The sequence below is a fragment of the Mobula hypostoma genome, chromosome 21 (genome assembly GCF_963921235.1).
Source record: "Mobula hypostoma chromosome 21, sMobHyp1.1, whole genome shotgun sequence".
Lineage (NCBI taxonomy): Eukaryota > Metazoa > Chordata > Chondrichthyes > Myliobatiformes > Myliobatidae > Mobula > Mobula hypostoma.
In genome coordinates, this window is record NC_086117.1 from 54,679,725 (window position 1) to 54,968,082 (window position 288,358).

The 288,358-nt window shown below is 43.8% G+C and overlaps 1 protein-coding gene and 1 non-coding gene across 5 annotated transcripts; both read left to right on the top strand.

Annotated features, from left to right (window-relative positions):
* Window positions 1–12,819: 12,819 nt before the first annotated feature.
* trnaf-gaa (transfer RNA phenylalanine (anticodon GAA)) lies at window positions 12,820–12,892 on the top strand. The gene has a single exon. It is a non-coding gene; the product is annotated as a tRNA-Phe (tRNA).
* A 15,996-nt stretch (window positions 12,893–28,888) lies between these two features.
* sfswap (splicing factor SWAP) lies at window positions 28,889–218,676 on the top strand. 4 transcript variants are annotated; one of them, XM_063074056.1, is made up of 18 exons: window positions 28,890–29,347; window positions 33,910–34,076; window positions 34,555–34,686; window positions 40,082–40,161; window positions 43,600–43,825; window positions 55,631–55,740; window positions 57,599–57,734; window positions 66,735–66,969; window positions 68,763–68,894; window positions 81,624–81,717; window positions 96,756–96,924; window positions 102,904–103,116; window positions 143,501–143,697; window positions 166,625–166,896; window positions 171,243–171,374; window positions 184,170–184,358; window positions 212,806–212,878; window positions 217,211–218,676. In XM_063074056.1, exons 1-18 carry the CDS (start codon window positions 29,097–29,099, stop codon window positions 217,259–217,261), a joined length of 2,859 nt encoding a protein of 952 aa, XP_062930126.1. In that variant the 5' UTR covers window positions 28,890–29,096; the 3' UTR covers window positions 217,262–218,676. The 4 variants fall into 4 exon arrangements, with proteins under 4 accessions (XP_062930127.1, XP_062930128.1, XP_062930126.1 ...); XM_063074059.1 differs by having other exon boundaries at window positions 29,209–29,347; window positions 33,910–34,029; XM_063074057.1 differs by lacking the exons at window positions 212,806–212,878; window positions 217,211–218,676 and adding an exon at window positions 208,003–208,902 and having other exon boundaries at window positions 28,889–29,347.
* The last annotated feature ends 69,682 nt before the right edge of the window (window positions 218,677–288,358 follow it).

The window sequence follows — 288,358 nt, forward strand, 5'->3', positions numbered from 1 at the left end:
CATAGTATTTCTTTATTTTCCTGTAAATGCCTGCAACAAAATAAATCTCAGGGTTATATTTGGTAACATATGCATACGCACTTTGACAGTGTTAATTTCTGAACTTTGACTCTGACAGTTCCCGGGAGATGTAGAGTTGGGTGACTACTCAGTGAAGATTGGACTGTTGGTCTCCTTCTCTCGTTGTTGCAGGAGTGACTGCTCTGTCCCTCGATGGAGATGGGGAGCTGGACTGAGATACCAAAGTACTGGGTTATGGATTCTAGATCAAGGTCTCTCTGGGGGTTTTGCTATTGCCTGTATGGTGGGGGAGGTGACGGGGGCGGGGGAAGTTGATGCTACTAGTACTAGTTGGGGGGGGTTGATGCTTTGGCTGCTGCTTGTGCAAAGGGTGGGAGGAGGGTAGATTTCGGGGCTTCGATGTTCTATCATTCATTCTATGGGATGTCTTGTTTAGAGGATGTCTTTGAAGAGTAAGAATTTCAGGTTGTATGCTGTATACATTCTCTTTTACTAAATGAACCTAAATTCAAAGTTCAAAGTACATTTATTATCAAAGTATATATAAATTATACAGACTTAAGATTTGTCTCCTTACAGGCAGCCACAAAACAAGAAACCTGAGAAAAACAACTTTACCAAAGTACAGTATGGGTCCTTTCCGCACCTTGTGGAGCCTTGGGCAGCAACCTTGCTGTTTCTCTAGCATTTGTCTGTTTTTTTAAGAGGTCAAGTTGTTAGCTCAACGTTCAACCCAGTGCAGTTGTCATTGTCTATTCCGACCTGGATCTGGGCCATACCCTCCAAATATATCCAGACTTGCCTCTCGGATATACCTTACTTTCCCTTTTCTATTTTCTATTTATGATTTATAATTTAAATTTTTACTATTTACTATCGATTTGCACTCCAGGGAGCGTGAAGCGCAGAATCAAATATCGCTGTGATGATTCTACGCTCTAGTATCAATTGTTTGGGGACAATAAGGTAAAGTACTAAAAGTGCTCCTCTGTTCAGCCAAGGTGGCATGCAGAGGATGAGAAACATTGTCCAGAATTGCCAGGATTTTCTGTAGGGTCCTCTGCTCTACCTCAGTGTCCAGTGTGTTCAGTATGGCTTCTATAATGGAGCCAGCCTTTCTAATCAGTTTATTGAGCCTGTTCGCATCACCCCTGTTGATGCCATTTGCCCAGCACACTACCGCATAGAAGATTGTACTGGAGTCAACAGACTGGTAGAACATGTGAAGGAGAAGCCTGCATACTCTAAAGGACCTCAGTCTCCTCAGGAAGTGGAGGCCAGTCTGGCCCTTCTTGTACATAGCCACTGTGTTGGTGCTCCACTCAAGTCCTCATCTAGGTGCACCACCAGGTAAATGTTGGTCTTCACCACATCCACATCCTCACCATCAATAGTAACAGGGAGCAATGCAGGTGTAGTCTTCCTAAAGTTCATCATCATCATCTCCCTTTCTTACAGATGCTGAGCTGCAGATGATTCAGCTTGCATCATTTCACAAAGTCCTCCACCAGAGCCCTGAATTCATCCTCCCATCCTCCCTTTAAACACCCAACTATTGCTGAGTCATTTGCCGAGCTTGGCAATTAGCTTGCAGATGTTTCATCACTAATCAAGGTGACACCCTCAGTTCGCAGTTGTTGGTGCTTCTTTGTCAGGTCCTTGTGCATCCAAACATGAGGAAGGCATGAGAATTTCTAGAAGCCTGTTTCTCTTCCAATAACTCCATAAGTAAGTATATGGAAATAGGTGCCATCTACAAACCCCTAAGAGCAAAAGATATGCGAGCCAATAGGATTGAAAGGTCAACTGAATGGGTAGCCAATCAGGACTGAGGCAAGTAAACGGGAGCTGGGGCTACATGAACATGAGCGCACCCAGACAGAAACACCAACAACTGCACACTGCTATAAAGAAGGCAAGACAGTGGCTGTATTTCATTAGGAGAAGATGGCGGCACACCTGCATGTGCACAGCCCTCCGGTGAAAAACAATATCGTATCTGTTAAATAGGGGCCATGGAGAATTCTGATTTGCTGGAGAATGGACATGAAAGCACAGAGGAACATTTGGAGAAATTTCTGAAACGCCTGTTCACTGCTGTCCTTACTGTGTGGTCAGGAATCTTTCAGAGGGTAGGCCTCAAAATCCCGGCCTTGCCTGCTTTTGGCGACCGAGAAGGAGGTCGTATCGTTCGGACAGAGATGGCGCTCAGTACTTGGTGTCGGAGAGCTGATCAGAGCTCGAAGTTTTCGATGACTCAGAGTTGGATTGTGGTCGGCATGGCAGTGAGAGTTTTTCTTCCTTCTCCCGTCTGCGTGAGATATGGGACATTTGAGAAACTTTGAACTTTACTGTGCTCACGGACTTCTTCATCAAGTTATGGTATTGTTACACTGTTTGTTATAATTATGTGGTTTTGTCAGTTTTTTCAGTCTTGGTCTGTCCTGTGTTTTGTGATATCACACTGGGGGAAATAATGTATCATTTCTTAATGCATGCATTACTAAATGACAATAAAAGAGGACTGTGTGTCTTCATAATCTAATTGAAGAGATTTGGTTTGTCAGCTAAAACACTCAAAAACTTCTACAGTACCGTGCTGAGCATTCTGACTGGCTGCATCACCATCTGGTATGGTGGGGTGGGGTGGGGGCTACTGCACAGGATCGAAATAAGCTGCAGAGAGTTGTAAACGTATTCAGCTCCACCGTGGACACTAGCCTCCATAGTATCCAGGACAGATTCAAGAAGTGATGTCTCAAAAAGGTGGCATCCATCATTAAGGAGCCCATCACGCAGGACATGCCTTGTTCTCATTGTTATCATCAGGGAGGAGGTACAGGAGCCTGAAGGCACACACTCAGCAATTCAGGAACGGTTTCTTCCTCTCTGCCATCCGATTTTTGAATGGACATTTAACCCATGAACACTACCTCATTATTTTTAAAAATTTATTTGTGTTTTTGCAGTACTTATTTAACTATTTAACATACACACATATACTTAATGTAATTCAGTTTTTTACTGTATTTATCATTGTACTGCTGCCACAAGGCTAACAAATTTCATGGCATTTATTAAACCTGCTTCTGATTCTGATGTTGAGGATGTCACCTTGATTGGTGATGAAATGTCGGCAAGCTAATTGCCAAGTTCAGTGAAGACCGCAACATCAAATGATTTTGACAATGCTTGTGAATTATATAAATATTCAAGTCAGGCACACTGGTGTAATTATCACAATTAGCTTAGAGCTGGACTGCTGGGTAAATGTTATTAAACCGTGGCATCATTAACTGATGTGGACTTTCAGACAGATTTATCAGTCATTAAGGAGACGTGAAAAATGGTGCCCAATTTAACACTTTGAGAGGATTCAGAAACAGCTTCTTGTCCTCTGTCATCAGATTTCTGAACCGTCCGTGAACCCGTCGGTACGACAGTACTCTGCAGGAGTCTTCAGACACATACTGTATATTTAGACTAAGACTTTTGCACAGGACTGTATTTGTCAACGTGGAGCGGAGAGCGAGGTTGTAAATCTGGCAGGAGCCAAAGATGTTGAGAATGGTGAGGGTGGAACGCTGTGGGAGGGGTGTGGGACAGGAAGTGGAGAAGGAGTGCCGCGGTGGGGGTAGGGTGTGCAGACACACCCAGCCCTGAGGCACCAGGCAAGGTCATTTGATTCCAAAAAATTGGTTTATTGATCATCACAGACTGTCTCTCTGGTGCTTCCCACTCCTTCCCCTCTCCCTTCCCCTTTTCCCAACCATGATTCCCCTCTCTCTGTCCCCTTCCCACTCTCAGTCCACAATAGAGACCCAGATCAGAATCAGGTTTATCATCACTCACATATGTCATGAAAGTTTTGTTTTGCAGAAGTACCTTATACTTTATACTTCATTGTCGCCAAACAATTGATACTAGAATGTACAATCATCACAGCGGTATTTGATTCTGCGCTTCCCGCTCCCTGGATTACAAATAGGAAATATTTAAAATATTAAAAATAGTAAAGATTAGTAAATACAAAAAATTAAATTATAAATCCTAAATAGAAAATAGAAAAATGGGAAGTAAGGTAGTGCAAAAAAACAGAGAGGCAGGTCTGGATATTTGGAGGGTACAGCCCAGATTCGGGTCAGGATCTGTTCAGCAGTCTTATCACAGCCAGAAAGAAGCTGTTCCCAAATCAGTACAGTGCAACACGTAAAGTGACTACATTACTGTGTAAAAGTCAGGCACCCCAGCTATATATATGTGCTTAAGACTTTTTCGCAATACTGTATGTCACTATTTGGCTCTTTTTTCACTGGTCAGGGCACTACTTATTTATTTTTACATATTTCTTACTGTAACTTATAGTTTGTTTTATGTATTTCAATGTACTTCTGCCACAGAACAACAAATTTCACAACATATGTCAGTGATACTAAACACGAGAGATTCTGCAGATGCTGGAAATCCAGAGCAACGCTCACAAAATGCAGCAGGAACTCAGCAGCCGGGCAGCATCTGTGGGGAGGAATAAACAGTCAGCGTTTGGGGCTGAGACCTTCTTCGGGACTGGAAAAGAAGGGGGAAGACACCAGAATAAAAAATGTGCGGGAGGGAGGAGGACAAGCTGGAGGGTGATAGGGGAAGCCAGGAGAGCAAGGGCTGGAGAGGAAGGAATCTGATAGGACAGGAGAGTGGACCATAGGAGAAAGGGCAGGGGGAGGTGACAGGCAGGTGGGAAGATGTAAGATGCCAGGGTGGGGAAAAGAAGAGCGAGTTTGTAAAGGGCAAGAAGGGGGAGGGAATATTCATTTCACTGCAAGGAGAAATCGATATTCATGCCATCAGATTAGAAGCTGCCCAGACATGCATTTATAACATGTTAAAAAGTAAATGGTATGACGCTACTGACGCTTCACACGTGATGAGACCTGGGTGGTGACAGGGAGTTCAGTAGTCTCACGGCCTGGGGGATGAAGCTGTTTCCCATCCTAACATCTCTTGTCCTAATGCTACGGTATCTCCTGCCTGATGGTGGGGGTTTAAAGAGATTGATGGACGGTTGGGAGGGAACATTGACAATGATAAGGGCCCTGCGTACACAGCGCTCCTGATAAATATCTTCAACAGGTGGAAAAAACATATGTCAGTGATATTGCTGCTGCAAAATAACACATTTCATGACACATGTCAATGTTAATAAACAGAAGAGATTGTGCAGATGCTGGGAATCCAGAGCAACACACACAAAAATGCTGGAGGAACTCCGCACGCCAGGCAGTATCTATGGAAATGACTAAACAGTCAGCGTTTCAAGCCGAGACCCTTCATGAGGGCTGGAAAGGAAGAGGGAAGATGCCAGAGTATGCCAGGTGAACTCCCAGTGTGCTGTGTTGGTGCTTCACCCAACAGAGATTTCATTCAGGACTGATGGATCTTCAAGCCTTGGTTGTTCTTGCGGATCTTCCCACAAATACGTTCCGAACTCGTCATTGGTTTTCCATTTCTGTGGTTCATTACCCTCAGGTCAGTCAGGTTGGGCTGCTCATCCTCCCCCACTGCCCCCTCCCCTCGGGACGTGTTTCCATTAGACAATCTGTAGCTTGCTTTGGGTTTCTTCCTCACAGAAGACGCGGCTTGGGTTGCTAGTCCTCCCCATCCCAGTAAACGTCTTTCCGGGCTGTCAACTGTCTCTCCAGTTGTCACCACACTGTTCATTGTTGTCAGCCAGTCTGTTCCTGGTCTTTCAGGTCTTTCAGGTGTGTTTCAGGTCTTTCAATATCAGACACCCTCACCCCGGATTCCAGACCCAGCCGTGGTTGATCCAGCCAGGACGTGTGTTCAGGGAACATGCACTGTAGATTCTCAGAGAAGGTGGGGGGAGGGGAATGAGGAGAAGTCAGAAGGTGATAGGTGAAGCCAGGTGGGTTGGGGTGGGCAATGAAGTCAGTGACGATAAAACCTCTTTTCTGATTCACATTAAGAACGTGTGGAGTTAAATTTATACAGCATTTATTAAAATGAAGGTAGTTATCTCAGAAAGAGGCACAGAGAATAATTCAGGAATTACTGCGAGTGTCTGAGCGTGGGATCACGCTTCAGAAAATTATACTTATCCGAAGGGTAAAATATTCATAGTTGAATCAAATGATTTCCATCTGTTGAATTAACCAGATTATTTCTTTACAAAGATGCTTCTCTAAGCTTGCCGACCTGATTCCGAGTTTACACCTCAGCCGTGAACCGGCGTGTCGGGGAAGGAGGAGCCGGCTGGTGGGTCAGAGGAGCTGGATTGGGTATGGAGGAGATGGCCAGGATGCAGACCGTGTTGCTTCCTGCTGCTGGAAGGCCTCAGAGTTGATGCAGCGTAACCATGAGCGACTGTCTTGTATGTTTCTCTCGCGATGGCAAGACCCTGTTGGACATTGATAACATACGATACCGCAGGCTTGTTTCCCTTGTTTGGTGACAAGACAGGTGGCGTGGGAGCTGCATGGCCTTGGATATAGTGAGGACTAGGCCTCAAGCCGCAGGCTTGCCTGCTGCTGCAGTCCAGGTGAGGAGGCGCTGAAGGCGGTGTAGGTGGCGTCGTGCTCAGTTGGGGGGGGGAGGGACTGCCTCTCCTGTTAGTGCTGCTCTCCAGTGTTCGATTGCTAGACTGACAGGCTGGATTGCTGGAAACTGTACGATCAATTTCCAGGACATGTCACTCAAGGTCTTGGACTATATATGTGTGCTTTTACATGACTATTTTTTTTGCTCACTGTTTATGTTTTGCACCTTGGCCGCAGAGGAATGCTGTTTGATTTGGCGGTATTCATGTATGGTTAAATGATAATTAAACATGATTTGATTTGATTTGAGATGGTTGGACTTGTTGGGTGCCAAGATTGTCAGGTGATAATAACAAGGTGGGGGAAACAGGTTAAAGAAACTTAATTCATTATTGTAGCATGTACTGAGTGCAGTAATAAAATTCATCCCTCCCCACTATTCTCCCTCCCAGCACATACACCTGCAAGCCGTCCAAGTGCTACACCTGTCCATTCACCTCCATTCAGGGGCCCAAACAGTCCTTCCAGGTGAGGCAACACTTCACCCGTGAATCTGCTGAGGTCATCTATTGTGCCTGGTGCTCCTGATGCATCCTCCTCTACAGTGGTGAGACCGTTGTAAATTGGGAGACTACTTTGTTGAGCACCTCCACTGCATCTGCCAATAGCAGAACTTCCTGGTGGCCAAACATCTTAACTCCCATTCCCATTCCCATTCCTACATGACCTCTCGTGCCAAAATGAGTCCACCCTCAGCGTGGAGGAGCAACATCTTATATTCCATCTGGCAGCCTCCAACCTGATAGCATGAATACCAATTTTTCCTTCTGGTAAAAAAATGTCCCTCCCTCTTCCCTTTTCCCCACTCTAGCCTCTTACCTCTCCTCACCTGCCTATTACTTTCCCCTGGGCCCCCTCTCCTTCCCTTTCTCCTATCAGATTCCTTCATCTCCAGCCCTTGACCTTTTCCACCTATCTGATTCACTTATCACCTTCTAGCTTGTTCTCCTTCCCCTCCTCCCACCCTTTTATTCTGGCATCTTCCTGCTTTCCTTTCCAGTCCTGATGAAGGGTCTCAGCCTGAAATGTTGACTGTTGATTCATTTCCATAGATGCTGCCTAACCTGCTGAGTTCCTCCAGCATTTTGTGTGTGTTGTCTTGCACATTTTTCATACAGGTAAATTCGTTACCACAGAGTGATGGCCGCCCAACATGTCCGACAATGATGGTCTTTCTTGTGCAGCTCATTTTTATGCACCCGAAGGTGGCTGTGAAGTCCGAGCCTTGAGTGGAAAACCTGTTCACAGTGAGGGCAGGGGAACTGTTCCAAGTCAGCTGGAGGAATTGCTGTTGCAACTTTCTGTTGCTCTGGGGCAGCCAACAGGTCAGCACGATGCTTCTCCTTAAAAGTTGTTGTGGGCGAATTTTACCAAGGCACACCATCCAGTCTGGTCTTGTGCATACCATTCCAGCTGCTTCGGTCAGAGTAAGTACAGTTTATGCCGGGTTAGCTTTGAACCACTTGTGAGGTGGCCTACCATGGTTCCTCTTGCCCAGAGACAGCTCACCATACAGTAGCTGTTTGGGATTTTGGAGTCCTCCATGTGTATGATATGCCCTGTCAATGGAAGCTGGCTCTTCAGGTGGACATTGGCCACGACACGGATGAGTGTGAGCTCAAGAGTCCATTCAATAGTCATAGTCATAGACAAGTACAGCACAGAATCAGGCCCTTCGGCCATCTAGTCTGTGCTGAGCCATTTAAACTGCCTACCCCATCGACCTGCATCAGGACCGTAGTCCTTCATACCCTACCATCCATGTAATTATCCAAACTTCTCTTAAATGTTGAAATTGAGCTCACATGCACCACTTGCAATGGCAGCTCCTGCCACACTCTCACTACCCTCTGAGTGAAGAAGTTTCCCCTCATGTTCCCCTTAAACATTTCACCTTTCACCCTTAACCCATGACCTCTGGTTGTAGTCCCACCCAACCTCAGTGGGTAAAGCCTGCTTGCATTTACCGTATCTATACCCCTCATAATGTTATATACCTCCATCAAATCTCTTCTCAGTCTTCTATGTTCCAAGTTAACAGTGTTACTGAGAAGAGAGAGCTTCAAATCTAAGTTCATGGCTCCTTGAAAGTGACTACACCGGTCGATCAGGTGCTTAAGAAGGCTTATGGAATGTTTGCTTTTATTAGTCGAGGTACTAAGTTCAAAAGCCAGGAGGTTCTGTTGCAGCTTTATAAAACTGTAAAATTTGGAGTATCGTGTACATTCCTGGACTCCCCACTGCAGGAAGGATTTTGAGGCTTTGGAGAGGGTGCAGAAGAGGTTTATCAGGATGCTGCCCGGTTTAGAGGGCATGTGTAACGAGAGGCTGGATAAACTTGGATTGTTTTCTCTGGAGTGCTGGAGGCTGAGGGGAGAGCTGATAGAGGTTTATAAGATTATGAGAGACAGATAGAGTGGACAGGGTTGAAATGTCCAATTTCGAGGGGGATGTGAGGGGTAAATTTTTTACTCAGAGTGGTGGATTCCTGGAATGTGCTGCCTGGTGTGGTGGTAGAGGCAAATACATTAGAGGCTTTTAAAGGATATTTGGACCGGCATATGGACGTAAGGAAGATGGAGAGATATGGACATGGTGTAGGTAGGAGGGATTAGTGTTTGGGTGTTTTTGATTTGCTTTTTAGCTGGTTTGGCACAATAGCATGGGCTGAATAGCCTGTTCCTGTGTTGTACTCTTCTAAGTCCATGTCTATGAATAATAGTCCTACAACAGCGGGCTAGAAGCTGCCCTGAATCCTGGTAGTACCTAATAAAGCGGTCACTGAGTGTAGTTTTAGAAATTGGCTTGTTAACTTCTGAGTCTTTCAGAGTTATATTACAAAGACACACCAATCATTTTTAAACTTCAGAAGTTTTGTGAGCCTCTTCCGAATAGCTTCATTTCCCAGTGAGAGATAGCAGCTAAAGATATCTCTGTCACATGAGCCATTACTGATCTGATACAGTCATTCTTGCTTGAGATCGCTATGGTGCATGCATAATATATGTAAGCACCCATTAGAATCATGGTCCTGTAGAAACACTTGGATCAAAGGCCACTTAGAACAGAATCAGAATCAGGTTTAATATCACCTGCATATGTCAAAAAATTTGTTGTCCTTGTGGCTGCAGTACATTGCAATACATAATAAAACTGTATTACTCTAAGTATACACATATATTAAATCATTAAATTAAATAAATATTGCAAAAATAGAAATAAAAAGGAGGTGAGGTAGTGTTCACGGGTTCAATGTCCATTCAGAAATCGGATGGCAGAGGGGAATCATTGAGTGTGTGTCTTCAGACTTCATAGAGCAACCAAGCCTCATAGAGGGATCAGAAGTGGAGGTCCGCAATGATGGATGTCACTCTTTTGAGGCATCGCTCCTTGAAGGTGTCCTGGATACTATGAAGGCTAGTGCCTATGATGGAGCTGACTGAGTTTTCAACTCTCAGCAGCTTATTTCAATCTGGTACAGTAGCCTCCCCCACCTCCCCATACCAGATGGTGATGCAGCCAGTCAGAATGCTCTCCACAGTACATCTGCAGAAACTTGAGTGTCTTTGGTGACAAACCAAATCTCCTCAGACTCCTAATGAAATACAGCCACTGTCATGTCTTCGTTATAGCTGCATCAATATGTTGGATCCAGGAAAGATCCTCAGATATTGACAGTCAGGAACTTGAAATTGCTCACTCTCTCCACTCCTGATTCCTCCATGAGGATTGGAGTGAGTTCCCTCGTCTTACCCATTCTCAAGTCCACAATCAGTTTGTGACTGTCCACAAAACTCATTTGGCATAAACTCACATTAAGAATTTGACAGGGGTTACTTCTCTGCCTCAGTCTAGGAATTAATTATGGCTAAATTTGGCTACTCACTTATTGCATCACAATCTGCTTGGACTGTGTTCATGTTTACACCGCTAAACTCCACTCATCAGAATCTACTTGGGTTGTTCTGATAATCAATTAGCTTTCCCTGGACAAATATCAGTCAGACGGGTGCTCTGGTTTCCTCCCACAGTCCCAAGACATACTGGCTAGTCAGTTAACTGGTCATTTTACACTATCCTGTGATTAGGTTAAGTTTAAGTGGGTGAGGTGCTGGGTGCTGTGGCTTGATGGGCTGGAAGGGTATCTCTAAATAAATAAAATGCTGGGACAGTGAGGGACAAGGCAAAGGAGAAATACAGTACTACAGATGCTGGAATGGTGAGAATCAAAACACAGGTACAATACAATACTGCAGATGCTAGAATGGTGAGGTACGAAACACAGACACAATACAATACTGCAGATGCTGGAATGGTGAAGTACAAAACACAGAGACAAGAGGCCTCAAAGCCCTCCGCTTCTTCCTGGATAATAGACCTCACCAGTTCCCCACCACCACTACCCTCCTCCGGTTGGCGGAACTGGTTCTCACACTTAATAACTTCTCTTTTGGCTCTTCCCACTTTCTTCAGACTAAGGGTGTAGCTATGGGAACCCGCATGGGACCCAGCTACACCAGCCTCTCGTTGGTTATGTGGAACAGTCTGTGCTCCAAACCTATTCTGGTACTGCTCCCCAACTTCTCCTTCGGTACATTGATGACTACATTGGTGCTGCTTCCTGCACCCATGTTGAGCTCGTCAATTTCATCGACTTTACTTCAAACTTCCACCCAGCCCTCAAATTCACTTGGTCTAAATCGGACACTTCTCTCCCCTTTCTCGATGTCTCGGTCTCCATCTCTGGAGACAGACTGTCCACTAACGTCTTCTGCAAGCCCACTGACTCTCATAACTACCTTGACTATACCTCTTCCCAACCCGCCACATTCAAAAATGGCATTCCCTATTCCCAGTTCCTCCGTCTCCGCCGCATCTGCTCCCAGGATGAGGCTTTCCGTTCCAAGACATCTCAAATGTCCTCTTTCTTTAAGGATCATGGTTTCCCTTCTACGGTGATCAATGATGCCCTCACCCGCATCTCCTCCATTTCCCGCACTTCGGCCCTCACCCCATCTTCCCACCACCACAACAGGGACAGAATTCCCCTTGTCCTCACCTACCACCCCACCAGCCTCCGGATCCAGCACATTATCCTCCGCAACTTCCGCCACCTTCAACAGGACCCCACCACTAAGCACATCTTTCCCTCTCCACCCCTCTCTGCTTTCCACAGAGATCGATCCCTCCACGACTCCCTGGTCCACACGTCCCTCCCCACGGATCTCCCACCCGGCACTTATCCCTGTAAGCGTAAGTGCTACACCTGTCCCTACACCTCCTCTCTTGCCACCATTCAGGGCCCCAAACAGTCCTTCCAGGTGCGGCAACACTTCACTTGCAAATCTGTTGGGGTCATCTATTGCATCTGGTGCTCCCGGTGCGGCCTCCTCTACATCGGTGAAACCCGACGCAGATTGGGGGACCGCTTTGTCAAGCACCTCCACTCCGTCTGCCAAAACAGACAGGATCTCCTGGTAGCCACCCACTTCAACTCTGCTTCCCATTCCCATTCAGATATGTCCATACATGGCCTCCTCTACTGCCATGATGAGGCTAAACTCAGGTTGGAGGAGCAACACCTCATATACCGGTAGGTAGTCTCCAGCCCCTTGGTATGAACATAGAATTCTCCAACTTCTGGTAATTCCCTCCCCTCCCTTCCTCTATCCCTATTTCACATCACCTCCCTCATAGTTCTGCCTCCTTCTACTACTTCGCATTGTTCTCCTGCCAATCACCTCCCTGCTTCCCCTCCCCCACCCCTTTGTCTTTCAAATTACTGTTTTTTTCAACTACCAGCATTTTTCAAACCCTCCCCAAAGTTCTTCCTTCAGTCCTGACGAAGGGTTTCGGCCCGAAACGTCGACTAATCTTTTCAACTGATGCTGACTGACCTGCTGAGTTCCTCCAGTGCATTGTGAGTGTTACAATACTGCAGATGCTGGAATGGTGAGGTACAAAGCACATGGGAAATACAATACTTCATATGCTGGAATGGTGAGATACAAAATACAGGGACAATACAATACTGCAGATGCTGGAATGGTGAGGTACAAAACACAGGGAAGTACAATACTGCAGATGCTGGAATGGTGAGGTACAAAACACAGGGAAATACAATACTGCAGATGCTGGAATGGTGAGGTACAAGGCAGAGGAGAAATTCGATCCTGCAGATACATCAGCTGAAATAGCTCAGTTGGGAGAGCGTTAGACTGAAGATCTAAAGGTCCCTGGTTCAATCCCGGGTTTCGGCACTGGAACTTATAGATACTATCCCAGCTTGGGATGTCGGAGTAGAGAGTTCAATTCTGGCACCATCTGCAAAGAGTCTGTACAGTCTCCCAGTGACCCCATGGGTTTCTTCCAACTGCTCCATGTTTCCTCCCAAAGATGTACTGGTTAGTAGGTTATTTTAAATTGTCCCGTGATTAACTTAGGGTTAAATTGGTGGCTTGCTGGGCGGCACAGCTTGGTGGGCTGGAAGAGCATGTTCTGCACTGTCTCTCTAAAATACTGCAACAGTGAGGCACAAGACAGAGGAGAACTACAATCCTGCATATATACCAGCCGAAATAGCTCCGTTGGGAGAGCTTTAGGCTGAAGACCTAAAGGTCCTGGGTTCAATCCTGGGTTTCGGTACTGGGACTTATTTATTGGTCACCATAACTCACAGTTAGTGTGACACTGGCGCAGCTCAAAGGGCCAGAAGGGCCTGTTCCGTGTTGTATCTCAATAAATAAGATAGATAGATAGGTATACTTTATTAATCCCGAGGGAAATTGGGTTTCGTTACAGCTGCACCAACCAAGAATAAAGCGTAAATATAGCAATACAAAAACCACAAACAATCAAACAACAAAATGCAAACTATGCCAGATGGAAACTAAGTCCAGGACCAGTCTATTGGCTCAGGGTGTCTGACCCTCCACGGGAGGAGCTGCACGTTCGATGATAATCAATTAGCTTTCCCTGGACAAATATCAGTTAGACGGGTGCTCTGGTTTCCTCCCACAGTCCCAAGACATACTGGCTAGTCAGTTAACTGGTCATTTTACACTATCCTGTGATTAGGTTAAGTTTAAGTGGGTGAGGTGCTGGGTGCTGCGGCTTGATGGGCTGGAAGGGTATCTCTAAATAAATAAAATGCTGGGACAGTGAGGGACAAGGCAAGGGAGAAATACAGTACTACAGATGCTGGAATGGTGAAGTACAAAACATATGAGAAATACAATACTGCAGATGCTGGAATGGTGAGATACAAAACACAGGGACCATACAATACCGCAGATGCTGGAATGGTGAGGTACAAAACACAGGGACAATACAATTAAATACTGAAGGGCCTTGATAGAGTGGAGGCAGGGAGGACGTTTCCTATAGTGGGAGAGTCTAATACCAAGGACACCGCCTCAGAACAGAAGGGTGTCCCATTAGAAGGTGGTGAATCTGTGGAACTCGTTGCTACAAACAGGAGTGGAGGCCAAGTTGTTGGGTATATTTAAAGTGAAGTTGATTGGTTCTTGATTAGTCAGGGTGTCAAAGGTTAAGGGGAGAAGGCAGGAGAATGTGTTTGAGAGGGATAATAAATCAGCCATGGTGGAATAGTGGAGCAGACTTAACGGGCTGAATGGCCTAATTCTTCTCCTATGAGTTATGGTCTTGGTTCAAAATGACACAATAAGATTGAAGTTAGCTGCCCTGCAAAACTAAGTTAATACTGGTAAATACGCAGTGATATTTTTGTTCTTGCCTGGTATGGAAACACCAAGGCCCTTGAAAGGAAAATCCTACAAAAGGTAGTGGATGTGGCCCAATTCACTACGGGTAAAGCCCTCCCCACCATTGAGTACATCTACATGGAGCATTGTTGCAGGAAAGCAGCATCCAACATCAGGTATCCTCAGCACCCAGGGCATACTGTATTCTCGTTGCTGCCTTCAGGAAGAAGGTCTAAAGGCCTCAGGACCCACACCACCAGGTTCAGGAACAGTTATTAACTCTCAACCATCAGGAAGGAGGTACAGGAGCCTCAAGATTCACACCACCAGGTTCAGGAACAGTTATTACCCTTCAACCAGCAGGCTCTTGAACCAGAGGGGATAACCTCACTTAACTTCATTTGCTCCATCGTTGAAATGTTCCCACATGGACTCGCTTTCAAGGACTTTTTATCTCATATTTTGATATTTATTTATTGCTTGCTTATTTATTTATTAATTATTTCTTTTTATATTTGCATAGCTTGTTGTCCTTTGCCTACTGCTGGTGTGTTTCATTGATTCTATTATGGTTATTAGACTTATTGAGTATGCCTGCAAGAAAATGAATCCCAGGGTTGTATATGATGACATATATGTACCTCGATAATAAATTTACTTTGATGTTTAAACTTCAGGGACGCAGGAGACAGCAGATTCTGGAATACAAGTATTTTGTTCAGTTTAGTAAGCTCCATTTTAAAGATAAAAATGGAAATGTTTTATTTGCAGGCATAAAGGTCGCTTTGCAAGACTGCCCACAACCCAGACAGGTTCGAAACAGTCAGAATTTAACAACAGGTTCATTGTCGTTGGGAGGTCCACCATGTGACCCACAATAATGTAATGTCCAATGTGGGTTACATATAGTTGTCATAGTTGGGAATGGTAATGGGGACAAGCTCCCACTACCTATTAAATGCTCCCCATGGTATGTGCCTCAAATAGCCTCTGCCAGCCAAGTCCAGCTCCTGGCCTTTGTGTGTGACTTAGCTACTAAGCCTGGTCGAACCGTTTCTACTGCCAGGGGAGGAGCAAAGGTGGGTTACTAGTGCCTTAAAACCAGTCGCTTGGGCAGATGGAGTTCGTCAGACGTGGTTGGCAGCTCATCTAGAAGGAAAACTTTGATCTCAAACCTCTGCTGTCTCACAGCTTTGCCCACTCATATACGTGTGTGTGTGTGTGTGTGTGTGTGTGTGTGTCTGTGTGTGATTATGTGTGTCTGTGTGTGAGTGTGTGTATGTGTGTGTGTATGAGTGTGTGTGTGTCTATGTGTGTGTCTGTGTGTGTATGAGTGTCTGTGCGTGTGTGTGTGTGTATGAGTGTGTGTGTCTGTGTGTGTGTCTATGTGTGTGTCTGTTACTGTGTGTGTGTGTGTGTGTGTGTGTGTATATGAGTGTCTGTGTGTGTGTGTGTCTATGTGTGTGTCTGTATGTGCGGCTGTGTGTGAGTGTGTGTGTGAGTGTGTGTATGTGTGTGTATGTCTGTATGTGACTCTGTGTGTGTGTGTGTGTGTGTGTGTGTGTGTGTGTGTGTGTGAGCGTGAGCACAACCAGTTCTGGCCCTGAGACAGGACACACTGGGGAGTTATCAGGAGCAGGAGGCTCAGGTGCTGAGCCTGCTGAACATCCTCTGAAATCCTAAACGTACAGGCGACCAGCTTGTAATAAGCCCCAGTTCTCCCCCCGCTGTCTTGTAACATAGAATCAGAATCCGGTTTAACATCACTGGCATGTGTTGTGAAATTTGTTGTTGTTTTGCAGGAAGCAGTACATTGCAATATATAATAACAAAAACTACAAATTACATTAAGTCCTCTGGCTACAGAAATTCTATCTCATCTCTGTTATAAAAGGACATCCCTGTATTCTGAAAAGCTGTGTGCCCTGATCTTAGACTCTCCCACCAGAGGAAACATCCTCTCCACATCCATTCTATCAAGGCCTTTCACCATTCAAAAGGTTTCAATGAGGTCTTCCCTCATTCTTCTGAATTCCAGTGAGCAGAGGCCCAGAGCCATTAAATGGTCCTCATATGACAAGCCTTTCAATCCTGGAATCATTTTTGTGAACCTGCTTTGAACCCTCTACAGCGTCAGAACATTTTTTCTTAAATGAGGGGCCCAAAACTGCTCATTGGTGAGGCTACACAAGTGTTTTATAAAACCTCACCATTACATCCTAGCTTTGATATTCTAGTCCGCTCAAAGTGAATCCTAACATCACATTTGCCTTCCTCACCAATGACTCAACCTACAAATTAACCTTTAGAGAACCCTGCACGAGGACTCTCGAGTCCCTTTGCACCTCAGATTTGTTGAATTTTCTCTCCAAACACATCCACAGGTAACACACACAAACTGCAGGAGGAACTCAGCAGGTCAGGCAGCATCTCTGGAGAGGAATAAAGAAACAACGTTTCGGGCCAAGACCCTTCATCAGGACTGTTTTTTTTGGTCTCCTTAGTACTGTGGGAATCCAGAATTCTCAGCCAGTTTCTGCTCTGTTGTGGAGTCCAATTCCTTCTATTCCGCACAGGACTGTAAGCACTGAAGAAAACCCCCCACAATCTTGTTGTAAATGCCGAGGCACACTCCATTGTTTGCTGCCTACACTTCAAAGTTCAAAATGCAAAGCAAATTTATTATCAAAGTATGTATATGCCATCATTTGCTACACTGCCTTGAGATTTGTTTTCCTGCAGGCATTTCTAGGTAAATAAAGAGATACAACAGAATTTATGAAAATCTGTAAATAACAAAGACTGGCAAACAACTATGCAAAAGACCAATCATGCGAATAATACTAAATAATCCTGAAGGAAGAGGAACATCTTATGTAGCCTCCAACCAGATGCATGAACATCAACTTTTCCTTCCGGTAAAAATATTCCCTGCCCCTTCCCTCTTCTGGCCTCTTACTTCTCCTCACCTGCCTATCTCACCCTCTCCCAGGTCCTCTCTGCCTTTCCTTTCTCCGATGGTCCACTTCCTCTCCTATCAGATTCTTTCCTCTCCAGCCCTTTACCTTTCCTACACCTCTGGCTTCACCTATCATCTTCCAGCTAGCCTCCTTCCCCTCCCCCGACTCCCCCCAACTTTTTATTCTGGTGCCTTCCCCCTTCCTTTCCAGTCCTGAAGAAGGGTCTCGGCCCGAAACATCGACTATTTGTACCTTTCTATAGATGCTGCCTGACCTGCTGAGTTCCTCCAGTATTTTTGTGTGTTACTTTAAATAATACTGAGTTGCAGAGTCCTTGAAAGTGAGTCTGTAGGTTGTGCAACCAGTTCAGAATTGTGGAGAGTGAAGTTATCTACACTGGTTCAGGAGCCCGATGGTTGTAGGGTAATAACTGTTCCTGAACCTGCTAGTGTGGGACCTGAGGCTCCTGTACCACCTGCTCGATGGTAGTAGCGAGGAGAGACCGAGGTTCCTTGAGATGGATGCTGCTTTCTTGTGGCAGTGCTCCATGAAGATGTGCTCAATGGTGGAAAGGGTTTTTCCTGTGATGGACTGTATTGTAACTACCATTTTCTGTAGACTTTTCCATTCCTGGGCATTGGTGTTTCCATACCGGGCCATTTTATACAAATATTTATGCACTTACAAAAATACATGCAATAATCAGGGCTTCTCAAAACTATCAGCGATTTCAAATTAAAATACAGTTATTTATTTATTGAGATACAGGGCAGAATAGGCCCTTTGAATTGCACCGGTCAGTAACCCCTGATTTAACCTAGTTTAATGAACCTACCGACTGGTACATTTTTAGACTGTGGGAGGAAACCAGAGCACCCAGAGGAAACTCACATGGTCACAGAGAGAACATACGAATTCCTCACAGGCAGCGTCTGGAACGGGACCTAGGTCGCTGGTACTGTAAAACGTTGTGCTAACCTCTACAATACTGTGCTGTTATCAACAAAACATTCTAGCTCCTGGGGGGGCCCACTTTTTCTGGAGGTCCCCTGCTGTACCCATAGAGACTGCATGCACCTTCTCCAAGGACACCCAGGCGTAGATGTAATCCCAGAAGAGGGGCAGGCAGTCAGCTTAGGAAGAGCCCTCAACTGCCACTGCCTGGACTCACCCAGGAACAAGGCTACCAGGACGAGATTCATCTGTCTCCTCCATACCAGGAGCGACCCACTCCTCCCCTCCATGCCAGCCCGTATGCAATCAGTCAAGATACTCTCCACCGTGTACCAATAGAAGCTTGCCAAAGTTTTAGATGACCTTATACAGACATTCCACTGGACCACCTCATTCAGCTTCCAATATAGCCTCCTGTCAAACACCCAGAGTCCCCTTGGCCTTGTGCCAGCTCCTCCGACAGCACATGACCGCTTCCTTGAGCACTCCATTCCATCCACTAAAAGCAGAACTTCCCAGTGGCCAAACATTTTAATTCCCATTCCCATTCTCCTTCCGACATGAGGGTCCATGGCCTCCTCACGTGCCAAGATGAGGCCAAGCTCGGGATAGAGGAATAACACCTTAAATTCCGTCTGGGTAGCCTCCAACCTGATGGCATGAATATCAATTTCTCATTCCGGTAAAAAAAAATTCCCTCCCTTTCTTCTTCTATTTCCCTCTCTGGCCTTTTAACTCTCTCACCTGCCTATCACCTCCCCCTGGGTCCCCTCCTCCTTCCCTTTCTCCCACGGTCCACTCTCCTCTCCTATGAAATTCCTTCCTCTCCAACCCTTTACCTTTCCCGCCCACTGGGCTTCACCTATCACCTTCCAGCTGTCCTCCTCCTTTCCCCACCTTTTTATTCTGGTGTCTTTCCCTTTGCTTTCCAGTCCTGATGAAGGGTCTCGGGCTGAAATTAACTTACTTACTGTGCATTATGCCCCCAGCATTTAGGGCAGTGACAAAGGTCCTCCATCTCTTGGCGGTGTTCAGGGCTTCCTTCATCATGTCAGTAGCTTCCTCTTGATTTTCACTACTGTCAGTCATGCAAGGCCTGGGTGGAGACTCAGGAATACCATCACGCTCAGATGTAGGATTCTTCATTGTTGTTACTGTACAGTTTTGTTTTACCAGTCAGGGTTGTTAGCTCCAAGCTGAACCCGAGCCTGGAGAACTGGTGGACCGCTGTTATTCTGACCTCTACCCCTTTGACCTGTTTGGCAGGGGTGACCCTACCAAGAGCCAAAGCATAAAGCCCTGACTCCAGCCGACATAGCTCTCCGGGTCATTGAGGCACACAAGCCTCTAAACCCCATGACAAAGTTGTGGTCCTTTTGGAGGTCGGCCAAAAAACATTATTTCCATACATGTTTTGTGTATACTGCTCTGAATTTCCAGCATCTGCAGAATCTCTGGTGACACAGAATGATTTACTTTCACTCCTCCTTTCATCCAAACAATGTATTACCCTGTGCTGCTGGATACATTGGGCAAGTTCTCTAGGAATGACCCATAATCCACACTTTGGTGTATTTGCAGCTATAACACTTAATTGGGCTATGTCAAAAGGAGTAATGCAGGATAATAAAGTTCAAAGTAAATTTATTATCGAAGTACATGTACCGTGCAAAGTCTTAGGCAAATATAGCTAGGGTGCCTGGGACGTTTGCCAGTACGTAGTGACTTTATGTGTTGCACTGTACTGCTGAGACAAGAAAAAACGAACAGCCCTGGTGTCTCAGGACTAGGTGTGTGTGCTCCGTGCCGCCTCATCGTCCCTGGCACTTCTCCTCAGCCACGTGTCCCACGCCCCTCCTGCGGCACTCCACCCTCAGCATTCCCAATATCCTTCGTTCCTGCCCGATTTACGATCTCACTCTCCGCTCCACATTGACAAATACAGTACTGTGCAGCCAGGCAGAATGACAGGAAAGTGTTGCTAGTTTAATAAATTGCTTCAAGCTTCTAATGCCAGCCAGTCCAAGTACACACGTACAGTGATGTACAGGTATAATGAAATAGCTGCTTACATCGGTATTATACGCATATAGATTCAGACAACACTCAAAACATATTTTACACATCAATTCAAAACATTGTATGATACTAATTAATATTATACACTGTTTCAAATTCATAGGCAACACTTGAAACATATCTTACTTTCTTCCCATTATGTTGTTGGTGTTTAGGGCAGCAATGAAGATTCTCCATCTCTGTCTGTATATAAAGATTCTTCATTGCTGTTTCTCTAATAATTTTGTCTGACCAGCCAGGGTTGTCAGCTCTGAGCTGAACCCCTGAACCCGGTGAACCAGTGAACCACTCTTCGTCTGGTCTCTGTCCTTTGACTTGTTTGGCATGGCTGACCTTAGCAAGAGCCAAAGCGTAAAGCCCTGACTCCAGGCAGCATAGCTCTGCAGGTCACTGTGGCACGCAAACCTCCAAACTCTACAACAAGGTGGTGATCCTTTTGAAGGACTCAAAACATATATTGTACATTAATTCAAAATGCTGTATAATATTAATTAATATTATACATTAATTCAAAGTACATAGATTCAGACAATATACTGCATATCATACATTAATATTACATTGAGTGAATGAGGACTCTGTTGGTCAGCATTGACCATGAACGTTGTGCCCTAGCTGTTCACGTGATATGCAACCCTGGACAGTACAACATGGAGAGCGAGATGTGGCCTCCTCACCACACAGTTGATGAACCCAAAGCAATGGCAGAGACCGATACAGTTTGGCACCATCAATGTTGCAAAAGTTGCCAATCAGCAACTTTTAACATCGTAAAGCAGCGAGTTGCTTGTTATGTCTCCCTGCTCGCTGGGAAAAACAGAAGAGACACCTCTTTCTCCCATATTAGTACCATATTGTGGTATGTTGTATACGGGGTGAAACGTGAAGCTTTGGGGTAACTGCAGGTCTGTGCCTCTGTTGTTGCTTTGCTCACGCTTGAGTGCTCGATGGTGGGTGCTGATGCTTTTTTTGCCGGTGGGGGGAGGGGGGATTGTTGCTTGCTGCCACTTACACGTGGGGGGGACTTTGGGGTTCTAACTTTTAAACTGTCGTCCATTCTTTGGGGACATTCCTCTGTTTTTGTGGATGGTTGTGAAGAAAAAGCATTTCAGGATGTAAATGGTATACATTTCTCTGACCTTAAATTGGACCTTTGAACCTTTGAGTATTGAACGCGAGGTAGGACTGCCTTAATCCAATTCTGGATTTTTCCCTTATCATTTACTCCTGAGGCCTTCCCCATGAGAGGGTATAGCCACAAGGCAGTGGAGATTTGAGATCAGAGTTTTCCTTCTCCTAGCTGAGCTGCCAACCACGGCTGAAGGGTCCCATCAGCCCAGAGTGACTGGTTTTAAGGCGCCAGTAATCTGCCTTTGCCTCTTCTCCTGTCAGTAGAAATGGTTCTGCCAGACTTAGTAGCTAACCCTAACCCTACCCCTAATATCACATTAATTATACATTAATCGGTGGTGTCAGGCAACTTAACCCATGTAAACACTTTGTACACTTTCTTAAAACACTAAGTCCTGGCGGCCTGTATTACCTTGGTAACTAAGTACTTGGATACACGAATGTTGCTGAGACTTCACTCCAAGGAGAATGATTGCATCACAGTCTGGTATGGAAATACCAACGCCTTTGAACAGAAAATCCTACAATGGGTAGTGGACTCGGCCCAGTCCATCATGGGTAAAGCCCTCCCAACCATTGAGCACATCCAAAGCAGCATCAATCATCACGGATACGCACCATCCAGCCCATGCTCTTTTCTCACTGCTACACACAGATAGACGGTACAAGTGACTCAGGATTACACCATAGTTACCACCCCTCAACCATCAGGCTCTTGAACATAAGGGGATAACTACACTCACTTGCCCATCAGTTGAGATGTTCCCTCAACCAATGATCTCACTTTAAGGAATCTTCTTCTTTGTTATCTCATATTCTCATTATTTATTGCCATTCATTTGTATTTGCATTTGCACAATGTGTTGTCTTCTGCACTCTGGTTGATCATTCATTGATCCTGTTATAGTTGCTATTCTATAGATTTGCTGAGTATGCCCACAGGAAAATGAATCTCAGGGTTGTATATGGTGACATATATGTACTTTGATAATAAAATCTACTTTGAAGTTTAAATAATTTGCAGGATCTACTACAGAACAGGTGAGATTGGGAAATAGCAGAAAATAAGGCTGAGTGGCCAAGAGAGAGGCCAGAGCTGATGGGAAAGAGTTTAGTACAAATTGGAATTGATTATTGGCTCATGTACTCAGAATCAGAATTAATATTACCAACAGATGCCATGAAATTTGTCATTTTGCAGCACAGCACAATGCAATACCTCATAAACATCTATGAATTACAATAAGAAACATACACATACAGCACAGTGCAAAATACTTGGGCACAAATATATAGCTAGGGTGTCTAAGACTTTTGCATAGTACTGGAGTATGTGGAGCAGAGAGCGAGTTTGTAAATCTGATAGGAGCAAAGGATGTTGGGATGGTGAGGGTGGAGCGCTGTGGCACAGGTGGCAGAGGAGTGCCAGGGGCAGGGGGGAGGGTACAGTGGGTGCAGAAACACCTTGCCCTGTGACACCAGGTGGTATCATTTGATTCCAAACAATTGGTTTATTGCTCATGACAGAATGTCTCTCTGGTGCTTCTCACTCCCTCCCCTCTCCCTTTCCCTTTTCCCAACCATGATTCCCCTCTCCCTGCCCCCCCACCCTTCCCACTCTCAGTCCACAGTAGAGACCCAGATCAGAATCAGGTTTATCATCACTCACATTTGTCATAAAATTTGTTTTTTTTGCAGCAGTAGTACAGTGCAATAGATAAAATTACTACAGAACAGTGCAAAAAAAAAAATCAGGCACCCCAGCTATATATTTGTGCCTAAGATTGTTGTGGCCACTCCAGCTCCAAATGACGGTATAATTGTTTGTTCTTTATGTTCTTCATATGTTCGCAGGGCACTGCTGGATATTAAGAACACCAGTGTCTTTATCTGGTTTATTGTAAATGCACCTTATTACTTGTTAATTTATCTGTGGTAATATTACTTTATGTGGTGTGTGTGTGTGTGTGTGTGTGTGTTTTATATGTACTATGTTGTGCACCTTGGTCCAAAGGAATGTAGTTTCATTTGGCAGTGTATAGTTGAATGACAATGAACTGAATTTGAACTTGAACTTGAAGTTCATTCTGCTTTTTAGGTAGGTCCCTAGGTACAAGACTCTTCCCTCTACAAATCCAAAATCAAAGTTGAAGTTGTGGTCATATGCATAGTACCTGTCAGCAAGGAAACACTTACCTGCAGCAACATCACAGGCACAAAACATCATATAAGTAGCATTCACAAGAAAAATTAAATGTTTATTATGCATAATTTTCACAAAGAAGTGTCCATTTCAAGTTCCATAGCTGGATGCTCATGAATACAGCCAAACGAAACAGTGTTACTCCAGGCCAAGATGGAAAACAGTACAGGTGTCCCCCTGCTTTTCGAATGTTTGCTTTATGACACCTCGCGGTTACGAAAGACCTACATTAGTTACCTGTTTTTGCAAACAGAAGGTGTTTTCACTGTTACGAAAAAAGGCAGCGCGCGCCCTAAGCAGCTGAGCTCCTTCCCCGGAACTGCATTTTAGCTGGCGTTGCTTAAACACGTGCCTGTGAGCATCTGTGCTTTATGTCAATTTATTTTGAGCAGCTGTTTGCAAGATGAGTTCTAAGGTATCGGAAAAGCCTAAAAGAGCTCGTAAGGGTGTTACACGTAGCGTAAAGATGGACATAAGTAAGCATTTCGATCGTAGTGAATGAAGTAAGGACAAAGTGAATTTGGCTTGTGGAAGTTGATGAAGATGACGTTGAAGAGGTTTTGGCATCCCATGACCAAGAACTGATAGATGAAGAGCTGATGCAATTAGAAGAGAAAAGGATAACAATCGAAACTGAATGCAGTAGCGAACGGACTGAAAGTGAAGTCGTCCAGGAACTGAACGTGAAGCAACTGCGTGAGATTTTCGCTGCAATGATTGCAGAAAAGTACGACTTTAATTTTGTAAGGGTATGTAGGTTTAGGGCATATTTGCAGGATGGTTTGAGTGTTTACAAAGAATTATATGATAGAAAAATGCGCGAGGCTAAACAGTCAAGTATACTGTCGTTTTTCAAGCCTTCCACATCAGCCACAGCAGACGACGAACCTCGACCTTCGACATCGAGCAGGCAGACATAGAAGATGACCTGCGTGCACTGATGGAAACAGACGACAATGAGGTGACACCTCAGTGTCCCACCACCCCAGTGGTCCCAACCTCTGGGCTGCGGACCGATACATTGCCGCGAAGAATGCATCGCCTCTGATCTGGGCCAACATTTACGTGCCAGGCGGCACCTAATTAATTAGCTTGTTTATTTCGGCTTTTTTAAAAAATATGTGCTGGGTGCGTCCCGGCCACTGCTGCACCCCTGCATGCTTCGCGGATCGGTATCGGTCCACGGCCTGGAGGTTGGGGACCACTGCACCACCCCAACCTCTGACGACTCAGCCTAACACACCATCATCAGTGTGCTCGGCGCTGTCTTCCCGATTCCCGTAGGTGATACTACACTGTACATACATTATTTCTACTTCATATAGGCTGTGTATTTTTATGTGTTATTTGGTATGATTTGGCAGCTTCATAGCTTAAAGGTTACTGGAGAGAGAGTTTCTGCCAAGAGCGCTTACACCGTGTTTCTGCCGAGAGCACTTGCATGAGATTTTCGCTACAGAGAACAGTGCGGCAATGATTGTAGAGAAGTAATTCTACTTTATATAGGCTGTGTAATTATCATATCATTCCTGCTTTTACTATATGTTACTGTTATTTTAGGTTTTATGTGTTATTTGGCATGATTTGGTAGGTTATTTTTTGGGTCTGCGAATGCTCACAAATTTTTCCCATACAAATGAATGGTAATTGCTTCTTCACTTTACGACATTCCGGTTTACGAACCGTTTCATAGGAACGTTCTACCTTCGGATGGCGGGGGAAACCTGTACCAACATTCATACACAGCACAAGCCACATATATCAGTAAAATATATACACTCACTCAAGACATATGTCCATGAATGTTGCGGCAGTCTGCAGTCGAACTCAATGCAGCTGGCCCTCTGCTGAGTGAACACTGGAAGGTAGCACCAATGCAGGCACGGACGCTGCGCCACACCGACTCTGGCACCAATTCCGACGCCTCTCTGGCGGGCAGCTGCAAATGAGCGACACCGCGGCTTGAGGCCTAGTCCTTGCTATGACCAAGTCCGTACAACTCCCCTGCCGTCTATCTTGCTGATAAATCAGTGAACTGGATGTGCAGCATTGGTGGCTCATGGTAGAGTTTTTGCCTGCTGTATGGAAGGTCCACAAAAAGCACTGAGTTGTCAGCCTGCCATGGAATCGTCACAATCCAGCCGTAACTGGAATTGGAATTGGCTTATTCAAAATTCAAGACTCAAGGTTCATTTGCAGTACACAACTGTGAAGGAGATCAAAATAATTGTTACTCCAGATCTGATGCAGCACAAAAAAAAACACAAGACAACGAAGAACACAATAATAATATTAAAAAATGATAAGTACAAAGCAACACACACAAAATGCTTGAGGAACTTAACAGGCCAGGCAGCATCTATGGGAAAGAGTAAATAGTCGAAGCTTCAGGCTGAGACCCTTCATGAGGACGGGGAAAAAAAAGAAATTATGGAGAATTACGTGTTGGGTGTGGAGACTCGTGGAGTGGTAGGTAAGATGAGAAATCCTAACCCTGGAGGAGTGCCGGGAGGATAGGATGAAGGCAGACGTGCGTGAAATGGAAGAGATGTGGATGAGGGCAGCGTTGATGGTGGAGGAAGGAAAGCCCCTCTCTTTGAAGAAGGAAGACATCTCATTAGTTCTGGAATGAAAAGCTTCATCCTGAGAGCAGATGCGGTGGAGACAGAGGAACTGAGAGGGGATGGTAGTTTGACAAGTGACAGGGTGGGAAGAGGTATAGTCCAGGTAGCTGTGAGAATTGATGGATTTATAAAAGATATCAGCAGATAGACTGTATCCAGAGATAGAGATAAGGAGATCGAGAAAGGGGAGGGAGGTGTTGGAAATGGGCCAAGGAAACTTGAGGGCAGGGTGGAAGTTGGAGGCAATGTTGATGAAGTCAACAAGTTTAGCATGGGTGCAGGAAGCAGCACCAATGCAGTTGTCGATGTAGAGTGGGATGAGCTGGGGAGCAATACCAGTGTAGTGTTGGAACATGGACTATTCCACGTCGCCGACAAAAAGCCAGGCACAGCTGGGACCCACACGAGTGTCCACCTTTGGTTTGAAGGAAGTGGGAGGAGCCGAAGGAAAAAATATTGAAAGTGAGGACCAGTTCTGCCAGATGGGGAAGATTGGTGGTGGATGGGAATTGGTTGGGTCTATTGTCCAGAAAGAAACAGAGAGCTTTAAGGCCCTCCTGATGGGGGATGGAGATGCATCGGGACTGGACATTTATAGTGAAACTGAGTGATCGGGGGCCAGGGAACTGGAAATCATTGAAAAGATCCAGAGCGTGTGAAGTGTTGCGGATGTAAGTATGAAGGGTCTGAACTGGGGTGGGGCGGGGGTGGTGGATAAAACAGAGCTGAAGTATGCAGATACAAGGTTGGTGGGGCAGGAACAAGCAGAAACAATGGGACTACCTGGACAGGCAAGTTTATGGATCTTGGGTGGGAGGTAGAAACAGGAGGTGCGGGATAAGGAAACTATGGCATTGGATGGGAGATCCCCAGAGTTGATAAGGTGCAGTAGACAATGGTCTGGTGCCCCTTAGTGGGGTCCTGTTCAAGATAAATAAGAGGAGGCATCTGTGAGTTATCGCCTGGTCTCAGCAAGATGGAAGTCAGTCTGCCAGACTACTACACCATCCTTATCTTTTGACGGTAAGGTTAGGATTAGTGTGGAGAGACTGGGGAGCAGCACATTTGGAAGGAGAGAGGTTGGAATTCGAGAGAGGAGTGTTAAAGTTGAGATAGTTAATGTCTTCTCAGTAGTTAGCGGCAAAAAGATCCAGAGCAGGCAGAAGATCAGAGTTGGGTGTCCAGGAAGAGGAGGAGGGTTGAAGACAGAAGAAGGGGTCATCGGTGCAGGTTGGAGAGTCTTTGCCAAAGAAGTAGGCATGGAGACGGAGACGGCGAAAGAAGAGCTCAGCATCCATGGTGGGTATGGAACTCACTGAGGTGCAGGTGCAAAGGGACAAAGGTGAGGCCCTTATTGAGGACAGCACATTCTGCCGCAGAGAGGAAAAGGTGATGCCAGTTCATTCCACACTCTCACAGCCCTGAGTGAAGAAATTTCCCCTCATGTTCCCCTTAAACTTTTCACCTTTCACCCTTAACCCATGACCTCCAGTCGCAGTCCCACCCAACCTCAGCCTGCTTGGATTTACCCTATCTATACCCCTCATAACTTTGTATACCTCCATCAAATCTCTTCTCTATCTTCTACATTCTAAGGAACATAGTCTTAACCTATTCAAAGTTTCCTTATTACGCAGGGCCTCCAGACCCAGCAATATCCTTGTAAGTTTTCTCTCTACTCTTTCAACCTTATTTACATCTTCCCAAAACTACACACATTACTCCAAATTCAGCTTCAACAACATCTAATGCAACTTCAACATAACATCCCACCTCCTGTATGCAATACTTTGATTTATGAAGGTCAATGTGCCAAAAGCTTTCTTTAAAACTCCATCTACATGTGTTGCTACTTTCCACAAATTATGGGCCTGTATTCCCAGATCCCTTTGTTCTGCCACACTCCTCAGTACCCTACTGTTCACTGTGTAATACCTACCCTGGTTGGTCCTACTTAAGCGCAAAACCCTCACATTTATCTGCATTAATTCCAATCTGCCATTGTAGTCCATTTTTCCAGATGGTCCAAATCCCGCTGCAAGCCATGATAGCCTTCCTCACTGTCCACTACACCCCCTAACTTGGTGTCATCCGCAAATTTGCTGATCCAGTTAACCACATTATCATCCAGATCATTGATAATAGATGACAACAATGGACCCAGCACCAATCCCTACAGTATACCTCCAGGAACAGGCTTCCAGTCAGAGAGGCAACTATCTACTACCACTCTCTGGCTTCTCCCTCAAAGCCAATGTCCTGACGAAGGGTCTCGGCCCAAAACGTCGACTGTACCTCTTCCTATAAATGCTGCCTGGCCTGCTGCGTTCACCAGCAATTTTTATGAGTGTTGCTTGAAATTCCAGCATCTGCAGATTTCCTCGTGTTTGTGTCTAATCCAACTGCCTACCTCATCTTGAATGCCGAGCGTTCGTGTAATAAATAAATGAACCTGAACCTAGATCTTATTCTGATCAGGATTGGAATATGATTTGGATCGAATCTGAATCTGGCTTGGGGGCTGAATCTGACACGTGACCAGCGGCAGGACAGCCGCAGATTCGTCATTTCGTTTCTTCCGATAAGGAAGCAAGAGAGAGATGAGGGGGAGAAAAACAAACAAACTAAAATAAAACGTGTAACAGCCACCGTGGTCCGGCGAGGTGGTGTGAGTTGGTTAGTGTTGACAGGACCGTGTGGAAAGTGCGTCGCTGGAGACGGGTGGAGGGGAGCAGCGCCATTTTGCGGCCCGGCGGCGGGAGGAGGAGGAGGAGCGGCAGCGGCGGACGATGGCCCAGGCCCAGGCCCAGGCTCAGGCCCAGGCGCGGGCACACGCCTTCCCGAGCCACCGCAAGCGCAAACAGGAGGAAGGCGCTGCGGGCACGGGCACAGGGGCCGGGACGGGTACGGGGAGCGGGGCCGAGCTGCTGGTCTTCGGCTACGCCTGCAAGCTGTTCCGGGAGGACGACCGGGCCCGCTTTCTGGATCAGGGCCGCCACCTCATCCCGTGGATGGGAGACCCGGGGCTGCTGATCGACAGGTCGGTGATCCCCGCCGCCGAGAGCCCGCAACAACACCCAAACCCCCCCAAAAAAATCTACCTTCACCCACCCTTCCCGAGTACAGCCGTCAGCCGCACTCCAGACAGTCACAGGGTCCAGGCCGGCGCTTCGCTGTTGTATTGAGGGAGCGCCGCACGGCTGGGAGGGGGATGATATTGAGGGAATGCCATATGGCCAGGGGAAGAGTATGAGGGAGCGCCGCACGGCCGGGGAAGGGTTATACGGAGGGAGCGCCACCTGGCCGGGAAGGGGAAGAGCGAGGCACGACCGGGGGGGAGAGAGAGGGAGCGCCACACAGGGAGGGGTTTGGGAGTCTTGGAGGGAGTGCTGTACTGCCAGCAGTTGGGATATTACTGGGGCCAAGGTGGTATTGAGGGAGCACCGCATGGCTGGTAACGAGGTTGGCACAGAGGGTATGCTACATGGCTGGTGGCTTGGGAAGGGCTGATGCTGAAGGAGCATAAGACAGCTGACGAGGGGCAGCAGGGAGGGAGCATTGCAGTATCAGTGTTTTGGATTGGGTGTTAAGGCTGGACTCCTGTCCGATCAGGCAGGCAGGCAGACATATATACAAAAAGGTGCTGGAAAAGGGAAGTAACATCATGATGAATCCTACCCACCCCACTCATGGACCATTTGTCCCACTCCCATCAAGGAGGAGACTACATAGAATCCATGCCAGGACCACCAGACTCAAAAACAGTTACATTCCCCAAGCAGTAAGACTGATCAACACCTCCACCCACTAACCACCACTACTTTATCATTTCCTGTCTGTCACCTTATGTACAGACACACCTGTACCTAGCGTCACTTTATGGACATACAATCAATCTATGAATATAAGCTAGCTGATGTATTTATATTTGGTGTTTATTATTATTATTGTGTTCATTATCTTTATTTTGTGCTGCATTGGATCTGGGGTAACATTATTTCGTTTTCCTTTACACTGGTGTACAGGAAATGACATTAAACAATCTTGAATCTTTGGGAGAGCTACACATACTTAGGGCCCTGGGTACTTGGAAGTCCTGAACTTCTGACTGCTGCTTGCCGCTCTCACACACAGTGACACTGGGCTTCTGGCCCAGTGCTGAACTGCCAGCTAATTGGAGTTTTTCCAGGAGTACCTCAGAAAACCTGGGGACTGAACCTACTCCAGATCAGTCTGGGTGTAGGTTCAGGGACTCCTTTCATTTCAGTAGCAAGGAACAGCTCGAACAATGTGTATAAATTCCAGGTGTTACCTTTCTTTATCTGGATTGAACTATGTTTAAAATGTTTAACTGTTGTATTGAATTCATTAATTAGTTTGATTTAAAAGACAGCATTGCTATGGAACTAACTCATCAGAGGATGTTTCCTTTAGTGGGTGAGTCTAGGACCGGGGGCACAGCCTCAGAATAGAGGAATCGCTTTAGCCAGAGGGTAGTGAATATGGAATTTGTTGCCTCAGACAGCTATGGAGGCCAAGTCATTGAATATATTTAAGGTGGAGGTTGATACATTCTTGATTGGTCAGGGCATCAAAGGCTATGGGGAGAAGGCAGAAGAATGGGGTTGAGAGGGATAAGAAATCAGCCTTGATGGAATGGTGTAGCAATCTTGATGGCTTGAATGGCCTAATTCTGCTGCTATGCTATATAGTCTTTATGGTCTAATATTCAATTTTCTTAGTAATTTTAAAATTTATTTACAATTAATAAATATATATTGGAAGTTCACAGACTTTCATGGCCATTTTGACAGTTATGACATAGGTACATCAGGGCACATGTCTTAACTGACAGTGCCTTGGGAAAATTGGATTGAGGAGGTGTAAGAAAACCAAATACCAGGAGCTGGTAGAGCAGTGCCAGAGATGGGTGGAGGGCACGATATGAACCTATAGAGGTGGGGTGCAGAGGTCTTACTTGTAATGACGGGGGCTGCAAAGAAAAGAGCCCTCAGGATCGATACAGAAGCTGCTGAATGAGTCTCCAGATGGCTGTGGTTCACGAGGTGTGACCTATGGATCAATGCTGCCGGGACACAAGCCAGGGTCTGATCAACTCTTGGCTGGGTCACCTGGGCAAGAGTGTCTGACGTTGTAAGACCCGAAACACTCGACAACCGCAGGTTACTTCACTGACAGTGTGTCCCAGCACATCTTGGGATGTATCTCAGCATCACCTTGCTGTCTAACCATTTATAGGAGCAGTGTTTGATTTTCAGACTTCAGCTGTGTGGGCCAGAGAGTCAGCAGACCAGGGTGCCTTGCTGCTCACCGTCAATGTGGAATTGTCCTGAGAGTTGTGTGTTGTGCACCAAGTGTTAGCAGAGCAGCCTTGATGGGCTGAATGGCTAATTCTGCTCCAGTGTCGTATGGTCATAAACATCCGCTAGCACTGAAGAAGAGCAAGGAAATTTGACCCTGCTTGTCCTATATTTATCTTAAGCAGCATAAGTGAAGCTGGATTCCATTTGTTTATCTTATTTATTTAGATACAGCCCGAACTGGCCCTTCCTGCCCACCAACTGCGCCGCCCAGCAACCCAGCTATTTTTACTCTAGTCTAATCACAGATCAATTTCCAATGACCAATTAACCTACTAACAGGTCTATCTTTGGACTGTGGGAGGAAACTGGAGCACCCGGATGAAACCTACGCCGTCCTGGGGGAATGTACAAACTCCTTAAAGGTGCACAGGGGAAGGAAAGTAGAAACTTGCTTACCGAGGACGCTGGATTTGAACTCAAGACCCAACGGCCCAAGCTAACTGATGCTGTGCCGTGGTGCCCCATGTTTGGAGAAACAGTGCAGGACAGGCCGTTTTGCCCCAGTGAGCTGCATTGCCCAGCTATAAACCAACTTTGGTGTATGTGATGTCCCCACCACTATTCTCAGATATCTTTCACTTCAGAACGGGAAAACATTTTAACAGCACCTTTCATGACTGCATGGTAGCGTAGCAGTTAGCACGATGCTATTATAGGTCTAGGTATTGGAGCTCTGAATTCAGTTCTGGCGTCATCTGTAAAGAGACTGCACATCCTCCTGTGGAATGCGAGTTTTCTCCGGGTGCTCCAGTTTCCTCCCACTGTCCAAAGATGTACTGGTTAGTAGGTTAAATGGTCATTGTAAATTGTCCTGTGATAGGTGGATTTATGGGTGGCATGGCTCACTATTCTACACTGTATCTCCATAAAGAAATAAAATTGAAAGTAAAACTTTGTATGTTCTTCATCCAGCAGAGTATTTTTCAAGTGTAGTTGTAATGTTGGAAATGTGGCAGTAATTAGGCACACAGTAAGTTCCCACATATGTGATGATTACCAAGTGTTTTATTTTATATATTGCGAGGAATAAATAGTAACTAGGTCACCATGGAGAAATCTGGTCTTTGAAAGAGTTCCAAAGGGTTGTTTCAGCTCCCAGAGAGCACAGACAGGACATTAGTTTAACAGGAGTTCAGTAGTGCAGTGTAGCACACTCTCAGTACTTCACAGGAATGTTGGCCTGAATTTTGCGTACAAATCCTGGAGTGTGGCACGGCCTCTCAATCTTCTGAAATTAAAACAGAAGCGACATTTCAGGTCAGCGATCTTTCATCAGAACTGGGCTTACCATCCCTTTCTTTCCATCATAAAACTTGTTACATCTCCCAACTTTTTCCAGTTCTGTTGAAAAATCCCAACTCTGACATGTTAACTCTCCTGTGCCACTACTGCCTGACCAGTGGTTTTCCAGCATCTTCTGTTTTTATTTCAGATGTCTTGCAATGTTTTGCTTTTTTTTTCAAAAAAGCATTTATTAAACTGTTGTGAATTGGGGTAATTTTCCTGTAAGCATGCATGCTCTGTCTTTATTTGCCCTCATCAATGTTTAAAATATATATGTATGTCTCTCTCTGTGACATAATCCAGAGCTTCTTCCCCAGTGAATTTAACAGGTAATAAAATGGCTAGGATAAAAACAGCCCTAGTCCTGATTTTGCCTCCAGAGGACAGACTGCCTCCTGATGAAGAGCTCTCCCTATCCTCCTCCTCCTCCTCCTCATCCTCCAGGAAAGCGCAGAGCATTGTGAAGCCAGCACATTTTCGGCCCATTTGGTTCTTGCTGATAGGTATTTATGTCCTCAGGTTTGTGCGTCTGTTAAAACTGCTTTTTGCAGATGAAATATTGTCCAGCAAGCGTGTCTTTGACAGCTAGCAGAGCGATGTGATTGACTGAAACGTGCACGGTAAGATTCATTTCTTTTTAAGTGTCGGCACTTGGCAAACCGGGCGTCTGTTTACAGTTAACCATGCAGTATTATGGTGAAGAACAGGGTTAACTTTTCTCAAAGTATTTGCTATTGTTTTATATGGACAGAAAGATGTTTAAATTTAAATATCTTAATACATTAAGTTACTGTATTTTTGTAATTTTATCTACAATGTGCATTTTGCTTCCATAAATGTTGCTTTCAGGTTGCCTAGTGTGGTAAGTATGTGCATTTTTTTATTGGTCATTGGTTCATTTCTATTTGCGTTGACCAGTGCGTTCACCTTGCAGGTACGACTGCCGGGGTCACTTACACGACCTCTCAGAATGCGATGCTGAGTACACTTGGAACAGAGATTATCAGTTGTCGGAGGAAGAGGCGAGGATTGACGCCCTTTGCGATGAGGAGAGGTATTTAGCCTTGCATACGGACTTGCTTGAGGAGGAGGCAAGGCAAGGTACTTCTTTGTGAAACAACTTTATCTTTTCACCAAATTCATTGTGAATTTCTGCAAATTTTACAACTGTCCTGTAATTTGACCATGCACTCATTCTTTTTGATATTCCTTATTTGACAGTACCCTGGGGAATTGGAAAAGGAATCCCTCCTTGTCAAAAACAGGATCTCAGCAGTAGTTAAATTAGCCGCAAAAGAAAATTGTACGCAACTAGTAGGGCAGAATGGAAACTAAGAATTATTGTGTTTTTCTCTTCAATAGGAAAGTTGATTTATCTGTGGATATATTTTGAGGCTTTTTTCCTCGATCACATTAAATTTTATTAGAGATGTGTTATAAATCTTTTCAGTAATTTAGTCCATGATCAGGTATTAAGTATTAGAATTTAATGAGTAGCTTTATGTTCATGTCAGATCAGATTTGGTGCCATTTAAGTCTAACGCATTTCTTTCCTCTCCACAACCCTCTGCCTTTGAAGAGGAGGAATACAGGCGTCTGAGTGAGGCCTTAGCAGAGGATGGCATCTATAATGCAGTTGGATTTGCTTATAACAGTGATTACTACGATCCATCACAGCCAACGGAAGAGGAGGAACTTGCTAAAACAGATGGCAAGTATTGAATTGATTATTTTGCTTAATTCTGTTTGGATAGTAAATTTTTGATGGGCATTTTTTAGGGCGTCACGATAGCACAGTGGTTAGCACTAAGCTTGACAGTACCATTGACCTGGCTTCAATTCCCACCGCTCCCTGAAAGGGGTTTATACGTTCTTCTCATGACTCCATGGGTTTCCTCTGGGTGCTCCAGTTTCCTTCCACTGTCCTCAGTTGGTAGGTTAACTGGTTATTGTAAGTTGTCTCCTGATTAGCCTAGGGTTAAATCAGGGGATTGCAGGGTGGTGTGGCTTGAAGGGCCTACTCCGTGCTGTATCTCGGTGAATTCAGTCATCTTCATGATGCTGTACAATTGCAGTTATTGGCCCCAAAATGCATCTAATGCACAAATAATTTCAAAATACTGCAAATAAATATCCAGTGTTAAAATTTTTCTTCTTTTTCTTCTTAAGCTGATCGCCTCTAATGGGTCATAAGCTACCAACAGCAGCCAGTCAGAGGCGTCTGTCCTGGGCTAGTCGTTCAAGTTTTCCCATCTTCTTGGTGTATCTTTTCTCTCCTAGGGATGAGGTCTTTTGGAGCTTCTGTTGCTATTTCTGAGTTTTTTTAACGGGGGGGCGGGTGGGGATGGGGTTGCTCGCCTCGTGCCCAGCCCTCCTGCTTGCCAAGAACTAATCATAGTCATGAGGCCATGATCGCCCATATTATACGACATGGCAGGTGATGATGGTGGCCCTGAGGGAAAGGACTGTGACCATTCATCCTATCTCTCTTTCTCCTTATTTTATACACATGTAAGGTTACTCCCTCAGCCTCCTAAGCTACAAGGGAGAAAGGTCGGCCTATTAGTCTCCTTATAAATCAAGCCCTCCAACTCAGTAAAGTCCTTGTGGATCCTTACTGCACCCCTGCGCCCTTTCTAGTCTAATCATATCTTTCCTATAAATTGGCAACCAGACTGCATGCAGTACTCCAAGTATGATCTCAGCACTGTCTTGTACAGTTGTAACATGATACCTCTTGGTTTGTATTCCTCTACTCCTTGCACGTCCATAGATCTGCCTGAATGTCTCAAAAGTATTGCTGTCACATCTGCTTCTATCACTTCCTTTGGTAACTTGTTCCAGCCACCTACCACTCTGCAGAAAGTAACTTCCCTCTCACCTTAAATCTTTGCCCTTGCCCTGCAGTATTTGAAATTTCCACACTCTGGGAAAGGTCCTTCATCATATGCCTCTGTAACTTTACATATGTACTATGCAAAAGACGTAGGTACATTTATTTATAGCTAGGGTGCCTAAGACTTTTGGACTGTACTGTATTTGTCAATGTGGATTGTAGAACGAGTTTGTAAATCTGTCGGGAGTAAAGGATGTTGGGAATGATGAAGGTGGAATGCCGAAGGAGGGGTGTGGGATAGGTGGCAGAGAAGGAGTGCCAGAGCGGTACAGACACGCCCAGCCCTGAAACACCAGGCAAGGTCATTTGATTCCAAACAGTTGGTTTACTGATGGTTACGGAATGTCTCTCTGGTGCTTCCCACCATCTCTCCTCTCCCTTTTCCCAGCCGTGATTTCCCTCTCCCTGCCCCCTTCCCACTCTCAGTCCACAATAGAGACCCAGATCAGAATCAGAGTTATAATCACTCACATGTGTCATGAAATTTGTTTTTTTTTGTGTACATAAAGTTGCAACAGTACTGTGCAAAGGTCTAAGGCACCCAAACACATATGTGTGGACGACTTTTGCACAGGACTGTACTTCAGCCTCCAGTGCTAGTGAAAACAAAAGTTTGTCCAGCCTCTCCTTACACTGCTCGCAGAGAAAACTGCAAGCAGTTTCAAACTCCTGGGAGTGCATATCTCACACAATGGGTCATGGACCCGGAATGCATTCCACACAGTCAAGGAAGCTCACTAATGCTCTACTTTCTGAGGCAGCTGAAGAGCACTGGACCTTTCACATTCATATTCACATCATTCTACAGGTCTGCATTAAAGGGCCTCCTTATAAGTTGCATCACTGCTTGGTATGGAAACTGCACTGTGGTGGACATGAAGGCTCTGCTATGGGTAGCCAAGACTGCCCAACGCATCACCGGCACCGACCTACCCACCATCAATGACATGCATACAGAAAAGGGCCAGTAACATCATGAAGGATACCACCCACCCTGCTCGTGGACTGTTTGTCACACTCCTATCAGGGAGGAGGCGACATAGCATTCATGCCAGGACCACCAGACTCAAAAACAGTTACTTTCTCCGAGCAGTAAGGCTGATCAACACTTCCACCCACTAACCCAACCCTAACCACACTACTTTATCATTTCCTGTCAGATTTACCTTATGTACAGACACTTCTGTGCCGAGCGTCACTTTATGGACTTAGAATCAATCTATGTATATAAGCTATCTTATGCCTTTATACCTAATGTGTTTTTTTTATTATTATTGTGCTCTTTATCTTTTTTTTGTGCTGCATCGGATCTGGAGTAATAATTATTTTGTTCTCCTTTATTTATACTTGTTTACTGGAAATGACATTAAACAATCTTGAATCTCATACCTAAATCAGTTCAATGTGCATCATTTGGGAAAATGCTTCAAATCAATTTATTGCTCATTTAGTGAACTCTGCAATAACCCAAGAGTAGATGGAATTAGTGTGAATAATCCAAGATAGTGCCATCGTCTGCTATTTCTACTTAGAGCAGAGGAGGTTGAAGTTGAAGTGCACTTTAATTTGTGCTTTCCATGTTAATCTATTGGCCACTTAGCCTTTGCCAGTGATTTGAGAATTCCAGGTCATGACTGCAGTGCTGAAGCCTGGAATTAATTTAGTTCTGTAGCGGTAATAAGTATAAATACTGTTTTAAAACCATAAGACATAGGAGCAGAATTAGGCATTTGGCCCATTGAGTCTGCAGCACTATTTGATCATGCCTGATTTATTTTCCTCCTTAACCTTTGATGCCCCGACTAATTAAGAACCTATCAACCACTGTTTTAAATATACCCAATGACATTGCCTCTACAGCCATCAGTAGCAATGCATTCCACAGATTCATCGCCCTCTGACTAAAAATTTCCTCCTTATCTCTGTTCTAAAGGGTTCATCCTTCTGTTCTGAGGTTGTGCCTTGTAGTCCTAGAGTCTCCCACTATTGGAAACATCCTCTCCTCATCCACTCAATCAGGCTTTTCAATATTTGGTAGATTCAATAAGATATTCCCTTATTTTTCTAATCTCCATTCAGTACAGGCCCAGAGCGATTAAGTGCTCCTCATACATTAACTATTTCATTCTGAGCGGATAATTCTCATAAACCTTTGGACCTCTCCAATGCCAGCACATCCTTTACTAGATAAGGGGTTCAATACTGACAAATGCCTTATAAAACCTCAGCATTGTATCCCAGATTTTATATTCTAGTCTTCTCGAAATGAATGCTAACATTGCATTTCCCTTCCTCACCACCAACTCAACCTGCAAGTTAAAGTTTAGAGAACCCTGCAAGAGGACTTCGAAGTCCCTGTGAACCTCTAATTTCAGAATTCTATGCCTTTATTCCTTCTACAAAAGTGCAATACTGTACACTTCACGACACTGTATTCTGTCTGCCACCCCTTTGCCCATTTTCCCAGTCTGTCTTAAGTCCTTCTGCAGATGCCCTGCTTCCTCATAGCTATTTGTCCCTCCACCTTCCCACTGAGGTTGGGTATGACAACAACGAGAGGTCATGGGTTAAGGGTGAAAGGTAAAATGTTAAGGGGAACCTGAGGGAAAACTTCTTCACTCAGAGGGTTGTGAGAGTGTGGAACGAGCTGCCAGCGCAAGTGGTGCATACAAGTTTGATTTCAATGTTTAAGAGAAGTTTTGATAGGTATGTGGATGGGAAGGGTATGGAGGGCTATGGTCCTGGTGCAGGTTGATGGGAATAAGCAATTTAAATGGTTCAGCATGGGCTAGACGGATTGAACTGTCTGTTTCTGTGTTATAATTTTCTATGACTGTACAGTCTGCGTAACTGGCCACAAAGCCATCAATTCTGTCAGCCTGTTCATTAACGTATAATGTAAAAAGTAGGGAAACCAACACTGACCCCTTTGGAACCCCTCTAGTTGCTAGCAGCTGTCCAGAGCAGGCCCCCTTTATTCCCACTCTACTCCCACTGTTTTGGAAAAGGATAGGTTGAGAGCAGTAGTTGGAGCATTAACTTAGAGAAGCAGGCTAGATGGACTGCAGACTGCATTTCAGGTCCAAAAAGCAATATTTATGCCAGTCCAACAAGTAATATTTATGCCAGTCCCTTTTAACATCCTTGAAATGTGCAAAAGTAATTTTTACTTGAGAGGTTTCTTTAAAAGGTTGCTCTGTCTTTGCCGAAATGACTGTGCGTTCTCATTAATTGTATTATACCTGGTTTGAATGTAGGATTTTAAGGCTAAATTGGTGCTGGAAGAGGGATATTTTCATGTGAATGCATGAATTGAATTGAGTTGGCCCTAACTCCCAGTGGAGCATAGGTCATCGATCTTGCGACTCCATCATCCTCTGAAGTCAATGGTGTGGTTGGAGTTTAGCGCTTCTGCATTCCATTGCATCTACTGTACAGAGGATTGGCCTATACAGCTTCACCAGAACCCTGCTGGCCAGCCTTGCCTTATTCCACCTCTCACAATGGGGATGTAGGGTTTGACTCTGAGAGGCGTATGAATGCATTACCTATTGCCTGTTACACCACTGGTGTTTAGGGCAGCAATGAAGGTCCTCCATCTCTGGTGGTGTCCAGGGTTTCTATCATTGTGTCAGTAGCTTCCTCTCGGTTTTCAGTACTGCTAGTCATGCAAGTCCTGGGTGGAAACTCAGGAATACCTTTGCACTCTGTAGGAAGATTCTTCATTGCTGTTTCCATGACAGTTTTGTTTTACTAGTTAGGGTTGTTAGACCAGAACTGAACCCTCGAACCTGGAGGAGCAGAGGCCCACTCTTAGTTTGGCCTCTACCCTTTGACCTGTTTGGCATGGGTGACCCTATTAAGAACCAAAGCATAAAACCCTGACTCCAGCCAAAAATTGCCCTCTGGGTCATTGAGGCACACAAACCTCCAAAGCACAGCAAGATTGTGGTCCTCTTGTATACTTGAGCTAAATTCAGTTTGAGAATGTATTCATTTAATAGCGAGGTGTACATGGAATCTAGGTTGGGATCTCCTGCGGCCATTCCCTCGGTCTTCAAAGATTTGACATTCCAACCTTTTTTTATGCCATAGACCCCTGGCGTGGCAATTTTTACTCTACAAAAAAAAGCTATGTTTAATGTACATTTACATTTTATGTATATTTGTGTATGTCACTAAAAGCATATTCCTTTGATCTATGTGGCAGCCGAGAATGATCATACAGAAGAGAACGAGGAGCCGTACACAGCTCCTGCTGGGCTGCTTGTCCCTTCTGATGTGGAAGTTGTAAGTATTGTAAACTTCCTTGCAATTATTGCATGCAGTGTATAAATGCATTTCATAGGAAAAGGTGATCTGGAGTTACATCCATCAATTGTAAAAGCAAACACAAAATCCACTCTCACTCAGGATCTCCTTAAATATTTCACCTTTTACTTTGAGTAAGCTAAAACCCGATTTGGCTGTGGCTAATTCCTACCTCATTTTAGACTGAGAACTTGACCCAATGCAAATCCCATGGGGCTTGGGTTGGAGAGTCAGGCTTCTGCACAAATAGTTTTGGTTCCTAATCGAAGACAATAGAGGGTCTAGAGCAGTAGTTCCCAATCTTTTTTTATGCTATGGACCAATCTCATTAAGCAGGGGGTCAGGAATCCCTGGTCTAGAGGAGGTTCACAAGAATGATTCTAGGAATGAAAGGGTTAATGTAGCCAACGTTTGGTGGCTCTGGACCTGTAGTTGTTGGAGTTTAGAAGAATGAGGGGGAATCCCATTAAAACCTATTGACTATTGAAAGGCTTAAATAGAGTGGATGTGGAGAGGATGTCTCCTGTGGTGGGGGAGTGTAGGACCAGAGGACACAGCCTCAGAATGGAGGGGCATCTATTTAGAACAGAGATGAGGAGGAATTTCTTCAGCCAGCGAGTGGTGAATCTGTGGAATTCATTGCCAAAGATGACTGTAGAGGCAGTCATTGGGTATTTTTACAGCAGAGGTTGATGGGTTCTTGATTAGTCAAAATGTCAAAGGTTACAGAAAGAATTCAGGAGAATGGAGTTGAGAGGGATAATAAGTCAGCCAGGACGAAATAGCGGAGCTGACTTAATAGGCTGAATGGCCTAATTTGTTCCTGTGTGTTATGGTCTATGATTATTCATAAAGGTGTTGTAATCTTTAAAGAAAAACCACATCTTCCAAGTTCTACCAATTTGTGGTTGTGAAGCATCATAGAGTCGTAGAAAAATACAGCATAGAAACCATTTTTCCCATTTAGTCCATTTGCCTACTCCCATCGACTTGCACTGGGACCATAGCCATCCATAACCCTACCACCCATGAACCTATCCAAGTTTCTCTTAAACATTGAATTCGAGCTTGTATGCTCCGCTTTTGCTGACAGCTCATTCCACACTCATGGCCCTCTGAATGAGGAAGTTTCTCTTTTTTTAAAAATAATCCTGAAATTGATTAGTCCTTTTTTTCATACCATATTTCTTGCTTTCCTTCAATGAACAAAAGTCACTTTTATGCTTGTGTAGATTATTCAGGTTTAGTTATTTTGGGATGCTACCACAATAAGTTGTGCTTTAAAGACACGAGAGCTTGTACAGATGCTGGAATTCCAGAGCAACACACACAAAATGCTGGAGGAACTCAACAGGTCAGTCAGCATCCATGGAAAAGAACAAACAGTCAACGTTTCGTGCTGTGACTGGAAAGGAAAGGGGGCAGAAGCAAAAATAAGAGAATGGGAGAGGTGAAGAACTCTGCCGTGGATGGTTCCAAATCCGCTTGCAAAACGTGAAGAGCTGAGCATGGGCAACTCCATCCCATAAATACCCAGAGCGGCAGAACCCCCAAAGAACTCATCTCCGGGAGAGGAAGGATCTTCAAAGATGGGGGCAACTTGAAAGACTGGCCCAGGACAGAGGATTCATTTGAGCTGCCGAGGGTGGCCCATGGCCCAGTAGGGGTGAAGAAGGGAGGGAGGAGGAAGAGTACAAGCTGACAGGTGATAGGCGAGACCAGGTGAGGGGGATGGTGCATGGTTGGGTGGGGGTGGGGAGGTTTTAAAGGTATTGCAGAACAAGTTACGTACTGGCCAAGTGTAAAATAATAACAAATGTACTCACAACAGAAAAATACTTCAAAAGGATGTTTCAAAGTTCAAAGTAAATTTGTTATCAAAGTACATGTATGCCACCATATACATCCCTGCGATTTATTCTCTTCTGGGCACACTCAATACACCCATAATAAAATAATAACCATAATAGAATCAATGAAATAGTGCACCAACTTGGGCTGGTGTGGAACAGACAACTGTGCAAGTAGAAAAAGAAAACTAATAATAATATGGAGAACATGAGATGAAGAATCCATAGGTTGTCGGAACAGTTCAAGAGTCTGATGGTTGAGGGGTAATAACCATTCCTGAAGTTGGTGGTGTGAGTCCTGAGACTCCTGTACCTCCTTCCCGATGACAGCAGTGAGAAGAGAGCATGTCCTATGTGATGGGCATCCCTGGTGATGGATGCTGCATTCCTATGACAATGCTTCGTGTAGATATGCTCAATGGTGTAGAGGGCTTTACCCGTGATAGTTTGAGATACAAGCCAATTCATATAATTGATAAATTGTGTTCTTGGCAAATACGCTAGTTATAAATTTACCAGCTGCAGATCGACAGATATTTTGTGTCTTCATCAGCTAATTGGTCAGTATTTTCAGATCCCAGTGTATTGATTGTAATGTGCTGGATTGATGAACCAGATTCGTACAGCAATATACAGTAGCTGATATTCTATCCTCGTGTGGGTGGAGTATTTAATTCAACTCAATGTATTGTAATGATGGTTCCACACTTGTCAGACGTGCCAGTAGCGTTATACTGTTCCCTTTTAACTTGTGTCGTAAATGCACCTTATTATGAGTTAATTTATTTGTGGTAATATTACATTCTGTGTTGATATGTATTTTATAATGTATGTGTTTTGCACCATAGGACATAGGAACAGAATTAGCACACGGAATGCTGGAGAACTCAGCATCTGTGGAAAAGAGCAAATGGTTGATATTTCAGGCCGAGACCTTTCGTCATGAGTCCTGATGAAGGGCCTTGACTCATAAAGATGCTGCCTGGCCTACTGAGTTCCTCCAGCATTTCCTGTATTTTGCTTGAATTTCCAGCATCTGCAGATTTTCTTGTCCTAGAAACAGAATTAGGCCTCTTGATTTAGGCTGCCATTCTATCATGGCTGATTTCTCATCCCTCTCAACCCCATTCTGCCCTCTCCCCAAAACCTTTGATCCCCAGAATAATCAAGGACCTATCAACCTCTGTTTTAAATATACCCAGTGAAGTTCCTCCACGGCTGCCTATGGCAATGAATTCCACAGATTCACCACTCTCTGGCTAAAGAAATTCCTCCTCATCTCCATTCTAAATGGATGCCCCTCTATTCTGAGGCTGTTCCCTCTGGTCTTAGACTCCCCCGCTTCTCCACATCCAATCTATCCAGACCTTTCAATATTCGATAGGTTTAAATGAGGTCCTCCCTCATTTTTCTAATCCAGTGAGTACTGACCTAGAACCATCAAATGCTCCTCATATATTAACCCTTTTATTCTTGAAATCATTTTCATGAACGTCTGTGGACCCCTTATTGTACAGTTGAATGACAATAAACTTGAGCTTGATAATTTTGTTTTCTCTCTCCCCAGCCTGGAACGTCAAAAATGCATGCCATTATTGAACGCACAGCAAAGTTTGTATGTAAGCAGGGAACACCGTTTGAAATCATGCTGAAAGCTAAGCAAGCCCGGAATTCTCAGTTTGACTTTCTACGCTTCGATCACTACCTGAATCCGTACTATAAGTACATCCTCAAGACCATGAAGGAAGGGAAATATGTTGCACAGACCGAAAAAAAAGTGGAGGAAAAACGGAGTAAGCTAAGATATTTCAGATCCTTTTAAGTTTCCTTTCCATATTCTGTCTTGATCGTGTCATTTGACCAGTCTGTGTTTTGTGAAGCTGCAAAATGTTCTTCAGCTATTTCACTCCTAAGGGGGCCTAGGCTGCCGACAGCAGCTCGCCAGAGTCCTGTCTCCTGGGATAGTCTTTCATATTGTCCCCGGATGTAGCCCATCTTGGTGAAGATCCTTCCTTTCTCAGCTATGAGGTCTTTGGAGTTTCTGCAATTCTGGGTTTTTTTACGGAATAGAGTTGCCAGGCCTGTGCCCAACCCTCTTCTCGCAGCCTGTGACTTGGGACCGGAGTTGGTAAAATGCTGCCATTGTTTACCATCAGCAGCAAGGTTGAAGGGGGAAGTGACGTTCCATTTTTTGTTGTAATTTTATCCTATGAAATCATCGTTGAAAATGATGCTTTTTGTTATGTTTGTACTGACCGAAATAAATTTTATTCATTCAATCATTCATTTCTGTTTGTGAATTAGTGAGACAGAAAACTAATTCGCCAAACTGAAGCTATCTGAAATGGCATTCAGAATCAGAATCACTTTGTTGCTAGAATTGATTGTGGTTTGGTGCCAACTATGAAACACAGGACAATGTTTGCTGAGCCTGAAGGTTGGGTCACAGATGTTTCATCGCCAGTTGAGATGACCTCAACTGATGACAAAATGTTTGTGACCTAACCTTCAAGGTCGATGAACAATCCTACAAATAAGCTGCAAACCCGAGCTACCGGCCTTCTATTTCATTACGCACAGAACAATATGGTGACAGACAACACAACAGCAACCAACCATTCACAGGACAATAGTGCAGATAGCCACGAGCGATCACCAATTAGCACAACGTCAATAATCAAAAAAAAAAAATGTGAACATAGGAACAGACGCAATAATTATCAAAAGAACAAAGAGTTTAGACAAGACCATTTCACGGATGTTGTGCAGGGATAGTTAGGGTATTACACCGTGAGTTTTGTTGAGAAGCTGGAGAGCTACAGGAAAGAAGCTTTGGAGGTGGTGATGGACTTGTGGCATTTTGGTAAATAGGTGACTGCTAGGGTGGGTGGCATCAGCAGTAATTTTTCTTCATTCTAGTGATAAACAGATCTTTTTTGCAACAGGGATTGTATCAATAAATGTTGTTATAAATCAACAGCAGCAGAGATGAATTTGAGTGGAGTTTTCATAATATAAACTATGACATTTATTAACCACTGCTCAAAATATCGAAAAGTAAACGAACGACTAACTTAACCGGAAGTTAACAGTTAGGCGACTATATCGAACAAACAGTCAAACTTATAAACCGTTCTTAACGAGTTCTCATCCAAGCACAGACTTAAAGTGGTAAATTCAAAAGTCCACGTGATTTATACAGTCATTAAGGAGAGACTTCCCCGAAACAATGATTCCCTTGAAGTAATGACAAATCTGCCGATCACAGCCGAGAGATGCCTTGTCCGAAGGAATCACAAAGTAATAAAGGAACTGACCTTTTTGACTAGGGGGTGGTCAGTGCACAAACCTTCCCGACCTTGCAGGGGTTTAACTCAAATGTGCAAGCTACAATTCCCGAACGAATTCAAAAAGGTCGATCATTCCCAAGATGCTGACGGACATTAACGTTACCCAATACTTTGCTCGGATAACTCTGGTCATGTCTTCACTCTCCGATACTGGACTGTAAGGGAAAAATAAACATGCAACAAACAAAACCGGTGGTGTCTCCAAACATCTGACCGGCAATAACAACGTTGCACAAAAATAAAAATGAGAACTGCGTCACATTGGCGGGCTTTGTTTAAATACTGTTTGGAACATGTCATCGGGTGACATAACATCACCTCACTGTCATGAGACAATTACATCAAGCTCACAAGATAATTACGTCATGCTCACGGAATATGTAACAATATGAATATTAGGTTTTTCTATTTTACTGAAAATGAAGATTGTAAACAGGTGAATTATACTTTTGCCGATGGGAAGACTGAGAGACAATATCTTTAATTAGAGGATAGTTTTAGTGTATGTCTAGAAAGGTGTGGCATAATTAGGATTTCTGAAGGACTTTGAGGGTGTTATCTGGCCCAAGAAGTAATAAAATGGAATGGCAATGTTTGGCCTTTAAATTATTGTCTCATGAAGTCCTACATAACAGAGAAGCATACTTTATTAAAAATAATGTGAAAGTAATGATTTCTCAATGGATGCTGGCCTCCCCAGCATCTAGGACATCTTGAAACGATTTGGCCTCCACAGCCGCCCGTTGTGTATATTTAAGGCAGAGGTTGGTAGATTCATGATTAGCCAGGTCATGAAGGGTTATGGGGAAAAGGCAAGGAGACTGGGGCTGAGAGGGAGAATGGATCAGCCATGATGAAATTCTGGAGCAGACTTGATGGACCAAGTGGTCTAATTCTGCCCCTGTATCTTCTGGTCTTATGGTCTAAGGTGCGATGCCTCAAAACGGCCGCATCCATCATTAAGGACCCTATCACCTAGGACATCCCCTCTTCTCATTGCTACCATCAAGGAGGAAGTACAGAAACCTAAGGCATTTACTCAACTATTCAAGAGCTGCTTCTTCCCCTCTGCTCTCCGATTTCTGAGTGGACGTTTAACCCATGAACACTATCTCACTACTTGTTTTATCTCTTTTTGCACTACTTATTTAATTTAACTTTTTTAGAATATATATAAACCTTACTGTAATTCACAGTTATATATTGCATTGTACTGCTACCACAAAACAACAAATTTCATGATATATGCCGGTGATATTAAACCTGATTCTGTTGAAAGAGGGAGAGTAGAAAGTAAATTGACTCTTAGACTATCAGGGTGTAACCAGTGTGTGAAGGCCATCTCTGAGTGTCCCTTGTTCTTTTTATCTTTGTAAGTATTTTGGATATTTAGTTTTTGATAATATTTTGTGACAGTGTTGCAAAGGGCAGACAAGTTTAAAAAGTGATGTAAAGACATCAGAGTTAGAGGCAAGAGTAGACCATTTGTCCCCTCATACTGGTTCTGGCATTTAATAACATGGTGGCTGATCTTTCCATACACGTTCGGGTCACTTTCAGCTCTCCCGTCAGTAACCTTCCATCATTAGGCTGGAAGTGCGGATGTTATTGATTGCATTGCGCAGCAAGAACAGTTCAACACCTGGGCATGGACTGATATAGAACATAGAACAGTACGCCACAGGAAAAGGCCCTTCTGCCCACAGTGTTGTGCCGAACCAATCAGATAAGCACTTTGGCATCTTCCCCTTGCCTTTCCAGTCCTGAAGAAGGGTCTCAGTCCAACACGTTGACTATTTATTCATTTCCTTGTTTGCTGTCTGACCTGCTGGGTTCTTCCAGCATTATTTCCAGTATCTGCAGACCTGCTCATGTAAATTAGTAACCTAATGGCTAACTAATCTCTTCTGCATATGCAATATTCATATCCTTGCATTTTTCTCACATTCATGTGCCTATCTAAACACCACTTAAAAGTTACTCATGTATCTGTCTCTACCACAACCCCAGGCAGCACATTTCAGACGCCTACCACTCTACCTTGCCCATCTCCTTTAAACCGACACCCCCTCCCCCACCTTAAATGCGTGCCCTCTGATATTAGGCATTTTTCACCCTGGGGGAAAAAGATACTGTCTGTCTACTCTACCTGTGCTCATCATAATTCTTATAAACCTCTATCAGATCTCCCCTCAGCCTCTGCAGCTCCAGAGAAAACACCAAAGTTTATCCAACCTCTCGTTATAGCACATGCACTCTAATCCAGGCAACATCCTGGTAAATCTCTTCTGCACCCTTTCCAAAGCCTCCGCTTCCTTCCTATATGTCAAGAAACATTTTGGCAACTGGCTGTTTTGAGTAAGAGTTTAAGCACTTATCTTTAATGTACTGTGATGGGACAATTGCCAGGTACCCCACCATTAAAGTCCTGGGCTTGGAGTTGAGCAGAAATTTGATTGGACAGCCACCAGTGGTTACTGGTGCAGGTTGGTCGTTTGGTATTCTACAATGAGTGATACTGATACTGCTGCTTCTGCTATCTGTGTGGTAAAAATAAGGAGTGTGAAGGAATGCACTCGATATGTCCCTGTGATACAAAATTATGAGGGGTATAGATAGGGCAAAACCAAGCAGGCTTTTTTCACTAAGGTTGGGAGGGACTGCAACTAGAGGTTAAGGGTGAAAGGTGAAAAATTTAAGGGTTACCTGAAGGGAGGTGTCTTTGCTCAAAGGGTGGTGGGTGGTGAGAGTGTGGAAAGAGCTGCCAACACAAGTGGTACATGTGAACTCCTTTTCAATGTTGAAGAGAAATTTGGACAGGTACACGGATGGCAGAGGTATGGAGGACTATGGTCCCTGTGCAGATTGGTGGGAGTTGGCAGCTAAAATGGCTTGGCATGGACTAGATGGGCCAAAGGGCCCGCTTCTATGCTGTACTTTTCTGTGTTCTAAAGTGCCTGCAAAGGGGCACACATAGTTCACTGATAAACTAAAAATGGGAAGGTGGTACCCTAGATTATTTATATGGTTTCAGACAGTTTGACAATAGACAATAGGTGCAGGAGTAGGCCATTCAGCCCTTCAAGCCAGCACCGCCATTCACTGTGATCATGGCTGATCATCCACAATCAGTACCCCGTCCCTGCCTTCTCCCCATATACCTTGACTCTGCTATCTTAAGAGTTCTATCTAACTCTTTCTTGAAAGCATCCAGAGAATTGGCCTTCACTCTCTTCTGAGGCAGAGCATTCCACAGATCCACAACTCGCTGGGTGAAAAAGTTTTTCCTCAACTCTGTTCTAAATGGCCTACCCCTTATTCTCAAATTGTGGCCTCTGGTTCTGGACTCCCCCAACATCGGGAACATGTTTCCTGCCTCTAGCGTGTCCAATCCCTTAATAATCTTATATGTTTCAATCAATCCCCTCTCATCCTTCTAAATTCCAGTGTATACAAGCCCAGTCGCTCCAATCTTTGAACATATGACAGTCCTGCCATCCCGGGAATTAACCTTGTGAACCTCTGCTGTACTCCCTCAATAGCAAGAATGTCCTTCCTCAAATTTGGAGACCAAATTGGAGTACACAATATTCCAGGTGTGGTCTCACCAGGGCCCTGTCAACTGTAGAAGGACCTCTTTGCTCCTATACTCAACTCCCCTTGTTATGAAGGCCAACATGCCATTAGCTTTCTTCACTGCCTGCTGTACCTGCATGCTTACTTTCAGTGACTGATGTACAAGGACACCTAGATCTTCTTGTACTTCCCCTTTTCCTTACTTGATACCATTCAAATAGTAATCTGCCTTCCTGTTCTTGCCACCGAAGTGGATAACCTCACACTTATCCACATTAAACTGCATCTGCCATGCATCTGCCCACTCACCCAACCTGTCCAAGTCACCCTGCATTATCTCAACATCCTCTGCACATTTCACAGTGCCACCCAGCTTTGTGTTATCTGGAAATTTGCTAATGTTACTTTTAATCCCTTCATCTAAATCATTAATGTATATTGTAAATAGCTGCGGTCCCAGCACCGAGCCTTGCAGTACCCCACTGGTCACCGCCTGCCATTCTGAAAGGGACCCATTAATCCCTACTCTTTGTTTCCTGTCTGCCATACAGGTAAGCATTAGAAAGGAGTATAAAATGCTAGCCTTCAGTTCAAGACCAATTGAATATAAATGGAACTGAATGTTAGAAAAGCTATATTGGATGTTAGTGAGACTGCGCCGGAAATAAATCGTCCATTATGTGCCAATTCGTATGATGGTGATTATGTTCTTTCCATGACCATAATTGTTCTTGGCAAATTTTTTTTTCTTACAGAAATAGTTCAACTTTGCCTTCTTCTGGGCAGTGTCTTTACAAGTCAGGAGACCCCGGCCATTATCGATACTCTTCGGAAATTGTTTTTCTGTATCAATGGTTGCGTAACCAGGACTTGTGATACGCACCAACTGCTTGTACGATCATCCACCTCCTGCTCCCATGGCTTCATGTTGCCCTGGTCGGTGCTGGGGGGTGGAGGGTGACTAAGCAGGTGCTACACCTTGCCCAAGGGTGACCTGTGGGCCAGCGGAGGGAAGGATTGCCTTGCATCTCTTGGTAGAGACACATCTCCACCCTGCCACCCCAGCCTGAAATAATGCATGCAATTTTAGCTCTTTACTTAACAAGAAACATTCTTGCACTGGAGATAATGCAGAGAAAGTTGCTGGAATGAAAGGATTGAGCCATTTAGACTTGTACTGGAGCTTAGAGGAATAAGAAGTGATCTTTTTGGATGTTAAGATTTGAGGTGACTGCACAGTATAACTGCTGAGAGATAATTTCCCTCCATGGGGGGTTTCAGATAAATTGCCACCTACTTAAGCAGTAAGGACCTACTTCATGCTGTCCTAACTGAATTGGTGATGCAAAAAGAAAACTGCAGATGTCACATTCTGGAGCAGAAAAGCACTGAATTGGAATCAGGTGTATTATTGAAGTGTCGTGAAATTTGTTATTTAGTGGCAGTATAGTACTCTGCAAAAGAATTAGGCACATGTATACAGTTGCAAGTAAAAGTTTGTGAACCCTTTGCAATTACCTGGTTTTCTGTATTAATTACTAATAACAGTATTGAATTTCCTCCATTTGTAGGCAATTTCTCTTATTGAGGACTGATGAACACTCAGGTCTTTAGAAATGCTTTTGTAGCTTTTTCCAGCTTCATGCATCTCTACAATTCTTCTAAGGTCTTCTGAAAGTTGTTTTGATCAAGGAATGGTGCACATAAACAGATCTTTCTTGAGAAGAGTGGGCTTTCTCAGTAACCTGACTTTGTCTTTTTTATAGGGCAGGGCACCTCCATAACCCACACCTTCAATCTCATCTCATTGATTGGAATATCTGACTCCAAATAGCTTTTGATAGAAGGCATTACACCAGAGGGTCACATACTTCTTTGAACCTAGACTGTGATTGTTTAAATTGTGTACTTGGTAATGATGAGAAGTATAATTGTTTGCGAGTTATTAGTTTAGGCAGATTGTTTGTGTTTGTCTATTATTGTGACCTAGCTGAAGATCAGACCACATTTTATGAGTAATTAATGCAGGAAATCAGGTTAATTGCAAAGGGTTCACAAACTCATTCTTGCAACTGTATAGCTAAGGCTTTGACAGAGTACTGTATTTGTCAATGTGGAGCGGAGAGTGAGGGTGTAAATCTGGCAGGAGCAAAGGATTTTGAGAATGGTGAAGGTGGGGTACCATGTTGGGGGGGAGGGGTGTGGGACAGGTGGCAGAGAAGGAGTGCTGGGGCCGGGGAGGGGGGGGTGTGGAAATGGCACAGATACCCACGCATCCAGTCCTGAGACACCAGGCAGGATCATTTGATTCCATGCAATTGGTTTATTGATCATTATAGAATGTCTCTCTGGTGCTTCCCGCTCTCTCCCCTCTCCCTTCCCCATTTTCCAGCCATGATTCCCCCCTCCCTGCCCCCTTCCCACTCTCTGTCCACAATAGAGACCCAGATCAGAATCAGGTTCATCATCACTCACATATGACGTGGAATGTGTTTTTTTTTTGTGCCTGCAGTGCAATAGATAAAATTACTACAATACTGTGCAAAAGTCTTAGGCACCCTAGCTGTGTATATGTGCCTAAGACTTTTGCACAATATTGAATGTAAAGAGTATTGTTATAATAAAATACATAAAAATAAGTATTATAAAAAGAGCAGAATAGTGTGGTAGTGTTCATTGACTGTTTAAAAATCTGATGGCAGAGGACAAGAAGTTGTTTCTAGAATGTTAAGTGTGTGTCTTCAAGCTCTTGTACCTCCTTCCTGATGATAGTAATGGGGGTTCTTTATGATGGATGCTGGCTTTTTGAGGCATCGCTTTTTGAAGATGTTCTCAATGCCTTGGGAGGCTAGTTTCCATGATGGAGCTGGCTGAATTTACCTCCCGCTGCAGCTTTTCCAGATCCTGTGCACCTCTATAGCAGACAGTGACGTAACCAGTCAGAATGCTGTCCATGGGACTCAGTAAGTGCAGCAGCATCTGCTCACCAGAGGGCACCGGGGGGAGATGTTTCAGACTGAGACCATGCATTAGCACGAATCTGCCGAGCTCCATCAACAATATAATTTGATTTTACTCTTAACTCTATCCAAGTCATTCAAGGCTAAAAGGGAAAAAAATGATATTTGGACTGGAAGAAAGTTCACTGTGATGCGAAATACACAAGATAGTTGAGATGCATGCCAAAATCAGATAAACATGATCTTACTTTAATAACGGAGCAGGCTGAAAGCACTATATGGAGTACTTCTGCAATCACACTGTAAGGATTGGTGCTGGAGATTCAGTTAATCAGTACATTTCATCAGAATGTTGATCAGTTTGTTATGAGGTTATGTAGTCTTACTTTTCTTCAACTACGCACCTTAACTTAAGGGATGAAGTAGGGAGTTTTCCCCGGTAAAATAAAGTGCATTGGGCAAGAAAAAAACACAGGAGGCCCTCTGTCTGTTGGGATCCACTATGGACATTGTGTCCTACTTATCTATGTTCAATACACAAGCCAGGGCAGTACGATATAGAGAGCAAGCTGTTGTCCATGTAGCGGGCTCCCACTCTTCACGCAGCTGATGAACCCAAAGGAACGCCAGAGACTGATACAGTTTGGTACCAGTAGTATCACAGGAGTTGTCAGTCAGCATTGAACTCAATGTAGGACTGCTTTAGGGACTCCAACTCCGGGCTTTTTTTTCACAAGCTCATAAGATACAGAGTGGTGCTAGAAAGTTTGTGAATCCTGTAGAATTCTTTCTGTTTCTGCATAAATCTGACCTCCAATGTGATCAGATCTTCACGCAAGTCCTAAAACTAGAGAACCCAATTAAATAAATAACACAAAAGACATTATACTTGTTCATTTATTTTTTTGAGAAAAATGATCTGATATTACATATATTTGTTGGAAAAAGTATGTGAACCTTTCCCTTTAGTAACTGGTGTGACCCCTTTGTATAGCAATAACTTCAAGCAAACATTTCTGGTAACTGATCAGTCCTGCACGTCAGTTTGGAGGAACTTTCCACAGTGAAGACTGCTACAAAATACTTATTTCCCCCGAGGCTTATTCCCAAAGCCTTCCCCATGAGTGGGCATAACCGTAAGTCAGCGGAGGTTTGAGATCTGAGTTTTCCTTCTAGATGAGCTGCCAAGCATGGCTGACAAGTTCCATTTGCCCGAAGCAATAGGTTTTAGAGCCTTTGCTCCTTATCCTGTCAGTAGAAGCTGTTCTCTGGGCTTGGTAGCTCAGGCACTTGCCATTGGGGCATTTAATAATAGTGGGAACTTAATCTCCACTACCTCCCTGGTTATAACAAACTTAAGAAACAAGAAAATATAGATTATTTAGTAAAAAATTAAGATCAGCAACTGTATACAAAGGGTAGTGGAAAGTGGAACTCTTTTCTCCTCAGAGAAATGGGTACTAGCTAACTCAGTTAATAACTTTGGGTTTAGTGTTGTTGAACTAAGGGATATTGTAGCCAAACTGGTTCTTTGGAGCTGAGATGCAGAAGCATCAATGAATAAAAGAAGAGGCTAAAGGGGTTCCCAACCTGGGGCCCACAGACCCCTTGGTTAATGGTAGGGTCCATGGCATAAAAGCAGTTTGGGAATCCCTGGGCTAGAGGGTTGACTAGTTTATTCTTTCAGTCAGTGGCCACTTTATTATGTATAAGAGTGGAACCCGGTGTAGTCGTCTTCTGTTGCACTTCAAGGTTTGGCATTTTGTGCATTCAGACATGTTCTTCTGTACTCCACTGTTGGAACGTGTGACTATTTGAGTTACTGTCACCTTCCTGTCAGCTTGAACCAGCCTGGCCGGTCTCCTCTGACCTCTCATTAACAATAAGACTGTTTCACCCACAGAACTGCTGCTCACTGGATTTTTTTTTTGTTTGTCACACCATTGACTATAAACTCTAGAGATTGTTGTGTGTCAAAATCCCAAGAGATCAGCAGTTTCCAAAATACTCAAACTACCCTGTCTGGCACCAACAATCAATCATTCCATGGTGAATGTAACTTGGATCACATTTTTTCTCCATTTTAATGTTTGGTCTGAACAACAACTGAATCTCTTGACCATGTCTACATCCTTTTATGGTATTGAGTTGCTGTTACGTGATTGGCTGATTAGATATTTGCATTAACAAGCAGGTGTACCTAATAAATTAGCTACTGGCTGTATGTTCCACAACGTGGACTTGTGTATTGCTACGTTTCTTTTAGAAAGGCACGTGGATGATAGAAAAATGGAGGGCTATGTGGGAGGGCAGGGTTAGATTTATCTTGGACTAGGTTAAAAGGCCAGTACAACTGTCGGCCGAAAGGCCTGTTGGATTCAGTTGTTTAATTATCTGCGTGTATTTTAAGTAGCCTTTATATGGATAACAGTTTACTATGCCTCTAGTGGCTCTCCAAAGTATAATTCTGGAAGCTTCTTAGCTTCTTTGTTCTGAAGGAGTATTTTCTCATTGGCTGATTTTATTGCAGTATTTGGGCTTTGGTTTCCTACCACTGTCCAAAGATTTACCGGTTGGTTGGTAGATTGTGTGATTAGGGTAGGGTTAAATCAGTGGGTTGCTGGGAGGCGCGGTTTAAAGGGCCTACTCTGTGCTGTATCCTATAAATAAATAAAATTTCCAAGTATTTTCTAATTGGATTATTCTTGTCTATGGAATTTTGCTTACCTCTATAGTATAAAGGTAACTGCATTGTGCCAGCTGTCGTCATCCTCTTCGCCTTTAGCTTTTCTTCAAAGTAATAAGACCCCTATCACTGTCCTGTTTCTGTTTTCTTTGTTGTATTAATTGTTGATAAAAAAATCTTTAGGTGACAAGTTTCGTGCCTTGTCTTTGACTCTGGGATTCAGAATACTCCAGAATCCTAGGCCTGTCTATCCTGTGCTGTACAGTTCTACGTTTCAAGCAAGTAAATCAGTGGAGTTGACGTATGATGTCATAGTGTTTCGCAGTTTAGAGCAGGCCTTTTGACCCAGTGTTACTAATTACATGAGAAGCTGCAGTGTTTACTGATATGGATCGTAATGACTGATTACTTACTTACTTACCTACTGCCTGTTTACCACTGGCGTAAAAGTCCTCCATCTTTGGGGGTGTCAATAGCTTCCTCTTGGTTTCCTCTACTGTCACCCATGCAAGTCCCGGGTAGGGAATACGGTTACACTCAAATGTCGAAGTATCATTCATTTGCTGTTCCTGTAACAGTTTTGTTTTACCAGTCAGGATTGTTATTCCTGAGTGGAACCCTCAAACCTGGAGGACCACTCTTAGTCTGGCCTCTACCCTTTGACCTGTTTGGCATAGGTGACCCTACCAAGAGTCAAAGCATAAGGGCCTGACTCTAGCCAACACAGCTCTCCGGTCATTGAAGTCTGCAAGCCTCCAAACCCAAAGACAAGGTTGTAGTTATCTTGGAGGACTACTTATACGAGAAGCTGCAATATTTACTGATGTGGATCATTAATCATGCAAAATATATACTGGATGCCTTGCTTGGGTTCCCAACCTGGGGTCCACATACCCCTTGTTTAACATATTATTCCATGGCATAAAGAAGGTTGGAAACCCTGCAGTTTAAAAGTTATCTACATGAGACAGCAGTGAGTGTTTACTGTGCATTACTGTTTACTGAAACATGTTCTAATTGTGACAGAATCTGTAACAGAATCTGGTGAAGAAGATGATGATGACAACGATGGCTCTTACCTCCATCCGAGTCTTTTTGCTTCCAAAAGTAACTCCAGATTGGAAGAGTTAACAAAGGTGAGTTACTGAGATCTTATTTTATGGATCAACACAACTAAAATATAAACAACAGGAATTCTGTAGATGCTGGAAATTCAAGCAACACACATAAAAGTTGCTGGTGAACGCAGCAGGCCAGGCAGCATCTCTAGGAAGAGGTACAGTCGACGTTTCAGGCCGAGACCCTTCGTCAGGACTAACTGAAAGAAGAGTGAGTAAGGGATTTGAAAGTTGGAGGGGGAGGGGGAGATCCAAAATGATAGGAGAAGACAGGAGGGGGAGGGATGGAGCCAAGAGCTGGACAGGTGATTGGCAAAAGGGATACGAGAGGATCATGGGACAGGAAGTCCGGGAAGAAAGACAAGGCGGGGGGGACCCAGAGGATGGGCAAGGGGTATATTCAGAGGGACAGAGGGAGAAAAAGGAGAGTGAGAGAAAGAATGTGTGTATAAAAATAAGTAACAGATGGGGTGCGAGGGGGAGGTGGGGCATTAGCGGAAGTTAGAGAAGTCGATGTTCATGCCATCAGGTTGGAGGCTACCCAGACGGAATATAAGGTGTTGTTCCTCCAACCTTCCCAGACGGAATATAAGGTGTTGTTCCTCCAACACCTTATATTCCGTATGGGTAGCCTCCAACCTGATGGCATGTACATCGACTTCTCTAACTTCCGCTAATGCCCCATCTCCCCCTCGCACCCCATCTGTTACTTACTTATACACACATTCTTTCTCTCACTCTCCTTTTTCTCCCTCTGTCCCTCTGAATATACCCCTTGCCCATCCTCTGGGTCCCCCTCCCCCCCCTTGTCTTTCTTCCCGGACCTCCTGTCCCATGATCCTCTCGTATCCCTTTTGCCAATCACCTGTCCAGCTCTTGGCTCCATCCCTCCCCCTCCTGTCTTCTCCTATCATTTTGGATCTCCCCCTCCCCCTCCAACTTTCAAATCCCTTACTCACTCTTCTTTCAGTTAGTCCTGACGAAGGGTCTCAACCTGAAACGTCGACAACTAAAATATAGTTGATTTTGACTCCGTCTCTGTTTAATTGTTTTTAATAATAATGCTTATGAATATCATACCTAGGGATTGGGCTTGAGTTTGTTTTGCAAAGTAGTCAATATCTCCTTGAAAGTGAGTCGTAGGTTGTGTTCACTGATCAATTCATGGGATAGAAGACAGCAAATGAGAACTGCATTTGTTTTCTAGCAGAGAAACAGAACCAGAGGAAGATTAAGTTGCTCCTGCAGAAAGTAAAACATACAGTACTGTGCAAAAATCTTCGTCACATGTATATAGCTAGATTGCCTAAGACTTTTGCACAGTACTGTATTTGCCAACGTGGAGTGGAGAGCGAGTTTGTAATCTGGCAGGAGTGAAGGATATTGGGAATGGTGAGAGTAGAGCAGTACAATGGGGTGTGTGCCAGGTGGGAGAGAAGGAGTACCAAGAACAGTAGGCGGAGGGTAGTGGGGTGTAGACACACCCAGCCCTGAGAAACCAGTCAAGGTCATTTGATTCCAAACAATTGGTTTATTGATCATTACAGAATGTCCCTCTGGTACTTCCCACTCCTTCCCCTCTCCCTTCTCCTTTTCCCAACCATGATTTCCCCTCTCCCTGGCCCCTTCCCACTCTCAGTCTCCAACAGAGACCCATATCAGAATCAGGTTTATCATCACTCATACATGTCATGAAATGTGTTTTTTTTTGTGGCAGCAGTACAGTGCAATACATAAATTTACTGCAGTACTATATAAAAGTATTGAGCACCCTAGCTGTATATATGTGCTTAAAACTTTTGTACAGTACTGTAGCTTTAGCAGCCAGTGACTGGCCAGAGAACCAGGCCTAATGAAAGATTGAATTCTGTTTTAGCCTCTGAAAGTCATGGATCCGGACCATCCGCTTGCAGCTTTGGTTCGGAAGGTACAAGCAGATGCCAAAAATGAGCAGAAGCAGCAGGAATCTAACAGCTCCGAGACGGTAGCGACTGTAGAAGGCACTTCAGATTGTAAGTATGCAGATAAGCACTTGCACCTCATTACATGCAAACAAAATCTGATGCCAGATCGAAAGCACGTTATGCATTTGCTCAATGTCTGCTGATGTTTTTCATTCTTGGAGGTATGATTGATGCTGGTTGTCCTTTAAGAAACAGGAGATATACATCCTTTCTTTGTGAGGAGCACTCAGTGAAGGTACCTCCATATGACCATAAGGTCATGAGATGAGGGAGCAGAATTAGATCATTTGGTCCATCGAGTCTGCTCCCCCATTTCATCATGCCTCATCCATTTTTTCCTCTCAGCCCAACCTCCTGCCTTCTCCCCATCACCCTTCATGCCCTGACTAATTAAGAATCTATCAACCTCTGCTTTAAATATGCCCAATGACCTGGCCTCTACAGTCATCTGTGGCAATGAATTCCACAGATTCATTACTCTCCTGCTAAAGAAATTTCTCCCCATCTCTGTTCTAAATGGACACTCCTCTTTTCTGAGTTTGTACGCTCTGGTCCTCGACTCTCCCACCATAGGAAATGTCCTCTTCACATCCACTCTATCTAGGCCTTTCAGTATTTAACAGGTTTCAATAAGATCCCTCTTCATTCTTCTGAATTCCAGTAGTATAGGCTCAGAGGCCCCTCACAAAGAAAGGTTGCAGATGCTGGAAATCCAGAGCAACACACACAAAATGCTGGAGGAACTCAGCAGGTCAGACTGCATCTTTGGAAATTAATACACAGTTGATGTTTTGGGCCGAGACACTTCTTCAGGACTGAGGAGGAAGGGGGAAGATGCCAGAATATCATCATCATCTTAAAGGACATCGAACATTTAGTCCGCCAGCAGCAACATACCTATGAGAATGAAAAACATCAGTTGGCATGATACAGGGACTGAGCTAATATATGCCTATTGAACTGTAGGAACAGGAGGCTATTTTTCTTGTTGCTTTGATAAAGGAGATCACAGCTAACCTGTGACCATACATCTGTCTTTTTGTCGGTATCCCTTAATACATTTCAACAAATACGTTTCAGTGACAAAAGTTTAAAGGGATTAGCTTTACTTGTCACATGTACATCAAAACATACAGTGAAATGTGTTGTTTGCGTCAAAGACCAACATCTTATATTCTGTTTGGGTAGCCTCCAAACTGATGGCATGAGCATCAATTTCTCCCCTTCTGGAAACATTGTTTTCCCTTCTTCCTTCCCTCTTCTTCTATTCCCCCCTCTGGCCTCTAACCTCTTTTCAGCTGCCTGTCTCGTCCCACGGGTTCCCTCCTTCCCTTTCTCCAATGGTCGACTCTCTTCTCCTGTCAGATTCCTTTCTCTCCGGTCCTTTACCTTTTCCACCCACCTGCCTTCACCTATCACCTTCCAGCTTGCCCTCCTTCCCCTCCTCCAGCTTTTTATTCTGGCATCTTCTCCCTTCCTTTCCAGTCCTGAAAAACGGTCTCGGCCCAAAATGCCAACTGTTTATTCATTTCCGTAGATGCTGCCTGACCTGCTGAGTATCTCCAGCATTTTGTGTGTATTGTGTTTCACTTTTGTTCTTTGTGCTGTTCTGTGAACATTGGTGATGTCATGTGTGGTGGTACTTGGTGGGCTGTCCCCAGTACATCCTTAGGTTAACTTGGTTAAAACGCAAACAGTGCACATTTCAACGTATGCATGTTGAATAAGCTCGAACCTGAATTTGAGTCTCTTATCTGTTGGGAAACGCAGGATGTCAGTGAAAGATTCTGCAATGCTTTTGATTATATGGATGTGCTTATTGCCTTGTTATGTGATGCTTAAAAGGTTCAGCCCTGTTGGTCATGTCTTGCTCAGTCCATTACACGTTACTGCTTGAGGGAAAAGCTATTGATCAACCGAAGGTAGATACCGAATGCTCGACGTCCACGTATACAATTTATTCTTGATTTCTTTGTGATCTCTCAAGGGAACGACACGTAGGCCTACTCAAGGTGTTACTCGCTCTTTGTACGGAAAGAATTTTTTAGCAGGTGTACATTATGCTAGTTATATATGCTAAACACGAGAGATTCTGCAGATGTTGGAAATCCAAAATAACACACACAAAATGCTGGAGAAACTCAGCAGGTCAGGCAGCATCTACAGAAATGAACAAACAGATGTTGTTTTGGGCCAAGACCCCCCTTCAGGACTGCAAAGGAAGGGGCAAGTCACCAGAATAAAAAGGTGGGTGGAGGGTGAAGGAGGACAAGCTAGAAGGTGATAGGTGAAGCGAGGTGGATGGGAAAGTAAGGGCTGGAGAAAGACGAATCTGGAGGGGAGGAGAGTGGTCCTTGGTAGAAAGGGAAGGAGGAGGGGCACCAGGGGGAGGTGATAGGCAGGTAAGAGGCCAGTGTGGGGAATAGAAGAAAAGCAGAAGGGAGGGAATTTTTCTTTTACCGTAAGGAGAAATCAATATTTCGGGCTGAGACCTTTCATCAGTTCAGCATTTTGTGTGTAGTTGTATATGCTGTTACATTTGTCCTTTCTTGACCGTGTCTTAGATGTAAATTTCTGTTCTACTAATACTGTATATTTCAATAACATTTTTGCAGTGTTACCCTCCACTTAAGTTCTAGCAATCTTTTCTCAAAAACTTTGCCTTGTGGCTTCTAACTGCATTTGGTTCAGGGATGTAAGATCATAAAGTTTGTGAATAGGCCAGTCAGTTCCTCGAGCTATTTTAGCCATTCAACCACCCAGGATTTTGGCAGGCCTGACATTCCGTATGTGGTAGTGGGGTGGAGATGCATTTCTCCCAAAGGAGGTGTGAGACGCTCCTTCCCTATGCCAACCTGCAGGTCAGCCTTAAGCAAGGTGTAGCAACTGCCTAGTCCCCCCACCACAATCAGGGTGATGTGAAGCCAGAGGAGCAGGTGGTAGATGGTTATATGATCAGCTGGTGCATATCACAGGTCCTGTGATATCACAAACAATATTGTACACATCCTACCTTTCCCCTTGATTCTCCTACTTTCCAGATGCTGAGATAACATTGACAGCCTGGACTTCTCCACTTTCCTCACCCATTTCAACCATCGTCCCTCTTTCAACTTACTTCAATGCAGTCCTGACTTTGTCATCAAATTCACAGATGAGGGCAGTGCCATTGAGCTCTGACACACTACCTTCATAGGTCAAATGATAGCTCTGACCTACATCCTTGTATTTCTAGCATACCAAAACCTCATGAACCAATACCAGGGCACTATCTTCCAGACAATCACATTAAGAGGTCTCCCATCCACAAACTCTGACCTGATAGTGCTCACACAGCCCAATCCATGATCCACAAACAGGGCTGCCCTTCGATTCTGCCTGCTCTTAACTCACTGAACATTTCGTCATATCTTGACTCTATCTTGTCTTTAACACAAGAGATCCTGCAGATGCTGGAAATCAACACACAAAATGTTGGAGGAACTCAACAGGTCAGGCAACATCAATGGAAATGAATTTGCCCCATTGTTGAAATGTTCCCACAAGCAATGGACTCTCCTTCAAATGCACCTCATCTCATGTTCTTGATGCTTATTGTTTATTTACTTTTTCTTTCTTTATGTATTTGCAGTTTGTTGTCCTCTGCACTCCGGTTGAATGCCAAAGTGAGGCAGTTTTTCATTGATTCTGTTATGTTCATTATTCTATAGATTTATTGAGTATACCCACAAGAAAATTAATCGTAGGATTGTTTTTATATAGGTAATAAATTTACTTTGAACTTCGAATAAACAGTTGATGTTTTGGGCTGAGACCCTTCATCAGGATTTAAAATGAAGGGGAAAAATGACAGAATAAAATGGTGGGGAAAGGGAGGGGGACAAGCTGGATAGGTGAAGCCAGATGAGTGGGAAAGGTCAAGGTTTGGAGAAGAAGGAACCTGATAGGAGAGGAGAGTGGACCATAGGAGACAGGGAAGAAGGAGGGGAGCCGGGGGGATCTGCTAAGCAGGTGAGGAGAAGAGGTCAGAGGCCAGAGCGGGGAATAGAAGAAGAAGAAAGGGGAAGGGGAAAATATTAGAAAGAAAATCCTGCCTTCCCTTCTGGGCTTGCCCCTCGTCCCGTCCCTTCCGGCCTTCATTTGGAATACCTCTGTAGCCCTCCATGATTTTGACAGGTTCCATCTCCCTGGTCTTAGCTGCCTTATTTGAATCATTGGTGTTTAGTCCTTGTATATTCCATCTATTATCAGGAAGACACTGCCAGTTCCCCTTCCATCTCTTTGGCAAAGCTTGGTCTTGTGCAGAGCAACTTCCATTTTGATTTGTTGTACTTACTACCATCGAAGACAAAATCATGTAACATTCACCTGGGGCTGAGCTACAACTGTCTTTTTGTTGGAAGAGTCTTTGTTCCAAATCTACCCTGGCACCTCATTCCACATCTGACTGATCGAACAGACAAGTGAAAGTGCATCTGGTCAGTTTGTTTGATCTGTGATTTGTAATACAGATGATTATTTATAAAGCACTTGGATCAATATTTAATCTGTAAAATATAATTAACTCTGTTAATGTCATTTGAAGGCAAACTTGAAGGCAGTGGCTGTATGGAGTTTGGAATCTGCATGGCCTCTTCTCATTGTTACCATCAATGAGGAGATACAGGAACCTGCAAACACACACTCAACATTTTAGGACCAACTTCTTCCCCTCCACCTTCAGATTTCTGAATTTTCATTGGGAAAAAGCTGTAGAAAGTTGTGAACACAGCCAGCTCCATCACGGGCATTGAGGATGCCATCAAAAGGTGATGCCTCAAAAAGGTGGCATCCATCATTATGGACCCCCATCACCCAGGACATGCCCTCTTCTCATCGCTACCGTCAGGGAGGAGGTGGAGGACCCTGAAGGCACACACTCAATGTTTTAGGATATATATAATATTTCTTATTTTAACTTGCAATTTTTGATACGTACTGCTGTCGCAAAACAATATATTTCATGATGTATGCTAGTGATAGCTAAACCTGATTCTGATTCCCTGTTGGGTGTGAAGGGAGTCTTAAAAATCAAAGAAAGCTGCTGATCTAAAATAAAAACAGAAAGTGCTAGAAAAACTCAGTTGGGGGCACTTGTGGGAAGAGAGTCAGAACCAATGGTTGAAGTCAAAGATTATTTGTCACACTTATGTGTCTTGTTAGCTTGTGATCGAGAGTGCATGAAAAACACTAGAAATGCGGTGAAAATGAGGCAGCTGCACACTGGGGAGAATAAATTAGTTCCACAATGACTTGTCATGTTTTGAATTTAGGAAAGGTTATCAGGTCCACAAATCACCATTGAAACCTGGCATATGCAGTCTTGTTCAAAAGTCTCAGCTACAAGTATCTGTAGCTGGGTGCTGAAGACTTTTCAACAGTACTGTATTTGTTAACATGGAGCAGAGAGAGTTTGTAAGTCTCGCTGGAGTGAAGGATGTTGGGAATGGTGAGTGTGAAGTGCCATGGGAGGGGCAGGTGGCAGAGAAGTGCCGGGGTGGGGAGGGTTGGCATGACAACGGGCAAGGTCATTTGACTCTGAACAATTGGTTTATTGATCAATACCTGAACCCTCCTCTCTCTCTCTTCCCTTTTCCCAACCATGGTTCCCCTCTCCCTGCTCCCTTCCCAGTCTCAGTCCATAATAGAGACCCACATCACAATCAGGTTTATCATCACTCACATATGTTAACAAATTATTTTTGTCGCAGCAGCATAGTGCAATACATAAAGTTATCACAGTACTGTGTAAAAAGTCTTCACCTTAGCTATATATATGTGCCTAAGACTTTTGCACGTACTGTAGGATAAGGGGGTGGAATGGCTAACCTTGTCTATATTTAAGCATAGTGGCTAAGTGAGCTATTGTCACCAGAATTCACATTGCAGAATTATGTCTTTGTTATTTGAAATTGAGAGAAATTTTCTGTAGGTCAAAAATCAGAATCAGGTTTAATATCACGGGCATATGTTGTGAAATTTTTGTTTTGTGGTGGCAGCAGTACATTCCAATACAAAATAATAAAAACCATAAGTTACAATAAAATATATATAACAATTAAATTAAGAAACTAGTGCAAAAAGAGAGCAAAAAATATTGAGGTCTTGTTGATAGGTTCATGAACCGGTCAGAAACCTTGTTCGCGGAGGAGAAGAGGCTGTCATCCTTAAACGTTGTGTGTGTGTCTTCAGTTTTGTGTACCTGCTCCTTGAGGTTATGTCCTCACTGATGGGGGTCCTTAATGATGGATGCCGCCTTCCTGAAGCATAACCAACTAAATGAGATAATGTCACAAATCCATTATAATTGTCAACTACAGAGCTGCAGAAAATTGTAAACTCAGCAAGCTCCATGATGGGCACAGACCTCTCCAGCATTGAGGATACTTTCAAAAGGCGATACCTCAAGAAGGCGGCATTCATCATTAAAGACCTTCACTGTCCAGCATATGCCCTCTTCCCATTGCTGCCATCACAGAGGAGATACAGAAGCTTGAAGATTTTAGGAGCAGCCTTCCCCTCATCTAAAAGACTTCTGAATGGTCCTTGAACCCATAAACAATACCTCATTTTTTACACTAATTTGTATTCCTATTATAATTTAAAACTAATTTTTTTATAGAATAGTACAGTACAAGCCCTTCGGCACACATTGTTGTGCCAACCCTTAAACCCTGCCTCCCATATAACCCACCCACCTTATATTCCTCCATATACCTGTCTAGTAGTCTCTTAAACTTCACTAGTGTATCTGCCTCCACCACTGACTCAGGCAGTGTGTTCCACGCACCAACCACTCTCTGAGTGAAAAACCTTCCTCTAATATCCCCCTTGAACTTCCCACCCCTTACCTTAAAGCCATGTCCTCTTGTATTGAGCAGTGGTGCCCTGGGGAAGAGGCGCTGGCTATCCACCCTACTCCTCTTAATATCTTGTACACCTCTATCATGTCTCCTCTCATCCTCCTTCTCTCCAAAGAGTAAAGCCCTAGTTCCCTTAATCTCTGATCATAATGCATACTTCTAAACCAGGCAGCATCCTGGTAAATCTCTGTACCCTTTCCAATGCTTCCACATCCTTCCTATACTGAGGCGACCAGAAATGGATACAGTACTCCAAATGTGGCCTAACCAGAGTTTTATAGAGCTGCAACATCACCTTGCGACTCTTAAACTCTATCCCTCGACTTATGAAAGCTAACACCCCATAAGCTTTCTTAATTACCCTATCCACCCGTGAGGCAACTTTCAGGTTTTTATGTATTGCACTGTACTACTGCCACAAAACAACAAATTTCATGACATAGTGTATAATGTTGGTGATAATAAACCTGATTCTGATCCTAAACCTTGGCATTTCAAGTTTTTGAGGCCTGCTTGAGTTTTGTTGATGGTACTTATGGAATGATAAAATTGATATGGCACAGAAGGAGACAATTCAGCCATCCCTGTCTATCAATATTTGCCATTAGATATTCATGCATGACCTTCCATACATCCATCTCTCTCATTCTCAGTTCCCAAGTCCTGCTCTAAGGCTATTGTTAATACTTAAACTGTCAAATTTTATTTAGAATCCTATTGGCATGTTGGATTGGTATTGAACTGTATAATTTCCAACCACTTACTGTATTTGTTTACTTGCCATTTCGACCATAAGATATTGGAGCAGATTTAGGCCATTTGATCCACCAAGTCTGCTCTACCATTCCATCATGGCTGATTTGTTATCCCTCTCAACCCCATTTTCCTGTCTGCTCTGTGTAACTGTTGACACCCATATCAATCAAGAACCTTTTCAACCTCCGTTTTAAATATACCCAACAGCTTGGTCTTCACACCTGCTGTAATGAATTCCACAGATTCATTACCCTCTGGATAAAGAATTCCTCCTCATCTTTGTTCTAAAGCAAGGGTTCCCAACCTGGGGTACCGCTTGGTCAGTGTTATTGGTCCATGACATGGACGTTGGGAACCCCTTATTCTAAAGGGATGCCCTTCTATTTTGAGGCTGTCCCTCTGGTCTTAGACTCCCCCCATTACAGGAAATATCCTCTCCACACAGTTGGCACTTTGGTAGTTCATCAGCATTGATGAAGTCGTGTAATTTAGTATCAATTATTTCAAAGCTGCATTGAATACTGATAAATGCATATGTGGTTTGTCAAGTGTGATTTGCTTAATTAAGTTTTCGGGTATTTTTGATAGAATCCAGTTAAACTCTATTTTGACAGCAATTACTTTTCTATCTGTTCTAATAGGAATCGCAACCGTTTAGCATTGCAGTGTGATAAACATGAACGTGATTTCATACAACACTGGTTACATTTTTGAAGAAGTACTCATCAGCTGTTCTAGTAGAGGGGCTGCTATGAACAGAAGTGAAACTTATTGTTGGTCTGTGGCCTCTTCTGCCATGATGAGGCCACTCTCAGATTGGAGGAGAATATTCCGTCTAGATAGCCTCCAACCTGATGGCTTGAACAATGAGTTTTCCAATTTCCAGTAATTTCTCCTCCCCTTCCCCCTTCTCTCCACTTATTCCCCAGTCTGGCCTCTTACCGCCTCCACTCATCTGCCTGTCACCTCGCCTTATGCCCGTCCTTCTTCCCTTTGTCCCATGGTCCACTCTACTCTCCTTTTTCTCCAGCCCTTTGCCTTTACACCTACCACCTTCCAGCTTCTTCATTTTCCCTCTCCCACCCACCTAACTTCATCTATCACCTTGTCCTCCTTCCCCTCCCTCCTCCTTATTCTGGCATCTTTCCCCTTTCTTTCTAGTTCTGATTTTGAAGGGTTTTGGCCCCAAATGTCGACTGTTTATTAATTTCTGTAGGGTGCTGCTTAACCTGTTGAGTTTCTCCAGCATTTTGTTTCTGTTACTCCAGGTTTCCAGCTTCTGCAGAATCTCTTGTGTTTATAAGTGAAAACTGACAATTTCATAATAGCTTTTTGAAAAGTGGTAAAAGTAATTAGGCACAGTCTTCATTATATGATTTTTCTCTTACAGCGTCAGTGACAACCATGTATTATGGATATTATATGATGCCCGATGGTACATATTGCCTCACACCACCACCGCCCGGAATGGATGCTACTGCTTATTATAGCAGCTTACCTTCAGAGATGGCCACACCAACTACAACAGGGGCGTCAGCAACTTCAGCATCTGGAACCACACCTCCACCACCTCCAGAAGGGGAGAGCAATAATAGTCAGGGCAGCTCTACTACCACCACAATCAGGTGGGATGTTTTAACTTCAACAGTTAGCTTCCCCTGGTTTTAAAACTGTTTGTAGAAAGAGGTGGCACAGTAGCGTAGTGGTTAGCACAAACGTTTTACAGTACCAGTGACCTGGGTTCAATTCCCGCCACTGCCTATAAGGAGTTTGTACGCTCTCCCCGTGACCACGTAGGTTTCCTCCCACAGTTCAGCGACGTACGGTTTAGTAAGTTAATTGATTGTTGTAAACCAACCCTTGATCAGGCCGGGCTTAAATCGAGAATTGCTGGGTGACGTGTCTTGAAGGGCCTGTTCCCTGCTGTATCTCAATAAATAAATAATTTACCAGTGGCTTCTTTTGCCGTTTTGGGCAGATTGGGCACTGTAATTGTGGTGTCATTGCAGCGTAGTGGTTAGTGTAGCTCAGGGCGTTGGAGTTCGGAGTTCAATTCCAGTGTATTCTCTCTGTTCTCCCTGTGAGTGCTCGGGTTTCCTCCCGGTTAATTGGTCATTGTAAATTGTCTTGTGATTAGGCTAGGGGTTAGATAGGCAGGTTGCTGGGTGGCACGGCTTGGCAGGCAGAATAGCTTGTTCCGCAATGTAACTATAAATAAAGTGAAAATTAAATTGAATAAAAATGCAATAAACCCATCTTGGTCTGGCTCTTCTTTTCTTCAGTTCGCCGATATATTATTCAGAAAGTATAGCCATCGCTGGCAGGGCCAGCATCTATTGTCCATCTCTTAATTTGACCAGGTCTGGGTAGGTATAGAGTCAACCATATTAGTGGGTTATGTGAAAGAGAAACCAGGTAAGGGTGACCTTACCTGCAGGACTTTAGGGAACCAGAATTTTAATGGTAATCTAAAGGTGGCTGAGCAAGGATGGAGGAGGCTAAGGTGGGATCTAATAGAAATATACAACATTGTGAAGGATGTCGCTGGCTCAATAGTAAGAATTCTTTTTCCCCGTTATGGAGCTTTCAAGGGGAGAGTAGGTTAAGGATAATCACAAGAGATCCAGATGCTGGAAATCCAGAGCAACATGCACAAAATGCTGGAGGAACTCAGTAGGTCAGGCAACGTCTATGGAGTTGAATAAATATTCGACTTTTTGTGTCGAGACCCTTCAACGAGTATGGAAGGAATGGGGAGGAAGCCAGAATTTAAAAAAAAGTGGTTTCCTTGGCTATGACCTGCCAGTTTGTATCCCTTCCCTTCCCCTCACCTTCTCACCCCAAGAATATTTGAAATCTGGAACAGAGGAGTTGATGGAGGCAGGTGTTCTTGCGACATTTAAGTCATAGCCAAGCAACCACTTAAATCATCAAGAAGTGAAAGCTGGTAAATAGGACTAGTACAGATAAGTACTTGATAGCTAGCCTGGAAAGTCCCAGTGCCTATCTTTTCTCCTTGCCCTCCTATCACCACCCACTGGGTCCCTCCTCTTTCCCTCTCTCCCTTGGTTCACTTTCCTCTCCTATCAGATTGCTCCCTCTCCAACTCATTACCTTTCCCCACCTACCTGGCTTCATCTATCACCTTCTAACTTGTCCTCCTACCCCTCCCTCCACCTTGTTATTCTGTCTTCTTCCCTTTCCTTTCCAGTCCCGATGAAGGGACTCAGCCTAAAGCATTGACTCTTCATTCCTCTCCGTAGATGCTGCCTGAGCTGCTGAGTTTCTCCACATTTGTTGTATGCTGCTCTGGATTCCAAGCATCTGCATAATCTCTTGTGTGTATTACACCACGCTATTATGTTGTCACCGTTTTTATTTGCTTATTTGTACAATTTAACTGTCTTGTATTTTCCAGTGCTGCAGCTGTGGTTCCAGTTATTATCCCTCCTCCCCCTGACATCCAACCAGTTATCGACAAACTGGCAGAGTACGTCGCTAGGAATGGAACAAAGTTCGAATCTAGCGTCAGAGACAAGAATGATACAAGGCAAGTGGAAATAGTTTAGTGATTTTATTATGGAATCCTGTATGTTAACTCATTCCATGATAATTTCAGAAAACTGATCTGCAAAACACGTAGTGTTCCATTGATATATTCGTCTGTGACACATGGACATGACCAATGTGGCAAGACTAGTGTTTATGGACTGTTCCAAGTAGTCCTTGGGATGGAATGAGTCACCACGTGGTAGTGTGGTAGAAAAAATCTACCCACCTACATCAACGGAACTGTAGTGGAGCGTGTATCAAGCTTCAAATTCCTTGGTGTCCACATTTCCGAGGATCTCACCTGGTCCCTGAACTCCTCCATCCTGATCAAAAGGCGCAACAGCGGCTTTATTTCCTGCGGAGCATGAAGAAAGCTCACCTCTGTCCCAGGATACTGACGAACTTTTACCGCTCACCAACTGCATCTCAGTGTGGTATGGCAATTGTTCCCTATCGGACCGCAAAGCACTCCAGCGTGTGGTGAAAACTTCCCAGTGGATTATTGGCACCCAATTGCCCACCATTGAGGACAGCTACTATAAACACTGCCTGGGCAGGGCGAAAAGCATTATCAGGGATGTATCTCACCCTAAGCATGGACTTTTTACTCTCCTCCCATCCAGTAGGCGCTATAGGAGCCTCCGCTCCCACACCAGCAGGTACAGGAAGAGCTGCTTCTCTGAGGCTGTGACACTGCTGAACCTGTCATCACAGCGCTAAGCAGTATTACATCCGTATTGTACTGTCTCAGTACTTTTATATTTGTGTGCTGTAGCACTTTTTTTATTCGCAGTTATTTTGTAAATAACACTATTCTTTGCATTTCTGGTCAGATGCTAAATGCATTTCATTGGCTTTGTATCTGTACTTGGCACAATGACAATAAAGTTGAATCTAATCTAAAGATGAATCTAAAAGGGAGCTGAGAATACAGGTCCATAATTCATTGAAATTGGCATCACAGGTAGGTAGGGTCATAAAGAAAGCTTTTGGCATATTGGCCTTCATAAATCAAAGTACTGAATCGACGAGATGGGATGTTATGTTGAAGTTGTTTAAGATATTGGTAAGGCCTAATTTAGAGTAATGTGTGCAGCTTTGGTCACCACTCTACAGGGAAGGTGCAATTAAAGTTGAAAGTGTGCAGAGACAATTTACAAGGATGTTGCCAGGTCTGGAGGACCTGAGTTATAAGGAAAGATTGAATGGGTTAGGACTTTATTCCTTGGAACATAGAAGATTGAGAGGAGATTTGTAAGAGGTATACAAAATTATGAGAGATATAAATAGGGTAAATGCAAGCAGACTTTTTCCACTGAGTTTGGGTGGGACTACAACCAGAGGTTATGGGTTAAGCGTGAAAAGTTTAAGGTGAATGTGAGGGATGACTTCTTCATACAAAGGGTTGTGAGAGTGTGGAATGAGCTGCCAGTGCAAATGGTGCATGTGAGCTCAATTTCAACATTTAAGTGGAGTTTGGATAGGTATAAGGAAGGTAGGGATATAGATGGTTTATGATCCCGGGGATCAGGTCAATGGGATTAAGCAGTTTTTGGCATGGAATAGATGGGCTGAAGGACTTGTTTCCGTGCTGTTCTTTATTTATGATTCTATGACCATTTTGACCTGCTGCAGATCCTATGATGAACAGGCTAATGGATTACGAGTTATCAACGCCTTGACCCAATGGCACTAGAAGGTTGAGAGTATGATTTCTAAATTGGAATGGTGTGTGATTTTGGAGAAGTGCTGTTGAAGATGCATTTGGAGATGAAATGTGCTTCTGTCACAGAGCTTTGCTCGTGGAGGGTGTGGTAATTGTGGATGGGCAGTCTGTAAGTTGGAGTTCTTTTCATGTGGGCAGCACTACTGGTGAAGCTGCACCATTGGTTAATGATTTGTATCTGGTAAATGCCAGACAGATTCTGAGGGATTAGTAGACAGTGTACTTGCAGAAGAGAACCTGCTCTTGTGACCACTGACTGTTGGTGGCCCAATAAAGCTTCTGGTCAGTGGTGCCCCCTCCGGATGTTGATGGTGGATGGAGGGGAGTTGAATTATGAACTGTGATTTGTGAGCTTATGATTTATTTAACTGGTTAACTATGCTCATTAACTGACTTGTTGACCAGTTAACTCTGACTGGGGATTAACCATGACTTTTTGGAATCGATCATTGTCTGTGTGTCTAATGTTGAATGGGATAGGGGCAAAGTGTTGAAAGTAGGTTTTCAAATTGAAGTGTGAAATGAACCAGTGGATTCAGATCTAGGTATACACAGGAGGACGGAGAATATTTGACTTGGATCTGAAGTTGTTCTAATTCACTGGGCTTTGAGAATGATTATGTAGGAAGAAATGAGATTGGAAGACAAGAGGATAAATCATTAAACTACTTAAGGAGCAAATTTGATCAGGATTCCTTGGTGTGTTTTTTTTTGATTGAGCTTGATTGCTCTTTTGTCAGTTGTTGTAATGTGAACAAAGTCACCGGAGAGAAGTTAGTGAATAGTTTATTCAACAAAAACGAGGTAGCAGACATCACATTTCTTTTGGAGGAAGAGCTCTGTTTGACCCAATATTACGTGACATTTTTATATGCTAAAGATCAAAGAACAATCCTACATTTACAGTATATCTATAATGCTTCCTTTGAATTATGTACAACTTAAACACATCTCCTTCTTCACACCCACACTCCAAACACCCAAAATGAATGTCAATCAGCATTGTTTTGTTTTTCTAATTAATTGCTGTTCACAGCTCTAGAAACCTCTTATGCAGAGCTTTTTTAAAAATATAATCTACACTCCACATTCAGGTCCAAAGATTGGTTGTTGAAGTTAATATCTTACTATGCACCCTAATTCTAGAATATGCCTGCATTGTGCCTCCTTTATCATAGACACTTGTTATCGTAGTTTGAGTGTCGTAAGTCAAATGAGATGTTCCCAAGCAATGGCAGCAATTGAAACACTCAACTTAATGCCCTTGGGATAGAGAAAAGAGAAACGAGTTTGATTATTCCGCCTCCCCCAACCACTTGATTACTGGCTAGCATTTGCTAGCCGTAGTTCGTGACCTAATGTCTATAAAGTTAAGATGGAATGAGAAACAGAACAAAAATAAATTTTTAGAAGGACCACTGAAGTGCTTCAGGTTATATCTGATTTCTGTAAGTAACCACATACTCAGGATGAGCAGGAAGAAGGTGAGGTATAACCTTAAGTGCAATCAATATGCAATGCAGTTATTTGTATGATGGGATTCCACAGTATATTATATATAAGTGAGATCTACTGTGGCATGCAAAAGTTTGGGCATCCCTGGTCAAAATTTCTGTTACTGTGAATAGTTAAGTGAGTAAAAGATGAACTGATTTCCAAAAGGCATAAAGTTAAAGATGACACATTTCTGTGATATTTTAAGCAAGATTACTTTTTAATTTCCATCTTCTACAGTTTCAAAATAACGGAAAAGGTCCTGAAGCAAAATTTGGGTACCCTGCATGGTCAGTACTTAGTAACACCCCCTTTGGCAAGTATCACAGCTTGTAAATGCTTCCTGTAGCCAGCTAAGAGTCTTTCAGTTCTTGTTTGGGGGATTTTTGCCCTTTCTTCCTTGCAAAAGGCTTCTAGTTCTGTGAGGTTCTTGGGCCGTCTTGCATGCAGTGCTCTTTTGAGGTCTATCCATAGATTCTCGATGATGTTTAGGTCGGGGGACTGTGAGGTCCATGGCAAAACCTTCAGCTTGCGCCTCTTGAGGTAGTCCATTGTGGATTTTGAGGTGTATTTAGGATCATTAACCTGTTGTAGAAGCCATCCTCTTTTCATCTTCAGCTTTTTTACAGACGGTGTGATGTTTGCTTCCAGAATTTGCTGGTATTTAATTGAATTCATTCTTCCCTCTACCAGTGAAATGTTCCCCGTGCCACTGGCTGCAACACAAGCCCAAAGCATGATCGATCCACCCCTGTGCTTAATTGTTGGAGAGGTGTTCTTTTCATGAAATTCTGCACCCTTTTTTCTCCAAACATACCTTTGCTCATTGAAGCCAAAAAGTTCTATTTTAACTTATCAGCCCACAGGACTTGTTTCCAAAATGCATCAGGCTTGTTTAGATGTTCCTTTGCAAACTTCTGACGCTGAATTTTGAGGTGAGGACGCAGGAAAGGTTTTCTTCTGATGACTCTTCCATGAAGGTCATATTTGTGCAGGTGTCGTTGCACAGTAGAACAGTGCACCACCACTCCAGAGTCTGCTAAGTCTTCCTGAAGGTCTTTTGCAGTCAAACGGGGGTTTTGATTCGCCTTTCTAGAAATCCTACGAGCAGTTCTCTCGGAAAGTTTTCTTGATCTTCCAGACCTCAACTTGACCTCCACTATTCCTGTTAACTGCCATTTCTTAATTACATTATGAACTGAGGAAACGACAATCTGAAAACGCTTTGCTATCTTCTTATAGCCTTCTCCTGCTTTCTGGGCATCAGTTATCTTAATTTTCAGAGTACTAGGCAGCTGCTTAGAGGAGCCCATGGCTGCTGATTATTGGGACAAGGTTTGAGGAGTCAGGGTATTTATAAAGCTTTGAAATTTGCATCACCTGACCTTTCCTAACGAAGACTGTGTCAAGCCATAGCCCTAACAAGCTATTTAAGGTCTGCGACCTTGGTAAAAGATATCTGAGAGCTCAAATCTCCTGGGGTGCCCAAACTTTTGCATGATGTTCTTTTCCTTTTTTCTCACTCTAAAATTGTGCAAAACAAAAATCGTACACTAATCTTGCTTAAAATGTTGAAAAGAATGTTTCATCTTTAACTTTATGACTTTTGGAGATCAGTTCATCTTCTACTCACTTAACTATTCACAGTAACAGAAATTTTGACCAGGGGTGCCCAAACTTTTGCATGCCACTGTATATGAATTATCTGAGTATTTGTATTCTAAATTTCAGTTATTTGAAATGTGCCAGAGAGAATTTTTTTTTTTTAAGAGCAGCAAAGTTCATCAAGCACATACACACAAACCCACCAGCAAGGTCATGCTCTCTCCTCGCTGCTGCCATCAAGAAGGTGGTACAGGAGCCTCAGGACTCTCACCACCAGGTTCAGGAACAATTACTACCTCTCAACCATCAGGCTCTTGAACCAAAGGGGATAACTTCACTTTTAAGGACTCCATCTCATGTTCTTGATATTTATTTCTTATTTATTATTATTATTTCTTTCTTGTATTTTCACAGTTAACCAAAGCTGCACACAGTACTCCAAGTTAGACCTTGCCAATGTCTTATGCAACATCAACACAACATCCCATCATTTAATACTTTGATTTATGAAGGCCAATGTGCCAAAAGCTTTCCTTCCAATCCTATAAACCTGTGATGCCACTTTCAATGAATTATGGACATATAGTTCCATACTGTGTAAGATTCATCCTGGTTGGTCCTATCAAAGTGCAACATCTCGCACTTGTCTGCATTAAATTCCATCTGCCCATTTTTTCAGCTGGTCTCCATTCCACTGCAAGCTCTGATAATCTTCCTTGCTCTCTACTACACCCCCAATCTTGGTGCCATGTTGTACTTAAGTTCATAATGAAGATTAATCTATTCTTATATTTAACTCTAACAAGGTGGATGATCTTAAAGGGAAACTCACCTTCTGCAGGGAGATGCAGAACTGCTGTGTATATTGGTTCACCGAGACCTGGCTCTCCCCTGCCACCCCCGACTGTGCCATCCGACCGGAGGGATTTTCCATCCATCAGATGGACCGCGTGGCGTCTTTGGCCAAGACGAGAGGAGGTGGTGTCTGCTTACTGATCAACACTGTGCGCTGCTCGGACACAGTGGTACTGACAAGCTCCTGCAGCCTGGACCTGGAACACCTGTCGGTGAAGTGTCATCCCTACTATCTGCCACGGGAATTCACCTCGGTCATACTGACAGAGGTCTACATTCCCCCCCCCCGCCCCCCCACAGGCGGACGTGGAGTGTGCTCTGAACATACTGTATGCCAACATCTCAAGTGAACTTGAGACCAGGTATCCGGAGGCTTTGCTCATTACAGCCGGGGACTTTCACCAGGCCAACCTCAGAAAGGCGCTGCCAAAGTTATACCATCATGTCTCCTGCCCCGCTAGAGGCCTAAATATACTTGACCACTGCTACACAGCAGTCAAGGATGCCTACCGTTCCGTCCCACGACCTTACTTTGGAAAATCAGACCATCAGGCTGTACTCCTCCTCCCGGCTTACAAACAGAAACTGAAGCAGGAGGTCACGGTGTCAAAAGTAGTGTCACGTTGGACGGAGGAAACGGATGCGGTCCTCCGTGATTGCTTTGAATCGGTGGACTGGTTAGTATTCAAGGACTCGACAGCTAACCTTGATGAGTATGCCTCAGCTGTCACGGACTTTATCTGGAAATGCACAGAGGACTGTGTGTCTTACAAGATGATTCGAATATTCCCTAACCAGAAACCTTGGATGAATTATGAGGTCAATTCCATTTTGAAGGCCAGAGCTGCGGCTTTTAGGTCCGGGGATACTAGTCGCTACACGGAATCCAGGCGTGAACTCCGGAAAGCCATTAAGGGCGCCAAGAGGCAATATCAAGCCAAGTTGGAAGCCCAGGCTAACCAAGGGATGCCGGTAGACTATGGCAGGGTCTAAATGAGATCACTGGACGCAAAGAAAAAGCTGGGAATATCAATAACTGTGGCGCTTCTCTTCCTGACGAACTTAATGTATTCTACGCAAGATTCGAACAGAAGAGGATCGTCCCGCTCCCTCCAGATAAACCGGACCTGGTGGCATCGAGATTCATTGTCACCAAGGAGGACGTTAGAAGAGCCTTCCTGAAGATAACTCCAAGGAAGGCGATGGGCCCAGATGGCGTCCCAGGACGGGTTCTCCGGGCCTGTGCAAGCGAGCTAGCTGGAGTGTTTGCTGAGATCTTCAACTGCTCCTTGCTTCAGTCTAAGATCCCATCGTGTTTTAAGAAAGCAACAATAATCCCAGTGCTGAAGAAGAGCAAGGTGGCATGCCTGAATGACTATCGACCTGTGGCTCTGACATCAATTACTCTGAAGTACTTCGAATGATTGGTTATGGCACACATCAACCACAGCCTATCGGTCAACCTCGATGCTTTGCAATTCACCTACTGGAGCAACAGGTCAACGGCAGATGCCATCTCTCTGGCCCTGCATTCCTCCTTAGAACACCTGAAGAATAAAGACGCATACGTAAGGCTCCTTTTCATTGACTACAGTTCTGACTTTAATACCATCATGCCAAATAAACTGATTCCTAAGCTCCGGAACCTTGGCCTTAGCACTCAGATCTGCAGCTGGATCTTCAAATTCCTCTGTTACGTACCCCGTAACTGGGTTGCCAAACCAGCAGAAATGGACCACTCAGTTGGAGTCTGGATTACTGGAACTAAGAAAGTTTTAATAAAGAAATAAGTAACACAGTACTCTAATAGTAAGGATATAAATGCAACAGGTTAGCAATGAATAAACACACATGTACACAGAACTAGGATAATAGGGTCAATCAGCTCTATCGCAGTCTAGGGGTAAGATGTTCAATCACAAGTGACAGAGTTCAGTTTAGTTCAGTTCACAGTAATCGCTGTCGTGCCGTTGGGGAGAGAGAGAGAGAGCGAATGCTGATATTCAAATCGGATTCAACAGACCTTTGATATTCCTCGCAGTTAGCTTTCGGGCGAGCCCTTTGTAATGTCTTCTGAAGTCACCGACTGTGACCCCTCCGTTTCAGATACGATCGTTCCTCTGCGGTGAACCCGGCACCCAGGCAAGAGTGGACACACACACCAGGTTCCTGCCGACCGTATCTTTCCACCCTGTGCATCTATGGCTGGTCCCGCCACCAGTCCTCCAAAAACTCCCACCGACTTGTTGGGGGGCACACCGCTTCCAGGGTCTGGTCACCTCGTGGTGTCGTGTGTGGTGCCTTAGCGAACCTGCCCCTTTTTATCCCCCTGCTGGGGTATCGCCTGTCCATCACACTTCAAACAGTTCAGCGTTCTAAAGGAGCCGGTCTTGACAATACTCAGACCGGTGTCTCCTTCCGTTAAACTCTCTCGTCTCTTCATTAACATTTCCAAATGCTGCTCCATTGTCTTACTTATCTCTCTCTCCTGAAGACAGGTGGCAGATCAACTGTTGATCCCACTGGTGCTAGCACAGGACAGTTAATATCTTAGTCTGTGTGTACTTTTGTAACCCTCTTTCATCACACCTCATAGACAGGACCCAGGCTGTAAGAATAGGGGACAGGCTCTCCTCTACAATCACTCTGAGCACTGGTGCCCCACAAAGCTGTGTACTCAGCCTCCTGCTGTACTCACTGAACACTCATGATTGTGTAGCCAAGTTTCCATCGAACTCAATATATAAGTTTGCTGATGACACAACAATTGAAGGCCGTATCTCGGGTAGATATATATATTGGCCAGATTTGGGAACAGCTTCTTTCCAACTGTGATAAGACTGCTGAACAGATCCTGACCTGGATCTGGGCCATACCCTCCAAATATCCGGACCTGCCTCTCGGTTTTTTTGCACTACCTTACTTTCCATTTTTCTATTTTCTATTTATGATTTATAATTTATATTTTTAATATTTAAAATTGATTTGTAATCCAGGGAGTGGGAAGCGCTGAATCAAATACCACTGTGGTGATTGTACGTTTTAGTATCAATTGTTTGGCGACAATAAAGTATAAAGTAATGATGAGTTTGAATACAGAGAGGAAATTAAGAACCTGGTGGCATGGTGCGAAGACAATAACCTATCCCTCACTGTCAGCAAGACGAAGGAATTGGTTGTTGACTTCAGAAGGAGTAGCGGACCACACGACCCAATTTACATCAGTGGTGCGCAAGTGGAACAGATCAAAAGCTTTAAGTTCCTCGGGGTCAGAATCACAAATGACCTGACTTGGACCAACCAAGCAGATTCCACTGCCAAGAAGGCCCATCAGCGCCTTTACTTCCTGAGAAAACTAAAGAAATTTGGCCTGTCCCCTAAAACCTTCACTAATTTTTATAGATGCACCATAGAAAGCATTCTTCTAGGGTGCATCACAACCTGGTATGGAAGTTGTCCTGTCCAAGACCGGAAGAAGCTGCAAAAGATCGTGAACACGGTGCAGCACATCACACAAGCCAATCTTCCATCCTTGGACTCTGTCGGAGCAGTGCTGCCAGGATAATCAAGGACACGACCCACCCAGCCAACACACTTTTCATCCCTCTTTCCTCCGGGAGAAGGCTCAGGAGCTTGAAGACTCGTACGACCAGATTTGGGAACAGCTTCTTTCCGGCTGTGATAAGACTGCTGAATGCATCCTGACCTGGATCTGGGCCGTACCCTCCAAATATCCGGACCTGCCTCTTGGTTTTTTTGTACTACCTTACTTTCCATTTTCTATTTTCTATTTATGATTTATAATTAAAATTTTTAATATTTACTATCGATTTGTGTTCCAGGGAGCGGGAAGCGCAGAATCAAATATCGCTGTGATGGTTGTACTTTCTAGTATCAATTGTTTGGCGACAATAAAGTATAAAGTAAAGTATAATTCAATAACTTCCACAATCTATTCATTGGGCAGAATTTTGGAAGCAAGATGACTAAATAAGGAACATAACTAAATGGCAACTTAAACCTTGGCTGTTCTCAAGTAGAACTTATCCATTGGCTTAACTTATTCGGCGTTATGTGGGCGGCCTTCCTGACCTTCCACTGTAAGGAGTGAGACATAGGAGCAGATCCAGGCTATTCAGCCTATCTAGTCTGCTTTGTCATTCATGCTGGATGTGAGAAAGGAAAGAGATGATTGTGGGGAAGACTAGAGCCCAAAAAGATCTTCTGCATGGCAGATGATAATGTTGGCTTCTACATCTAACCTGAACCCTAACCCTAATGCGAGGCCCAGAGACATCAAATGCTCCCCATAGGTTAGCCCTTTCATTCCCAGAATCATTCTCTTGAACCTTCTCTGGACCCTGCGATGCGCATAAATAAGGGAACAAAAAACCAATGCCTTTTAAAGCCTCAGTGTTACATCCTTGCTCTTATGTTCTTGTCCTCTTGAAATAAATGCTAGCATTGCATTTGCTGAGTAAAGGTGTTGATATCCAATGATTGGGTGAGATTCTTTAGACTTAAAAGTAATGGCAGAGGAGTAGGAGTTCTGAATTTCTTTTCATACCAGAGTTCTGGACTTCACTATTTGTAATTGTGGTGATGCAGAAAATTTAATCCAATTTTAAGAAATACAATCAGTAGCCACTTCATTAGGTACCTCCTGTTTTTAGTAAAATGACCACTGAGTGTATTTTCACAGTCTTCTGCTGCTGTAGCCCATCCACTTCAAGTTTCGATACGTTCTGCGTTCAGAGATGCTCTTCTGCACACCACTACTGTAACACATGGTTATTTGAGTTACTGTCACTTTCCTGTCAGCTTGAACTAATCTGGCCATCCTCTTCTGACTTCTCTCACAAGGCATTTTTCCCCACAGAACTGCCACTCACTGGATTTTTTTTTTTCACTTTTTGCACCATTCTCTGTAAACTGGAGACTGTTGTGTGTGAAAGTACCAGGAGATCAGCAGTTCCTGAGGTACTCAAACCACCTTATTTGACACCATGGTCAAGGTCATTTAGATCACGTTTCTTCCCCATTCTGATGTTTGGTCTGAACAATGACTGAACCTCTTGATCATGTCTGCATACATTTATGCATTGAGTTGCTGTCACATGATTGGATAATTAGATGTTTGCATTAATGTACAGGTGTTCCAAATAAATTGGCCATTGAGTATAAAATACTGTATGCTGTCTGATGTAGAAAGAAAGTGGTATCTTAGAGAATAGCTCTTCCTTGGCTTGGGAGGGAGACAGTGGACCGTATCATATTTGTCAGTGTTCTGTTATTTGTTATACCGCAAGTATAAAAAAAGCTCCAGCATCGTAGAAATATGACTTGTCAATTGAATCACTTACGTTGGCTATATATTGAATTTTCCCTAATATATTGCCTCTAAAATTTATAATAGACTGCATTAAGAAGGAGAACACTGGAATTAACCAGATTTTTTCTTCCTGACTCTTTCCCCTCTCCATTCCTAGATGGAATTCTTTTTTGTCAGATGAGATTTATCTTTCCCGTTCTGAAGAAAAACAAACGAGTCTGTGGTTCTTATAAAATATTAAAATTAGGTGTGTGGGAAGGGGTTGAAAGGCCTTGTGTTTTCATTTGAGTTTAAAATATGAAATGTATATTAAAATGGATAGCTCTTCCAGAGATAGCAGGAATGTGACTTGTGAACTGCCCGTTACGCCGCTGGCATTCGTGCGGCGGTGAAGGTCCTCCATCTCTGGTGGTGCTTAGGGCTTTCTTCATCATGCCCGATCTTCCTCTCCGTTTCAGTACTGTCAGTCATGCAAGTCTCAGGTGGAGACTCAAGAATACAGTCACACTCAAATGTGGAAAGGTTCTTCAGTGGTTCTGTAACGATTTTGTTTGACCAGTCAGGGTTGTTAGCCCTGAGCTCAATATCTGAACCTAGAGAACTAGTTAGTCTGGCCTCTAGTCCCACCTTTCGTCAGGTGCTCTGGTCCCGCACTGCTCAGTCCAACAGGACTGTACAAAAGATTTCTGAATGGACGTTGAACCTGTGAACACCTCCTCACTATTTTCCACTCTGTTTGCACTACTTATTTAATATAATTTTATACAGATTGCAATTTATAGCTTTTTTATTATTACGTACTGCTGACTAATGTGGGTCTCTATTGCCCACGTTGACAAATGCAGGAGTTTGAGCAGACAGCACAGTACTGTGCAAAAGTCTTAGGCACATGTATATAACTAGGGTTGTTTGTAAATCTGGTGGGAGCAAAGGATATTGGGAATGGCAAGGGTGGAGCACCACGGGAGGGGTGGGGGTGGAGTTGTGTGCAGACACACCCAGCCCTGAGACGCCACTGTGATTCCAAGCAATTGGTTTATAGATCATTACAGAATGTCTCTTAGGTGTTTCCCGCTTCCTCCATTTTCCTTCCCCTTTTCCCAACCATGATTTCCTGCTCCCTGCCCCCTTCCCATTCTCAGTCCACAGAAGAGATCCATATCAGAATCTGGTTTATCATCACTCACATATGTCATGAAATTTGTTTTTTTTTGTGGCAGCTGTACAGTACATAAAATTACTACAGTGCTATGCAATGGTCTTGGGCACCTTACCTATACATATGTGCCTCAGACTTTTACACAGTACTGTCTACCTTGCTAATAACTGATCCTTTTATTACAGATGAGCAATAAGTGTCAGCCTTGCTAGCAGTCCAAAAGTTCATGTTTAGTTTAGTTCGTAGTTTACACTATTCAAATTTTACTTGGTTTTGAGTTTTTCTCATTTTAAATTGACTAAATTAAAATTTTAAGCCATTAAAATTAAATGCTTTGGAGACAACTTTTTGCACTGATGTAATAGTTTGACTGTGGATTGCACTTTGTGGCAGACTGTTGAAATCTTTTTACTTGAATCTTTCGGTCACATTTTCATGAGCAAGTGTATAATCATTAGCAAACTGCAGAGGTATTTATTCTGTGCATAGATGTAGTTTGAAAAGAGTTTTTGTATCCTGCCCTGTGTTCTGAGTTTGAATTTGGTCTGTCTTTCAGGTTTGAGTTTCTGCAGCCCTGGCATCAGTACAATGCTTACTATGAGTTCAAAAAGCAGTACTTCTCTCAGAAAGAAGGCTACAGTATCCAGCAGGTATGGAGAAAGTAGTTAAAGCACTTGCTTGCTCTGTGAAGCTGAAAATAACTTTTATTTGAGTGTTAATAGGAGAGAGGCTTGGGATTCAGACGATGTTCCGATGCAGGTGCCAGAGAAGTATTAGTGACATCTTGAAAGATCCCATGCACCCTGCTCAGCAATTGTTTGTCCCACTCCCATCAGGGAGGAGGATACATAGCATCCACATCAGCACCACCAGACTCAAAAACAGTTTCTTTCCTCGAGAAGTAAGGCTGATCAACACCTCCACCCACTAACCCATCTCTCCACATCCCCAACCACTGCTACTTTATCATTTCTTGTCAGAGTCACCTTATGTGCCTAGTGTCACTTGATGGACATAGAATCAATCAATGGATATAAGGTATCTTATGGATTAATATTTTTTAAATTATTATTGTGTTTGTTTGCTTTGTGATGCATTGAATCCAGAGTAACAATTATTTTGTTCTCCTTACACTATTGTCCAGGAAATGAGATTAAACAATCTGGAGTCTCAGATTTTGGTCCCAGCTTAGCTGAGGAATTTTCAGTCATCTACTTAAATAAATTTGGAATAAAAAGCACGTTTCTGAAAGGGTGACCGTCTAACAACTAAATTACCATGAAAGCCACTTGATTCACTGATGCCTTTCAGGAAAGTAATTGGCAGACCCACACTCAGTAGCCACTTTATTAGGTACATATATACAACTGCTTGTAAATTCAGTATTGTTGCCAATAATATGCCCATTTATTTGAACACTTATTGCTGTGTTTTCTGTAGTAATTCATTTTGTAGTAATTCTGTGCAACAACTTAATACATAAAAGCATGCAGACATGGTCAAGAGGTTCAGTTGTTCAGACCAAATATCAGAGTGGGGAAGAAATGTGATCTAAGTGAGATTTGACTGTGGAATTATTGTTGGTGGCAGGCGGGGTGTTTTTGAGTATCTCAGAAACTTCTGCTCTCCTGAGATTTTCACTTGTAACAGTCTCTAGATTAGGGGTTCCCAGCCTTCTTTAAGCCATGGACCCTTACCATTAACCAAGGAGTCTGGCGCCTTTGTTGGGAACCCCTGCTCTAGAGTTTACAGAAAGGTCAGCACTGTAGCGTAGTGGTTATCACATTTTCCAGTACCAGTGACACGGGTTCAATTGCCGCCACTGCCTGTAAGGAGTTTTTGCGTTCTCCCTGTGACTGCTGGGGTTTCTGCTAGTGCTCCAGTTTCTTCCCCCAGTCCAAACATGTACCAGTTGGTAGGTTAATTGTTCATTGTAAATTGTCCAGCGGCTAGGCCAGGATCAGATCAAGGAATTGCTGAGCGGCACAGCTCAGTGTATCTCAATAAGTCATTTAATTTAATTAAAAAAAACTAAAAACAGAGGGTGGTTCAGTGGGTGAAATCATCTTGTTAATGAGAGAGGTCAGAGGAGAATGCCCAGACTGGTTCAAGCTGACCAGAAGGCAACAGAACTCAAATAACCACGTGTTACAATAGTGGTGTGCAGAAGAGTTTCTCTGAATGCACTTCACGTCGAACCTTGAAGTGGATGAACTACAGCAGCAATAGACCATGAACATACACTCAGTAGCTACTTTATTAGGTACAGAACCTGTCTAACAAAATGTCATTGAGTGTATTTGTTGATCGACCATGGTGTGGTTAACTTTTAACTACCCTCCGGAATAGCTTTGTGATCCACACTGTTCAGCATCAGTTTGGATCATCAGTGAATGTTGACTTGGTGGATAGATAATAATATGTAGCATCTTTCAGTATCGTTTAGTTTCAACTTTGTGAATTTACTCAAGATGGTCAGCTATTTATTGGCCTATCTTGTGAAATAATTTTGGGTTTTAAAATTCTGAAATCATCTGAAAAGGAGCAGTGTTATTTTGGGTAAACTGAATGCAGAATGCAGGTTGTTTGTCAGTGCAGAAGTCCAAAACAAATTTCAGGGTTGAGTTTCAAAGTTCAAAGTAAAATTTATTATCGGAGTGCATACAACTCTGAGATTCTTTTACCTGTGGGCATACTCAGCAAATCTACGGAATAATAACAGTAAACAGGATCAGTGAAAGAGCATGAATATAGAAGACAACGAATTGTTGGAATGTAACGATAAATAATAACAATAAATAATGAGAGCATGAATAACAAGGGAAAGAGTCCTTAAAGTGAGATCATTGGATGTGGGAACGTCTCAATAAATGAGTGCAATTATCCTCTTTTGTTTAAGAGCCTGATGGTTGAGGGTGGTAACTGTTCGTGAACATGGTGGTACAAGTCCTGAGGTTCTTGTACCTTTTGCCTGATGGCAGCAGCAAGAAAAGAGCAGGGCCTGGGTGGTGGGGATTTCTGATGGATTGCTTTCCTACGGCAACATTTCATGTAGATGTGCTCAGTGGTTGGGAGGGCTTCACTGGGCGGAATCCACTACCTTTTGTAGGGTATTCCATTCAAAGGCATTGATGTTCCCATACCTGGCCGTAGTGCAGACAGTCAGTACACTCTCCACTACATATTTGTCAAGGCTTTTGATGTCATGCTGAGTCTTCTTAGCCTTCTAAGGAAGTAGGGCACTGTTGTGCTTTTCTTCTTTGCAATTACATTTATAAGAGGATCCAGGACAGATCCTGTTGAGGTAATGACACCCAGGAACTTAAAGTTACTGACACACACTGTTTCCCCTCTCCAATCCTGCAATGAGGACTGGCTCCTGGACTCCTGTTTTCCCTCTACTGCAGTCAGTTCCATGGTCTTGCTGCCATTGAGGGAGAGGTGGTGGTTATGATGCCACTCAGCCAAATTTTCAACTCCCTCCACTTACTTACTGGCATTTATCGTGAATTGTTATCTTTGTTCAGCAGTACAATGCAATATATAATATAAGAGGAATAAACACAAGAATTACAGTGAGTATATATATTAACTAGTTAAATTAACTAAGTACTGCAAAAGTAGAAATTAAAAAGTGGCAAGGTAGTATTCATGGATTCAATGTCCATTCAGAAATCAGGTGGCAGAGGGGAAGAAGCTGCTTCTGAATCGTGAGTGTGTGCGTTCAGGCTCCTGAACCTCCTCCCTGATGGTAGCAATGAGAAGGGGCTACGTCCTGGGTGATGGGGGTCCTGAATGATGAACACTGCCTTTTTGAGGCATCGCTGCTTGAAGATGTCCTGGATACTACGGAGGCTAGTGTCCATGATGGAACTGACTAAGTTTACAACTCTCTGCAGCTTACTTTGATCCTGTTTGGTAGCCTCCTCACCCGCCCCCCATACCAGACAGTGATGCAGCCATTTAGAATGCTCTCCAGAGTACATCTATAGAAGCTTGTAAGTGTCTTTGGTGACAAACTGAATCTTCTCAGACTCCTAATGAACTATAGCCACTACTGTGCCTTCTTTGTAGCTGCACTGATATGTTGGATCCAGGATTATTGACACCCAGGAACCTGAAGTTGCTCACTTTTTCCACTTCTGATCCCTCGATGAGGACTGGTTTCTTTTCCCTCAGCTTACCCTTTCTGAAGTCCACAATCAGTTCTTCGGTCTCACTGACGCCGAGTGCAGGGTTGTTGCTGCAACAAACAGTGTGTTTATAGATTTTCACCTTCCTGCTTGGGTTTGAGTTGTGCTTGACTGCTCTTTATTGAAACTTATTGCTTTTTATTTATTGGACAGTTTTTGGTGGTGGAGTGGATTGAATCCAGAAATTTCTGTTACGTTGCATTATACATGAATCTAAGTTTGGGTAGTAATTGCTTTATGGATAAAAGGTAATGTAATTGAAAAAGGTTGTGTTATCAGCCAAAGTGAGATTTAGCAATTAAAAAGGGCAGCGAGACCTGTTTGGTTCTAAATAGTGGCTGAATATTTCTGAGGATGGAACAGAACTTGTGCTGGGACGCACTAAGTAGCTTTAGTTGCATGGCTGATTAGACGCACTAGCTCTAATTTGTTTTCATTGTAACATGAGCGTAATAAATATTAGCACCTGGAATCAGATATGCATAAAGAATATAGATATGGCATTGTGCAGGTCTTTCATTTCACCGGAACTTCTTAAATAGTTTGTTACCATAGTGTGAACACTGTTTACCTTCATATCAAGACATGTCATCACAAATAGAATAGTTTTGTATTGAAAGAGTGGATATAATATCATTGCTTGGAAGATCATACCTCTAATTTCATGCTTGTTGGCTGTGAAACCTCGTTGACGCTTCTTATGACTGCTCTCATGTCGCAGATCAGCGTGAATTCTAAGTTTGTAAATTACACCGACAGGAATATTTACAGCCATGAAATAATTTCACGTTCATGACAATGGTAACTGTCAATCCTTTACTAGATGGGTGCAGTGCAGTCAGGGTGGTTGCAATTCATGCAGCGTTTACAGATGCTTCGCATTGTGATACATTTCCCAATCGTTTTTTTACGATGTTTCTTCGAGAAGATACTGTGTCCTCATCTCCATACTGAGAATGTACTGCTGCACCATGGTTAAAAACAGTCATAGTATTTACCTTATGCCACAGTATCTCTTCCCATTGAACAGAGCCACACAACCTTTTTCCATGTTCCGTGTACTACTGAAATGTGATGACAGATTTTGACTCTCCCACTCTTTATGGGAGTGAGTTCCAGAATCCTTTTGCCAATTTGGGAGAAAAATGTTTTGCGTCATCTGCCTTTCTACTAATCATTTTAAATCTGTGCCACTTGGTCTTGCACATCTGCTAAGGAAAATAGTTCCTTCCTGTTTATGCTGTTCAGCTTCCTTTGTAATTTTATGAACCACACTCTTCCACCTCTTCTTTCCAAAGATGACAACATGTCATATCCAATTTTCTGCTGTAGCTGCAGTATTTCAGTTCCAGTTTTTTGCGCCCTTTCTAGCTGTATTCCAATTACTATTGTACGCAGTTCTAGCATAACCTACCTGGGGGAAGCAACAGTGACTGTGCCTCTGGCACAGAGTCTTTCCCTGTGGCTCAGAAGAGTAGGGAAAGGAAGAGGATGGCAGCAGTGATAGGGAATTTTATAGTTGGGGGTCAAACAGGGGATTCTGTGGATGCAGGAAAGAAACACAGATGGCAGTTTTTAGCTTCCCAGGTGCCAGGGTCCGGGATGTTTCTGATCATGTCCACGATATCCTGAAGTGGGAAGGTGAACAGCCTGAGGTCGTGGTACGTATTTGTACCAAAAACCTAGGTAGGAAAAGGGAGGAGGTCCTGAAAACAAACTACAGGGAATTGGAAAGGAAGTTGAGAAGCAGGACCTCAAAGATAGTAATTTCAGGATTGCTGCCTGTGCCACGCGACAGTGAGTATAGGAATAGAGTAAGATGGAGGATAAATGCATGGCTGAGGGATTGGAGCATGGGGCAGGGCTTCAGATTTCTGGATCATTGGGACCTCTTTTGGGGCAGGTGTGACCTGTACAAAAAGGACTGGTTGTACTTGAGTCTGAGGGGGACCAATATCCTGGCAAGAAGGTTTGCTAAGGCTATTGGGGAGAGTTTAAACTAGAATTGCTGGTGGTGAGAACCGTACTGAAGAGACGGAGGAAGGGGCAGTTGGCTCACAAATAGAGAAAGCTTGTAGGCCGTGTGAGAGGGAGGATAGGCAGGTGATGGGATGCGCTCATACTGATGGTTTGAGATGTGTCTATTTTAATGCGAAGAGTATTATGAACAAAGCAGATGAGCTTAGAGCGTGGATCATTACTTGGAGCTATGATGTTGTGGCCATTACAGAGACTTGGATGACTCAAGGGTAGGAATAGTTACATGGAGTGCCAGGCTTCAGATGTTTCAGAAAGGACAGGAAGGGAGGCAAAAGAGGTGGGGATGTGGCACTGCTGATCAGAGATGTGTCACGGCTGCAGAAAAAGAGGAAGACATGGAGGGATTGTCTACGGAGTCTCTGTGGGTGGAAGTTAGGAACAGGAAGGGGTCAAAAACTCTACTTGGGTGTTTTTTATAGACCACCCAATTGTAACAGGGACATCAAGGAGCAGGTAGGGAGATAGATTCTGAAAAGGTGTAATGATAATAGGATTGTTGTGGTGGGAGATTTTAATTTCCCCAATATTGATTTGGCATCTTGCTAGAGCAAGGGGTTTAGATGAGGTGAAGTTTGTTAGGTGTGTTCAGGAAGGTTTCATGACACAATATGTAGATAAGCCTACAAGGGGAGAGGCTATACTTGATCTGGTACTAGAAAATCTGGTCAGGTGTCAGTGGGAGAACATTTTGGAGATAGTGATCATAATTCTATCTCCTTTACCATAGCATTAGAGAGGGATAGGAACAGCAAGTTAGGAAAGCGTTTAATTGAAGTAAGGGGAAATATGAAGCTATCAGGCAGGAACTTGGAAGCATAAATTGGGAACAGATGTTCTCAGGGAAATGTAGAGCGGAAATGTGGCAAATGTTCAGAGGATATTTGTGTGTGACGTTCTGCATAGATACGTTCCAATGAGACAGGGAAAGGATGGAAGAGTACAGGAACCATGGTGTACAAAGGCTGTTGAAAATCTAGTCAAAAAGAAAAAAAGCTTACAAGAGGTTCAAAAACTGTGTAACAATAGAGATCTAGAAGATTATAAGGCTAGCAAGAAGGAACTTAAAAATGAAATTTGGAGAGCCAAAGGGGCCATGAGAAGGCCTTGGCGAGCAGGATTAAGGAAAAGCCCAAGGCATTCTACAAATATGTGAAGAGCAAGTGGATAAGATATGAGAGAATAGGACCAATCAAGTGTGACAGTGGAAAAGTGCGTATGGAATCGGAGGAGATAATGGAGATACTTAATGAATACTTTGCTTCAGTATTCACTACAGAAAAGGACCATGGTGATTGTAGGGATGACTTACAGCAGACTGAAAAGCTTGAGCATGTAGATATTAAGAAAGAGGATGTGCTGGAGCTTTTAGAAAGCATGAAGTTGGATAAGTCACCAGGACCAGACGAGATATACCCCAGGCTACTGCGGGAGGTGAGGGAGGAGATTGCTAATCCTCTGACAATGATCTTTGCATCATCAATGGGGACGAGAGTGATTCCCGAGGATTGGAGGGTTGCAGATGTTGTTCCCTTATTCAAGAAAGGGAGTAGAGATAGCTCAGGAAATTATAGACCAGTGAGTCTCACTTCAGTGGTTGGTAAGTTGATGGAGAAGATCCTGAGAGGCAGGATTTATGAACATTTGGAGAGGCATAATATGACTAGGAATAGTCAGCATGGCTTTGCTTACGAGCCTAATTACATTTTTTGAGGGTGTGACTAAAAACATTGATGAAGGTAGAGCGTGTGGATAGTCAGAGGCTTTTTCCCAGGGCTGAAATGGCTAACACGAGAGGGCACAGTTTTAAGGTGCTTGGAAGTACGTACAGAGGAGATATCAGAGGTAAGTTTTTTACACAGAATGATGAGTGTGTGGAATGGGCTGCCGGCGATGGTGGTGGAGGCGGATACAATCTGGATAGGTACCTGGAGCTTAGAAAAATAGAGGGCTGTGGGTAACCTTAGGTAATTTCCAAAGTAAGTACATGTTCAGCACAGCATTGTGGGGTGAAGGGCTTGTACTGTGCTGTAAGTTTTCTGTTTTCTATGTTTCAACCTGTGCTTCAGTTAATAAAGAAAAACATCCCTTATGCCTTTTTCCTTTTTAACCACTTTACCGATCTCTCTGCTGATTTTAAGCATCTGTGGATATACATTTCATATTTCTACTGCACCACACTACTCGGTATCCTCCCATCATTTTACATGCCTTTTTGCACTCTGGATTACTACTTCTTCGTCTGTGGATTAAAGCCCATTTGCAATCTTTTTGCTCAGTGAACTGGAGCATCCTTGTCTTCCCACCATCTGGAGATTTCCGATTTGTTTTTGATGAAGCGGGCAGTTATTTGGTTGAAGATCAAGATTCAAAGATTTAAAGTACCTTTATTATCAAAGTATGTATGCAGTATACAACCCTGATATTTGTCCTTCCACAGACAGCTGTGATACAAAGAAAATCATGAAACCCATTCAAAGAAAAACAGCAAACCCCCAGCAAGCAAAAAAAAACAAATCACACCAACAGCAAAAAAAGAGCGAAAACCACCAGAATATAAAAGATCAAAGCACCACGTCATCAAAACAGTCCAGGAATGCTCAGTTTTAGCTGAGTTCACTGTGACTGCAGGCCACAGAGCCATATCAAAATCTCACAGAATAGCAACAAAAAAGCTTTATTTGTCATATGTACGTCAAAAAGCTTGTGATGTGCTGGGGGAAGTCTGGAAGTGCCTTTATGCGTTCATTGCCAAAATGGCATGCCTGCAATTACTAAACTTAACCGTACATCTTTGGACTGTGGGAGGAGCCTGGAGGAAAGCCACATGGTCACAGGGAGAAGGTGCAAACTCCTTATAGACAGCGGTGCGAGTTGACCCCCCCCCCCCACCCCGGGATCAGTGATCACTAGCACTGTCGAGCTTTAGGCTAACCAATACGCCACTGTGCCACCAACATTCCACCTGAAACACAAACTGTTTCTCCTCTTCCCATGAGTACAGCTTAATCTGCTGATTATTCCCAGTATTTTCTGCTTTTATTTTTGATTCCCAGCATCTCCAATCTTCAAACATTTTTTCCACAAAATTTTTCCTGACTATACTCATTTAATTGCAAATCAATATGATTCAGTGGTTCCATTTAATATCAGAGAATGTATGTACTATACAATCTGAAATTATTTTTCACAGACATCCACAAAACAGAAAAACCCTAAGAATGAAAGCTGGGAAAATGTTAGAACCCCAAAGCCCCTCTTCCCCCACTTGTTCCAGCAGAAAGTATCACAGTCCCACCACCACCCACCATGCAAGCAATAGTAAATCCGCTGGGGAGATCATGATCTAGAGTCCATCAAAAGCCACTGTTCATTGCAACACTTTGACATCCCACAGGCTCTCTGTCACTAACGACAAAGAGGTATCACTCCTGCCACAGCGAGAGGGGAGGCCAACAGCTCACTGTTCTGAAGTTACAGACTGTAGCATCGTGGTAGATCAGTATATTTTATGTGGGACCCATAGTAATGTGGAGCATATTAATGGACACTGGATACCCCCCCTAATTTTCTTATATTATGTTCATATTATTTTTATTGCTTTGGGTTGTTATTTTGTTCATTCACAATTTGATTAATGTTTAGTTGCACTAGCAACAGTAATATTTTAGGAGGTTAATTGATGGTTACAAGGGGCTAGGCTTGTACAGGCACTTGGGGCAGCTGAGGGGTCCTGGGGGGGCACGGGAGTGCGCACGTGGTGCAGACTGAGACGGCCCGGCAGCATGCATGGTAAGCCGATGCGCTGTGTTCCGGTATTTCCAGAAAGGAAAATAAAGACATTATTTTAAACTTCTGCACACCTGGAAGTCCCTTTTGTGTCCAATTATGCAACATTTAGAAACAGCATGGAACGCATTAAGAGCTGCATGTAGCCTCACTGGTCACTACATGTTAGTCACAAAGCACCTGTCAACTGCTCTGCCAATTTTATGTCTAATTTTCCACCATCCCTTAGATTTGAAAGGTCTTTTTAGTTTTTCACCAACTTATCATGAGCCTGATGTGGGCGATCATGCTCTTCCTTTGTCTATCCATGACCATGATTATTCTTGGCAAATTTTTTTCTACAGAAGTGGTTTGCCATTGCCGCCTTCTGGGCAGTGTCTTCACAAGAAGGGGTGACCCCAGCCATTATCAATACCTTTCAGAGATTGTCTGCTGTCAGTGGTCGCATAACCAGGACTTGTGATGTGCACCAGCTGCTCACATGGCCATCCACAGCTTCACATGATCCTGATTGGGGGGCTACACTTTACCCAAAGTTGACCTGCAGGCTTGTAGAGGAGCGCTTTACATTTCCTTCGGTCAAGACGTACTTCCACCCCACCACCTAATACAGCAGATAATGATGAAGATGATCACGAGCTTAATGACATCGTGATTTATTAGTCCTGAAGAAGGGTCTCAGCCCAAAATGTTGACTGTTTACTCTTTTTCATAGATGCTGCCTGAGATCCTCCAGCATTTTGTGTGTGTTGCTCTGGATATATTAGTATTAACTTATTTGTATTATCCAAATCTGAACAAGCAGTTTCAATCTCTGATCCATTTCTTTGGCTCAATCTGGTCACCCAAGCTGTCTGAGAATGTGAAATATTGCCTTGCCGAATGTTAAACTCGAGGATAAGCTTGATAATGTGAAGCTTGCAAGTGCAGTGTATGAATTTCAATCAGGAAGAGGGGCAATAGCATTTGGAGGAATATTTCTATTGAAATTGCCATAAATTGTACAGTTTAATTTGCTGGATTGGAGAAATGCGTCCAACAACATCATTATCAGAAATGGTCGCCTGTGTACTGATGAAATTAGTAATTGGCGATGTCTGGTGCTTGGATTTTGAGCAGCAGCATTTGTATTTGCCCCGTCCTGCATTCCTGCCACCACCACTACCTCTCTCAGCAACAGTCTGCCCTTTAGCTACATCCTAGAGAGACACAACAAGAGATTCTACAGATGCTGGATATCTTGAGCAGCACACGCAAAATGCTGGAGGAACTCAGCATCTATGGAAATGAATAAACAGTTGATATTGTGGCTGAAACCGTACTTCAGGACCTGGTTTCACCGCTAACCTTGCTGACAGCTTTGGCTGTTGAGCGGAGGTGGGGCCTCACCAGTTGTCAAGAAATTCCTGGAGATCCCGTTCCTGATTACACAGGGAAGGCGTGCACCGTGTCTGCTGCACTGAATCTCACTGATTAGTCAGGGACACTTTCCAGCAGAACACAGCACACTGGGGCTCAGTCCAAGTATGCCTGGTCTCAGAGAGCAAGACGCCAGTGAGCTTGGGCATGCCTATCATCATAATGGGACAACACAGTAGTGTACTGGTTAGTGCAACACTATTATAGCCTTGGGCATTGGAGTTTAAAGTTTAATCCCAGCGTCCTCTGTGTAAAGTTTATAGGTTCTTCCTGTAGAAAGCATGGGTTTCTTCTGCGTGCACCAGTTTCCTTGCGTAGCCCAAAGACGTACTGGTTAGTAGGTTAATTGGTCATTGTAAATTGTCCCGGGATTAGGGTGGAGTTAAACTTGTGGGTTGCCTGCGGCACAGCTCAAAGGGCTGGAAGGGTCTGTTCTACACTGTATCTCTAAATAAATAAAATTGTCTAGCCCAAGGTGTTTTGCTTTTTACATGATAAAGAACAGACTGTTTTAAAAGATTCACTTGGTTTTACTAAGTTCAAAGTAACTTTATTATCAAAGTAGATGTATGTCACCATATACAATTTATATTTTCTTATAGACATCCACAGTAAATACAAAGAAACACAATAGAATTAATGAAAAACTGCACACAAGACAGACAACCAATGAATAAAAGGCAATAAATTGTGCAAATACAAAAGAAAAAAAGATAATACTAAATATCAAGGTATGAGACGAAGAGTCCTTGTAAGTGAGTCCATTGGTTGTAGAAACATTTCAGTGATGGGGTGAGTGAAGTTATTCCCTTTGGTTCAAGAGCGTGATGTTTGAGGGGTAATGACTGTTCCTGAACCGTGTATTTCCATCAGCCAGTCTCTACAACGATATTATTTTTATTTCTGCAAAGTTTGGAGAGATTTACATGTTTTCACAATGCATTATTCTGGTGAAGCTCTCCCTACCATTGAGCACATCTACACAGTGCGCTATCGCAGAAAAGCAGCATCTGTCATCAGGGACCCCCCTCCACCCCGGACATGCTCTCTGCTCGTTGCTGCCATCAGGTAGAAGGTATAGGGACTTCAGGACTCTCACCAGGTTCAGGAACAGTTATTACTCCTCAATCATCAGGCAGGAGGCACAGGAGCCTCAGGACCCAAACTACCAGATTCAGGAACAATTACCACCCCTCAACCATCAGGCTCTTGAACCAGAGGTGATAATATCACTCAGCTTCACTTGCCCCACCTTTGAAATGGACTGAGTTTCAAGGACCCTCCGCTCATGTTCTTGATATTTATTGTTTACATATTTATCTGCCTGTCTATCTATCACTCATTCTTATTTTTTCCTTACTCTTGTGTTTGCACAGTTTGTTGTCTTTTGCAGACTGGTTGTTTGTCCGTCCTGTTGGGTGTGTTTTTTCAATGGTTCAGTACTGTTTCTTTGTATGTACTGTGGATGCTCGCAAAAAAAAATGAATCTCAGGGTTGTATATGGTGACATAGATGTACTTTGATCTGCTTTCTATTTTGTGCCAAGATACCTTTTAAGATGAACCATACTGTAAGTCAGGGGTTCCCAACCTGCAGTGCACGAACCCCTTGCTAATGGTAGAGGTCTGTGGAATAAAAGAGGTTTGGAACCCCTGCTGTAAGTATTCAGCAGGTAGGAAATGAGTAATGCTGGAGTAGGCCTTCAACTGAAGTCACTTTGGTTCTCTCTCTTCAGATGCTGCTTATTTCCACCATTCCTGGTTTTATTTGAGATTACAAGCATCTGCAGCTTTTTTTCATTTAGGTTTCCAATTTTATAAATTGCAGATTTTCATAGTAGGCAGAGTGCTATAAGAGCACAAGATATAGGAGCAGAATTAGGCCATTTGGCCCATCGAGTCTACTCCGCCATTCCATCATGGCTGATTTATTATCCCTCTCAACCCCATTCTCCTACTTTCTCTCTGTAATCTTTGATCCCCTGACTAACCAAGAAACTATTCTGCTCTGCTTTAAGTATGCCCAATGACCTGGCCTCCACAGCTTCCTGTGGTAATGAATTCCACAGATTCACCACCTTTTGGCTACAGAAGTTTCTCCACATCTCCCTTCTAAATAGATGTACCTCTATTTTGAGGTTGTGTCCTTTGGTTTAATGAGATACCCCTCTCATTCTTCTAAATTCCAGCAAGTACTGGCCCAGAGCCGTCAAATGTTCCTCATACATTAACCTTTTCATTCCTGGGATCATTCTCATGAACTTCCTCTGGACCCTCCTGATGCCAGTGGATCCTTTCTTAGATTGGGAGCTGTAGTTTGCCTTATTGCAAAAATAATGTAAATATCTATGGGCCTTATCTTTGAAAAAGACTGTAACCTGCATGAATCTTGGAATTTGTTGAATAAAATAACACAGAAACAGGTCATTCAAACCATCTTGCTTGTTCCAGCTCTTTGAATGAGCTCTCCAATTCCCAGGCACCGACAAGGGTTCCTTAAGGTTGTCCTCACTAGTGAGGAGCTCCTACTATCTAATAAATACTCTCAATGGCCTGTATCTCAAATAGCCTCTGACAACCATGTCAAGCTCCTGGCCTTCACATGTGTCTTGGCTACGAACTCTGGTAGAACCATTTCTTCTGACAGCAGAAGGGGCAAAGGTGGGTCACTGGCACTTTGAAACTAGTCGCTTCGGGCAGATGGAGCTGGTCAGACATGTTTGGCAGCCCTTCTAGAAGAAGGAAAACTCTGATCTCAAACCTCCACTGCTTTGAGGCTATACTCACTCATGGGGAAGGCTTCGGGAGTAAACCCCGAGGAAAAAATCCAAAGCTCGGGTCCCTAGGGCAGCCCTGTGTTGAGTTCAGTGCTGACTGATAACTCCTACGATGCTGCTGGTGCCAAACTGTATTGGTCTCTGCCGTTCCTTTAGATTCATCAGCTGCATGGGTAACAGCTTGCTGACAATATCATACTGCTGACTGGCTTGCTAGGACGCAACATCCACGGTCAAACCCAAGCAATGAAGGCTTCGAGTGAACGAGACCCTTTTTGAAAGATCTATCTAGTCAGTTTCTAGTACCTGCATAGATTCTAGTTTATAACAAACTATGCCAGATAAATTAATTCTTATCCTTGAGCTTCTGTCTCCAACCCTTCTCTTTATTTTGCAAAATCATTCATAATTTGGCACTACGGTGGTGCGCAGCAGTTAGCTCGGGGCATTGGTGTTGAGAGTTCAATTCCCGCTGCTGTCTGTAAGGAGGTTGTACTTGCTTCCTGTGAGCACAGGTACTCAGCTTTCCTCTTGGTGCTCTGGTTTCCTCCCACAGTCTGAAATAATTGGTCATTGTAAATCAGTGTTTAGGATCACTCACTAATTTACAGTGTATTCGGCTAGGGTCAATTAGGTGGGTTGCTTGTTGGTGCAGCTTGTTGGGCTGGAAGGGTGTGGTCTGTGTTATATCTCTAAATAAAATAAAATTAATTTTCAGCAGCTCTCAATTTTCTTCCCTAAGCTTCGGTTGCCTCAGGCTAATACCTTGAACTTCTCAGTTTCTCCATAGAATTGAAATCCACTCTCTGGAGCATGTGCAGTCAATTTGTTCACCCTTTTTCCTATTGTGTGGTGCTCATAATAGAACCTCATGCTTCACATGAGTTTAGCCATTTACTTTTAGGTACAGTTTTAACATTTGTACATAAATATGCTTTGTGTTGTATAGAGGAAACAGTAGAAAAGACACATCTAGACAGAATGTAGTTATTGAATCATGGAGTCATAGAACAGCCCTTCAGCCCATCTATTGCCAAACTGTTAACCTGCCTTGTCCCAGCAACTTTCACCTAGAGCATAGCCCTCCATATGCTTCCTATCCTTGTACCTATCTAAACTTCTCTTAAATGCTGAAGTCAAATTCCCATCCACCAATTCCGCTGGCAGTTCCTCACTTTGCCACCCTCTGAGTGAAGAAGTTCCCTCTCATGTTCCCCTTAAACTTTAACCTTTCACCCTTAACCCATGACCTCTAGTTGTAGTGTTGTTCCACTTCAGTGGAAAAAGACTGCTTGCTTTTACCCTGTCTATACCCTCATAATGTTGTGTACCTCTGTCAAATCTCCCCTTAATCCCCCATAAACCCATGATCTCCAGATCAAGTGGAATTCTGCATTGACTATTCCTTATTTTTGAAGATATTGACATCAGCCTGATGTACCTTTTAAAGTAAGCTTATCTTTGTTTTAAACAGGAGGCTCCAGCACAAAGTACAGTTGCCTTGTGCTCTGAAAACAGTACTTCAGAGGCCATGCAATTTGAGGTTCAGCAGGAAGGAACGAGTGTCTCCACTGCAATGATCACACAATCAGACTGTGCCAGTTCTGCAGATAAATCTGTTAATGATGGAAAACTAATAAAAGGTAAGCATGGAGCCGTGCTCACATTTTTTGCAGGACAATATTTTATGCCATGTTAGTGTGACGCTATTACAGCTCATGGCAGTGGAGTACAGAGTTCAATTCCAGTGTTCTCTGTAAGCAAGTTTAAATTTTCATCCTGTGGGCACATGAGTCTCTACCAGGTGCTCTGGTTCCTTCTCACTGTCCAAAGACTTACCAGTTAGTAGACTAACTTATCCTTTTAAGTTATCCTGTGATTAGTCTAGGGTTATATTGGTGGGTTTCTGTGCGGAATGGCTGAAAGGCTGGGAAGGGCCTGTTCATTGCTGTATCTCACAAATTTCTACAGATGTACCGTGGAGAACATTCTAACTGGCTACATCACCCTCTGGTATGGGGGAGGTGGGGGTTACTGCACAGAATCGAAGTACGCTCCATCATGGGTACTACCCTCTGCATATCCAGGACACCTTCAAAAAGCAATGCCTCATCAATTCCCCCCCACCCATCACCCGTCACGCCCTCTTCTCACTGTTGCCATCAGGGAGGAGGTACAGCAGCCTGAAGACACACACTCAATGATTCAGGAACAGCTTCTTCCCCTCTGCCATCTGATTTTTGAATGGACATGGAACCCATGAGCACCATCTCATTTTGGTTTTTTCCTTTTTTTTACACTAATTTAACGTACTACTTTATATGTATTTTAATTCACAGTTTTTTCTTCTATGTATTGCATTGTACTGCAAATTTCAGATCATGTGCCGGTGATATTAAATCTGATTCTGATTCTAAATAAATAGACAGAATCTTAGAAGCAGGCGATAGAAGGTTTGAACTCTGACCAAGATGATGTATACACACTACATATCTGTCAAGACGTGTGAAGAGAAAGTTCAGGTTAAATGCTGAAGTATCTCCAAGCAAGACATTAACTTGTCTGTGTTTGAGCATTGATGTATGAGCTGCACGCAGCCAGCATTGTCTGTTATACTCTACCAATTGAATTTTAATGTGCTGAATGATAATTATTGAGTGCTTTGCCAGTTGGACCCACCTGCATTGTCCTGAGGCAATTTCACATTACAACTATTTGGGACCTACCTACAGGAAAGATGTCAATAAAGTTGAAAGAGTACTGAGAAAATTTACAAGGATGTTGCCTGGTCCAGAAGTCTGATTTTTTTTAAGGAAGGATTAAATAGGTTAGGACCTTATTCTTTGGAGATGAAGATTGAGAGGAGATTTATTGGAGGGATACAATATTGAGGGGTATGGATAGGGTTAATGCAAGCAGGCTTTTTCCACTGAGGTTGGGTGGGACTACAATCAGGAGTCCTGGGTAAGGGTGAAAGGTGAAAAGTTTAAGGGGAACATGAGGGGAAACTTCACTCTGTGGTAAGAGTCTGGAATGAGTTGCCAGAGCAAGTAGTGGATACGGATTTAATTTCAAAGTGTAGGAGAAGTTTGGATAGGTACATGGATGGGAGGGATATGGAGGGCTATGGTCACCATGCAGGTCATTGGGAGTAGGCAGATTAGAAGGTTTCAGGGACTAGATGGGCTGATGGGCCTGTTTCTGTGCTGTACTTCTCTACGATTTCTATAGCACACATTAGATTCTTCAGCAATGCTTTCTCAGACTATTTGCAAACATGGTGAAATCTCTGTAGGACCTTCTAGGTGAGATTTGCTTCAGTCCATATGATATTTGCCTGGTTTCAGATATGGCTCTCATGTTGCCAAGTAAGTACACAGTGGCTACCCCTGGCATTTACCCATATAAATTGTCTGATAAACTTGCAAGCTACAAACTGTGTTTATAACACTGGGGAGAAAATCAAAATGTAAATGCTTTTGCAAATTTTCAGACTCAGGATCAATGCCTTACTCTGAAAACTGCCAGGTTTGGGGTTTCTTCGTTAATATGGTGAGCTAGCAAAGGCTTTTGTCTGCGGGGCAAAGGAGCATGAGAGGTAACTTGACAGAGGTGTACAAGATGATAAGAAGCATCAATCCAGTGGAAATGGCTAATAACGAGGGGCCATGATTTTAAGGTAATTGGAGGAAATTATAGGGGGGTGTGAGAGGTGAGATTTTTAAGCAGAGTGGTGAGTGCGTGGAATGTGCTGACGGGTGACGGTAGAGGGAGATACGCACATGGATCAATAGTTTGATGGTTCAATTTAATATCAGGGAATGTATACGGTCTGAAATTCTTACCCTTCACGGACGTCCACAAAACAGGGGGAAAAACCCAAAGAATGAAAGACAGAAGACGTTAGAACCCCAAAGCTCCCCTCCCACATATAAACTGCAGCAAAAGCATCAACTCTCCCCCATCCCCCCTCCCTCTCAGCGAGTTCTGAGAGCAAGAACCCACCACTTGCGGAGAACCATAGATTGAGCTGCAGCAGTAGATCACTGCCTCTGACAAGACCCCAGCCACCTTAAAAAGAAAAAAGACACGAGAAAAGACGAATTAAACTGTTTTGTGGACAGACTTGGAAAAATGGAGGATTATGTAGGAGGGAAGGTTTATATTGATCTTGGAGTAGGTTAAAAGGTTGGAACAATATTGCGGGCTGAAGGGCCTGTACTGTGCTGTGATATTCGATGTTCTGTTGTTCAGCTATCACTTCCTACTTGAAGCCTTTTAGTATAATGCACAGGTAACCCCAGGGTGATGAGCCTCTGCTTCATTGAAGCATAGGCTCAGTCTTTGTAAATGATTATGGAGGGAGGGGGAGTAGTGGTAAGGGGAATCCAAAGGCTTGGTGGCAGGTTGATGGGGATGAGGTGCAGAGGTGCCTGGAAATAGCAGGGAAGGAATGGGACTCGAGCGATTGCTCCCTTGTGAGCAGCAAGAAGGTGGATTGGGCTCTTTCTGTTAAATGTGTACAATATAAACATTCAAAGTTCAAAGTAATTTCTTTATCAAAGTAATTTTTTTTATTATCAAAGTACATATGTCACCATGTACAGACCTCACATTTATTCTCCTGCAGTTATTCACAGTAAATATAAAGAAGCCCAATAGAATCGATGAAAATCCATACACAACATGACAGACAAACAACCAATATGCAATGACAACAAGCTGTAAATACAGAAAGGAAAAAAAATCAATAATAAATACACAAGCAATAAATATTGCGAACATGAGATAAAGTATCCTTGAAAGTAAGTCGTTGGTTGTGGGAATGTTTCACTGATGAGTTTAGTTAAGTTATCCCCTCTAGTTCAAGAGTCTGATGGTTGAGGGGTAATATCTGTTCCTAAACCTGGTGGTGTGTGTCCAGAGGTTCCTGTACCTCCTTCCTAATGGCAGCAAAGAGAAGAGAATGCAAGATTGCGGTTGTGGTTTTAAAATCAGTCACCCCTAGAATGGATGGTTTTTTCCTGTCTGTCAGAAGGTTGAGAGACATGGAGCTGTGTACACCACTAAGGGTGATGGAAGCAGAGTCTCTTACTGTTTTTAAGGTAGAGATAAATGAATTCTTGATAAGACAGAGGGCCAGATTACCCTTGGGGTTAGGTAGGAATGAGGTGTTGCAATTGCAGACAGATCAGCCACGATCTTGTTCAGTTGCTGAGCAGGCTTGAGAGCATTTTGACCTGCTACTGTTCCAAATATATCCAGAACATACCCTCTTCTCATTACCATCATCTAGGTGTAGGTACAGGAGCCTGAAAACCCACATACTAAGGGGAAGTAGCTGTACCATGTATTCATGTCTGAAAGGTCAATGAACCCTTGAACACCATGTTATTCTATTTTTTTGTGCTATTGTTCTGTGATTTATAGTAATTTTTATGTTTTTGGACTGAATTTGCATACTTAAGCCCTGTCATCCCAACTGGGACATAGGCCACTGACAGCAGCTTGCCAAGGGTCCTGTGTGCTGGGCCAGTCTTTCAAGTTTTCTCAGGTGCAGCCCATCTTCTTTCCATCCAGAGTTGAGGACTTTGGAGCTTTTGTTGGGGTTTCTGTAGTGCTGGGTTTTTATAGGGTGGGGTTCCTAGCCCCCAGCAACCCTCTTCCGCTGGCAGCCAGGGTTGGGACCTTTTACGGCAGAGTCATTGTTCTGTGATTTATAGTAATTCTTATGTTCTTACACTATACTACACGGAAAATAAACAGATTTCATGTCATAGGAATCAGAGATGATAAACCTGATTCGGTGGTTTATTCAGTGCCCATTCAGTGCACATTGCTCTGAATATTCTGGATACCAAAAAAAGTCACATTTCTTAGGGGTTGTATAGAACAGCAGATAATGTGTACAGTGGATTCTGGTTAATTGGAACAAATCTGGAACAGCACATTTTGGCCCAATTAAGCAGTTGTCCCAATTAGCTAAAGTTTCATGGAAATAGTTTAAGAGGTATAAAAAAGAAATAACTTGTGGTATTCTGGAGTTCAGAGTTCAATTCCAACACCACCTTAAGGAGTCTGTGCATCCTCCACGTGACCACGTGGGTTTCCTCCTGTGCTCCAGTTTCCTCCCACAGTCTAAAGATGTACTGGGTTGGTTAACTGGTCATTGTAAATTATCCCATGATTAGCATAGGGTTAATCAGGTTTGTTGGGATGGGGCAACGTGGCTCAAAGGGCTGACTCCATGCTGTATCACCATATTAAATAGCGGTCCCCAACCAGTGGGCCGCAGAGCATGTGCTACCGGGCCATGAGGAAACGATATGAGTCAGCTGCATCTTTCCTCATTCCCTGTCACGCACTGTTGAACTTGAACATAGGGTTGCCAACTGTCCCATATTTGCCAGGACATCCTGTATATTGGGCTGAATTGGTTTGTCCCATACGGGACTGCCCTTGTTCCATATTTCCCTCGCTACCAAATAACACATAAAACCGAAAATAAATAACACTAACATATAGTAAAAACAGGAATGATATGATAAATACACAGCCTATATAAAGTAGAAATAATGTATGTACAATATAGTCGGGAAGATGAAGGCAAAACCGATTTGTGGGAAAAAAAGTCGGCACATACGTGCATGCGCACACAGGTGCCCACGCAAGGCTTCATGGTCATGGTAGTCTTTCCTGGGGTAAAGTGTCCCGGGATTTGACTGCTACTTTTGTCCCTTATTTGGGAGTGAGAAAGTTGGCAACCCTAGCTGTAAAAGACATGCTGAGGTGAGTTTAACCCTACTTGAACACCCCCCTCCCCCCCCCCCGGGTCGGCTGGTCCGCAAGAATATTGTCAATATTAAACCGGTTTGCGGTGCAAAAAAGGTGGGGGACCCCTAATATAAAATAAAAATAAACTCTTTATTAGTTATTGATGGAGGAATTCATCCAGTGTACATGCATTACCGTGTTCTTTTCATTGACTGTAAGTGAAAAAATTGGTGCAGACACCTGATGTAGATAGGTGTCGTGGACTCTTGGGAAAGGCCTAAAGTTTTTTTTTTAGACAATTAAAAAAGCAAAATTATCAGATGCAAACACGAGGAAATCTGCAGATGCTGGAAATTCAAGCAACACACACAAAAAATGCTGGTGAACGCAGCAGGCCAGGCAGCATCTCTAGGAAGAGGTACAGTCGACGTTTCGGGCCGACACCCTTCGTCAGGAATGATCAGATATTGCTTTTTGATTTGGCGTCCTTTGGCTCAAATGGATAACAAGCACACACAACTGATGCTGTTTAAAAACTGTTCGCTCTAAGCATGGTTTAGTGTCTAACGGGCACACAAGTGCATGTAACTGATACTAGTTAGAAACTGTTCGGCAACAGTCTCCTGTCCCAATTATATGGCATAGTGTCCTTAATAATGGGGGAATTGCAGCTATTTTTCAATTAATTTTTGTTCTTTAAAAGTTGCCTTAAGTAAGCGGCTGCCCTGATTAACTAATGGCCCAATGAACTGGAATCCACTGTATTTTGTTTTGATCAGAGAAGGAAGTTTATTTTTAAAAGTCTTGATTGTGGGGAACTTTCATTACATTGGGCATCTCCTTCACAGCATCTTTCGCGCCGATAAGTTTTGCGATTAAGGCAAAAGAAAATGATATGCTCCCGCTGGAGAAAAAGCGAGTTAAACTGGATGATGATAGTGATGAAGACCAAGACATACAGGAAGCTGTCAACAATGAAGCCAGCAAAGATATCCCTCCCTCCCTCCCTCCTGAGGAAAAGAAACCTCAACTTACAGCAGAGGAAATAGAGGCAAAACAAGGTAAGCTGACAGGCGTGACATTTAGAGGAGATGTTTTAAACACAGACTGTGTTCTCTTGTAATTCTGTGCTAAATTTAGAACCTGATTTTTGTGGAGAAATTATCCTTTTGCTTCAAATAGATTGTATTTGTTGTGCCGAGCAGTAATTACTTTCCATTTTTTCATTTTCCATATTTTATTGAACCTGTTGGTCACAGAAAATGTGGAGAGAGTCGTGTTTTCTTAGTTTGCATATGCTTTAATACATCTTGGCACCCTATGTTAAAAATAATACCGACAATGAGGCATTGGTCCAAAATTTAGTGAGTTTTGCCACAGAATAACAAATATGATCAATTTGCCTCTTTTTTTTTGGCATTGAAATTCCAGGACTTGAGTTGCACGTTGCTGAGTCTGTTGTTCTTATTTGAAAACACATTAGTTCAAGGTAAAACTGAAATATTTCTTCATTCCATAAGACCATAAGGTAGAGGAGCAGAAATAGGCCATTTGGCCTTCTGATTCTGCTCCACCATCCATCATGGTTGATTTATTATGCCCCTCAACCCCATTCTCGTGTTCAAAGTATATATATGTCACTATATGCAGCCCTGAGAGTCATTCTTCCCTTCACCCTGTAATCTTTGACCCTCTGACTAATCAAGAACCTGTCAACCTCCGCTTTAAGTACACCCAATGGCTTGGCCTCCACAGCCATCTGTGGCAATGAATTCCACAGATTTACCACCCTCTGGCTAAAGAAATCCCTCCTAATCTCTCTTCAAAATGGACATCCCTCTACGCTGAAGCTTTACCCTCTTGTCCCAGACTCACCCACTGTAGGAAACATCCTCACCACACCCACTCTATCTAGGCCTTTCAATATTCAATAGGTTTCAATGCGATCCCACGTCATTCTTCTGAACTGGCGAGTATAGGCCCAGAGTCTTCATATGTTAATTGTGTAAGTATCCCAAGTAGTCTGTTCACTCAAATTATCTTTATTCGGTAGGAAAGGAAAGTGGACTCTTGTAATAAAACATGCTCTACTTAAACTAGCCACTTAGGGGTTCATTTATTATCAAAGCATACAACTTGAAATTTTTCACCGGGTAGCTATTAAACCAAGAAAGAAAAGAAAGGCAACACGATCATTAACCCCCCAAATCCTTCCTCCCTGCACAAAAAAAAAGAAACAAATTAGAACAGGCACATTGACTCCAAATCCCTCCTCCTGCACAAAAAAAAAGAGCAAAAAGGGAACAGTCACATCGACCCCCAAATCCCTTCTCCCACACTAAAAGAAACAAGAAAGATCAGGTGAAAAACAGAAAATGTAAAAAATTTAAGACTGAGAAAGAAAAGTCAATAGTCCATGTCTACATCCAAATTGCAGAAAACCTGGGGGGCATTTGCTGGGCCCAGTGGCAGACCTTTCCCCTTCCGGATCAGAGCAATCAAAAGATAGGCAGCCAGTGCTTGCTCTCTGTACTTGCCTTGATTCTTCAATCTCCCTTGTTTTAATTGGCAAACAATAAAAGCTCTAATTGGCGAAATGGAGTCAAACAACGGCTTGCGCCCCGTCCTGCAACCTTCTCGACACAAAGTTGGCGCACGCTTCCACTGTCTGCTGGAGACCTCTGAGAGACTGCAGAGTGCTGAAGCACCCAAATGATCTCCAAGCTTCTGCATTCACCTTGATGTTTCAGTCTCCCTCGTCACTTCAGAACAATAGAAGCTTTAATCAAAATGGAGTCAAACATTGGCATGTAGCCTGACCACAATGAGGTTCGCTCATACCACCACTGCCTTCAGGAATCCTTTCGGAAACTGCAGAGTGCTGGAACACCCAAACAATCTCCAAACAGCAAAACACAGGCTCCAACAGTTCCAGAATCACATCCAAGACGAAAAACAAATGTAAAAGACATAAAACATGTGAAATATGTACAGGAAATATGGGATATCATATCTTACGAGGCAGAAATCACTTCTGCAACACGTACAAAATGCTGGAGGAACATAGCAGGTCAGGCAGCATCTATGGAGGAGAATGCACAGTCAGTGTTTTGGTCTGAGACCTTTCAGCAGAATAGTCTCAGCCCGAAATGTCAACTGTATATTCTCCTTCATAGATGCTGCCTGAGTTGCTCCAGCTTTTCGTGTGTGTTGTTCAAGATGTCCAACATCTACAGAATCTCCTGAGTTTAGGAATCACTTCAAGTAGTGTTTACTTAAGTAAAGATTGTATTTTCCTTTATTTAGGGCAGCATGATAGTGTATGGTTAGCACAACGCTTTACAGCACAGGTGACCTGGCTTCAATTCCTGCCGCTGCCTGTAAGCAGTTTGTATGTTCTCATGACCACGTGGCTTTCCTTTGAACTGTGGGAATTATATAGTCATAGTCATACTTTATTGATCCCGGGGGAAATTGGTTTTTGTTACAGTTGCACCATAAATAAAAATAGTAATAGAACCATAAATAGTTAAATAGTAATATATCTAAATTACGCCAGTAAATTATGAAATAAGTCCAGGACCAGCCTATTGGCTCAGGGTGTCTGACCCTCCAAGGGAGGAGTTGTAAAGTTTGATGGCCACAGGCAGGAATGACTTCCTATGACGCTCTGTGTTGCATCTGGGTGGAATGAGTCTCTGGCTGAATGTACTCCTGTGCCTACCCAGTACATTATGTAGTGGATGGGAGACATTGACCAAGATGCCATGCAACTTAGACAGCATCCTCTTTTCAGACACCACTGTGAGAGAGTCCAGTTCCATCCCCACAACATCACTGGCCTTACGAATGAGTTTGTTGATTCTGTTGGTGTCTGCTACCCTCAGCCTGCTGCCCCAGCACACAGCAGCAAACATGATAGCACTGGCCACCACAGACTCGTAGAACATCCTCAGCATCGTCCGGCAGATGTTAAAGGACCTCAGTCTCCTCAGGAAATAGAGACGGCTCTGACCCTTCTTGTAGACAGCCTCAGTGTTCTTTGACTAGTCCAGTTTATTGTCAATTCGTATCCCCAGGTATTTGTAATCCTCCACCATGTCCACACTGGATGGAAGCAGGGGTCACCGGTACCTTAGCTCTCCTCAGGTCTACCACCAGCTCCTTAGTCTTTTTCACATTAAGCTGCAGATAATCCTGCTCACACCATGTGACAAAGATTCCTACAGTAGCCCTGTACTCAGCCTCATCTCCCTTGCTGATGCATCCAACTATGGCAGAGTCATCCGAAAACTTCTGAAGATGACAAGACTCTGTGTAGTAGTTGAAGTCCGAGGTGTAAATGGTGAAGAGAAAGGGAGACAAGACAGTCCCCTGTGGAGCCCCAGTGCTGCTGATCACTCTGTCGGACACACAGTGTTGCAAGCACACGTACTGTGGTCTGCCAGTCAGGTAATCAAGAATCCATGACACCAGGAAAGCATCCACCTGCATCGCTGTCAGCTTCTCCCCCAGCAGAGCAGGGCGGATGGTGTTGAATGCACTGGAGAAGTCAAAAAACATGACCCTCACAGTGCTCGCTGGCTTGTCCAGGTGGGCGTAGACACGGTTCAGCAGGTAGACGATGGCATCCTCAACTAGTCGGGGCTGGTAGGCGAACTGGAGGGGATCTAAGTGTGGCCTGACCATAGGCCGGAGCAGCTCCAGAACAAGTCTCTCCAGGGTCTTCATGATGTGGGAGGTCAATGCCACTGGTCTGTAGTCATTGAGGTAGGTAGATTAATTGGTCATTGTAAATTGTCCTGTGATAAGGTTAGGATTAAATTGGGGGATTGCTGAGCAATGTGGCTTGAATACTTAGAAGGTCCTATTCTGCGCTGTATCTCAAAAACATAAGATAAAAAATAAAAATACTATTTTTCTAAAAGAAGTCATTTCTTTAATCTGTTAGATTCCTATGATCATCGTGCCTACAACAGTAAATGCTCTTGCAAAATAATGATGTTTTTTCTGAATGCCACGAATTTTACCGTGTGATCAGTTGATTTAATTTTCTGAATTGTCTCTGGTATTTAAGATTATGATCAAAATGCAATTTGTTATAATTTTTAAAATTCTAGTTCCTTTTTGGCAGTCAGAATAAAATTAAATTGCATTAAATTTCAGGCACAACTTTGATGTGCTATTTTGGGTACTTGGATGAAGATTTGATTTACAATTACAAAAATAGAATAGAAATCACAGCATAGATAAAAAGCGCTCAGCCTAAATAATTCGTGCCATTATCTATCTTTTATTGAGGGGAATAACTTAAAGGTTCATTTAATATCAGAGATTGTATACAGTATACAACCTAAAATTCATCCTCTTCACAAACATCTACGAAACAAGAAACACCATAGAGTGAATAATTGAAACAACAAAGCTCCCACCCTTTACACAAGAAGAATTATTACCAATTTTACCTTCAGGCTCAGATTCAGTATTTATCACACGTACATCAAAATATACAGTGATATCTGTTGTTCACATTAACAGGCAACCTAACCTGAGTATGTACTGGGACAGCTCACAAGGGTCATTCTGGCACCAACGTAACATGTCTACAATGTTCAGTGGAACAACGCAAGAGGCAACTCACAACAGTATATTTAAAGTGGAGGTTGATAGCTTCTTCGTTAGTAAGGGCATCAAAAGTTATGGAGAGAAGACAGGAGAAAGGGGTTGAGAGGGATGGAATGGCGAAGCAGACTTGATGGGCCAGATGGCCTAATTCTGCTCCTATGTCTTTATGATCTTGTGGAAGTAGGCATTTGGTCTAACTGCTCAATGCCAACCAAGCTATCTATCTCAGTTAATCCTTCAAAAGTCTGAGAACAGTGAGCTAGAAGCTCTCCTAAAGCCTGGTGGTACGTGCTTTCTAGCTTTTGTATCCTGCTTTATCGAATATTGAAAGGCCCAGATAGAATGGAGCTAGTGAGGACGTTTCCTATAGTGGGAGAGTCTAGGACCAGAGGGTACAGACTCAGAATAGAAGGGCGTCCTTTTAGAACAGAATTGAGGAGGAATTTCTTTTACCAGAGGGTGGTGAATCTGGGATTCATTGCCACAGACAGCTATGGAGGGAGAGGCATTGGATATATTTAAAGCGGAGGTTGATAGATTCTTGATTAGTCAGGGTGTCAGTAATTTGGGGAGAAAGCAGGAGAATGGGGTTGACAGGTATAATAAATCAGTCATGATGGTATGGTGGTTCAGACTCAAAGAGCCAAATGTCCTCATTCTGCTCCTATGTCTTATGGTCTACTAACAGAACATCAGCAGTAAAAAATTGCTGGTGAACGCAGCAGGCCAGGCAGCATCTATAGGAAGAGCTACAGTTGACGTTTCGGGCTGGGACCCTTCATCAGGACTAACTGAAAGAAGAGCTAGTAAGAGATTTGAAAGTGGGAGAGGGAGGGGGTGATCCAGAATGATAGGAGAAGACAGGATGGGAGGGGTGGAGCCAAGAGCTGGACAGTTGATTGGCAAAAGGGATATGAGAGGATCGTGGGACGGGAAGCCTGGGGGGGCGGGGGGAGGGGAGCCCAGAGGGTGGAGAGCAGGCAAGGAGTTATAGTGAGGGGGACAGAGGGAGGAAAAAAGGGGGGACAAAATTTAAAATATATAAAAGATTTTAATTCCACGTCCCATTCCCATTCTGATATGTCTATCCACGGCCTCCTCTACTGTCAAGATGAAGCCACACTTAGGTTGGAGGAACAACACCTTATATTCCGTCCGGGTAGCCTCCAACTTGATGAAATGAATATTGACTTAACTTTTAACTTCCATTAATGCCCCTCCTCCCCTTCACACCCCATCCCTTATCTATTTTTTTAAAATATATTCCTCCCCCTTTTTTTTTTTCTCTTTTTTTCTCCCTTTGTCCCTCTCACTATAACTCCTTGCCCGCTCTCCACCCTCTAGGCTCGCCTCCCCCTTTCTGTTTCTCCCCAGGCTTCCCGTCCCATGATCCTCTCCCTTCTCCAGCTTGGTATCCCTTTTGCCAATCAACTTTCCAGCTCTTATATCCACCCCTCCCCTCCTGTCCTCTCCTATCATTTCGGATCTCCCCCTCCATCTCCCACTTTGAAATCTCTTACTATCTCTTCTTTCAGTTAGTTCTGACGAAGGGTTCTGGCCAGAAACGTCGACTGTACCTCTTCCTAGAGATGCTGTCTGGCCTGCTGCGTTCACCAGCAATTTTTGTGTGTGTTGCTTGAATTTCCAGCATCTGTAGGTTTCCTCGTATCAACAGTAAAAGTTGCTTTTCTCTCTCCCACCCAGCCCCCATACTGACACTCGCTCTTGCATACACACAGACTGACGCACACACACATGCACAGACTATCACACACAGGCACGGACACTCAAACAGGCACGAACACAGACGGGCACGGGCAGAGACAGGCACAGGTATGGGCATGGACAGAGACAGCTACAGGCTCAGACTCGGACAGAGACAGAAACAGGCTCAGACTCGGACAGAGACAGCTACAGGCTCAGACTCGGACAGAGACAGCTACAGGCTCAGACTCGGACAGAGACAGGCACAGGCTCAGACTCGGACACGGACAGAGACAGGCTTGGACTCGGACACGGACAGAGACAGGCACAGGCTCGGACACAGACATGGACAGAGACAGGCACAGGCTTGGACACGGACAGAGACAGGCATAGGCTCGGGCTCGGACACGGACAGAGACAGGCACAGGCTCGGACTCGGACACGGACAGGCTCAGACTTGGACATGGACAGAGACAGGCACAGGCTCAGACTCGGACACGGACAGAGACAGGCACAGGCTCGGACATGGACAGAGACAGGCACAGGCTCAGACTCGGACACGGACAGAGACAGGCACAGGTTCGGACACGGACAGAGACAGGCTTGGACTCGGACACGGACAGAGACAGGCACAAGGTCGGACACGGACATGGACAGAGACAGGCACAGGCTTGGACTCGGACTCGGACACGGACAGGCTCGGACTCGGACACGGACAGAGACAGGCTCAGGCTCAGACTCGGACATGGACAGAGACAGGCACAGGCCCAGACTCGGACACGGACAGAGACAGGCTCAGAGTCAGACTCGGACACGCACAGACTCAGACACGGACAGGCTCAGAGTCGGACTCGGACACTATCAGGCCCAGGCACAGACTCAGACACGAACAGGCTCGGACTCGGACACGGGCAGGCACAGGCTCTGACTCGGATTAGGACAGGCTCGGACTCGGACACGGACAGAGACAGGCACAGGCTCGGACTCGGACACGGACAGATACAGGCACAGACTCGGACACGGACAGAGACAGGCACAGGCTCAGACTCGGACAGGGACAGGCACAGGCTCAGAGTTGGACTCGGACACGGACAGAGACAGGCACAGGCTCGGACTCAGACACAGACAGGCTCAGACTCGGACACGGACAGAGACAGGCACAGGCTCGGACACGGACAGAGACAGGCACAGGCTCGGACTCGGACATGGACAGAGACAGACTCAGACACGGATAGAGACAGGCACAGGCTCGGACTCGGACACGGACAGAGACAGGCTCAGACTCAGACACGGATAGAGACAGGCACAGGCTCGGACTCAGACATGGACAGAGACAGGCACAGGCTCGGACTCAGACATGGACAGAGACAGGCACAGGCTCGGACTCGGACACGGACAGAGACAGGCACAGGCTCGGACTCTGACAGAGACAGGCACAGGCTTGGACTCAGACACGGACAGAGACAGGCACAGGCTCGGACTCAGACACGGACAGAGACAGGCACAGGCTCGGACACGGACAGAGACAGGCACAGGCTCGGACTCGGACACGGACAGAGACAGGCTCAGACTCGGACACGGATAGAGACAGGCACAGGCTCGGACTCGGACAGAGACAGGCACAGGCTCGGACTCAGACACGGACAGAGACAGGCACAGGCTCGGACTCGGACACGGACAGAGACAGGCACAGGCTCGGACTCGGACAGAGACAGGCACAGGCTCGGACTCAGACACGGACAGAGACAGGCACAGGCTCGGACTCAGACACGGACAGAGACAGGCACAGGCTCGGACTCAGACACGGACAGGCTCAGACTCGGACACGGACAGAGACAGGCACAGGCTCAGAGTTGGACTTGGACACGGACAGAGACAGGCACAGGCTCGGACTCGGACACGGACAGAGACAGGCACAGGCTCGGACTCGGACACGGACAGAGACAGACTCAGACTCAGACTCAGACACGGATAGAGACAGGCACAGGCTCGGACTCGGACAGAGACAGGCACAGGCTCGGACTCAGACATGGACAGAGACAGGCACAGGCTCGGACTCAGACACGGACAGAGACAGGCACAGGCTCGGACTCAGACACGGACAGGCTCAGACTCGGACACGGACAGAGACAGGCACAGGCTCAGAGTTGGACTCGGACACGGACAGAGACAGGCACAGGCTCGGACTCGGACACGGACAGAGACAGGCACAGGCTCGGACTCGGACACGGACAGAGACAGGCTCAGACTCAGACACGGATAGAGACAGGCACAGGCTCGGACTCGGACAGAGACAGGCACAGGCTCGGACTCAGACATGGACAGAGACAGGCACAGGCTCGGACTCAGACACGGACAGAGACAGGCACAGGCTCGGACTCGGACAGAGACAGGCACAGGCTTGGACTCAGACACGGACAGAGACAGGCACAGGCTCGGACTCAGACACGGACAGAGACAGGCACAGGCTCAGACTCAGACACGGACAGAGACAGGCACAGGCTCGGACTCAGACACGGACAGAGACAGGCACAGGCTCGGACTCAGACACGGACAGAGACAGGCACAGGCTCGGACTCGGACAGAGACAGGCACAGGCTCGGACTCAGACATGGACAGAGACAGGCACAGGCTCGGACTCAGACACGGACAGAGACAGGCACAGGCTCGGACTCGGACAGAGACAGGCACAGGCTCGGACTCAGACACGGACAGAGACAGGCACAGGCTTGGATTCAGACACGGACAGAGACAGGCACAGGCTTGGACTCAGACACGGACAGAGACAGGCACAGGCTCGGACTCAGACACGGACAGAGACAGACACAGGCTCGGACTCAGACACGGACAGAGACAGGCACAGGCTCAGACTCGGACAGAGACAGGCACAGGCTCGGACTCGGACACGGACAGAGACAGGCACACGCACCCACTCTCTGAATCTGTTCCTTTATTATTTTTCCTGTTTCTCGTCTGGTTTAATTTTGAAGGTTGATTAAGTTTCTGTCTTTGTTACTAATCCTGGCCACAGATTGTGCTCTCATCACGGTAGGAGAGGTTTCTCCTGCCCTCTGACATTTAATCTTGACCCAGGTTTTTTACGATTGTTAAGATGGGAAAACTGTCATCATTGGCATCTTCACACTATGAGACCAACAACAACTTCCAGAACTGGAGCATACACTCTTAAACAGGGAAGGCCACTAGTTCAGTGCTCCAAGCGGGCAATGTTATAACTTTCTTAATCACAGTCTCGAGGATTTCTGGCAAATGTTACAACTACTTTGAGAGGTAAATTTTAACAACCTACCAAGCTGCAATTAAAGATTCAAGGATGCAAAGTACATTTATCATCAAAAAATATGTATGCAGTATACAACCTTGATTAGTCATTATATTTAATAATATTTTTGTGTGTGGATTTTAACTTAATCAGATGAACTCATTGGATTCTGAAATTATTCATTTTGACATTATTGTTCTGTGACTTGTTGAAAATATTGGTTAAAATGCTTTTTACGTTGCAACACGCACAAAATGCCGGAGGAACTCAGAAGGTTAGGCAGCTTCTATGGAAAGTCAAAGTAAATTTATTATCAAAGCACATATATGTCACTATATACAACCCTGAGATTCACTTTCTTGTGGGCATTTGCAGTAAGCTCAAAGAAACAAAGAAAAAGCAGTAAATATGAAAATCATGAGATGAAAAGTTGTTGAAAGTTTGTCGGTTGGTTGTGGAAACGGTTCAGTGTTGAGGTAGGTGAAGTTTTCCCCTCTGGTTCAGGAGCCTGATGGTTCAGGGTAATAACTGTTCTTGAATTTGGTGGTGGTAGTCCTGAGGCAACCACCACCCGTCATCAGGACTCGTGATAAAGGGTCTCGGCCCGAAACCTCAACTGTTTATTCCCCTCAGTAAATGCTGCCTGACCTGCTGAGTTCCTCACGCATTTTGTGTATGTGGTACTCTGGATTTCCAGCATCTGCAGAACCTCTTGTATTTAACTTTTTAATATTGAGAATAGATGTCTAAGAATTCTTTGCTGTCAGCTTGGATGGGTCTCCTGAATCTAAGCTGAGCTGATCTTTAATAGCAACCAATATTTTAAAAAAGGAAGGTCCATCTGATAGAGTTTGCTGGTCTTAGAAGGCAGCTTTTTACACCATAGGATATAGGAGCAGAATTGGGCCTTTTGACCTTTCAACATATAATAGGTTTCACTGAGATCCCCTCTCGTTTTCTTCTGAGTTCCAGTGAATACAGGCCCAGAGGCATCAAACGCTTCTCATATGTTAGATTTTCATTCCCAGAATCATTCTTGTGAACCTCTTCTCCAATGTCAGCAGATCCTTTTTCTGATAAGGGGCCCAAAACTGCTTAAAATACTCAAAGTGAGGCCTCACAAGTGCTTTAGAATGCCTCAACATTACCTCTTTGCATTTATATTCTAGACCTCTCAAAATCAAAGCTAGCATTGCATTTGCCTTGCTCACCACTGACTCAACCTGCAAATTAACTCCGAGAGTTATTGTTGAGCGCTGATTTCTCACCACTGACTGTAAAATCTCAGCCCCTGTCACTTGTCATCAGGAGTTTCATCACTTTCCTATTGAGTGAAGGCTAAAGGTTTATTGGAAATGAATGATTTCAGACATGGGTATGGCCTCAGAATGGAAGGTGAGCGTAAGTGGAAGAGAAGGCCATTTTGCCTCTTGAACCTCTTCTACATTCAATTAGCTCATCACTGATACGCATCACATCCTGGGTAGCACAGTAGCATAGCAGTATTACAGAGCCAGCGATCCAGGTTCAATTCCTTCCGATGTCTGTAAGGAGTTTGTGCGCTCTCCCTGTGACTGCGTGAAATTCGTCCCACAGTCCAGGGGCATATCGGTTAGTAAGTTAATGGGTCATTGTAAATTGTCCCATGATTAGACTAGAATTAAATAGGTGGGTTGCTGGGTAGAAGGGGCCTGTTCTGTACTGTATCGCTAAATAATATAAAACAAAAATAAATAAACTTTGATTATTCGCCTTTGCTCCATGTCCCCTGAAACTATTTTTGCAAAATAGTGCCGGGATCTTGATTTAAACCAGGTGTTCCCAACCTGGGGTCCACTTACCCCTCAGTCAGTCATAAGGGTCCATGGCAAAAAAAATGTTTGGGAACTCCTGGTTGAAACATTTCACTTTTCTCCCATCACTTTGAAGACGTTTCACGTTGCAATCGATTAGCATTAGAGTTTAGTAGTTATAATCGGGCCATGGTTAGGGGCCAGCAACCTTTTCCATCCTGTTGTATGTTTTATTAGGAGTAAGACCGCGCCTTTTCCACACTTTGTGTTAGGGTGTTATCTACAGAGTTTCATCTTCATTTTAGTTATGATAAGTCCACAGCTAAGAAGCAATGCGTACGTCTGATCTCCACTATCAAGTGGATCTGCATCACATGTAAAAATAATTTTAATGTCAGGCTTGCTGCACAGGAAACCAAGCTTTTGCAGTGTTTCTCATTTGGAATAAATGAAAGTACAGAGAGAGCAGTGTGTTATTTTCTGACTGATTTATTATGTTTGATGTATATTGATTTTTTTCTTAAATTGAGATCTTATAGATTTCTATAAACTGTATTAAAGTTGTAGCAAATGTTAAATGGTGAAAATAACACACACAAGATACTGGGGGAACTCAGCAGGGCAGGCAGCTTCGATGGAAATTAATAAACAGTTGATCTTTCAGACCGAGACTCTTCATCAGAACTGGAAAAGATGAGGGTAGACAGGGTGATGAAGGAGGTGCATTGCACACTGCCTTTCACCAGCCAGGACATGAGTATAGGAGAAGTTAGGAACACAAGAAATTCTGCAGATGCTGAAAATCCAGAGCAACACACTCAAAGTGATGGATGAGCTCAGTAGGTTAGGCAGCATCTATGTAAATGAATAAACAGTAGCTGAGACCCTTCAGTGTAGCAGTTCCCTTAAAACAAACCAAAACCACTCATAGACTTAGGCGGTGGTTGGGGGGGGGGCGTGGTTTGACACCTAATGATGGGCTCCAATAACAAAGTTCTAAGCTGAAGAAAGTATGTTCAATCCTTTATTAAGAAACCAGCAACAACGAACAGTCTTGTAAGGATAAAGGAGTTAATGAAACTAAAACTAGTGATATAATGAAATAAGCTGTCTTCAAGCAAACTTAGGCGGTCTTAATCGTACTTAAAAAGTAAAAACTAAGCTTTCTTAAATGCTCAACAAAAAGTTATACCCCTGACCTACTCTCTAACCAGACTAAAAACTAACTAAACATAAATATATTAACATCACACTATATTCATCACATTTACCACGCCCCAATCTACATGGCATTACCCATAATAAACACACAACACAAAATACGATACAGACAGGCAGAAAATAAGATACATAATTCCTATATTCAAGACTTCATCAGGTCTTGATGAAGGGTCTTGGCCCGAATCGTTGACTGTTTATTTCCCTCCATTGCTGCTGCCTGGTCTGCTGAGTTCCTCCAGCATTCTGTGTTGTTGCTCTGGATTTCCAGCATCTGCAGAATCTCTTGTGTTTAGAACGTTGAAAGCATTTTTATTGGATTGACCATTTTTTCATACCGTTCAGTCCCCGCTTTAAAATCAGTTGCTCTGTTTCCATTATAAATGATTATGGTCACATTGTAACTCAAAACCTCCAGTTAACTTCTTGCCATGATTGCATCTTTCATTCTGATAAATACACAGCTCCACATCTACAGACATATGGATGTGAGCACTGTGTGACAAGTTCATAACATCAATCTCTATTATGAACGTTGAATAGAATCTATAATACAAAGTTGAGAGCAGATGTCTACAGGTGTATGACTTTGAATATTCTAGTTACCAGTATTTTGAAAATTTAAGCCAGAGTTTCCCAACCTTTTTATGGTGTGGAGCAATACCATTAAGCAAGAGGGAAATGTGGACCTACAGATCGGGTACCCCTGATTTAAGCATAGGCAGTTGTGGTATGCTTACACAGCAAAAGAGCAGGTCCTTTGGCCCCATCATGCTTGCACTGACTAAGATCAAGTTTAGTTATCATTGAACCAGACATGAATATAGCCAAACAAAATGATGTTCCTCTGGGACCAAGGCGTGAAACACATTACCTATGGCACACTGCACATAGCACAATATCATCACAGGTGCTAATCTAACTCCTATCATTTGCGTAGACTCACTTTTGTTCTGGATGCTGTTATTTGCTTTTATTGTTTGATTTAAGTTTCTTTTCCCTCTGCGTGATATGTTTTGGTCTTTTTTAAAAGTAGGTTAGTTTGGGTTTCTTGCTTTGTGCTGCTTGTAAGCAGATGAATCTCAAGGTTGTATAATTTATATGTAACCATAGAAACCATGGAAACTACAGCAGAGAAGCAGGCCTTTTGGCCTTTCTTGGCTGTGCTGAACCATTTTCTGCCTAGTCCCACTGACCTGCACATGGACCATATCCCTTCATACACCTCCCATCCATGTATCTGTCCAATTTATTCTTAAATGTTAAAAAAGAACCTGCATTTACCACCTCGTCTGGCAGCTCATTCCAGACTCTCACCACTCTGTGTGAAGAAACCCCCCCTAATGTTCCTTTTAAACTTTTCCCCCCTCACCCTTAACCCATGTCCTCTGGTTTTTTTCTCCCCTTGCCTCAGTGGAAAAAGCCTGCTTGCATTCACTCTATCAATACCCATCATAATTTTATATACCTCTATCAAATCTGCCCTCATTCTTCTACGCTCCAGGGAATAAAGTCCTAACCTATTCAACCTTTCTCTATAACTGAGTTTCTGAAGTCCCGGCAACATCCTTGTAAACCTTCTCTGCACTCTTTCGACCTTATTTATATCCTTCCTGTAATTTGGTGACCAAAACTGAACACAGTACTCCAGATTTGGCCTCACCAATGCCTTATACAACCTCATCATAACATTCTAGCTCTTATACTCAATACTTTGATTAATAAAGGCCAATGTACCAAAAGCTCTCTTTACAACCCTATCTACCTGTGATGCCACTTTTAGGGAATTTTGTATCTGTACTTTGATAATAAATGTTCTTTGAACTTTGTTACATGATCTGTCTCCCTCTATTCCCTGCTTGTTCATTTATCTCTCTAATTGTCTCTTAGGCATTGCTGACATATCTCCTTTTACTGTTTTACCTGGCAACCCATTCCAGATACCAACCACTCTGTGTATCGTTTGTTCATTATGTGCAGTGTTTTATGATGTGGGCGATCATGGTCTTTTCATTACCATGATTGTTCTTGACAAATTTTTCTACAGAAGTGGTTTGCCATTGCCGCCTTCTGGGCAGCGTGTTTGCAAACAGGTGACTCCAGCCATTATCAATATTCTTCAGATATTGTCTGCCTGGTGTCATGGGTCATATAACCAGACTTGTGATATGTACCAGCTGCTCATATGGCCATCCACTACCTGCTCCTGTGGCTTCACATGACCCCTGATCAGAGGGGGTGGGCTAAGCAGGTGCAACACCTTGCCAAGAGTGACCTGTAAGGCAAGTGGAGGGAAGATAGAGATAACAACACACATCAAAGTTGCTGGTGAATGCAGCAGGCCAGGCCTGAAACGTCGACTGCACCTCTTCCTACAGATGCTGCCTGGCCTGCTGCGTTCACCAGCAACTTTGATGTGTGTTGCTTGAATTTCCAGCATCTGCAGAATTCCTGTTGTTTGCGGGAAGATAGAGATGTTTCTCAATCTTGCTGAATCTGAAGTTAGTGACAATCTGAAGTCCTTAATTGCTGTTGGTGCTCCTTGGCCAAAGGGAAGGAAGTCTAATTTATATATGAGCCTTGGTATAGTGGTAACAATCCTGTTTAATACTTGTATATTCAACTCCCAATGTAGACAGTAGATAATACTGTAATGCCATTAACAACAAGTGCACCAATATTCATGTCTGTGACATCCCTTCCCTGTTATCCACAATTCCACTAATTTTCATGTTCCTGACAGTCCTTCACCGTTATCTACAACTCCACCAATTTTCATGTTCCTGATGTTCCTTTCCCATTATCCACAGCTCCACCAATTTTCATGTTCCTGATGTGCCTTCCCCATTATCCACAGCTCCACTAATTTTCATATTCCTGACATTCCTTCCCTGTTATCCATAGCTCCACCAATTTTAATGCCTGTTGACCATTTTTCAATATTTCTGTCCCTGTCCCTGTACCTGTAAACAGCAGATTGGAAGTTACAGCATGATTGTACTGCATGCCAGCGTTTGTCTATACTGATGGTTATTATACCATATGCTGTAATCTTAAATGTGATTTGATACAATGGAGCTGCGTTTTGTTTTTTTCCGGTGCACTATTCATCATGAATGTAATTGAACAGTAGGGCTGCCTCTTCACTAAAACCACTGATTTATGACTCTCACAGACAATGAATAGAATTATTCAATGCGATTCCCCAAGCCCTGCAATTCTATGCAATAAAAATTGAATTTGACTCTTTCACTATAAAACCAGAGGGCCTAATTCTACTCCGTTGGAATTGGAGGATGTAATCCCTAAAAGTGCCAGTAAAAATTTTGATAATCTTGTGGAATTAAAGTGTGGTAGATTTCTTAATAAGATGTCAAGCTGGTAGTACATTAATTAAATCAACTCAGGGCAGTTAAAGCTTCACATGATGGAACTGCTGTCATGTGAAATGGTTGAGCATTTGCTTATGACAAGAATGACTGACATTTTAAGTAATGCCCTAGAACCACTGTCTCTTAAATTTCTGTAATGACAGAAGTTCAGAGCTGCTATGCTAACCCACAGGATGTGCCATTTAAATGTCTTGAGTGCCATTTTTAACTCATTGGACTTGAAAGGGTAATCATGTATTTTCAACCCCCGAAAATGCTTGAACAAAAGAAGTTTCTAATTTTAAAATTGTACAGAATGATGTAGCTGATTGATTGGGCAAGTCATAAAAGATGACTGTTGGCCAAATTTATTTTTCTTTCCCTCTGTCGCCTTGATCTGTAACCTCCTCAGCCACCGCAACTCTCTTGAGATTGCTAGAGACCTGAGATTCTGCATCTCTCATTGTTTTCATCCCACATTTGGCAGCTGTGCTCTGTGATTGGGCTTTTCTTCTTGTCTTTAACCTTTTCACTCTGTTCTCATTTTAACTGGTGTTTAAAATCATTCTCTTTGATAGGCCTGCTGTCTTCCAGCACAGCCCCTTAATGAGCAATGAGAAAAGACTCTCCCACAGATGGGGCAACAGCTGGGCTGGTGGGGCAGAGACAGTGAGGTGGTGTGCAGGGCTGATGTCTGCTTGGAATGGTAACAATACTCGGAGAGCAATTGACTAGGTGTTTTATACATGTGCTGGCTAGTCACTGACTCACGTTGGTGATGTCACGGGGTCATAGAGCACTACAGCACAGAGGGAGGCTATTTGGTCTGTCTAGTCTTTGCTGAACTATTTTTTATAGGCATCCATTAGTCTCGTGAGACCATGGATTTGCGCCTTGGAAGGTTTCCAGGGCGCAGGCCTGGGCAAGGTTGTATGGAAGACCAGCAGTTGCCCATGCTGCAAGTCTCCCCTCTCCATGCCACCGATGTTGTCCAAGGGAAGGGCAGTAGGGCTGATACAGCTTGGCACTGGTGTCTCCGCAGAGCAATGTGCGGTTAAGTGCTTTGCTCAAGGATACAGCACGCTGCATCAGCTGAGGCTTGAACTAGCGGCCTTCAGATCACTAGATCAATGCCTTAACCACTTGGCCATGCGCCAACATGTTGAACTATTATTTTACCTATTTCCATTGAGCTGCATCTAGACCACAGCCCTTCATACCCTCCCATCCATATACCTATCCAAACTTCTCTTACATGTTGAAATGGAACCTGCAACCATCACCTGCACAGGCAGCTTGTTCCATACTCTGACTACCCTCTGAGTGAGAAGTTCTCCCTCAGGTTCTCCTTAAATCTTTCACCTTTCATCCTTAACCCATGATAATGGCTGGGGTTACCATCCTGTCAGCTTGAACCTGTCTGGCCATTCTTTTCAAACCTCTCTCATTAATCAAAACATTTTTACCCATAGAATTGCCGTTCACTGGATTTTTTTTTAATTTAGTGCACCATTCTCTGTAAACTCTAAAGACTGTTCTGTGTAAAAATCCCAGAAGATCAGCAATTCTGAGAAACTCCAACCACCCCATCTGACACCAACTGTCATTCCACAATCAATGTCACTCAGATCACATTTCTTCCCCATTCTGATGTCTGGTCTGAACAACAACTGGACCTCTTGACTTTCTGCGTGCTTTTATGTGTTGAGGTGCTGCCTCATGAATGGCTGATTAAATATTTGCATTACAAGCAGGTGTACCTAATAAAGTGACCACTGAGTATAAGCACGTAAGTAGATATCAGATTAGGACAGGATTGGATTGAAAATGTTCACTCCTAAATGCTAACCAGTGGAGAGAGCCCGGAGTCTATAGACTTAAGTAAGTTTAATGGCTCCATCAGAGAAGAGTAAAGAAAACGGAACTGGCTTTGCAGTTCATTTACATTCATTAAGGTACTACTTTGTCCCTGAATTACACTGATGTAGCTAATCCAGACAGCTTGCAGGTGATTGCATTAATATATTGACATTTCAAAACTGTTCTGAATCTCTCAGTACTGAATGTAGCGTGCTTCATTTCGGAGAGCTGATTACAGGAAAGGACTTGCATTTAAAATCCTGCCTTTTGTGACTTCACAGCTGTCCAAAGTGCCTCACCAGCAGTGAACTGAGTCGCTCTTGTAATGCGGCGGCCAGTTTGTGCACAGGAAGATCACACAGTGAGGTGGAAAACCAATGAGATGCTAATTTCTGAATATATATCGGCCAGGCTAGGAATATTGATCCAATACTACTCATCCTTCCCAGTACTTCAGAGTCATATATCAAGCCCTTTGTCAGAAACAAGAACACCTCCACCCACTAACCTACCCTTCCACACCCCCAACCACCACTACTTTACAATTTTTCTTGTCAGCCACTTTATTTACAGACACTCCTGTGCTTAGCACCATTTGATGGACATACAATTGGAATATAGAAGATTGAGAGGAGATTTGATAGAGATATACAAAATTATGAGGGGTATAGATAGGGTAAATGCAAACAGGCTTTTCCCTTTGAGTTTGGGTGGAACTACAACTAGAGGTCATGGGTTAAGGGTGAAAGGTGAAAAGGGGAAACTTCTTCACTCAGAGGGTGGTGAGTGTGGAACGAGCTGCCAGCACAAGAGGTGCACGTGAGCTCGATTTCAACATTTAAGGGAAGTTTGGATAGGTTGGGGTATGGAAGTAGGCAACTTAAAGGCATGGCACAGACTAGTTGGACTGAAGGGCCTGTCTCTGTGCTGTCCTTTCTATTATGACTCTATATTATAAGCTATCTTATGTATATTTTTAAAAAAATTATTGTGTTCTTTTGGATGGCATGGTAGAGACGTGTCTCTACCACGGGAGGTGTAAGGTACTCCATCCCTCCCCTGGCCTGCAGGTCACCCTTGGGCAAGGTGTAGCACCTGCTTAGCCCCCCCCCCCCGATCAGAGTCATGTGAAGCCATGGGAACGGGTGGTGGATGGTCGTATGAGCAGCTGGTATATATCACAAGTCCTGGTTATGCAACCACTGACATTCTCTGTGCAGACAATCTCTGAAGAGTATTGATAATGGCTGGGGTCACCTGGCTTGTAAAGACACTGCCCAGAAGAAGGCAAAGGCAAACCATTTCTGTTGAAAAATTTGCCAAGAACGATCAATACAACCATAATTGCCCATGTCATACAACACAGCACATAATGAATGAATGAATGTGTTCTTTGTCTTATTGTTCTTTTTGTGCTGCATCTGGAGTAACAATTATTTTGTTCTCCTTTATACTTGTGTACTGGAAATGACATTAAACAATCTTGAATCTAGTCTATAACAATTTTGTTTTACCAGTCAGGGCTGTTGGCCCTGAGCTGAACCCCAAAACCTGGAGGACAGGTGGAAGGTAGTCTGTCCTCTACCTTTTGACCTGTTTGACACGGGTGACCCTACCAAGAGCATAAAACCCTGACCCCGGCTGGTATAGCTCTTCAGGTGCTTGAGACATGCAAGCCTCCCATCCCAATGACAAAGTTGTGGTCCTCTTGGAGGATTTGGTCCATATCCAGTCCTGAAGATGGCTAATACTAAAGGGCATCATTTTAAAGTGATTGAAGTAAATTGGGGCGGGGGGGGGCGGTGGAATGTCAGAGGTAGGATTTTTACACAGAGAATGGTGGGTGTGTGGATTGTGCTACCAGAAATGATGGTAGAGAATGATGAGTGAAAAGGAATTTCAGCTATGTAGGAGGGAAGGGTTAGATTGATCCTAAAATAGGTTAAAATGTCGGCACAGCATTATGGGCTGAAGGACCTGTACTGAACTGTACTGTTTGATGTTCTTTCCTATGCGTGTACTTCAAATGTCATTAAAATGTTGTTATTTGTGTTTTAAAAGTCAAATATCAATATTTAAGTGTTTTATGCAATACTGTGCCAAAGTCCTGGGCACCTGTAAAAATAAATTATGTAAAGCCAAGATGTTTTCAAAAATAATGAAATGAAACGCTTCTAAATATCAAAACATTACTGCAAAGTGCATTAAAAAAACTAAAATCAATATTTGGTGTGAGCACCCTTTGCCTTTAAAACTGCATCAAGTCTCTTAGGAAAACTGTTGTGCAGTTTTATAAGAAAATTCGCTTGTTCCAAGCATCATGGAGGACTTGACACAGTTCTTCTGCCGACTTTGGCTGTCTCACTTGCTTCTGTCTCTCCATGTAGTCCCAGACAGCCTCTGATCAGGGCTCTGTGGGGGTCAAACTGTCTGAAACCATGTAAATAATCTAGGGTACCAAGTACTGTGCAAAAGTCTGTGTACTACTTGTACTCGTGATGGTAACCCCTGTCTTTAATTCTCTGTACTTTGCCCACGCTTTTTTTTTGTTCTCTTTATCTCTTCCTTGTTAACCCTTGACATCCAAGGTTACCCATTCTTGTCAGAGTTTTGGGTTGAGATCCTTTGTCAGAACTGGAAAGGATGGGGAAGATGCCAGAATAAAATGGTGGGGTGAGGGGAAAGAGGAGAGCTTGTAGGTGATAATTGAAGGTGGGTGGAAAAGGTAAAGGACTGCAGAAGAAGGAATTTGAAAGGAACATAGGGGAAGGTGGAAGGGACCCAGGAGGAGATGATAAGTAGGTAAGAAGAGATGAGAGGTCAGAGTGGGGAATAGAGCGGGAGAGGAAGGAAAATTTTTACCAGAAGGCGAAATCTATATCAGGCCATCAGGTTGGAGGCTACCCAGACAGAATGTAAGGTATTGCTACTGCACCCTGACGATGACCTCATGTTGGCACAAGAGGATGCCATGGACCCTTGTTGTTTTATCTATACACTGTGTTGAAAAATCTCCTGGATTCATCTCAAAAAATTGCCCCCCCCCCCCCCTTTACATGGTAGAAAAATCCACTTGTTCAATCCAGTGGACAAGTGCACAATATTCTCCTAGTGAATGGTCCCAGGCTTTGCCTATTCCACATTGCTCATCTACTCTTTGCAACGTGTCAGCCTTACTCCAAACAGGCATCCCTTCCTATGCTGTAGTGTGAGAGCAAGGGCTCACCTTAATTCCAAAAAAATTTTGAATTTCATAGATTGTCAAACAGTTCCTATAGATTGGAATATAGCAAATATAACCCGTTATTTTAAAAGAAAGTAGGATATGAGAAGTTGCAAACTAGAAACCATTTAGCCTGGCATCAGTAGAAAGATATCACTATCATTGGAGTAAATTATATTGGTAATTGGGTAAATGTACAGTGAAAAACCTGCCTTGTATACTGTTCCTACTGATCAAATCAGAGTCAGGTTTATTATCACTGCTTTATATAATGTGAAATGTAATCTTTTACAGCAGCAGCACAAAGCAAGGACAAAGTTACTATAAATTACAACATAGTGTTCATGGGAACTCCCCCTTGGCCCAGCTGCAAAAGGAGGTGGATTGGATATGGGGCTCACAGCCCCTATCCCGTTTAAAAACTCAGAGCTACAGAAACCTCAAATGAAGCAAAATCAAAATCAGGTGTAATATCGCTGGCATACGTCGTGAAATTTGTTAACTTTGTGGCAGCAGTATAATGTAATATACGATAATAGAGGGAAAAATGTGAATTAACAGTATATATGTGATACTTAAATAACATGCCAAAGAGAGAGATTATGGATGCGATGGGAAGTGAGGACCTCAATAGCTATCACTAAAGAGCTAGTGCTGAGCAAACTTGTGGGTCTGAAGATAGATATGTCCCCTGTCCTGATGGAATGCATCCCATGGTACTGAAAGAAATGGCAGAAATTATAGTAGAGGCTTTGGTGATGATTTACCAAATCCTCTGGACTCTGGGCTGGTCCTGCCGTATTGGAAGATGGCGAATGTCACACCACTGTTCAAAAAAGGATGTAGGCAAAAGGCAGGTAACTATAATCCAGTTAGTTTAACATCTGTAGTTGGGTTACTGCTTGAAGCTATCATTAAAGAAGAAATAATGAAGCATCTGGAAAGGAAGAGATCCATAAGGCAGACGTACCATGGATTCAGCAAAGGCAGGTCCTGTTTGACAAACTTACTGGAGATCTTTGAGGATATAACGAGCACAGTGGATAGAGGGGAACAGATGGACGTCATTTACTTGGATTTCCAGAAGGCATTCGATAACGTGCCACAGAAAAGACCTATCCATAAGATAAGGATGCATAGAGTTGGGCGTGATGTATTAGCATGGATAGAGGATGGGTTAACTAACAGAAAGCAGAGTTGGGGTACATGGGTGTTACTCTGGTTGGCAATTAGTAGTGAGTGGTGTGCTGCAGTGGTCGGTGCTGGGCCCACAACTGTTCATGATATTAATTAACAATCTGGAAGAGGGGACCGAGTGTAGTGTTTCTAAGTTTGCTGATGCTACTAAATTGAGTGGAAAAGCAAATTGTGCTAGAGAGATACAGAGAGTTGTAGATAGGTTAAGTGAGTGGGCAAGGGTCTGGCAGATGGAGTGCAATGTTGGTAAATGCAAGGTCATCTACTTTGGAAGGAAAAGTGAAAGATTATTATTTAAATGGTAGAAAAAAATTGCAGCATGCTGCTTTACAGAGGAACTTGAGAGCTTGTGCATGAATCACAAAAGGTTGGTTTGCAGGTGCAGCAGGCTATCAAGAAGGCAAATGGAATGTTGGCCTTCATTGCTAGAGGGATTGAATTTAAGAACAGGGAGTTATGCTGCCACTGTACAGGGTACTGGTGAGGCCACACCTGGAGTACTACATGCAGTTCTGGTCTCCTTACTTGAGGAAGGATATACTGGCTTTGGAGGCGGTGCAGAGGAGGTTCACCAGGTTGATTGAGTCGCCTGGGACTGTACTCTCTGGAATTCAGAAGGATGAGAGGAGATCTTATAGAAACATATAAAATTATGAAAAGGATAGATAAGATAGAAGCAGGAAAGTTTTCTTCACTGGTAGGTGAGACTAGAACTAGGGGACATAGCCTGAAGATACGGGGGAGTAGATTTCAGACGGAGATGAGGAAGAACTGCTTTTCCCAAAGAGTGGTGAATCTGGGATTCTCTGCCCAATGAAGCAGTGGAGGCTACCTCAGTAAATATATTTAAGACAAGGTTAGATAGATTTTTGCTTATTGGGGGAATTGAGGGTTATGGGGAAAAGGTGGAGATGAGTACATGGCCGGATTAACCATGATCTTATTGAATGGCCTACTCCTGCTCCTATCTCTTATGTTCTTAAGTCATATAAAAAATAGGAAATAGAGAAGTAGTGAGGTGGTGTTCATGGGTTCAATCTCCATTCAGAAATCTGATGGCAGAGCAGAAGAAGCTGTTCCTGAATCATTGAGTGTGTGCCTTCAGGCTCCTGAACCTCCTTCCTGATTGTAGCAATGAGAAGAAAGTATGTCCTGGGTGGTGGGGGACCTCTACCCTGGGAGAGGAAAGATCTTCATATGAAGTTGCATGGGGAAAGTGAATGCCATTGGGCAACCAGCCTTCGGCCAAGATGGAAGACTCTGGCGAGCTACTGTCGGCAGCCTATGCTCCAGTAGTGACGGTGGGCTTAAGATGAAGGAGAAGAAACTTTTCCTGAATTGTTGAGTGTGGCTCTTCAGGTTCCTTTGCCTCCTCCCTGATGGTGTCAATGAGAAGTGACATGGTAAAACAGTACAGTATGGACAAAAGGCAGTGCAGTTAGACATTAAGGTAGATCATAAAGCACAGGGTAGATTGTGAAGTCAAGAGTCCCATCTTATTGTACTGTGATTTCAAAGTTTAAAGTATGACATAGTACATCTATGTCACCATATGCAACCCTGACATTCATTTTCCTATGGGTATACTCAATAATAAACATAAATAAAACAATGAAAGACCACTCAATTCGCATGTTCAACCAAAGTGCAGAAGACAACAAACTGCAAACACAAAAATAAAGAAATAATAATAATAAATAAATTAGCATAAATATTGAGAACATGAGTTGAGGAGTCTTTGAAAGTGAGTCCTTTGGTTGTGAGAATATTTCAGTAACTGAGTAAGTGAAGTTGAGTGAAGTTATCCCCTTTGATTCAAGAGCCTGATGGTTGAGGGGTAATAACTGTTCCTGAACTTGGTGTTATGATTTAGTAGACTCACAATAGTGGGGTAGAAGCTGTCCTTGAGCCTGGTGGTGCATGCTTTTAGAATTGTGTACCTTCTACCAGATGGGAGGGTGGAGAAGAGAGAATGTCCAAGGTGACTAGGGGGGGTCTTTGATTCTGTTAGTCACTTAACAGAGGCAGGGAGGAATGTGGAAAGTGTACATCGAAGGGAGGCTGGTTTCTGTGATGTGCTGAGCTGCATCCACAACTGTCTGCAGTTTGAAATGGTAATGTGATGTTTAGGTATGTATAATAGGATTATGCACCGTAATTGTAGATTTATGAAAGGGAATTCACAAATCTCTTAGCTTTTTGAAATTTGAACCAGCAGAATCAAAGTAGGTGTGATGTTTTTAGATCTTGGTAAAGCTTTTGATAAGATTTCTTTCTTATAAACCCCACGCAGACATTGCCAGAGGTTAGAATTGAGCCTGGGTAAAGCAGCAGTAATAACAGATATATCATTCTGTCAACTGCAAGAGGCTATCCAACAAAATTTAGAGAATCTGGGATTGAAAGATATATACTGCCATGAATTCAGGATTGGTTAATGGACAGTAAACTGTAGAATAAGTAAATTATTTTCAAGAGGTTAGGCTGTTCCAGGAGGAGAGATCTAGCCAGCTGAACCCCTGTCTCTTGATTTTAGATAACTGAGGGATGGCCTTGATGAAACAAGGCTGATCGGGCAGATGCAAGGCTGGTGTTCTTTTGGTTCTCTTGCTCTCTTTTGAGCGTCCCGAGCCAAAGGTCACTCAAAGTAAGGGGTTGATCGTTCAATAAAACTAAGACTGTTGGAGCAACCTGGTGGGTTGGGTGGCTTCTCTGGTGGCAGAGGGATAGTCAGGGTGTTGGGTCAGAATCAAAATCAAGTCGAGGCCTTGCATCAGGACCCCTACCTTTATCAGGCCCAAATAAGCAAAAACATCCTTGAATATTTAAATTTCTCTACCCAACAGTCCCTGTGGCAAATTATATTTGGAGACAGAATTATGGATTTCATAAGAATCTATAGAGATGAGACTAGAAGAAGAAAGCAGTGCTGACGTAAAAGATTGGATTGTTATGTTACTGAATGGTGGATTAGATGTGAGGAGCTGAACGGTCTTCTGCTTCTCCTTATGCACACGACAGATTCTGCAGATGCTCGGACATCCAGAGTAACAAGCGTAAAATGCAGGAGGAACTCAGCGGGTCAGGCAGCATTTTGTATTTGCTACTCTGAATCAGAATCAGTTTTAACACCAGTGGCATATGTTGTGAAATTTGCTGTTTTTTTGGCAGCAATACAAAATTTAAAAAAACTATAAGTTACAATAAGAAATGTATTATAAAATAAGTAAGTAGTGCAAAAAGAGAGCAAAGAAAAGTGAGGTAGTGTTTATGGGTTCTTTGTCCATTTAGAAATCTGAAAGGGAAGAAACTGTTCCAGCATCACTGAGTGTGTATCTTTAGGCTGTATCTCTTCCTTGATGGAAAGATAGCATGTCCTGGATGATGGGAATCCTTAATGATGGATGCCTCCTGTTTGAGGCATTGCCTTTTGAAGGTGTCCTTGATGTTGGGGAGGTTGGTGTCCATGATGGGAAAAAATATGTAATCTGGGATAGGTTAGAGGTTTTTCATGTTGGTCCAAGAACCTGATGACAGTGAAGAAGAAGTTGTACCTTGAGACGTGTGACTTCAGGTGCCTGTAATTCATCCTTGATGGTCGCACTGAGAAGAGTGCATGTACTGTGATGTGTGTCTTTAATGATGGATGCTGCCTGGTTCAAGCAGCACCTTCTGAAGATGTCTTGGATGGTGGGCAGGCTAATGCCCATGATGGAGTAGGCAGAGTTGATGATGATTGTTAATAATGGATGCCACCTTTTGGAGGAATCACTTCTGCTTCTCCTTATGCTCTTTCATCATTAGTAGTTGTAGCAGAAGAAGCCAGTCGGTCCCACAAGCCATCCCAACCATTCAATATGATCAAGACTGATTATGCTTGCCTCAAGTTACTCATAGCCCTCAATCCCTTACTTTTTCAAATATCTACTTATCTCCACCTTCAACGTATCTAATGATTCAGAGAATTCCTAAATTCCTTACCATAGTGTTAATCTGGATTTCTGTGTTTGGTCTCCAGGATAGGACATTGTGAATGCTACGGTAATGTGCCTCCCAATGAGCAATGTTTAACCTTAGGCCTGCCACAGCAGCAGTTATCCATTTTAGTAATGTGGCTTAAATGATGTTCTGTAAAACGTATTCAAAGTTCAAAGTACATACGTGTCACCACATCCAACCTCAAGCTTCCTTTTCTTGCGGGCATTCATAGTAAATACAAGAAACACAATGGAATCAATGAAAAACTGCAGCCAACAGGGTGGACAAACAAGCAATGTGCAAAAGATGACAAATTGTGCGAACATGATAGATAGATAGATAAATAAATAAGCAATAAGTCTCGAGAGCAGGAGATGAAGAGTTCTTTAAAGTGACTCCATAGGTTGTGGGACCAATTCAGTGATGAGTTGAGTGAATTTACCTCTGGTTGAAGAGCTTGTTGGTTCAGGGGTAATAACTGTTCCTAATCCTGGTGGTGTGGCACCTGAGGCTCCTGTACCTCCATTCTGATGGTTGAGGAGTAATAACTGTTCCTGAACCTGGTGATGTGGGTCCTGAGGCTTCTGTACCTCCTTCCTGATGGCATCAGTGAGAAGAGAGTATGACCTAAATGACGATGGTCCCTGATGATGGATGCTGCTTTCCTGCAACAATGCTCCATGTAAATGCCTCAGTTGTGGGGAGGGCTTTACCAGTGATGTTACAGTAGGTGGCCTAAATGGCGATGGTCCTTGATGATGGATGCTGCTTTCCTGAGACAGCACTCTGTGTAAATAAGCTCACTGGTGGGGAGGGCTTTACCCGTGATGTTACAGTAGTTCTGCTTGTCAGCTCTGATATGCATGGTGACTTTTCCAAACCAGTAATTTTTCTCCATGAACATTTGCACAGTTGGGGAACACTGAGATGAAAAGCACTGAATCTCTAGCATGGGGTGAGTGTGTATACCTTTATCTTGTCAAGGAGATGATGCTGTTGTGCTTTTGATTTCTAGATATGCTCTCCAGTAATGTGACTGAATCTGGTAAATAGTGTAATTTAGTCAGTGGGAAGTTTAGGTCTAAGTTTAAGGCTTGATATTGGGATTGTAGCTCTTTGTTAAAATAATTGTTGGAACTGGAGTTATATTCAATGATTTTACCCAATTTGAAATTGTAATTGGCAGTAAACTCTCCAAATTGCCGAAGCTTTTTTTTCCTGGAGTTCAGAAGCCTGCTATTTATAAGATTAATTGCAGTGTTGTCCCAGTATGAATTTTACAATTCTGAACACTGAGAAGCGTTGATTGGCTGCAGGATTGTAGATTTGGCATTCCGTCTCTTTTCTCCAGGGCTGTCTGTTTCTCATTGCTCAGAATCTAAAGGTTCTGAATTGTAACAATCAAGGACAATTGTTACATCCAGCAGGCAATAACCTCTGTATCCTATTTCAAATCGTATTCCCACAAACCACGTAAAGAATGGTGATATTTTTGTTTTTTTTTCTGTGTGCTTAGTGAACTTTCTCTATTTGATAGTCTAACCATGCTTGATCATCTAACCTTATTGTGCAGATGCAGTGAGGAATGCAAGTGATTTTTCTTTCTCCCCCAGGATAATGTCAAGAACTGAATGGAGACCTTCAAAGTGACATTATTTGAAAAGTCAGTCAGTTTTTTTACGTGTTAGTTTTTGTAGCAACTCCCTTCAATGTACAGCAGCGCTTTGAGAATAACAAATTGAATATTAAGGAATGAGATGTCTATCTATTAACTAACATATTTTAACAAAAAGATTTTCAGAACCTCATTCTGTGCCTTAAATAGGGACAAATATAGTAACCATTCTCTGTCAATCAGATCATTTTGCGTGAATGCTTAAACATTTACAGGACATGTAAGTACATTAAATTTTTCAATTAATTTATCTCCGTATGAAATGCCTTTCTTGTTCATTCTTCCCAGTGGTTGCTTTCAGAAGCCGGTCACATCCCTCATGATTCAACAGTTTGATCTTTAGTTCCCTGACTCATAGTGACAATGAAACTCGGGTTTCTCAAGAAATTTTGATTGATATGAGTGTTGCATTAGATAAAATTGCTAGGGAGTTCTACAGCATATCATGGGAAATCCTTAAACTGCACATTCAATTCTTTACTGTTCTTAATCCCAACAAGCAAAAGGGGTTCAACAGAAGATCAATTTTTCTAGATCTTTAACTGTTTTGAAGATAGGTCAGCTATCCAATTTTGTCATAGGATTAGTAGTCTTGACACATAACAATAGTACAAATTTTAAAGATTTTCTCTCAGCAGACTGCAATATTCCTAAGTGCTCTGCCAATGGAATGCTAATCAAGTGAACCTAAAATTTTAATTGGATTTACCCACCCCTGGGGTCTGCTGCAAGCATTTTTGACCCATGCTAACAAACCCGCATCTAATTCTCAATAATTCAAATACAAGAATACAAAATACCATAAATTGTGTGAGGCTGTCTGTCCATTGGTCAGGGTCAACTGTGGAAGTTGTATCCCGGCTGTCTACGTGATACGCAAGCCAGGGCAGCACGATATGGAGAGCAAGCTGTTGTCCATGCTGCAGGCTCCCCCTCTCCATGCAGCTGATGATCCAAAGGAACCATTTGACACCAGCGGTGTTGCAGGAATTGCCAACCAGCCTTAGGGACTCCGGCTCTGGATTTTACCTCTATGTTTATTCCCGAAACCTTCCCCATGAGTGGGTATAGTTGCATGGTATCGGAGCTTTGAGATCAGAGTTTTCCTTCCAGATAAGCTGCTAACCACAAGCTCTATCTGTCTGAAACAATTGGTTTTAAGGCACTAGTAATCCGCCTTTGCCCCTTCTCCTGTCAGTAGGACCATTTCCGCCGGGTTTAGTAGCTAAGCCACACGTGAAGGCCAGGAACTGGACTTGGTTGATAGAGGCTGTGTGAGATGCACTACATGGGAGGCTTATCCCCACTACCACTTCTGTGTATCAAAATCTTAAGGAACCCTAAGTTGGTAAAATTTGGAAAACCTGATGTAAATGTGAATGAAAAAGTAGAAAATCCTGCAGGGTGTTAGTCTTGTATTCTGTTTTTAATTAAACAAATTAACAGCTGTTACTGTTGCAGGTGGGGTGAGTGAGTACTGTAAGTGCTTCTGCTGGCACAAGTTGGGGAGGGGTTAGTTGATGCTTTTGCTGCTGCTTGTGTGAAGGATGGGGGGAGAAGGGCTTCGGGGTTTGGTGTTGTACCGTGGATGTACGTGAAGAGTATGAATTTGAGATTGTATACCGCATACATTCTTTCATATTAAATGGACCTTAAACTTTAAAGAAAATATCAAGAGTGAATATTTTCCTTATTTACTGTAAGGAATTTCTTCCCAGATGCATCAGAGGCATGTTTGCCATCTTTTCCGAGACATCCGATTTCATACGGCAATAGGTGACGTGTAATAGCTCTCTTGGCTTTACACTTTCCATTTTGCTGGATTTATGGATTTCCCATGGGGGTTCTTTTAAAGTTTTTTGTATATTAGAGAGAAGCTTTATGCCAGTGACACACAATATATCCCTTGACATCCCTCTGAACTGGGCATTTCACTGTTAAACCACTGAGTCTGAAAAACAGGCCCCTCCAGACTTGTTTGCTGTTCGCGAATTTGTGGAAATATTTATCCCTGGGAATTTGGCAAAATGGTTCATTCTTTTCTGCTTTATGCCCCAAGATGATTTCAATGTCTGTCAGATTATACAGTGCCTTGAAAAACTGTTCTGCTGCCACAACTATTTTCACATCTTACTGTCTCATTTTCTAAATTTAAAATATTTTGAAGTAGTTTTTTTTTGGAGCTAATCTGTGAAACATTGTGCATCAAAATAAAATTCAAAAACCTGTCAACAGTTTAGAACCAAAGAAGTCCAACAGATTAAAAAACAAAATTGTGAGGCTGAGAAAGTATTCATCCCCTTTGTAATTTCTATGTTAACTTTCCTCGGGTGCAATATATTACCTTACCAACTTACCATATTTGTTGATGTAGGAAATTGGAGGATCACCAGTTTTCAATGAATTTATAAGAATACCCCCTCTCTCTGTAAGGTACAACAATATGGTAGATTTTCAACAGACCAAACCAAAATGAAAAGAAGAGCGTTCAAGACAAGTCAAGGAAATGATAATAGAGAAGCACAAATCTGGGGAAGGGTACAAGACCATTTCAAAGGCACTGAACGTACTTGCAGTACTGAACAGTGCAGTCTATCGTAAAAATGTGGAAAAAACATGAAACCACAGACAGACACACTGCCTAGGTCAAGTTACCCCTCTAAGATTAATCACTGGAGAAGAATGGCACTTGTAAGAGAGGCTACTGTGATGCCAACAGTCACTCTTGAGTGAGCTGCAGAAATCAGTGGCTGAAATTCATGGCTCCACAATCTCTAAGGCCTTGCTCAAAAAGGGTATTTATGGAGGAGTGGCAAGGAAGAAGCCCTGGCTAAAAAAAGCACATCCTTGACAGTAAAGACTTTGAAAAGTGTTATTTAGAAGGTACTGTAAAGATGTGGTCAGGAATAAAGTGGAACTTTTTGGCCTAAACCCGAAGTGTTCTGTGTGGTGTAAATCTAATTCTCACATCAGGCAGGTAACACCAGTTCTATTGAAAAATATGGTGGCAGTAGCATCACGCTATGAGGATGCTTCTCAGCACGGGGGTTAGAAATCTGGTCAGGATTGATAAGAATATGAATGCTGCTAATTACAGAGAGACCCTGGATAAAAGCCTGCTAGCCTCTTCCAGAGCAACCATGAAGTGGCTCCAAATAAAGAAAATGGATGTCTTTGAGTGACCCAGTCAAAGTCCTGACCTTAACCTGATCAAACATCTCTAGCAAGACCTCAAAATTGCTGTCCACTACCGCTCCCCAACTAACCTAGCACAGGTTGAACCATTTTGCAAGGGGGAATGGACAAATCTTGCTCCATCATATTGTGCAAAGTTAATAGACTTATCCAAAAAGACCTCTGGCTATATTAGCTGCAAGAGGTAGTTCGACCAAGTACTGAGCAAAGAGGGATGAATACTTTAGAACTGTTGACATTTCAGGTTTTGAATTTTTAGTTTTTTCATACTTTATTTTCCTTACTTTTTGGGGGATTTTACTGTGAAAAAAGGAGCATGTGATTGACAAATAAAAAAAAAATCACTTAAATTGATCAAAAACGCTGGTTGTAATACTCATTTATGTGAACAAACAGTTGGGGGCTGAATACTTTTACAAAGTTCAAAGTTAATTCATTATCCAAATATATATGTAGTATGCAACCCTGCGATTTGTCTGCCCCACAGACAACCACGAAACAAAGGGAAACATCAACCTTCCCCCACGCAAAAAATAAACGAATTTCGCAAATGGCAACAGGAGCATCAACCCCCCCACACACATGCATGCACGCACACACAAACAGCAACAAGAAAGTATGAGCAAAAGCACAGAATATAAAAACACAATTGAAAGAGTCCAGTCAATCTACAGCATATGGGGTTGGTGCTTAGATTGCAAGTTCAAGTTGAAAAGTGAAATAACACAGATGCTGAAAAGAGTAAACAATAGAAATGTGGCCCAGATCAAGCAGCATCATTCCACCTCGTAGGTGATGAACCTCTCAGCAGCTCAATCGCCAGAGTTTGGTGGAGATGGAGCCATTCAGACTTTTAGATTTGAGTGGATTAGTTTTGTAAGTGTCTACAGATACACTTGGATTTGATTACAGTAATTTTGGTTATTGTGTTTACACATACATGGTTGGAAAGCTTGCCTGTAAAGGATTGGAAATTTTTTTTTTATTAAGATGCAGCATAGCTATTGTAAAGGATAAAAACAGACAAAATGGGGAAGGGCTAACTATGGAGCGATGAGGCAGGATCTATCGAGAGTAAATTGGAAACAGATGTTAAAGGATGAAAGCACAGAAGTAATGTGGAGGGAGATTTAGGGACCACTTGTGCTGGGTTTAGGATAGGTTTGTCCCACTGAGACAAGGAAAAAATGGTAGGAAAAGGGAACTGTGGCTGATGAAACATGTGAAGCAACTCGTCAAGAGGAAGAAGGAAGCATATGTGAGATATAAGAAGCAGGAAGCAGGAGGGGCTCATGAGAAATATAGGGTAGCCAGGAAGGAGTTTAAGAAAGGACTTAGGAGAGCTCAAAGGGGGCATAAGAAGGCCTTGGCATGTAGGATTAAGGAGAACCCCAAGGCTTTCCATGCGTATGTGAAGAACAGGAGGATGACAAGAATGGAGGTGGGGCCGCAAAAGGATAAAGAAGGCAACATGTGCCTGGAGGCGGAGGAAGTTGGGGAGGTCCTAAATGAATACTTTGCTTCAGTATTAACAAGTGAAAAGGACCTTGATCAGGGTGAGGTCGAAATAGAACAGACCTGTGTGCTGGACAATGTAGAGATTAAGGAAGAAGTAGTGTTGGATCTTCTTAAAAATATCAAGATTGGTAAGTCCCCAGGGCCGGACGTGATATACCCCAGTTTGTTGTGGGAAGTGAGAGAAGAGATCACTGGAGCAGTAGCTATGATCTTTGAATCCTCTTTGGCTGCAGGGGAGGTGCCGGAGGATTGGAGAATGGCAAATGTAGTTCCCTTGTTTAAAAAAGGTAATAGGGAGTATCTTGGGAATTGTAGACCGGTGAGTCTTACGTTGGTGGTCTGCAAACTATTGGAAAGGATTCTTAAGGATAGGATCTACGAGCATTTGGAGAAGTACAGTCTACTCAAGGATAGTCAACCTGGTTTTGTGAAGGGAAGGTCGTGCCTCATGAGTCTAATTGAGTTTTTTGAAGAGGTAACAGAAGAAATTGATGGGGGTAGGGCAGTGGATGTGGTCTATGTGGATTTTAACAAGGCACTTGACAAGGTCCCCAGGAGAGACTCATCCAGAAAGTTATGAGGCATGGGATCAGTGGAACGTTGGCTGTTTGGATAAAAAATTGGCTTACAGGAAGAAAGCAGAGGGTAGTAGTGGAAGGAAAGTATTCTGCCTGGAGGTCGGTGACTAGTGGAGTGCCGCAAGGATCTGTCCTGGGACCCCTGCTCTTTGTGATTTTTATAAATGACCTGAATGAAGAGGCGGAAGGATGGGTGAGTAAGTTTGCGGATGACACGAAGATTGGAGGAGTTGTGGATGGAGCTATAGGTTGTCAAAGGTTACAAGAAGATATAGACAGAATGCAGAGTTGGGCAGAAAAGTGGCAGATAGACTTCAATCTGGATAAGTGTGAGGTGATGCATTTTGGAAGGACAAGACAGAAGGCTTGTACAGGGTTAATGGTCGGTTACTTAAGAGTGTGGATGAACAGAAGGACCTTGGGGTTCAAATCCATACATCCCTCAAGGTCTCTGCACAGGTTGATAGGATAGTTAAGGCCTATGGGACGCTAGGCTTCATTAATAGGGGGATTGAGTTCAAGAGTAGAGAGGTCGTGTTGCAACTCTACAAATCTTTGGTGAGACCACACTTAGAGTATTGTGTTCAGTTCTGGTCACCTCATTACAGGAAGGATGTGGAAGCTATGGAGAGGGTGCAGAGGAGATTTACCAGGATGTTGCCTGGATTGGAAAACAAGTGTTATGAGGCAAGGTTAGCAGAGCTGGGACTTTTCTCTTTGGAGCTTAGAAGGATGAGAGGGGACTTGATAGAGGTCTACAAGATTATGAGAGGCATAGATAGGGTGGATAGCCAGTACCTGTTTCCCAGGGCATGAATAGCAAACACCAGAGGACATATGTACAAAGTTAAGGGAGGGAGGTTTACGGGAGACATCAGGGGTAAGTTTTTTACACAGAGGGTTGTGGCTGCCTGGAATGACTTGCCAGGGATGGTGGTGGAGGCTAAAACATTAGGGGTATTTAAGAGCCTCTTGGACAGGCACATGGATGAAAGAAAAATAGAGGGTGACGGGATAGTGTGGGTTTAGTGCTTTTTTTTAGGAATATATGGGTCAGCACAACATCGAGGGCCAAAGGGCCTGTACTGTGCTGTAGTGTTCTAGTGTCTAGTTGCTTGTTTGTCCTGTTGGGTGCGGTCTTCCACTGATTCTCTTGTGTTTCTTTGTATTTACTGTGAATGACCCCAGGAAGGTTGTATATTGTGACATATACGTACATGAATGATATGTCCAAGATATACATACAAGATAATAAATTTACTTTGAATCTTGAACTTTCTTTTTCAAGTTACTGAGTAACACAGCACAGAATCAGGCCCTTGGTCCATCAAGATAGTGCTGACCATCTACAATTAAACTAATTCCATGATATTCCTCCCACCTTCCCTGCCCCCCCCCCATTCTACCATTCACCTACACTGGAGGGGCTAATTAACCCACTGACCCACCCGTCTTCAGGAGGTGAGAAGAATTCAGACCACCCAGGGGTTGGGGTGGGGGGGGGTCATGCATTCACAGGACAAAAATGCATACTTAATACAGACAGCGACGCGGACAGGATCCTGGGTTTAAGTGACCTCCATTCAAAGTTCAGAGTAAATTTATTATCAAAGTTACCTTCTTGGACCCTGAGCTCCCAGTGCAGCATTGGCCATCGATGACCTCCTGACTCCATTGTCCAAGGTTGATGTTAAGTCAATGTTTCTGTAATCCATTGTATCCACTGTACAGGGGATTGACCTATACAGCTTCACCAGAGTCTGTTGGCTGGCTTTACCCGTTTTCACCTCTCATGACAAGGGGGCGTAGGGTTGGGCTTTGAGAGGCATCAAACTATGTATATATCACCATATACTAGCCTGAGAATGTTTATTTATTGATTGATTGATTGAGATACATCACAGAATAGGTCCTTCTGGCTCTTCAAGCCATGCTGCCCAGCAATCCACAGGTTTAATCCTAGCCTAACACAAGACAATTTACAATGACCAATCAGTCTACCAACTGGTATATCTTTGGAGTGTGTTTTACGAGATTGATGCCAAGTAGTGCAGTTGCATATCAGATGTGGCATCTCTATTTGGACAGCTGTGACTGCGGGGGTAGGGTACAATATTCCCGACTGTTTATGAAGTCAGGCTTTTCTTTTCATTCACTTATGCTGTCCAAGTAATGAAGCACCAATTGCAGTCTTTACCGACTCTGCGTGAACGTTCTCAAGCTATTGTATTGTCGGTTCAGTAACCATTTAAAAGTTGAATTAATAGTGGAGCTGCATGAGTTCTCCTTACTAAATTAGATTTTTATGCACTTAAATGATTATACTGATTGATCTGTGATGTTTACAAATTGAAATATGAAATTTTCAGGACTAATTGTTTGGAAACATCAGCATCCATTTAAGTTATTGAGCGGCAACCGATTTCCCAGATGAACGCTATTTGCATTGTGAGTTAGTGCAGTGCCGAATGTACAGATGGAAATGGCAATAATTATTGATTTACTTGGTTGTAAAAAATCCCATCTTCTCTTCCAGAGTGGCTGCAGAAAATATTAACCCCAGTGGTTCCAATTAAGAGTGTTCTTTGGCTAAAAGGTTAGATTGGAAAGGCTGAGGTTATTTTGAGTACAGGAGATGGGAGATCCAAGCTGGCTAGATCTTTCACAGTAAATGGTAGGGCACTGAGGAATACAGTAGAACAAAGGGATCTGGGAATACAGGTCCATAACCTGTTAAATGCCGTAACAGGTAGATTGGATCGTAAGAAAACTTTTGGCACGTTGGCCTTCATAAATCAAAAGTATTGAGTACAGGAGATAGAATGTTATGATGAAGTTGTGCAAGTCATTTGTGATGCCTAATTTGGAGTATTGTGTTCAGTTTTGGTCACCTACCAACAGGAAAGATGTAAATAAGGTGGAAAGAGTACAGAGAAAATTTACAAGGTCTGGAGGACCTGAGTCATAAGGAAAGATTGAATAGGTTGGGACTTTATTCCTTGGAATATAGATGTACCACCCTCTAGCTTTTTCTTTCTTTTTAAATCTTTTTATTGAATAAGTATACAAAAAGGTAAGCCATATAGACACTAATACACTGTTAGAATATAATAAAATTACAGAAGATATTAATGCAAAAAAAATACTACAAACAATGTAATTTAAACATAACATACCAAGGTAACGTAATAGTATACTAATTTTATATATATATCAATAGAGAAAAGGAAAAAAAACCCCAAAAAAAACCCACCGTGCAACTAACTAAAAGCAAAGCAAAGCAATGGGCTAACTTGAAACCAAACAGAGTTAAACTTAAAATCACGTCCTCAATCCCGACCTCCATTAAAAACAGTAAAAAAAAACAAGAAGGGTATATATTACATTAAATGAAAATATTGAATAAAAGATCTCCAAGTCTGTTCAAATTTAAATAAGGAGTCATAAAGATTGCTTCTAATTTTCTCCAGATTCAAGCATAATATCATCTGAGAAAACCGAAAAAAGGTAGTTGGAGCATTAAGCTCTTTCCAATGTTGTAAGATACATCTTTTCGCCATTAAAGTAAGAAATGCAATCATTCTACGGGCTGAAGGGGACACCCTCTAGCTAAAGAAATTCCTCCTCATCTCTGTTCTAAGTGGACTTCCCTCTATTCTGAAGCTGTGCTGTCTGGTCCCAGACTCACACATTGTAGGAAACATCCTCTCCAAATCCAATCTATGTAGGCCTGTCAATATTTGATAGATTTTCAATGAGATCCTTCCTCATTCTTCTAAACTTCATTGAGTACAGCCCCAGAGCCATCAAACGCTCCTTGTATGTTAACTTTTTTTGTATAATACACATAGTAAGTTCAAATTACTTCATCTTCCACATGCTTGTGTTACAACCCCTGGGATTTAATATTGACTTAAACATTTCATGTAAGTACTCCACCTCAAAGTTGCTGGTGAACGCAGCAGGCCAGGCAGCATCTGTAGGAAGAGGTGCAGTCGACGTTTCAGGCCGAGACCCTTCGTCAGGACTAACTGAAGGAAGAGTGAGTAAGGGATTTGAAAGTTGGAGGGGGAGGGGGAGAAGTCTTCTCTAACTTCTGCTAAGGCCCCACCTCCCCCTCGTACCCCATTTGTTACTTATTTTTATGCACACATTCTTTCTCTCACTCCCTTTTTTCTCCCTCTGTCCCTCTGAATATACCTCTTGCCCATCCTCTGGGTCCCCCCCACCCTCCTTGTCTTTCTTCCCAGACCTCCTGTCCCATGATCCTCTCGTATTCCCTTTTGCCTATCACCTGTCCAGCTCTTGGCTCTATCCCTCCCCCTCCTGTCTTCTCCTATCATTTTGGATCTCCCCCTCACCCTCCAACTTTCAAATCCCTTACTCACTCTTCCTTCAGTTAGTCCTGACGAAGGGTCTCGGCCTGAAACGTCGACTGCACCTCTTCCTACAGATGCTGCCTGGCCTGCTGCGTTCACCAGCAACTTTGATGTGTGTTGCTTGAATTTCCAGCATCTGCAGAATTCCTGTTTGCGTTTAAAAAGTACTCCACCTACTGTTTTTCCCAACAAATGTGGTGTCCCTGTTTCACCTTGTCCTTATGCCACTTTGTTACCTGATAACCTTGGGCTGCACCCTGTGTTCTGGGCACAGCCTCAGAATAGAGGGACGTCCATTTAGAAGAGAGATGAGGAGAATATCGTCAGCCAGAGGGTGGTGAATCTGTGGAATTCATTGCCATGGAAGGCTGTGGAGGCCAAGCCATTGGGTATATTGAAAGTGGAGGTTGGTGGGTTATTGATTCATCAGGGTGTCAAAGGTTATGGGGAGAAGACAGGAGAATGGGGTTGAAAGGGATAATAAATCAGCCAGAATGGAACGGTGGAGCAGACTTGAGGGCCGAATAGCCTGATTCTGCTCCTATGTCTTATGGTTTCATTTTCCATCTCTCTTCACCTTGTGTTTCCAGTCCTGATGAATGATGGAACCTGATTGCTGTTTGGCTTTCTGAACTGTTTCCGCCATTCTTCAATGACAGATCATGTCCTTGGTTTGAATATATTTTCTCCTGAATTTCCAAGAAGCAGTTTATCAGACAGAGCTCGTACTTAAGTGGCCAATTAACTTAGTGATTTGAGGGCTGCAGACACACTTGGGAGAAGGCTAAAGGCTGAATATAGAAAATGGGATTAGTATAGACAGGTAACCGATGACAAGGACAGACACATGGGCCAAAGGGCCTCTTTCTGTGCTGTGCGAATCTAAGACTCCGTGATACTAGAAGGTTGATGTCATTGCCCTTAACTAGAGGGTTTATTGCTTCACTTCTTCTTAGTCCGTTACCCCTCCTGGAGCAAAAGCCGCCGACAGCAGCTCGCCAGAGTCCCCTGTCCTGGGCCAGTCTTTCAAATTGACCCTAGCTTGTAGCCCATGTTTGAAGACCCTGCCTCTCCCAAGGATGAGGTCTTTTGAGCTTCTGTTGATGTTTCTGTAGTACTGGTTTTTCCGGGATGGGGTTGCTAGTGTTATGTTTTGTAACTTTAAAACCTTAAACTAATTCAAAGGAAGAATCAGGAGTCGAGGAATACAGATTTAACTCTGTGTTTACTTTGAGCAAGATGTGCATGTATCACGTGGTTGTGTGATGACGTGCAATTTGTGTATTTTTACATGTAACCCATAATTTGAAGAATACACCTCTCCATGCTCAGAACACATCATCAGTGATATAGCTGGGGCCATCGGGTGCTTTGGATCTTTCAACATCAGGCACCCTCACCCAGGAGACCCAGCCATAGTTGATCAAGCCACGACTTGTGTTCAGGTAGCAGGTCATGGCTTGATCAACCATGGCTGGGTCACCTAGGTGAGGGTGTCTGATGATAATGAATTGTTAGAATGCTTAATCTATCTATCTATCTATATATATATAGACACACACACACACACACACACACACACACAAACACAGTTACTCCAATATTACTGAAACATTAAACACACAACAGCTAGCCTCCATACCCCTCTCTCCTCCTTTTGCAGCCAAGTTTGGGACTATCCATGGTGGAGGTCTCTGTACTGACCAAGATAAAAGAGTTTTCCATTCCAACAGTGAAGCTTGGTTTAAACTAGGTTCTCTGTGGCAGAGGGATATCTCTCACACCTTTGTCCGCTGGTTGAACTAATAAACACCCAGTATTGGTATCCATTCTGAAGTTTTGTTCAGTCCTTTGGAGACTCCACTACTCAGAGGATCAACGGGTTCTCTGATCTTGTTAGTGGTTGAGTTTTCACCAAATCAAAGATATTATGTCTAATTTCTTATCTTCATCTTCTCAGTAATTCATTAGCTTGCTAGAATTTGTACTTGCTGATTGCAATTTGTATGCAAAAATGTAGAAATCTGCTCTCTGGCATCGAGCCGTTTTTTAATCAAATGATTGCTAAATTATCCACAATCTATAATGAAATGCAAATGTACACAACTAATTAAAGATTCGTATGTTTAGCTTGTAAAATCCTGGCAATTGAGCTGATAATATATCTAAATATTTGTGTTTTAAATTTTAATTGCTGTCCTATTATGTGACTAAGAATTTACACTAATGTTTTGTACATCAGTTCTATCTTAGTGTCACCAGTTCTTCTATTAAAGGTGGAGCTCTATGCAAACTATAAAACAACATATGTATTTTTTTTAAAAAGGAAACAGTTGTGTATTTTTTTGGCTTCATGCTAAAAGTTCTAGTTGCCCACTTTTCCTGTTCTAAGGTGTTACTCCTCCACCATCCTATATTCCATCTGGGTAGCCTCCAACTCAGTTTCTCCTTCCAGTGAACAAATTCCACCCCCCACCCCCCTCCTGTATTCTCCACTGACTTTTTACTACTCTCACCTGCCTATTACTTTCCCCTGGATCCCCTTCGCCTTCCCTTTCTGCTATTGTCCACTCTCCTCTTCTATCAGATTCCTTTCTTTTCAGCTCTTCACCTTTCCAGCCTCTAAGCTTCACCTATCACCTCAAACTATCTGCCTTCCCCTCCCTCCTTTACGCTCTCAGTACTGATGAAGGGTCTTGGTCTGATACGTCAACTGTTTACTCTTTTCTATTAATGCTGTTAAACTTGCTGAGTTCCTCTGTTATTTTGTGTGTGTTGCTCTGGATTTCCAGCATCTGCAGAATCTCTCATGTATAAGATAATTAGTGCTTTCTGTTGCTCCTTGCAGCTAAACAGAAACTGGAGGACAGACTGGCAGCAGCTGCAAGGGAGAAGCTCGCACAGGCTTCAAAAGAATGCAAGGAGAGGCAGCTGCAGGCGGAACGCAAAAAGAAAGCTGCACTTTTCTTGCAAACCTTGAAAACACCCATGCCTTCTGGAGAAATGGAAACTGCAGCCACTGAAGAAACCTCCCAGAGCATACAGGTCAGCGGAGATCAGTAAACACTGCATGTACACTATATAAAGTAAATATATAGATATTTCTTTTCAAGCCTCCTGGTCAATCTCAAGCTTTGAGTCTGACTTGGCATTTCTTTCTTTATTAATAACCAGCATAATGCATTTTTTTTCTCTTGTTAAATGCCATAAAACCTGCCCTTAAATTGAAGCTTATGAATAATATTTTTATTTCAGAATTAGTTGTTGACTGTTCTATATTTTTTTATTTATTCATTTACGGAATGTGGGCATCGCCAGCAAAGCCAACACTTACTGCCCATCCCTAGTTGCCCTTGAGAAGGTGGTGATCAGTTGCCTTCTTGAACTGCTGCAGTCCCTGAGGTGTAGGTACACCGACAGTGCTGTTTGGGAGGGAATTCCATGATTTTGACCCAGTGACAATGAAGGAACAGTGATATGTTTCCAAGTCAGGATGGTGAGTGACTTGAAGGGGGATTTCCAAGTGGTGGTGTTCCCAGCTATCTGCTGTTCTCGTCCTTCTAGATGGTAGTGGTCGTGGGTTTGGAAGGTGCTGCCTTAGGAACTTTAGTGTGTTGTTGCAGTGCGTCTTGTAGATAGTACACACTGCTGCAGTTGTTCGTCGATGGTGGAGGAATTGGATGCTTGTGGAAGGGGTACCAATCAAGTGGGCTGCCTTGTACTGGATGGGGTCGAGCTGCTGAAGCGTTGATGGAGCTGCATTCATCTAGGCAAGCGTTCCATTACACTCCTGACCTGAGCCTTGTAAGTGGTGGACAGGCTCTGGGGGTGAATTGCACGCCGCAGGATTCCTAGCCTTTGACCTGCTGTGGTAGCCACGGTGTTTATATGGCTAGACGTTAACTATATGTTAAAGTTCAAAGTAAATTTTATTATCAGGATACATATATGTCATCATACATAACCCTGAGATTCATTTTCCTCTGGGCATACTCAGCAAATCTATAGAATAGTAACTATAACAGGATCAATGAATGATCAGCCAGAGTGCAGAAGACAACAAGTTGTGCAAATACGAATATAAATAAGTAGCAATAACTAATGAGAAAATGAGATAATGAGATAAAGTCATTAAAAGTGAGATCATTGTTTTTTTGGGAACATCATAAAACAATTAATAAAACAATATAACATAATTTTATGTGTTCATAAGTACATACTGAGAAAAGATCATTTGGCCCAAGCATCTTAATCTTTCCAGAGTTCCACTTATCTTTTATTGGTGCTTAATTTATGCAGAACTACACTGGTCCCAAAAGTAATTGAACAGCACTCTAGGGTGTTCTTGTTCAATCTCTGTGTCCCACTGCTGACTGCGCGTTTGCCTTTTGTTTTCTTTCTCTTTCCCCAGTGGTGTCTCGTTTAGTAGAGGATCTGTTGTATAGTACAGAATTTCCATCTCTCCATACCTACTGAGAATCAGAATCAGGTTTAATATCACTGGCAGCTTTCGTGGAATCTGTTGGTTTTGCAGCACTAGTACATTGCACTATATAATAATAGAGAAAGAACTATAAATTACAGTAGGAAGTATTCAAAGGATTCAAAGTACATTTATTATCAAAGTATGCATGCAGTACACAACCCTGAGATTCATCTTCCCCACAGATGGAGTCTGTTATCTACATTCTGGTGGTGTGTTTCTGGGCTGATTGGGTGATCTGGCGCTTTGCTGTCTCTGGGAGGTTTCCACGAGGCAGCAAGCAAAGTGTGTGGCATGAAGTCCCGGAAGCCTGGAGATGGGATGCGAGCCCGTGATTGACTCCATCTCTCACAGATCAAAGCGCTGAGGAAGATTGAAATCATCAAAGGGAAAGGGAACAAAGAAGAACCGTGGAACCCATTCAAATAAAAATATCATTCTCCACCACCTCACATGCAAGAAAAAAAAACAAATCACACAAACAGCAACAAAATAAATGAGCAAAAACAGAATGTAAAACACAAAATCAAAAGGCATATCTCAGTGTTCATTATCTGCAGGCCACCCCAATTCAACAATCACGCAAAAATAGCAACAGAAAAAAGGAGTGACCGGAAAATAGAACACATCATAAACTTGAATGAGAGTCCACAGTGCACAAAGTGCGTTGATTAAACCTTGCTCTGGAACCATGCTCCGACAGGATCGAGGGAGGGAGAGAGAGAAATCGCTCAACGCAAGGACCTTCCTTCAGCAGCATTGAACGAGAGTGAGAGAGAGAGGCTGGTAGATGGCGCTGAACACCTTTCGATGATTTCAGTCTTCCTCATTGCTTTGATCTGCAAGAGATGGAGTCAATCATGGGCTCGCTTCCCATCTCCAGGCTTCCTGGCCTCCCTGCCACCCACTTTGCTTGCTGCCTCGTGGAATCCTCTCGGAGACAGCAAAGTGCCAGATCACCCAATCAGTTCGAAAACACACCTCCAGAATGTAGATAATGGGCTGTAACAGCAGCAGAACCATATCTGAAGTAAAAAGATGCAAAAGAAGTGAAAGAAGCTGCTCTGTGAACTGTCTTGAGGATGTTGTCTTTGGTAGTGTTGTTCGCTGGCGCCACCTTCCTTTCGGATATTTTCTGATATATAACAAATTAAATTAAAAAAGGAATGCAAAAAGAGAGAGAAAAAGTATTGAGGTAGTGTACATGGGTTCATTGTCTACTCAGAATTCTGATGACAGAGGGAAGGAAGCTGTTCCTGAAACATTGAGTGTGTGTTTTCAGATATATAACTCTAAATACCTAACTCGAAACTCCTTACAACACACACAAAATGCTGAAGGAACTCAGCAGGCCAGGCAGCATCTATGGAAAAAAGTGCAGTCAATGTTTTGGGTGGAGACTCTTCGCCATCCCTTCCAAAGGGTCTCGGCTCGAAACATCGACTGTGCTTTTTTCCATAGATGATACCTGGCCTGCTGAGCTCCTTCAGCATTTTGTGCGTGTTACCCAGATTCCCAGCATCTGCAGATTTTCTCTTGTTTGTGATTTGTTACTCCTTAAGTGCTTTTTGCATGTGTATGTACATTACACAAAGCATGTATTGTTACCCAGTTACAGCCTAAGAAATGCAATAAAAGATATGTAGATATTTGACAGCTCAAATACAAATGGACTATAATGTATTCTCTCAAAAGAGTAATGACGGGTATTGTTTTTGTTTGCTGAGCTTTCATTGAAACTGGAAATATATACGGTGGATTCTGATGAATTGGGCCATGAGTTAATCAGGGCAGCAGCCTATTTAGGACAACTCTTAAAGAACTAAAACAAACCAAGAATTCCCTCTGTTTATTTGGGACATTATGCCGTTTAATTGGGGCAGGAGACTGTTGCCGAACAGTTTCTAACTAGCGTCAGACACGTGCACCTGTGTGGCTGTTAGACACTACACTGTGCTTTGAGCAAAGAGTTTTTAAATGGCGTCAGTTGCTTGTGTTTGTGTTCAAAAAGCAGTAATAAACAGTAAGTCAATTCAGAACTGTTTTGCACACTGGTTTCAAACATTCAGCTTGGGGATGCCAGAAACAGCTGGGAGTGAAAGTGAAACAATTTCGCTACCTAACAAGTTAGGAACTATGAAGAATGTGAAAATATCAACAATCATCTCGAATGTTACAATGAAAATGAAGATTTGGAGGATGCAATTGTCGACACCATTGTATGAACTCAGTCCATTATCTGCTCTAGGTGTCTGTGCTGATTTTGATCAGTTAGACAATCAAAAGAAAACGTACAGTTATACTGGATCAGTCCCTCCGTCAATAACAATTAAGAACTAATACATAATTTAATAATACTGTACACAAACAAGAGAAAATCTGCAGATGCTGGAAATCCAAGCGATACATGCAAAATGCTGGAGGAACTCAGCAGACTAGACAGCATCTATAGAAAAGAGTACATTCGGACCCTATGGCAGGACATCAGTGAGAACTCTTGTGAACAGGGACATCACATCGAAACTAACCATTATATCTCTGGGTTCAGCTGGATGTTGGTTATCATTATAACAAAGTAAGTCAAATTCATGATGTGATGCTCACAACCCGCAACAGAGGGAGACAGCATGGTTGTTAAATGCTTCGGGAGCTCGTAAAGTCTTGGTGGTACCAGCATCTGAGGTAGAATTGTCTTGAATATATCTGCTGGCAGTCCCGATTTCTTCAGTAAAGCAGAGGTCATCCCGCTTCTGCCTCTCTCCCTTCACCTTTTCCCAACTATGATTCCCTTCTCCCTACCCTCTTTGTACTCTCAATAGAGACCTGTATCAGAATCAGGTTTATCATCACGTACATATATCATGAAATGTGTTTATTTTAGTGACAGCAGTACAGTGTAATACATAAATTTACCACAGTACTGTGCAAAGGTCTTAGGCACCCTAGCTAAATATATATGTGCCTAAGAATTTTGTACAGTAATGTATGTAAGTCAACTCTACCTAACTGCAGAATATTAGCAGTTTCGCACAACACACACAAAATGCTGGAGGACCTCTGCATGTCAGGCAGCATCTATGGAGGGAAATAAACAATGGCCATTTTGGCCCGAGAACATACTCTTCGTAGATACTGCCTGATATTGTGTGTCTGTTGCTCTGGATTTGGAGAACCTAGAGGGGCTCTTGGATTTATTATCAGCTGTTTAGTATCTGTTCCTTTTAAAGACTAGACTGAACCTGATTCAATGAACATACAACTTCATCTGCCATCTTCCGTTTCTTTCCCATGCACCTTACAGTTATTTCACAAACTTTGCATTGGTTTTTCATGGGATTCCTCACCTGTGTGCTTGGATTAGATTGAGTTCTTAATGATAGTCATCCATTGTGTCTGATGAGTTTATCAAGTGGAAAACCGTTGCACTGGGGCAGTTGCGCTTCCTCAACCTTGGAAATCTGGGTCCAGTGGTACAAGTACTCATGACCACAACTGAGGTCATCCTTGGTTGCACTGGATGATCGTGATTTTGTGCCTCGTCATGCCCTTTGCTCTCAATGGAGCGTTGCAGTACAGCGTTCCTGGCCGTTGGATCTCATGTAGATCTCATCCACTCAGTCCACCTGAGCTGACTTCACATAATAGGACAGGCATGTCCCTTTCTCAGTGGGATAACCCTCACCTGGTTTAGCCCACCTGTCAAAGAGGTGTATCAGGGTGTGGCCACTGTTGCATGAGAGCAGCAACTTGGAGCCACGGGTGAGAGTTGAGTGTCTGGTGGGATCCAAAGGTGAGTGAGCTGGCCCAGAATGAACACGACAAGCCCCTTCATCAAAAGTGCTACCCCTCTCTGGACACCCCATACAACCCGGGTTCTTAATAACTTGATGTAAAACTGTTGATTTTAGCCTCTGTGGGTGTCAAATTCCACTCCAAGTCAAATGGAATTTCAAGACTTTATTGAACTGTGAAAAAATGCCTACTACTGCAGTCACCATGAAACCATGTGGTATCAAACTGGTTGAATGTGGAAAAGGGTCCAGTCACATTCCTGGGAGATTACTGGCTGCTGCTTTGACTTTCTTCAGTCCTTTGTGTAGTAAGTGGAAATGGAACAACGGCTTGCACTTGTGTATCAGTTTTCCTACATCATAGGTGCATGGCCACACAGTAATTGAAGTCTCCTGTACGTATAGCCTAGTTGCCATGCAGTTGGAATAAAGACAGATGAAAAAAGTTTATGAAATGTGAAAGTTTTTTTTTTGTTCTGCTGTATTCCATTATACATTCCAATTAATAAAATCAAAAGTATGTGATTTTTACAATTTTCATTCTACATATATTACAAAAAAAAAACATTTAGTATGCTGTGCAGTTTTCAGGCCTTGTAAATATTTCCTGCTCAAAGCAATGGTTGGTCCACGCAGCTGAGCAAAAATGAGAAGAAATGCTAGTCCAGAGCCATGAAAAATTGTGAGATTTTTTGATTACCATGAATGTGGTTTGAGGAGAATCTTCCTGTAGTACACAACATTTCCAGTTTTTAAATAATTTAGCAATCTGAAAAAGCTATCAACTGCTTCATTGGCACAGTAATAATTTTTTAAGATGCTAAATTTTTTTAAACTTCAAATCTATTATTGCCGCTGATCTAATATTTTTCCAGTACTTGAAACTTGTTGATTAGCCTAGTGAGCAGTTCTGTTTCTGTTTTTAGTATTCCATCCTTTCATGAGCAGCTAGCACATTTGCATTTTTCAGCAGACTTCTATAATAGATTTTGCTCGTGGACTGTGGAAGACAGGTCTTCATTATTTTAGAAAAACTATCGTGGATTGAATAGACCCTTTATATTGCCTCAGACTATACTACATTATTCAGCAGTTTTCTTCTCTTTACAACTGCATAGAAATCTGTTCAACCATTAAACCACCTCTTGTTTGACAGTCACCAAATGTACTATCTTCTATTTTCTATTTTATTTCTCCTCCCCCAGTTTTTTTGCTCATTTCCCCCATTAATCCTTTTTTCTCTATTATGCAAATCTGTTGTCTACAGTCCCACCATTCTGCACTTTATCTGATACCCGTACCCTTTGACAGATTTTTTCCTAAAATGTATCGTAGCAGTTAGCATGACACTATACAGCTCAGGTGCGGAATTTGGAGTTCAATCCCAATGTCGTCTGTAAGGAGTCTGTATGTCTTCCCCTTGGGATACATGGGTTTTCTCCGGGTCCTTCTATTTCTTCCCACAGTACAAAGATTACTGGTTAGTAGGTTCATTGATTATTGCAAATACATTAGAGGCTTTTAAGAGAGGTGAATGTAAGGAAGATAGAGGGATATGGACATTGTGCAGGTAGGAGGGATTAGATTTTGCTCCTACTCAGCTGGTTCAGCACAATGTTGTGGGCCGAAGGGCCTGTCCATCTACTGTACTCTTCTATGTTTATGTTCTGTGTCCTGTGATTAGACCAGGGTTAAATAGGGGGTTTCTGGGTGCTGCGGCTTAAAGGGCCTGAAGGGGCAATTCTGTGCTGTTTCTCTAAATAAATAAATAAAATCTATTGTATTTTTGCGTAAGTTTACATCTGAAAATAACTGTTAGCAGGTCTCCCTGTTAAGTAAAACTCGCCTTAAGAGTACAGTAATCATGTTTTGCTTGATAAATATTCAGTTAGTAGAAAGCTCCGTTCATGATACACTTGATAGCAGGTGCTATCTTGTTGACTCTACACACAACTCTGGAACATCTGGATAGCAAAGATGCATACATCAAGATGTTCTTTATCAATTACAGCTCAGCATTTAACACCATGATCTCTCAAAACTAATCAGTAATTCCAAGATCTGGGCCTCGATACCTCCTTGTGCAGTTAGATCCCAGGTTTCCTCACTTAGAAACAGAGCAAACCTACAGCACAATACAGGCCTTTAGGCTCACAAAGCTGTGCTGAACATGTCCTTACCTTAGAAATTACCTGGGGTTACCCATAGCCCTCTATTTTTCTGAGCTCCATGTACCTGTCCAGGAGTCTCTTAAAAGACTCTATCGTATCCGCCTCCACCACTGTCGCTGGCAGCTCATTCCATGCACTCACCACTCACTGCGTTAAAAAAAAAAGCTTACCCTGACGTCTCCTCTGTACCTGCTTCCAAGCACCTTAAAACTGTGCCCTCTCGTGCTAGCCATTCCAGCCCTGGAAAAAAGCCTATGACTATCCACATGATCAATGCCTCTCAAGGAAAAAAGGCCAAGTTCACTCAACCTATTCTCAAAAGGCATGCTCCCCAATCCAGGCAACATCCTTGTAAATCTCCTGTGCACCCTTTCTATGGTTTCCACATCCTTCCTGTAGTGAGGTGACCAGAACTGAGCACAATACTCGAAGTAGGGTCTGACCAGGGTCCTATATAGCTGCAACATTACCTCTCGGTTCCTAAACTTAATCCCACGATTGATGATGCCCAATGCACCATATGCCTGCGTAACCACAGAGTCATCCTGCGCAGCAGCTTTGAGTGTCCTATTGGCAAATTTCCTAACCCATCCCTCCACCTCTTCATCCAGGTCATTTATAAAAATCATAAAGAGCAGGAGTCCCAGAACCGATCCCCGAGGCACACCACTAGTAACCGACCTCCATGCAAGATATGACCCATCTACAACCACTCTTTGCCTTCTGTGGGCAAGCCAGCTCTGGATCCAGAAAGCAATGTCCCCTTGGATCCTATGCCTCCTTACTTTCTCAATAAGCCTTGCACAGGGTACCTTGTCGAATGCCTTGCTGAAATCCATGTACACTACTTTTACTGCTCCACCTTCATCAATGTGTTTAGGCACATCCTCAAAAAATTCAGTCAGGCTCGTAAGGCAAGACCTGCCTTTCACAAAGCCATGCTAACTATTTGTAATCATATTATGCTTCTTCAAATGTTCATAAATCCTGCCTCTCAGGATCTTCTCCATCAACTTACCAACCACTAAAGTAAGACTCACTGGTCTGTAATTTCCTGGGCTATCTCTATTCCCTTTCTTGAATAATGGAACAACATCCGCAACCCTCCAATCCTCTGGAACCTCTCCCGTCTCCATTGATGATGCAAAGATCAATGCCAGAGGCTCAGCAATCTCCTCCCTCGCCTCCCACAGTAGCCTGGGGTATGTCTCGTCCGGTCCCGGTGACTTATCCAACTTGATGCTTTCCAAAAGCTCCAGCACATCCTCTTCCTTAATAACTACATGCTCAAGCTTTTCAGTCTGCTGTAAGTCATCCCTACAATCGCCAAGATCCTTTTCTGTAGTGAATACTGAAGCAAAGTACTCATTAAGTACCTCTGCTACCTTATCCGGTTGCATACACACTTTGTCACTATCACACTTGATTGGTCCTATTCTCTCATATCTTATCCTCTTGCTCTTCACATACTTGTAGAATGCCTTGGGGTTTTCCTTCATCCCGTCCGCCAAGGCCTTCTCATGGCCCCTTCTGGCTCTCCGAATTTCTTTCTTAAGCTCCTTCCTGCTAGCCTTATAATCTTCTAGATCTCTATCATTACCTAGTTTTTTGAACGTTTCGTAAGTTCTTCTTTTCTTCTTGACTAGATTTACAACAGCCTTTGTATACCACGGTTCCTGTACCCTACCATCCTTTCCCTGTCTCATTGGAACATACCTATGCAGAACTGCATGGAAATATCCCCTGAACATTTGCCACATTTCTTCCGTACATTTCCCTGAGAACATTTATTCCCAATTTATGCTTCTAAGTTCCTGCCTGATAGCCTCATATTTTCCCTTACTCCAGTTGATCGCTTTCCTAACTTGTCTGTCCCTATTCCTCTCCAATGCTATGGTAAAGGAGATAGAATTGTGATCACTATCTCCAAAATGCTGTCCCACTGAGGGATCTGACACCTCACCAGGTTCATTTCCCAATACCAGATCAAGTACAGCCTCTCTTCTTGTAGGCTTATCCACATATTGTGTCAAGAAACCTTCTTGAACACACCTAACAAACTCCACCCCATCTAAACCCCTCACTCTAAGGAGATGCCAGTCAATATTTGGTTAATTAAAAGTCTCCCACCACGACAACCCTGTTATTATTACACCTTTCCAGAATCTGTTTCCCTGCCTGCTCCTCGATGTCCCTGTTGCTATTGGGTGGTCTACAGAAAACACCCAGTAGAGTTATTGACTCCTTCATGTTCCTAACTTCTACCCACAGAGACTCCATAGACAATCCCTCCATGTCTTCCTCTTTTTCTGCAGCCATGTCACTATCTCTGATCAACAGTGCCACGCCCCCACCTCTTTTGCCTCCCTCCCTGTCCTTTCTGAAACATCTGAAGCCTGGCACTCCATGTAACCATTCCTGCCCCTGAGCCATCCAAGTCTCTGTAATGGCTACAGCATCTTGTAGACCCCAGCCAGTTTGGATTGGCAAAATCATCTCCATAATCTCTTTCAGCACAGGGGCATTGCAGGGATGCGTGCTTAGCCCCCTGCTCTACTCAGTTTACTCCTCTGACTGTGTGGCTAAGTACAGGTCCAACACCATGTACAAGCTTGCTGACGACACCACTGTTATGGGCTGTATCAAAGCTGATGATGAATCGGTATACAGGAGGGAGATTGACAACTTAGCTGAGTGGTGTAATAACAACAACCTCTCACTCAGTGCCATTAAGACCAAGGAACTGATTGTAGACTTCAGGAGAGGGAAACCAGAGCCAGTAATCATCGAAGGATCAGAGGCAGGGAGGGTCAGTAACTAAGTTCCTCAATGTCACTATCTCAGAAGACCTGTCCGGGACCCATCATATAAATATTATTGCAAAGAATGTACGACAGTGCCTCTACTTCCTCAGGAGTCTGCAGAGGTTCAGCATCTCATCAAAAACCTTGGCAAACACGTGTAGATGTGTGGTGGAGAGTGTGCTGACTGGCTGATTTACGGCCTGGTATGGGAACATCAATGCCTTTGAGTGGAAAATCCTACAAAAGGTGGTGGACTTGGCCCAGTACATCATGGTAAAATCCTCCCAACCATTGAGCATATCTACATGAATGTTGCCGTAGAAAAGCAGCATCCATGATCAGATTCCCACCACACAGTCCATGCTCTCTTCTCGCTGTTGTCATCAGGTAGAAGGTACGTTAGGCTCAGGACTCACACCACCAGGTTCAAGAACAGTTACTACCCCTCAACCATCAGGCTCTTGAACAAAAGGGGATAGCTACACTCATTTAAGGACTCAGTTATGTTGCTATTTCATGCTTGTTTTTATTGCTATTTATTTATATCTGCATTTGCAGTTTGTTTACAGTTTACAGTTCTTGATGTTTACAGTTACTGCTTTGTAGATAGATTTGCTAACTACAGTTGCAAGAAAAAGTTTATGAACCCTTTGCAGTTACCTGGTTTTCTGCACTAATAACTCATAAAATGCCGTCTGAGCTTCTTCTAAGTCAGCGGTCCCCAACCACCGGGCCGCAACGCATGTGCTACCGGGCCATGAGGAAACGATATGAGTCAGCAGCACCTTTCCTCATTCCCTGCCCCGAAATGGCATAAGGCGAAGAAGCAATTACCATTAATTTATATGGGAAAAATTTTTGAGTGTTCCCAGACCCAAAAAATAACTTACCAAATCATACCAAATAATACATAAAACCTAAAATAACACTAACATATAGTAAAAGCAGGAATGATATGATAAATACACAACCTATATAAAGTAAAAATAATGTATGTACAGTATAGTCAGGAAGATTAAGCCAAAACCGATTTGTGCGAAAAAAAAATCGGCACATAGGTGCCCGCGCAAGGCTTCATTGTTACAGGTTTCCTGGGATTTGACTGCTACTTTTGTCCCTTATTTGGGAGTGAGAAAGTTGGCAACCCTAACTGTGAAAGACATCTTGAGGTGAGTTTAACCCTACTTGAACACCCTCCCCCCACCCCCCGGTCGGCCGGTCTGCAAGAATATTGTCAATATTAAACCGGTCCACGGTGCAAAAAAGGTTGGGGACCCCTGTTCTAAGTCACTAAGTCACAATAATAAACAAACACAATCTGCCTAAATTAGCAACGCACAAATAATTATACTACTTCTTGTCAATACTGAGTACACAATTTAAACAATCAATCTCAGTTCAAAAAGTGTCTGAATCTCTGGGTTAATGCCTTCTACAAAAGCTATTTGGAATCAGGTGTTCCATTCAATAAGATGAGATTGGAGGTGTGGGTTGTACAGGTGCCCTGCACTACAAGAAAGACCCATAAAGTGAGGTTACTGACAGAGCCTGTTTATGAGCACCATACCTTAATCAAAACAACTTTCAGAGGACCTTAGAAGAAGAATTGTAGAGATGCATGAAGCTGGAAAAGGCTAAAACGCATTTCTAAAGACCTGAGTATTCATCAGTCCACAGTAAGAGAAATAGTCTACAAGAAATAGTCTACAGGAAATCCAGTACTGTTGCTGCTCTCCCAAGGAGTGGGCATCCTGCAAAGATCATACCCACAGCACAATGTGCAATTCTGAAGCAAGTGAAAAAGAACCCAAAGGACCTGCAAAAATCTCTAGAACTTGCTAAAGTCTCTGTTCATGTGTCCACAATAAGAAAAACACAGAACAAGTATTGTGTCCATGGAAGGACACCACTAAGGAAACCACTGCTCTCCAAAAAAAATTGCTGTAAGTCTCAAGTTTGCAAAAGCCCACCTGAATGTTCCACAGTGCTTCTGGGACAATGTTCTGTTGACAGATGAGACAAAAGTTGAACTTTTTGGCAAAAGCACACACTGCTGTGTTTGGAGGAAAAGGAGCACAGCACACTAACACCAAAACTTTATCCCAACTATGAAGCATGGTGGAAGGAGCATCATAGTTTGGGGCTGCTTTGCTGCCTCAGGGCTTGGAGAGCTTGCAATTGTTGAAAAAACAATGAATTCAAAATTTTGCAGGAGAATATCAGGGTAGCAGTCCATCACCTGAAGCTTTACAGAAGTTGGACGATGCAACAAGGCAATGATCCGAAACACAAGAGTAAATCAACAACAGAACGGTTTAAGAAAAGGAAAATTGGTGTTGTGGAATGGCCAAGTCAGGGTCCAAACCTTAACCTAATTGAGAAGCTGTGGCATGACCTGAACAAGGCTGTTCATGCAAGATATCCCAGAAATATTGCTGAACTGAAACAGTTTTGTATGGAGGAATGGTCTAAAATTCCTGCCCGCCATTGTGCAAGTCTGATCAGCAGCTGCTGGAAATGTTTGGTGGAGCTTGTGCTGCTAAAGGAGGTTCTACCAGTTATTAAATAGAAGAGTTCACATATGTATTCCAATAATAAATTTTACTTTGAGCTTTTAATATTATAGCCTTCCTATTTCTTCATAAAACAAATCATTTTTGCATGAAAGCCCAGAACTTTATCTGTAATTGTTGACATGAAGGTATTATGGTAAATTGTATAGTAAAAGACATGGCACAGAGATGTACTGACGTTCAGCAACCTTGCTGTTCTGTAGAAAACTCCTGTTGAGCATTTCAAAACTGTGATAATCTTTGCCCTTGTGCATTAATTACTTGCATTGGTTCTGATCCTTCTCTGTGCCTTACATAAGACCATAAGACATGGGAGCAAAATAAGGACATTTCTCCGCTATTTCATCATGGCTGAATCATTTTCCTTCTCAGTTCCGATCTCCTGCCTTATTCCTGAGTCTTTCATGCCCTGACTAATCAAAAATCTATTAACCTCTGCCTTAAATAAACCTAAACACTTGCCCCCCAGAGCCACCTGTGGCAACAAATTCCACAGATTCACCACTCTCTGATGAAAGAATTTCCTCCTCATCTCTGTTCTATATGGACGTCCCTCAATTCTGAAGGTGCATCCTCTGGTCTTAGACACCTCCATGGTAGCAAACCTGTTAACGTGCCAGGCACACAAAATTAAATAGAAAGCACATAAAATTATTTAACTCTTCTTGTAGCAAGTTCCAGATATTGTTCATTAAGTGTGGAAAACCAAAATACTTTACTTCCTTTAAAGCTCTTTCGTCTCACCTTAAAACAGATGTCATGAGATTCTATATACCTCATATACCCACCTTCTAAAGGCAATGCCTTAAAAAGGTGGCATCTATCACTAAGGGCCCCCATCAGCCAGGAGTTCACAGTTCAAAGTAAATTTATTATCAAAGTACATAGATTTCACCGTATTCAACCTAAGATTCATTTTCCTGCAGTCATACTCATGCCCTCTTCTCATTGCTACCATCAAGGAGAAGTGCAGGAACCTGAACACACTGAATTTTTCAGGACCAGCTTCTTCCCCTCCACCATCAGATTTTTGAATGGACAATGAACCCATAAGCACTACCTCACTATTTTTTTCTCTTTTTGCACTATGTATTTATTTTTATGTGCTTCTTATAAGAATAATTATTATTATTATGTACTGCTCCCACAAAGCAACAAATTTCATGACATATGCCAGTGACATTAAACTTGATTCTGATTCTGCATGCCTTTTATAATTTGTATACTTCTATCAGGTCACTACTCAGCCTCCTTCAAGGGAAACAAACCCAAAATATCCAGTCTGTGTCCATAACTGAAGTCCTTCATTCCAACCAATGCCCTTGTGAATCTCCTCTGCACTCTCTCCAGCACAACCACATCCTTTTAAAGAGTGCAGCACCCAGAGCTACACGCTGTACTCCAAGCACAGTTTAACCACTGTTTTCAAAGCTGCAGACTGATGCATAACTAGTTGTTAGGGAACAATGAACTCTAAGGCCCCTCTGTTCATCGATATTCCTTAGCACCCTAACCCCGGTTGACTCTCCAAACGGCATTACTTCTTGTCAGAATCAAATTCCACCTCTTGCCTTAGACAGCTTTCCTCGTAATCTGCACTGCCATCAGCTGTCATGTCATCTGCAAATTGTCCTCCTACATTCACATCTATGCAGGTAATAATCACCCTTTGGATAAGCTGCTGACTTCTAAATTGCCGCCTTGGATTTCTGTCAGATTGTAAAGTAATTCTCATTTGCCTTTTGATAGTCTAGCAGTTTCACACGTGCACGTAAGATAAGTAATACAAAAAAAAAGTAGTGAGGTAGTGTTCATGGGTTCAATGTTCATTCAGAAATCAATGACAGAGGGGAAGAAGCTGATCCTGAATCATTGAATGTGTACCTTTAGGCTTCTGTACCTCCTCCCTGATGGTAGCAATGAGAAGAGGGCATGTCCTGGGTGATGGAAGTCTTTAATGATGGATGCTACCTTTTTGAGGCATCACTCCTTAAAGATGTCCTGGATACTACGGAAGCCAGTGCCCATGATGAAGCTGACAAAGTTTACAACTCTCTGTAGCTTCTTCTGATCCTGTGATCCCAACCACCCCCCGCCCCCAATACCAGACAGTGATGCAGCCAGTTAGAATGCTTTCCAAGGTAAGTCTAGAAATCTGCGAGTGTCTTTGATGACAAACCAAATCTTCTCAAACTCCTGCTGAAATATAGCCACTGTCTTACCTTTGTAGCTGCATTGATATGTTGGGTCCAGGTTAAGTCCTCAGAGATATTGACACCCAGGTGATGTCATATTGGTAGATTTTCAGAAAGTTTGGATGTTAGTTAATACCTAGCCACTTGATTTCACATTATACTCAGTAATATTATGCAGTTTTCCAGTGAACTAGGTAAGCTTAGAGGAAACATGAAGCGTATAAGCACATCAGACTCTGGCTGCAGCTGCAAACCGACCCTGGCCATGGCTCACGTTCCAGACTGATGAACAGGTTGTTGCATTTTGGTAGCAGCAATCAAGGCAGGTCTTGCACAGTGAGTGGTAGGACTCTGAGGAGTGTGACAGAACAAAGGGATCTGAGAATACAGGTCCGTAATTCAATGAAAGTGGTATCACAGGTAGTAGAGTCATGAAAAAAGCTTTTGGGACATTGGCCTTCATAAATCAATGTATTGAGCACAGGAGATGGGATGTTTTATTGAAGTTGTATAAGACATTGGTGAGGTCTAATTTGGAGTATTGTGTGCAGTTTTGGTCATCTACCTACAGGAAAGATGTAAATAAGGTACACATCATATTTATAAGGATGTTACCAGGATTGGAGATCTGAGTTGCAAGGAAAGATTGAATATGTGAGGACTTTATACCCTGGAATATAGAAGATTGAGGGGAGACTTGCTGGAGGTATACAAAATTATGGGGGTATAGATATGGTAAATACAAGCTGGGGTTCCCTTTGAGGTAAGATGGCATTACAACTAGAGGTCATGGGTTAAGGGTGTAAGGTGAAAAGTTTAAGGGAAACTTCTTCACTCAGGGTGGTGACAATGAGGAACGAGCTGCTAGCGTAAGTGGTATATATAAGATAAATTCCAATGTTAAAGAGAAGTTTGGATAGGTACATGGATGGTCCAGGTATGGAGGGTTATGGTCCTGGTGCATCTCAATGGGAGTAGTCAGCATGAACTGGATAGGCTGAAGGGCCTGTTTCTGAGCTGTACTTTTCTATGACTGAAGCAGATGTGAAACTGTTGGCACTTGTGGACAATCAGGTGTCGAATAATTGAAGTTTTACTGTAGTGAAATTTGATGCATCTTAAAATTCAGTGCACTTCTTTACATTCAATTCAGTAAGTAATAACTGTTGCCTAAAGGATCTGTGGAAGTTTAGTTAAGTGATTTTTCATTGAGGTGTTAGGGGGCAGATGCTGCAAGTGACTGAATATATTGAGGTCAGAGTTTTCTTTAAACAAAATGAAAATAAAAATTCAACAATGATTGTGCCTTTTGCTGAATTCAAATTATGCATAAAATAGACTCGACACCATGTTTTGTATCTTATATTGTCAAAGTTTGGCTGCATGCCATTTCTTCCCCCAAATGTCACTGAAGGCTCTTTCATTTAGTAAAATATTTATTGAACATATTCCAAAGTCAACTGTTGTCTTCTGGCGTGAAACTGGGTGTTGTCTGCAACTGTGGCACGTTCAAATTCAAATGTAAGGATGGAAATCGTGAATACGGGTCCGTAAGATGTGAGACAGATTAAGGTAGTTTGATGCTCGTTTAGCTGTCTGCTTACAGCATCATAGGAGCAAATTGTAGCTCACTAAAGGGCCCGCCATTTTTTTTTATACTTTGTAATACCTTAAGAAGACGTGTATCAGAACCCATGGCAGTGTAGTGGTTACTGCAACGCTATTGCAGCTCAGGGTGTGAGAGTTCAGTTCTGACTCTATTTGCAAGGAATCTATATGTCCTCCCCGTGGAATAAAGTCATAGAAAAGTACAGAGAGAAACTGGACTTCTGCCCATCTAGTCCGTGTTGAACCATTTAATCTGTCTACTCCCATCGACCTGCACTGGGAACATAGCCCTCCATACCCCTATCATCCATGCACCTATCCACAAACTTCTCTTAAACGTTGAAACTGAAATCGTATGCACCACTTGCGCTGGCAGCTCATTCCACACTCTCACCACCCTCTCAGTGAAGACATTTCCCCTCATGTTCCCCTTAAGCTCTTTACCTTTCACCCTTAACGCATTACCTGTTGTAGTCCCACCCAATCTCAGTGGGAAAAGCCTGCTTGCATTTACCATATCTATACCCTTCATACTTTTGTATACTTCTATCAAATCTCTCAATCTTCTGCGTTGGAAGGGATAAAGTCCTAACCTATTCAATCTCTCCTTGTAACTCAGTTCCTCCAGTCGCATCAACCTTCTTGTAAATTTTCTCTGTACTCTTTCTACCTTATTTACATCTTTCCTGTAGATAGGTAACCAAAACTGTGCACAATACTGCAAATTAGGGCTCACCAATGTCTTAATACAACTTCAGCGTAGCATCCCATCTCTTGTACTCAGTACTTTGATTTATAAAAGTCAGTGTGCCAATAGCATTCTTTATGACCCTATCTTCCTGTGATGTCATCTGTAAGGAGTCTGAATGTTTTCCCTGTGGAATGTGTGGGTTTTCTCCAGGTGCTCTGGTTTCTTCCCACAGTATAAAACACACACCATTTGGTAGATTAATTACTCTTGTAAATTATCCTGTGATTAGGCAGGAGTTGAAGGGGAGGTTGCTGGGTTGGCATGGTTTGCTATCTCTAAATAAAATAAATTATGGAATATTGTGTTCTAAGAATAGAAGATGTCCACTTAGAACAGAGATAATGGGGAATTTCTTCCAATACCACAGACAGATGTGGAGATCAGTTCACTGACCCTAAGACCATAAGATATGGGGACAGAAGTAGGCTATTTGCCTTATCAAGTCTGTTCCACCATTTCATCATGGCTGATCCATTTTCCCTCTCAGCCCCAATCTCCTGCCTTTTCCCTGTATCCCTTCATGCCCTGACCAATCAAGAATCTATCAATCTCTGCCTTGAATATACCCAATGACTTGGCTTCCATGGCCACCTATGGCAACAAATTCTACAGATTCACCACTCCCTGGCTAAAGAAATTCCTCCTCATCTTCGTTCTAGAGAAACACCCCTCTATTCTGAGGTTGTGTCCTCTGGTCTTAGCTCACCCACCATGGGAAACATCCTCTCCATATTTACTCTGTCAAGAACTTTCAACATTTGAGAGGCTTTGTGTCTTTGCTAATGGGCCTCTCCTTGCATCTACTTTACTGTTATTCTGCCTCTTGAGTCCATCAGGGATTCTTGTCCTGGGAATTTTTGACTGGTTCATCTATAAAACAAGCAGACGCTTTGTATTAGTTAAGCAAAGCGCATAAAGACTTTGGTTCGCTTGTGCTAATGAAAATGAGATGACGCCATGGTTAATGGGTTGTGCATTTAGCAGAACCAAAGTCATCAACTTTCCATTTGGGGCCTATTATCGTGAAAGTAAATGGTTCAAAGCTATACTTCCATTGCTTAACAATGTCTACTGTTGATTCATACTGTAGATACCAATAAAGGCACCCAGTGAGATAATTGACTTTGAAATAATATGAGTGAATTATATTAGTAGGCATCTCTTATCGGCTGGCGCATTGCAATCGAGTCTGGATGTCCCTGAAGTAACTGCCTGTAGTTTAAACTGCTGAGGCTTGAGGCTGAACAGGGACAGCCGTTGGAAGGTATTTACTGGAGATTAGTGTAGGAAGGTGTGAACAGTCAGGGTTGGATTGGATTGCACCCTGGCAGACAAGCTACAGTTCATCTGAAGCACTCTACCTCTGGCTTATCGTTGGGAAATGTCTTTCCACAAGCACAGAGTCTCGGAGCACCTGAGATCTAGTCGTCGTCGTAAAGGAAGCCAGTGCAGAGGTGGTCGAGAAGTTTAGTTGTTGAAAATCAGAATGGGGAAGAAATGTGATCAAAGTGACTGGACTGTGGAATGATCATTGATGCCAGATGGGGTGGTTTGAGTGTCTCAGAAACTGCTGGAATTTAACACACAACGGTCTCAAGAGTTTACAGAGAATGATGTGAAAAACAAAAAAGAAATCCAGTGAGTGGCCTCTCTGTGGGCAAGTACACCTTGTTAATGAGAAAGGTCAGAGGAGAATGACTAGACTGGTTCAAGCTGACAGGAAAGAAACAGTAACTCAAATAGCCGTGCATTACAGCAGTGGTGTGCAGAAGAGCATCTCTCAACCATCAAACCTTGAAGTGAATGGGCTGCAGCAGAAGACCATGAACATACACTCAGTGGCCACTTTATTGGGTATAGAATCAGAATCAGATTTAATATTACTGGCATATGTGTGAAATTTGTTTTGTGGCAGCACTACATGTCAATGCATAATAAAAATTTGTAAATTACATCAGTACATGAGTTATATATATATATAGCTAGGGTGTGTAAGACATTTACACATAACTGTATTTGTCAACATGGACTGGGCAGTGAGTTTGTAAACTTGGCGGGAGCAAAGGATGTTGTGAATGGTGAGGGTGGAGTACTGTGGAAGGGATGGGATGGATGGCAGAGAAATGAGTACCAGGGAGAGGGGTGGTGCGGGTAAAGACACAGCCAGCCCTGAGACACCAGGCAAGGTAATTTGATTCCAAACAAATTGGTTTATTGATCGTTACAGAATGTCTCTGGTGCTTCCCGCTCCCTCCCTCTCCCTTTCCCTCTCCCTTCCCCTTTTCCCAAACGTGATTCCCCTCTTCCACGCCCTTCCCACTCTCAGTCCACAATAGGGACCCAGATCAGAATCAGCTTTATCATCACTCATATATCTCATGATTTTTTTTGTGACAGCAGTACAGTGCAATATATAAAATTACTACAGTACTGTGCAAAAGTCTTGGAGCACCCTAAGCTATATATATGTGCCTAAGACTTTAGCACAGTACTGTATTTATAAAAGAAAGAAAATTTAATTAAGTAGTGCAAAAAGAGAGGTATCAAATAAAGTGACCACAGAATGCTTATTGATGTATTTGTTTGCTTGTTGTGATACCGCATGAAATAGGCCCTTCAAGCCATGCCACCCAGCAACACCCAGATTTAATTCCATCTTAATCAAGGGACAATTTACAATGAATAGTTAACTTGACAACTGCTACGTCTTTGGGTTATGGGAGGAAACCAGAGCACCAGAAGAAAACCCATGCGGTCAAGGGGAGAACATACAAACTCGTGCAATGGCGGGATTGTGCCGACCTTTTAACCTATTCCGAGATCAGTCTAACCCTACTGTCCCACATGGCTCTCTATTTTTCTATCATCCATGTGCCTACCTAAAAGTTTCTTAAATGTTACTAATGTATCATTCTCTACCACCACTCCCAGCAGTACATTCCATGTCCCCAGACAGTTCAGGGCCCCAGACAGTCCTTCCAGGTGAGGCAACACTTCACCTGTGAGTCGGCTGGGGTGATATACTGCGTCCGGTGCTCCCGATGTGGCCTTCTATATATTGGCTAGACCTGATGCAGACTGGGAGACCACTTTGCTGAACACCTACGCTCTGTCCGCCAGAGAAAGCAGGATCTCCCAGTGGCCACACATTTTAATTCCACATCCCATTCCCATTCTGACATGTCTATCCAAGGCCTCCTCTACTGTAAAGATGAAGCCACACTCAGGTTGGAGGAACAACACCTTATATTCCATCTGGGTAGCCTCCAACCTGATGGCATGAACATAGACTTACCTAATTTCCGCTAATGCCCCACCTCCCCCTCATACCCCATCCGTTATTTATTTTTATACACACATTCTTTCTCTCACTCTCCTTTTTCTCCCTCTGTCCCTCTTACTATACCCCTTGTCTTTCTCCCCGACCCTCCTGTCCCATGATCCTCTCATATCCCCCTTTGCCAATCACCTGTCCAGCTCTTGGCTCCATCCCTCCCCCTCCTGTCTTCTCCTATCATTTTGGATCCCCCCCCCCCACTTTCAAATCTCTTAATAACTCTTCCTTCAGTTAGTCCTGACGAAGGGTCTCGGCCTGAACCGTCGACTGTACCTCTTCCTAGAGATGCTGCCTGGCCTGCTGCGTTCACCAGCAACTTTGATGTGTGTTACATTCCATGTACTTCCCACTCTGTCAAACAAAATAACTATTTCTAGTAGTCCACCCTCCCCCCCCCCCATGTCATGCTTTCAACTAGTCACCTTGAAATTCTGCCTTCTTGTGTTAGCCTTTTCCACCCTGGGAAAAAGTCTCTGGCTACCCATTCTATCTATACCTCTTATCACCTATCATGCTTCTTCCCTCCAAAGAGAAATGCCCTAACTCGTTTAACGCTTCCTCATAGGACATGCTCTCTGAGTCAGAGAGCATCCTGGTAAATCTCCTCTGCACCCTCTCTAAAGCTTCCACATCCATCCTGTGATGAGCTGACCAGAACTGAGCACAATACTCCAAGCGTGGTCTAAACAGAGTTTTATAAATGTACATCATTACCTAATGATTCTTTTTAGTCATTCTTAGTGGTTCAATATCAGAGAATCTATACAGTATACAACCTGAAAATCCTTACTCTTTGCAGATATCCACAAGACAGAAGAAAAAAAAGCCCAAAGAATGAGTGACAGAAAACATTAGAACTCCAAAGCCCCATTCCCCCTCCCCGCTCCCGCTCCAGCACTAGCCACCATGCAGCAATAGCAAAGCCCACCAGAGACCATGAACTAGAGTCCATCTAAAACTACTGTCCATCCCAACACTTTGACATCTCAGACAGGCTCTCTCTCACTCACTAATGAAGGAGAGAGAGAGGTATTGCTTCTGCAGCAGATGAGAGGGAAACCAACAGCTCACTGTTTCGATCTGTAGTGTCACTTCAGTTGGTTACATCTGTGAGGAATTGGGTCGTCCACAAGGCCAAGCCCTGAAGGCATGCATTTTCTAGACTGTTGGGCAAGCTCTGAAAGTGAGAAACCACCGCCGTGAAGAACCTCAGCTGTAGATCACAAACTCTGATAGGACCCCACCACCTTGTAAAGGGTAAAAGAGACATTAAAAGAGTAAAGAAATCAAACAGTTTCACAGACGAATGAGAAGAAGTCACCCAGGTTATCTAAAAACCGCTGGCACTGTCTTTAGATTGTATTTTGTAATTTTTTAATTTACATTTACTCATGTATATTCCAGTGTTAGTTTGCACTAAGAATGTTTACAAGGTTTGGCAAAATATTTCTGCCTGTTTTGTTCTCTGTGGGAATTCTTCAAAGTGGCCACTCAACCACCTCTTAATGAAATCATGGCTGTTGGCCACTAGGGATCGTTTAGACCTAATTCTATAAACTGATCCCAAGATCCATGTCACAGACTAGGCAGATCTTTTAGTGCTGTATTCATTGAGGTCAGTGGTAAATGCCATTACTTTATGGCTGAGAGTAAAACCCAGGCCATTAATAATTAGCTCCCAATTGTATTTGAATCGCAAAATCTGCTTGTATGTAAATATCAGTGTTTAGCCTGTGAAGAAGCACCCTGCTGTGGTTTTCTTAAATAGACATGAAATACTGTCGCAGGAAATCAGCATCCATCATCAGAGATCCCACCACCCAGACCACGCTCTTTACTTGCTGCTGCCATTAGGTAGAAGGTACAAGAGCCTCAGGACTCATACCAGCAGATTCAAGAACAGTTACTACCCCTCAAACATCAGGCTCTGAAACAAAAGGGGAAGCTATAATCACCTTCCCATCCATTGAAAAGTGCCCACAACCAATGATCTCACTTTAAGGACTCTTTATTTCATTAATCTCAGTTGCACAGTTTGTTGTCTTCTACATTCTGGTTGATCTTTCATTGATCCTGTTATAGTTACTATTCTATAGATTTGCTGAGTATGCCCACAGAAAAATGAATCTCAGGGTTGTGTATGATGACATATATGTACTTTGATGATAAAATTTGCTTTGAACTTTGAACTAGAAAGAGAAGAAAACGTTTCCTTGGCTTTGAAAGATTTTATAAAATTCATCTCTTTCTCCTCTGTAGGTCACTAGTGAAATTTCTTACAACATTGCTCCAGCTACTGAAGTGAAAATGTCTCGTCACATCTCAGTGAAAAGCGAAAGGATTTCAAAGGAGAAAGAAAAAGAGAAGAAGAAAGAGAAGAAGCACAGAAAGAGGTCCCGGTCAAGATCTCGGTCACGTCCCAGATATCGCCTGAAATCAAGATCCAGATCAAGATCTAGATCAAGGTCAAGGTCGCGGTCAAAAGCAAAGCATTCGCTGCCCAGTGCCTACAGAAGTGTTCGACATTCGAGGTGCGTTCTCAAAGTTACTACATATTCTACCTCAGCAGAACGTAAGAAATAAAATCAAGAATGGCCCATTTAGCCCTTTGTATCCCTCTCTTTCAGTGAGACCACAACTGATCTTTACCTCAGTACCATGTTCTTCTACTTGCGTACTTACTGTCTATTATGCCACTGGCGTTTAGGGCAGCAGTGAAGATGCTCCATCTTTGGCAGTGTTCAGGCCTTCCTTCGTCATGTCTGTAGCTTCCTCTCGGTCATGCAAGTCCTGGAGGAGACTCAGATGTAGAAGGACTCTTCATTGCTGTTTCCAAAACAGTTTTGTTTTACCAGTCAGTGTTGTTAGCCCTGAGTTGAACCCCGGAACCTGGAGGACCAGTGGACCACTCAGTCTGGCCTCTACCCTTTGACCTGTTTGGCATGGGTGACCCTACTAAGAGCCAAAGCATAAAGCCCTGACTCCAGCAACATAGCTCTCCGGATCATTGAGGCACACAAGCCTTCAAACCCTATGTCAAAGTTGTGGTCCTCTTGGAAGATGTTCTTGTTCTGGCCCTTCATGAACTCTTGTACTAGTCCTGACAAAGGGTCTTGGCCTGAAATGTCAGCTGTTTATTCCTCTCCATAAATGTTGCCTGAGTTCCTCAAATGCTTTATGTTTGTTTCCAATATATTCTAAACTGTAGCTTAGTGGTTAGTGCAGTGCTCAGGGTGTCGGAGGTCGGAGTTCAGATCCGGCACTGTCTGTAAGGAGTTTATACATTCTCCCTGTGACCCCATGGGTGTCCCCTGGGTGCTCCCACAGCCCAGAAACATATTGGTTAGTAGATTAATTGGTCATTGTAAATTGTCCTATTAGGCTAGGGTTACATAAGTGGGTTGCTGGGCCAAGCGGCTCATTAGGGCAGGAGGGCCGGTTCCGTGCTGTATCGTTCAATAAATAAATCCAATTAGTATGGATATTTATCTAGGACACAGCCAGAGCTAATTCAATTTAAAATCAACTTTCTCGCAGAGATGTGAGTTTGTTCTGGACTTCTGTAGTTCCCCATGTGCTTGACACAAAGTTGCCTACAGCTTCAGTGTTAGTCAAGTAGAAACAAGCCCTCCTGCCCAACATGTTTATACTCATAAACAGTACTGTTACTTTTATATGTACATATATATGTAGCTAGAGTGTCAAGACTTTTACACAGTACTGTAGACATTTTATGTACAGGTTTCCCCCGCTATCCGAAAATAGAGTGTTCCTATGAAACTTTTTGTAAGCTGAAATGGCGTAAAGCGAAGAAGCAATTATCTTTACTTTATATGGGAAAAAAATTTTGAGCGTTCCCAGACCCAAAAAATAACCTACCAAATCATACCAAATAATACATAAAACCTAAAATAATGCTAACATATAGTAAAAGCAGGAATGATATGATAAATACACAGCCTATATAAAGTAGAAATAATGTATGTACAGTGTAGTTTCACTTATCAGAATCAGGAAGATTTAGCCAAAACCGATTTGTAGGAAAAAATCGGCACGAACACGCATGCGCACATACCTGCCCGCACAAGGCTTCACTGTCATTGTAGTCTTTCTCGGGGTAAACACAAGTTTAAAGCGGGCGCCTTTTTTCGTAAAAGCGAAAATCCTCTTCTGATTTCTTTTGGTTGGTGAAAACAGGTAGTAATGTGGGTCTTTCGTAAAAGCGAAGTGGCATAAAGCGGGGGACACCTGTATTGCACTGTATTGCTGCTGCTACAAGGAAACAAATTTCATGACGTATGTGAGTGATGATAAACCTGATTCTGATATGGGTCTCTATTGTGGACTGAGAGTGGGAAGGGGGCAGGGAGAGGGGAATCAACTGTGTGAAGAAAAATTCCTCTTATAGACTCGAGGTTGGAGATGCCCAAATCTGTGCCTGTATCCACAGCATAAATTCACTTTGTTTCTGCACACACTGACTAAACTGTGGGGAGTTGCACGCTTATTCATATTCCCATTATTTTTTTATTTATTGAGATACAGTGCAGTGTCACCCCTTCTGGCCCTTCGAGCTGTTCTGCCCACCAACCTCCAACTTCAGTCTAGTCTAATCACAGGACAATTTATAAAAACCAATTAACCTACCAACTGGTAAGTCTTTGGGTTGTGGGAGGAAACAGAAGCCCCCTGTTGGTGCCAGAGGTAGCTGAGGGATGGGCTGGTGTTCAGCTCCCTGCTCAGCAAGCTTTACTGGTCTCTGCGCTGCACTGAGGCTGTAGCCTGCAACTAATGGCCACCTGCACTGGCTGCGATTGCCTTTGTGAACTCACTTCCATGAACTTAGTTTTGAACATTACTTGGTTACGTTCTATTGTTTGTACAACTTGTTCTTTTTTTCAGTACATTGGCTGTTAGACATTAGGTCTTTTTTAATGGGTTCTATTGGGTTTCTCTATTTTGTGGCTGCCTGTAAGACAAATCTCGAGGTTGTATATAGTATACATATTTTGATAATAAATGCACTTTGAACTTGGAAGAATATTGGGCATGATGCACTAATTAATTTTATTTTTATATTAATATATATATTGCTTTGTATAATTTATAATTTTTTATTAGGTATTGCAATGTACTGCCGCAAAACCACATATTTCACGACATGCCAGTGGTATTAAACCTGATTCTAATAGCAAGTTATTAAGAGAAATAGTCTGTCTAATGTTCTGCAGGCTTTTATTTTATTTAGTCCTTCTGCAATATTTTAAATCTGTCACCCTTAGCCACATATAGGAAGGCCATTCTGCCCCTCAAGTCTTTTCTGCCACTCAATTAAAACACTATTGATCTGTCTTTTCATTTCTTGCTCTTGACTCTGTAATTTTTAATGTTCTTTCATATCAAGCTCTATTGATCTCAATTTTGAGGTTTTCTTTATGACCGCTAGCTTCCAACAGTTTACCAATCTTTCCAGGCTTCCTCTGCTCCCTGATATCAAATCCCATCCTCACTTTGTTGCCTGATGTTAAAATGGACTGCCAAATTTGCTTTTTAAACTGGGTGAGGGGTAGGATACTGGAGTGCTGTGGAACAAAGAAATCTGGGAATACAGGTCCGTAATTCATTAAAAGTGATGTTACAGGTTGATAGGGTCATAAAGAAAGCTTTTGGCATATTGGCCTTCATAAATCAAAATATTGAGTACAGTAGATGGGATGTTATGTTGAAGTTTTATAAGATATTGATGAGACCTAATCTGGAGTATTGTGTTTAGTTTTGGTCACCTAACTACAAGAAAGATGTAAATAAGTTGAAAGAGTACAGAGAAAATTTACAAGGATGTTGCCGGGTCTTGAGGATCCGAGTTATAGGGAAAGGTTGAATAGGTTAGCACTTTTATTCCTTGGAATGTAAAGATTGAGGGGAAATTTGATACAGGTATACATAATTAAGAGGGGTATAGATGGGATAAATGTAAACATACTGAGGTTGGGTGGGACTACAACTAAAAGTCATATAATAAGGTTGAAAGGTGAAAAGTTTAAGGGGAAGCTTCTTAACAGAGGTTGGTGAGAGTGGAATGAGCTGCCAGCAGAAATGGTGCATGGGAACTTAATTTCAATGTTTAAGAGAAGTTTAGATAGGTACATGGATAGTAGGGGTATGGAGGGCTATGGTCCTGGTGCAGATTGGTGGGAGTAGGCAGTTTAAATAGCTTGACATGGACTAGATGGACTGAAGGGCCTTGTTCTGTGCTGTAGTGTTCTATGACTTTATGAGTATATTTCTTGGAATGGCTAAGATGGTGAATTTGGCCCTCCCTGCAAAGGGAATATTGTACGCCGCTGCATTGTGGTCTTCCTCCCAGAGCAAACCACAGCACTCATAGCGTCAGTGATACAGCACCAAAACAGGCAGTCATCTGGATCAAGTACACATCTATACTGATCCCATTTGCCAGTGTTTGATCCATATCTTTGTATGCTTTGACCATTTCAGGTACATTTTAGATGTTCTGAGAATACTTGAGGCAACGGTGCCATGGTAGCATAGCCCTTAGTGCATCGTAATTACAGCTCAGGGACTTGGAATTCAATCCAGCAGTCCTCCGTAAGGAGCTCATCTGTCCTCCCCGTGGAATGCGTGGGTTTTCCTGTGTGCTCTGGTTTCCTCCTCCTGTTCAAAGCCCTACCAGTTATTAGGTTAATTGGTCATTGTAAATTGTCCCATGATTAAGCTAGGGTAATAGGAAGGGCAGATTCGGCAAGTCTCATCCCTGATTCACACAGTGCCTTCCTCGAACAAAAAAAACAAGGCAAAGATTGTAATCAATTATGCAGCTTTCTTAATAATACATTATTATCTTCCCTGGTTGTAGATCAAGGTCGCCTCATGGGAGAAGAGTTCAGTCATCAGAAAGACGGCGCGAAGAGAGAGAGAGAGACCGGAATGTTCCCACAGCCTATCGTGTTGGTAATAGCTCCGAAATAGGTGGCAGAAAACGATCACGGTAGGCTTCCTACGTAGCAGATCCTTCTAAATGACATAGTAATGAAAATTTGTAAGCAGTGGAAGCATAAAATAAAAATAAAATATATTCACAGCGCATTTATGTATAGAGAGACAAAGTTAAACTTCCAGTTTGATGAAGGGTTTTGTTTCTGCGATCTGTAAATCTGTGGCCATGCCAGTATTTTACCACCCCTCTCTATTACCCTTGAGAGGCAATGGGGAATTGCTGTCTTGGACTACTGGAGACCACTTTATAATGTTATATGCAGATATATTCCTTGGTTGTCATAGCCGGGGTGGGAGTGGTGTGGATAGTGGGGATAAGCACCCACTACCTATTAAATGCTCCCTATGACGTTTGTCTCAAATAGCTTTGAAAAACCAAATCCAGCTTTTGGCTTTCACCTGAGGCTTAACAACTAAACCCAGTGGAACTGTACTTACTGACAGGAGAAGGGGCAAAGGCGGGTTACAGGTGCCTTAAAACCAGTCAGTTCGGGCAGATAGGGCTCATTAGCTGGGGTTGGCAGCTCATCTAGGAGAAGGAAAACTCTGATTTCAAATCTCAGTTGACTTCCAGCCTTACCCACTCATGGGGAACACTTTGGGAGCAAACCCCGATGGAAAATCCTGAGCTGAAGTCCTCCATTGAGTTCAACGCTGACTGGCAATTCCTGGTGCCAAACTGTATCGATCTCTGCTGTTTCTCTGAGTACCTCAGCTGCGTTAAGATGGGGCACCTGCTGCAAGGGCACAGTTTGCTCTCCATATCATACTGTCCTAGTTTGTATACATTGTAGATAGCTAGGATGCAACATCTATGGTCAGACTTGGGAATCAGATGCCTCAGGTATGTTCAGTAATGGCTTTGGTTGTATTGCCACCATAGCAATGCACTTCATTAAGCTACTTGTAAATGCTTGTAATCTCATGTCTGTTCAGATGAGCAAGATGGCCTTTAGTGTTTCTCGTGGCCTTTTTTTATATGTAGCTTTGGAAGTGGGGCATGATGTCGTACTGTTGAAATTGCTGAATAGGAAGTTGAGCAACATGGTGATCAGCAACATACTAGTTTCAGCCTGACCAGAGGAGTTGAGATTTAATTTAAGAGCAATAATGGTGACAACAAACCTACAGACATCCATCATTAAGGACCCCCATGCCCTCTTCTCATGTTACCATCAAGGAGGAGGTATAGGAGCCTGAAGATATACACTCAACAATTCAGGAAAACCTCCTTCTCCTCCACCATCAGATTTCTGAAAGGACAATAAATCCATGTACACTACCTCAGTTTTTTCTTTCTTTTTTTTTGCAGCAATAAATCAATCAATTAATCAATGCCTCCCCATCTACAGTAACATGGTTGGCAATTGACTGCCCTCTGAAATGGCTCAGCAAGCCACAATGAATGGCCGATTGAGATTGGCAATGCCTAGTGATACCCACACTTAGAACATAGAACAGTGGAGCACAGGAACAGGCTCTTCGGTACACAATATTGTGCCAAACCAGTTGGAAAGTAATCAAAAAAAACTCAAAAGCTAATCCCTGCTATGTACACAATACCCATATCCCTCCATCCATGCCTCTTAAAAGCTTCTAATGTATTTGCCTCTACTGTCATACCTGGCAGCGTATTCCAGCATCCACCACTCTCTGAGTTAAAAACTTGCCCCTCACGTTCTCCTTTAACATACTCTGACTCACCTTCAATGCACGTCCTGTGGTATTAGACATTTCTACCCTGGGTAAAAGATACTCCTTGCCTATCCGATCTGTGCCTCTCATATTCTTATAAACCTCTATCAGATCTCCTTTCAGCCTCCGCCACTCCTGAGAAAACAATGGAACTTTGTCCAGCCTCTCATGATAGCACATGCCCTCTAAACCAGACAGCATTGTGATAAACCCCTCTGCACCCTCTCCAAAACCTCAACATCCTTCCTATGGTGGGGCAACCAGAACTGTGTGCAATACTCCTGAGGTGTCCTAACCTGAGTTTTATAAAGTTGCAAGATAATTTCTTGACTTTTGAACACTGTGCTTCGACGAATACAAATAAGCATTCCATAAGCCTTCTTAATCACCTTATCGACCTGAGTAGCCACTTTCAAGGAGCAGTGAATTTGGACCCCAAGATCTCTCTGCTCAGCAACACCGTTAAGGATCTTGCCCTTTACTGTCTCCTTGCATTTGCCCTACCGAGGTACAGTGCTTAACATTTTGGGTTAAACTCCATCTGCCATTTCTCTGCCCAATCTGCAACTGATCTATATCATACTGTATTCTTTGCCAGTCTTCTACACTATCCACAACCCCAATCTTGGTATCGAAGCCCCCTCACCGGACTCAAAAAGAAACTTGGCTCGTTGCTGGCCCTGCTAATAGCCACGGGACTCAGCAGTGAGGGGGCCACCCTTCATAAACAATATACGTCTAGGGTCGGAATTATTTGGGGTTCAACCAAACAAGAACATAGAGATGTTCCAATTAAAGATACCTCGACTGGAACGAATGCTGTGTAAGTACCGTCTTTGCACAATTGTTGGTTGGCAAGGATTATCAAATTGTACGCTGCATAAAATTATAAAGGGAGTATATCTCCAAATTTCAGCTTTATTGAATAGTTAGTAGGAAAAAGAAAAGGAAAAATAAAATAAAATGGCCCATTACGGTTGACCCAGTCCAAATGCGCACATAAAGTTGGATCTCATACTGGAGTCATCTTTAACTTGCGCGCTGGACCCACAGTCTGTGTGAAAGGACACACCGCATCCCGAACTTCATTTGAAATCCATCTCGAACAAATGGGTATTGTGTTAGGAGTAGTTACCCTTCCTCCTTGGAGCCAGCCATTTGCATAAAGCACCTTGTGTAACAGGGATAGCATCCTCAACCATCTTCCCTTCTGTTCTCTCTCGCCAAACAGATTCCCAAACCAGACTACTGTCCCACAGAAAGTAGGATAGTATCAGGATTTTCCCCACAATCCTGATTGGATGACTCACTTTCCTAAGTTGGACAACTTGTGTCCTTTTCTTAGCCGAAGCCACAACATGCTTTCCAGCATGGCACACTGCTTTTACAGAAAACCACTAATAATAAATACCTACAGCATAGCAGTAAAAATCTTAACCAGGTAACCCACCCATCTACATTTTCATCAAGGTTATTTACATACATCACAAACAGCAGATGCCCCAGCACAGATCCCTGCAGAACACCACTAATTACTTGCAGATGTGACCTTTGGCTTACACTTGCCTTTTAACAATGCAGAATTTTCACATTTAAAGATAGCAAGGCTTTGTTTAAAAAGCTGAACTTGGTAAAATTTAGAAAGAATAGGCAAGATCATTATTAGAACATGGTAGAGCATGTGTTTGTGCAAGATGGTTTGTTGAATTACCATCAGTTACAGCTTGGATTCAGGATTTGAATGCAGTGTACCCATAATTTAGCAATGATGCCAAGAACACCTTGCAGATGAGTCTGGATTAGATCAAATTTGTGGTGATTTTAATTCCTGGATGGTGTGGTGTTGCAACAGGAATCCATGCTGAGGCACCATAGTCGTTAGCTTGACGCTGTTCCAGTTCGGTGTGTTGGAGATCAGATTCAGGTTTAATATCACAGCCGTATATCATGAAATTTGTTGACTTTGCGATGGTAGTAGAGAGAAAAAAGAAAACTGAATTAGTCATAGTCATACTTTATTGATCTCGGGGGAAATTGGTTTTCGTTACAGTTGCACCATAGATAATAAATAGTAATAGAACCATAAATAGTTAAATAGTAATACGTAAATTATGCCAGTAAATTATGAAATAAGTCCAGGACCAGCCTATTGGCTCAGGGTGTCTGACCCTCCAAGGGAGGAGTTGTAAAGTTTGATGGCCACAGGCAGGAATGACTTCCTATGACGCTCTGTGTTGCATCTCGGTGGAATGAGTCTCTGGCTGAATGTGCTCCTGTGCCCAACCAGTACATTATGTAGTGGATGGGAGACATTGTCCAAGATGGCATGCAATTTAGGCAGCATCCTCTTTTCAGACACCACCGTGAGAGAGTCCAGTTCCATCCCCATGACATCACTGGCCTTCCGAATAGTAAATATATATCTATATATATATATAAAATAGTTAAATAAGTAGTGCAAAAATAGGAAATAAAAAAGTAATGAGGTAGTGTTCTGGGGTTCATTCAGAAATGAGATAGTGTTCTGGGGTCCATTCAGAAATCAGGTGGCAGAGGAAAGAAGCTGTTACTGGATCATTGTGTGTGTGTGTCTTACTCTGTATCTCCTTTTTGATGGTAACAATGAGAAGAGAGCACATCCTGGGTGATGGGGGTCCTTAATGACAGACCTTAATGAGTTCAGAGTTCAACTCCTCTTTAAGCAATGTTTGTACGTCCCTTCCTGGGTGCTCTGGTTTCCGCCTCACAGTCCAAAGACATACCAGGTAGTAGGTTAATTGGTGATTGTAAATTGTTCTGTGATTAGGTTAAGGTTAAATCAGTCGATTATTGCCAGGGTGGTTCGAAGGACCGGAAGGGCCTATTCCATGCTGTATTTCTGAATAAAATAAAAAACTTGAGAGATTGAATACAAGTCCTACTCAGCAGCTTCTTTAATTGGGTTAAATAGTACAGGTTGACATTCACTAATCCGACTACCTGTAATCCGGTTCCTTCGATAATCTGCACTGATTTCAAATTTTCCACACAACTGTAATTTCAAATTTTCCGGGCCACCGTACCAATCTGCTGCGCATTGTTTTGGTTGCGCTAGATCTGTTCACGTGTTGGCATGCTCTTGTAAGCACAGACAGGCGATTCCTGCTTGTTTTCCCGCATTTATTAATATCATTTGCGTGAGGCGCGGCTGCCCGGCACCCGCCAGCGGTGGGGGAGCTGGCGCGTGCTGGATCGGTCTGCCCTCTCGCCTGCCTGCCGGCAGTTGTGCATTGCCCTCCGGCGTTGCCCGGCCGGCGCTCCGTTCTCTTCTGCCTACAACCTCAGATCAGATATGGTGACCCGCTAAGTTTAAGCATATTACTAAGCGAAGGAAGAGAAACTAACGAGGATTCCCTCAGTAACTGCGAGTGCAATGTAGCCTTTGGGGTAACTGCAAGTCTGTGTCTTTGCTATTGCTTAGCTCACGCTTGGGTGCTGGTAGTGAGTGCGCTTTATTTTTTACTGGTGGGGAGGGGGCATTGTTGCTCGCTGCCGCTTACGCGCCGGAGGGAGGGGGGGGGGAATCTTAGGAGTTCTAACATTTAACTGTCATTCATTCTTTGGGGCACTCCTCTGTTTTCGTAGATGATTGCGAAGAAAAAGCATTTCAGGATGTATATTGTATACATTTCTCTGAACCTTTGATATTTTAAAGGTATGATGAGGCGGTTAGCTGTTGCTTAATGTGATCCTTCTGTAATTCGGCATTTTCACTAATCCAGCACTCCTCAGGTCCCAATGCTGCCGGATTATAGAAGGTCGACCTGTACCAGAAAAGTTATTAACAACAAAATCCACTGGAGCGTGCTAAAAAAGCAGTGAGAATGTTGATGTAGGGGTAAGGAATGGCAAGGATTGTAAATCTGACCCTCCTTGCAAAAACTACCATGCACCACGGCATGATGTGGAAAGGATATTTCCCATGGTGGGAGAGTCTAGGACAAGAGGGCACAGCCTCAGGATAGAGGGGCACCCTTTCAAAACAGAGGTGCGGAGAAATTGAGGCCAGGTCGTTGGGTATATTTAAGACAGAGATTGATAGGTTCTTGATTAGACATGGCATCAACGGTTATGGGGAGAAGGCCAGGAACTAGGGTTGAGGAAGGGATAAAAAAAAAGGGTTCAGCCATGATTAAATGGTGGAGCAGACTCAATGGGCCAGATGGCCTAATTCTGCTCCTATGTCTTATGGTCTTAATAAGGCCAAGTCAAAGTCCCTGTCCAAAGCACACCAGTAGTGTCGTAATGATACAGCACAGAACCACGCATCACCAGCACCAGCCTACCCGTCATCGAGGACGTATACACAGAAAGGTGCTGGAAAAAGGCCAGTAACATCATGAAGGAACCCACCCATCCTGCTCATGGACTGTTTGCCCATTCCCATCAGGGATGAGGCTACGTAGGATCCACCTCAGGATTGCCAGACTCAAAAACAGTCAATTTCCCCAAGCGGTAAGGCTGATCAACACTAACCCACCCCACCCCCGTAACACCACTACTTTATCATTTCCTGTCGATGCCCTTACATACAGACACTCCTGTGCCTAGCGTCGCTTTATAAGTATACAATCAATCGATGTATATAGGCTATCTTGGTCACCAACAACCACAGGGGTGTCATTGGCATACCTGTAGATGGCGTTTGAACTGTGCTTAGCTATATAGTCATGAATGTAGAGAGAGGAGTAGTGAGCGAAGCACACATCCTGTGATCAAGGCATGGAATTCGTTAAGATGTTGTCCTAGTGAGAATGCTCAAATAATTTAGGAAGCATTTGAGACCAGTAAGTTACCTAGGACCAATTACCATTGCTCGTTTACGTTTGTGTTGACCACATATTACGAGCACATTCTCTCCAAAGGATGGCTTTACATAGCAATGATGTAGCAGATCTTCAAGTCCATACTCTTGACTGCAATAAGTATATTAATACTATAAATTTTACCAATATTGGTAAGGGAAGGAATGTTCAAAGTACATTTTATTGTCAGAGTATCTCTATGTCACCATATACAACCCTGAGATTCATTTTCCTGGGGGCATACTCAGCAAATCTATAGAATAGTAACCATAGTAGGATCAATGAAAGAACAACCAGAGTGCAGAGGACAACAAAATGTGCTACTGTAAATAAATAGCAATAAGTAATGAGAACATGAGATAGAGAGTCCTTAATGTGTGATCATTGGTTGTGGGAACATTTCAAATGGATGGGCATGTGAGTGTAGTCATCTCCTTTTGTTCAAGAGCCTGATTGTTGGTAACTGTTCTTGAACCTGGTGGTGCAAGTCCTGAGGCTCCTGTACCTTCTACTTGAAGGCAGCAGTGAGAACAGAGCATAGCCTGGATGGTGAGGATCTCTGATGATGGATGCTGCTTTCCTACGACAGCATTTCATGTAGTTGTGCTCAATGGTTGGAATGTCTTTTCCCGTGATGTTCTGGACCAAATCCACATTGATCTCAAACTTCTCCTGCCTTGCGGCTGCACCCATTCATCAGGAAGGCTTCGGGAGTAAACTCCAAGGAAAAATCAGGAGCTGGAGTCCCTAAGGCAGTCCTACGTTGTGTTCAATACTGACTGGCAACTCCTGCAATGCTGCTGGTGCCAAATTGTACTGTCGCTGCCCTTGCTTTGGATTCATTAGCTTGGGTGGGGGTGGGGGGGAGCCTGCTACATCTGCAACAGCTTACACTCCATATCATACTGAGCTGGCTAGCGTATCATGTAGACAGCCAGGATGCAATATTCATGTTCAAACCCAATGAGCAGAGGCCTCACGTTGTTGTATTCCCAAAGAAGGCACATTGGCCATCATAAATCAAAGTAATGAGTACAGGAGATGGGATGATATGTTGAAGTTGTACCACACATTGGTGAGGCCTATTTTGGAGTATTGTATGCTGTTTTGATCACCTCCCTTGAGGAAAGATGTAAATAAGGTTGAAAGAGTACAGAGAAAATTTACAAGGGTGTTGCCGGAACTAGGGTGGGGGTGAGTGGGCTGAGTTGTTATGAAAGATTGAATAGGTTTGAACTTTATTCCTTGGACTGTAGAGGATTGATGGGAGATGTGACAGAGGTAAATGCAAGCAGGCTTTTTCCACTGAAGTAGGGTGGGACTATAACTAGAGGTCATTGGTTATGGGTGAAAGGTGAAAAGTTTAAGGGGAACATGAGGGGATGCTTCTTCACTCAGAAGGTGGTGAGAGTGTGGAATGAACTGCCAGTGCAAGTGGTGCATGCAGGCTCGATTTCAATGTTTAGGAGAAGTTTGGATAGGTACATGGATGGTAGGGGTATGGAGGGCTATGATCCCGGTGCAGGTCAATGGGAGTAAGCAGTTTAAATGGTTTGGCATGGACTAGACAGGTCAAAGGGCCTGTTTCTGTGCTGTACTTTTCTATGACTCTTGACTGTAAAAGCATTTCCTGCAAAGTTTAACAGTAGGAATGTTTCAACCACAGCAAGATCAAGATTAATTGAGGAGATGGTACAGGTGATTTGATAATGAAGGCCAAATAGTGGGTGTTCCATCAGATAATTTCATTTACCAGTCCTCTTGAAAGTTAATATATTTTTCCTACTTAACAGCTAACCTGCTTTGTATATGAAAAGCCATTTCACTCATCATATTTGTGTAAGAAAAATATTCAGCTGTCAATATTAAAATAATGATGTAACCACAAATAGTGTTGGTTCATATCATGATTTTTCCAACAGGACTGTGAAGCCTGGGGATGGATATCTCTTATGCTTTTATCAGTTTAAATAAACATTCTCACCAATCGGCCTCAGATTTGTTTCAGAAAGAAGCTGATATCTAAAGGTCTAAATTGCTTTAGGTTTCTGTCACAGAAAAATCCTTGAATAAAAAGAAGAGCATAATCATTGGTGCTTTCATCTGCAAAACCAAGAGAGAAAACTGTCATTCTGGTTTGCATTTATTTGTTATTTTTTAAAAATCTGACGACATATACTCATACAAAACAGTTTTTAAAAAAAGACTGCAGTGTTGCAACGTAGCTGCGAATTCTAACAAATCTGAGTCCACTGCTGGTGACACCCCGCAGATTGTTTCTCTTGTATGGCGCGCCCTCCGGTCACTCCCGTAATGATATTTCAAAAGTCTAAGAACTGCAATTGATCTTTTATCAGCAACTAGCAAAAGCAAACAATCTTGAGGCAATGCAACTTAAGCATAACTAAGTGGTCAAAAGATACGACATCCATTGGTCTCCAGCTCCAAACTGACCAGCACAAAGTACAATTATGTAACTTACTCCCTTGGCTTTTACCAGGTCCCCACTCGTAACTAGTTACCATGATCAATTAATATATTTATTTATTCAGATACAGCATGGAATAGGCCCAACCAGCCCTTTGACCCACGCCGCCCAGCAATACCCCGATTTCATCCTAGCCTAATCACGGGACAATTTATAATGACCAGTTAGCCTACCAACCGATACGTCTTTGGACTGTGGAAAGAAATCGGAGCACCCAGAGGAAATCCACGCAGCCACAGGGAGAACGTACAAACTCCTCACAGGCAACTGTGGGAATTGAACCCGCGTCGCTGTACTGTAGAGCATTGTGCTGACCACTACGCTACCAGGCCATCTGCAACACAGAATACAATGCAGACACAAAACTATATGCATGGCTTTTACAATAATAATAAGCTAGTGTTATATTCTGTAACTAATGTGACACAGAACCTCGCTCAGATTAATAACTAAGCTGTGATCTGTATTTAATTTTGCCAGTTGTAAAACATTTAACAGCTAACATTAGTTCCTACGATTGAAATGTTCTCGAATCATTCAACAGTTTTGATCTTTTTAGTTTCAATTGTTCTTCATGAACTCTGTGTTCGGTTATTCCGCAAGGTGCATCGTTGAGAATTCCAGCACAAATGTTCAAGCATTATCTGTGGAGGAAGAAAAGATCTTAAGGTTTCAGACCTTTCAAGAACTGAGGAAGCAATTAAAGATTTATTGGCAAATACTGAGTCAAAGGTTGACAGAAGGATTAACAAAGGGAGGGTGTGTTTTAGGGAGTGTGGCCACTTTACCATTTCTTTTTGCACCCATCACTGTATTTACACATCAAACATTATAGCACAGTACAGGTCCTTCAGCCCACAGTGTTGTGTTGTGCTGCTATCAACGCAGCTACAAAGGAAGTGCAACTGTGGCTATATTTCACGAGGAGTTTGAGGAATTTTAGCATGTCATGAAGGACACGTGCAGTTTTCTACAGATGTTCCATGGAGAGGATTCTAACTGGCTGTATCATCGTCTGGTTTGGGGAGGGGGTTGCTACTGCACATGATCGAAATAAGCTGCAGGGAGTTGTAAAATTAAACAGCTCCATCATGGGCACTAGCCTCTAGTATCCAGAACATCTTCAAGGTGTGATGCCTCAAAAAGCTGATATCCATCATTAAGGATTCCCATCATCCAGGACATGCTCATTGCTACCATCAGGAAGGAGACACAAAAGCCTGAAAGCACTCAGTGCTTCAGGAACAGCTTCTTCCCCTCTGCCATCCAATTTCTGAATGGACATTGAACTCATGAACACTATCTCACTACCATTTTTTAAATTTCTGTTTTTGCATTACTTAATTTAACTATTTTATTTGTATATTATACACACACATACTTACTGTAACTCAAGATTTTTCCTCTATTATTATGTTTTGCCACAAAGACAACAAATTTCATGACATATGCCAGTGATATTAAACGAGCAGATAATTCCATTACACCCTGGTGTATATGACAATCTAATTTGAATCTCAAACAAATAGAAGGTGCAAGATTTTCTACTGTAAATATTGCTTCCAACTTGGAGGGCACTGGAGGACTTCACACTTCAGCAGAGGATTACGTCATTACTAAACAGAATTACAGTATTAATTATCTACTGTCTACATTGGGAGTTGAATATACAATAATTAAAACAGAATTGCTACCACTGAACCATGGCTCATAACTAAATTAGACTTCCTTCCCTTCAGCCAAGGAGCGCTATCAGTAATTTAGGACTCACGTTCAAAGTGAATTTTATTATTGGAGTACATATATGTTAATATACAACCCTGAGATTCATTTCCCTCTGGGCATACTGGATAAATCTATAGAATAGTAACTATAACAGAATCAATGAATGATCAGCCAGAGTGCAGAAGACAACAAACTCTGCAAATACAATTATAAATAAATAGTAATAAATAACAATAACATCAGATAATGAGATTGAGTCCTTGAAGTTAGATCATTGATTGTGGGAAAATCTCAATGGATGGGCAAGTGTGTGTAGTTAATCACCTTTTATTCAAATGGTTGAGGGGTACTAACTGTTCTTCAACGTGGTGGTGTGAGTCCTGAGGCTCTTGTACCTTCTATCTGATGGCAGGAGCGAGAAGAGAACATGGCCTGGATGCTGAGGATCTCTGAATGGATGCTGCTTTCCTACAACAGTGTTTCGTATAGATGTGCTCAGTGGTCGGAAGGGCTTTACCTGTGATGTACTGGGCCGAATCCAAAACCTCGTGTAGGATTTTCCGTTCAAAGATATTGGTGTTTCCGTACCAGGCTATGATGCAGCCAGTCACAAACTTAAGATTCAGATTTATTTATCACATGTCCTTCTGGTGACAATATATCTCTACCAGTGGAGATGTAAGGCTCTCCTTCCCTTGCTAATTTGCAGGTCATCCTTGGGCAAGGTGTAGCACCTGCTTAGCTGCCGATCAGGGTCACGTAAAGCCATGGGAGCAGGTGGTGGAAGGTCATATGAGCAGCTGGTACATATTACATCCTGGTTATGCAAAATCTTGACGCCAGGCAGATAATCTCTGAAGAGAATTGATAATAACTGGAGTGAGGTCATCCATCTTGTAAAGACACTGCCCAGAAGAAGGCAATGGCAAACCACTTCTGTAGAAAAACTTGCCAAGAACGATTATGGTCAAAAGGCCATACTTGCCCATGTCATACGATATGGCACATAATGACGATGATGACGTTCATCGAAACATACAGCAAAATGAGTCGTTTGTGTTAACACCCAACAAAGTCGAAGGATATGCTGGGGGATGCCCGCAAGTGTCACCACATATTCTGGTGCCAATGTAATATGAGCATAATATTCAGCAAAACACAGCATGCAACGAAATAACAGCAGCAACTCGAGCCCCTTTCCATTCTCACACCCACCCATGCACACGACTTCCGATGTTATGATTTCCTACCACAAGTATGGATGTGTGGAATATTAAGCCTCTTAACAGTTATCTTATGATACGTATTCATTTAATAAATCTGAAGAGTTGTCAAAAGTAAGGTGAAGAACACTTTAAGAATTCAAACCACCTGCTGAGCGTACTTAATGGTAGTAAGGAAAGTTGGATGTTCTGCTCTTCAGAGTAAAATTATTATCAAAGTACATATATGTCCAGTAACTGTAATAGGATCATTGAATGTCCGGCCCAATAGGGCCGACAACCAGTGTGCAAAAGACAACAAACTGCACATAGTTCAAATCAAAAGATTCAATTTAATATCATAGAACATATACAGTATATAACCTGAAATTCGTACTCTTTACAGACATCCACAAAACAAAAAACCCCCATAGAATCAATGTTAGAAACATAAAAACCCGACACCTCCTCCCCTTCCTGTCACACAAACATCAACAGAAGCACCACCCCCACATCCCACCGCCCCCACCATCCAAGCAATAGCAAAAGCCCTGCAGGAGACCTTGATCTAGAGTCCCATCAAAAACTACAGTCCATGATCCAACACTTCAGTCTCTCAGACAGGAGGGAGAGAGGTAGCCTCTGCAACCAAGAGGGCAAAGATTCTGATGTTACAATACAAAAACAAAGAAACAAAGGAATAATAGTAATAAATAAATAACTGCTATACTTAGTGATGTTATTGGGTAACTTGTTTATGCATTGTCCAGTAGGCTTTTCATTTCAACGATACTTTATTCACACATTTCTTTTTAAAAATCTGCATCTCCCAGGTCTCCATATGAAAAGAAGAAGAAAAAAAGTTCAAAATCTCACCCCAAGTTAAAAGAAAAACCTTTACGTTCACGCTCACGGTCTTTATCACCAAAAAAGTCGAGTATGAAGTCTTCAGCGAGAAGTTCAGCGCACTCTACTAGCTTGTCACCAGCAGAAAGCAGAGATTCCAGTCAGGATCATTCAAGGTAATGTCTTTGAGATTCTTATTATGTTTAAATCTACGTTTTAGATTAGTTTATTCTCTGGAAGTATTACAGCTGATGAATCACTAAGTAAACACAGAAAGTGTACGTTCCTAATTTTCTCGTTAGAGCTGCTGAATTGGAGCAGTGAGCCGTCAGTACTCTGCAGATGAGGTAACTACACATTCCCTCGTTGTGTGGGTCTGGATACATAGTTTTTCACCAGTCTGTGCTCTGCACGGCAAGCTGGCTCTGCTCTGCCAGCTGCTGATTTCCTAAATTAACCAAGCAAACCACTTTAATCATTTCTGTGCGATGGCCTTAAAAGCTATTTTGTAAATTCATTGGTGCTAAGTGTAAAATAGGTTGTGTCCCGTTAGAAGGAGAAGAAAACAGTGGAATGCGAGTCCTTAAGGAGTCTGGTACCATACAGGAGTCCTATTGATGATGTGCATGTTTTTCTTGTACCTGAGGCCTTGCTGTGAAATTCTGTTTTATCAGGCTGGGAATTGTTTCTTCCAGAGCTGCTGCTTTTTATGATAAGCTCACATTTAATCTTCAGTGTTTATTTAAATCGGTTTTATTATTCTATTCCTGCAGGATTACAAAGTTAATAAAGCTGTGGTAAAGTGGACAGAATTTTGTGATCAAATGTCTAAATTTGATTACTGTTGTGTTTCTGTCTATTGGCAGCGTTATCACGTTTCTTCCTGGTCTGCTGTACAACTCCATGACTTCACAAGAAGCCACACATTCAACTTTTCAGCAAAAGCTCCTTCCCCTCTGCCATTAGATTTCTTAACAAACAATGAACCATTGAATCAGAATCAGGTTTAATATCATCAGCACAGTGCAGACAACCTAGGTTCAATTCCTGTCGCTGCCTGTAAGGAGTCAGTATGTTTTCCTTGTAACCGTGTGGGTTTCCTCCAGTGTTCCCTAGATGTACGTGTGCACACATTCTGCTACCAGTGCCCAAGGTATTTAAACTACGCACAAAAGGTTGTCACCCTCTACCTCGCTGGCAAGTTAAGTATATTTCACGATTGTACACAATCACATTTCCTTTGCCGGTTTCTGATGCGGACAGGTGTTGACAATGTGGGGTTTGCAGTGATTTGTCTGCAGATTTTAGAATGGGCTTATTTATACTTTTTTTCTGAAGAAATTAATGATTCACGATGTGGAAATCCAAAGAAGCAAAAGGCGTGAAGCGCAAAAGATCTGCTAGTTCACTTAGAGCGGAATGGCTTAATGAAACAGTAGAAACACTATACTGAGATCTCATGATGTCAGGAAGATGCAGCTATGAGAAATATTTATATACAACTCCGAAACTGGTGTTACCTACATGTATTGTCACGATGGAAAAGTTGCTGGAGAATTTGCAAGTGGGGAGAAGTGGAGTGATATTTGAAAACTTGACTTTTTAAAGCAGTACTTAGCAAGCAAATCACATATGGATGGTATGCAAAAGCTCCAGTGAGAAAATCCTGCATTACCCACTGCAGGCCTGCTACGTAAATTTTGTGAGAGTGCAGATGAATGAGAGCAAAAATGATCAAACCCAGAGGAGATCAAAGTTCTTATTGACAGTTATTTATTTTAAACAATGAACAACAAACGGGACTTGATAGTTTATTATCCTTAGAATAACTTTGTTTACTTCCACTTAAAAATTCAGTGCGTACATGTCACTAGGCAAAAATATTGCACAGCACTATATGTTGGCGGACACTGATCATTACAAATTAGAGGAAACATTGATTACCTACCACAGTGCAAACATGCACCGGTTGATAGGTTAATTGGTTATTGTAATTAAGCTAGGATTAAATTGGGGTTGCTGGGCAGCATGACTCAACGGGCCAGTAGTGCCTATTCCGCACAGTATCACAATTAAAAATACAATAAGTGTGTCAGGAAATTTATGTCTTTGCAGCAGCAGTACAGTGCAACACTGAATAATTAAAAAAAGCCTGAATTACAGTGAGAAAGTTAAGTTAAATAAGTAGTATAAAAATAAAAATTTGAAAGTAGTGAAGTAGTGCCCATGGGTTTAATGTCCATTCAGATGGCAGAGGGGAAGAAGCTGTTCCTGAATTCATGAACACTACCTCTTAATTTTTTTGCTCTCTTATTACACTACCTAATTAATTAAATTTTTTAATTTGTACTTTATTGGTTTTAATGTATTTCTCTTTTTGCACTTGTTTACTTTTTAATTATAGTTAGTGTAATTTATGTTTTTTTAATTATGTATTGGTTGGCAGTGCCAGTGTCACCACCTAGTTTTGAATGATCTTGTTTCCGCATGTCCACTGTGATCAAGCAGCAACAGCAAAACAAGCTGCTTTACTCCCAGCTATCCTCTTACAAGCACATGAAGTGTCACCTCTGCCCTCCAGTCTCCATTGATCTCACAGACTCACAGATGTGGCTGTTGACTTCCAGATCCATTGACTTTGGTCCTCGCCCTCCAGGCTCTGATCTTCGATAGAAACTCCAGGACTCACCAATCACAGGATCCCGAAATCCAGGCCTTATATGCTAGACTTGCACAGACCTCTGACCTCAGGAGGTTACAGGCACTTGTGCTTCCTGCCTACCCAAATATCCATAAGACCATAAGATATTACAACAGAATTAAGCCATTTGGCCCATCATATCTGCTGTACCATTTCATCATGGCTGATCCATTTTCCCTCTCAGCCCCAACCTCCTGCCTTCTACCTGTATCCCTTCATGCCCTGACTAATCAAGAATCTACTGTGTATCAACCTCTACCTTAAATATACCCAAAGACTTGGCCTCCACAGCTGCCTGTGGCAGCAAATTCCACAGAATCGCCAATCGCAAATGAAATCCCTCCTCTTCTCTGTTCTAAAAGGACACCCCTCTATTCTGAGGCCATGTCCTCTGGTCCTGGATTACCCCACCACAGGAAACATCCTCTTCACATCCATTCTATCGACACCTTTCAACATTCAATAGATTCAATGAGGTTATCTGATTCCTGATTCTCGGTCTCAGTGATCAGGGGGGGGGGGGAGGCTGGGTGTGGTAGGGTCATCAGGTATCCTTCAAATGATGAATTCTTCATAATATTAAATGTCCAGAAGAGTTTCTGGGCACAAGTTTAAAATAAATGTTATTATCAAAAGAAGATATGTCACCATATACAACCCTGAGATTCATTTTCCTGTGGACTTACTCAGCAGATCTGAAGAATAGTAACTACAACAGGATCACTGAAAATTCAACCAGAGTTCAGAAGACAACAAACTGTGCAAATGCAGAATATAAATAAGTAGCAATAAATAACGAGAACACAAGATATAATGGTCTCACAATGATATATAATATTATAAAACAACAGAAAACCTTTGAAATTTGTTTCTCGCCACTTGACCCACTTTGTCTGATCAGTAAAATTGTTGTGGTGGCACAGTAGGGTAGCATTACAGCACCAGCAATCAGGGTTCGATTCCCTCACTGTCTATAAGGTGTTTCTACATTTTCTCCATCACCAAATGGGGTTTCTCTGGATGCTCCGCTACGGGATTCCAAAGATGTACGGGGTTAGTAGGTTAATTGGCAGTCCCGCTTCAAAATTCAAAGTAAATTTATTATCACACTACACATATATTGCTATATCTAAACCTGAGGATTTTTTTTGCCAGCATACTCCGTAAAGTCCAATAACCGTAATAGAATCAATGAAAAACCGCACCAACTCGGGCATTCAACCAACGTGCAGAAGACAACAAACTGTGCAAAAACAAAAAGGAAGAGATAATAAATAAATAAATAAATGATAAATATCAAGATCATGAGATGAAGAGTCCTTGAAACTGAGGCCATAGGTTGTGGAAACAGTTCAATAATAAGGCCAGTAAAGTTACCCTCTGATTCAAGAACCTGATGGTTGAGGAATAGTAATTGTTCCTGAAACTGGTAATGTGAGTGCTAAGGTTCCTGTATCTCCTTCCCAATGGCAGCAGCGAGAAGAGAGCATGACTTGGGTGGTGGGGGTACCTGATGATGGATGCTGCTTTCCTGCAACAACACTCCATGTAGGTGTGTTCAGTGGTGGGGAAGGCTTTACCTCTGATGGATTAACTTCAGAATCCGATTTAATATCACTGGCATATGTCGTGAAAAATGTTGTTTTACGGCAGTAGTACATTGCAATACATAATTTATAAACCAATAAATTACAATAAATATATAGTAAAAAAATAAAATAAATGGTGCAAAAAATAGTACGGTAGTATTGGTAGGTTCATTGTCCAGTCAAAAATGTCATGGCGGAGGGGAAGAATCTGTTCCTGTTCCTGAAACGTTGGGTGTGTGGCTTCTTGTAAAATCACAGGGTTATACTGCACAGAAACGGGCCGTTCAGCCCAACTTGCCCATGCCAACCAAGGTACCTTCATGAGCTAATCCCATTTTTCTGTATTTGGCTCAAATTCCTCTAAACCAGGGATTTTCAACCTGAGATCCACGGACCCCTTGCTGGATGGTATTGGTCCATGGCATAAAAAGGTTGGAAACCTGCTCTGAACATTTCCAATTCCTGTACTTCTCCACACATATTTTAAACAGTGTAATCTAGCCTTCCACTGGCAGCTCATTCCTTTCAATCAATTTCAAACTGTCGTTCCAGCTAAAACTAAATTCAAGGTTGTTTAATGTGATTTCCAGTGCACAAGTGTAAAGAAGAACTCTTACTCCGGATCTGAGGCTGCTTAAATTAAAATAAGATTAAGAACACAATAATAATAATAAAAAACAAAAATATATTGCATATATATGTCATTATTCGAAGTAGCGAGTGAGAGAACTACATCCTGCAGGGTGGGATTCAATCGAAAACTGCTAATCTCCTCAGGAGTGAGTCATTGTTTGGAGTAACAAATGAGAGAGTAACATCTTGAAGGGCTGTAGTCAATTGAAGCCTGCAAGTCTTGTTGGGAGTGAGTCTTATTTGGGCCAATAAAAAGAAAGTTGTAATGGAGCAGCCATTGTGTAAGTGGGCCAGTGTTAGAGTGGTTCGGCCTTGGCTCAACAGGCATAGATGCAAGCTCTAAGTAAGTTTCTCTGTTATACATAGCCAGTGTGCTGAGAATGGGCCCAGATTTAAAGGTATGTTCTTCGAGTGAAATGTGGGAGCTTTGGGAGACCTCTAGTCTACCTGATGACTACATCTGCACAGGGTTCACTGAGCTGCAGTTCCTTAGAGACTGTATCAAGGAACTGAAGCTGCAGCTCGATGACCTTCGGCTCATACGGGAGAATGAGGAGGTGGTAGATAGGAGCTACAGGGAGGTAGTTACCCCTAAGTTGCAGGAGGCAGGCATGCGAGTGACTCAGGCAAGGGGAAAGGAAAAGGCAACCAGTGCAGAGTGCCCTGTGGCTGTTCCCCTCAGCAATAAGTATACCGCTTTGAATCCTGTTGGTTTGGTTGATGGGGGGGGTGGGGGTGGGACCTACCACAGGGAAGCTGCAGCGACCCAAGCTCTGGCACTGAGTCTGGCTCTGTGGCTCAGAAGGGAAGAGGAGAGTGGAGGAGTGCAGTAGTGATAGGGGATTCCATAGTTAGTGGTGTAGACAGGAAATTCTGTCTCATTGAGTCCACAGCACTCTGAAGGCGGTGAGCAGCCAGAAGTTGTGGTACCAATAACACAGGTAGGAAATGGGAGGAGGTCCTGAAGAGAGAATATAGGTAGTTGGTGAAAAGCTAAAAAGCAGGACCTCCAGGGTAATAATCTCTGAATTGCTGACCTGAACCAAAATAAGATCTGGTTGGCTGATCCATTTTTCCTCTCCACTCCTATCATCTGTCTTCTCCCTTTATCCCTTCATGCCCTGACCAATCAAGAATCTATCAAACTCTGTCTTAAATATACCGAATGATTTGGCCTCCAAAGCTGCCTGTGGCAACAAAATCCACAGATTCTGTGTCCTCTGTTCTTAGACTCTCCCATCATAGCAAACGTCCTCTCCACATCCACTCTGTCAAAGCCTTTCACCATTCGATAAGTTTCAATTAGGTAAAGGGGTTTCTAAGGTAAGGGGACCAAAACTGCTCACGGTACTCCAAGTGAGGCCTCACCAGTGCTTTAGAAAGTCTCAACATTATGTCCTTGTTTTTATATTCTAATCCTCTTGAAATAAATGCTAACATTGCATTTGCCTTCCTCACCACTGACTCAACCTGCAAGGTAACCTTCAGGGAATCCTGCACAAGGACTCCCAAGTTCCTTTGCATGTGTTTTCTTTCATTGAAATTAAATGTTTTCTTTGGTCAAATTTAGGATATTCATTAAATCATTGACTTAACGTAAAAAGAAGTGGTCCCAACACAGACCCCTGTGGAACACCACTGGTCACCTACAGCCAGCCAGAAAAGGCTCCCTTTATTCTCATTCTTTGCCTTCTGCTAATCAGCCTCTGCTTTATCCATGGGTTTTCCTGTAATACAATAGGCTCATAACTTGTTAAGCAGCATCATGTGTGGCACCTTGTCAAAGGCTTTCTGAAAATCCAAGTACACAACGTTAACCAATTCTCCTTTGTCTATCCAGCCTGTTATTTCTTCAAAGAGTTCCAACAGATTTGTCAAGCAAGATTTTCCCTTGAGGGAACCATGCTGATTTCAGCCTATTTTATCATGTCCCTCCTTGCGGACGGGTTTGCTAGAGTTATTGGAGAAGGTTTAAACTAATTTAACAGGGGAATGGAAACTGGGATGATAGGGCTGAGGATGGGGCAGTGTATACAAGTAGATGCAGTGTGCCATGAGACCATGATAGAGCAAAACTGCAGTCAGTGTGATGAGTTAAAATGTAACATGGGGACAAAGTCAAAAAGGGTGATGAAGATGTTATATTTGAATGAACACAGACAGAATAAAGTAGATGATCTTGCAGCAGTTAGAAATTAGGAGGTACAATGTTGTGAGCATCACTGATTCGTGGCTGAAAGAAGATCATAGTTACATTACAGTAAAAGGGCTGGCAGGTAGGCAGAGGGGCTGGTATGGCTCTGTTCATAAAAAATGAAATCACATCTTTAGAAAGAAGTGACATAGGCTTGGAGGATGTAGAATTGTTGTGGGTAGAGACAAACTGCAAGGGTAAAAAGACAGTGATGGGAGTTATATACAGTCCTCCAAATAATAGCCAGGATATGGGATACAAATTACAACAGGAGATAAAAAAGGGATATAAAAAGGGCAATGTTGTGTTACTCATGGAGGAATTTCAATATGCAGATAGATTGGGAAAATCAGGTTGGTGCTGGGTCCCAAGAGGGAATTTGTAGAATGCCTACAAGATAGCTTCTTAGAGTAACTTCTGGTTGAACGCACTAAGGGAAAGAAAATTCTGGATTGGTGTTGTGGAATGAACCAAATATGATTAGGGAGCCTACGGTAAAGGAACCCTTTGGAAGCAATGATCATGATATAATAGAATTCACCCTGCTGTTTGAGAGGGAGTAGGTAAAGTTAGATGTATCAGTATGGCAGTGGGACAAAGGGAATTGCAGAGACATGAGAGAGAAGTTGGCCAGAGTTGATTGGAAGGAGACACTAGTAGGGATGACGGCAGAGCAACAATGCCTGGAGCTTCTGTGGCAATACAAAAGATGCAGGGTAGATATATCCCAAGGATGAAGAAATATTCTAAAGGGAGGATGAAACAACCGTGGTTGACAAGGGAAGTCAAAGACAGAAGTGAGTGTAGTCGTTATTACTAAGGAGAAGGTGCTTGGGAAACTGAAAGATCTGAAGGTAGATAAGTCACCTGGACCAAATAGACATCACCCCAGGGTTCTGAAGGAGGTGTCTGAAGAGTGTGGGAGCATTAGTAATAATCTTTCAAGAATCATTAGATTCTGGAATGGTTCCAGAAGACTTGGAAATTGCAAATGTTATTCCATTCTTTAAGAGAGGGAGGCAGAAGAAAGCAAGTTATAGACCAGTTAGTCTAACGTCAGTGGTTGGTAAGATGTTGGAGGCGATTATTAGGGATGAGGTCTCAGGGTACTTGGAGGCACATGATAAAATAGGCTATAGTCAGCATGGTTTCCTCAAGGGAAAGTCTTGCCTGACAGTTCTGTTGGAATTCTTTGAGGAAATAACAAGTAGGATAGACAAAGGAGAATCTGTAGATGTTGCATATTTGTGAGGCTGCCTTACAAGAGGAGAGATGGTATTGCACTCAGGCCCCACTTAGCACTGAAGATGTGTTCCTTGGAGGTGGAGCGCTATGTAAGTCAGTGTTTTGCAAGGTCATTATAACATTACGTAAAGACATGTTTGCTTGATAAAATATATAAAAGCGGAGATACATGATATACTATTTTATGTATATGCAGTAATTCATGGAGTAACAAACACGCGAATAGGCCTAACCTGTACATCAGTGGAGCAGCGACACATGGCAGCAGCTACAGAGGGGAGGGAAGCGGGTGGTGGTCACATCTCAGAGGAGGGCCTGGGCAGTGGGTCCTCCTCTATCTTTGGCTTCTTCTTCAAGTGGGCATCGAGAGTTGAGGAGGCTTCGCTCCCAGACACGGGGATTATCGACGAACTGGTCCATCATTTGTGTGATCACGGTGATGCTAGTGTTGAGGAATTTTGTGGTAAGATTTCTTAATAATGTTTCATCTTCATCTTCTCCATCCGTGTCCTCAGATTCACCCAGGATGTGTTGCTCTGCCATTTCTCAAAGCTCTTCATTATTAAGGCTGTCACCATGAGAAGACATTATGGGTAAAAAGAATGGAATAAATTGGCAAGGGAGCAAGAACATTTAACCACGTGAGGGAGGCAGAGAGTGAACTAATACGTGATTGGTTGTGGTGGCTCAGAGCATATGTAAAACATTCTCCTTGGCTGATTGAATGTTTACTGTAATGGCTGCCACTCTTAAGAAGAGGTCATAAGTATTGTTTAGAATGAATTTTTGTCATTTAAAAAATATATAATAAAGAATTAAATAACCGCGTTGCAATGAATCAGCGGTATGCAGGGTCTGAGTATACAAGAAAGATTCTAGCATCGATAGAAGATTGGCTTACTGGTAGAAGACAAAGAATTCTGGTTGGCTACGGGTGACTGGTGGTGTTCTGCAGGGGTCAGGGTTGAGGCCATTTCTTTTCGCGTTATATTTGAGTGATTTGGATGATAAGTTTATGGCTTTGTGGCCAGGTTTACGGATAATATAAAGGTAAATGGAGGGACAAATATTGTTGGCAGCAGGGAGTCTGCTGAAGAAATGACAGATGGAATATAGAGTAGGGAAGTGTATTGTCTAATTGAGGGTCATCTAATTGAAAAGTATAAAATATTTAAAGGTCTAGATAGAGTGGATGTGGAGAGGATGTTTCCTATAGTGGGGGAGTCTAGGACCAGAGGGAACCACCTCAGAATAGAGGGGTATCCAGTTGGAACAGAGTTGAGGAGGAATTCCTTTTGCCAGAGGATGGTGAATCTGTGGAACTTATTGCCCTGGATGGCTGTGGAGGCCAAGTCATTGGTTACATTTAAAGCAGATGTTGATAGGTTCTTGATTAGCCAGGGTGTCACAGGTTATGGGGAGAAGGCAGGAGAATGGGGTTGAGAGAGATAATAAGTCAGCCATGATGGACTCAGTGGGCCAAATGGCCTAATTCTGCTCCCATGTATGGTAAGATAGCTTATATAAAATTTATAGTTGATATAAATTTGAAATTAATTGGGGAAAAAACTGAGGAATTTAAGAGCTATAACGAAAGTCTGTGCGAACTTTCACAACTCTGAACAACTAAATATATTTAAATCAACTATCAATAAGCTCCTAGACCTTGGCTCAATGACTCCTTATGCAATTTGGATCCTTGATTTCCTCACAGACCTCGGTCAGTTTGGATTGGCAAAAACGTCTCTTCCACAATCTCCATCAGCACAGGTGCACCACAAGGCTATGTGCTTAGCCCCTGTTGTACTCACATTATACATCTTGAGATCTGTTTGCTTACAGGCAGCCACAAAACAAGAAACCCGAAGAACCCAAGTCAGAAAAAGAAAGGCCATAGCCACTGCGCAGGATAGAAGGGTAAAAAGCACATATCCTGCAAACAGTAGATGCAAATGACAGTATTCCGAGCCAGACTGAGTCCTTGGATCTGCTCCCCAGAGCAGTCAAAGTAGTAGGCCCAAGCCTGTATCTCAGTTCATCATATTAATAGGACAAAAACGCCATGAAACTAGCAAAGACGACATCCACTGGAGAGGAGATGAACCGTAGGAGAATGAGCTAAATCAGCCTGACTCTCACCTCTGTTCCCAACACTTGGGGTAATCTATCTGGACAGGCATATAAGTTGTCCAAGCACCAAGTAGTGCCTCGCTCCATACCCAGCCCGAAGCCATTCTCGATCTCACAAATCGGCTCAGCAATTGGTGTGATCCAGCCTCGCACCCGGGTTAGGTGGACAGGCATCATAACTCTTCCGCATGGATTCCTCTACAAGTCGTTCACTCCAACAGCAATAACAACTCCATCTGCAACTACGACTTGAACACGTTGTGCTCTGCCTTTGCGATACACCAGTATGGCTCATCTTTCGAATTAGCTTCACCCTCACTTGCTTCTTCATGTTTCCAGTGATAGTTGATCACAATTTACTTTAGAAAAAGCATTATTAGTATGTTTTTCATTGTATTTCTTGCCATCTGACTACCAGTAGGCTGTCACACAATTTCAGTCGCGCCATCTTAACCAGTAATAGTTATTACCCCTTAACCACCAGGCTCTTGAACCAGAGGGGACACTCAACTTCACTTGCCCCATCACTGAAATGTTCCTACAGCCGATTCACTTTCATCTCATGTTCTCGATATTCATTAATTTATTATGATTTCTTTTGTATAATTTATTTTTGTATTTGCATAGTTTGTTATCTTTTGCACACTGGCTGCCCGCCCTGTTGTTACGATCTTTCATTGATTCTGTTATGATTATTATTCGAAAGGTTTAGTGAGTATGCACACAAGAAAATGAATCTCAGGGTTGTATATGGTGACATATATGTACTTTGATAATAAGATTTACTTTGAAGCTAAACAAAAAAGGAAGCTTCTTCTATCAAATTTTCTGTGCCCACTGTTTCTTCCATTTGATTACCCTCGGCCCTTGGGAATTACTGTTAGAGCTGGAAAATCCAATGAACTCTTGTCCTTTCCTATTAACACACTCCAATGCAGGCTCCAGTGACAGGCAGTTCACTAAGAGGGAGACTGGACTTCAACCTCTCCGAGATTTTCAACCGGCTAATTGGGTTCAAGCTGGCACTACTAAGCAGCTCTGCTGGTTGTTATGCATCAGGTCAGGTCCATAAAAGTCTAATCTGTTTTGAATTGTCAGACTTGTTACTGCCTGCCTCTCACCTATCAGCTTCTGTATAGTTTCATTAAATATATTCCATAATCTTGTGACACCTTGAAATTCAGCTGTGGTGGCTACTTTGCCCACAGAAATGTTTTATTATAGTTTTGAGTTCATGTCTGCTTCATCAAAATTATCCAGCTTGGTGTGACCTCAGTCACGAATTTGATCAAAATCAGGTTTATTATCACTGACACAAGGGAGATTGCAGATCCTGGAAATCCAGAGCAACACACAAAATGCTGGAGGAACTCAGCAGGTCAAGCAGCATCGATGGAAGTGAATAAAGAGTTGACGTTTCAGGCTGAGACTCTTCATCAGGACTGGAAAGGAAGGGGGAAGATTCCATGAGAGGGGAACGAGGACAAGCTGGAAAATGAAAGATGAAGTCAGCTGAGTGGGGGAGTGGGGCATGAAAGAAGAAGCTGGGAGGTGATAGGTGGAAAAGGCAAAGGGCTGGAGAAAAAGGAACCTAATAGGAGAGGAAGGTGGACCATAGGAGAAGGGGCACCAGTGGGAGGTGATAGGCAGGTAAGGAGAAGAGGTAAGTGGCCATAGCGGGGAATATTATCACATATGATGTGAAATTTGTTTTGCGGCAACAGTACAGTGCAAAGGCCTAAAAACTGCACTAAATTACAAAATAAAATAATAGTGCAAAAAGGAGAATAATGCAGTAGTGTTCATGGACTATTCAGAAATCTGATGGTGAAGGGGAAGAAGATATTTCGGTGCCATTGAGTGTGGGTTTTCAGGCTCCTGCTCCATCTCCCTGATCAGTGTATATCGCATGTCAGAATTACAAGAGATTCTGCAGATCCTGGAAATCCAGAGCCACACACACACAAAATGCTGGAGGAACTCAGCAGGTCAGGCAGCATCTATGGAAATATCAACTGTTTATTCATTCTGTACCATGACCCTTCCTCAGGCCCTGGATTCACCACTAATCTTCCAAGAGCTGTGTCTGTGGACTGCAGGTGGGTCCTCGCCAGTTGTCGAGACATTTCTGGAAGTGCAGCTCTTGATCACACAATGGAGGGGTGGACACTGTCTCCTTTGCTGAATCTCACTGATCAGCAGAATACTGCACCCAGAGGCTCAGCCCAAGTATGCCTGGTCTCAGAGAGCAAGGCACCAATGAGTTTGGGCAGGCCGATCATTTTTATGGGATGCCACGGTAGCATAGCAGTTAGCACAATGCAATTACAGCTTCAAGCATTGGAGTTTGGAGTTCAAATCCTGCGTCCTCTGTAAGGGGTTTGCAGGTTCTCTCCATAGAAAGTGTCAGTTTCCTTCCACAGCCTGAAGACGTACTGGTTAGTAGGTTAATTGGCAATTGTAAATTGTCCCGGGATTAGGATAAGGTTAAATAATGGGTTGCTGGCAGTGCAGCTCAAAGGGCTAGAAGGGTCTGGTCCAAGCTGAATCTCTAACTAAATAAATATATACCTAACACACACAAATGCTGAAGGAACTCAACAGGTCAGGCAGCATTTATGGAGGGGAATAAACAGTCGATGTTTTGGGCTAAGACCCTTCATCAGGACTTAATTGGAATTTAAATTGTCAATGTAGATCACCAGATAGACAGAACACCAGTACAGATTTTCAAGAATCTTTGTGAAGGAGATCTCTCTTTCTGAATTGCACTGCCTAACAGAATATGGAAAGTGTGAAAAAAGCTCAGCAGATCAGCCAAATTTTTGAGAGAGAAATTGAACTAATGTTCTTGAAAACATGTTTACTCTCTCCATCTGTACATAACATATGCCTTTGTCTTGCAAACCTATGATTCAGAGCTTTTTGCAGTGGTATTTCTTTAGCCAGAGAGTGGTGAATCTGGAATTTATGGCCACAGATGACTGTGGAGGCCAAGTCATTGCGTATATTTAACGTAGAGGCTGATAGGTTCTTGATTAGTCAGGGTGTCAAAGGTTATGTGGAGAAGATAGGAGAATGGGGTTGAGAGGGATAATAAATTAACCATGATGGAATGGCAGAGCAGATGCGATAGGCCGAGTGGCCTTATTCTGCACCCATGTCTTATTGTCTAAAACGTGGAAATCAAGAAAATTAATTAGATATTATTTCCTACTGTAACTATTGGCTGTCATTTTTTGGGAGATTTTACATTTCTTTATGGCTTTGCTCTTGTTAACAGTTCATTGGACTTTAAGTTATCAAAGATATTACAGTAAGCAATGAATATATTTGGTTCCTGATCTCACCCAGAACTTGTAGGCAGTCCCCCTTCTACTAATTGCTGTGAAAGTGATTGAGTTTAATCATAGAACTTGCTGTAGGTATCCTCCAACTCTCTATCCCATGTACTGTACATCTTTAAGGATTCTCAGTTGTCTTTCTTACATTGTGACCATCAGGGAGGAGGTACAGGAGCCTGATGACACACTCAACAATTCAGGAACTGCTTCTTTCCTTCTGCCATCTGCTTTCTTAATGGACAATAAAGCCATGAACATTACCTCACCACTTTCTTTGCTTTCCTTTTGCTGTTTTATATAGATCTCCTATAAAAAGTATTTACCTCCTTTGGAAGTTTTCATGTTTTATTGTTTAACAACATTGAATCACAGTGGATTTAATTTGACTTTTTTTGACACTGATCTACAGAAAAGACTCTTTTGTGTCAAAGTGAAAACAGAGTTCTACAAATTGGTCTAAATTTATTACAATTATTAAACACCAATTAATTGATTGCATAATTGCTCACCCCCTTCAAGTCAGTATTTAGTAAATGCACCTTTGGCAGCAAGTACAGCCTTAACTCTGTGTGGATAGGTCTCTATCAGCTTTGCACATCTGGACACTGCAATTTTTTCCCATTCTTCTTTACAAAACTGCTCAGGTTGCATGGGGATCGTGAGTGAACAGCCCTTTTCAAGTCCAGCCAAAACTCTCAATTGGCCACACTAGGACATTGCATTAACCTTGTTGTTTTTAAGCCATTCCTGTGTAGCTTTGGCTTTTTGTTTGGGGTCATTGTCTTGCTGGAAAACAATTCTCCCAAGTTGCAGTTCTCTTGCAGACTACATCAGGTTTTCCTCCAGAATTTACCTATATTTTGCTGCATTAATTTTACCCTCTACCTTTATAAGCCTTCCAGGACCTGCTGCAGTGAAGCATTCCCAAAGCATGATGCAGCCACCACCATGCTTCACGATAGGGGTGGTGTGTTTTTGATGATGTGCAGTTTGGCTTATGCCAAATATAGCATTTAGTCTGATGGCCAAACAACTTAAGTTTTGTTTCGTTAGACCACAGAACCTTCTTCCAGCTGACTTCAGAGTCTCCCACATGCCTTTTGGCAAACTCTAGCCGAGACTTCATGTGAGTTTTTTGTCAACAGTGGCTTTGTCTTTGCCATCGTCCCTTTAAGCTGTGACTGATGAAGCATGCAGACAACAGTTGTTGTATGCACGGTCTCTCCCATCTCAACCACTGAAGCTTGTAACTGCTCCAGAGTTGTCACAGGTCTCTTGGTGACCTCCCTCACTAGTCCCCTTCTTGCATGGTCACTCAGTTTTTGCTGCTGTAGGCTGATTTACTGCTGTGCTGTATTCTTTCCATTTCCTGATAATTTACTTAACTGTACTACAAGGGATATTCAGTAACTTGGAAATTTTTTTGTATCCAACTCCTGACTTGTGCTTTTCAATAATCTTGGAATTGTTTGGAGTGTTCTTTTGGCTTAATGGTGTAGCTTTTGCCAGGATACTGACTCACCAGCAGCTGGACCTTCCAGATACAGGTGTATTTTTACTACAATCAATTGAAACACCTTGATGGCACACGGTGACCTCTATTTAACTAATTATGTGACTTCTAACACCAAATGGCTCCTCCAGTGATGATTTGATGTGTCATATTAAAGAGGGTGAATACTTAAGCAATCAATTATTTTGTGTTTTACGAGGGGTGATTGATAAGTTCGTAGCCTAAGGTAGAAGGAGTCAATTTTAGAAAACCTAGCACATTTATTTTTCAACATAGTCCCCTCCTACATGTACACACTTAGTCCAGTGGTCATGGAGCATACAGATCCCTTCTTTATAGAAGTGGTCGACAGCAGGGGTGATTGATGATAGAAGGAGATGAGTTATTAACTTGAAACTTTATGCATTATCACTCAAAGAGTTGAACTGCACATCCATGTACCGAGAGCATCTTAGACCTCCAGGTGGTCCACAGCAGGGGTGATTGATAAGTTCGTAGCCTTGGGTAGAAGAAAATGAGTTATACAGCTCTTGTTACATGCACGTGCAGTTCAACTCTTTGAGTGATTATGCAGAAAGTTTGAAGTTAATAACTCATCTCCTTCCACTGTAGGCCACAAACTTATCAATCACCCCCTCTGTGGACCACTTCTGGAGGTTCAAGACGCCGACTTCTACAAAGAAGGGATCCGTATGCTCCACGACTGCTGGACTAAGTGTGTAAATGTAGGAAAAATAAATATGCCAAGTTTTCTAAAATTGACTCTTTCTTTAGGCCACGAACTTATCAATCACCCCTTGTATATTTGTAATTAGATCACTTGTAGAAATCTGTTTTCACTTAGACACAGAAGAGTCTTTTCTGTTGATCAGTGTCAAAAAAGCCAAATAAAATCCACTGTGATTCAATATTGTAAAATAATAAAACATGAAAACTTCTAAGGGATGAGTACTTTTATAGGCAGTGTATATAACTATACACACTCACACACCCATACAAACACAAACACACACAGTACTGGTTAAAATAGGAAAAGGGTTGGGAAATGGAAATAAGAGTACTTGGATTTGTATTAGCTCAGTAGTGTTAATTGCTGTTTGGTAACTGGAGAGACTTAATATACAGTATTGTGCAAAAGTCTTGTATAAGTTCCTAGCACTTTTGTATGGTATTTTATATAATTACTTCTAAATTTAGAGTAGGAGGGGGCAGGGAGAGGGGAATCATGTTTGGGAAAGGGGGAAGGGAGAGGGGAGGGAACAGGAAGTGCCAGAGAGACATTCTGTAATGATCAGTAAACCAGTTGTTTGGAATCAAATGACCTTGCCTGGTGTCTCAGGTTGGGTTTGTCTGCACCCACACCCTCCCCACCCCCTGACCCCTGCTGCTGGCACTCCTTCTCTGCCACCTGTCCCACACCTCTCCCCTGGTACTCCACCCTCACCGTTACCAGCATCCTTTGTTACTGCCAGATTTACAAATTCACTCTCTGCTCCACATTGACAAGTCTGATGAGGCACCCTAGCTATGTATATATATATACACACACACACCTAAGACTTTTACACAGTACTGTGTATAAACAATATATATCTTATTGTAACTTGTAATTTTTTAAATTATGTATTGCAATATACTGCTGCTGCAAAGCAACATATTTTATGAAATATGCCAGTGATATTAAATCTGATTCTATACATTTGTACATTTTATTTTTCAAGTTAATTTCAAGATTTTTAAAAACATGTTTAAGGCATTCGATTGGTCTTGGAATTGATTTTTGTAGTACTGGATTAACCAAGATCAAGAGAAATGTAATTATGCTATGTTTAATTATGCTCATGAGAACCTTTATTTCTCTGTGCAGTCTGCCTAGTTTGCTGTCACCAAGGCAAGACTGGTGCTTTGCTCTCATCATAACATGGTGAGTTAGAGCAGCATTTTTAGCCTTAGTATGTTGTTTACTTAAAAGCAACAGTCTGAGGCTGGTAATGGCCTGGAGATGGCAGTTAATACTATTAGGTTCTTCTTGTTTCACCCATTGCACTGCTGGTGTTCAGGGCAATAATGAAGGTCCTCCATCAATGGCGGTGTTCATGGCTTCCTTCATCATGTCAGTAGCTTCCTCTGGATTTTCACTGTCATCGGTCATGCAAGTCCTGGGTGGAGACTCAAGAATACCATCACACTCAAATATAGAGGGATTTTTCATTGCTGTTTCCGGGGTTCGGATCTGAGGACACATTTTGGTTTGGAATGTTGTTGTTCACTTCAATTATTTGCATGATTTGTGTTTCTTTTCCTTTCTCTTGCGCATAGGGTGCTGGTCTTTTAATTTTTTTTTAATTGGGTTCTTTCGGGTGTCTTGCTTTGTGGTTACCTGTAAGTAAACAAATCTCAAGATGGTATAATTTATACATGCTTTGATAATAAATGCACTTTGAATCTATAGTGTCATTTAACTAGTACATATTTCCTTAAGGTATTTATTTGATGGATTGTAAATCTTTAATTCAATTCATAGACAAAATCCAAACTAGATCATTAGGGAATTTCATAAAATAATTACTTAAGTTTCTAGTCGAAAAGCAAAGCACTGCTGGTATGGAAATCTAAATAAAAAGAGGAAATGCTAGAAATAACCTGCTGGTCGGTCAACATCTGATGAGATGGGGAAATGGAATTGTTGGCTTTTCGCCAGAACTGAGGAATATCAGATTTTAAGATGCAGGGAGGGAAGGAGAGAGCAAGTCTGGGTAAGGTGGAAGCCGGAAGGGTTGAAATTATGAAAGGAGTTAAAGTGTACTTTAAGGGGGGTTCGTGAATTTGAGGTACACTAGAGAGTCACAACTGGGAGAACCAGAAAGAAAAGACCTCTGCCGTAATGTGAAATGTAGCAGAAAGCTGGAATTGATGGCTTTGTGGCCATGTTTGTGGATTATATGAAGGTAGGTGGAGGGGCAGGTACTGTTGAGGAAACAGAGAAGCTACAGAAGGACTGTGGCAGTTTTAGAAAGTGTATGGTCATGAAACCTATCGTACGTTCAAAGACATTAATAGAGTAGATGTGGAGAGGATGCTTCCTATAGTGGGAGAACCTTAGACCAGAGGGGACAGCTTCCAAATAGAGGGACGTCCATTTAGAACAGAGATGAGGGGAATTTCTTTAGCCGGGGTTGGTGAATCTGCTGTTTGTTGCCACAGGAGGCTGTGAAGGCCAAGTCATTGGGCATATTTAAGGCAGAGATTGATAGAGTCTTGTGATTAATTAGAGCATGAAGGAATATAGGGAAAAGGCGGGAGATCAGGGTTGAAAGGGAAATGGATCAGCCATGATGAAATGGTGGAGCAAGCTCAATAGGCTGAATGACCTAATTCTGCTCCTCTATCTTATGGTCTGAAGTTATTGAAGTCACTGAGGAGCCAATTGGCTGTAGTTCCAGAGCAACACACACACACACAGCTCTATTATGGAACTCAGCAGGTCAGGCAGCATGTATGGAAATGAATCAACAGTCACCGTTTCAGGCCCAAGACCCCTCATCAGAACAGAAAAGGAAGGGGGAAGATGCTAAAGTAAGAAAATGGGAAGAGGCGAAGAAGGACAAGCTAGAAAGTAATAGGTGAAGCCAGGTGGATGAAGAGGGGTGATAGGTGGAAAAGTCAAAGGGCTGGAGAAGAAGGAATCTGATACGAAATGAGATTCTCCTCTCCTATCAGACCATGAGGACTATGGGAAAAAAGAGAGGAGGATAGGCACCAGGGGGAGATGACAGGCAAGTGAGCTAAGAGGCCAGACTGGGGAAATGTAGAAGAGGGAAAGGGCAGAGGAATAAAATTACTGGAAGTTGGAGAAATCAGTGCTCATGCCATTAAGTTGGAGGCTACCTCGACAGAACATGAGGTATTGCTTCTCCAACCCTTGAAGTGATCTTATTGTGGAAGAAGAGAAGGCCATGGACCGATCAGAATGAGAATTGGAATTGGAATTAAATTGTCTGGCCACTGAGAAATTACAGCTTTTGCAGATGAAGCGGTCCCCCAATTTACGATGGGTCTCACCGATGTAAAGGAGGCTGCATCAGGAGCACTGGATACCATAGGCAACCCCAACAGATTTGCAGGTGAAGTTATGCCTCACTTGGAAGGACTGTTGGGGCCCTGAATGGAGATGAGGAAGGTGGTGAATGGGCAGGTGTAGCATTTCTGCTGGTTGCAGGGATAAGTGCCAGGAGGGAGATTAGTGGCTGTACTTCCAGTCATTCTAGGATATAAGGTACGGTCCTTCAAGCTTGAACTGAGTTGCAGTAGAAGAGTGTGGATGGTTCAGGATGGATGTCACAGTGAGAATGGAATGGTATAGAATGGGAATACTAATGGGCTTCTCAACTAACTGGCTGTGGACTCACTTTGGTAAAATACTATTTGTGCACATTGTTCATATCATTTGATTTCTCTCTCTCTCTCTCTCTCTCTCTGCAGATCGGGTGTTTAACAGTCTTTTTTAGTGGGTTCTATTGGTTTTCTTTGTTTTGTGGCTGCCTTTAAGGAGAGGAGTTGGAGAGATGTTTCTATAGATGTTTCTAGATGGTTATAGTAGACGTGTTGGTGATGAGTGGGGTGCCGCAGGGGTCGGTGCTGGGCCCGCAGGTATTTACCATTTACATTGATGATTTGGAAGAGGGGACTGAGTGTAGCGTAGCAAAATTTGCTGATGACATTAAACTGAGTGGACAAGCAAATTGTACAGAGGATGTGGAGAGTCTGCAGAGGGATATAGATAGGTTAAGTGAGTGGGCCAAGGTCTGGAGATGGAATACATCATTGGTAAATGCGAGATCATCCACTTTGGAAGAAATAATAGAAGAGCAGATTATTATTTAAATGGTGAAAGATTGCAGCATGCTGTTGTGCAGAGGGACCTGGGAGTACTTGTGCATGAATGGCAAAAAGTTGGCTTGCAGGTACAACAGGTTATTAAGAAGGCAAACGGAATGTTGGCCTTTATCGCTCAAGGGAATTCAAGAGCAGGGAGGTCATGCTGCAACTATACAAGGTACTGGTGAGGCCGCATCTGGAGTCCTGTGTGCGTTCTGGCCTCCATACTTGAGGAAGGATATACTGGCTTTGGAGGCAGTGCAGAGGAGGTTCACCAGGTTGATTCCAGAGATGAAGGGGTTAACCTATGAGGAGAGATTGAGTCGCCTGGGACTATGCTCTCTGGAATTCAGAAGAATGAGAGGGGATCTGATAGAATCATACAAAATTTTGAAAGGGATAGATAAGATAGAAGTAGGAAAATTGTTTCCATTGGTAGGTGAGACTAGAACTAGGGGACATTGCCTCAAGATTCAGGGGGGAAGATTTAGGACGGAGATGAGGAGAAACTGTTTTTCCCAGAGAATGGCAAATCGGTGAAATTCTCTGCCCAGGGAAGCAGTTGAGGCTTCTTCACTACTTAAGATACAGTTAGATAGATTATTACATAGTAGGGGAATTAAGGGTAATGGGGAAAAGGCAGGTAGATGGAGCTGAGTTTACAGACAGATCAACCATGATCGTATTGAATGGCAGGGCAGGCTTGATGGGCTGGATGGCCTACTCCTGCTCCTATTTCTTATGTTTTTATGTTTCTTGTGGTGGGGGAGTCTCAGACCAGAGAATGATGAATATGTGGAATTCATTGCCACAGGCGACAGTGGAGACCAAGTCACTGGTGTATTTAAGGCAGAGGGTGATAGATCCTTGATTAGTCAGGGGCATGAAGGGATACGGGGAGATTGGGGCTGAGAGGGAACTGGATCAGCCATGATGAAATGGTGGAGCAAACTGGATGGGCCAAGTGGCCTAATTCATCTCCAATGTCTTATGGTCTTAAGGAATCTAAAGGTTCTACAAAGTATACATATTTTGAAAATAAATGTACTTTGAATATTGAACTTTTTAGAAATATGGTGAGAGACATTGGTGGTTAGGGGTTTCCTTGTGTACTGAATGGAGGTGTTTCATAAAGCTGGAACCCAGTTTCTTCCAGTTATAAATCTAATCCTGTTTGTTGTCGCCTGGTGTCACACATTTCAGTTAGTTTATCTGTATTCATTACTTCTATTGTTTGTTCGGTTTGTGTGTTGAGAGTATAACAATACCATATCACCAAATGGCTCCTGTATGGTACATTGTCAATAGGACAGCATTCTGCTGCATTATGCTTCCCTTATTCCTCCCAGCGGCAGGCAACTACCTGTTACTTTCTGAAGCTGCCTTGCTTCATGTGTTGCAGGAAAATATCAGCTAATCCAGCATCAATCCCGGTAGAAGCATTTATTTTTTACAGTGCCTAGCTTGCCACCAACCAATATTAAACATCAGACTCTTTTGCTTTCCACATGTTTAAATATTATCCCAGCGGTAAACAGCTTTACGGTGAATCCTTACAAGATCACTGACAAGCTGTCACAACTCAAACTGAACTGAAGTACGAACATTTAATGGCCTCTAATTTAATGCTGAAAGTGTTTACCAACTTTCTTAACACTGGAGAGTGATTAAAATAACTTGTACTGGTAAATGTACAAGAATTTTGTAGAATTTTCATTGAAAAGGATAAACTGATAAGCATAGAGTCATAGAACACTACAGCACAGAAAAAAGCCCTTCGTCCCTTCTCATGTATGATCTGCCTAGTCCCATTGACCTGCACCGGGATGATAGCCCTCTATATCTCCCCATCCATGTACCTATCAAAATTTCTCTTAAATGTTGAAAATGAATTTGCACTGGCATCTACACTCTCACCACCCTCTCAGTGAAGAAGTCCCTGCTCAGGATCCTCTAAGCATTTCACCTTTCACCCTTAACCCATGACCTCTGGCTGTACTCTCAGCAAACCTCAGGGCAGCTGCTCAATAAGTAAGTTTCTGTTTGCCCCTTATGTATTCATACCGCTGTTGCAGTCGTACCCATGACTGTACATTTACCCAGTGTAGTTATGTTGGGAATGGGTGCAACCTGTTGCCTCAGTTCACTTTGAGATGCCCACTCTTTGATATACAGTGGATTCTGGTTAATTGGGCCACTTCAGGACAAGTACATTTTGGCCCATTTAACTGAGGTTTCATGGAAGTAGTTAAAAAGGTATAAAAAAGCCAAACTGAGTAACAAATTATGTATTTAAACAAAATACAGAACAAATTAAGACTGCATGTTAGTTCCTAATACTTAACGATGGAGAAATTCATCTGCATTGTGTTCTTTTGGCTGTAAATGAATAAAATCAGCACAGACACCTAGTATGGAAAATTGGACTGCGTTCATACAAAGATTTTGACAATTGCATCCTCCAAATCTTCATTTTCATTGTAACATTTAAGGTGATTGTTGATATCTTCACATTCTTCATAGTTTCTAACTTGTTGAAGTAGTGAAATGCTTTCATTTTCACTCACAGCCATTCCTGGCGTCTCCAAGCTTGAATACTTGAAACTCATGAGCAAAACAGTTCTGGATTGTCTTACTGCCTATTTCTCACCAACTATCAGTGACAAAAATTGCTGCTTTTTGAACAAAAACATGTGATTAAAAACTATTCATTCTAAGCCATGCAAGTGCATATGACTGACACTAGTTAGAAACTGTTTGGCAGCAGTTTCCTGCTGCATTTAAGAGGCACTGTGTTCCAAATAAACGAATGGGATCCTCGTTATTTTCTCGATTTGTTTTTGGTCTTTAAGAGTTGTCCCAAATAAGCGGCTTCCCTGACTAACCAATGGCCCAATTAACCGGAATCCACTGTATTTTCACTTGCTAGCTCTCCTGCATGTATGCTTGGAGATAAGTATTCTATATGGTAAAATAGTTATGACTTTCAGTCTAGATGTACGAAAGGGCCAGCTTATTCACCCCTTCTTACCAGGAAAATGCTGTCAGCAGATACAAGTTGTCAGTATCTGAGTACAGAGAACATAAGGTAACCCTATTCTAAAAACAGGGGAAAAGGTGTCATCCAATCTACAAGGATAACCATTCAATCTGGTGGTATCATGACATATTACCAAGTTTGCACAGAGACTGAGTGGTTTTATTGTGTATTTTTATTTTAAATGTACTGTTTTGAAGATGGCAATCGTATATCTATGTGGTGGGGACTATATGCGGCAGGGGTGCAGAAGATGTCTGTGATGTTCCGGTGACACAACTATCCCTTATTCTCTATATACGGGAGTGCCATTGTTTCAGTAGTTGACCATGTGTTCCTCATTGTCCTGGAATATTAGATCTGTAGAATACACCAGTATTGGGATTTTTCCTCTGCACCCTGTTCTGTTGCAGGAGACTTAGACGAGCCTTTGGGAATTTAAAATGTGCTGCAAGTGTCACTGGACCTTCCTGATTTCTGACCACTGTGACTGCTGTCCCTTCCTCTTTCTCTTGGGACTCAATTTATTATCCTCTACCCACTGCCCACTTTTCAGGGAGAACCTAGAAAGAAAGAATGAGAACTTGGAAGCAAACTGTAGAAGATTGGATGTCAGGCCTCGACACAGAGATATTCAGGAGTGCCAACCTGTACAGCACCAGACATGCCATGAGTGAGCCCAGGGAGCCCTCATCATTGTGGGAAAAACATACTTAAAAGCTCAAGAAGCACTCCCAGAGGGTTGACCATGATGGGTCTAGGGAACAAAGCAGGTCTAGGGCTTTGTTTGAGAAGTCCTCTGTGCCATTTCTGTCAGCTAACATTGGTACAGTGGACTCCCAAAGCGATTCTTAAACCTCAACAATTAGGGTTCATCTTTCCCATGCTGGCTGGATGTGTCAGCGCATTCTCAAAACATCGTCAGGCACTGGTTTCTTTTTGACAATTTTAATCAACAGAGTCAAGGAAGGTAACTAAGGTTAAATAAAGCATTGATGGTTTTGCATCAAGATCAGTTCGAGAACCCTGCTGTTTGACTCAGTGAGTGAACCTCTTACCTAAGCTGTTGTGTGTAATTCCAAAACTGCTTTTGGTTATGAATGCCTTGTTAAGAAAAAGAGAAGCCTTAGCTGCTGAATTCCTCCTCGATGCATTAAAGGCCTAGGCGGAATCTGGCAGGAGGGTTTCCCCCCCATGTAAATTCCATTCCCGACAGAACCAGGATCTAAGATCACGAATGGACATTCCATTTGAATGGCCAACTTTTGAAGTGCTCAGCTCACTTGGCATGTCTCAATGAGACCTACCTTGTGAATTTCTCTTCCAGATGTTACATACTGGATAGTCCTCTGGAAAGGGATTTGTGGTCTGTTCCTTCCTTTTGGCACGTTGAGATATTCGTAGGAGCGTTGCTTTGAACTTCATGTTCTTGGGCAACCACGGAGTTTTGGAGGTGATCCTCAGCGCCACCTTTGGAGAATTGCAGTGTTAGGATGAAAACTATTAGTCTGATGAACTACAGTAGTTATCAGTTTATACTGACTTTTTAAACTGTGACTGAAATCCTTTGTAGAATTTCTAATACCAGTAAAGTTGTGGAAGGCAACTGTGCAGGACAAGAGCCACGTTGCAAGGCCAGGGTTTGACTAGATGGAAGAATGTAGTGTCCTTTGTCCCCACAAGGCCCTTTGGATGAGAATAATCTGATATCATGCATCTGCTGATTGTGTTCAAGTGCCAAACGTTACTGGATCAGAATGAACCCCATGAAGTATTCAGTTTATAAAACTGTGTGCTGTTAAGTATTTGAGGCAACAAGAACAGGTCTCAGCTTGAAGGTGGCAATGAATTGTTATAATACTGGTCCAGCTTGGTTAAGTCTCCAGATGTTTCAGTGTATCATGGTGCTAGTGACTGGCAGTAACAACGGCGCTGTTTGACCTGCGGTCCTGAAGTTAAGTTTTCTCTCAAACTTGTCCTCATGCTGGAACAATGATTCCATCCTAAACTTGAACCTCACATTGTAAATTTGTGGATCATTTCTCAGTGCAGGTGGTGCACAAACGTGGGCACTGTTAGCTGAATAATTGGTGCTTGTTGTTTCTGACTGATGCTGGGTACCACTGGTGGGCTTCTGGGTACCAGAACCATCAGATTGAGCTAGCCGTCTCTGTTTAGTTTAAGAGCACCGTGTTTGTCTGCCAGAATAAGTTATATCTACAGAAGTGCTTCCAGAGATAAACTCCGTTTTCCCAAGTGGAAGTGGATCTTTTGATAATTAATACTGACTTTTGCACATCTCCTGCTTAACAGCCACAATCCTTTGAAAGCCTTCCCTTCACTTTAAAGGAGAAAGCTTCAAGAGTTTATTTTGATCCAGCACTATTCTTGCTCCCCTCACCTCTTCATCTTGTAGGAAGAGAAGCTGGGATGTAAGATTCTAACTCCAGTTCAAACAACCCCTCCCCAAACTACATGTTATTTTCCCAATGACGGAGATCAGTACTGTAAATAGAGATGAGTTCTGCTTCCTTTGGTTGATGATACACGTATTAGAAAAGAGCAACACACAAAGCACATCTCTTGATGTGGGGGAAGTTATAATGGCCCTCAGCTGAGAATGGTGACCCCTGCCGACAATATTCCCATTATTAAGGGCTGTTTAACTCTGCAGAATCAAAGCTGCTTCCATACCAGCATAAACAGCTGCAGTGGAAAATTTCTTTTCATCTTTCACCCATTCATTGAGAGACTACACATTTAATTTACATTTTATGAAAAGAGAATTAGAAAACAGGCCACCCCACAGATCTATGTTTGTGGCTAGAACCCTGGTCTGAGGCTGGAAAAATTGCTGTACTCGTGCTTTGAATGATGGAATTCCTTATGCATGAGGAATGGAAATGCAGAACTCTGAAACCAGTTTTCCTTTGATATTATTCTGAAGTACTCTACAGGTTTCCATGTTGTCCTGCAGCTTTTTTCTCCTCCATTCTCTCTTCCCAAGTTAAGGGTAGTTTTCTCTGGTTGATACATTTCTGGTTAACAATTTCTCTGAAGTGAGACCCCCTAACAGATCTATAACTGATAAGACAGAGATAGAACTGCAGCATTGCTGATGCTGAAACTGGTCTCACTTTAAAAGGAGTATTTTAGGTCGAAGTTTGTTTGTTTCCAGAGGATAATGAATTGAATAAATAGGACAGCCTACCTCTTAATTCTCTTTTTGTTAATTATTTATCCTGTAGTTATTTCTTGCCCCTTTCCTCCTTTGTCCCCGCCAATCTGGGAGTATGGGCTTGTTGTGCTTTTTTTTAAAAAAAATTAATCACCTAGCTAATTTCAGCTGCATTGCTACCAGCTCCTTGGTTTTGAAAGCAACTAAGGAATGGTCCAGGGCAGAAATTGTATGTAAAGACTGGGATGGTCGATTGACCATGGTATCCAATTGTAAGGGGGTCTTGTCCCTGTGCTTTGATTTAAACTCTACCCCCCCCCCCATTCAACTGGGCTTGTTCACTGGTATGTGAAGGATAACTTCATTTGAAGAATGGAGAAGACCCTGCTAGAGGTACGTCACTAACTTTCCTGATAACAGATGTGATTAGTAATAGTGAACTAGAAGTTAGTTGGGGGCATAGAAAAAGGCTGTGAAGGTGTCGGTGTTGTTCTGCAGCCAACTTTTGTACCCTCCAACAGTCTTGAATAAAAGGTTAAAATCAAATAAAGCATATGTTTTAAATTAAACGAGCTTGACCTTTTTAAACCTACATGTCGCCCTGAATCCACATTACAGGAAACAGAATAGATTTTGTAATAGTTGACTCACAGTGAGATTTTAAAATCAGTAAGGACTGTATTTTAACATATTTTCACCATACTTGTAGCATATTTGCTGTGTTGGGCCAAATTCTATAAGCTATTTTCCATTTCTCTCTTAAAACAGCTAATTTTTAAGGGTCATCATCATAGTCTGCTTTATCAGTTTAGAAATTTAGTTTAATTAATACTTTAATTGTAAAGGTTTTAGTTTAGTGGTTTTAAAATTTGTTGCTGATTTTTAAAGCAGTAGACTTTTTCATAGCTATTAAATGTACGAACTAGTTGTGCAAAACAGGCAAATTATAGCTGTCCAATTCGATTTATTTTATTTTGTTCTGTAGAAATACAGCGCAGTAACAGCTATTCACGCCAACTAGCTGAGCCAAGAAGTCTGAGTTGCAAATATACAACCAAGCCAAACAACTCTTATTTGCTGGCCGGTTAAAGTTGATGTAAAGTTCACTTTGCTGACACTATCACAGTTTTCCATTGTGAGAGTGTGAATACCAAATGGCCAGCAAAGACTCCATTGTAACTGTCTGAGAACAAAGCTCAGCCTGTCAATTGGACCGAGGTTGACCTGTGCCCTTAACTTACTTACTTAAGTCCCATCAGCCCACTGGGACATAGGCTGCCGACAGCAGGTCACCAGAGTTCTCCATCCTGGGTCAGTCTTTCAAGGTGCTTACTTACTGTCCATTACACCACTGGCATTCAGGGCAACAGTGAAAGTCCTCCATCTCTGGTGATGATCAGGGCTTCCTTCATCATGTCAGTAGCTCTGTTTTTACTACTGTCAGTCATGCAAGTCCCGGGTGGAGACTCAGGAATACCATCACACTCAGATGAAGAAGGATTCTTCATTGCTGTTTCCCTAACAGTTTTGTTTGACCAGTCAAGGTCGTTGGCCCTGAGCTGAACCCCCGAACCTGGCGGACCACTCTTTTACCTGTTTGGCTTGGGTGATCCTACCAAGAGCCAAAGCATAAAGCCCTGACTCCAGCCAACAACGCTCTCTGGGTTATTGAGGCACACAAGCCTCTTATCCACAACAAGGTTGTGGTCCTTTTGGAGGTTGAAGGTGCAGCCCATTGAAAATCTTTCCTCTCACAGGGATGAAGTCTTTGAAGCTTCTGTTGGAGTTTTTGTAGTTCTGGGTTTTTACAGGATGGGGTTGCTAGCCCCATGGCCAATCCTCCTTTCGCAGCCGGGCTTGAGACTGTCCATGGTGGAATTTGTGCCCTGAAGTTGTACATTCTACCCACTATGCAACTCTGTGCTTGTAAAGTTTGAATTTTTATTTCCTTAATATTACTCGATGAATGTTGCAGAGACGACAGTTTATAATCTAGAGCTAGAAGAGAAGTAACAAGGTGGAATTAAAAGGATGCCAATCTATATGTAAATGATCAGCAAGGCAGGATATTTTTGGTAGGCTCATGCTATGCATATATTGTGCATACCTCACATGAGTGATGCTGATGTAGTTGCAGAATACCAGTATATCAATTTTTTTCTTTTCTTGTGTCATCTTTAGGGGTGGCTCACAGGAAAAAGATGAAACAGCATCTCCAGAACTTCTGTCAACAGTGCAGAGCAAAATAACTCAGGTATGGATAACACAGCAGCAGTGTTAGCTTTTATTTGAAGCCATGGCGTTGCTAACAAGGCTCCCTGGTGCTGCCCTGCACTTCTAATACCACTCTATACTTGTATGCACATCTATACTCACACCATTCTACGGGTGTGCAGTAGAGCCCATCATAACAAGTGGTATCCGTGCTTGGTATGGAAACTGCACTGTGGTGGACAGAAAGGCTGTATAATGGGTAGTCAGAACTACCCAATGCATCAGCAGCACCTGCATCTAGGACATGTACACAGAGAGGTGCTGGACAAGTGGGGTGTTTGTCCCATTTCCATCAGGAAGTGGCTACATAGCACCCACACCAGGGCTATCATCATCATTGTGTGACATGGGCAATCATGGTCTATATCCATGATTATTCTTGGAAAATTCTACAGAAGTGGTTTGCCATTGCCTTCTCCTGGGCAGTGTCTTTACACCAGGACCACGTAAGGCTGATCAACACCTCCACCCACTAACACACCCCTCCACACCCACAGCTACACTACTTTATCATTTCCTGTCTGTCACCTTATGTACAGATAATCCTGTGCCTAGCATCACTTTATGGACAAACATACAATCAATCTATGTATATAAGCTATCTTAAGTATTTATAATTATTGTGTATTTTTTAAAATTATTATTGTGTCCTTTATCTTACTGATTTTCTTTTGTGCTGCATTGGATTCAGAGTAATAATTATTTTTTTCTTCTTTATATCAGCAAGGTTAAAGTCTGAAGGTTATAGGTGATAAGTAGATTGTAGGGAAAGTACTTCAGAAAGTTTTATGATGCTTTTGAATTAAATTGACTATTAGTTACATTTTTCATATACATGAGTAAAAAACTTTACGTTACGTCTCCATCTAAATGTGCAATTATAGTGATTTATAATAAATATTATGTACAACAGGATAGTCAACATGACATAGAAATACAGTTGCATCAGCATGAATTAAGCAGCCTGATAGCCTGGTGGAAGAAACTGTTCTGGGGTCTGTTGGTCCTGGCTTTTATGCTATAGTACCGTTTCCTAGATGGTAGCAGCTGGAACAATTTGTAGCTGGGGTGACTCGGGTCTCCAATGATCCTTCGGGCCCTTTTTACACACCTATCTTTGTTAGTGTCCTGAATAATAGGAAGTTCACATCTACAGATGCGCTGGGCTGTCCACACCACTCTCTGCAGAGTCCTGCGATTGAAGGAAGTACAGTTCCCATATCAGGCAGTGATGCAGCCAGTCAGGCTGCTCTCGATTGTGCCCCTATAGAAAGTTCTTAGAATTTGGGGGCCCAGATCAGACCTCCTTAACCATCTGAGGTGAAAGGGGCGTTGTTGTGCCTTTTTCACCACACAGTCGGTATGTACTGACCATGTCAAATCCTCAGTGATGTTTATGCCAAGGAACTTAAAGCTGTTCACCCTCTCAGCCCCAGATCCATTGATGTCAATAGGGATTAGCCTGTCTCCGTTCCTCCAGTAGTCCACAACCAGCTCCTTTTTTTCGCGAATGAGGGAGAGGTTGTTTTCTTGACACCACTGTGACAGGGTGATGACTTCTTCTCTGTAGACTGCCTCATTATTACTGGAGATTAGGCCAATCAGTGTAGTGACATCAGCAAATTTAATTAGCAGATTGAGGCTGTGGGTGGCAACACAGTCATGGGTATACAGAGAATAAAGGCGGGGGCTTAGTACACAGCCCTGAGGGGCACCTGAGTAGAGGGGCAGAGGTGAGGGAGCCCACTTTTACCACCTGCCAGTGATCTGATAGAAAGTCCAGGATCCAGCTACGCAAGACACTAAAAGGAAGAGAAATATACAGAAGGAACTTTGAAGCATATTATTTATGGGCTTCAACCAACAGGTTCAGTTTTAACAACTCTGCAACTCATGTTCTCAGTATTAACATAGAACATAGACCAGTACAGCACAGGAACACAATGTTGTGCCAAACCAATTAAATTAGAAATGAAATGGCTAACTAAAGTAATTTCTTCTGCCTTTACGATGTTCATATCCTTCCATTTTCCTCACATTCATGTGTCTATCTAAACATCTCTTACAAGTCTCTAATGTTTCTGCCTCTACCATCTCCCCAGGCAGTGCACTCCAGGCACCCACCTCTCTGAGTAAAGAAAAACTTGCCCCTCATGAGTTGGGGTATAGAAAGAGTAAATGCAAGCAGGCTTTTTTCACTGCGGTTGGGAGGAACTGCAGCTAGAGGTCATGAGTTAAGGTAAAAGGTAAAAAGTTTAAGGGGAACATGAGGGGAAACTTCTTCACTCAGAGGGTGGTGAAAGTGTGGAATGCCAGCACAAGTGGTGCATGGGAGCTCAATTTTAATGTTTCCATGAGGTTTGGATAGATATGTTGATGGGAGGGGCATGAAGGGCTAAGGTCCTTGTGCCGGTCAGTGGGAGTAGGCTGTGTAAGTGGTTTGGCACAGACTATATGGGCCGAAGGGCCTGTTTCTGTGCTGTATGACTCGCATCTTCGATTGATTTATTTATTTTTTAAATTTGCACAATTTCTCGTCTTTTGAACATTTATCTATGTTCTATGTTATTATCTATGTTTTTTGAACATTTATCTATGCCTTTATCTATGTATATAGTTTTTCAGAAATTCTATTGTATTTTTTTACTTCCCCATGAATACCTGCAAGAAAATTAATCTTAAGGTAGTATATGGTAACATACACAACGGATTCCAGTTAATTGGGACACAGTGGGATCAGTACAGTTTGGCCCATTTAAGCGGCTGCCTCAATTGGTCAAATTTTCATGGAAATAGTTAAAAGGTATATAAAAAAAGAAAAACTACTTTTTAAGTGAGTGACAAATTATGTATTTAAATGAAATACAGAACAAATTAGAACACTATCAATACCTCCACAGTACTATAAAACTGTGTATTAGTTCCTAATAGTTATCAACGCAGAAATTTATCTGCCTGCTATCTTTGGACTACCTAAAATTTCTAGTAATCTTTCCCCTTCAGCCCGTAGAATGATTGCATTTCTTACTTTAATGGCGAAAAGATGTATTTTACAACATTGGAAAGAGCTTAATGCTCCAACTACCTTTTTTTGGTTTTCTCAGACGATTTTATGTTTGAATCTGGAGAAAATTAGAAGTAACCTTTATGATTCTTCATTTAAATTTGAACAGATTTGGGGACCTTTTATTCGATATTTTCATTTAATGTAATATTTACCCTTCTTGTTTTCTCTTCACTGTTTTAATGGAGGTCGGGATTGAGGACGTGATTTTAAGTTTAACTCTGTTTGGTTTCAAGTTAGCCCATTGCTTTGCTTTGCTTTTAGTTAGTTGCACGGTGGGTTTTTTTTTGGGGTTTTTTTTTTCTTTTTTTCCATTGATATATATAAAATCTAGTATACTATTATGTTATCTTGGTTTCTTATGCTTAAATTACATTGTTTGTAGTATTTTCTTTTTGGTATTGTTATCTTTTGGAATTTTATTATACTTTAACATTGTATTAATGTTTATATGGCTTACCTTTTTTGTATACTTACTCAATAAAAAGATTTAAAAAGAAAGAAATTTATCTGCCACGTTCTTTTGATTGCCTGTAAATGAGCAAAATCAGTGCAGATACCTAGTGCAGATAATGGACTGCCTTCATACAATGTTTTAGATGATTGCATCCTCCAAATCTTCATTTTCCTTGTAACGTTCAAGATGATTGCCCATATCTTTGTAATTCCTAACTTGTTGAAGTCGTGAAATTGTTTCATTTTCACTCCAGGCCATTTCTGGCATCTCCAGGCCTGAATGCTTGAAACTTTGGTGAGCAAAACAATTCCAAATTTTCTTACTGCTTATTTGTCACCAATTATCGGGACAAAAATCTCGCTTTTTGAACCCAAACACACACAACTGATGCTGTTTAAAAACTGTTAGGTCTAAGCATGGTATAGTGTCTAAAGGAGAGTGGCGATAGCTAGAAACTCTTCAGCAATAGACTCCTGCCCCAATTAAGTGGCGTGGTGTCCTAAATAAATGAAGGGGATCCCAGCTATTTTTCTTAAGTTGGTTTGGTTCTTTAAAATTTGACGCCAATAAGCAGCTGCCCTGACTAATGGCCCAACTAACCCGAATCCACTGTACATACTTTAATAATAAATTGACTTTGATTACATTGTTGATACATCAACCATGACAGAATCGCATTCCTACATGCCCACGGTACCTCAGAGGTGTTTATTTCTGTGTGAAGAGTGTGGGACATGTTGTACGGCTATACACTCTACTACATTTCTTACATTGTGTTTTCTTTCGTGTAGGATCTAATGGCCAAGGTGAGAGCAATGCTGGCTGCTTCAAAGGATGTATAAACCGATCTTTCCTGGAGGAACAGCTATCAGTGCGCCCTGCAGCACCACAAAGATCCGAAGTAGCTTCCCGCAAAGTTTCAACTGCCTCGTTGCAAAAGAACTAATTGATTTAGACAATTTGGGCAGTATTTCCACTTTGGCACAAACTTTTGTACGGCTCCTTTTGATAAGTACAGTTTGAACCAAGATCTTATTCTGTTCTGTTGCCGTTTCACAGTTTCCCCTCTCCTGTTCTTGAACACAACGATAATGTGCTTTAAGGCGTCGGAAGCCCACTGTGTCTCTGAAAGCACGGGGCTGCCCTTTGAGCATTAAGATCTAGCTGCCTCTGGTCACTTGTGAGAACCAGACAGGAGCTCAGTGTGTCCTTCTGTGAAGGAGTTCTACTATTTGATTTCTCAATGAGGTTACATCCCACTTTGCACATTTAAGGGAGGTCAGAAGGCATAAATCTTGGATGACAGATGTCTGGGGTTTTAAACTTGGAGCAATTTGTACAGGCAAGTCTACGAAGACCAGTGGAAGTACAGCAGAACGTAGTATCCGCATTACTTATGACGTATTGTGTATCAACTATCTTGAGAAAACTTTGCATTTATTTAAACACCATCTATAAATTTACTTTGATCTCCTGCCCTGAAAATTGAGGGGAATTGGCTCTGGTAACGTTTTCAACTACAGACGCAAAAAACATGATTGAAATATTAAAGATAATTTATTTGTTTAAAATGGTGGTTAAAGACTGATGTGTGGGGCAAAGTGGAGTGAAAATACGCGAATGTTTCATCATTTGGAAAGGTCGTTCTAAAGTTCTTGTTGAACTGATATGCCATGTTTAGGATTAGCTGTTCTAACACAGCTGATCATAGTGGAGTTCACAAATTTTGCACACAGTTCAATGGCTCCATTTAATGTCAGGGAATGTATACAGTACACAACCTGAAATTGTGACTCTCTGCAGACATCCACAAAACAAAAGAAAACCCTAATGACTGAACACCAGGAAAACGTTGGAACCCCAGACACACACAAGCAGCAGCAGCAAAAGAATTAACCCTTCCCCTCCTCACTCGTTCCAGCAGGAAGCATCAGCTCCCACACCCTGCCCCCCGCCCAACTCACCCACCATGCAAGCAATAGCAAAACCCTGAAGAGACCATGATCTAGAATCCCATCAAAAGCTACAGTCCATGATCCAGCACTATGACATGCCACAGGCTCGCTCCCTCTCCCTCTCCTCCTCCTCCCTCCTCTCCCTCTCCCCCTTCCCCCTCCCCCCTCCCTCTCTCCCTGTCTGTCTCCCACTAATAAGATTAAGGGAGGTATCACCCTTCCACAGTGAGAGGGGAGACCAACAGATCGCTGTTTTGATGTTACTTTCTGCAGTATTGCTTATTCGAGCTCACCCAACTCAAGAATAAGCAGAGAGAGAGAGAGAATGATCGCCCAAGTGCAGAGATCTCCAACAGCTCCACCCGCTCTCTCAATGTTCCAATCTCTCACAACGCTTCAGTTGGCAACACCGGCGAGGAATCGAGTCCATGGGGCCGCACCCCTGGAGATATCAAAAACGGCCACTCGGCAAGCTCCAAAAGTGAGAGCCCACTGCTGTGAGTAAGCACAGTTTGAGTGCAGCTTTAGGCCACGGGCTCCAACAGAACACCAGCCACCTTAAAAAGGAAAGAAGAGACATTAAAGAGAGAAATTTAAGCTGCTTCGCAGATGAACGCGAAGAAATCGCCCTCTGGCACCATCTTAGCTCGACATGCAGTTGCAATGATGTCAGCTGACACAATAAGATTGCAGGAAAATTACTATTTCTGACTAAACGAGGATAAAAAAGATTGCATAGCTAATCAAGCCAAAATGTCAATTAATAGCTTACTCATTCTTGTAAAAATAAAATTATTACCACAGCATTAAACAATGTTAATTATTATCCATTGTACTCGAGTTCACTATCTGGGTGGCTGAAAACATGTATCCATACCAGGCTTGGGGGCAGCACAGTGGTCAGCTCGCCTTACAGCACAGGGTTCAGTCCCCGCCGCTGCCCCGAGAGGAGTCTGTGACCGTGTGGGTTTCCTCCAGGTGCTCCAGTTTCCTCCCACAATCCGAAGATTTACCAGTTAGTAGGCTAATTGGTCATTGCAAATTGTCCCATGATTAGACTAGTATTCAACTGGGGAGAGGGGAGGGTTAGCTGGGTGACATGACTCAAAGTGCTGGAAGGGCCTATTCTGTGCTGTTTCTCAGTAAATAAATAAATCTGGTCATCTCGAAATTTAGCTAGGACAACCATGCAACCTTTTTATTTTAAAGAAAGGCGTCAATTCAGTGTACTCAATCAGTCCTGATGAAGGGTCTGGGCCCGAAATGTCTCTTTTCCATAGATGCTTTCTGCCCTGCTGAGTTCCTCCAGTATTTTGTATGTGTTGCTTGGAATTTCCAGCACCTGCAGACTTTCTAGAATTTGGAGTACTGTAACCCACACTATTTAGACAGGAAATGGTTAATGCCCGTCTCTAAGAACGATGAACTACCTTCTATAAGAACATCTTAATTTTCTTCATCTTAACCCCATAACCCCCACTGGAGCAAAAACCACTGACAGCAACTCACCAGGGTCCTCCAACCTGGGCCGAATGTTAATCGGCACTGTGGCTTTTGCTTTCACAACTTTATACATCTTAGACCATAAGACATAGGAGCAGAATTAGGCCATCTGGCCCATCGAGTCTGCTCTGCCATTCAATCATGGCTGATCCTTCTTTTCTCTCCTTCAGTTCCCAGCCTCCTCCCCATTACCTTTGATGCCATGTGCAATCAAGAACCTATCAATCTCTGTCTTAAAACCAACAACCTGGCCTCCACAGCTGCATGTGGCAACAAATTCCACAAATTCACCACCCTCTGGCTCAAGAAATTTCTCCACATCTCTATTTTGAAAGGGCACCCCTCTATCCTGAGGCTGTGCCTTCCTGTCCTAGGCTCTCCCACCATGGGGAAACATATTTTCCACATCTACTCTGTCTAGGCCTTTCAACATTCGAAAGGTTTCAATGAGATCCTTCTGAATTTCGGCGAGTACAGACCCAGAGCCATCAGACATTCCTCATATGATAACACTTTCATATCTGGAATCATCCTTGTGAACCTCCTCTGGACCCTCTCCAATGACAGAACATCTTTTCTAAGATGAGGGACCCAAAACTGTTCACACTACTCAAGGTGAGGCCTCACCAGTGCCTTATAAAGCCTCAGCATCACATCCTTGCACTTGTATTCTAGACCTCTGGAAATGAATTTGCCTTCCTCACCACAGATTCTACCTGCAAGTTAACCTTCTGGGTGTTCTGCACAAGGACTCCCGAGTCTCTTTGCATCTCAGATTTTTGGATTTTCTCCCTGTTTAAAAAAAGTCCACACATTTATTTCTACTACCAAAGTGCATGACCGTGTATGTTCCAACATTGTATTTCATTTGCCACTTTCTTGTCCATTCTCCTAATCTGTCTAAGTCCTTCTGCATCCTACCCATTTCCTCAACACTACCATCTGCAAACTTGGCAACAAAGTCATCTATTCCATCGTCTATACAGCATAAAAAGAAGTGATCCCAACACCGGCCCCTGCGGAACACCACTAGTCACTGGCAGCCAACCGGAAAAGGATCCTTTTATTCCCACTCGCTGCCTTCTACCAGTCAGCCAATGCTCCAACCGTGTCAGTAACTTTCCTGTAATACAATGGGCTCTTAACTTGGTAAGCAGCCTCATGTGTGGCACCTTGTCAAAGGCCTTCTGAAAGTCCAAATATACAACATCCACTGCATCACCTTTATCTATCCTACTTGTAATCTCAAAGAATTCCAACAGGTTTGTCAGGCAAGATTTCCCCTGAAGGAAACCACGCTGACTTTGTATTATCTTGTCCTGTGTCACCAAGTACTCCATCACCTCCTCCTTAACAACTGACTCTAACATCTTCCCGACCACTGAGGTTAGGCTAACTGGTTTATAAGATCCTTTCTCTCCCAGGAATGAGGTCTTTGGAGCTTCTGTCGACATTTCTGTAGCTCCATGTTTTTACAGGATGGGTTTACTAGCCCCGTGCCTGACCCTTCTCCTTTCACAGCCGGGCTCAAGACCATCTATAGTGGAGTCACCCTAGTTTTAGTCACCTCTTTTTCTTTTCCCTGTCATCTTCTGTCGTCAAGTGCTGTGTAGATCAGGGAGGTAAGAATCTATATTGGGTTTTGCAAAACTTAATCAACAGCAATTGATTTCATTCTTATTGTAGTCAGGTTTATTACTGAAAATCTACACAGCTGTCAAAAATGCCTGTCACATGATTAGTCACTTGCTTTAAGTAGCCAGATGATTACCCCGTTGGTGCTGTATTGTTGACAAGCTCTCTGAGGAAGATTAAACGATAAGTTCCCAGTTACAGCGGGTGATCAGGGAACGTTGAAACCCAGAGGTAAGAGAATCTAAAGCTCTGCCTTTTTTATACTTGTAAGAAGAAAATCTAAAAGAATGGATCCACAGTATATTCCTCCTATACTCCCAGGATAACCTTAATATATGTCGGTAGGAGCATTACAGTAATGTAGCAGTTAGTGCGATGCCATTACAGCTCGGGTCATTGGAGTTTGCAGTTCAATCCTGGCCTCTGGAAGGAGTTTGTACCTTCCCCCTGAGGAATGTGTGAGTTTTCTCCCTCAGTCCAAAGACGTAGGAGGAAACTGGAGCACCCAGAGGTTAATTGGTCATTGTAATTTGTCCCATAATTAGGTGAGGATTAATATCTCAGTTTGGAGAGTGTTAGACTGAAGATCTAAAAATCTTCAGTCCCAGGTTTCGACACTGGCACTTATTTATTGTGTGCCACAGTAGTGTAGTGATTAGCACAAAACTGTTGTAGCTTGGGCATCAAGAGTTCAATTCTGGTGTCCTCTTTAAGAATCATTGTACATCCTTCCCATGACCACGTGGGTTTCCTCCCACATTCTAAACACATATCAGTTAGTAGGTTAATTGGTCATTGTAAATTGTGATTAGGCTGGGGTTAAATCGATGGGTTGCTGGGCATTGCAGCTCATTGGGCCAGAAAGGCTGTATTTCTAAATAAGTAAATAAAGCCATTTCCTGACAGAGATTTCTACATGTTGTCCTCCATGGGCGGACTGCTCCATACACTTGTTACTAGTCTAATAGAGTTTTCTTCCATTGTGATTTTTAGGTTTAGGGAAAGTTACTGTTGGGTCACCTTAGTACAGGTGTCATGACCCTGACAGTTACTGGGCCATCTGTCCAGAGTGGGGCATGCACTTCAAGCAGACATCCTTGATTGAATTGAGATTGTTATAATTAGCGCCCATAGTCTACGTGATCCATTTGTCAACGTGGTTGAGAAAGGTGAATAGTGAAGTCAGGTTTATTGTCATTTAACTATATACATGCACACTGTCAAACAAGACGTTTCTCTGAACCAGGGTTTAAAGCACAGTAGTACACATAACACACGTACAACGCACAGTATCTTGGGTAAGTAAGAATCTATAAATTAATTACATTAACTAAAAGTAAAATGCATAAACTAAATATTGTAAGGTACAGAACAGATTAACAGGTGATCTTTGAATGCGATGTGGCAGGGAGTTCAGAAGCCTAATGGCCTGAGGGAAGAAACTGTTTCCCATCCTGACCATTCCTGTCTTTATGCATCAGAATCTCCTATCTGATGGTAGAAAGTCAAAGAGGAGGCTAGATGGATGGGTGGGATCCTTAATAGTACTAAGGGCCCTGTGTAGACAGGGCTCCTAATAAATATCCCCGATGGATGGTAGGGAGACCCCTATGATCCTCTCAGCCATTCTCACAGTCCTTTGTAGGGACTTCCAGTACGATGCTTGGCTGCTCCCATACCAGATGGAGATGCAACTTGTCAAGATGCTCTTAATGGTGTTCCTGTAAAATTCAGTTAAGATGAGGGGAGGGAGCCTCGCTTGCTTCAATTTCCTCAGGAAGTAGAGTCATTGCTGTGCCTTCCTGTTCAGGGAAGTGATATTGGGGGACCAGGTGAGGTCATCCATGACGTGAACTCCCAGGAACTTAGTGCACTTTAACTTTCTCTACAGAGGAGCCATGTATGGGAGGGGGGGAGGGTGTTCACCTAAAGTCCACAATAATTTCCTTAGTCTTCTCTATATTCAGACTCGACTGTTGTTCTCACACTGGGAGTGATTTATCAGTTATTTAATGGATGGCTTATTGATACTAGATTCCAAAATGCTCCTGAAGCTTGAACTGTGGCAACAGAATCTTTTTGGAAGCTACGTTTCATAGGCTTATCTCTGAATGTGAGTAACTGGTAATGGTATTTCAGTTAAATCAGAGAGAATAAAAGAAATTAGACATGATCACCTGGCGACACATCTTTCTTCTAGTGTTGCCAACAACACAGCAGTTACTGCTGCTACCTTACATCTACCTGGATCTGGGTTTGATCCTGACCTTGGGAGTTCGTACACTCTAGGTGTGACCACATGAGTTTTCACTGGGTTCTTCAGTTTCCAAAGGTGTGCTTGAAAGATGAACTGCAGAAAGGTCTCAGCAGGCCAAGCACGTCTCGGGTGCCAAAGAGAGGGTTCACATCTTATGTCAAGACCCTGCGAGCCACTCTGCTCCCCACATGACCTGCTGAGTCCCTTATATTTTGCTCTAGATTCCAGCATCTGCAGTATCAGTGTCTCTCAAAACATTCATTGAGTTCTCTTAAGTTAGTAAAGTGTAGATTAAAGGTAAAGAGGGAAGTACATAGGCATATATGAGAGACTTGAGCTTCAGAGGTACAGGAAAATAAGTACAAGAGAACAGGACTTCCTGGAGATGGGTTGGGTCCAATGGGCTGAGTGTCCTCCTTATGTCATCATAATACAGAGGATAAATGTAAGGTAGAGAATGAGGTTCCAACACAAGATCACTGATGGGAGCGAAGACTGCACATAATTGGTGCTTAACTCGGGGTTAAAGTGATTTTATTTATTTAGAGATACACCGCAGAATAGGTCCTTCCGGCCCTTTCAGCCGTGCCGTCCAACTTAACATGACCGATTAACCAGTGTATCTCTGGACTGTGGGAGGAAACCCACGCATTCCACAGGGAGAAGTGGACAAACTCCTTACAGAGGATGACGCCAAGATTCAACTCTGAACTCCCATACCCCAAGCTGTAGTATCGTCATGCTAAATTGTGGCACCCTGAGATACCGTGCCTTTTGCTCTGTTTACCAAGCCGCTTCAAAAGAGGCAGAATTGTAGATGGGGAATAGGTTCCCAACCTTAGGCATCTGTGAAAATTTTGAGAGTCAATTCAATTTATAGCTGCAAATTGGCTTCCAAATTACTTCGTTTCAATAAAGCTAGAATTATTTTGAAAAGGATTTAATTTTAAAATTTGAAACCTAAGATTTGTACGTTCGTCTCTGTGATTTTCTTATAGTAAAATTAGATTTATGGTTATTAATTGCTGAAATATGTCTATCCTATTCATACATGTGTTATCTTTGCTAGTATAGGTGTTTAAATTCCTCTAACACGAAGTTTGAGGAGTCAGTGAAGTATTTATCTGTGTCTCCCTCCATGCAGTTCTGTGTCTTTAAAGACTAATGCCAGTCTTGGGATGCATTTTCTTTCAGCCGCCTTAAGCTTTGCGTATATTTCTTCTTTAACGTTGTGCAAGAAGAAATATCCTGCTTTCCTATTAAAGCAAAAGCATTAATAGAAAGATTTGTGAGGGAATAAAGGTAATTCATTGCAACTGGTGCTGTTGTACACTTATCTGATCCCAAGTTTTAATCAAACCCAAACCAGAATCATTTTAAGAGTCCTTGCAATGCTTTACAATAATGACTCATTTTCTAAAAGTTTATGTATTTGGGCTTTTAATCTGTTATGACTTTTTCTGACCATCTCTGGAACATGTTCTTCAGGAGTATTGCAAAATCATTAAAACTTTTGATTATAAATTTCCCAGAAGTGGTCACACATCCAATAAGTGATTTGGTGATGGAATTCCTGACAGGGAGGAGTCCCAAACCTGTGGGATTCGTACAGCTGTAATTTACAACTAGACTCAATTATTAATCTACATAATATCTGGCACCTGCAATGCATTGTGAAATAACTAGTTACCAGTATTATGGAGAGCTCCCAGATACCATGAATACCAGTGCAAACCATAAACTTTTCAAGGAGACAGGAAGAGATTATGGAAGCAGTAATGGCTGTCCATTACTCTACTGGTGTTTAGGGCAGCAATGAAGATCCTCCATCTCTCTCTGTCCTTGGCCATCTTCTCTGTTGTGGCCCTATTGTGGTTCAAGGTAACACACACAAAATGCTGGAGGAACTCAGCAGGGCAGGCAGCATCGGTGGAAAAGAGTACAGTCGATGTTTCAGGCCAAGACCCTTCAGCAGGACTGGAAAGGAAGGGGTGAAGTCAGGGTAAGAGAGTGGGAAGAGGGGAGGAAGAAGTACAAGGTGGCGGGTGATGAGTGAGACTGGGAGAAGGGGAGTGGGTGAAGTGAAGAGCTGGGAAGTTGATTGGTGAAAATGATAAAGGGCTGGAGAAGGGGCAATCTGTTAGGAGAGGACACAAGTCCATGGAAGAAAGGGAAGGGGGAGGAGCACCAGAAGGAAATGGTGAGGAGGTAAGGAGGTAAGATGCGAGGGGAGCAATTAGCCTAAGTTCGATAAATCGATGTTCATCCAATCAGTATGGGGAATACCCAGACGGAATATAAGGTGTTGCTCCTCCAACCTGACTGAGTATGGCCTCATTATGGTATTAGAGGGGGCCGTGGTCTGACATGCCGTAATGGGGAGTAGTATTGAAATGGGTGGCCACTGGGAGAATCCTGCCTTTTGTGTTCAGGGTCCTCAGATACAGAAGGATTCTTCATTGCTGTTTCTGTAACAATATTTGTTTAACTTGTCAGGTTTGTTAGCCCGACCGCTGGACCACTCTTAGTCTGGCCTCTAACCTTTGACCTGTTTGGTACGGGTGACTCTCCTATGAGCCAAAGCACAAAGCCCTGACTCCAGCCAGCATAGCTCTCCAGGTCAATGAGGCACACAAGCCCCCAAACCCTACGACAAGGTTGTGGTCCTCCTGGAGGGAGAAAGTACTAACTTACTTAAGCCCATCACCCATACTGGGGCATCGGTTGCCAATAGTAGATTACCAGAGCCCTCTGTCCTGGGCCAGTCTTTCAAGTTGTCCCCTGGTATAACACATCTTCTTGGTGTCTCCCTCCTCTCCCAGGGATGAGGTGTTTGGCGCTTCTGCTGCCGCTTCTGTAGCACTGTTTTTACGGGATGGGTTACCCACCCCACTGCCCCCATGCCCAACCCTCCTTGCACGGCCGGGCTTGGGATTGTCCGTGGCAAAGTTAGGCAGTACTGAAATCTGTGAAAGGGGGAAATGAAGTTACAATCAACTGCACCTGATCACTTCTCAATGTGTTTCGAGAAGCAAAACAAAACTGCAGATGCTGGCAATCTGAAATAAAAACAGGAAATACTGAAGGTACTTAGCATTGACGTTATGTCTTTTTCTCTCCATAGATGCTGCCCAGCCTACTGAGTATCTGCAGCATTTTCGGTTTTTATTTTGTCACACTTCATCTGTTGTGTATTCAAATTGACCAAACAGTTGACAGGATTGGCAAGCGGGTTGCATCTTTACCTCTTGTACAGTGTTCTGCAACTGCCCTTGAAATACCTGTAACCAAGTCACGTTCCCTACTGTTCTGTTTGCTTTCATTTCCTTCCTCCATTGCAGGCGAATTGTGGTAGCATGGTGCAATGTGAAGTCAGGAGCCCTGTAAAAGATGGGTGTATTTAAAAGATGTAAATAAACTACTTTTATTAATTTCCCTGAGGTGCAATTGAATCAATTTAACCTCAAACTGTTTTAACTGCCAGCTAATATCCCCATGGAAGTGGCTTTTCCACTTTAAAAACTCTCCCACATGGGTTTCCTGTCTTTGTCGGATACGACAGACAACCTGCTGGTAGTTTTCTGAATCTGAGTGAAACACAAGGAAGTTCAGCAGATGTTGGAAATCCAGAGCAGCACGCACAAAATGCTGGAGGAACTCAGCAGGGCAGGCAGCATCTGTGCAAATGAATAAACAGTCGACATTTCATCAGGACAGGAAAGGAAGGAGAAAGATGCTGGAATAAAAAGGTGTCAGGGAGGGAAAGGAAAATAGGTAAAAGGTGATAGATGAAGCCAAGTGGTAGGAAAGATAGAGGGCTGGAGAGGAAGGAATCTGATCGGCAAGGAGAATAGACCATAGGAGGAAGGGAAGGAGGAGCTGATAGGGAGATGAGAAGAGGTAAGATGCCAGACTGGTGAATAGAAGAGGGAAAGGGCAAAGTGAATTTTTTTTTACTGGAAGGAGAACTCTATATTAATGCTATCAGGCTGGAGGCTACCCAGACAAAAAATAAGGTGTTACACCTCCACCCAGAGGGTGGCCTCATCTTGGCAGAAGAAGAGGACCAACATCTCTTCTTGCCCATTACGCCATTGATTTTTAGGGCAGCAATGAAGGTCCTCCATCGCTGGTGGTGTTCCAGGTGTCCTTCATCATGTCAGTAGTTTCCTCATGGTTTTCACTACTGTCAGTTATGCAAGTCCCTGGTGCAATTGAAGTGAAGTACCATCACACTCAGATGTAAAAGGACTCTTCGTTGCTGTTTCTGTAAGTTTTGTTTGACCAGTCAGGGTTGTTAGCCCTGAGCTGAACCCCAGAACCTGGAGGACCAGTGGACCACTCTTAGTGTAGACTCTATCCTTCGACCTGTTTGGCAGGGGTGACCCTACCAATAGCCAAAGCATGAAGCCCTGACTCCAGCCAACATAACTCTCCAGGTCATGCAGGCATGCAAGCCTCCAAACCCTACGACAATGTTGTGGTCCTCTTGGAGGGACCAACATACCAACATGTTGGAACTCCTTTATTTTCCAGAAGAGTCTAGGTGAACATTAAATTGGTAAGTGGTGGGAATGTTCCCAGTAGTTTTTAGTTTCTGATTTTATGCCCCTCTGCTCTAAAATTGTTGGTTGCTTTAGCACAGATACTATTTCAAAGTTCAAATTTTATCATCAGAGTATACATATGTCACCACATACAACCCTGAGATTCATTTTCCTGTGGGCATACTCAGCAAATCTATAGAATAAGAACTATAACAAGATCAATGAAAGATCAAGTAGAATGCAGAAGACAACCAACGGTGCAAATGCAAATAATAAATAAATAGCAATAAATAGCGGGAACGTGCGCTAACGAGATAAAGGTCATTAGCGCAACACTCTACAGTACCAGTGACCCAGGTTTAATTCCTGCCTCTGCCTGTAAGGAGTTTGTATGCTCCCCCCATGACTGTGTGGATTTTTTTCAGGTGTTCCAATTTCTTCCCACAATCCAAAGGCGTACCGGTTGGTAGGTTAATTGGTCACTGTAAATTTTCCCGTGATTAGGCTAGGATTAAAATATCAGGAGGTTGCTGGATGGGTCAACTCGAAGGGCCTGTTCTGCGCCGTACGTCAATAAAATGAAAAAATAATAAAGTGAGATCATTGGTTATGGGAACATCTGAATGGATGGGCAATTGAGTGTAGTTATCTCTTTTCATAGAGCCTGATGGTTGAGGGGTAGTAACTGTTCTTAAACCTGGTGGTGCAAGTCCTGAGGCTCCTGTACCTTCTACCTGATGGCAGCAGAGAAAGGAGAGCACGGCCTGGGTGGTAGGGATCTCTGATGACAGTAGTGTTTCATGTAGATCTGCTCAATGGTTAATCTTTTGCAGAAGAGTCGTGTTTATTTAATGCTTTTGTGCCCTTGTCAGAACTTCCCAAAGAGTTTTGTAACTACTGCAGTAATTTTGAAGTCATTATCGCAACGCGGGAGACATTGTGCACAGCAAGCTGCCGCCCAGTTCAATACAGAGTGGCATGCTGGACTAGTAATGCAGGGGTTTGGAGTAATGATCTGAAGAGACGAGTTCAAACACCAGCATTGCAGCTAATGACTTTTAATTTCCATTAATTAATTATGGTACAAAAAACTCTCAGTGATGATGTTTCTACACATGAACAGAACAGAGCAAGCAAATGCTGCTCCCTTGGAAGCTTGGGCTTGAGAACTAATGAAGAATAAGCCATTAAACAAGCACTTTATATCTGTCTTCACAGCAGAAGGTATGAGAAGCATACCAGAAGTAGGAAATAAGGGGCATATGGAAGCGAGAAGCTAGGGCTTTTCAGCGTGAGATCAGGGTTCAATTCCGCCACTGTCTGCACTTTCACCCTGTCACTGTGTGGGTTTCCTCCACGTTCCATCGACACGCGGTTAGCTGTGGGCCTGCTGGGTTGCCGCCAGAAGCATGGCAACACTTGCGGTCTGAACCCAGCACATCCTTGACGCAAATGGCGCGTTTCACTGCATCTTTCGACGTACATAAGGCCTTACGATATAGGAGCAGAATTAGGCCAGTTGCCCCATCGGATCTGCTCTGCCATTTCATCATGGCTGATTCATTTTCCCATTCAGACCCCAATTTCCTGCCTTCTCCAGTACTCCTCCATGCCCTGACTAACCAAGAATCTATCGACCTCTGCCTTAAATATACCCAATGACTTGGACTCCACAGCCATCTGTGGCAATGAATTCCACAGAACCAAGAAATTCCTCATCTCTGTTCTAAAAGGATGCCCCTCAATTCTGAGGCTTTGTCCTCTGGTCCTATAGTGTCCCACCACAGGAAACATCGGCTCCATCGACATGTGACTCACAAGACCTGGCTGGATAGATGGCACATTGATTGTCTCTTTCCTCTGTCGTGGCGCAGACCAGGCTCTCATGCCTCGAGGGCACCCGTTGCGGCTGCCATAAAAGGAGAGGCTGAACCCAGCTGTGTGCCACCAGATTCCTTACTGGGTTGGGAGCTGGCCCTGCCTGTCTGTGCTGCCCTCCAGTGTCTGCTCCTAGGAAGACAAGCTGGATTGCATTTCTCTTGCTTGAGATGAGAAACTGCTGCGTGCTTGTTCTTGCAGAAACATGGCTCCAGGACAACATCCATGCACAATCAACCTATGGGGCCATGATACTCGGGGACCTGGGCTATTTTTTTTTTGCTATGTTTTTCTAGTATCACAATTATATGCGCTGTCCGTGAGTGTTGATACTGTGTTTGGCAGCTTGGCCCCCAGAGGAACGCTGTTTTGTTTGGCTGTATTTGTGTGTATGGTTGACAACTGAACACGACTTTGAACTTACAAAACCTCGAAAATAATCTAGCAGATTACAAAACAACTCGTAACTCTGCTTCAAGGACTAAAAGAGCGAGAAATAAAATGGGTAATTATGATTCTTTTAGCCTCAGTTATTGGAAAAATTCTACAATCCATTATGAATGAAAAGATGAAGAGTTCCTGGAAAAGCAAAAGACAGAAAGGAAGGGTTGGCATTGGTTTATGAAGTGAAATAGTGGAGTTCTTTGAGGACTCAAACTATAGGATAGGTACTGGATGTGTGTTTGAGAAGCTTATTGTTCATAACAAAGGCTGCTGGTGTCAAGGCTAATATTGTAGTCAGAGGATTGATTAATAGAAAACAAAATATAATGATGAACACGTTTTCAAAGTAAATTTATTAAAGTACGTACAGTGCCTTGAAAAAGTATTCAGCCCCACACTATTTTCACAGTTTACTGTACTCTCAATTTTTAAATTTAAAATATATTTGAACACAGGACAGTACAGCGCAGGAACAGCCCCTTCAGCTCATAATGTTGTACCTAACCAGCTAAAAAGTAAGTCAAACCCCCCCAAAAACTAATTCCTCCCACCTACACAATGTACATATCCCTCCATCTTCCTCACATCCATGTGCCTGTCCAAACGTCTCTTAAAAGCCTCGAACGTATTTGCCTGTACCACCACCCCAGGCAGCACCACTCTGAGTAAAAGTCTTAGCCCTCAGATCCACTTTAAACCTACTCCCTCTCAGCTTTAATGCATGCCCTCTGGTATTAGACATTTCAATCCTGGGAAACAGATACTCTTCGTCCACTCTATCTGTGCCTCTCATAATCTTGTGAACCTCAGTCAGATCTCCCCTCAGTCTCTGCTGCTCCAGAGAAAACAACCCAAGTTTGTCCAGACTTTCGTGATGGCACATGCCCCCTAAACCAGGCAGGGGCTAACCCACAAAACATCGTGCATCATGTCAAATCAAAAGAAAAATTCCAACAATTCATATTAATAAACAAATCTGTGAGGCTGAAATAGTATTGAACCCATTTGTAATTGTTACAAACTAACTTCCCTCAGGTGAAATAAACAGCATTACCTTACCAATTCGCCCAATTTGTTGATGTAGAAAATTGGCGGATCACCCACATTTAATGAATTCATAAAAATAAATTCCCTCTCTCTGTAAGGTCCAACAGCATGGTAGATTTTCAACAGACCAAACCAAAATGAAGACAAAAGAGCATTCATGACAAGTCAGGGATATGATAATAGAGAAGCACAAATCTGGGGAAGGGCTTTGTGAAACCACAGCCACACTGCGACGGCCCTCTAAACTTGGGCGCCAGAGAAGAATGTAGGAGAGGCAACCGTGACATTAACAGTCACTCTGAGCTACAGAAGTCAGTGGCTGTAATTGGAGATAAAGTTCACGGCTCCACAAAACAAGGGTTTTAAGGAAGAGTGGCAAGGAAGCTCCCCTGGCTGAAAAAAAAGGCATATCCTTGCCCTTGAACACTTTGCAAAGAGTCAATTCGGAGATGCTGTAAAAATGGGGAAGAAGGTCTTGTGGCCAGATGACACTAAAGTGAAACTTCTTGGCATCAACACTAAGTGATACATATAAATCTAATACCAACACCATCCCTACTGTAAAGTGTGGTGGAGGTAGCATCGTGCTATGGGGATGCTTTTCAGCAGGAGGGACTGGAAATCTGGTCAGGATTGATGGGAAGATGAATGCTGCTAAATACAGAGAGATCCTGGATAAAAACCTGCTAGCCTCTGCCAAACAGCTTAATATGGAGAGGAAGTTAATCTTTCACTAGGGCAACAACCCAAAGCACACCGCCAGAGTAAGTATGGAGTGGCTTCAAACGAAGAAAATTGATGTCCTTAAGTGGTCCAGTCAGAGACCTGATCTTAACCTGATCGAACATTTCTGGCAAGACCTCAAGATTGATGTCCACTGCTGCTTCCCAACTAACCTGGCACAGCTTGACTAATTTTGCAAGGAGGAATGGGCATATCTTGCTCCATCATGTTGTGCAAAGCTAATAGAGACTAATCTAGAAAGACTACTGGCTGTAATTGCTGCAAGAAGTGGTTCAACTAAGTACTGAGCAAAGGGGGATGAATACTTCTGAACTGTTGGCATTACAACTTCTGAATTTTTTGTTTTTCGTGCTTTGTAATTTTTCCTGTTGTTTTGGGATCTACTGTTAAAAAAGGAGCATGTGATTCACAAATAAAAAAATATCAGTTAAATTGATCCAAATCCCTGGTTGTAATACTCATTTATGTGAACAAAGGATTGGGGGATGAATACTTATTCAAGGCACTGTATATGTCACCATATACTGCATTGACATTCATTTTCTTGCAGGCATTTGCAGAAGACATAGAATCAAACAACAAACTGACAAACAACCAATGTGCAAAAGAAAACAAACTCCAAATACAAAAGTAAACAAATAATACTGAGAACATGAGCTGTAGAGTCCTTGAAAGTGAGTCCATAGGTTGTGGAATCAGTTCAGAGTTGAGGTGACTGAAGTTATCCACACTGGTTCGGAAACCTGATGGTTGAGGGGCAATAACTGTTCCTGAACCTGGTGGTGTGGGACCCTAGGCTCAGTTCAGAGTTGTGGTGAGTGAAGTTATCCACACCATTCAGGAGCCTGATGGTTGTAGGGTGATAACTGTTCCTCAACCTAGTGGTGTGGGACCCTAGGCTCCTGTACTAGCTGCCTGATGGCCTGAGTGGTGGGGACTCCTTGATGACTGATGCAGCGGTCCTGGTAGGTGTGCTCAGAAGTGAGGAGGGCTTTGCCTGTGATGTATCCAACACTTTTTGTAGCCTTCCTGTTCTTGGACATTGATGTTTCAAGCTCTAAACAGTCGGATCACTTTTGGGGCGCAGTTAACTGAATACTTATGAGGAGGAATTTCTTCACTGAGGTTGTGGATCTCTCATAAATGAAGGAATGATAGTGATGGTGATGTATAGGTAGATGAGGATGTTGGGAGGGATACAGTCTGCAAAAAGGTGTAATCTGGTTAAATACATACACAAAAGAGTAGCAAATAGAATATTTGGAGAGGAAATAGTTATCCACTTCCATAGTAAAATAGAAAAGTATAATATTTAAATCGTGTAAGATGATTAAATTGTGTTTAGGAGATCAAAGTGATTTAATAGAGGAAAATGCAATGTAGTCCTCTCCCTTTCTCCCGTGGTCCACTCTCCTCTCCTGTCATATTCCTTCTTCTTCAACCCTTTACGTTTACTGCCTTTCACCTCCCAGCTTCTCACTGCATACCCCTTCCCCACCCTTTCCAGTCCTGAAGAAGAGTCTCTGCCCGAAACATTGACTATTTAATCCTCTCCCTAGATGCTGCCCGACCCGCTGAGTTTGTGTGTGTTGCTCTGAAACACAATGCAACCAAGATAGTTAGAAGTACAGTAAAGTAGCAGGCCCTTCCAGCCCAAGGAGCCCACGACACCCAGTTACACCCATGTAACCAATTAACCTACTAACCCAAATGTCTTTGGAGTGTGGGAGGAAACCAGAGCACCTGGAGGAAATTCACCCAGTCACGTGAGTAAAGGCCCAGAGGCATCAAACACTCCTCAAATGATAAGGCTTTCAATCCCAGAATCATTTTTGTGAACCTCCTCTGAACCCTCTCCAATGTCAGCACATCCTTTCTTAGATAAGGGACCCAAAGCTGCTCACAATATTCCAAGTGAGTCCTCACCAGTGCTTTATTAAACCCTCAACATTAAATCCTTGCTTTTATATTCAAAGGAGGAGAAGATGGCGGCACAACGCAACGCAGCGCGCGGCCTCTCCGGTGAATGACATCTGTAATCTGTCAAGTAGGGGACCGTGCACAATTCTGATTTGATGGAGACGGACATGAGAGTATGGAGGAACATCTGGAAAACTTCTGAAATGCCAGCTTCGCTGCCGCTGCTACTGTGTGGTAACCGGAATCTCCGGAGCAGAAGGCCCCAAATCCCCAGCTTTGCTTGTTTCGGTGGCCAGGGCGAGGTCGAAGGTGCTCGGCAGAGGATGGCGCTCAGGAGGCTGTATCGGAGGGGCTGGTCGGAGGCTCGAAGTTTTTGGACGGATGGACTCAGTGTCGGCTGTGGTCGGGTGCTTCCAAGGCATTGGCAAGTTGACGGTGCCTGGAGGTTTATGGCAGGGAGTTTCTCCCTTTTGCCGCCTGCTATCGGGGACTCGGGAGTCGATCAATTCGGGGCCTTTGAGACTATTTACCGTGCCCATGGCTTGTTCTTCATCAAATTATGGTATTGCTTTGCACTGCTGTAACTATATGTTATAATTATGTGGTTCTGTCAGTGTTAGTCTTTGGTTTGTCCTGTTTTCTGTGATATCACTCCAGAGAAACATTGTATCATTTCTTAATGCATGTATGCATTTCTAAATGACAATAAAAGAGGACTGAGTGTTCTCATAATTTAATCCTCTTGAAATGAACGCTAACATCGCATTTGCTTTCCTCATCACAGACTCAAACTGCAAATTAACCTTCAGGGAATCCTGCACGAGAAAAGACGAGGCAGAATTGGACAATGCTGTCTGGGCTTTAGGAAAACTAGATGTTCCAAAATAACGAGGCAGAGTCTTAAGATAAAACGTTCAGCCATGAGTTGAGGAACATCATATCTGAGCCTTGTGAATCTTTAGGGATCTTCAGAATATCTTAATTATATTTGAAGATCAAAGTTCAAAGTAACTGTTATTATTAAAGTACATAAATATCAATATCCAACCCTGAGATTCACCTTCTTGTGGGCATACTCAGCAAATCTATAGAATAATAATTAATACAGAATCAGTGGAAGACCATCCAACCGGGGCGTTCAACCAGAATGTAGAAGGCAATAAACTGGGCAAATATGAAAAGAAGAAACAATAATAAATAAATAATATCGAGAACATGAGATGAAGAGTACTTGAAAGTTCCCCTTCAATGATGGGGCTAGTGAAGATGAGTGATGTTATCCCTTTTAGTTCAAGAGCCTGATGGTTGAGGGATAATAACTGTTCCTGAACCTAGCGGTGTGAGTCCTGAGGTTCTCATACCTTCTTCCTGATGGTAGCAGCAAGAAAACAGCATGTCCTGGATGGGGGGGAGGAGACTGGGAGTATGGGGGGTGTCCCCTGATGATAGATGCTGCTTTCCTGCGACGCTGTTTCATGTGGATGTGGTGCGGAGGGCTTTACCGGTGATGTACTGGGCCAAATCCACTACTTTTTGTAGGATTTTCCATTCAAGGGCATTGGTTTTTCCATACCAGGCTGTGATGCAGTCAGTCAATATACTCTCCACTACACATCTATAAGTTGTATAGAAGTTTGTCAGAGTTTCAGATGTCATGCCAAATCTCCTCAGAATATGGAGGTGCTGCTGTGGTTTCTTTGTAATTGCATCTATGTGCTGAGCACAGGAGATAACTCCGAGGAACTTAAAGTTGCTCACCCTCTCCATCTCTCATCCTCTGATGAGTACCGGCTGATGGCTGTCTGGTTTCCTTCTCCTGAGGTCTATAATCAGCTTCTTGATCTTGCTGACACCAAGTGAGAGGTTGTTGTTAAGACACCACTCAGACAGGTTTTCAATCTCCCTCCTGTTTGCTGATTCATCATCACTTTTGTTTTGGCCTAAGGCAGAGGTGTCACCAGCAAACTTGAATATGGCGTGGGATCAGCTGTTAGAAAAGAATCAAGATCTGAACATCCGTGAGCTTATCCATTGAGGATTCAGCATTGCTCTTCAGGGGTGAAGTGTACTACCTTTTCTTCTTTAGCCCGTCAGCCCTACAGGGGCATTGTCCACCGACTGCAGCTCACCGGCATCCTCTAACCAGGGCCAGTCTTTCAAGTTCTCCCTAGAAGTAGGCCATCCATGAAGATCCTTCCTCTCCCAGGATTGAGCTCGTTGGAGCATGTGTCTTTTACCCGGTAAATAAGACTAAACAGTGCAGCTTCAGGAAGTCCAAAACGCTGGAGGAACTCGGCCGGTCAGGCAGCATTTGTCAAAGAGAAGTGGGTTAACATAAGAGATTCTGCAGATGCTGGAAATCCAGAACAACGCACACAAACTGCTGGAAGAACTCAGCAAGCCAGGCAGCATCTATGGAGAGGAATAAACAGGCAATGTTTCGGGCCGGGACGCGACGCTTTGTCAATATTGGAAAGGGAAGGTGGAAGATGACCGAATAAGAAGATGGGAGGGGAGGGGAAAGAAGGTGATAGAAGAAGCCAGGTGGGTGGCGGGGGGGGGGGGGATGAAGTAAGAAACTGGGAGGTGATAGATGGGGAAGGTAAAGGGCTGGAAAAAAGGAGGAATCTGATGGGACAGGAGATTGAACTGTGGGAGAAAGGGAAGGCGGAGGGGCACCAAAGGGAGGTGATAGGCAGGTGGGGGAGGAGATAAGAGGCCAGAGTGAAGAATGGTAAGGGGGAAAGACAGAGTTAACATTTCAGGTCAAACACCCTTCTGACAAAGTTCTAACTCCAGTTTTGATGAGGGGTCTTTGAATTGAAATGCTAGTTCTTTCTCTTCCCACAGATGCTGCCTGACCAGCTGAGCATTTCCCTGAGTATTCGTCAGCAATGAGGCTGACTTGTATCAGCCACTGAAATGGCTTCAGAGAAGATGAGGGTGAGAAAGAAATCAGTTCAGAATTAAAGTTCAAAGTAAATTTATGATCAAATTTGTATATATCACCATATACAAAGTTCAAAATAAATTTATTATCAAAGTACATGTATGTCATCATATACAACCCTGAGATTCATTTTATTGTGGGCATACACAACAAACCTAAAGAATAGTAACTATAACAGGATCAATGAAAGATCAACCAGAGTGAGAAAGACAATAAACTCTGCAAATGCAAATATAATAAATAGCAATAAATAATGCGATGAAGAGTCCTTGAAAGGAAGATCATTGGTTGTGGGAACATTTCAATGATGAGGCAAATGAAGTTGTCTCCTTTGGTTCAAAGTCCTGATGTTTGAGGGATAATAACTGTTCCTGAACCTGGTGATGTGAGTACTAAGGCCCCTGTACCTTCTTCCTGATGTTTGTGGCTTGAGAGGAACTGAATGCATATTTTGCATCAGTCTTCACAGTGGAAAGGGGAGGGAGGGAACATCGATTCAGACCATGAGAGGCCTGTGTCAGGCATTTTCATGCCTTACAAGGCGCAGATTGGAAGTCTGTGTGGGCCGCCACTTCTCACACAGACACTAGAGCAATGTGTGATTAAGTGCCTTGTGCAAGGACACAAACACGCTGCCACAGCTGAGGCTCGAACTAGCAACCTTCAGATCACTAGACGAACACCTTAACCACTTGGTCATGTGCCCCACAGTGGAAGACACCTGCAGTAAACCGGACATGCAAGAGTGTCAGGGAAGTGAGGTTCATGCAGTGAAAGTTACGACTGAGAAGGTGCTCAGGAGGTTAATGGTCTGAGGGTGGATAAATCTCCTGTACCTGATGGAATGCACTCTTGGATTCTGAAGGAAGTAGCTGGGGAGATTGCGGAGGCATTAACGATGATCTTTCAAGAATTGATAGATTCTGGCATTGTACTGGATGACTGGAAAATTGCAAATGTTACTCCGCTATTTAAGAAGGGTGGGAGGCAGCAGAAAGGAAACTATAGACCTGTTAGCCTGACATCAGTGGTTGGGAAGTTGTTGGAATCGATTGTTAGGGATGAGATTACGGAGAACCTGGAGGCACATGACAAGGTAGGCCAAAGCTAGCATGGTTTCCTGAAAGGAAAATCCCGCCTGACTAACCTACTGCAATTCTTTGAGAAAATTACAAGCAGGGTAGACAAAAAAGATGCAGTAGATGTGGTGTACTTGGATTTTCAGAAGGCCTTTGACAAGGTGCCGTACATGAGGCTGCTTAACAAGATAAGAGCCCATGGAGTTACAAGGAAGTTACTAGCATGGGCGGAGCATTGGCTGGTCGGCAGAAAACAGAGAGTGGGATTAAAGGGATCCTATTCTAGCTGGCTGCCGGTTGCCAGTGGAGTTCCACAGGGGTTGGTGTTGGGACCACTGCTTTTTATGATGTATGTCAATGATTTGGACTATGGTGTTAATGGATTTGTGGCTAAATTTGCTGATGATACAAAGATAGATAGAGGAGCGGGTAGTGTTGAGGTAACAGAGAGCCTGCAGAGAGACTTAGATAGTTTAGGAGAATAGGCAAAGAAGTGATAAATGAAATACAATGTTGGAAAGTGCATGGTCATACACTCTGGTGGAAGAAATAAACGATCAGACTATTATTTAAATGGGGATAGAATTCAAAATGCAGAGATGCAAAGGGACTTGGGAGTCCTTGTGCAAGATACCTTCAAGGTTAACTTCCAGGTTGAGTCAGTTGTGAAGAAGGCAAATGCAATATTGGCATTCATTTCTAGAGGTGTAGAATATAAGGGCAGGGATGTGATGTTGAGGCTCTATAAGGCACCTGTGAGACCACACTTGGAATATTTTGTACAGTTTTGGGCTCCTTATTTTAGAAAGAATATACTGACTTTGGAAAGGGTTCAGAGAAGATTCACGAGAATGATTCCAGGAATGAAAGGGTTACCGTATGAGGAACGTCTGGCAGCTCTTGGGCTGTATTCCCTGGAGTTCAGGAGAATGAGGGGGGATCTCATAGAAACATTCTGAATGTTAAAAGGCCTGAACAGATTAGATATGGCAAAGTTATTTCCCATGGTAGGGGATTCTAGGACAAGAAGGCACGACTTCAGGATTGAAAGACATCCATTTAGAACAGAGATGCAGAGAAATTACTTTAGTTAGAGGGTGGTAAATCTGTGGAATTTGTTTTCATGAGTGGCTGTGGAGGCCAAGTCATTGGGTGCATTTAAGGCAGAGATAGATAGGTTTGTGATTAGCCAGGGTATCAAAGGGTATGGGGAGAAGGCAGGGGAGTGGGGATGACTGGAAGAATTGGATCAGCCCATGATTGAATGGTGGAGCAGACTCAATGGGCTGAATGGCCTACTTCTGCTCTTATATCTTATGGTCTTATAATAACTGTTCCTGAACCTGGTGGTGTGAGTCCTGAGGTTCCTGTACCTCCTTCCTGATGGCAACAGTGAGAAGAGAGCATGGCTTGGGTGGTGAGAGTCCCTGATGATGGATGCTGCTTTCCTACGACAATGCCCCGTGCGATAGAGAGTGTGCGATATTTGATCTGCTATTAGGAAGTGAGACAGGGCAGGTGGCAGAAGTTTGAGTAGGAGAACACTTCGCATCGAGTGATCATAATGCTACTAGTTTCAAGGTAACTATGGGAAAAAGATAAGTCTGGTTCTCAGATTGATTCTAAATTGGAGAAAGGCCAATTTTGATGGTGTCAGAAAGGAGCTGGCAGGTGTGGATTGGGACAGGCTGTTTTCTGGCAAAGGTGTACTTGGCAAATGGGAGGCATTCTGAAATTTTGAGAGTACAAACCTTGTATGTGCCTGTCAGAATAAAAGGCAAGGATAACAGATTCAGGAAACCTTGATTTTTGAGATTTGGTACTACGGAAGATCACAGTGGTGATCTATGTGTGGAGCTATAAGAGATGGATTTTTTGCATCTGTATTTATTTGGGAGATGGACACAGAGTCTATAGAAAGCAGCAGTGAGGTTATGAATGTTATACAGATTGCAGTGGAGGAGATGTTTGCTGTCTTGAGGCAAATTATGGTGATAAATCCCCAGGACCTGACAGGATGTTCCCTCAGACCCTGTGGAAGGCTAGTGAGAAATTGCAGAGGCCCTGGCACAGATATTTAAATATCTTTAGTCACGGGTGAGGTGCCAGAGGATTGGAGGATAGCTAATGTTGTTCTGTTGTTTAAGAAGTGCTCTAAGAATAAGCCAGGGAATTATAGGCTGGTGGCATCAGTAGTGGGAAAGTTATTGGAAGGTATTCTAAGGGACCAGATATTTGGATAGACAGGAAATTATACAGGCATAGTCACCAAGTCATGTCTAACCAATCTTATAGCATTTTATGAAGAAGTTGTCAGGAAAGTTGGTGAAGACAAGGCAGTGGATGGCGTCTATATGGACTTCATCAGGGCATTTTTTTAACAAGGTCCTGCATGGGAGGTTGGTCAAGAAAATTCATTCAAGATGAGGATTAGATTGGATTAGACATTTGCTTTGCGGAAGAAACTAGAGAGTGGTAGTGGAAGGTTGCCTTGCAGAATGGAGACTGTGACTAATGGTGACATCAGTGTTGGGCCCGTCGTTCCTTGTCATCTATATCAACAATCAGAATGTGGTAAACTGAATCAGCACATCTGCAGATGACATCAAGATTGGGGGTGTAGTGGACAGAGAGGAGGTCTGTCAGAGCTTGCAGCAGGATCTGGACCAGCTGGAAAAATGGGCTAAAAAATAGCAAATGGAACTTAATGCAGACAAGCACGAGGTGTTAAATTTGGGAGGACCAACCAGGATATGGCACTGAGGAGTGTGGTAGAACAAAGGGATCTGGGAATATGGGTCCATAATTTACTGAAAGTAGTGTCACAGATAGAAAGGGAAATCTTTTGGCACGTTGGCCTTCATAAATCAAAGTATTGAGTACAGGAGATGGGGTGTTACGTTAAAATTGTGTAAGACTTTGGCTAGGCCTAATTTGGAGAATTGTGTGCAATTTTGGTCGCCTCTCTACGGGAAAGATATAAGTAAGATTGAAAGAGTGCAGAGCAAATGTACAAGGATGTTGCTGGAACTAGAGGACCTGAGTTATAGGGAATAGGTTAGGAGTTTATTCCCTGGAATGTAGAAGATTGAGGGGAGATGTGATAGAGATATACAAAACTGTGAGGGGTATAGATAGGGTAAATGCAAGCAGGTTTTTTCCACTGAGATTGGGTGGGACTACAACCAGACGTCATAGATTAAGGGTAAAAGGTGAAATGTTTAAGGGGGAGCTTCTTCACTCGGAGGGTGGTGAGAGTGTGTAAGGGCTGCCAGCACAAGTGCTGGATGTAGGTTTGATTTCAGCATTTAAGAGAAATTTGAATAGGTACATGGATGGGAGGGATATGGTCCCAGATGCAGGTGGATGGGACTAGGCAAGTTAATGGATCGGCATGAACTAGAAGGGCTGAAGGGCCTGTTCCTGCACTGTAGTACTCTGTGCTCCATGACATTATGAAAAGCTACAGCCATAATAGTGTGGCATCCTCGAAATGGCACTGGAGTGCGAGTTGAGGATTTTGTGCTCTGCTTTCTAAAGTAGGGCTGAAACCCAGAACATCCTTCTCAAGGGGTGAGCTGGCTACCCGCTGAACCCTGTGTGTGTGAGCACAAGCAGCTCTGGCCCTCGGACAGGACTCAGTGGAGAGTGAGTCTTCAGGAGCAGGAAAGTCAGCTGCTGAACATCCTCTGAAATCCTAAACCCAACCTTTCCTGTGCCACGGGCCGATGGCATTAAGCAAAGGGTTTGGTCAGGCTCCTGTACCTCCTCCCTGATGGTAGCAATGAGAGGAGGGCATGTCCTGGGTAGTGGGGGTCCTTAGCAATGGATATCGCCTTTTGAAGGTGTCCTGAATGCTTGGAAGAGGCTGGTGCCCACGATGGAACTGATTAAGTTCACAACTTTCTGCAGCTTATTTCGATCCTGTGCAGTGGCCCCTGCGCACCCATACCAGACGGTGATGCAACCAGTTCGAATGCTCTCCATGGTACATCTGCAGAAGTTTTTGAGTGTCTTTGGTGACATGCCAAATCTCCTCAAACTCCTAATGAGATTTAGCCATTCTCCTGCCTTCTTTGTAATTCAAAGATTCAAAGTACATTTATTATCAAACAATGTATAAATTATACAACCTTGAGATTTACAGGTAGCCACAAAGCAAGAAGGAATCCAGTTAAAAAATAAAAGACCAGCACCCAATGTGAAGAGAGAGGGGAGAAAAACACAAATCATGCAAACAATGGAAGCCAGCAAAAACATTGCGAACCAGATTGAGTCCTCAGATGTAAAACTCAAAGCAGCTCGAAGTAGGCCCAGAGCCTCAGTATCAGTTCATCGTATTAGCGGGCACGGAGCACACTAGCCGGGGCAGTCTTCGTCATTGCATCAATACGATGGGCCCAGGATAAACCTTCAGAGTCGTTGATACCCAGGAACCCGAAACTGCTCACCCCTTCCACTGATGATCCCTCTTCGAGGATTGGTCTGTGTTCCCTCGACTTTCCCTTCTTGAAGTCCTCACTCAATCAACTCCTTGGCATCTGACATCTGCCAGATACCAGTACCCTGGCTCAATGGAGAATAATTATTTAAAAACATTTGACCCCTCCCACACCACCACTTCCTTTCCACTCCTGATGACGGGCCTCAGTCCAAAATGTCAACACCATACATGAGTCATAAGACACAGGAGCAAATAAGGCCATTTGGCCCATTTAGTCTGCTCTACTATTCCATCATGGCTGACTTAACCAACTCAACTCCATTCTCCTGCCTTCTCCCCAAGACCTTTGACACCCTGACCAATCAAGAACCTACCAACCTCTGTTTTAAATATACTCAAAAACTTACCCTCCATAGATGCTGCCTGACCTGTGGAGTTCCTCCAGCATTTTGTGTGTTGCTCTGGATTTCCGGCATTCCTAACCCCTGTACCGATGTCCTGACTGATAAAGGCCAGCGTGCCATGCACCCCCTTCACAATTCTGTCTACCCGTGACACCTCTTTCAGTGAATGAGCACGAACAGTCCTCGTGCCCTCTGTTCCATAATACTCCCCAGGACCCTGCCATCCTGCACTGGATGGACTGAAGGGCCTGTCACTGGGCTGTAGTTTGTTTCAATTCACAGTACAAGTCCTACCCTAGTAGTAATGAGTCCAGTATCATATTCTCCAAGGAGGAGAATGCTCCTCGAATGTTCTTGATATTTATTGCTTGCTTATTTATTTATTTATTCATTCATTCATTCATTTATTTATTATTTCTTCCTTTTTATGTTGTCTTCTGCACTATGGTTGAACACCCTAGTTAACGTGGTGTTTCTTTGATTCTGTTATAGTTATTATTCTATAAAGTTATTATTGAGTATGCCCACAAGAAAATGAATTTTGGGGTTGTATATGGTAACATATCTATACCTTGATAATAAAATTTACTTTGACCTTTATTTCTTCTCCTCGCCTATCTATCACCTACCTCTTGTGCCCCTTTCTCTCACGGGCCACTCTCCTCTCCTATCAGATTCCTCCTTCTGTAGTCCCCCTTGCCTTTTCCACCGATCACCTTCCAGCTATCCTCCTTCCCCTTCCCCCCGACCTTTTCACTCCGGTATCTTCCCCCTTCCTTTCCCGTTGAAGAGCCTCAGACCGAAACATCGACTATCCACTCATTTCCGTGGATGCTGCCTGACCTGCTGAGTCCCTCCAGCATTCTGTGTGTGCTGCCTTGATTGTCGGCATCTGCAGACTCTCTGGTGTTGTTAATTTAAGCACACGCTGAGTTAAATTCAGTTTAACTCTCTAAACGTAGCTTTACAGCCGCTAATCCGTGGTTAATATATCAGTTTAAATGAGCTGTGCTCAGAGCTGCTTGGAGATGTTCTGAACCATGTGAGATGCAGGACGGGGGAGGAACAAACAGCTTAAAAATGAAACTTCATAAGTTATTTAATCTCGTTGAACTGTGAAAGTTATTGCGGTCAGTGAATAAGCTATTTTATTATACTTTGAAACATTTTTATTAATGGCTGACAGTGAATTGGTGAACATTGGTCACGTAGGTGAAGACTTTAGCTCTTATTCCACAGCTTCGTCAGACTAACGCCTGTAACGTGTGTAGGCTCCGGACATTGATCAGCAGGTCCCAGAGCTTCCCGATCCTCCAACTAAGCTGCTGGAACCGTGGAAATTATCTTTAATTAAAGCAATGCTCCTGTCTGCCCGGCTCGCCACTCTAAAAGCTTGTAAGCAATTTTCTCTTCTGTGTTTCGATGTTAACGGGGACCTGGAGTCCTCCCAAGACTCTGGTGCGTGCACCCACAGTTCATCTTCAATGTTGACTCTTTCCGATCCCTTTTTCATTATATGTTGCCGTGTTCTGATCCCCAGTTCCAAAAGCTGGTATTTCTATTAACCTCAGAAGCACAGATGTCGATTTTGAAACGGAAGGTACATAAATCATCAGGACTGGGTGCCACAGTAGCGGAGCGGTTCTCTGCTGTCTGTTATCACAAGTTCACAAGATCGCAAGCCAAAGGAGCAGGAGTAGGCCATTCAGCCCATCAAGTCTGCTCCGCCACTCCGCCATTCCGCCAAGAGCTAAACTACTCTCCCATCTAGTTCCAATTTCCGGCTTTTTCCCCATATCCCTTGATACCCTGACTAATTAGATACCTATCAATCTCCTCCTTAAACACCCTCAGTGATCGGGCCTCCACAGCTGTATGGGGCAACGAATTCCTAAATCCACGACCCTCTGGCTAAAAAAATTTCTCCTCATCTCTGTTTTAAATGGGTACCCTCTAATTCTAAGACTGTGGCCTCTTGTCCTGGACTCACCCACCAAGGGAAACAGCCTTTCCACATCTGCTCTGTCCAACCCTTTCAACATTCGAAATGTCTCTATGAGATCCCCTCTCATTCTTCTATACTCTAATGAATACAGTCCAAGAGCCGACAAACGCCCCTCATATGTTAGCCCCTGCATTCCAGGAATCATCCTCGTAAATCTTCTCTGAACTCTCTCCAACATCAGTACATTCCTTCTAAGATAGGGGGTCCAAAACTACACACAGTATTCCAAATGAGGTCTCACCAGTGCCCCATACAGCCTCATCAACACCTCCTTACTCTTACACACTATTCCTCTTGAAATGAATGCCAACATAGCATTCGCTTTCCTTGCTGCAAATTTTTGAATTTTCTCCCCATCTAAATAATAATCTGCCCCATTGTTTCTTCTTCCAAAATGTACAACTGTACATTTCTCAACATTATATCTCATCTGCCATTTCTTTGCCCACTCTGCTAAACTGACCAAGTCTCTCTGCAACCTTTCCATTTCTTCAACACTTCCTGCTCCTCCACCTATTTTGGTGTCATCTGCAAACTTAGCCACAAAACCATTTAATCCATAATCTAAATCATCAATATACATTGTAAAAAGAAGCAGCCCCAACACCGACCCCTGCGGAACACCACTAGTTACCGGCAACCAATCAGAATAGGATCCCTTTATTCCCACCCTTTGCTTTCTGCCTATCAGCCAATGCTCCACCCATTCCAATATCTTTCCTGTAATTCCATGGGCTCTCATCTTATTAAGCAGCCTCATATGCGGCACCTTATCGAAGGCCTTTTGAAAATCCAAATGCACAACATCCACAGCCTCTCCCTTGTCAATCTTATTCGAGATTACCTCAAAAAATTCCAATAGGTTGGTGAGGTAGGATCTTCCCTTCATGAAACCATACTGGCTTGGGCCTATCTTGTCATGCACCTTGAGGTATTTCATAACCTCGTCCTTGAGGATCGACTCCAATAACTTTCCAACTACCGATGTCAGACCAATAGGTCTGTAATTTTCTTTTCGCTGCCTCCCTCCTTTCTTAAATAACGGAACTACATTTGCGACCTTCCAGTCCTCCAGAAACATGCCAAAGCCTACTGATTCCTGGAAGATCACTTCCAATGCCTCCACAATCTCCAAAGCCACCTCCTTCAGAACTCGTGGTGCACCTCATCCGGTCCGGGAGACTTATCTATTCTTAGTCCACTTAGCTTCCCAAGCACTTTCTCTCTAGTAATCTTGACTGTACCTAATTCTATTCCCTGAGACCTCTGGCTATCAGGTAAGTTGCTAATGTCTTCCATGGTGAAGACTGATGCAAAATACTCATTTAGTTCCTCTGCCCTCTCTTTGTTACCCATTATAATTTCTCCAGCATCATTTTCAATCGGTCCTATATCTACCCGTGTCACTCCTTTACTCATCATATATTTTTTAAAAAACTCTTAGTATCCTTTTTTATGTTAATTGGCAACTTCCTTTCATAATTCATCTTTTCTTTCCTAATTATTTTCTTAGTTTCCTTCTGTAAGTTTTTAAAATTCGTCCAGTCCTCAGTTTTCCCACTAATTTTTGCTTCCTTGTACACCGTTTCTTTTGCTTTTATTTTAGCCTTAACCTCGCTCGTTAGCCACATTTGTGCCATTTTTCCATTCATGATTTTCTTTTTTCTTGGAATATATTTTTCGTGCACTTTCCCTATTTCTTGTAGGAATTTCATCCAATTCTGCTCTACCGTCCCTCCATCTAGCTTACTTTTCCAATCGACTTGGGCCAGTTCCTCTCTCATACCACTGTAATTTCCTTTGTTCCATTGAAATATCGATACACCTGATACCAGCTTCTCCTTTTCAAATTTGAAACTGAACTCAATCATATTATGATCTCTACTTCCAAGGGGTTCCATTACGTCCAGCTCTCTAATCGCCTCAGGTTCTTTACACAGCACCCAATCCAAAACAGCCGATCCCCTGGTGGGCTTCTGGACAAGCTGCTCCAAAAAGCCATCCCGTAGGCATTCTACAAACTCCCTCTCCTGAGATCCAGTACCTTCCTAACTTTTCCAATCCACTTTCATATTAAAATCCTCCATAATTATCTTGACATTTTCCTTCTGACCCGCTTTTTCTATTTCCAGCTGTAACTTGTAGTCCACATCCCGGCTGCTGTTTGGATGCCTGTATATAACTGCTATTAGTGTCTTTTTAACTTTGCCATTTCTTAACTCGACCCACAAGGATTCTACCTCTTCTGATCCTATGTCCCTTCTTTCTAGTGATTGATATCGTTGCTTACCATCAGGGCCACGCCACCCCCTTTACCTACCTTCCTATCCTTCCTATACACTGTATCCTTGGACATTCAGCTCCCAATCACATCCATCATTTAGCCATGACTCGGTGATGGACACAATGTCATATCTTTTAACCTGTAGCTGTACAACAAGGTCATCCACTCTATTTCTAATGCTGCGTACATTTAAGTACAGTACATTTAGATCAGTATCTGTTACACGTTTTTGCTATATTTCTATCGCACAGCAAATTATCCTGTCTATTCACCTGCCTGTGCTTCTTATCATCTTTGCTGCACAGTATCTTTGACTTATTTCTATTTTCCTCTTCCTCGACCCTAACACCCTGGTTTCCTTTCCCCTGCCAACTTAGTTTAAACTCTCCCTAACAGCTATATTAAACAGTCCCACCAGGATATTAGTACCCTTTGAGTTCAGGTGTAACCCATCGTTTTTGTATAAGTCATACCTCCCCCAAAATAGATCCCAATGATCCAAGAATTTGAAGCCCTGCCCCCTGCACCAGTTACTTAGCCACACATTCATCTGCTTAATTCTGCTATTCTTACCTTCATTAGTGCGTGGCTCAGGCAGTAATCCAGAGATTATTACTCTGGAGGTCCGGTTTTTCAATTTTCTTCCTAACTCCCAGTAATCTTCCTTCAGGACCTCCTCTCTTTTTCTGTCTATGACATTGGTACCAATATGTACCAAGACTTCTGGCTGCTTGCCCTCTCTCCTCAGAATACTCTGGACCCGATCTGAGACATCCCGTATCCTGGCAGCAAGGAGGCAACACACCATCCGGGTATCCTTGTCCGGCTCGCAGAATCTCTTGTCTGTTCCCCTCACTATGGAAGCCCCTATAACTATTGCATTTCTCCTCGCTCTCTTGATCACGGCACTGTTATGGCGCTGGTGTTTAGGGCAGAAGTGAAGGCCTCCATCTCTGGCGGTTTCAGGCCCTCCTTCATCGTGTCAGTCGCTTCACCACTGTCAGTCACGCAAGTCCTGGGTGGAGACTCAGGAATACCGTCATGCTCAGATGTAGAAGGATTCTTCATTGCTGAAAAAGGATCTAGTGCCTTCCCGGTGTATGTGACGAATAAAATCTTCTCAGGCTTCCAGCTGGGTACAGGTATTGATTTTACCCGACGTTTCGATGACAAACTCTGCCATCTTCACCAGGGGTGATGCCTGGGTCCGTCCCTCCTAATTAATCCTCATTCAGTCAGGTTTCCGTTGTCCCGTGGAGGAGCTCAAATCAGTTTACGTGGGTCAAGGCTAACCTGGGACTCTGGACGGCTGGCGTTTATGGTTTCCCAATGAATGTGGAGCAGCATGTATTGGCCAGGTGAGACGCACAGAGTGGAAACTCGCACCAAGGACCGTAGGAGGTGTATCTGTTTTGGCTACCCGGAGAAATTGGCCGTAGCGGAGCATTCCATTCACAATGGCCGTAGGATTGACATAAACTACTGTGTCATGGCGGTGGCTTTTGGGACCGTCCGACCGCCTGGTGGAGGAATCTACTGAAACAAAACCAGAGGAAAAGGAAGGTTGGATGAGGACTAACCAATCAGGAGGGACGGACTACCGGGGTATAAATGCCACCGGACTGGACCTGCCCAGGCATCATTCCTGATGAAAATGGCAGAGTTTGTCATCGATACCTATCCCCGGCTGGAAGCCCAAGAAGAGTTTATTCATTCTTCATTGGTGTGTCCAGACCAGCTTTGTTTGACCAGTCGGTGTCGTTATTCCTGAGCTGAACTCCCGCACCTGGAGGACCAGTGGACCACTCAGTCTGGCCTCTACCCTTTGTTTGAACTGTTTGGCATGGGTGACTCTACCAAGAGCCAAAACACAAAGCCCCAACTTCAGCCAACTTAACTCTCCTGGTCATTGAGGCAAAGCGAGCCTCCAAACCCGGAGACCTCAGTGAATAAAAGCCTGCTTGGATTTAGCCTATCTATCGTTTGTTTGTTGTGTACCATGTTATATGACGTGGCTGATCACGGCCTTTGATCGGAGGGGGTGGGGGGGCTAAGCAGGTGCTACACCTTGCCCAAGGGTGACCTGCAGGCCAGCAGAAGGAAGAAGTGCTTTACGCTGCTAAAATGAGGCAAGCCTCCAACCTGATAGCATGACTATTGATTTCTCCTTCCAGTAAAAAAATTGTTCCCCTCTCCCTCCCCTCTTCTTCTATTCCTCACTCTAGCCTCTTACCTCTTCTCACCTGCGTTGGGTCCCCTCCTCATTCCCTTTCTCCCATGGCCCACTCTCCTCTTCTTCTCCAGCTATACTTCTTCCCTCCCCCCACCTTTTTATTCTGGCATCTTCTCCCTTCCTTCTCAGCCCTCGAGACTGGTCTCAGTCCAAAATGTCCATAGATGCTGCCTGGCCTGCTGAGTTCCTGCAGCAATTTCTGTGTGCTGTTGTGGTCTTGAACTCAGTGGTGTAGCGACTTCAGGTGCCTGTACCTTCTGCTTGAAGGCAACTGTGAAAAGATGGCGCGGGCTGGACGGTGAGGACCTTTAACCATGTACTGTGTGCTGCGTTTCTAAAGCAGCACTTTGTGTAAATGCCTCCAGCGGCAGGGACTGACGTGCTCATGGTGTATTGTCACTGCTAAGTGGAGAGGGCGTGAAGTGGCCTCTGGGCTAAGGATTCCCGTTCCACGCAGAGAGACGGCTCCTCTGCCCGAATACTCCAACATATATTACAGGTGGGTGGACTAATGTGCTACTTTCATCCTTTAAGTTTGTCGTAAATTTCTTCCCCTCCTTGGTGAGTAATTGACCTTGGATCACTAAGAGTCAGAGAATCGTATAATCATTGTGCCTTATACAGCAATTTCCTCGCTTAAAAATTGATATTGGGCTGTGATCACCTTCTCTGGGTCGAACTCAGCAGCTGGACGGGAGCAACTGTCACGAACCCTGAAGGCCCCTGCCCAGTCGCAGAGCACTAGCCTTCCAGATTTCTCGAGCACCCGCATCTTCCAATTGTTGTTTTAACGAGAGTCGTTAACCCTGGTGCTCTCTGTTTAATCTGGTCAGGTTAATTGAGACTGGCATGGGTTCTCCATATTCTGTGACTGTTTAATTCGGACTGAGTTAGTGCTGGAGCGGACTCCTTGTGTGGAGAATGATCTGTCTGCGGTGTCACTAGGTCGTGCCACCAATGCTCTGTTGGTTTCCGTCTCTACAATGGAGTCTGTTCTTCCTCTGTGCACCTGGGTTGAGTGGTTGTCAACGCTCACCGACGATGTCCTCCCTTTCCGCACCTCGAGGCACGTTGGGCAGCAGACTTCCAGCTTCTTTGGCATTCTATTTTCACCAGGCCGAGTTGCTAACTTGATGCTCAAACCGGCGTGGATGGAAAGCGTGAAAGGAGCTGGCTGGATTCGAACCCGGGACCACTTAGCTCGACGTCCAGTGTAGGTGCCATTACACCACCGGCTGGTTACCTCTCACCGTGACAGCACCATAGAGTTTGACAGTTCATTAACGCAAAATAATCTGCAGATGCTGGGGTCAAACCAACACTCACAACACGCTGGAGGAACTCAGCAGGCCGGGCAGCATCCGTGGAAACGATCAGTCAACGTTTTGGGTCGGAACCCTTCGTCAGGACTGTAGAGGGAAGGGGCAGAGGCCCTATAAGGAAGGTGGGGGGAGGGTAGGAAGGAGAAGGCTGGTTGGTTCCAGGTGAAAAACCAGTAAGGGGAAAGATAAAGGGGTGGGGGAGGGGAGGCAGGGAAGTGATAGGCAGGAAAGCTGAAGAAGGAATAGGGGAAAACACAATGGGTAGTAGAAGGAGGCGGAACCATGAGGGAGGTGATAGGCAGCTGGGGGAGGGGGCAGAGTGAAACTGGGATGGAGAAGGGAGGGGGAAGGAATTACCGGAAGTTGGGGTATTCAATGTTCAAGCCAAGGGGCTGGAGACTACTCAGACAATATATGAGGTGTTGCTCCTCCAACCTGAGTTTTAGCACAAGTTACCACAAGTTCTTGCCTAACCTATCCACAGTCCTACACCCACTAAATACACTATTACAGACAGGAATACAATGGAAATGGACTGAGAGCTGTGAGAAAGCGTTTCAAGAAACTAAAAGACTCATAACTTCAGAAGGGATACTCGCGCACTTTGACCCCTCCTTACCAATCCGACTGGCTTGTGATGCCTCGCCCCATGGGACAGGAGCTGTGTTATCGCGCAAGTTTCCAGATGCCTCGGAAAGACCAATAGCCTTTGCCTCAAGAACACTAACATCAGCTGAACACAACCACGCACAGATTGACAGAGAGGGCCCCGAGCCTCGTGTGGGGAGTCAAGAAATTCAGTCACTACCTGTATGGCCAGAAGTTTACCCTGTTGACTGACCATCAGCCCCTCGTGTCAATCTTCAACCCAAGAAAAGGTGTTCCAGTGATGACAGCACAAAGGCTGCAGCGATGGTCTCTCTTCTTAGGTCACAGGTATGACATTGAACACAAGGGGACCAAGCAACACGGCAACGCAGATGGGTTGTCACGTTTACCACTGCCCACTTCAGAGATAACTATACAAATGGATTCAGCAGAATCTTTCACACAACAATAGTTGAACAGCCAGTGACAAACAGCCTCATTGAAAGGGAAACACACAATGGCCATACGTTGTCAAAAGTGTATGACATCACGGTAAAGGGATGGCCAGCACGGGGTAACACATTGTTTCCAGCCTCCTCAGTGAGGAAGGAGCAGTTGTCAGTGTGTTGGGGAACACTAATATGAGGCTCGCGAGTTGTGATTCCTCCCAAGCTACACACCAGAGTGCTGGAGGAACTGCACGAGGGGCACCTGGGTACTGTGAAGATGAAAAGTCTTGCCCGTGCCTATGTGTGGTGGCCGGGAATCGATAAACAGATTGAGGACGTGACCAAGAACTGCTCTGGATGTCAAAAGATCCAGAACACACCAGTACAAGCCCCTCTCCATCCATGGGAGTGGCCCTCATCACCATGGCAACGAGTGCACATCGACTTTGCTGGACCATTCATGGACTCTGTCTCTTTAACCACCGTCGATGCACATTCCAAATGGCCAGACGTCATCAAAATGAAGACAACCACATCGGAAAAGACCATTACAGTTCTGAGGACCATGTTCGCCAGGAATGGCATACCAGAACAAATCTGCACAGACAATGGACGACAATTTTTCTCTGAAGAATTCTGAAGTTTTGTGAAGAACAATGGAATCAAGCACTTTACGTCTGCCCCTTACCGGCCATCCACAAATGGCATGGCAGAAAGATTTGTACAAACATTCAAGAAAGCCCTCAATGTAAGGGACAGTGAAAATCGACCACTACAACACAAGATAGACAGCTTCCTCCTTGCCTACATGCAACCCTTCTCCGTGGATTGTCACCTTGTCGTGGTGGAGAGGCTTGTGTGGTCCTGTGATCCCGAGAGCGATGCTGCCTGGAGCCGTGCTCCTGGTAGGGTCACCCATGGTGGTAAGGTCGAGGGTGAGGTCCCTGACAAAGAACAATCCAACCAAGACCTCAACGGTGGAACAGGCAGACGAAGTTACTTCAAACTCATCGACTGTGAAGGCGGATGAAGGCTGCAACAAATCCACCAGCTCCAATCGTCGTGGTTTCCATGCCAATGAAATCAGTTGGTTGATTTGTGAAGTATCGTGTGCTTCTTGGAGTGCAACATCAAGTACACGTTAAACAAATACACGCACAGGCGTCTTCACTCTGTGAGCCACTTCTTCAGAACGAAGACCATCATCCTCAACCTCGAGGGATAGCCACAACGGCGATGACATGCAACCACTAACCAGACTCCAGTGATGATGTTTCTGAATTCTGCCCCCTCCCCCAGCTGCCTGTCACCTCCCTCATGGTTCCGCCTCCTTCTACTACCCATTGTGTTTTCCCCTATTCCTTCTTCACCTTTCCTGCCTATCCCCTCCCTGCCTCCCCTCCCCCACCCCTTTATCTTTCCCCTTACTGGTTTTTCACCTGGACCCTACCAGCCTTCTCCTTCACCCTCCCCCCACCTTCTTTATAGGGCCTCTACCCCCTCCCTCTACAGTCCTGACGAAGGGTTCCGGCCCAAAACGTTGACTGATCGTTTCCACAGGTGCTGCCCGACCTGCTGAGTTCCTCCAGCGTGGTGTGAGCGTTGCTTCAACAGTTCGCTCACAGGCCTGGAGTAAGTATCATAAACAAGGCCCTAAACATTGTCGATGATCCCTCCCATCCATCCAACAATCCCTTTGACCCCCTACCATCAGGCAGGAGGTACTATTGCATTAGGACAAGGACTGTTAGAATGGGGAACAGCTTCTTCCCCCAGGCCATGAGACTACCAAACTCCCTGCCACCACCCAGATCTCCTCACGTGTGAGACACCTATAACGTATACCATTTACTTTTTAACTTCTGTTATTATTTCTTACTTTATTTGTGGTAATGTTACCTCATGAGTTGTGTGTGTGAGTTGTATGTACTGTGCTGTGCACCTTGGGTCATAATGCAACCCTCGCTTTGCCTAGTGACACGATCTCAGGGTGATAACCCCCTGCCCGGCCAAATCTTAGAATTCTCGTTTGGGTGAGTGCTGTGCGATGTGTCCCCTGTTTCAAATCAGTACCCCGTAATGACAAGATGTGGTTAAATAATTAAGATTTTATAATTCTTACTTGAACTATGGGGTTAGTAGAGAACCGAATATGAAATAAAATAAAGACGCTAAGTCAGTAAATTTATCAGTTCTGTGCACAAATAAGCCGTTGGAGCTCACGCAATATCCACTTTCCACCATTCAATCTCCTCTGAACTCTGTCGGGTCCCGAGCCCCCGCTCAGGATCCACTCTGCTCACCGGGTCACAGCATCTCTTCAGGTGCATCTTCTCTCTTCTTCCCCATGGCGCGTTCTGCCTAAATCCCGTGCAAACAACAGCCTCCAGATACTCAAGAAAGAATAACATCTGTCCCAACTGGTTAGCAAATGAATTCAAGTCCCGTTATCACTAATTATAACCCAAACATGCTGCTACGGAGAACCCCTTACATCAGCAGTTAACATTACAGAGAAGCCATTTTCTTAGCCCTTGCAAGTGATATGAAAGAAGAGTCCCTTACAACAGTTTAAATGGTTCAGCACAGACTAGATGGGCTGAAGAGCCTGTTTCTGTACTGTATTTTTCGATGAGTCAATGGTTCAGATGAATGTTGTCTCGTTTGGTGGGATACATATGTATGGTTGGATGACAATAAGCTGAACGTCAACTTGAACTTGAGGTAAGGATGAGTCAATAGAAGTAGATTTGGACAGTTACATGTAAACACCACCAAACATGTGAGGTTTAAAGGTAAAGATTTAAAGTAACACACACATGAAATTCTGGAGCCACTCAGCAGGTTAGGCAGCATCTGGGGGGGGGGGTGGAATAATTGGAGGAAATTTGGTTTGTCACCCAAAGCACTTGAAAACTTCTACAGATGTACTGTGGAGAGCATTCTAACTGGCTGCATCGCTGTCTGGTATGGGGGTGGGGTGGGGAATGGCGGGGGGCGGGGGGGCTACTGCACAGGATCGAAGTAAGTTGCAGAAAGTTGTAAACTTAGTCAGCTCCATCATGGGTACTAACCTCCATAGTATCCAGGACATCTTCAATCAGCAATGAGTCAGGCGTCCATCATTAAGGACCCCGCCCCCCCGCCACCGCGCATCACCCAGGACATGCCCTCTCCTCACTGCTACCATCAGGTGGGAGGTACAGGAGCCTGAAGGCACACACTCAATGAATCAAGAACAGCATCTTCCCTTCTGCCATCCGATTCCTGAATAGATATTGAACCCGTGAACACTACCTCACAACTTTTAAAAAAATTATTGCTGTTTTTGCACAATTTACTTTATTTAGCTATTTAATATGCATATATTTCGGTGGCATCCGTTATTCTTGCGAGACCATGGTCTGCGCCTGGAAAGTCTTGCATCTCCTCTCCAGGGTGCAGGCCTGGGCAAGGTAGTATGGAAGACCGGCAGTTGCCCATGCTGCAAGTCTCCCCTCTCCACGACACCGATATGACCAAGGAAGGACAAGGGCCAATACAGCTTGGCACCAGTCTCATCGCAGGAGTTGCCAGAACAAGGTTGAAGACAACGTCGAACTGCCTTAGGAACTCCAGCTCCGGATTTCTCCTCAGGGTTTACTCCCGAAGACTTTCCCATGGGTGGGTATGGCCGCAAGGCAGCGGAGGTTTGGAATCAGAGATTTCCCTCTCTGAGATGGGCTGCCTTCCCAGGCTGACAAGCTCCATCTACCCGAAGCACTGGTTTTAAGGTGCCAGGACCCCCATCGCCCCTTCTCCTGTCAGTAGAAACAGTTGCGCCGGGCTTAGAGGCTAGGCCCCAGGAGAAGGCCAGGAGTTGGACGTGGTTATCAGAGGCTATTTGAGGCGCATGCTGTGAGGAGCACTTTTAGGGGGTGGAAGCCTGTCCACCACAAACACCCCTCCACACCGAGCAACCTGTCTCACTGAGTCACTCCACACCGAGCAACCTGTCTCACTGAGTCACTCCACACCGAGCAACCTGTCACTCAGTCACTCCACACCGAGCAACCTGTCTCACTGAGTCACTCCACACCGAGCAAACTTTCTCACTGAGACACTCCACACCGAGCAACCTGTCACACTGAGTCACTCCACTCCGAGCAACCTGTCTCACTGTGTCACTCCACACCGAGCAGCCTGTCTCACTGAGTCACTCCACACTGAGCAGCCTGTCTCACTGAGTCACTCCACAACGAGCAACCTGTCTCACTGAGTCACTCCACACTGAGCAACCAGTCTCACTGAGTCACTCCACACAGTGCAAACTTTCTCACTGAGACACTCCACACGGAGCAACCTGTCTCACTGAGACACTCCACACCGAGCAACCTGTCTCACTGAGTCACTCCACACCGAGCAAACTTTCTCACTGAGACACTCCACACCGAGCAACCTGTCACACTGAGTCACTCCACTCCGAGCAACCTGTCTCACTGTGTCACTCCACACCGAGCAGCATGTCTCACTGAGTCACTCCACACTGAGCAGCCTGTCTCACTGAGTCACTCCACACCGAGCAACCTAACTCACTGAGTCACTCCACAACGAGCAACCTGTCTCACTGAGTCACTCCACACCGAGCAACCTGTCTCACTGAGTCACTCCACACAGTGCAAACTTTCTCACTGAGACACTCCACACGGAGTAACCTGTCTCACTGAGACACTCCACACGGAGCAACCTGTCTCACTGAGTCACTCCACACCGAGCAAACTTTCTCACTGAGACACTCCACACCGAGCAACCTGTCTCACTGAGTCACTCCACACGGAGCAACCTGTCTCACTGAGTCACTCCACACCGAGCAACCTGTCTCACTGAGTCCCTCCACTCCGAGCAACCTGTCTCACTGAGTCACTCCACACCGAGCAGCCTGTCTCACTGAGTCACTCCACACTGAGCAGCCTGTCTCACTGAGTCACTCCACACCGAGCAACCTGTCTCACTGAGTCACTCCACACTGAGCAGCCTGTCTCACTGAGTCATTCCACACTGAGCAGCCTGTCTCACTGTGTTAGTCCACACCGAGCAGGAAGTCCCACCCAGTAACTCCACACAGAGCAGCCTGTCTCACTGTGTCACTCCACACCGAGCAGCCTGTCTCACTCAGTCAGTCCACACCGAGCAGCCTGTCTCACTGAGTCACTCCACACCGAGCAGCCTGTCTCACTGAGTCACTCCACACCGAGCAGCCTGTCCCCCTGAGTCACTCCACACTGAGTAGCCTGTCTCACTGAGACACTCCACACTGAGCAGCCTGTCTCACTGTGTCACTCCACACCGAGCAGCCTGACCCTCCGAGTCATTGCACACTGAGCAGTCTGTCTCACTGAGTCACTACACAATGGGCAGACTGTCTCACTGTGTCACTCCACACGGAACAGCCTGTCCCTCCGAGTCATTGCACACTGAGCAGTCTGTCTCACTGAGTCACTACACAATGAGCAGCCTGTCTCACTGAGTCACTACACACTGAGCAGCCTGTCTCACTGTGTCACTCCACACCGAGCAGCCTGTCCCTCCGAGTCATTGCACACTGAGCAGTCTGTCCCACTGAGTCACTACACACTGAGCAGCCTGTCTAACTCAGTCACTCCACACTGAGCAGCCTGTCTCACTGAGTCACTCCACACTGAGCAGCCTGTCTCACTGAGTCACTACACACAGAGCAGCCTGTACCCCGAGTCACTCCACACCAAGCAGTCTGTCTCATTTAATCTGTCCACTCTGAGCAGCCTGTCTCACTGAGTCACTCCACAGCGAACTGCCTGTCTCACTGAGACACTCCACACCGAGCAACCTGTCCCCCCGAGTCATTCCACACTGAGCAGTTTGTCTCACTGAGTCACTCCACACTGAGCAGCCTGTCTCAGAAAGTCATTCCACACCGAGCAGCCTGTCTCAGAGAGTCATTCCACACCGAGCAGCCTGTCTCACTGAGTCACTCCACACTGAGCAGCTTGTCTCACTGAGTCACTCCACACTGAGCAGTCTGTCTCACTCAGTCACTCCACACAGCGCAGCCTGTCCACTGAGTCACTCCACACTGAGCAGCCTGTCTCACTGAGTCACTCCACACTGAGCAGCCGGTCCCAGAGAGTCATTCAGCACTGAGCAGTCAGTCTCAGTCAGTCACTCCACACCGAGCAGCCTGTCTCACTGAGTCACTACACACTGAGCAGCCTGTCTCACTGTGTCACTCCACACCGAGCAGCCTGTCCCTCCGAGTCATTGCACACTGAGCAGCCTGTCTCACTGAATCACTACACACTGAGCAGCCTGTCTCACTGAGTCACTACACACTGAGCAGCCTGTCTCACTGTGTCACTCCACACCGAGCAGCCTGTCCCTCCGAGTCATTGCACACTGAGCAGCCTGTCTCACTGAGTCACTACACACTGAGCAGCCTGTCTCACTGAGTCACTACACACTGAGCAGCCTGTCTCACTGTGTCACTCCACACCGAGCAGCCTGTCTCACTGAGTCACTACACACTGAGCAGCCTGTCTCACTGAGTCACTCCACACTGAGCAGCCTGTCTCACTGAGTCACTACACACAGAGCAGCCTGTCCCCCCGAGTCACTCCGCACCAAGCAGCCTGTCTCATTCAATCTGTCCACTCTGAGCAGCCTGTCTCACTGAGTCACTCCACAGCGAACTGCCTGTCTCACTGAGACACTCCACACTGAGCAGTCTGTCTCACTGAGTCACTCCGCACTGAGCAGCCTGTCTCACTGAGTCACTCCACACTGAGCAGCCTGTCTCACTGAGTCACTCCACACTGAGCAGCCTGTCTCACTGAGTCACTCCACACAGAGCAGCCTGTCCTCCCGAGTCACTCCACACCAAGCTGTCTGTCTCATTCAATCTGTCCACTCTGAGCAGCCTGTCCCCCCGAGTCATTCCACACTGAGCAGTCTGTCTCACTGAGTCACTCCACACTGAGCAGCCTGTCTCACTGAGTCACTACACACTGAGCAGCCTGTCTCACTGAGTCACTCCACACTGATCAGCCTGTCTCACTGAGTCACTCCACACTGAGCAGCCTGTCCCCCCCGCCGAGTCTCTCCATACAGAGCAGTCTGTCTCACTGAGTCACTACACACTGAGCAGTCAGTATCACTGAGTCACTCCACACTGAGAAGCCTGTCTCACTCAGTCACTACACACAGAGCAGCCTGTCCCCCCGAGTCATTCCACACCGAGCAGCCTGTCTCACTCAATCAGTCCACACTCAGCAGTCTGTCTGACGGTGTCACTCCACACATGTCTCACAGAGTCACTCCACACTCAGCAGCCTGTCTCACTCAGTCACTCCACACTGAGCAGTCAGTATCACTGAGTCACTCCACACTGAGCAACCTGTCTCACTGAGTCACTCCACACCGAGCAGCCACTCTCACTGAGTCACTCCACACTGAGCAGCTTGTCTCACTGAGTCACTCCACACTGAGCAGTCTGTCTCACTGAGTCACTCCACACTGAGCAGCCTGTCTCACTGAGTCACTCCACACTGAGCAGTCTGTCTCACCGAGTCATTCCACACTGAGCAGCCTGTCTCACTCAGTCACTCCACACAGCGCAGCCTGTCCACGGAGTCACTCCACACCGAGCAGCCTGTCTCACTGAGTCACTCCACACTGAGCAGCCTGTCTCACTGAGTCACTCCACACCGAGCAGCCTGTCTCACTGAGTCACTCCACACTGAGCAGCCTGTCTCACTGAGTCACTCCACATCGAGCAGCCTGTCTCACTGAGTCACTCCACACCGAGCAGCCTGTCTCACTGAGTCACTCCACACCGAGGAGCCTGTCCCCCTGAGTCACTCCACACTGAGCAGCCTGTCTCACTGAGACACTCCACACTGAGCAGCCTGTCTCACTGTGTCACTCCACACCGAGCAGCCTGTCCCTCCGAGTCATTGCACACTGAGCAGTCTGTCTCACTGAGTCACTACACACTGAGCAGCCTGTCTCACTGTGTCACTACACATTGAGCAGCCTGTCTCACTGAGTCACTACACACTGAGCAGCCTGTCTCACTGTGTCACTCCACACCGAGCAGCCTGTCTCACTGAGTCACTACACACTGAGCAGCCTGTCTCACTGAGTCACTCCACACCGAGCAGCCTGTCTCACTGAGTCACTACACACTGAGCAGCCTGTCTCACTGAGTCACTACACACTGAGCAGCCTGTCTAACTCAGTCACTCCACACTGAGCAGCCTGTCTCACTGAGTCACTACACACTGAGCAGTCAGTATCACTGAGTCACTCCACACTGAGCAGCCTGTCTCACTGAGTCACTACACACAGAGCAGCCTGTCCTCCCGAGTCACTCCACACCAAGCTGTCTGTCTCATTCAATCTGTCCACTCTGAGCAGCCTGTCCCCCCGAGTCATTCCACACTGAGCAGTCTGTCTCACTGAGTCACTACACACTGAGCAACCTGTCTCACTCAGTCACTCCACACCGAGCAGCCAGTCTCACTGAGTCACTCCACACTGAGCAGCTTGTCTCACTGAGTCACTCCACACTGAGCAGTCTGTCTCACTGAGTCACTCCACACTGAGCAGCCTGTCTCACTGAGTCACTACACACTGAGCAGTCAGTATCACTGAGTCACTCCACACTGAGAAGCCTGTCTCACTCAGTCACTACACACAGAGCAGCCTGTCCCCCCGAGTCATTCCACACCGAGCAGCCTGTCTCACTCAATCAGTCCACACTCAGCAGTCTGTCTGACGGTGTCACTCCACACATATCTCACTGAGTCACTCCACACTCAGCAGCCTGTCTCACTCAGTAACTCCACACCGAGCAGCCTGTCTCACTGAGTCACTCCACACCGAGCAGCCTGTCTCACTGAGTCACTCCACACCGAGCAGCCTGTCCCCCTGAGTCACTCCACACTGAGCAGCCTGTCTCACTGAGACACTCCACACTGAGCAGCCTGTCTCACTGTGTCACTCCACACCGAGCAGCCTGTCCCTCCGAGTCATTGTATACTGAGCAGCTTGTCTCACTGTGTCACTCCACACAGAGCAGCCTGTCCCTCCGAGTCATTGCACACTGAGCAGTCTGTCTCACTGAGTCACTACACACTGAGCAGCCTGTCTAACTCAGTCACTCCACACTGAGCAGCCTGTCTCACTGAGTCACTACACACAGAGCAGCCTGTCCTCCCGAGTCACTCCACACCAAGCTGTCTGTCTCATTCAATCTGTCCACTCTGAGCAGCCTGTCTCACTGAGTCACTCCACAGCGAACTGCCTGTCTCACTGAGACACTCCACACCGAGCAGCCTGTCCCCCCGAGTCATTCCACACTGAGCAGTCTGTCTCACTGAGTCATTCCACACTGAGCAGCCTGTCTCAGAGAGTCATTCCACACCGAGCAGCCTGTCTCAGAGAGTCATTCCACACCGAGCAGCCTGTCTCACTGAGTCACTCCACACTGAGCAGCTTGTCTCACTGAGTCACTCCACACTGAGCAGTCTGTCTCCCTGAGTCACTCCACACTGAGCAGCCTGTCTCACTGAGTCACTCCACACTGAGCAGTCTGTCTCACCGAGTCATTCCACACTGAGCAGCCTGTCTCACTCAGTCACTCCACACTGAGCAGCCTGTCTCACTGAGTCACTCCACACTGAGCAGTCTGTCTCACCGAGTCATTCCACACTGAGCAGCCTGTCTCACTCAGTCACTCCACACAGCGCAGCCTGTCCACTGAGTCACTCCACACCGAGCAGCCTGTCTCACTCAGTTAGTCCACACTGAGCAGCCTGTCTCACTGAGTCACTCCACACCGAGCAGCCGGTCCCAGAGAGTCATTCAGCACTGAGCAGTCAGTCTCAGTCAGTCACTCCACACCAAGCAGCCTGTCTCACTGAGTCACTACACACTGAGCAGCCTGTCTCACTGAGTCACTACACACTGAGCAGCCTGTCTAACTCAGTCACTCCACACCGAGCAGCCTGTCCCTCCGAGTCATTGCACACTGAGCAGCCTGTCTCACTGAGTCACTCCACAGCGAACTGCCTGTCTCACTTAGACACTCCACACTGAGCAGTCTGTCTCACTGAGTCACTCCAGACCGAGCAGACTGTCTCACTTGGTCACTCCACACTGAGCAGCCTGTCTCACTGAGTCACTCCACACAGAGCAGCCTGTCCTCCCGAGTCACTCCAAACCAAGCTGTCTGTCTCATTCAATCTGTCCACTCTGAGCAGCCTGTCCCCCCGAGTCATTCCACACTGAGCAGTCTGTCTCACTGAGTCACTCCACAGCGAACTGCCTATCTCACTGAGACACTCCACACTGAGCAGTCTGTCTCACTGAGTCACTCCAGACCGAGCAGACTGTCTCACTTGGTCACTCCACACTGAGCAGCCTGTCTCACTGAGTCACTCCACACAGAGCAGCCTGTCCTCCCGAGTCACTCCAAACCAAGCTGTCTGTCTCATTCAATCTGTCCACTCTGAGCAGCCTGTCCCCCCGAGTCATTCCACACTGAGCAGTCTGTCTCACTGAGTCACTACACACTGAGCAACCTGTCTCACTCAGTCACTCCACACCGAGCAGCCAGTCTCACTGAGTCACTCCACACTGAGCAGCTTGTCTCACTGAGTCACTCCACACTGAGCAGTCTGTCTCACTGAGTCACTCCACACTGAGCAGCCTGTCTCACTGAGTCACTACACACTGATCAGCCTGTCTCACTGAGTCACTACACACAGAGCAGCCTGTCATCCCGAGTCACTCCGCACCAAGCAGCCTGTCTCATTCAATCTGTCCACTCTGAGCAGCCTGTCTCACTGAGTCACTCCACAGCGAACTGCCTGTCTCACTGAGACACTCCACACTGAGCAGTCTGTCTCACTGACTCACACCGCACTGAGCAGCCTGTCTCACTGAGTCAATCCAGACCGAGCAGACTGTCTCACTTGGTCACTCCACACTGAGCAGCCTGTCTCACTGTGTCACTCCACACAGAGCAGCCTGTCCTCCCGAGTCACTCCAAACCAAGCTGTCTGTCTCATTCAATCTGTCCACTCTGAGCAGCCTGTCCCCCCGAGTCATTCCACACTGAGCAGTCTGTCTCACTGAGTCACTACACACTGAGCAACCTGTCTCACTCAGTCACTCCACACCGAGCAGCCAGTCTCACTGAGTCACTCCACACTGAGCAGCTTGTCTCACTGAGTCACTCCACACTGAGCAGTCTGTCTCACTGAGTCACTCCACACTGAGCAGCCTGTCTCACTGAGTCACTACACACTGAGCAGCCTGTCTCACTCAGTACTCAGTCACTCCACACTGATCAGCCTGTCTCACTGAGTCACTCCACACCGAGCAGCCTGTCCTCCCGAGTCACTCCAAACCAAGCTGTCTGTCTCATTCAATCTGTCCAGTCTGAGCAGCCTGTCCCCCCGAGTCATTCCTCACTGAGCAGTCTGTCTGACTGAGTCACTACACACTGAGCAACCTGTCTCACTCAGTCACTCCACACCGAGCAGCCAGTCTCACTGAGTCACTCCACACTGAGCAGCTTGTCTCACTGAGTCACTCCACACTGAGCAGCCTGTCTCACTGAGTCACTCCACACTGAGCAGCCTGTCTCACTGAGTCACTACACACTGAGCAGCCTGTCTCACTCAGTCACTCCACACTGATCAGCCTGTCTCACTGAGTCACTCCACACCGAGCAGTCTGTCTCACTGAGTCACTCCACACTGAGCAGCCTGTCTCACTTAGTCACTCCGCACTGAGCAGCCTGTCTCACTGAGTCACTCCACACGGATTAGCCTGTCTCACTGAGTCACTCCACACTGAGCAGTCTGTCTCACTGAGTCACACCGCACTGAGCAGTCTGTCTCACTGAGTCATTCCACACTGAGCAGCCTGTCTCACTGAGTCACTCCGCACTGAGCAGTCTGTCTCACTGAGTCACTCCACACTGAGCAGCCTGTCTCACTGAGTCACTCCGCACTGAGCAGCCTGTCTCACTGAGTCACTCCACACTGAGCAGCCTGTCTCACTGAGTCACTCCGCACTGAGCAGTCTGTCTCACTGAGTCATTCCACACTGAGCAGCCTGTCTCACTGAGTCACTCCACACTGAGCAGCCTTTCTCACTGAGTCACTCCACACCGAGCAGCCTGTCTCACTGAGTCACTCCACACTGAGCAGCCAGTCTCACTGAGTCACTCCACACTGAGCAGCCTGTCTCACTGAGTCACTCCACACTGAGCAGCCTGTCTCACTGAGTCATTCCACACTGAGCAGCCTGTCTCACTGAGTCACTCCACACTGAGCAGCCTGTCTCACTGAGTCACTCCACACCGAGCAGCCTGTCTCACTGAGTCACTCCACACTGAGCAGCCTGTCTCACTGAGTCACTCCACACTGAGCAGTCAGTATCACTGAGTCACTCCACACTGAGCAGCCTGTCTCACTGAGTCACTCCACACTGAGCAGCCTGTCTCACTGAGTCACTACACACTGAGCAGCCTGTCTCACTCAGTCACTCCACACTGATCAGCCTGTCTCACTGAGTCACTCCACACCGAGCAGCCTGTCTCACTGAGTCACTCCACACTGAGCAGTCTGTCTCACGGAGTCACTCCACACTGAGCAGTCAGTATCACTGAGTCACTCCACACTGAGAAGCCTGTCTCACTCAGTCACTACACACCGAGCAGCCTGTCTCACTCAGTCACTACACACAGAGCAGCCTGTCTCACTGAGTCACTCCACACTGATCAGCCTGTCCCCCCGAGTCATTCCACACTGAGCAGCCTGTCTCACTCAATCAGTCCACACACAGCAGTCTGTCTGACGGTGTCACTCCACACATGTCTCACAGAGTCACTCCACACTCAGCAGCCTGTCCCACCCTGTAACTCCACACTGAGCAGCCTGTCTCACTCAGTCACTCCACACTGAGCAGCCTGTCTCACTGAGTCACTCCACACTGAGCAGCCTGTCTCACTGAGTCACTACACACTGAGCAGCCTGTCTCACTCAGTCACTCCACACTGAGCAGCCTGTCTCACTGAGTCACTCCACACTGAGCAGCCTGTCTCACTGAGTCACTCCACACTGAGCAGCCTGTCTCACTGAGTCACTCCACACTGAGCAGCCTGTCTCACTGAGTCACTCCACACAGAGCAGCCTGTCTCACTGAGTCACTCCACACTGAGCAGCCTGTCTCACTCAGTCACTCCACACTGAGCAGCCTGTCTCACTGAGTCACTCCACACCGAGCAGCCTGTCTCACTGAGTCACTCCACACTGAGCAGTCTGTCTCACTGAGTCACTCCACACTGAGCAGCCTGTCTCACTGAGTCACTCCGCACTGAGCAGCCTGTCTCACTGAGTCATTCCACACTGAGCAGCCTGTCTCACTGAGTCACTCCGCACTGAGCAGTCTGTCTCACTGAGTCATTCCACACTGAGCAGCCTGTCTCACTGAGTCACTCCACACTGAGCAGCCTTTCTCACTGAGTCACTCCACACCGAGCAGCCTGTCTCACTGAGTCACTCCACACTGAGCAGCCAGTCTCACTGAGTCACTCCACACTGAGCAGCCTGTCTCACTGAGTCACTCCACACTGAGCAGCCTGTCTCACTGAGTCACTACACACTGAGCAGCCTGTCTCACTCAGTCACTCCACACTGATCAGCCTGTCTCACTGAGTCACTCCACACCGAGCAGCCTGTCTCACTGAGTCACTCCACACTGAGCAGTCTGTCTCACGGAGTCACTCCACACTGAGCAGTCAGTATCACTGAGTCACTCCACACTGAGAAGCCTGTCTCACTCAGTCACTACACACAGAGCAGCCTGTCCCCCCGAGTCATTCCACACCGAGCAGCCTGTCTCACTCAATCAGTCCACACTCAGCAGTCTGTCTGATGGTGTCACTCCACACATGTCTCACAGAGTCACTCCACACTCAGCAGCCTGTCTCACTCAGTCACTCCACACTGAGCAGTCAGTATCAGAGTCACTCCACACTGAGCAGCCTGTCTCACTCAGTCACTACACACCGAGCAGCCTGTCTCACTCAGTCACTACACACAGAGCAGCCTGTCTCACTGAGTCACTCCACACTGATCAGCCTGTCCCCCCGAGTCATTCCACACTGAGCAGCCTGTCTCTCTCAATCAGTCCACACACAGCAGTTTGTCTGACGGTGTCACTCCACACATGTCTCACAGAGTCACTCCACACTCAGCAGCCTGTCCCACCCTGTAACTCCACACTGAGCAGCCCGTCTCACTCAGTCACTCCACACCGAGCAGACTGTCCCCCCGAGTCATTCCACACTGAGCAGTCTGTCTCACTGAGTCACTACACACTGAGCAACCTGTCTCACTCAGTCACTCCACACCGAGCAGCCAGTCTCACTGAGTCACTCCACACTGAGCAGCTTGTCTCACTGAGTCACTCCACACTGAGCAGTCTGTCTCACGGAGTCACTCCACAATGAGCAGCCTGTCTCACTGAGTCACTACACACTGAGCAGCCTGTCTCACTGAGTCACTCCACACTGAGCAGTCTGTCTCACTGAGTCACACCGCACTGAGCAGTCTGTCTCACTGAGTCACTACACACTGAGCAGCCTGTCTCACTCAGTCACTCCACACTGATCAGCCTGTCTCACTGAGTCACTCCACACCGAGCAGCCTGTCTCACTGAGTCACTCCACACTGAGCAGTCTGTCTCACGGAGTCACTCCACACTGAGCAGCCTGTCCCCCCCCCGAGTCACTCCATACAGAGCAGTCTGTCTCACTGAGTCACTCCACACCGAGCAGCCTGTTTCACTTAGTCACTCCGCACTGAGCAGCCTGTCTCACTGAGTCACTCCACACGGATTAGCCTGTCTCACTGAGTCACTCCACACTGAGCAGTCTGTCTCACTGAGTCACACCGCACTGAGCAGTCTGTCTCACTGAGTCATTCCACACTGAGCAGCCTGTCTCACTGAGTCACTCCGCACTGAGCAGTCTGTCTCACTGAGTCACTCCACACTGAGCAGCCTGTCTCACTGAGTCACTCCGCACTGAGCAGCCTGTCTCACTGAGTCACTCCGCACTGAGCAGTCTGTCTCACTGAGTCACTCCACACTGCGAAGCCTGTCTCACTCAGTCACTACACACAGAGCAGCCTTTCCCCCCGAGTCATTCCACACCGAGCAGCCTGTCTCACTCAATCAGTCCACACTCAGCAGTCTGTCTGATGGTGTCACTCCACACATGTCTCACAGAGTCACTCCACACTCAGCAGCCTGTCTCACTCAGTCACTCCACACTGAGCAGTCAGTATCAGAGTCACTCCACACTGAGCAGCCTGTCTCACTCAGTCACTACACACCGAGCAGCCTGTCTCACTCAGTCACTACACACAGAGCAGCCTGTCTCACTGAGTCACTCCACACTGATCAGCCTGTCCCCCCGAGTCATTCCACACTGAGCAGCCTGTCTCACTCAATCAGTCCACACACAGCAGTCTGTCTGACGGTGTCACTCCACACATGTCTCACAGAGTCACTCCACACTCAGCAGCCTGTCCCACCCTGTAACTCCACACTGAGCAGCCCGTCTCACTCAGTCACTCCACACCGAGCAGACTGTCCCCCCGAGTCATTCCACACTGAGCAGTCTGTCTCACTGAGTCACTACACACTGAGCAACCTGTCTCACTCAGTCACTCCACACCGAGCAGCCAGTCTCACTGAGTCACTCCACACTGAGCAGCTTGTCTCACTGAGTCACTCCACACTGAGCAGCCTGTCTCACTGAGTCACTACACACTGAGCAGCCTGTCTCACTGAGTCACTCCACACTGAGCAGTCTGTCTCACTGAGTCACACCGCACTGAGCAGTCTGTCTCACTGAGTCACTCCACACTGAGCAGCCTGTCTCACTCAGTCACTCCACACTGATCAGCCTGTCTCACTGAGTCACTCCACACCGAGCAGCCTGTCTCACTGAGTCACTCCACACTGAGCAGTCTGTCTCACGGAGTCACTCCACACTGAGCAGCCTGTCCCCCCCCCGAGTCACTCCATACAGAGCAGTCTGTCTCACTGAGTCACTCCACACCGAGCAGCCTGTTTCACTTAGTCACTCCGCACTGAGCAGCCTGTCTCACTGAGTCACTCCACACTGAGCAGCCTGTCTCACTGAGTCACTCCACACTGAGCAGCCTGTCTCACTGAGTCACACCGCACTGAGCAGCCTGTCTCACTGAGTCCCTCCACACTGAGCAGCCTGTCTCACTGAGTCACTCCACACTGAGCAGCCTGTCTCACTGAGTCACACCGCACTGAGCAGCCTGTCTCACTGAGTCCCTCCACACTGAGCAGCCTGTCTCACTGAGTCACTCCACACCGAGTAGCCTGTCTCACTCAATTCCTGCAGCGGCCTGTTTTGCTCAGTTTCTGAAGGTAGCCTTTACGAAACTTGGAAACAAAGTTTGTGTAGCCCGATAGCATGTGTGTCATATCAGTACCTCTTCTGTTGAGATCATGTTGCTAAATCCAAAATAATCACATAAGTGCCACTAATTGTAAAAGTGTTACAAAGCAATTTGAAGTTCCTGGTGTCAATATCACTGTGCATCATTCCTGGACCCAACATAGCAATGTGGCTACAAAGAGGGCAAGACAGCAGGTACATTTCATCAGGAGTTTGAGGAGATTTGGTATGTCACCAAAAACACTTACAAATTTCTACCGATGTACTGTGAAGAGCGTTCTGACTGGCTGCATCACCGTCTGGTATTGTGGGGCTGGTGGCTACAGCACTGGATCAGAATAAATTGCAGAGAGTTGTAAACTCAGTCAGCTCCATCATGGCAGCTAGTCTCCGTAGTAGCCAGGACAACTTCAAGGAGCAATTCCTGACAAAGGTGTCATCCATCATTAACAGACATCCCACCCTGCAAAAACTCATTTCAGGGAGGTAGCACCCCCCCCCCTCGCAACACCATATCCCGCCCCCATCCCATGTCGACCTCCAAGGGTGTATGTAATACTTTGTTTTGTTTAGTTATTTTGTCTAATCTGTAAACCAAGTTGGGTATATGCAGCAAATGTGACATTAAAATATGTGCTTATATGATATTATATTATCATGTTTATTCTGTTACAACTTTAAGCAAGTCTACAGGGAGTTTGGCTTCATCACGTAGGACATCAATAGCGTAGTTCCTTAGCAGCTAGCCAGCTAGTTTAAATAACGTTAGCTATGCTGTAATGACACCTGTTAAACTCACCTCAACATATCTCTCACATTTTAAGCCACCATGGGCAATAGAAAAGTCGCTGTTGCAAACAGTGCCGTGAGCAACACTGTCATTATTTTTGAAGTCGACTGTAAATACCGCCCACAGAGAAAACGCTAACAACAGGAATTCTGCAGATGCTGGAAATTCAGGCAACACACATCAAAGTTGCTGGTGAACGCAGCAGGCCAGGCAGCATCTCTCGGAAGAGGTACAGTCGACGTTTCAGGCCAAGACCCTTCGTCAGGAATTGATAGGTCTACTTAGCAGGGTCCCCAACATTGTTTGCACCGCAGACCGGTTTAATATTGACAATATTCTTGCAGACCGGCCGACCGGCGGGGGACGGGGGGGGGCGTTAATCACAACGGAATATAGGTGATAAGTCAATAGCATCATAACATTTTAAGTAACGTTTGGATATTAAACACACAGCACATATTTTCCTCGTATGAACAGATAAAATCATTGCAACACAGCAATATCGCTGAATCAGTGCGAGCCCTGGGCTTGTTTTCCTGCAACAAGACGGTCCCATCAAGGGGTGATGGGAGACAGCGATACTCGAAGGGGGTTCCTGATGTCCAGTCTATTCCGCAATTTAGTTTTCGTTGCATTCATTGCAGAAAACTCCGCTTCGCAGAGATATGATGTTGGAAATGGAAGCAACGTTTTCAGTGCTTTCGTGGCTATCTCAGAATATTTAGCCTTGACTTTGATCCAGAATGCCGGCAGAGATGTTATGTCAAACAAACTCTTCAGCCCATCGTCATTTACAAGCTCGAGGAGTTGATCTCCTTCCCGCCCTGACACGGATGACGCACGGGTAATGACCTCGCGTGCGTTTAAGTTCAACAGTGCGTGACAGGGAATGAGAAAAGGTGTAAATGACTCATGTTGTTTCATATCGCCAAATCATATTGTTTCCTCACAGCCCGGTGGTTGGGGACCACTCTTAGCACGAAGGGAGACCAATCAGGATGCTTGCTCTCCCTCTCGAAAAAAAATCTATTTCCGGGATATTGTTGTGACAAGAATACACAAAGATTACGATGTAGCTGTCCTGTGCTGGCACCAGTGGAATCAGCAGTTGGTCTGCCACCTGTCTTCAGGAGAGAGAGAGATAAGGAAAACAATGGAGCAGCATTTGGAGATGTTAATGAAGGAAGGAGAGCTGTCAAGAGTGGCTCCCCCTTTGAACCCTGAACTGTTTGAAGTGACGGACAGGCGATACCCCAGCAGGGGGATAAAAAGGGACAGGTTCGCTAAGGCAGGACACACACGACACCCGAGGTAACAAGACCCTGGAAGCGGTGCGCCTCTCACAAGTCGGTGGGAAGTATCGGGCCATAGACGCACAGGGTGGAAAGGTACGATCGGCGGGAACCTGGTATGTGTCCACCCTTGCCTGGGTGCCAGGTTCACTGCAGGGAAACGATTGTATCTGGAAACGGAGGGGTCACGGTCGGTGACCTCAGATGACATCACAAAGGGCTCGCCTGAAAGCTGACTGCGAAGGTCTGTGTGGAAGTCGTTTTGAATATTCATTCGTTTTGCTCTCTCTCTCCTTCCCCGCACTGTCCATCGCCACGGCAGCGATTACTGCGAACTGAACTGAACTTTGCGTCATTTTGAAACTGGTCATTTACTCCTAGACAACGATAGAGCTTGATTGATCCTGTTATCTTAATTCTGTGTACATATATGTTTATCATTGCTGAACTGTTGCATTCATTATCCTTTTGATTAGAGTACTGTGTTGCTTGTTTCTTTAATAAAACTTTCTTAGTTCTAGTAATCCAGACTCCAACTGAGTGATCCATTTCTGCTGGTTTGGCAACCCAGTTACGGGGTACGTAACATTGTATATAATTTCTGGGCGTCAAGGAGCCACTATCGATATGCGGGAGACTCCCGGATCTTCCGGGAGAGGTGGGATGTCTACATTAAGGACCTCATCGCCCATGTCATGCCTTGCTCTGATTGTTACCATCAGGGAGGAGGTACAGGAGCCTGAAGACACACACTCAGCAATTCAGGAACAGATTCTTCTCCTCTGCCCTCCAATTTCTGAATGGACATTGAACCCACGAACACCACCTCACTACTTTTTAAATATCTATTTTTGTATTGCTTATTCAATTTAACTATTTTATATATAATATGTACACACACTTACACACTTACTGGAATTCACAATTTTTCTCTATTATTATGTATTGCTATGTATTGCTGCCACAAAACAACAAATTTCATGACATATGCCGGTGGTATTAAACCTGATTCTGACTCAGACTGCTGAAAAAGACTGTGGTTTAATAAGCCCAGGCAAAGCGTCGTCATTAGAGGGAATCACTCTGTGCCTTACAGCGTTCATTGTAACAATGTGGATTTTAGTGCCTTAATTGTGTGTGCACATCGGTAATTGATCCACTGGACAAAAATAGATTTAGCCACATGAAATTTATAGGTTTTGTACAAAGTACCCTCCTGTGCATAAAACGTTGTGGTTCTTTGAAAAATAAATGGGAGGAAAATGTTAAATTTTCTGGTGCGAGGGAACTGAAGAAAAGATCCTTCATAATTGGAGTTAACGTTTGCAAAGAATTTCTGATCTGTTACAATATAAACCAGAGATGTAGTTTGCCATTCTACCGATGATAGATGCTTATAGATTTCAGTGAAAATCAAGCAAGGCTGGGATGCTGGAGAATTGCTACAGAAAGTTTAGCCACAGTTGACAAGGCTAGAAAAGTGTTGCGAAAATCTGGGCCAGGGTTACAGATCAATTGACAGTCCAGTTTAAGATGGTTGGACGACAACTTACTGGTGGTTCACAAGGCAAGAAATGTGACTAAACACTTTTGCTGTGGTAAACGATGAAGGGGTTAGCAAAGGCAAGGCTGACTTGAGCATTGAGCCTTGCAGGTTCAATGCAAGGCCTGTGTGGCACATTCAAGGAGAAGTGTTCAGAGTGAGGTGCAGACATGTTTGAGTCAGAGTCGGTGTGGAGAAGTTTCAGAGCCCAGTGAGAGAGAGATTTGATCAATCTAAGCACCGATTTGATTTGGGAAGGTCAAGAACGACCACGGGCTGGGCAATGGACCACAGGCCCACAGTGTATCGCTGTGGCGGGGCCCAGGTCCTTAGTGTGGGGCGTGACCAGCCTGGTATTTGGCCGGCCCGGATAGACTGAAAAGGCAGGATGTCAGGCCAATTCCGCTCACTCTTCCATGATGTTTCCTCGACTCTCTGCAGCATTGAGGCTGTGAGACTGCTCTGGTTGTGAAGCATTTCGTGTCTGCGAGGTTTGTGGCGATATGCCCCACTCTGTGATGAACTGACACCCAGGCTGTGGGCCTACTCTGGCTGCTCCGAGCTCCAGGTCAAAGAAACTCAATTTTGTTCGGAATGCTGTTGCTTGCTTTTATTGTTTGCATGATTTGTGTTTTTTTTTCTTCCTCTGAGCATCGGGTGTTGGTCTTTTTTACATTGGGTTCTTTTGGGTTTCTTGTTTTGTAGCTGCCTGTAAGCAGACGAATCTCAAGGTTGTATTTAGTATACATACTTTGAAACTTTGTTTATCATTAGAGCATGTGTGGAAAGCCCTGATGGAATTTTGGCACGACCCTGAGAAACACACATACACAGCCACATGTTCAAGCACTCTGACAATTAGAGGGTTGTCGAATGTCAGGAATCTGCAAGGGAAGTATGATCAGGAACAGTAGGTTTTAAGAGCTAAATCTGTGCTCTATCCTGGACCCAACATATCGATGACATTACAAACAGGGCAAGCCAATGCCTATATTTCATCAGGAGTTTCAGGAGATGGTACGTCACTCAAGGCTCAAGCAAACTTCTACAGATGTATTGCGGAGAGCAACCTGACTGTCTGCATCACTGTCTGGTATGGAGGGGCCACTGCACAGGATCGGAAAATGCTGCAGAGAGCTGCAAACTCAGCCAGCTCCCTCATGGGCACCAGCCTCCCCAGCATCGAGGACACCTCCAAAAGGCAATGCCCCAAAAAAACCGTCATCCATCGTTAAGGACCCCATCACCCGGGTCATGCATTGTTCTCATTGCTACCATCAGGGAGGAGGTACAGGAGTCTGAAGACACACACTCAGCGATTCAGGAACAGCTTCCTCCCCTCTGCCATCCGATTTCTGAATGGACATTGAACCCATGAACACTACCTCACTTTCTCTTGTTGCACTATTTATTTATTTTTATATTGCTTATTGTGATTGATGTATTTTGTATGTATTGCTCCGTACTGCTGCCTCACGACCACGACACAACATACATCAGTGGTGATGAACCCGATTCTGATGTTCAACCTCATCCAAAGAGGGACTAATAAATTGTAAGCACAGCAAGTTCTTGGATTGGACACCAAGGTGGAAAACAGCACACCATCGACTCCAAAAGATCTTTGACAGCGTGGACAGGTGTAGGTGGAAGGAAGGGTACTTGGTGGTAGATGCAGATACATTAGGGACATTTAAGGGACTATCGAACAGGCACATGGTTGATAGGAAAATGGAGATGTTATGGCACACACCCGACCGAGCCAGCCTCCAGAATTTAGCTGCTCCAATTCTCCAATGTGTGGATAGCTGGCGACGTCCCCTTAAAGATTCTGGCCCACTCCGCTCATTGGTGGCCATGTTTTGGCGCCAAGACTTGGATATTTAAAGAGCACCCGAACTCAAGTTTGGGGCTCAATTTTGGTTCAGTCTGTGATTGGGTTCAGAATTTCGCTCTCGTTTCGATTCTCGTCTGCTCTCATCAGGTTCTCGTCTACCATCTGGTCAAGACCCCTGTTCTCGTCTCAGTGTCGAAGTTATGTCATAATTCTAGTTTCAGATACTCCAGCGATGTCCAGTGATGGACATCAGGTGCACACATAGAATACAGTGCAGTACAGTATATCGAAGACTCCCTTAAACACACAGCGTAGCAGTTAGTGTGACACTATCATAGCTCAGGGCATCAGAGCTTAGAGCTCATTCCGACGTCATTCCCTAAAGGTTAATTTGCAGGTTAAGTCGGTAATTTGAACAGGTACATTTAATACCAGAGAAATGTATACAATATACATCCTGAAATTCTTTTTCTTCACAAACATCCACAAAAATGGAGAAGTGCCCCAAAGCATGAATGACAGTTAAAATTTAGAACCCCAAAGCCCCCTCCCCACACACAAGCAGCAGCAAGGCAACCTCCCCCACCAGCAAAAAAGCATCAGCACCTCCATCGAGCCCACAAGTGTGCAGCAAAGCATCAGTAAAGACACAGACTTGCAGTACCCCAAAGACTGCTCATTCACCCAATAATCCAACATACCACAGGCTCTCTCTCTCTCTATTAAGGGAGAAAGAGGTGTCCCCGTTTCAAAGCGATAGGGGAGGCATAACAAAAAATTCGCTGATTTACAACGTTAAGGGTCTGTTGTGTCACTTTTTCTGAGCTCTGCGCTCAGAGAGTCAGCACCAGAAAGGCGCAGATCTCTGGACACAACCCCCAGCAGCTAACCCACTTCTCCCAATGTTCCATGTTCTCCCGCGACACTTCAATCAGGGCACCAGCCTAGAATCAGGACTTCCCCAGAGCCACAAAAACCCAGAATCCTGAAGGCGTGCTCATCTTCCAGGCCACATCCTTGGGATGTCATTTTCATTTTCATTTTTTAAAATCTTTTTATTGATGTACAGTCTTCTACAGGTATAAAATACAAAAGTTCAACAAATTAGTATATATATAAAATTAATAAAGCTGAAGAAAAAGAACTTGTATATATGCTAATGAAAAAAAATTATATAAGAAAAAGGAGGAAAAAAAGAGAACCCCAACTAACTAAAAAAAACCCAAAAAAACCCCACTAACTACAACACCTGGAGCAATACATCTTACAATCATCTATATATATATATATGTAAGATTAAATAAAACAACTGCCAAATCACATTTCTATAACATAAAATTGGAAGGAAACCATATAAATTAATTCAAATTAAATGATAATTTTTGGCAAAAGAGCCCCACCTTCTCTCAAAGTCGAATCGGGGATCAAAAGTTCTACTTCTAATTTTTTCCAAACTAAGACATAACATTACTTGGGAAAACCATTGAAGTAGTGTAGGAGCAGAGGTATCTTTCCACTTCAATAAAATAGCTCTTCTTGCCAACAATGTAACGAATGTAATTACATGTTGGTTTGAAAATGAAATACCCTGAATATGATGCGGCACTATTCCAAATAGAACAGTCAATGTATTAGGTTGTAAATTAATTTTCAAGGCTTTAGAGATTGTAGAAAATAAAGATTTCAATGAGGGACGTGACCAGAGCATATGTGACAGAGTAGCTACTTCATTTTTACACCTATCACAATAATTGTCTATATTAGGAAATATTTTGGATAACCTCTCCTTTGTTAAATAATAACAGTGAACGATTTTAAATTGAATTAAACAATGATTGGCACATATCGAAGAATTAACCATTTTCAGAACTCGCAACCAATCTTCGTTAACAAAAGTCATATTAAGTTCTCTCTCCCAATCTTGTCTAATCTTTAATGAGAGGTTATCTTTTTGTAGTAAAAATAAATTATAAATTCTACCAATGGAACCTCTCACTAAAGAATTCATATTCAAAATAGTATCCAACAAATCAGATTCTTGCATATATGGAAACATAGAAACATTTTTGTAAAAAATGCCTAACCTGAAAATATTGCAAGAATTGTGTATGAGAGAGAGAGAGTACTTGCTAATTAACTCTTCAAAAGTCATCAATCGACCATCACTAAATAAATCTGCAAAAGAACAGATCCCCTTGTTTCTCCATAAAAGAAAAATGGGATCAGTAATTGAAGGTTTAAATAGCAAATTTCGAAATACAGGGCTAGACAATTTAAATTGTTTATAATTAAAAGAGTTGCAAAACTGAGATCAAATCCGTGAGGACTGTTTAATAACAGGGCAGGGATTTAAATTGGGAATCTTATCAAGTTATAAAGGTAATGGAGCTCCTAATAATGAAGTTAAATGAAATTATTTAATAGCTTTTAATTCCAAATCAATCCAAAGTTGGTTTTTGGTTCTTATTGAGCCAATATACCCAAAAAACAGTTGTCGAATATTAACAGCCCAATAATACATTCTTAAATATCTTAAATATTTATTTAAGATAAATCTTAAATATTATTTTGGGATATCAAAAAGCGGCCGATCATGAGGCCCTGAGAGCGGGTCCCATTCCCACAAAGAACCGAAGTCAAAGTGTAATTCCAGGTCAGGGTCTTCAAAAGAACCCCCACACCCTGAAAAAGGAAAAAGAGATATCAAAGTGGGGAAGGTAAATACCATGTTAGCCTTCATCTCCAAGTACAAAGTTCAAAGTAAAATTTATTATCAGAGTACATACATGTCACTAGATACAACCCCGGGATTCATTTTCTGTGGGCATACTTAGCAAATCTATAGAATGGTAACTACAAACTGTAAAATTCAGGAACTGTTAACTGTAAACAAACTGCACAAATGCAGATATAAATGAATAGCAATGAATAGCAAAGATAAAAATATAAAGTAGAGGTAGCAGGCAGTCAGATTGTCAGGGAGGGCAGGCAGGTGACAGGACATAATTGTAGCCAGCAGGGAGAGTATCAGTGCATTAGGGATGCAGAATCAAAAAGGGTAGCAAATACAGAACTCAAAGTGTTATATCTCAATGCGCAGAGTATAAGAAATAAGGTGGATGATCTTGTTGCACTATTACAGATTATCAGGTATGATGTTGTGGCCATCACTGAATTGTGGCTGAAGGATGGTTGTAGTTGGGAGCTGAATGTCCAAGGTTACACATTGTATCGGAGGGATAGGAAGGTAGGCAGAGGGGGAGGCGTGGCTCTGCTGGTAAAGAATGGCATCAAATCAATACACAGACCTCCCAACAGTAGCTGGGAGGTGGACCACAGATTACAACAGGAAATAGAAAAGGGGTGTCAAAAGGGCAATGTTATGGTAGTATGGGAAATTTCAACATGAAGGTCGATTGGGACAATCAGGTTGGAAATGGAGCTCAAGAGAGAGAGTTTGTTGAATGCCTACGAGATGGTTTTTTTTACAAGATGTTGAATGCCCATGAGATAGTTTTTTAGAGCAGTTTGTCATTGAGCCCACTAGGGGATTAGCTATACTGGATTGGGTGTTATGTAATTAATTGGAGGTGATTAGGGAGCTTAAGGTAAAGTAACTCTTAGGAGGCAATGATCAAAATATGATTTAGTTCAACTTGAAATTTGATATGGAGAAAGTAAAGTCTGACGTGGCAGTATTTCAGTGGAGTAAATGAAATTACAGTGGTATGAGACAGGAGTTGGCCAAAGTAGATTGGAAGGAGATGCTGTCAAGAGTGATAGCAGAGCAGCCATGGTGTGTGTTTCTGGGGAAAATGAGGAAAGTGCAGGATAGGTGTATTCCAAAAACAAGGAAATGCTCAAATGGCATATTAGCACAACTGTAACTGACAAGGGATATCAAAGTTAATGTAAAAGCAAACAAGGGCATATAACAAAGCAAAAATTAGTGGGAAGACAGAGAATTGGGAAACTTTTAAAAGCTCACAGAAAGTAACTAAAAGAATCATTGGGAGGGAAGAGATGAAATATAAAAGCAAGCTAGCAAACCATATCAAAGTGGAGAATAAAAACTTTTTTGAGTCTGTAAAAAATAAAAGAGAGATGGGTGTGCATATAGGACTCTAGAAAATGAGGCTCAAGAAATAATAATGGGGTCAAGGAGATGGCAGATGAACTAAATGAGTATTTTGCATCCGTCTTCTCTGTGGAAGACATTAACAGTGCCAGAAGAAAAGATGTGCTGGCATTGGAGAGGGGCCAGAGGAGGTTCACAAGGATGCTTCTGGGAATGAAAGGATTATCATACATGGAACATTTGATACCTCTGGGTTTGTACTCGCCTGAATTTAGAAGGATAAGGGGGAATCTCATTAAAACCTTTTGAATGTTGAAAGGCCTAGACAGAATAGGTGTGGAGAGGATGTTTCCCATGGTGGGGGAGTTTAGGATAAGATGGCACAGCCTCAGGATAGAGAGGCGTCCATTTAAAACAGAGATGCAGAAACATTTCTTTAGCTAGAGGGTGGTGTATTTGTGGAATTTAGTACCACAGGCCAGGTCATTGGGTGTATTTAAGGCAGAGCTCAAAGGTTCTCTATTGGGCATGGCATCAGAGGTTACAGGGAGAAGGCTGGGGAGGGGATAATAGGATTGTTGCAAAGAGGCAGCTGGAGCGACTGCAGGCAGACCCAAGTGCAGGACACAGGCACAGAGACAGACTTGGACTTGACTAGGAACTCGGAACCAGGACTTGGACTTGGCTTGGAACTCGGAACCAGGACTTGGACTTGACTTGGAACTCGGAACCAGGACTTGGACTTGACTTGGAACTCAGAACCTGGACTAGGATTTGGACTCGGACAAGGAGCCAGGACTCCGACTTGGACTTGGACAAGCAGCAACAAAGCAACGACAGTCCATTCGAGTAGCGGCAAACGACCTGCCTACTCAGGTGGATACGAGACCATGAAATCCAAACCACGACAGTCCATTCGAATCTCGGCTCGGAGTAGCGGCAACAGCCAGCAAATCTCAGCTGGCCATGGAAACAGCAGAATTTGTACCTTTGGCTCAGAGTGTCGGCAACTCAGCTGGACATGAAAACGACTGAATCCACAAAGCACCCCGGGCACCAAAGACACTTAGAGTCCACAATGAACGGGGACCCAAATCGGGCACAACTGCACTCGCTCAGGTAACAGTCCAGCACCAAGTAGCTTTTATGCTGCCAGCTCAAACGGGAAACAGGTGCCTTAATCAGGGCACCCGATGGACCGGGGGGAAAAGGAAATAACTGGAATGAGGAGTCAATGGACTAGACCATGACAAGCATCAGTGATGATTGAATGGCAGAGCAGACTCAATGGGCCAAATGAGCTTATTCTGCTCCTTGGTTTTATGATCTTATAGTCTAATAACGAGCATGAAATAACAATATAACAGGGTCCTTAAATGATCTGCTATTTAAATGAGTGTAGCTATCCCCTTTTGTTTAAGAGCCTGATGGTTGAGGGGTAGTAACTGTTTATGAACCTGGTGGTGCGAGTCCTGAGGCTCTCGTACCTTCTACCTGATGGCAGCAGTGAGAAGAGAGCACAGTCTGGGTGGTGAGGATCTCTGATGATGGATGCTGCTTTTCTAGGGAAGCGTTTCATGGAGATGTTCTCAATGGTTGGGAGGGCTTTACCATGATGTACTGGGCCAAATTCACCACCTTTTGTAGGATTTTCCACTTAAAGGCATTGATGTTCCCATACCAGGCCATAACACAGCCAGTCAGCACACTTTCCACCACACATCTACAGGTGTTTGCCAAGGTTTCTGATGAGATGCTGAACCTCCGCAGACTCCTGAGGAAGTAGAGGTGCTATCATGCTTTCTTGGCAATGATATTTGTATGATGGGTGCAGGACAGGTCCTCTGAGATAGTGACACCCAGGAATCTAAAGTTACTGACCCTCTCCACCTCTGATCCTCAATGAGTACTGGCTCATGGACCTCTGGTTTCCCTCTCCTGAAGTCTACAATCAGTTCCTTGGTCCTAATGGCACTGAGTGAGAGGTTGTTGTTATTACACCACTCAGCTAAGTTGTCAATCTCCCTCCTGTATACCAATTCATCATCAGCTTTGATACAGCCCACAACAGTGGTGTCGTCAGCAAGCTTGTATATGGTGTTGGACCTGTACTTAGCCACACAGTCAGAGGAGTAAAGTGAGTAGAGCAGGGGCTAAGTACACATCCCTGTGGTGCTCCCAACCTGACGGAGATTGTGGAGATGTTTTTGCTAATCTGAACTGACTGCCTTCTACAAGCGAGGAAATCCAGGATCCTATTGTACAAGGGGGTATTGAGGGCCAGGTCTTGGAGTTTACTTATTAGTTTTGAAAATGTTCACAAGAATGATTCCAGGATGGAAAGGCTTATCATATGAGGACTGTTTGGTGGCTCTTGGCCTCTACTCACGGGAATTGGAAGAATGAGGAATGGCCTCATTGAAACCTATCGAATGCTGAAAGGCCTTGAGTGGATGTGGAGAGGATGTTTGCTACGGTGAGGGAGTCTAAGACCAGAGGACACAGCCTCAGAATAGAGGAGCGTCTTTTTAGAACGGAAATGAGGAGGAATGTCTTTAGCCTCAGGGTAGTGAATCTGTGGAATTCGTTGCCACAGGCAGCTGTGGAAGCCAAGTTATTGGTTATATTTAAGGCAGAGGTTGATAGATTCTTGATTGGTCAGGGCACGAAGGGATCAGGGGTGAGGAAGCAGGAGATTGGGGCTGAGAGGGAAATAGATCAGCCGTGATGAAATGGCGGCGCCTAATCCTGCTCTGACACTTTATGGGCTTTTATGTCCTGTCTGTGGAACGTGTTGGCTTTCTCCGGGTGCTCCGGTCTCCTCTGCAGTTCAAATGCGTACGGGTTAGTAGGTTTATTGATCACTGTAAATTGTCCTGTGACTAGGCTAGGGTTAAATCGGCGGGCTCCCTCAGAGAGGCTGCTAGATTTTTCTCCCATCACCGTAAACACATCCTCTGGTATTGGCATGTACAGATCTAAATACAGACACATTTAGCGGGCTCCTCGGGCGGAGATGAGTACGTTTCCACAGCCCTTGATGTGGTCCAAGTGGAGTGGTTACCAAACCAGCTACCGGTTCAAAGCAAGTCAGCCTGCGGCTGGCAATTAATGAAGCAAAGATATAGTTAGACCGGCAGGCGAAGTCACGTTTAGCTGGAGACAACAGACATTCGCATTCCTCTCATGGTTTTAATGTGGTCCAACTTCCCAGGGACAAGCGGAAGATGAAAAATTACAAAACGTATTTCACGGAGGCTGCAATTATCGGAGAATGTCAAAGGGTGGTGGACAGAAATTCATTAACTTTTGTCAGTGGAGTCACTTACAGGACTGTTGGAAAGAGTAATAAAGTGGACTAAATGAGGGGTGCTTAGAAGAAACACTGGGCAAATGACACCCTGTGCGGTGGCCGTAATGAATACAGTAGGGTTGAAGAGAAGTTACAGATCTCCTTGAAATGTAAAAGGTTGAGAGGAGATTTAATAGAGGTATACAAAATTATGCAGGGCATAGATAGGTTAAATGCAAGCAGGCTTTTTCCACTGAGGTTGGGTGGGACTACAGGTCATAGGTTAAGGGTGAAAGGTGAAAAGTTCAAGGGGAACTTGAGGGGAAACTTCTTCATTCAGAGGGTGGTGAGAGTGTGAAACGAGCTGCCAGTGAGCTCGATTTCAAAGTTGGAGAGAAGTTTAGATAGGTACATGGATGGTAGGGGTATGGAGGGCTATGGTCCCGGTGCAGGTCGTGGGAGTAGGCAGTTTAAATGGCTCAGTAAAGACTAGATGGGCCGAAGGCCTATTTCTGTGCTGTACTTTTCTATGACTTAATATCTCTATGAAATCAGCAGGTCGGGCAGCATCCATGGAGAGTTATAAACAGTCGATGTTTCAGGCCGAGACTTTTCATCAAGACTGGAAGGGAAGTGGACGAGAATCCACTCCTGCGTGAACTGTGAGTGAAACACGTCAAATCAACACTTCATCCACGATAAAGAAAACAGTCCATCACTGCAGGCACGCTTGCTTGGAGTCGGTAACTTCCAACGGAGTCTACGAGCAGACCTCTATTCCGACCGAGCGGGAAGGCAATCCGGCAGAGATGGGGGAAGCAGCAGCAACTGAAATGGAGAAGCCGCCAGCTGCATCTTTGATGAATGATATTAGGCAAGCGTTTAATCATAATGCTCACTTGCACTTCTCCCTGGGCCCAGTTTTATTTATGTATGTAGATATGATCCTGTCCTGATGATAAACCTTCAGATATTTATTGCAGCCATTACTCGCAGAGCATCGACGAGCTGTCGCCCTGTCGTCCGGCACCAATAGGTGCTGCCTCTCGCTCGCCAGTCACGGCATCGCTCGGTTGCAATCCGGCTGGTCATGTAAATTGCAACGTTTGATGTATATTCCTTGTAACCATGGCAGCCGCGATGCTACGGCAACACTATAGTCATTGTAATCAGAATGCCCTGTCTTCAGCAGCTTAGTTTTCGGCAAAGTTTTTATTTTGAGGTGTAGATTGAAACTGTTGCTCGCCCGACACTATTCTGGTAAGCCTCTGCAATCCCTGCCAATGTTTTGACAGCCTTCCCAATGTGCGATGCCCAAAATTAGTCACAGCACGCCGGTGTTGGCTGACGGCGACGGAACCAGTTGGAATGCTCCCCACTGTACATCTGCAGACATTTACGAGTGGCTTTGGTGACATTCCAAACCTCCTCAAACCCCTGATGAATTATGGCTGCTGTCGCGCCTACTTGGTAACTGCATCGATGTCTTGGGGCCGGGATAGACCCTGAGATACCCAGGAAATTGAAAGTGCTAACCTTCTTCACTGCTGATCCCTCCGTGAGGACTGGTGTGCGGGTTCCCCCGACTTCCCCATCCTGAAAGTCCCCGATCAATTCCTTGGTCTTACTGACACGGAGTGAGAGGTTTTTGTTGTGACAGTCAGGTTTATAATCGCCATCTCGCTGCCGGTGGTGGGGTGTTAGAGGCAGATACATTAGGGACGTTTAAGAGATTCTTTGAAAGGCACACACATGAAAGAAAATGGAGAGTTTTGTAGGAGGGAAGGGTTTAATTGATCTTGGAGTAGGTTCAAAGGTCTTGGCGTTTCAAGGGCTGCCCCTCAATTAGGCACAGAGAGAATCTGTATTTACTGAGGAGTGCAAAGTTTCAGGAGACCTTGTCTGTCACCAGAGGCTCTCACAGCTTTCTACAGATGCACCGTGGAGATTATCCTGACTGACTGCTTCACTGGCTGGTGGGGAGGCTACTGCACAGGATCGAAACAAGCTGCAGAAAGTTGTGAACTCAGCTCCGTCACGGGCACGAGCCTCTAGTATCCAGGACACCTTCAAGGAGCGGCGCCCCAAAGAGGCGGCGTCAGTCACCCAGGACCCCCAGCACCCAGGTCATGCCCTCTTCTCATTGCTACCTACAGGAAGGAGGTACAGGACCCTGACGACACACACTCAATGATTCAGGAACAGCTTCTGCCCCTCTGCCATACGATTTCTGATTGGACATTGAACCAATAAACACTACCTCATTACTTTTTTTCCCACAACTTATTTAATGTACATATGTATATATTTATTAGATTAGATTTTTTTATCAGATTACGAGGACACACAGTCCTCTTTTATTGTCATTTAGTAATGCATGCATTAAGAAATGATGCAATGTTTTTCCAGAATGATATCACAGAAACACATGACAAACCAAGACTGAAAAACTGACAAAAACCACATAATTATAACATATAGTTACAATACTGCAAAGCAATATCATAATTTGATAAGAACAGACCATGGGCATGGTAAAAGTCTCAAAGTCTCTCGAAAGTCCCATCATCTCCAGCGCTGCAAACTTGCCGATGCAGCGTCCTGGAAGCATCTGAACACAGTCCGACTCCGAGTCCGTCTGAAAACTCCGAGCCTCCGACCAGCTCCCTGACACTGAGCACCATCTCTGCCGAGCGCTTCGAACCCAGCCCCAGCAACAGGCAACAGGCAAGGCCGAGGATTTGGGGCCTTCCCCTCCAGAGATTCTTGATCGCACAGTAGCAGCAGCAGTGAAGCAGGCATTTCAGAAGTTTCTCCAGATGATTTACTGTAATTTACAGTATTTGTTATAATGTATTGCATTGTACTGCTAATGCTACCACATAATGACAAATTTCATGACCTATGCCAGTGATATTAAACCTGATTCTGATTCTGAAAGCAGCACCCATCATTGAGGACCCCCACCATTCAAACCATGCCCTCTTCACAGCGCTACCATCGAGCAGGAGGTACAGGAGCCTGAGGTCCCACACCACCAGGTTCAGGAACAGTTATCACCCTACAACCATCAGGCTCCTAAACCAGTGTGGATAACTTCACTCAACTCAACTCTGAACTGGGCCTAGGGTCCCACACCACCAGGTTCAGGAACAGTTATCACCCTACAACCATCAGGCTCCTGAACCAGTGTGGATAACTTCACTCACCACAACTCTGAACTGGGCCTAGGGTCCCACACCACCAGGTTCAGGAACAGTTATCACCCTACAACCATCAGGCTCCTGAACCAGTGTGGATAACTTCACTCAACTCAACTCTGAACTGATTCCACAACCTATGGATTCACGTACAAAGACTCTACAACTCCTGTTGTCAGTTTTATTTGTTTTTTTTATTTGCTCAATTTGTCTTTTTTTACACATTGGCTGTTCGTCAGTCTTTTTTATATATAGCGTTATGTAAATTCTACTCTATTTCTTTATTTTTCTGTAAATGGCAGCAAGAAAATGGGTCTCAAGATAGTATACGGAAACATATACATTCTTTGATAATAAATTTTGCTTTGAACTTAAGGAGGTTTGAGACACCGCGGTGATGTCTGTCCCATTGGCTCCTCCAGCACTGTTTTCTGCCGGGTCCCCTGCCTAATGTCAGCAAAACACATTGCACTTTGCGGGAGTGACAGAGAGTGAAATGGTTTCTGTCTCAGTCACAGCTCGGCATTTAATTGGAGCATCCCCACGTCATGAGATGTATTTGTAACTGTGAGTCTACGGTAGAGAGTCCACAGAAGATGTGAAGTGCTGGACAGGACCCAAGACCATTATCTCAGTCAGCAGGGGTGGCAGCATTTTCCTTTTATTTGGAGATACAGCAGACAGTAGGCCCTCCAGCCATTGAGCTGCACCACCCAGGGACCCCCAATTTAACCCAGTCTGATCACGGGACAATTTACTATGACCAATTAAGCTACTAACTGGTACATCTTTGGACTGTGGGAGGAAACTGGAGCTCCCAAAGAAAACCTGCACATTTCACAGGGAGGATGTATAGATTCCTTACACTGAGCATCAGAATTGAGCTCTGAGCTCCGATGCCCCAAGCTGTAATAGCGTCACAATAACCACTACACCACCGGGGTGCCACAAGGCATTCTGCAGATGCAGGGAATCCAGAGCAACACACACACAAGATGCTGGAGGAACTCAGCAGGTCAGGCAGCATCCGTGGAAATGAACAATCGGTCGACTTTTCAAGCTGAGAACCTTCATCAGGACTGGAAAGGAAGGCAGAAGATGTCAGAATGAAAAGGTGGGGCGATGGAAGGAGGCTGGCTGGAAGGTGATGGGTGAAGCCAGGTGGCGGGAAAGGTAAAGGGCTGGAGATGAAAGAATCTGATAGTAGAGGAGAGTGGACCACAGGAGAAAGGGAAGGAGGAGGGGACCCAGGGGGAGGTGATAGGCAGCTGAGGAGAGGCCAGAGTGGAAAACAGAGACGAGGGAAGGGAGAGGGGAAAAAATCACCAGAAGTTGGAGAAATCGATCAGGTTGCAGGCTACCTAGATGGAAGATGAGGTGTTGCTCCTCCAACCTGAGATTGGCCTCATTGTGGCCAAAGTGGAGGCCATGGATGCCGGAATGGGACTGGGCATAGGAATTAAAATGGTTAGTCACCATGATTTTGCAGGTGGAGCGGACATGCTGATTATCTTTAGCTGATCCTCACTCTGGCCTCTTACCTCTTCTCCTCACCTGCCCATCACCTCCCCCTTCTGCACCTCCTCCTTCCCTTCCTCCTATGGTCCTCTCCTACCACACTCATCTCTCTCCAGCCCTTTCCCTTTTCCACCAATCACCTGCCAGCTCCTTACTTCACCCCTCCCCCACCCACCTTGGCTTTACCTATCACCTTCTGACTTGTCCTCCTTCCCCTCCCCCCACCTTCTCATTCTGACATCTTCCTTTCCAGTCCTGATAAGGGTCTCGGCCCGAAATGTCAACAGTTTATTCCTCTCCATAGACACTGCCTGACCAGCTGAGTCCTGTAGCATTTTCTTTCTGCGTGTTAGATATGGATTGAGCTGGTAGTTCATAGAGCGGTGGATGAGGTGTTTTATTGTCCAACCCTGAACTGCGATCAGAACATCAGCTTTACTTCTATCAAAGCAAAAGGGAGCCAGAGCAGAGTTTTGAGAATCCAGCAGTTAAATAGGCATAATTTCTTAATAGTTTTGTATTTGAGATATATTTAATTACCTAAATTTACATTTCACAGCCCCATAGAATGATCCAAGCCCAGGCCAGCATGATAGTGTAGCAGTGAGGGTAACGCTATCACAGTGCTAACAACCTGGGTTCAATTCCCACTGCTGACTCTGAAGGTGGTGGGGTGGAGATACATCTCTACCAAAGGAGGTATAAGATGCTCCTTCCCTCTGCTAGTCTGCAGGTCACCCTTGGGCAAGGTGTAGGACCTGCTTAGCCCCCTGAATGATCAGGTTGACATGAAGCTTTGGGAGCAGGTGGTGGATGGTCATCTGAGCAGTTGGTGCATATCTCAAGTGCTGGTGATGTGACCATTGATACCAGGCGGACAATCTCTGAAGAGTATTGATAATGGTTGGGATTACTCGTCTTGTGAAGACACTGCCCAGAAGAATGCAATGGCAAAGCACTTCTGTAGAAAAAGTTGCCAAGAACAATCATGGTCACCGAAAGACCATGCTTGCCCACATTATACAACACAGCACATACTGGACTAACAAATGTCTGTAAGAATTTCATACATTCTTCCTGTTTCCACGTGGGTTTCCTCCCACAGCCCAAAGACGTACGGGTTAGTAGGTTAATTGGTCACACGGGTGTAATTAGGTGGTTCTAGCTTGCTGGACAGAAGGGCCTGTTACTGGGTTATAGAAACATAGAAACATAGAAAATAGGTGCAGGAGTAGGCCATTCGGCCCTTCGAGCCTGCACCGCCATTTATTATGATCATGGCTGATCATCCAACTCAGAACCCAGCCTTCCCTCCATACCCCCTGACCCCTGTAGCCACAAGGGCCATATCTAACTTCCTTTTAAACATAGCTAATGAACTGGCCTCAACAGTTTGCTGTGGCAGAGAATTCCACAGATTCACCACTCTCTGTGTGAAGAAGTTTTTCCTAACCTCGGTCCTAAAAGGCTTCCCCTCTATCCTCAAACTGTGACCCCTCGTTCTAGACCTCCCCAACATCGGGAACAATCTTCCTGCATCTAGCCTGTCCAATCCCTTTAGGATCTTATACGTTTCAATCAGATCCCCCCTCAATCTTCTAAATTCCAACGAGTACAAGCCCAGTTCATCCAGTCTTTCTTCATATGAAAGACCTGCCATCCCAGGAATCAATCTGGTGAACCTTCTTTGTACTCCCTCTATGGCAAAGATGTCTTTCCTCAGATTAGGGGACCAAAACTGCACACAATACCTCTCAATAACTAGCAGTCAAATGGATAAATAGGTTGTAGAATCAGTTCAGTGTTGAGGTGAGTGAAGTTTATCTACGTTGGTTCAGGGGCCAGATAATTGTTCCTGAACTTGAAGGTGTGGGACCTAAGGCTCCTGTACCTCCTGCCCAATAGCAGCGGTGAGAAGAGAGCACGGCCTGGATGGTGGAAGCTGCGTTCTTCAGGCAGCGCACCGTGTAGATGTGCTCGATGGTGCTCTTAGCTCAGGTCGGGGCTGGAGGTCTGTATGAGGTCCATGAGGAACACGGACTCCAGTGACACTCCCAAACTTTTTATTTGATGGTTTAAGATAGTGTAACTGAAGCTGGATGACGGCTTACTGGTGGTTAATAAGGCAAGAAACATGAGTAAGTATTTTATTAATCACACTTCTTTG

Bases quoted from the DNA above. Each gene is read 5' to 3' on its own strand.
- sfswap (XM_063074056.1), top strand. From the start codon at position 29,097: ATGGCCCAGGCCCAGGCCCAGGCTCAGGCCCAGGCGCGGGCACACGCC. The intron at 81,718-96,755 runs GTATGGAGAAAG...TGTTTTAAACAG, and splicing joins AAGGCTACAGTATCCAGCAG to GAGGCTCCAGCACAAAGTAC. The intron at 96,925-102,903 runs GTAAGCATGGAG...TCTCCTTCACAG, and splicing joins TGATGGAAAACTAATAAAAG to CATCTTTCGCGCCGATAAGT.